The sequence below is a fragment of the Coregonus lavaretus genome, assembly GCF_964263955.1.
Source record: "Coregonus lavaretus genome assembly, chromosome: 20".
NCBI classification, from domain to species: Eukaryota; Metazoa; Chordata; class Actinopteri; order Salmoniformes; family Salmonidae; genus Coregonus; species Coregonus lavaretus.
The window spans coordinates 9,633,270-9,921,627 of NC_140007.1; the positions used below are offsets into that span (position 1 = coordinate 9,633,270).

The 288,358-nt window shown below is 42.7% G+C and overlaps 7 protein-coding genes and 1 pseudogene across 8 annotated transcripts; 3 read left to right on the forward strand and 5 right to left on the reverse strand.

Annotated features, from left to right (window-relative positions):
• Nucleotides 1-43,228: 43,228 nt before the first annotated feature.
• LOC311147949 (potassium channel subfamily K member 15-like) lies at nt 43,229-44,785 on the reverse strand (the record flags this gene model as incomplete). Its single annotated transcript, XM_084184800.1, has 2 exons — nt 43,229-44,268; nt 44,503-44,785. The coding sequence occupies 2 exons, from the start codon at nt 44,783-44,785 to the stop codon at nt 43,229-43,231; spliced, it is 1,323 nt and encodes a 440-aa protein (XP_084040926.1).
• A 15,390-nt stretch (nt 44,786-60,175) lies between these two features.
• LOC311147946 (uncharacterized protein) lies at nt 60,176-72,399 on the forward strand. Its single transcript, XM_084184794.1, has 7 exons — nt 60,176-60,473; nt 68,955-69,023; nt 69,266-69,347; nt 69,435-69,513; nt 69,973-70,039; nt 70,304-70,452; nt 70,613-72,399. The coding sequence occupies exons 1-7, from the start codon at nt 60,339-60,341 to the stop codon at nt 71,697-71,699; spliced, it is 1,668 nt and encodes a 555-aa protein (XP_084040920.1). The 5' UTR covers nt 60,176-60,338; the 3' UTR covers nt 71,700-72,399.
• Nucleotides 72,400-73,860: 1,461 nt separating this feature from the next.
• LOC311147947 (uncharacterized protein) lies at nt 73,861-93,237 on the forward strand (the record flags this gene model as incomplete). The annotated part of the gene is made up of 32 exons (XM_084184795.1): nt 73,861-73,926; nt 75,127-75,195; nt 76,502-76,537; nt 76,640-76,711; nt 77,097-77,150; nt 79,754-79,789; nt 80,229-80,252; nt 80,418-80,471; nt 81,155-81,208; nt 81,419-81,460; nt 81,612-81,668; nt 81,977-82,030; nt 82,141-82,194; nt 82,389-82,442; nt 82,593-82,646; nt 82,791-82,844; nt 83,074-83,127; nt 83,248-83,301; nt 83,413-83,466; nt 83,754-83,798; nt 85,727-85,780; nt 85,915-85,968; nt 89,025-89,078; nt 89,181-89,252; nt 89,860-89,895; nt 90,287-90,331; nt 90,450-90,482; nt 91,854-92,000; nt 92,158-92,212; nt 92,327-92,509; nt 92,740-92,817; nt 93,053-93,237. The coding sequence occupies 32 exons, from the start codon at nt 73,861-73,863 to the stop codon at nt 93,235-93,237; spliced, it is 2,037 nt and encodes a 678-aa protein (XP_084040921.1).
• A 4,068-nt stretch (nt 93,238-97,305) lies between these two features.
• On the reverse strand, nt 97,306-119,845 carry LOC311147601 (transcription factor-like 5 protein; the record flags this gene model as incomplete). The annotated part of the gene is made up of 8 exons (XM_084184342.1): nt 97,306-97,431; nt 100,081-100,222; nt 100,379-100,580; nt 100,811-100,973; nt 101,082-101,232; nt 101,334-102,018; nt 119,212-119,532; nt 119,842-119,845. 8 exons carry the CDS (start codon nt 119,843-119,845, stop codon nt 97,306-97,308), a joined length of 1,794 nt encoding a protein of 597 aa, XP_084040468.1.
• Nucleotides 119,846-129,688: 9,843 nt separating this feature from the next.
• On the reverse strand, nt 129,689-135,083 carry LOC311147941 (uncharacterized protein). Its single transcript, XM_084184789.1, has 2 exons — nt 134,095-135,083; nt 129,689-134,040 (listed from the first exon to the last, which is right to left on the reverse strand). The coding sequence occupies exons 1-2, from the start codon at nt 135,080-135,082 to the stop codon at nt 130,310-130,312; spliced, it is 4,719 nt and encodes a 1,572-aa protein (XP_084040915.1). The 5' UTR covers nt 135,083; the 3' UTR covers nt 129,689-130,309.
• A 15-nt stretch (nt 135,084-135,098) lies between these two features.
• Nucleotides 135,099-208,818, reverse strand: LOC311147602 (death-inducer obliterator 1-like; the record flags this gene model as incomplete). The annotated part of the gene is made up of 17 exons (XM_084184343.1): nt 208,743-208,818; nt 177,089-177,153; nt 172,507-173,611; nt 172,091-172,316; nt 171,694-171,933; nt 171,036-171,456; nt 142,360-142,849; nt 141,988-142,147; nt 141,654-141,770; nt 139,893-139,997; nt 139,112-139,265; nt 138,128-138,857; nt 137,786-137,939; nt 137,518-137,607; nt 137,221-137,416; nt 135,197-137,091; nt 135,099-135,119 (listed from the first exon to the last, which is right to left on the reverse strand). The coding sequence occupies exons 2-17, from the start codon at nt 177,141-177,143 to the stop codon at nt 135,099-135,101; spliced, it is 6,159 nt and encodes a 2,052-aa protein (XP_084040469.1). The 5' UTR covers nt 177,144-177,153; nt 208,743-208,818.
• Nucleotides 208,819-209,291: 473 nt separating this feature from the next.
• On the reverse strand, nt 209,292-232,240 carry LOC311148270 (MYND-type zinc finger-containing chromatin reader ZMYND8-like). The gene is made up of 21 exons (XM_084185174.1): nt 232,116-232,240; nt 231,760-231,994; nt 225,713-225,783; nt 224,332-224,492; nt 217,228-217,449; nt 216,377-216,490; nt 215,921-216,013; nt 215,700-215,787; nt 215,532-215,587; nt 215,346-215,423; nt 214,981-215,096; nt 214,367-214,845; nt 214,091-214,219; nt 213,828-213,980; nt 213,244-213,738; nt 212,638-213,123; nt 212,370-212,524; nt 212,128-212,208; nt 211,946-212,024; nt 210,979-211,218; nt 209,292-210,797 (listed from the first exon to the last, which is right to left on the reverse strand). The coding sequence occupies exons 2-21, from the start codon at nt 231,771-231,773 to the stop codon at nt 210,616-210,618; spliced, it is 3,492 nt and encodes a 1,163-aa protein (XP_084041300.1). The 5' UTR covers nt 231,774-231,994; nt 232,116-232,240; the 3' UTR covers nt 209,292-210,615.
• Nucleotides 232,241-263,210: 30,970 nt separating this feature from the next.
• On the forward strand, nt 263,211-274,172 carry LOC311147603 (translocating chain-associated membrane protein 1-like 1; annotated as a pseudogene). Its single transcript has 9 exons — nt 263,211-263,389; nt 263,838-263,898; nt 264,033-264,134; nt 270,972-271,088; nt 271,208-271,266; nt 271,903-271,980; nt 273,549-273,687; nt 273,833-273,992; nt 274,099-274,172. The product of its transcript is annotated as a translocating chain-associated membrane protein 1-like 1 (transcript).
• The last annotated feature ends 14,186 nt before the right edge of the window (nt 274,173-288,358 follow it).

The following is a 288,358-nucleotide window of genomic DNA, read 5'->3' on the forward strand; positions in this document are numbered from 1 at the left end:
GTTAGCCATGAACATCATTTTCCCAGGACCTTCACCCAACCCCTGCCTGATTGCCGGCGCCTGCCGTGCCATCATTGGATCTGCCACTTCTCCTCCACCAACTCATCTCCGCCGCCCGCTCCGTCTCCTGGATTACTCTGCATCTTTTTGAATCTGTTAATAAATACTCACCTTCGTTCAACTCACCTCGTCCTGGTCTGCTTCTGGGTTCTGTCGTAGTGAACCGTGACAGAGAGTCTCACCTTTCCACAGAGGGGTCATATTAGTGTGTAGCCCAAACTGTTCAGACGCTACAGACAGAAGTTGGCAGATCAGCTGTATCGACTTTAGACGAGTCCCAAGACACTTGTGGGGGTCATACCACTATGCTACCTGCCTCCCAGATGGTAAGAGTGAACAGTCTGTGGGTTGGGTGACTGGAATCCTTCACGATTTTCCGGGCCTTCCTCAGACTGGTGGAAATGTCCTGGAGGGCAGGGATCTTGCCCCCAGTGATATATTGGGCCGTCCGCACCACCCTCTGTAGTAGCCCTGCGGTTGAGGACGGTGCAGTTGCCTTAACAAGTGGTGATGCAGCCAGACAAGATGCTCTAAATGGTGCACTTATAAAAGTTATTGAGGATCTGAGGGGCCATACCAAATTTCTTCAGTCGCCTGAAGTTGAAGAGGCGCTGTTGCGCCTTCTTCACCATGGTGTCAGTGTGGTGGGTCCATGCCAGGTCATCAGTGATGTGCACACCAAGGAACTTGAAGCATTTTACCTTTTCCACTGCAGCCCCAACCTGTAGTCCATGATCAGCTCCATGGTTTTGCTGACGTTGAGGGAGAGGTTGTTGTCCTAGCACCACTCTGCTAGGGCTCCAACCTCCCTGTAGGCTGTCTATGATCAGGCCTACCACCGTTGTGTCATCAGCGAACTTAATAATGGTGTTGTAGTCATGCGTGGCCACACAGTCGTGGGTGAATAGAGTGTACAGGTGGTGGCAGAGCACACACCCTTGGGGAGTCAGCATGGCGAAGGTGTTGTTGCCTACCCGCACCACCTGGGGTCTCCCCATCAGGAAGTCCAGGATCCAGTTGCTGAGGTGTTCAGACCCAGGGCACTGAGCTTAATGACGAGCTTGGAGGGGACTATGGTGTTGAAAGCTGAGCTGCAGTCAATTAACAGCATTCTCACATAGGTATTCCTTGTGTCCAGGTGGGATAGGGCAGTGTGCAGTGCAATGGCGATTGCGTCATCTGCGGATCTGTTGGGGCAGTACGCAAATTGTAGTGGGTCCAGGGTGTCAGGTAATGTGGAGCTGATGTGGTCCTTGACCAGCAGTACATGATGACAGAAGTGAGTGCTACAGGGCGATAGTCATTTAGGCAGGTTACCTTTCTTTGCTTTGGTACAGGGACAATGGTGGACATCTTGAAGCATGTGGGGATTACAGACTGGGACAGGGAGAGGTTTAATATGTCCGTAAACACTCCAGCCAGCTGGTCCGCACATGCTCTGATGGCTGGCTGCTTTGTGAGTATGGGCCGGCAGGGCCGGCTGCTTGCACGTATTCACACACTTAAAATGTGTACTCACTATCGGCCACAGAGAACCACAGCACACAGTCCTCTTGAGCAGCAGGGTCCCTCGTAGGAGGATCGATGTTGTTTTCCTCGAAGCAAGCATAAAAAGTGTTTAATTCATCTGGGAGAGAGGCATTGGTATTCGCCACGCAGCTGGTTTTCCCTTTATAATCCTTGATCGTTTGTAGTTCTTGCCACATGCGTCTCACGTTGTCCCTGTACTGTCATTTTGCGTCTTCAATTGATTTTTACCACCTGCGTTTCCTGCTTCAATGTCTGCCAATAGGCGGGGAGAACCAGGATGGAGGCGTGATCTGAAGGGAAGGGTGAATAACAATGATCCAGCATCCGCTGGCCTCGCGGAAAACAGGATACATTTCAGTAGTATTTGCTTTGTTGAAGTCACCAGCCACAATAAATGCAGCCTCTGGATGTGCAGTTTCCTGTTTGTTTAAAGTCCCGAAATCCAAAATAATGTAGATTTGTGTGTATAATTCCTTGAGTGCCAGCAAGGTGTCGGCTTGGGGAGGAATGTAAACAGCCGTGATGATAACAGATCGTAATTCTCTCTGGAGGTAATAGGGTCGCATTTAATTGTCAGGTATTCCAGATCGAATTTGATAGCTTTATGATGTCAGAAGTGATAGGACTTGCTCCTGTTGAGGTGAGGTCACACAAGGCACAGAGCAGTGTTCAGTGTTCAGTGAGCAGTGTTTTGCTGTGAGAGTGAAGCAACATGGGGGATTGAGTTCTCTGTAATGAGCGCTGTAACTCTGCCTGTTGTGTTGTCATACCTGTGCTATTATCCCACAATCCTCACCAGATCTGCCTGTCTGTCTGCCTCTGAGCTTTTCTAAACAACCCTTCAAGATGGCGTCGACAGATAGGGCATCTCTGCTTCTAGCTCCTAACCAACTTTGCAGTATTTTGTTTTTTTTGGTGTTATTTCTTACATTACATACAGCCGGAAAGAACTTCTGGATATCAGAGCAGCGTTAACTCACCAGCATTACAACCAGGAATACGACTTTCCCAAATTGGATCCTTTGTTCGTACCCCCTAAGGCAATTGAACTGATTCCAAAACAGCTGGCGGAGAAGAGATATTCGGAATGGACTTCTAGTCCGACTCAGGAGGCACGCACACCATCCACCGCTTCCGAGTATATTTCTCGCTAATGTTCAGTCTCTAGATAATAAAGTAGACAATCTCAGGGCGAGGATCTCCTTCCAGAGAGACATCAGGGATTGTAACATACTCTGTTTCACAGAAACATGACTCTCTTGGAATATACTGTCTCCATCCATTCAGCCAGCTGGGTTTTCAGTACATCGCGCAGACAGGAATAAAGAACTCTCCGGGGGGAAAAAAGGCGGGGGTGTATGTTTCATGATTAACTACTCATGGTGTGATTGTGATAACGTTCAGAAACTCAAGTCCTTTTGTTCACCCGACCTAGAATACCTCACAATCAAATGCCGACCGTATTACCTCCCAAGAGAATTATCTTCGGTTATAGTCACAGCCGTGTACATTCCCCCTCAAGCCGATACCACGAAGGCCCTCAAAGAACTACACTGGACTTTATGCAAACTGGAAACCACATATCCTGAGGCCGCATTTATTGTAGCTGGGGATTTTAACAAAGCAAATTTGAGGAAACCGCTACCGAAATTTTACCAACACATTGACTGTAGCACTCGCTCTGAGAAAACATTTGACCACTGCTACTCAGCTTTTCGAAATGCCTACAAGGCCCTCCCCCGCCTTCCCTTCGGCAAATCTGTTCACGACTCTATTTTAACCCTATAGTCAGAAACTCAAACAGGAAGTACCCGTGCTAAGGACTATTCAACAATGTTCTGACCAATCAGAATCCATGCTTCAAGATTGTTTTGATCACGTGGACTATGATATGTTCCAGGTAGCCTCTGAGAATAACATTGATAAATACACGGATACGGTGACTGAGTTCATCAGGAAGTGTATAGGAGATGTTGTACCCACTGTGACTATTAAAACCTACCCAAACCAGAAACCGTGGATAGATGGCAGCATTCACGCAAAATTGCATTTAAAAATGGCAAGGTGACTGGGAATATGGCCGAATACAAACAGTGTAGTTATTCCCTTCGTAAGGCAATCAAACAGGCAAAACGTCAGTACAGAGAAAAAGTGGAGTCACAAATTCAACGGCTCAGACATGAGACATATGTGGCAGGGTCTACAGACAATCATGGACTACAAAGGGAAAACCAGCTATGTCGCGGACACCAACGTCTTGCTTCCGGATAAGCTAAACACCTTCTTCGCCCGCTTTGAGGATAACACAGTGCCACGGACACGGCACTCTACCAAGAACTGTGGGCTCTCCTTCTCCGTGGCCAACGTGAGTAAGACATTTAAGCGTGTTAACCCTCGCAAGGCTGCCGGCCCAGACAGCATCCCTAGCCGCGTCCTCAGAGCATGCGCAGACCAGCTGGCTGGAGTGTTTACGGACATATTCAATCTCTCCATATCCCAGTCTGCCGTCCCCACTTTCTTCAAGATGTCCACCATTCTTCCTGTACCCAAGAAAGCAAACTGAACTAAATGACTATCGCCCTGTAGCACTCACTTCTGTCAGCATGAAGTGCTTTGAGAGGCTAGTTAAGGATCATATCACCTCTACCTTACCTGACACCCTAGACCCACTTCAATTTGCTTAACGCCCCAATAGATCCACAGACGATGCAATCGCCATCGCACTGCACATTGCCCTATCCCATCTGGACAAGAGGAATATCTATGTGAGAATGCTGTTCATTGACTATGGCTCAGCATTCAACACCATAGTACCCTCCAAACTCATCATTAAACTCGGGGCCCTGGGTCTGAACCCCGCCCTGTGCAACTGGGTCCTGGACTTCCTGACGGGCCGCCCCCAGGTGGTGAAGGTAGGAAACAACTCCACTTCACTGATCCTCAACACAGGGGCCCCACAAGGGTGCGTGCTCAGCCACTTCCTGTACTCCATGTTCACCCATGACTGATTACCAGCAATGACAAGACCGCCTACAGGGAGGAGGTGAGGGCCCTGGGAGTGTGGTGCCAGGAAAATAACCTCTCACTCAACGTCAAGAAAAAAAAATAAAGGAGCTGATCGTGGACTTCAGGAAACAGCAGAGGGAGCACCCTATCCACATTGACGGGACCACAGTGGAGAAGGTGGAAAGCTTCAAGTTCCTTGGCGTACACATCACTGATGATCTGAAATGGTCCACCCACACAGACAGTGTGGTGAAGAAGGCGCAAAAGCGCCTCATCAACCTCAGGAGGCTGAAGAAATGTACCTTGGCACGTAAAACTTTTACAGATGCACAATTGAGAGCATCCTGTCGGGCTGTATCACCGCCTGGTATGGCAACTGCACCGCCCGCAACTGCAGGGCTCTCCAGAGGGTGGTGCGGTCTGCCCAACGCATCACCGGGGGCAAACCACCTGCCCTCCAGGACACCTACAGCACCCGATGTCACATGAAGGCCAAAAAGATAATCAAGGACAACAACCACCTGAGCCACTGCCTGTTCACCTCGCTATCATCCAGAAGGCGAGGTCAGTACAGGTGCATCAAAGCTGGGACCGAGAGACTGAAAAACAGCTTCTATCTCAAAGCCATCAGACTGTTAAATAGCCATCACTAGGCGGCTTTCACCCGGTTACGTAACCCTGCACCTTAGAGGCTGCTGCCCTATATACATAGACTTGGAATCACTGGCCACTTTAATAATGGAACACTAGTCACTTTAATAATCTTTATATATTTTTGCTTTACTCATCTCATATGTATATACTGTATTCTATACTATTCTACTGTATCTTAGTCTATGCCACTCCTAAATTGCTCGTCCTAATATTTATATATTTCTTAATTCCATTCTTTTAATTTTAGATTTGTGTGTATTGTGTGTATTGTTAGATATTACTGCACTGTTGGAGCTAGAAACACAAGCATTTCAATACACCCGCAATATCTGCTAAATATGTGTGTGACCAATACACATTTTATTTTATTTTATTTGCTGTAAGAGCTGAGAAATCAAATCCCATTCTGTTGTCAGTGCAACTTCTCCAATCCCCATCACCTCCTTCAATTAGGAGTTTTGACAAGGTACCTCTCACTTGAACTCCACTTACTTAAAGCACAACGTTTGAGTGATGCAGCAGCAGCAAAAAATCTAATCAAATAGAATATGATGAGCAGTACAATGAGGATGTGTCTGACAGTACAAACAGGATGTTTGGCAGGGGTGCGTGATGGGTGAGAACTCACTCTTAAAAGGTAACAGATGTTTTCTTTAACAGTTTATTCGGCTGTCTCGGCCACAACACTAAGACGACTCCCTCATGTTCTTTCCCTTTTTTCAAATTGTGTCAATAAGGCAGAGGAATATTCACATACGCGGATTATGTAGCTCTGTTCATGAGAAAAGATGATAATACTGTTATATATTTCAGCCAGAGAGGGCACTCAGTCTAATGAATCATTAACCCAGTGCCTAACCCTCTGGAGTGGGTGCGCCTACACACGCCATTATTTTGATCACTGCTAATAAGTAGCACAGCAAAGTCATCATGGCTGCTCTACTTGTTTGCTACTCCTGTTTCTGACATTTCATGTTTCCGAACTCCATAGTCTTCCACAGTTTCCTGTTGTTTGTTAACTCTAAGGGATAAATACATTTGAATTCAATCCCTTTTTGACAGCACCCCTTTGGATTTGAACGAAACCATACATATTTGCCCATTGTAGAAGTGCTCAGAAAGTGACTTTTTGGACCTGATTGCCAAAACATTCAAACGATAAAGGTGCTCAAAGTTGACCTATTTTGCAAACCATGCCATGAGACATTGTCACGATCGTCTTCCAAATGAGTAGACCAAAGCGCAGCGCGTTGAGCGAACATGACTTTATTAATACAAAGTCTGGAACAAAACAAGAACGATTCGTGAAGTCCTCTGCAATACTGACAGAACATGGAACAAAAACCCACAACCACAAAGTGAAAACACACAGTTTAAATATGGCTCCCAATCAGAAATAACGAGTCGACAGCTGAAACTCGTTACCTCCAATTGGGAGTCACATGACGACAAGCACGGAAAACAAAACCAATACTAAACACAACAAATGAACACACCCTATACCCAACACCACCAAATGAATACACCCTGGCTCAAACAACACAGTCCCGGAGCCAGAGCGTGACAGTACCCCCCCCCTAAAGGCGCGGACTCCGACCGCGCCTACACACCAACATAGGGGAGGGCTGGGTGGGTGTTGCTCCTCGGAGGCGGCTCCGGCTCCGGGCTTGACCACCACCCCACTTCACTCCCCCCGTAGTGCCCCCGGTCTGATCTGACCCAGCTTGCTGGATCAGGACCTCCGACGCGCACCCTTGGCTTGGTGCGAGTAGCAGGGACGAGCTGAACCAGGCTGATGACTCGCACCCTTGGCTTGGTGCGAGTAGCAGGAACAGACCGGACCGGGCTGGCGACGCGCACCGTAGGTCCTGTGCGTTGAGCAGGAACAGGCCGGGCTGGGCTGGCGACGCACACCGTATGTCCTGTGCGTTGAGCAGGAACAGGCCGGGCTGGGCTGGGCTGGCGACGCACACCGTATGTCCTGTGCGTTGAGCAGGAACAGGCCGGGCTGGGCTGGCGACGCACACCGTATGTCCTGTGCGTTGAGCAGGAACAGGCCGGGCTGGGCTGGCGACGCGCACCGTAGACTTGATGCGGGTGGCAGGAACAGGCCGGACCGGGCTGGCGACGCGCACCGTAGGTTTGGTGCGAGTGGCTGGAACAGGCCGGGTCGGGCTGGCGACGCGCACCGTACACTTGGTGCGAATGGCAGGAACAGGTCTCACCGGACTGGCGACGCGCACCGTAGGTTTAGTGCGAGTGGCTGGAACAGGCCGGGTCGGGCTGGCGACGCACACCGTAGGCTTCGTACGTGGCGCAGGAACAGGCCGGGCTGGGCTGGCGACGCACACCGTAGGCTTCGTACGTGGCGCAGGAACATGCCGGGCTGGGCTGGCGACGCACACCGTAGGCTTCGTACGTGGCGCAGGAACAGGCCGGGCTGGGCTGGCGAAGCACACCGTAGGCTTCGTACGTGGCGCAGGAACATGCCGGGCTGGGCTGACGACGCGCACCACTGTCTTGGTGGGAATGGCAGGAACAGGCCGGACCGTACTGGGGACACACACCACTGGCCCCACGCAGGGATCAGGAACGGGCCGGACCGGACTGGTAACACATCCCAGTACCTCTCGCCGTGCCTCCACACTTTCCCTCTCCTCTGTGCCCAGTGGCCCCCTTAACCTGGCGGCCTTCTCTGCCAACGCCTTGCATCGCTCTAACCCGTACACCTGCTGGCCCGACGTCGTGAGCCCCCCCCTAAAAATTTCCTGGGGTTCTCTCCTCCCTCTTGCCAGACTCGCAATCATCTCCTCCCACGTCCATCCTCTCTCCTCGTCCCGCTGCTTGATCCAGTCGAGGTTTCCACGGAGATCTGCCAGCGATGGCTCCTGAACACGCTGCTTGGTCTGGTTATCGTGGGTTTTTCTGTCACGATCGTCTTCCAAATGAGTAGACCAAAGCGCAGCGCGTTGAGCGAACATGACTTTATTAATACAAAGTCTGGAACAAAACAAGAACGATTCGTGAAGTCCTCTGCAATACTGACAGAACATGGAACAAAAACCCACAACCACAAAGTGAAAACACACAGTTTAAATATGGCTCCCAATCAGAGATAACGAGCCGACAGCTGACACTCGTTACCTCCGATTGGGAGTCACATGACGACAAGCACGGAAAACAAAACCAATACTAAACACAACAAATGAACACACCCTATACCCAACACCACCAAATGAATACACCCTGGCTCAAACAACACAGTCCCGGAGCCAGAGCGTGACAGACATCCATGTCTTCATCACTGGAAAAGATAAATGGTTAAGATTGATATAATTTAAAAGCATACGAACAGGGTTGTCAAACTATTTTATAATTTCTTATGAAAAAAATAATCATTTTTTCTTACCTTAAACATAAATTATCTAAAAACGCTTAAACTCCCATTTTTTTCATTCATATTCGCATATGTTGTAGCTTAGACCCTATTTTACATCATCTGAGGTTTTTGTGTTGTGCCCGCCATCGTTTGAGACACAACCTGCTCTTGAATACAGGGTGGGTGTCATGTTTAGGCTGATAAATGTACTAAAATGGGAATAAAATAGAAATGTCTACTTTCAAATGGTCCACACATCAGATAATGTTGACTTGAATGCTGTCAATCCTCCATAGGAAAACTATTGAAATCATAGAATATAGATAATAGCATAGACATGACCATTTAAGTTGGCATTCGATGGTGGGTGGAGCGGCGGCCATCTTTGTGGTAGTAATTAGGTGTCATAATAGGTAGCGAATTAGTAGGTATATAGTATAGGTACTTAGTTGAATTAATTGTATTAGTAGTTGTAGCAGTAGTTTTTATTAGTTTCTATTAGTAGTTGTACAGCTTTGTTGTGCTGTTAATGTGATTGAATTCAAATGGATTCAATCACACAATGACTGACATTCGAACACATGATTTTCCTCTTAAAGATTTGCAGTGTTGCCAAAATAGAGAAAGAGGGAGAGGAACAGACAGATACAGAAATAGCCAATAGGCCAGGGTCAAACAAAGAGAGAACATAGAGAACCTCCACCCACTTAGTCAGCAATTAAGATAACTATTTCCTCTTTGTGAATCCCATATAAACCACAGCTTCTCTGAGTTCCTTCAGGCTTACGTCCATAATGTGCATCTTTGCCTTGTCGTACTCTACTACACTACCATCGTCCACAAATAGAACAGATTAAAGGTAATCAAATTTCAAGCAATTGAAATGGTATAATGGAATCTATCTTTGGTAATTGCCCTACTCAGTCAAGCAGTCATTAACCGCGAGGAGGGAGGAGCTGGCTACTGGAGATGTAGAGAGACAGATCTCCTCCTCATGCGATGATTCTCTCTCTTTGTTGCTTTTGCTGTTTCGTGGTTGCCATTGTCAACCTCACGGATGAGAGCAAATTACCTCTTCAACTGTGTGATGGGGAACATTAAACTTGGAGTTGACAGGGAATCAGAAGACCACAAAGTTCATCATGAACTTCTGTCTTCCTGATGTTTGTCTCTGCCTGACCCCTTTCTCTCTGTTATGGCTGACCGAGCTCAGACAATGAGTTGTGGATATTCATGGCTGCATTGACCCTCTGAGGAACTCCAATTAATGAACATCACAAGCATGGAGATCAATTATTAATTGGCAAAAATTCAGCTGGATTTTCTTTGTTTTTTGACAATAGATATGAGACGGCGACTGATCCCTGCAACAAGGCAATTTTGGGGCATTATTTTGTTAACCTGCCAACCATTTCCATAACATTCAGTAACCCTTCAACTACAGTCTCAACAGCCAGTATATTGAACCCAAAAACCCTCTGACATTAACCATTAACTTCCTCAAATGGAGAATCCACAGCTGTGTATCTCTGTGACCTACGATACTATAAATCAGACAGATCAATAAAAACGCTGTGAAGTAAAAAGTGAAGTACAGTGGCTCCTGATGATCATACTCGATTCACTACATCCCTCTAACGTGCATGAACTGTAGACCTAGACAATCACATGTGCGCCCCCACACATGCTTGCAATCATGGTGCGAATCAGCCTCCCTGAATGAGACGTTAGCGCCCCTAAATAATGCTAATTTAACCATTCTCCTATTTGTTTAAATTGCAGTGATAAATATGTTTTACAGTGGTAAATATGAAAATAAACTCTTCCAATGAAATGAACACCCGCACCGCTCTGTCATGGTGTAAACCATTTATTTCCATGTGGCTGTGCTGTCCATGCAGTAGGCTACACTCTTAGAAAAGAAAGTGCTATCTACACTGAACAAAAATATAAATGCAACATGCAACAATTTCAACAATCTTACTGAGTTACAGTTCATATAAGGAAATCAGTCAATTTAAATACATTCATTAGGCCCTAATCTATGGATTTCACATGACTGGGCAGGGGCGCAGCCACGGGTGGGCCTGGGAGGGCATAGGCCCATCCACTTGCGAGCCAGGCAGAAATACTCCTCAGTTTTATCAGCTGTCTAGGTGGCTGGTCTCAGATGACCCCGCAGGTGAAGAAGCCGGATGTGGAGGTCCTGGGTTGGCATGGTTACACGTGGCCTGAGGTTTGTTAGTGTGCATATTGAGGACATATCACCTATGTTCAAAGTCAGGATATGGTCAGTCAATGTGTTCACTTTGATGACATTCTTGTTTTGCTACTTGGTTGTATTTAACCATTTTTAAATGCTTTGGTCAGTACAGTACTTATTGAGCCCATTCTGTCAATTACCAATGTGAAATAGATGGGAAATGTGAACCTTCTTTCAGTTTTTCATTATATACTGAACAAAAATATAAACGCAACGTGCTACAATTTCAAAGACTTTATTGAGTTACAGTTCAAATATGGAGAAAAGTCAATTGAAATACATTCATTAGGCCCTAATTTATGGATTTCACATGACTGGGAATACAGATGTGCATCTGTTGGTCAAAGATACCTTACACAAAATGGGCCTCACAATGGGCCTCAGGATCTCGTCAGAGTAATTCTGTGCATTCAAATTGCCATAGATAAAATGCAATTGTGTTCGTTGTCCGTAGCTTATGCCTGCCCATACCATAACCCCACCGCCACCATGGGCACAACGTTGACATCAGCAAACCGCTCGCCCACATGACACCATACACGTGGTCTGCGGTTGTGAGGCCGGTTGGATGTACTGCCAAATTCTCTAAAACAACGTTGGAGGCGGCTTATGGTAGAGAATTTAACATTCAATTATATGGCAACAGCTCTAGTGGACATTCCTGCAGTCAGCATGCCAATTGAACACTCCCTCAAAACTTGAGACATCTGTGGCAATGTGTTGTGTGACAAAACTGCACATTTTAGAGTGGCCTTTTACTGTCCCCAGCACAAGGTGCACCTGTGTAATGATCATGCTGTTTAATCAGCTTCTTGATATGCCACACCTGTCAGGTGGATGGATTATCTTGACAAAGGAGAAATGCTCACTAACAGGGATGTAAACAAATTTGTGCACATAATTTGAGAGAAATAAGCGTTTTGTGCATATAGAACATTTCTGGGATCTTTTATTTCAGCTCATGAAACACTTTACATGTTGCGTTTATATTTTTGTTCAGTATAGAACCTAAAATGGTTTTTCGGCTGTCCCCATAGAGAACCCTTTTTAGAACCCTTTTGAGTTCCATGTAGAACCCTTTCCACAGAGGGTTCTACATAGAACCCAAAATAGTTCTACCTGGAACCAAAAAGGGTTCTCCTATTGGGACAGCCGACGAACCCTTTTGGAACCCTTTTTTCTAAGAGTGTAGAGCTGAATTTCTGCCTCAGCTGAGCTTAGATTTTCCTTTGTACTTCCTAATTTTCGCCATTTGTTTGTCATGCATCCTAGATAATAATAGCCTATGTCTTTATTCCAATGCATTAGATTTATCCGTTGATTTATCATTGTTTGCTTTTGTCAATCAGCTGTTTGGAGTGCTCATTGCCTTGTTTTTCAGATGTGCACGGGTACTGGTGTTCTCCGTGCCATCTGTTGCCAGAAGTAGTAGACAATTTATTTAGCTTGATTATTTTCTATCAATATTTGTTTTCTTTACTGGATCACCTGATGGTCGACAATATCACTAGATAACTAGCCTATAGCTAGACACCAATGCGCATCCAATCCATCCAACAAGTATTCGTTAATGACAGTATGCCTATAGTTGACTCTTTCGGTTAGAAGCATTCGATTTTGCAATGGCATAGACCTACATTATCTTTGATTTGTGTGCCCAAGATAACTGTTTTCACGGTGAAACATAATGAAATGTTATGTAGGCATAGTTAAACTTACAGTGCATTTTCTGAGATCGCCAAGATCATTTAAGTTCAATGTTCTAATTCAATTGTTAAATGCTTAATAATGACAAATAACACTGTCATGTCATTAATGTAAGGAAACAAAGGTAGTGTTTTATGTCACACGATCTGTGAAGACTCCAAGCATTAACTCATGAATTATGGACAACTCATGAACTAGGGTGTAAAACATGTTTTGATTCAACTAATGTATTATACTGAATGTAGGCTACCTATGCTGTGTGTATTCATGTGTTTAAAACTTCCTCGGCTGAGAGGGTAGACTACTGGCAGTGGTATAGGCCTAGTGGAGGGTAAATACAAGTAAACGCCGTTTACCCACCTTTTTTTTAATGCATTGAAAGCATAGGGAGCATTACTTTTTTCACCGCGACCGGCAATCAGAGTTTACCCACCTATGTCTTTCAAAGATAATTTGTAGAAATCCAAATAACTTCACAGATCTTCATTGTAAAGGGTTTAAACACTGTTTCCCATGCTTGTTCAATGAACCATAAACAATGAATGAACATGCACCTGTGGAATGGTCGTTAAGACACTAACAGCTTACAGACGGTAGGCAATTAAGGTCACAGTTATGAAAACTTAGGACACTAAAGAGGCCTTTCTACTGACTCTGAAAAACTCAAAAAGAAAGAAGCCCAGGGTCCCTGTTCATCTGCGTGAACGTGCCTTAGGCATGCTGCAAGGAGGCATGGGGACTGCAGATGTGGCCAGGGCAATAAATTGCAATGTCCGTACTGTGAGACGCCTAAGACAGCGCTACAGGGAGACAGGACGGACAGCTGACCGTCCTCGCAGTGGCAGACCACGTGTGACAACACCTGCACAGGATCAGTACATCCGAACATTACACCTGCAGAACAGGTACAGGATGGCAACAACAACTGCCCGAGTTACACCAGGAACGCACAATCCCTCCGTCAGTGCTCAGACTGTCCGCAATAGGCTGAGAGAGGCTGGACTGAGGGCTTGTAGGCCTGTTGTAAGGCAGGTCCTCACCAGACATCACCGGCAACAACGTCGCCTATGGGCACAAACCCACCGTCACTGGACCAGACAGGACTGGCAAAAAGTGCTCTTCACTGACGAGTCACGGTTTTGTCTCACCAGGGGTGATTCACGTTTATCGTCGAAGGAATGAGCGTTACACCGAGGCCTGTACTCTGGAGCGGGATCGATTTGGAGGTTGAGGGTCCATCATGGTCTGGGGCGGTGAGTCACAGCATCATCGGACTGAGCTTGTTGTCATTGTAGGCAATCTCAACACTGTGCGTTACAGGGAAGTCATCCTCCTCCCTCATGCGGTACCCTTCCTGCAGGCTCATCCTGACATGACCCTCCAGCATGACAATGACACCAGCCATACTGCTCGTTCTGTGCGTGATTTCCTGTAAGACAGGAATGTCAGTGTTCTGCCATGGCCAGCGAAGAGCCCGAATCTCAATCCCATTGAGCACGTCTGGGACCTGTTGGATCGGAGGGTGAGGGCTAGGGCCATTCCCCCCAGAAATGTCCGGGAACTTGCAGGTGCCTTGGTGGAAGAGTGGGGTAACATCTCACAGCAAGAACTGGCAAATCTGGTGCAGTCCATGAGGAGGAGATGCACTGCAGTACATAATGCAGCTGGTGGCCACACCAGATACTGACTGTTACTTTTGATTTTGACCCCCCCCCCCCCCCTTTGTTCAGGGACACATAATTCAATTTCTGTTTGTCACATAAATCTTTCAATCTGCTTGAATTAATAATAATAATAATATGCCATTTAGCAGACGCTTTTATCCAAAGCAACTTACAGTCATGCGTGCATACATTTTTGTGTATGGGTGGTCCCGGGGATCGAACCCACTACCTTGGCGTTACAAGCGCCATGCTCTACCAGCTGAGCTACAGAGGACCATCTGAGCTAATCACTCTCTTTGGTAAATGATCACGTCTTGCTGATGAAACCATTGTTTACTTCTCAATTGAATTGTTTGTTTTCCAGATCATAAGATGAGAACATTCCTCTGTGATAACTGTATTTTTAGTTCGGTCCTCCTCAAGGATTTATCATTTGGTTGATATTGTTGTATTCCTGATCTCTGCTGGTTGCCATAGTATCTCCACTCTCTACCCCAACCTGCCCACACAAAGAAGAGCTAGTGAGCTAGCAGTTGGCTGTGAGCCTGGCTAGTCCCTATAGCTCCCTGTAGCTCACCATCTGTGCTCAAAGCAAACCTTCACAATGATCACCTCAGCCAGAGACAGATAAAAGAGACAAGAGTGTGAGGTGACTGGGAGGTCAGTGTCGGTGGTCTCTGCCCAACACCAAGCTAAACAGAGAGAGGAAGGGAGGGAGGGAAAGAGAGCGAGGGGAAGGGAGGGAGAGGCAGGAGAGAGCCAGAGGGAGAGAGTGAAAGATAAAAGAGAGAACTTGCACGATTAACGAATGAAGCTAAGAAAAGGTGGGATGAAAAGACAAAGAGAGAGCGAGAGAAAAAGAGAGAGATAGAGGTGAGAAAGTAAAGAGAGAAAGGTGAAAAGACAGCGAGAGTCGTAGGACACTGGCCGAGGCAAAAATAGATACACAGCTGGCATTGTTGGTCATTGACTCCCTTAACTCTGCAGCACACATTAAAGCTTAATCCGTATGAGCCCCCTACCTGCAGCTTTTGACCATAACAGTCCATAACCCATTCCTTTGGCAGCTCTGACTGAATACCCTGCCTGAAGCCTCAACGGTATGAGGTTTCCAGGAAGTATTTTCACAAAGAGGAAGAGCACCACCGCCATCTACAGGCCAGAAGAGTAATTACAGTCTCATAGTCACCGAAACAGCAGCTGCCTCCTCCACAGTGCCTGCTCACCCAGTCAGCAGCAAGCCACACACACTGTGCCCACAAACACAACCATCACAATGAATTACTCACACAGCTCAGGTCTCAGAACAGTTCATTCATGTTCAATTACCAGTGAATGTTCAATAGCGAGCCTATTACTGGGGAAAAGTTTTAACTCTCTCTCTGACAAGAACGCATTAATGACACTATAAAGGATGAACACAAGATTATAACAAATAAATGCTTTGAAGCAGATGAATGTGAAGACAATGAATTTAGAAAACATGTACTATCAAAAAGAGTGTGTTGTAACAACACTGGAACTAATGAAAAACTCTGTATTAAAATTATGAAAATAGTATGTAATAATTATGCATTTTTGTCGGATTATCAATAAAGTCCTGTAATGGCGACTGTAATATCACTGTCCTAGTTAAATAATGTGTTTCATTTAATAGACAAAAATGTGTGAGCTGTCCTAAATTTAAATGCCTGCTCAGCAAAAAAAAGAAATAATTTAAATGTTCAGTTGAATGGAATCTTATTCATACAGTGCCTTCAGACAGTATTCATACCCCTTGACTTATTCCACATTTTGTTGTGTCACCCATCTACTCACAATACCCCATAATGACAAAGTGAAAACATGTTTTTAGAATTTTTTTTAAATGTATTGAAAATGAAATACAGAAATATCTAATTTACATAAGTTTCACACCCAGAGTCAATATATGTTAGAATCGCATTTAGCAGCAATTACAGCTGTGAGTCTTTCTGGATAAGTCTCTAAGAGCTTTGCACACATGGATTGTACAATATTTGCACATAATTATTTTTTTAATTCTTCAAGCTCTGTCAAGTTGTTTGTTGATCATTGCTAGACAGACAGTCTTGCCATAGATTTTCAAGCCGATTGAAGGCAAAACTGTACCTAGGCCACTCAGGAACATTCAATGTCATCTTGGCAAGCAACTCCAGTGTATATTTGGCCTTGTGTTTTAGGTTATTGTCCTGCTGAAAGGTGAATTTGTCTCCCATTGTCTGTTGGAAAGCAGACTGAACCAGGTTTTCCTCTAGGATCTTGCCTGTGCTTAGCTCTATTCTGTGTCTTATCCTAAAAAACTCCCTAGTCCTTGCCGATGACAGGCATACCCATAACACGCTTGAAATATGGTACTCAGTTATGTGTTGGATTTGCCACAAACATAAAGCTTTGTATTCAGGACATAAAGTTAATCTCTTTGCCACATTCTTTGCAGTGTTACTTTAGTGCCTTATTGCAAACAGAATGCATGTTTTGGAACATTTTTGTTCTGTACAAGCTTTTCACTCTCATTTAGGTTAGTATTGAGGAGTAACTACAATGTTGTTGACCCATCCTCAGTTCTCTCCTATCACAGCCATTAAATTGTAACTGTTTTAAAGTCACCTTTGGCCTCATGGTGAAATCCCTGAGCGGTTTCCTTCCTCTCTGGAAACTGAGTTAGGAAGGACACCTGTATCTTTGTAGTGACTGGGTGTATTGATACAACTTTCAAATTGTAATTAATAACTTCACCATGCTATTCAAAGTCTTTTTTTTTACCCATCTACCAATAGGTGCCCTTCTTTGCGAGGCATTGAAAAACCTCCCTGGTCTTTGTGTTTGAAATTCACGACTGAGAGACCTTACAGATAATTGTATGTTTGGGGTACAGAGATTAGTTAGTCATTCCAAAATCATTATTTATGTCACGTTCGTTGTGTAAAGGATCGGACCAAGGTGCAGCGTGGTATGTGTACATAGTCGTTCATTTTAATAAACACCGACAAAATAACAAAATCCAACAGAACGTGAAGTTCAAGAGGCTAAACATCAAACAAGCCAAGACAGAAACAAGATCCCACAACTAAGGTAGGCAACATGGCTGCCTAAGTATGATCCCCAATCAGACACAACAACCGACAGCTGCCTCTGATTGGGAACCACACCCGGCCAACATAGAAATATATAAACTAGATCTCACACCCTGACCAACTCAACTAGAGATCTCAATGTCAGGGCGTGACAGTACCCACCCCCAAAAGGTGCGGACTCTGGCCGCAAAAACCTGACTCATTAGGGGAGGGTCCGGGTGGGCATCTAGCCTCGGTGGCGGCTTCGGACGTGACGTAGGCAGTAAACTCTTCTCCCATCCTGCCTCCCCTTTGCACGCCCGGTCCGGTCTGGACCCCAGCGTGATGCTCCCCCCTCAGTCCTCCCACAATGCACCAAGCCCTGTCTGGACCCTGGTGTGGGAGCCCTCGACCCTGGAGAGGGGCTGACGTCTGGTCCCGGCCCAGCAGTCCTCCCGCGATGCACCAAGTCCTGTCTGGACCCTGGTGTGGGAGACCCCGACCCTGGGGAGGGGTTGACATCTGGCTCCGGCTCAGACCCCGGTGGAGCGGATGGCTCCGGCATGGGGGAAGAGTAGACGACCGGACCCGGACTGAGCACCGGTGAAGTGGACTGCCCCGGCTCTGGTAGGGAGCAGATAACCGGAGCTGGACTAGGCACCGGTGGAGCAGACTGCTCTGGCACTGGAGTGAAGCAGCTGACCGGAGCTGGACTCTTTGTGCAATGGATCATCACTGGAGGCTTCATGCCATGGATTATTACTGGAGGCGTCGGGCCATGGATCATCACTGGAGGCTTCGTGCCATGGATCATCACTGGAGGCTCCGGGCCATGGATCATCACTGGAGGCTTTGTGCCCCGTGGGATGTTCAAAGTTTCAGATATTTTTTTATAACCCATCTGTACTTCTCCACAACTTTGTCCCTGACCTGTTTGGAGAGCTCCTTGGTCTTCATTGTGCCGCTTGCTTGGTGGTTCCCCTTGCTTAGTGGTGTTGCAGACTCTGGGGCCTTTCAGAACAGGTGTATATATACTGAGATCATGTGACAGATCATGTGACACTTAGATTGCACACAGGTTGACCTTATTTAACTAATTATGTGACTTCTGAAGGTAACTGGTTGCACCAGATCTTATTTAGGGGCTTCATAGCAAAGGGGGTGAATACATATGCACGCACCACTTTTCCGTTATTGATTATTTTGAATTTTTTGAAAGAAGTTATTTTTTTCATTTCACTTCTGTCACGATCGTCGTATTGAATAGACCAAGGCGCAGCGTGATGAACGAACATGGTTAACTTTATTATCTTTAGTGATAATAGACAACAATCAACAAAACAAGAAACGACTCGTGAAGTCCACGGTAACAATGACCAACACGGAACAAGAACCCACAAACACAAAGGGAAAACAGACAGTTAAAATATGGCTCCCAATCAGAGACAACCAACGACAGCTGACACTCGTTGCCTCTGATTGGGAGTCACTCTAGCCAACATAGAAATAAACACAACTAGAACTACCAACATAGAAATCTAACACATAGAATGAACACACCCTGGCTCAACATATAGAGTCCCAGAGCCAGGGTGTGACAGTACCCCCCCCTAAAGGCGCGGACTGCGACCGCGCCTCAACTTGAACAAAACAGGGGAGGGCTGGGTGGGCATACCTCCTCGGCGGCGGTTCTGGCTCCGGCCTTGCCCACCACCCTCCAATAAACCCCCCATAGCGCCCCTGGTCCAGTCTGGCCCCGCTGGCTGGAGCTGAACTGGACTTAGCAGGAGCGGTTAGTTTCAGCTCCGTAGTGGAGCAGTTGACCGGTACCTTACCAGGCACCGGTGACCCAGGCACGGGTTGTGCTGGACTGACGACTCGCACCCCTGGCTTGGTGCGTGGAGGAGGAACGGGCCTTACCAGGCTGACGACACGCACCCCTGGCTTGGTGCGTGGAGGAGGAACGGGCCTTACCAGGCTGACGACTCGCACCCCTGGCTTGGTGCGTGGAGGAGGAACGGGCCTTACCAGGCTGACGACGCACACCGTAGGCTTGGTGCGTGGAGCAGGGACAGGCCGGGCTGGGCTGGCGACGCACCCCGTAGGCTTGGTGCGTGGAGCAGGGACAGGCCGGGCTGGGCTGGCGACGCACACCGTAGGCTTGGTGCGTGGAGCAGGGACAGGCCGGGCTGGGCTGGCGACGCACACCGTAGGCTTGGTGCGTGGAGCAGGGACAGGCCGGGCTGGGCTGGCGACGCACACCGTAGGCTTGGTGCGTGGAGCAGGGACAGGCCGGGCTGGGCTGGCGACGCACACCGTAGGCTTGGTACGTGGAGCAGGGACAGGCCGAACCGGGCTGTGGAGACGGATAGGAGACCTGGAGTGAAGAGCGGCCACAACCCATCCTGGCTGAATGCCTACCTTCACACACTCTGTGTGAGGCATCCGCACAGGACGTACAGGGCTGTGTACCCGTACTGGCATAACAGCACGTGACACTGGAGCAGGATATCCGGGACCGCGGAGAGGCATTGGAGACCACGAGCGTTGAGCCGGCACACTCCGTCCTGGCTGCATACCCACCTTCGCACGACACGTGCGGGGTGCTCGCACAGGACGTACAGGACTATGCCGGACCACTCGTGGCACAGTACGCCGCTCCGCATACCGCGGAACCTGCCCCGTCCCATGCTGCCATGCCTGAGTACGGGAAGTTGGTTCCGCTCTCCATCCAGGCTCCGCCAACCTGCCTTCTGGCCCCCCTAACCCGGTGGCCTCCTCTCCAAATCGCCCTGTGGCAGCCTCCTGCTGCCCAGCCGCCCATGCCGTGTGCCCCCCCCTAAAAATTTTCTGGGGTTGCCTCTCGCCTGTCCGACGTTGACACTGCTGACGCCGCTGCTCCTCTCTCGCCAGGGCCTTAATCCTAGCCCATGGCCCTTTTCCCCCGAGCATGTCCTCCCAGGACCACACTTTGCCCACCTGGGCCATCGCCAACCTCTCCATCTCCTTTCCCGGCGCTTCCTCCCATGTCCAGTCTGCCTGCTCCTGGACACGCTGCTTGGTCCTTTTATGGTGGGTTCTTCTGTCACGATCGTCGTATTGAATAGACCAAGGCGCAGCGTGATGAACGAACATGGTTAACTTTATTATCTTTAGTGATAATAGACAACAATCAACAAAACAAGAAACGACTCGTGAAGTCCACGGTAACAATGACCAACACGGAACAAGAACCCACAAACACAAAGGGAAAACAGACAGTTAAAATATGGCTCCCAATCAGAGACAACCAACGACAGCTGACACTCGTTGCCTCTGATTGGGAGTCACTCTAGCCAACATAGAAATAAACACAACTAGAACTACCAACATAGAAATTTAACACATAGAATGAACACACCCTGGCTCAACATATAGAGTCCCAGAGCCAGGGTGTGACAACTTCACCAATTTGGACTATTTTGTGTATGTCCATTACATGAAATCCAAATAAAAATCCTTTTAAATTACAGGTTGTAATGCAACAAAATAGGAAAAACGCCAAGGGAGATGAATACCTTTGCAAGGCATTGTATGCCTCTTTTCTGACTCTATTGAAATCATTTATTACCTTGACTTCCCATTCGTCTTCGTGAGATTTTGCTTGTGGCCTCAAGAACAGCCATTTGCAATGAGGGCACTTTGCCATCAAACTGAAAACCTCACTTCATGAAACAAGGACCAAATGCTACACAACCTCTCAAATCCCACTTATGATACAGTTAAATCACTGGTGCATAACCATGGAAATACCCCTAGCTTTCTTCTCATATACCCAGACTTTGACTTTGGATGTTGTTTTACAGACACTGCTGGTACACCAAAAATGCATCGTTTTAGTTAAGGCAATTGTTTTTGCGTTTTAGTTGTGTTTTTTCTGTTGTAGTGTTCTATGTTTCATCATCATTCCCCACATTCCCAGATTCTCAGCCCACATAAAGGCCAGTCCTAGCACTTGCTTCAAATTTCATCAGATTATATTTGACTAGGTGGGACATAAAAGGGTTTATTGAATTTAGAAAAAAACGTATCAGAATTCAAAAAAGAAAATGCCTTGAGTGTTGACTGAAAGAAAATGCCTGTATTGATCTCCATTTTGAACTCTTCTATCGACTTTGGATTTTGAGTGTGAAAGTTTATATTTTATCCAGATCTTTACAAAAAGCACTGAGTTTGAGACAAAAAGTGAGCATTCTAAGACTACTTTTTATAGAAAGACCTAACACAAGTCTACTTCAAGGACATTTAGAAGCGTTTCTTAAAGAAGAAAAACATCACTGTATAAAATATTGACAAGGCCTCTGTCTTTAATTTTATTATGGTGCATACCTTACCTACCAATCTCACTACCCCCTCCATCAAACACACACACATGCACACACACACACACACACACACACACACACACACACACACACACACACACACACACACACACACACACACACACACACACACACACACACACACACACACACTGCTGAGGACAGTAGTCAATTAGGGGGGCCGACTATTTCCATAACACTCAGTAACTCTTTTAACTGCAGTCTCAACAGCCAGTATATTGAACCCACAACTAGGACTGTGGCGATCACGAAATTTCGTCAGCCGGTGATTGTCAAGCAAATAACTGCCGTTCTCACGGTAATTGACCGTTAATTAACATAAACACATTTAGCCTCTCCTGGCTTCCACACATAGCCTGCAAGCCACTGATGCAGACCTTTGGAACATCTACATTTAAAAAAGTATAATAAATCCATGTAATATAGCCTACACCGTCACAATAAATCCATTATTTATTTTAGACAGGTCTAAAGAAACATGATATGAAGAAAATGTAGTCTATTTCAGAAGAACAGAATAGCATACTCTGAGTTGTCCTTATGTTAGGTCCTGATCTGGCTATGCCATATGGCTGTGGGCTACACTAGTTCATTTAGCAGACAAGATTTGCTTAGAATTCCGTGACATGATTTTATAGTTTGAATAATACAATTGAACAAAGCTGAATAAAATACAAAGGATATTTTCTCCAAATGAATTGAGGGAGTGTGCTATTCTGTGTTGAGCGGTTAACAAAGAAATAGGTACTCCTATATGCTTAATTTAGAGTTATTAATGTAACTTTAGTTGTTCTACAAACGATGGGCTATATATTTTTATTTGAAATACATTGTAAGGCTGCATGATGCGACTCTAATGATGATTTGAAAAAAGTTGCTTGTTTTTTGCGCAGGCTGTACACACTTCATCAGTCTCTCATTCACAATTTGACAAGCACTTGATAATGCCTTGAATTTCCCGGCGGCATCCCCTTTGTGCAGACGTAATGCACCCTAAAAAAATCCATGTCTTTTTTACGCAATGAGGCTGACGCAACAGATCAGAACACTGCATTCCACAGTAAGAACAACATACCAAAGGTCAAGCATGGTGGTGGTGGTGTGATGGTTTGGGGATGCTTTGCTGCCTCAGGACCTGGACAACTTGCCTTAATAGAAGGAACCATTAATTCTGCTCTGTATCAGAGAATTCTACAGGAGAATGTCAGACCATCCGTCTGTGAGCTGAAGCTGAAGCGCAGCTGGGTCATGCAGCAAGACAATGATCCAAAACACACAATCAAGTCTACATGAAAACTGCTAAAAAGCAACAAATTGGAAGTTTTGGAATGGCCTCGTCAAAGTCCAGACCTAATCCCAATTGAGATGTTGTGGCAGGATTTGAAACGAGCAGTTCATGCTTGAAAACCCACACGTCACTGAGTTAAAGCAGTTCTGCATGGAAGAGTGGGCCAAAATTCCTCCACAGCGACGTGAGAGACTGATCAACAACTACAGGAAGCATTTGGTTGGAGTCATTGCAGCTAAAGGTGGCACAACCAGTTATTGAGTGTAAGGGGCAATTACTTTTTCACACAGGGGAATTGGGTGTTGCATAACTTTGTTTATGAAATAAATATGTAATTGTTGTGTTATTTGTTCACTTACAGTGAGGGAAAAAAGTATTTGATCCCCTGCTGATTTTGTACGTTTGCCTACTGACAAAGAAATGATCAGTCTATAATTTTAATGGTAGGTTTATTTAAACAGTGAGAGACAGAATAACAACAACAAAATCCAGAAAAACGCATGTCAAAAATGTTATAAATTGATTTGCATTTTAATGAGGGAAATAAGTATTTGACCCCCTCTCAATCAGAAAGATTTCTGGCTCCCAGGTGTCTTTTATACAGGTAACGAGCTGAGATTAGGAGCACACTCTTAAAGGGACCAAAGAGCTCTCCAAGGATGTCAGGGACAAGATTGTAGACCTACACAAGGCTGGAATGGGCTACAAGACCATCGCCAAGCAGCTTGGTGAGAAGGTGACAACAGTTGGTGGGATTATTCGCAAATGGAAGAAACACAAAAGAACTGTCAATCTCCCTCGGCCTGGGGCTCCATGCAAGATCTCACCTCGTGGAGTTGCAATGATCATGAGAACGGTGAGGAATCAGCCCAGAACTACACAGGAGGATCTTGTCAATGATCTCAAGGCAGCTGGGACCATAGTCACCAAGAAAACAATTGGTAACACACTATTCCGTGAAGGACTGAAATCTTGCAGCGCCCGCAAGGTCCCCCTGCTCAAGAAAGCACATATACATGCCCGTCTGAAGTTTGCCAATGAACATCTGAATGATTCAGTGGAGAACTGGGTGAAAGTGTTGTGGTCAGATGAGACTCGCCGTGTTTGGAGGAGGAGGAATGCTGCCTATGACCCCAAGAACACCATCCCCACCGTCAAACATGGAGGTGGAAACATTATGCTTTGGGGGTGTTTTTCTGATAAGGGGACAGGACAACTTCACCGCATCAAAGGGACGATGGACGGGGCCATGTACCGTCAAATCTTGGGTGAGAACCTCCTTCCCTCAGCCAGGGCATTGAAAATGGGACGTGGTTGGGTATTCCAGCATGACAATGACCCAAAACACACGGCCAAGGCAACAAAGGAGTGGCTCAAGAAGAAGCACATTAAGGTCCTGGAGTGGCTTAGCCAGTCTCCAGACCTTAATCCCATAGAAAAATCTGTGGAGGGAGCTGAAGGTTCGAGTTTCCAAACGTCAGCCTCGAAACCTTAATGACTTGGAGAAGATCTGCAAAGAGGAGTGGGACAAAATCCCTCCTGAGATGTGTGCAAACCTGGTGGCCAACTACAAGAAACGTCTGAACTCTGTGATTGCCAACAAGGGTTTTGCCACCAAGTACTAAGTCATGTTTTGCAGAGGGGTCAAATACTTATTTCCCTCATTAAAATACAAATCAATTTATAACATTTTTGACATGCCTTGTTCTGGATTTGTTTAGTTGTTATTCTGTCTCTCACTGTTCAAATAAACCTACCATTAAAATTATTGACTTATCATTTCTTTGTCAGTGGGCAAACATACAAAATCAGCAGGGGATCAAATACTGTATGTTCCCTTTATCTAATATTAGGTTTTGGTTGAAGATCTGATAACATTCAGTATCACAAATATGCAAAAGTAGAGAAAATTAGAAAGGGGGCAAATACTTTTTCATAGCACTGTAGTAGGCCTAACCTATAGAAAGCCAATGGGATCCTCCTCTTTTTAATAGAGGCCATCCCTCTGTTCTCTCACGCAATTGCATAGCCTATAGAAATGTTGCGCAACATGAGCTCATGAAGTGTTTGATTCGATTTTTGTTTGCATTGATGTCAGAGTGATTAGAGGGACAATAGAGTGCTGGGTACGAGGCATTTATCAAGTTTGGTAGGCTACTAATGACCATCAGCAGCATCAGAACTTGGAGAAGCCTAATTACCATGACTAAACGGTCACGTGGAATTTGACTGCCTTCATGACTCGTGACCGCCGGTGTGGCGGTAATACGGTCACCGCAAACGCCCTACCCACAACCCACAACCCTCTGACATTAACCATTAACTTCCTCAAATGGAGAATCCACAGCTGTGTATCTCTGTGACCTACGATACTATAAATCAGACAGATCAATAAAAACGCTGTGAAGTAAAAGGGAAGTACAGTGGCTCCTGATGCTCATACTCGGTTTAATACTTCCCTCCAACATGCATGAACTGTAGACCTAGACATTCACATGCACGCCCCCACACATACTTGCAATTAAATATCTAAATTACATACAGAAACCTATCAACTGTGCTCAAACTATCATTCAAAACTGCTATTCCCCTTTTGAATGAGAGGAGTGAGCTGTCAAAAAAACTAAAACATTCATACACCCACTCTCTCATACATAGCCCCTTCTAGATGGAGGGTTCAGGCACCCCGTGAAGGCCTCCATACTTAAGAATCACAGTGGAATATTCCACACCCTCTGACCACCCTCATCAGAGAGAGAGAGAGAGGAGACAGTGTGAGAGAGTAAGATCGAGTGGCAGTAGGTGTGTCCAGGTGAAGGAGTAACGTCTGATTAACTGAGAAGTGAAGAAACACTCATACAGGGAGACATTTTCATTGGAGACTCACTGAAGCCTTGTGCTACCACCTCTTGGTGAGTACACTGTGAATATTTGTGGAATGGAAAAATATGTTGCCAATTGGTTATTAGCTAGATAGATCATCTACAAGACAGATTAGAAAATGTGTAATTAAGACTCAAAGTAAAGTGTAGTTAATAAACAATAGTTAATGAATCAATGTTTTGCAGTGAAATGCAGTAGTCAATAATAATGCAACACATGAAAGTCCTCCACTGTTCGTGTAAATATACAGGGCCTCCATGTTCTGTTCAGTCTTCAGTGAGATAAATGGAAATGAGGTACTTCATTGAGTGTTTCTGCCTACAGCCATTACTGCGTACATATAAACACTGCAGTTACACAGTGATTGACGTTAGAAAATGGCGCTGTCTATTATTATCACAATGTGGGTGCAGTATGTGGGAACATATTGTGTATTTTGTTATCTCTCGTTACTCACTGTCCAGGACAGTTAATGATGTGGATTTATTATGTAGGTCTGGCAGATCAATTACATAGTAATCAGAACATTGAGTTCTGTGGAGAGAGATGCTATTATCTGCCATTATTCCAGTGAAGAGAGGGGTGACAGATCAAGCTCATGATAAAGCTGTTATCAGTTCTATTAATGTCGCTATTATGTAAAAGTGATAATGGCTTTCATTTCTTATACAAGACACGGCTTCAATACCACACTGCTGGGAAAATATATTATGCAACTATTACTTAACGGATTCAGTTTTTATAAAACAGTCATATCTTTGTAAGATATCAAAAGGGAAATGGAATGAATACATTATCATCCTGAAAGCTATAAATCAAACAACACATGATGATAATGTCACAACGTTGGATTGTTTCTGAGAACACTGTGCGTTTGATCACTCCTTTCTATCAGTCGTGAAAGACTGCTTCCTTCCTCACACGGCTCCCTGCAGAGAATGGCCTGAGAGTAGAGAAAGAGAGAGAGAACCAAAAGAAAGAACGACGCAGCTTGGCTGGCAAGCGTTAGTTTCCCCCTCCGTCTATCTGAGCACCGAGCCAAGATGGCCATATTGTGTTTCTAAACAAGCACAGTTGCTGGCAATGTGACGAGCGAGTTTCTGTGTGGCTGAGTGCCACATAGTCACACGTCTGCACTCCCCTTTTCCAGGTCACCACATGCAGCAGGCAGCTGTTTACTATACAGCCGTGTGGCAACCATTTGATTGATTTAGTATTTTTGGCTGGGAGGCAAAGGAATAGTTAGAGAAGAGTTCAGTGCACTTACGGAACATTTGATACTGTATCTTTGGCTGTATAGTGAATATACACTGAGTGTACAAAACATTAAGAACACCTGCTCTTTCTATGACAGACTGACCAGGTGAATCCAGGTGAAAGTTATGATCCCTTATTAATGTCACCTGTTAAATCCAGGTTAAATAAGGATGTTTAAGCCTTGAGACAATTGAGACATGGATTGTGTATGTGTGCCATTCAGAGGGTGAATGCGCAAGAGGAAAGATTGAAGTGCCTTTGAACGGGTTATGGTAGTAGTCATAGCCGCGGGAAGTAGGCGTGATGAGGGTGTTGCAGCAACCCCTCATTTTTCAAATTAAAATAATTTGAAAAAAGAAAAAGAAAATTGCACCTCTCCCCCACATTTTCAAACATCAGAACATAGCTTTTGTCCACTAGAACATAGGAAGACCCATACCCATGAGCAAGCTGTTGCGAAAAGAATGGTCAATCATAAGCCAGTTTACTGACTGTAAGGCTTTGTGTTGGCTATAGATCCATAAGGGGAACCATTACACTGAAGTCCTGATGGATATACCGTGAGGGAAAAAAGTATTTGATCTCCTGCTGATTTTGTACGTTTTCCCACTGACAAAGAAATGATCAGTCTATAATTTTAATGGTAGGTTTATTTGAACAGTGTGAGACAGAATAACAACAACAAAAATCCAGAAAAACGATGTCAAAAATGTTATAAATTGATTTGCATTTTAATGAGGGAAATAAGTATTTGACCCCCTCTCAATCAGAAAGATTTCTGGCTCCCAGGTGTCTTTTATACAGGTAACGAGCTGAGATTAGGAGCACACTCTTAAAGGGAGTGCTCCTAATCTCAGTGTGTTACCTGTATAAAAGACACCTGTCCACAGAAGCAATCAATCAATCAGATTCCAAACTCTCCACCATGGCCAAGACCAAAGAGCTCTCCAAGGATGTCAGGGACAAGATTGTAGACCTACACAAGGCTGGAATGGGCTACAAGACCATCGCCAAGCAGCTTGGTGAGAAGGTGACAACAGTTGGTGCGATTATTCGCAAATGGAAGAAACACAAAATAACTGTCAATCTCCCTCGGCCTGGGGCTCCATGCAAGATCTCACCTCGTGGAGTTGCAATGATCATGAGAACGGTGAGGAATCAGCCCAGAACTACACAGGAGGATCTTGTCAATGATCTCAAGGCAGCTGGGACCATAGTCACCAAGAAAACTATTGGTAACACACTACGCCGTGAAGGACTGAAATCCTGCAGCGCCCGCAAGGTCCCCCTGCTCAAGAAAGCACATATACAGGCCCGTCTGAAGTTTGCCAATGAACATCTGAATGATTCAGAGGAGAACTGGGTGAAAGTGTTGTGGTCAGATGGGACCAAAATGGAGCTCTTTGACATCAACTCAACTCGCCGTGTTTGGAGGAGGAGGAATGCTGCCTTTGACCCCAAGAACACCATCCCCACCATCACACATGGAGGTGGAAACATTATGCTTTGGGGGTGTTTTTCTGCTAAGGGGACAGGACAACTTCACCGCATCAAAGGGACGATGGACGGGGCCATGTACCGTCAAATCTTGGGTGAGAACCTCCTTCCCTCAGCCAGGGCATTGAAAATGGGTCGTAGATGGGTATTCCAGCATGACAATGACCCAAAACACACGGCCAAGGCAACAAAGGAGTGGCTCAAGAAGAAGCACATTAAGGTCCTGGAGTGGCCTAGCCAGTCTCCAGACCTTAATCCCATAGAAAATCTGTGGAGGGAGCTGAAGGTTTGAGTTGCCAAACGTCAGGCTCGAAACCTTAATGACTTGGAGAAGATCTGCAAAGAGGAGTGGGACAAAATCCCTCCTGAGATGTGTGCAAACCTGGTGGCCAACTACAAGAAACGTCTGAACTCTGTGATTGCCAACAAGGGTTTTGCCACCAAGTACTAAGTCATGTTTTGCAGAGGGGTCAAATACTTATTTCCCTCTTTAAAATGCAAATCAATTTATAACATTTTTGACATGCGTTTTTCTGAATTGTTGTTGTTGTTATTCTGTCTCTCACTGTTCAAATAAACCTACCATTAAAATGATAGACTGATCATGTCTTTGTCAGTGGGCAAACGTACAAAATCAGCAGGGGATCAAATACTTTTTTCCCTCACTGTAGACTGTGAAAGTACACACAGTCATACAAGCACACACATCGTACACACACACACACTCACTCAAAAGCTCAATGCCCTAAAGCTGTGATTGCATACTACAGTCTGTCAGCTCAACAGTGAACACACACACAACCCCACATATAACACAAACATACACACACAGTCACAAATCCATTACCGTCTCCCTTACAATGGCCCTATACAGACAAATAAAGGGTATTAGTGTTGGGTTTTAAAACCTGTCACACCTCCGGTTATGCGTGTCAGACAGTCAAAGCCCCCAAGCACTGTCCAGAGTGGGATAAAGAAATCGATAAAGAAAAGAGGGAGAGAGAGGAATGAGTGAGATTAGCCATTTAGCACTGTGCACTCAGTGGAACTATAGCAGGCTAATTGCTTGGAGACCAAAGTGAGGAGCAGGGATGGAGGGATGGAGGGATGGAGGGATGGAGGGATGGAGGAGAGGAGAAGAGAGAGAAAGCGGTGCAAAATCGATTGTTGAAACTTTGGGTGATGTCTGTTGGGACTCTGCGCTGTCTTCCTAGTCCTCTCACCAAGTGTGTGTGTGTGTGTGTGTGTGTGTGTGTGTGTGTGTGTGTGTGTGTGTGTGTGTGTGTGTCACACAAGGTCAACCGTCTCAGATTGACCTCACCCTCATTCCACAGGATCAATAGTAGGGAGGATGAAAAGGAGTACGAGGAAGAGGATTTTGAGATCATCGAATTTGCAGTGACAGCTCTTGGGACCTTAAAGACAAGCAGGATTTAGACAACCTCTGCTCGGAGGATCCCATGGAGTGTGAGCTCACAGACCAAAGTGGCCTCCTTCCCATTGGTCAGATACTGTATGTCAGGTATGACTGCCAGCTCTCAGAGATAGTTATGTTTGCCTCCCTCCTAGTGGACAAATGTACTAATGCATGGACCATATTCAGAAGTTGACCAAACCCAAGTGACATATGACATAGTATGCTTGGTGGGCAGGGTGGGAAATTCACTTTTTGGTTCACCAGCCACTGTGACAAGTAGATTAAGAAATCTACCAGCCACTTAGAGTTTTTACAGCCAAAATATTTTGCCATAATTACACACACAAAATATATCTATCAATGGATGAGCATGCGTTCTGTTTTTCTAAAACAAGAAATGTATTACTAGTAAGAACGAATTGGGTATATTGCTTAATGTCATTTCATTTTTGTGACCTGCGTCTTTTAACCAACGTTAAAATAAATAATTTAGATACAATAGTAAAAATAGAAACAGTTCTACAACTGAACATCAAGAATCAACAAAGTGCCTGCCCTGCCACAAAAGGCTTCGACATGGCTTATTTATTATTATAGTTCAGGGCTCTACGCTGACATTTTTTATAAGAAGTACATGACATACTCCTAAGTAGAAATGTAGAAGAACACAAATAAATGTAGGAGAACAAGTATTTGAGTGTTTTAATATATGGTGCGAAGATATGGTGCGTCTCTCTCCAGAATGCATGCATATGTAGCAAAGTACCCATTTGGCAATGTCTGATTTCTGATTGTCTTAACTCACCACGTACACCACTCATTTTTTCTTCGCCTCACACAAGTCAACGAAGTCTGTTTTTTTAACATCCATTGCGAATGATAGTTCCTCGGTATTTGAAAAATATTTCCAACACTCCCCGCCTCGATAATCACCAAGCCGTGTGAAAGAGCAAAATATCATGATCTGATGATCCCAAATATCCAGTCATACAAAACATAATAAAAAACAGCTTTCTGTCCCGAAACTATGGGGGCCCGGAATAGGCTAGTTGATGCAATGTTGCAAGTTCGCTAACAACAGCGTCTGGGCGGCCCAAGTGATGATTTGATACAATGTTGCACTCACTAGCAATAGCTCAAGTCAAGACGGATAGAAGGGGAGGCAGACAGGCGGAGTAGATAGATGAATGTGATTGAAAGAACCGGAATTTTTATCCGGATATTTTCTACTGTTTGTATTTGTCGGCTTTAGGCCTATGTTTTTTACTTAGTTGACAATGGAAGTTATAGGCCCACTGCTGCATCTCTGAGTTATATGCTCTCATTTCTTTAGCCGCCAGTGGATCACAGTGTGTCCATACGGCAGAGGCTAGTGCTCTCCGCATAGTTGAATTTTAACTTTAAGATTTTGATCATTTTATTTCAGATTTTTATGATTAACCATGTGACAATGATTTTGAGAAACGAAAACGTTATTATTTAAATGAAACTGTTTCAAGAAAATGCTCATGTAAAAATTATAATAACTGGCACGCATATCGGTAGAAATGGTTGGAAACGTCTATACTATTACAACCATTTAAAAAAAATGTGAACGCGCGAGAACACAGGACATCAGCACACAGGACACAGCTCACCTCACATCAGTCCAGTGTATAAAGTCACCCTCAGTACGAGGGAGCCCTATGCTATCTCCACCTTGCCTGCAGTCCTGTCACTTTGAGTGGGTGAAACTAGAGCTGGTGTATTTCCGAGTTCCAAGTACCCAATCTTGAACCTTCCCAGTCTTATGCCGCGTTCAAAACAACTAGGGGGGAAAAAACGAATTCCGACTGGGAAAAATCGTTTTGAACGGTCAACCAAGTCGGAATTCCAAGTCGGAAACTCAGACATCTTTCTAGAGCTCTGACTTTCCGACCTGAAGATCACTGAAGTCATGATTTGACCTCTTTTTTTTTTTTTGAGTTCCCAGTTGTCTTGAAAGCACCATTAATGGTAGCCTGGCTGCCGCGACTCTCGTGATACACATCTAGGGAGAGCTGTAACACACTGGTCTAGACAGGAGTCTATTGTTATGTCGTGTTCAAGACAACTGGGAACTTGGAACTTGAACATTTCCAACATCTGACTTCAGTGCTTTCAAGACAACTGGGAACTCCAAGTCAGAAACTCTGGCATCATCCTAGGGCATCATCCTAGAGCTCAGACTTCTAGATCCAAGACTTCTCACTGATGTCACGATTTGAGTTCCCAGTTGTCTTGAAAGCTCTCATTGTTTGGATTTGAAAATCCAATAGTTGTATTGGAAGGGGGTGGCTCTCGGGGGCTGTGTGTGGCTGTCCATGTGGGTGTTTGAGTGAGAAAGACACAGAGGAGAAGCAATCAGTAAAAAAAACACATCTCCTGCATTATCGACACATCTTGATGACAATGTCAAAATAGCCTTTCCAGACTCTGAAGTCAGGAAGACTTCGAGTTAGGTGTCAACCAGACTATAACTTTATGGTGCATTACCGCCAAACTCCAGTAAACTCAGTTCCCTCTTTCTTTTGAAGACTCACCTGACTCCCAAGGGGAAGGGGGGTGACTGCCCAGAATACGGGAGCAGAAATTGTCTGACTGGCTTGTCAATAAATACCCTTAAATGTGCAGCCTTTTTTACCCATTCGATTACATTAAATGCATCACTTTTACAGTGGTAAATTATTATTGCAGTGCTTAATATGCTCCCAATACAAGTCATTCTAAATTTCCATATTAATATTAGTGATACAAATGTCCATGTTACAGTGTAATTCCATTAGTTTTTCAGCTATATGAGCAACTTCCGTCCAGGTTGGAGCAGTGCCCCTGGTTTACAGCACCCAGAGATATGGCACCAGCCTGGGCACTCTGTACAGGAGCATGGGGGGCATGGACTGTAGCACCAATACCCTCACTGTCATCAGAGATAACTATGGACAGGTGAGGAGTAGCTGAGGCCTTTTACTGGCCTAAACCAAGTTTTCCCACCTATGCCATGAGTCTGTCAGTGTCCATTTTTTAAATTCCCTCTTCTGTAACTCTATTTCTTTGTCCTATAGGTGTTTGGTGCATTTTGTCCCACTACTCTTTGAATCAGTCTGTCATACTATGGAACAGGACACACAATTCCTCTTCTCCTTCTCTCCACAACTCCAGGTGAACTATCCCCATGTCGCGTCTCAGTATCACTGGCTCAGGGCTGGATTCTAACCCAACATAGCAATATTGTATTACTGCATAATGAATGTTTCAGTTCACAAACAACAACCCACACCAAGCTATGATCATAGTCTATTTTCCAGGTTTATGAATGGAAGTTTAGTAACTCCTTCTTTGTGAAGGGAAGTCCAGACTACCTGGCATTTGGTGGAGGAGGTTGAGTGAAAATCGGTCCACTATGGTCAATAATCTATAACTCAACAGAATATGGAAGAAACTAGTGGTCTAAAGGAGTGCTTGAATGTTGAGGAATTATGTTCTCTCTTCCTCCCCCTTCTCCTGCTCTAACATGCTCTCAGGGGTCTCTTTGGCCTGGGGTTAGACGATGGCCTGATCCGTGGGCAGAGCCAGAAGTGTGACACATTTGACAATTACGTGTTGTCCTCCTCTGAAGACTTCCTCATCAACGACCTGGAGGTTTGGGCCATCTCCTGAAGACAAGTGCCTGCATACTACTGCTTACATAAACATTATACAACCGTTGTGACAGTGGATGGAATTGGAACAGATTGTACCTCTCATCTGAGGATCCCAAAGCATTGCCCCCTGTGCAAGGTGATTCAACTCATCCATCACCTCATTATTTTCCATTAGACACAGATAAAACCCTAACTCACCCACCAGCTTCAGAGTTATTGGGAAAACAGAAATAGAGTTCTACTGTCCTCTAGTATAATCACTCCTCTCTCTGTTGGCCTTATTTTCTTCTTGACATGTCTGTATCAGTCTGTGGAGATTTGGATTACTTCAGAAATGAAGTTCTACTGACAGTTCAGTTAAACAATTAAAAGTACAGTCTGAGATTAGCACAGCTGAATGAATTTTCAATCTCAATCAATAGCGCATGAGGGAAGTTGTCTTTAAAGGCAAAGTGCACCAGTGACAGTTGGTTTACGCCTCTAGAGGGCACCCTTGTCACAGAGATCAAATCAAATCAAATTGTATTTGTCACATACACGTGTTTAGCAGATGTTACAGCGGGTGTAGCGAAATGCTTGTGCTTCTAGCTCCGACAGTGCAGTAATATCTAACAAGTAATATCTAACAATTTCACAACATATACCCAATACACACAAAACTAGTAAGGAATGGGATAAAATAACATATACATATATGGACAAGCAATGACAGAGCGGCATGGACTAAAATACAGTAGAATATTATAGAATAGAATGCAGTATATACATATGAGATGAGTAGTGCAAGATATGTAAACATTATTCAAGTGACTAGTGATCCATTTCTTAAAGTGGCCAGTGATTTCAATAGGCAGCAGCAGCCTCTAATGTGCTAGTGATGGCTATTTAACAGTCTGATGGCCTTGAGATAAAAGCTGTTTTTCATTCTCTCGGTCCTAGCTTTGATGCACCTGTACTGACCTCGCCTTCTGGATGATAGCGGGGTGAACAGGCAGTGGCTCGGGTGGTTGATGTCCTTGATTATCTTTTTGGCCTTCCAGTGACATCAGGTGCTGTATGTGTCTTGGAGGGCTGGTAGTTTGCCCCCTGTAATGCGTTCGGCAGATCATTCCTTTCTCTCGCGCTCTCTCTCTATCTCTCCATTTCTGAAGTTCTGCTGACAGTTCAGTTAAACAATGAAAAAGTACAGTCTGAGATTAGCACAGCTGAATGAATGGTTAATCTCAATCAATCTGGGAAGTTGTCTTTATAGGCAAAGTGCAGGAGTGACAGTTGGTTTACGCCTCTAGAGGGCAACTTTGGCACATAGATCATTCCTTTCAATTCAATTCAATTTTCAATTTAAGGGCTTTATTGGCATGGGAAACGTATGTTAACATTGCCAAAGCAAGTGAAGTAGATAGTAAACAAAAGTGAAATAAACAATAAATATTAACAGTAAACATTACACTCAGAAGTTCCAAAATAATAAAGACATTTCAAATGGAGTGTTGTAACAATGTGCAAATAGTTAAAGTACAAATGGGAAAATGAATAAACATAAATATGGGTTGTATTTACAATGGTGTTTGTTCTTCACTGGTTGCCCTTTTCTTGTGGCAACAAGTCACAAATCTTGCTTCTGTGATGGCACACTGTGGTATTTCACCCAGTAGATAAGGGAGTTTATCAAAATTGGGTTTGTTTTAGAATTCTTTGTGGATCTCTGTAATCTGAGGGAAATATGTTTCTCTAATATGGTCATACATTTGGCAGGATGTTAGGAAGTGCAGCTCAGTTTCCACCTCGTTTTGTGGGCAGTGTGCACATAGCCTGTCTTCTCTTGAGAGCCAGGTCTGCCTACGGCAGCCTTTCTCAATAGCAAGGCTATGCTCACTGAGTCTGTACATAGTCAAAGATTTCCTTAAGTTTGGGTCAGTCACAGTGGTCAGGTATTCTGCCACTGTGTACTCTCTGTTTAGGGCCAAATAGCATTCTAGTTTGTTAATTCTTTCCAATGTGTCAAGTAATTCTCTTTTTGTTTTCTCATGATTTGGTTGGGTCTAATTGTGTTTTTGTTTTTTTCCTGGGTCTCTGTGTGGTCTGTTTGTGCTTGTGAACAGATTCCCAGGACCAGCTTACTTAGGGGACTCTTCTCCAAGTTCATCTCTCTGTAGGTGATGGCTTTGTTATGGAAGGTTTGGGAATCGCTTCCTTTTAAGTGGTTATAGAAATTAACGTCTCTTTTCTGGATTTTGATAATTAGCGGGTATCGGCTTAATTCTGCTCTGCAGAGTCTCAATTTGGTGTTTGTCCCATTTTGTGAATTCTTGGTTGGTGAGCGGACCCCAGACCTCACAACCATAAAGGGCAATGGGTTCTATAACTGATTCAAGTATTTTTTGCCAGATCCTAATTGGTATGTTGAATTCTATGTTCCTTTATCTCTAGCACCGTAATAGAGAGTGAAAGTGAGTACATTATTCAAAGATCACCTGATTGGTCGTCCCTGTGCCTTCCTCCAGGCACCCAGAGCAGATGGTGACTCATTCCAAATCACCATTCCACACTATTACCTAATCAGTTCAACATTTATATGTAAAGTAACATTCTAATTGATCAGCAGACGGGATGGAATTAATACTTTGGGGGTAGTTATGTGGGACTTGAAGTATCCTGGTCTGTTTCCAGAAAATATAGCTCTCTGCAGCGACAGCAGCATGCTAGCCCATTAAGCAGCCAATGTCAATATTGTATGATATGTACACCTCAATCTCATTCTACCACGGTAGTTAATTGCGCAGACCAAAATAGCAATAAGCAAACTCCTATAACCAATATGCAGGGCCATCATGCCAATAAGCCATCAAGACCATTAATATGGTATCTTACTAAAATATCATATTGTGCTTTTTGTGCCATGATGAACTGTGTGTGTGTGTGTGTTTGTGTGTGTCAGCTACGTAGGCACGGGTGGGCCCGGGCCCACCCACTGGGGAGACAGGCCCACCCAATCCAATTGAGCAAATAAAAAATAAAGATATATTTTCTGCTATCTACTTTCAGTGTTCCAAACAGTCAGAGGTGGGTAGTTACATGTACTTAAGTTCTTCTCTTTTTTGTAGCGGCACAACCCAGAGGGAGAAGTATGGGCCAGCCAAGAAATGAAAATACTGTTCAAAGTGGAAAGGAGAGGGTCAGAATAGAAGGAGGATGGAGGGTATATCCTACCTTGGCAGGAAAAACATGATTGAGTTGACTATGGCAATTGATATCTGCACTGTTTGATTATTTATTACTTACATTTATCTTACTTGAATGCATACCTTGGTGTTTAATTACATGCTGAAATGTGTCTGATTTGCATACTAGTAACATGATTGATAGTGACATTTCGATATTGATTGTTGTTTGACTGTTGTAACACCTGATCCTCCTTAATATTTTATTGAGTAAAATATTAAACATCACACTTGGTGTAAATCTTTTTAGTATGCGTTCACCATCACATGTACTTGAAATTATGTAGTGAAATACATTTTAATTTATGCTATTGAAATTGTGAAATGATTCCAATGTCTCGAGTACCATTTACCTTTTTATGAAATTGGAGACTACCTGTGCTGGAGGATATCTGCAATTTAGTATTTTTATTAGGATCCCCATCAGCTGCTGTTAACGCAGAAGCTACTCTTCCTGTGATCCACAAGATGGTGCTGGCAGGCTTAAATAATACATTAATGTCAGATCAATTGTACTAAGTTGTTGTTATTTCAGTTTGCTGTCACAGTTTACCATTAGTTGTAAAAAATTACAAAACTAAATTTGTAACTAGTACTTAAGTAGTTTTCCATCCGGATACTTTTTTTTTACTCTTTCTTGAGTAGTTTCTTAAGAGGACTACTTTTATTTGAGTAAATTACAATCTAAGTAAGAGTATTTTAGAGATTTTCAGTTCTCTACCCACCTCTGCAAACGGGACATTATTTGTCTGTTTACCGAAACATACAAACACCATCAGATACAATTTAAAACAAGCAGTGCACAGGAATGACAATATTAGGAAGATGTTCCTAATGTTTGGTATTCTCGGTGTATATTTTAGCTTTCAATTCGTTTTAAAATTGAACATTTTCTCTCAGCCTCATGGCAAAGTGTATAGAATAGCATGAGATTAGCTATAAAACTGCACATTTTCCTCTCTGCACCATGGAAAAACGGTAGAATTCAGTGGAGGCTCCTCAGAGGACAAAGGGGAGGACCATCCTCTCAGTGAACTTTAGAAAAATTTAATTAGTGAAACATTGAAAAAGTTGTCCTTTTTAGATAAAACTATATTAAATATATTAATGTGACCAAATAACTGATTAAAACACACTGTTTTGCAATGAACGTTTACAGTAGCCTCAACAGCACTCTCTAGGGTAGCACCCTGGTGTAGCCGGACGACAGCTATTTTCTATCCTCCTCTGGGTACAGTCGTGGTCAAAAGTTTTGTGAATGACACAAGTATTGGTCTTCACAAAGTTTGCTGCTTCAGTGTTTTTAGATATTTAATGTCGGATGTTACTATGGTATACTGAAGTATAATTACAAGCATTCCATAAGTGTCAAAGGCTTTTATTGACAATTACCATTCTTTATTCATGGCTGTGTTCTTAGGCAAAATTGTGAGTGAGCCCACTCCCTTGGCTGAGAAGCAACCCCACACATGAATGGTCTCAGGATGCTTTACTGTTGGCATGACACAGGACTGATGGTAGCGCTCACCTTGTCTTCTCCAAAGAAGCTTTTTTCCGGATGCCCCAAACAATCAGAAAGGGGATTCATCAGAGAAAATGACTTTACCCCAGTCTTCAGCAGTCCAATCCCTGTACCTTTTGCAGAATATCAGTCTGTCCCTGATGTTTTTCCTGGAGAGAAGTGGCTTCCTCGCTGCCCTTCTTGACACCAGGTCATCCTCCAAAAGTCTTCGCCTCACTGTGCGTGCAGATGCACTCACACCTGCCTGCTGCCATTCCTGTGCAAGCTCTGCACTGGTGGTGCCCCGATCCTGCAGCTGAATCAACTTTAGGAGACGGTACTGGCGCTTGCTGGACTTTCTTGGGCGCCCTGATGCCTTCTTCACAACAATTGAACCTCTCTCCTTGAAGTTCTTGATGATCTGATAAATGGTTGATTTAGGTGCAATCTTACTAGCAGCAAGATCCTTGCCTGTGAAGCCCTTTTTGTGCAAAGCAATGATGACTGCACATGTTTCCTTGCAGGTAACCATGGTTAACAGAGGAAGAACAATGATTTCAAGCACCACCCTCCTTTTAAAGCTCCAGTCTGTTATTCTAACTCAATCAGCATGACAGAGTGATCTCCAGCTTTGTCCTCGTCAACACTCTCACCTGTGTTAACGAGAGAATCACTGACATGATGTCAGCTGGTCCTTTTGTGGCAGGGCTGAAATGCAGTGGAAATGGGTTTTTTTGGGATAAAGTTCATTTTCATGGCAAAGAGGGACTTTGAAATTAATTGCAATTCATCTGATCACTCTTCATAACATTCTGGAGTATATGCAAATTGCCATCATAAAAACTGAGGCAGCAGACTTTGTGAAAATTAATATTTGTGTAATTCTCAAAACTTTTGACCACGACTGTACATTGACTTCGATGCAAAACCTAGGAGGCTCATGGTTCTCATCACCTTCCATAGACTTAAACAGTAATTATGAAGTTCCGGAGGACGTCCTCTAACCTATCAGAGCTCTTGCAGCATGAACTGACATGTTGTCCAGCCAATCAAAGGATCAGAGAATGAATCTAGTACTGAAAGCATAAGCTACAGCTAGCTAGCACTGCAGTGCATAAAATGTGGTGAGTAGTTAACGCAACGAGAGAGAAAGACGATAGCTGAATAGTTTTTAACAAATTAAATTGTTCAAAAATTAAGGAGAAGCAGCAGAGAGAGAGAGCTAGATATATTTAGTTGTATTTTTTTTCACTTTCTTTCACTTACTTAGCTAGCTAATGAAGCCTACTAATTTAGCTTACTCAAAGAGAGAAAAATGCTATTTATATTAGCTAGTTGGCTAAGGCTATCCAACAGTGGAACTCTTCCAAGTCAAGGCAAGCTTTCAGTTTTATTAATTTATTGCCACTGGGGCCCACAGGTGTAGCTGCTAAAATGCTTGCTGTACACTGTACTGCGTGATTGTAGCGGGTTTACTAACGCGTTAGTTGGATGTTACATTAAATGGAATATGAATAACAATCATCCAATATGCTGTAATAGAAATATGGCCATGCTCATAAAAACATTTACGTCCTCCCTAATCTTAAAAGGCACCGAGCGCTACTGGTCGGGGGGAGAGACACCCACATTTCTGCAGGCCCACCCACCAACACAGCTTTGGCTACGCTACTGGCGTGCATGCATGCATGAGTATGAATCATATTACCCAGGTCAAACCACAGCTTTCTTAATGGGAATCTTCAGAATTTAAATAGCATAAATAGACTTTCCTTTGAGGCCTAGTATGTGATACCCATTGCCCCCTGCATTCACTACAGAGTGATTAGTAAGACTGCCTATATCATTCTCTCAACAACTGGGCTATCAGGCAGAAAATAGGGGCCATCCAAGAAAATATACATTACATCTATTTCTATACAGTTTCTATGCTATATATAATGAAATGATCAAATTAATACAACCTGTACAGAGCCAAGGGGAATCAGGTGATCCAGTAATGGAAAAAACGAACTGACAGAATGACAGTAACTGAAACTACGCATGACCAGCCGGACCCCCTCAGTGTTGGTTCTGGGAGCATGTTATCTCTATTAGACATGAGAGACACCTAATTATAGAGTATATTATACAGCAAAAAATAACCATTCTTTAATTTGTTTATGGTCCCTTCTCACCTTTTAATATTTTGTCAGCATCAGAACTTTAAGAGGTTGAAACCAAACCTGATACATATTCCAATGAGTTGCAAGAAAAACAACATTTGAAAATATAATATAATTTAAAATGCCCATGGAAGTAAATAAGCCTACAGATTTCTGAAAGGTTTTGCTACATATCAGGCAGTGCTACATCCATAAAATGTAAATCAACACAAAGCCTAATAGGCATTGTCTCTGTACTGTGCATTAGGGCAGGGAAATGTATGCAGGGTTGTTTTTAACCTCGTACTGTAAGGACAAGTAATATAATGATTTACTAATGTCATTGATGTGGTCCATTAAAGGCCATCTCTGCCATATACGTGTTCCTATCTATTAATGTCCTTCTCATTAAAACATGATTCCATAATTCCATTAAAGGCATGCAATATGAGGTACTTTCCTCAGAATCAGCAGCATCCATCATGCTGAGGAGCTGCTTTAATCATTCTGTGTGTGTGTACAGTGCCTTCAGAAAATATTCACACCTCTTGACTTTTACCACATTTTGTTGTGTTACAAAGTGGGATTAATTGGGGGAAAAAATTTCTACAATCTACACAAAAAACTCTGTAATGTCAAAGTGGAAGAAAATTCTAACATCTGTAAAAAATGTATCTAATATATCTTGATTAGATAAGTATTCAATCCCCTGAGTCAATACATGTTAGAATCACCATTGGCAGCAATTACAGCTGTGAGTCTTTCTGGGTATTTCTCTAAGAGATTTCCACACCTGGATTGTGCAACATTTGCAGACTATTCTTTTTTTAAATCTTCAAGCTCTGTCAAATTGGTTGTTGATCATTGCTAGACAACCATTTTTAGGTCTTGCCATAGATTTTCAAGCAGATTTAGGTAAAAACTGTAACTTAGACTCTCAGGAACATTCACTGTCTTCTTGGTAAGCAACTCCAGCGTAGATGTGGCCTTGTGTTTTAGGTTATTGTCCTGCTGAAAGGTGAATTAATATCCCAGTGTCTGGTGGAAACGGTCTGAACCAGGTTTTCCTCTAGGATTTTGCCTGTGCTAAATTCCATTCCGTTTCTTTTTTATCCTGAAAAACTCCCCAGTCCATTAACGATTACAAACCCATAACATGATGCAGCCACCATTATGCTTGAAAATATGAAGACTGGTACTTAGTAATGTGTTGTATTGGATTTGCCCCAAACATAACACTTTTATATTCAGGACAAAAAAGTGAATTGCTTTGCCACACGTTTTGCAGTATTACTTTAGTGCCTTGTTGCAAACAGGATGCATGTTTTGGAAATTTATATTCTGTACAAGCTTCCTTATTTTCACTCTGTCAATTGGCTTAGTATTGTGGAGTAACTACAATCATTTCTCCTATCACAGCCATTAAACTCTGTAACTGTTGGCCTCATGGTGAAATCCCTGAGCAGTTTTCTTTGTCTCCGGCAACTGAGTTAGGAAGGACACCTGTATCTTTGTAGTGACTGTGTATTGATACACCATCTAAAGTGTAATTAATAACTTCACCATGCTCAAAGGGATGTTCAATGTCTTCTTTTTTATGTTTACCCATCTATCAATAGGTGCCCTTCTTTGCGAGGCATTGGAAAACCTCCCTGGTCTTTGTGGTTGAATCTGTGTTTGAAATTCGCTGCTTGATAATTGTATGTGTGGGGTACAGAGATGAGGTAGTCATTAAAAAATCATGTTAAACACTATTATTGAGTCCATGCAACTTATTATGTGACATGCTAAGCATATTTTCACTCTTGAACTTATTTAGCCTTGCCTTAACAAAGGGGTTAAATACTTATTAACTCAAAACATTTCAGCTTTTCATTTGTAATTAATTTGTAAACATTTCGAAAAACATAATTCCACTTTGACATTATGGGGTATTGTGTTAAATTCAGGCTGTAACACCACAACATTTGGAAAAAGTCAAGGGGTGTAAATACTTTCTGAAGGCACTGTGTGTGTGTGTGTGTGTGTGTGTGTGTGTGTGTGTGTGTGTGTGTGTGTGTGTGTGTGTGTGTGTGTGTGTGTGTGTGTGTGTGTGTGTGTGTGTATGTATGTGTGGTGTATGTCAGCTACTTAAAAAACAATCCTAATACCCAAATATAGTCATTTGCATCATTACAACTATTTTCTTAATATAATTATCATGCCATATGCATCATGTTAACCATGCATCTCACTCTTATTTGCATGCAACAACAAAAATATAATGCAGATAATACTCAAACTATCCAGGAGAAAAAACTATTGGGGCACAAACAAAAGACTAACAGAGTATTACAATACTAAGTGAATTGATTCACAAGACAAATCTCCAGTGGCTATAATGAAAGAACAACTTAACTGCATCCTTAGAATAAATACAGCATTGTAATCATCTGATTAGGGAAAATAGGTTCAAAAACTCCTGTGATAAAACAGATTATATTGCCTCTACCAATCATTTACAACAATTACTCCTCTAATGAGTGTGCATCTGTAGTGTACTACAACACCTTGTCTCTGTAGTGTATTCAAAATATATGTATGAAATACTGTATTAATCCAACCTGTGCAAACAAAGATTCTGTCCCACCGTGGTGCTACACTGACTTCCTCCGGGAGCGGGGGTACTCCTTGAAGCTGTGCCGAGGCGAGAGTGTGCTCCCTGGAGACGAGAGTCCTGTGTTGTCCCTGGGGGAGCAGCCCTGGGTCCTGTAGGAGATGGAGCTGTAGTAGACAGAGTTAATGTGGCACCCGTGGTGCTCGCTGCGGGAAGGCAGGGGGCTGTCACACACCCCCAGACGGTAGCACATACAGGAGCACAGGGAGCCCAGGGGGGACTCTGTCCTTAGTCTGCCTGTGCCGTGCAGTTGTAAGTGCAGCCTCTGCTTGCAGGGGGCACCCCTGGCCCTGTCCCTCTCCTCCTGCTCCTCCGCTGGGGAGGTGATGAGGTTGGTGCGGCTGGTGCCCTCCTCCATGGGCCGGAAAAGGTTGCTGTGACTGCGGCTCTGCCCCATCCTGTCCCTCCCCCTGTCCCTGTCCCTGTCCCCAAGCCCTCCTCTGCCCTGCTCTGGTCCTCCTCCTCCTTCTCCTCCATGGAGCCCCATGGTAAGCAGGCCCCTCTCCCTCTTGATGGAGGCCCTCTCCTGGGCGTCCCTCCTCTCGTCCTCTGTGTTCATGGTGAGGAAGCGCAGCACAACCAGGTTGAGGAAGGCTCCAATCACTGTCAGCCCCACCAGGATGTACATGAAGCTGAAGGCCACATACGGCGTCTTCTCCTGGAGGTCCTCCTTCTTCTGCAGGGCCACAAAGTCCCCAAACCCAATGGTGGTGAGCGTGATAAAGCAGTAGTAGTAGGCGTGGAAGAAGGTCCAGCCCTCGTAGTGGGAGAAGGCTGCTGCCCCGACACACAGGGTGCCGATGCAGGACAGGAAGCCCACTGAGACCATGTTCTCCATGGACACCTCAGTCCTCCGTAACCCCAGGCACTGCTTGGCCCTGCACAGGAGGTAGCGGACGAACGTGTTCATCCTCTCGCCCAGGCTCTGGAACATGACCAGGGTGAGAGGGATGCCCAGAATGGCATAGAACATGCAAAATACCTTCCCTGCATCTGTGCCTGGAGCTGCATGGCCATAACCTGTGGAGATAGATGCCACAGTTACTCTTTACTGTAGGTTATTGTAGACCAATACCGAGGCTTTTGAAGCCAATGGCTAAGGCTAATAACTAATGCAAATTGAACACCCTTAACTTCTGCACAGTAGGCTATTCACCGATGCAGAACACTGCAGACGCAGTATTATAAAACAATTTCCTGACACCTGCAACATACTCAGACTTAACAAAAGTAAGGGAAGCAAGCAAAACTTGCCAATGGTGGTGATGACCGTGATGGCAAAGTAGAAAGACCCGGCGAATTTCCACTGTCTCCCGGCGTGGTGGGGCTCCGCTTGCAGCACCACCCGCTCGATCTCCCGGTAGTCGTCCTCAGAGAACCGGTACTTCTTCTTCATCTCCGTGCGCTTCAGCTCCAGGATGCGTCGGCGAGAGCTCTCCGTCTCTGATTCAAGCGCGTCGAACACCGCGGCGCCCACCAGCAGGTAGGAAAACATGCAGAGGATGAGAGAGAGGGTCCGCACATTCTGCTTCTTCATCTTCAAGCCCACGGAGCCGAAACACTCAGCCGGATCTCTGAGAGAGCAGACGCTGTGGGCCACCTCTTTCGCCCCCTCTGACTGTGGCGTAGAATCCAACAGCTGTGGTGATGTGGGAAGGAGGCGCATACAGAAAAAAGACAAAGTGAATGGACCGTAATGTACAGTACCTTGTGTTATTTTCCTCTTCAAACAAAATGCACTCCTAGTCCTAAGGCTAGGCTACGTGGATTCAATGTGCATTGCTGTCAATGACATTTCAAATATTCCCAACATTTTCCAGCAGTTTCTCAATTTTTCAATCATTATTTTTCTTCTATGTATATTGTAGAACGTTTAGAGAGAATCATTGCTCGCGAGATTTTTGAGATCCAACGCATTCTGTCCAAAATATACATTTCTCCAGCGTTGTGCATGGGTGATATGGAGAGCCTATAGACTAAATTTGAAAATGTTTGACTTTATTCTTATACAAAATGAATACCGTTGCCTCTTATCAGCTAACATATATACAGTTGAAGTCGGAAGTTTACATACACCTTAGCCAAATACATTTAAACTCAGTTTTTCACAATTCCTGACATTTAATCCTAGTAAACATTCCCTGTCTTAGGTCAGTTAGGATCACCACTTTATTTTAAGAATGTGAAATGTCAGAATAACAGTAGAGATAATTATTTATTTCAGCTTTTATTTCTTTTATCACATTCCCAGTGGGTCAGAAGTTTACATACACTCAATTAGTATTTGGTAGCATTGCCTTTAAATTGTTTAACTTGGGTCAAACGTTTCGGGTAGCTTCCCACAATAAGTTGCGTGAATTTTGGCCCATTCCTCCTGACAGAGCTGGTTTAACTGAGTCAGGTTTGTAGGCCTCCTTGCTCGCACACGCTTTTTCAGTTCTGCCCACAAATGTTCTATAGGATTGAGGTCAGAGCTTTGTGATGGCCACTCCAATACCTTGACTTTGTTGTCCTTAAGCCATTTTGCCACAACTTTAGAAGCATGCTTGGGGTCATTGTCCATTTGGAAGACCCATTTGCGACCAAGCTTTAACTTCCTGGCTGATGTCTTGAGATGTCGCTTCAATATATCCACATAATTTTCCTTCCTCATGATGCCATCTATTTTGTGAAGTGCACCAGTCCCTCCTGCAGCAAAGCACCCCCACAGCATGATGCTGCCACCACCCGTGCTTCACGATTGGGATGGTGTTGTTCGGCTTGCAAGCATCCCCCTTTTTCCTCCAAACATAACGATGGTCATTATGGCCAAACATTTCTATTTTTGTTTCATCAGAACAGAGGACATTTCTCCAAAAAGTACGATCTTTGTCCCCATGTGCAGTTGCAAACCGTAGTCTGGCTTTTTTATGGCGGTTTTAGAGCAGTGGCTTCTTCCTTGCTGAGTGGCCTTTCAGGTTATGTCGATATAGGACTCGTTTTACTGTGGATATAGATACTTTTGTACCTGTTTCCTCCAGCATCTTCACAAGGTCCTTTGCTGTTGTTCTGGGATTGATTTGCACTTTTCGCACCAAAGTACGTTCATCTCTAGGAGACAGAACGCGTCTCCTTCCTGAGCAGTATGACGGCTGCGTGTTCCCATGGTGTTTATACTTGCATACTATTGTTTGTACAGATGAACGTGGTACCTTCAGGCGTTTGGAAATTGCTCCCAAGGATGAACCAGACTTGTGGAGGTGTACAACTGAGGTCTTGGCTGATTTCTTTTGATTTTCCCATGATGTCAAGCAAAGAGGCACTGAGTTTGAAGGTAGGCCTTGAAATACATCCACAGGTACACCTCTAATTGACTCAAATTATGTCAATTAGCCTATCAGAAGCTTCTAAAGCCATGACATCATTTTCTGGAATTTTCCAAGCTGTGTAAAGGCACAGTCAACTTAGTGTATGTAAACTTCTGACCCACTGGAATTGTGATACAGTGAATTATAAGTGAAATAATCTGTCTGTAAACAATTGTTGGAAAAATTACCTGTGTCATGCACAAAGTAGATGTCCTAACCTACAATAAATTTGTGGAGTGGTTGAAAAACGAGTTTTAATTACTCCAACCTAAGTGTATGTAAACTTCCGACTTCAACTGTAGGCCTAGACATTTACAAAACAAAATACAGATTATATCTACTGTTATTTTACTATTGTTTTACTATTTTAATGTATTTCTAAATTCTTTTTTTTAAAGTATTGATTTTATATTTGCATAGAAACGTTGTGTTTAGTCTTTCTCACCTTTTAATATTTTATTTGTTAAGCACCTTGAAATGAATTTGTTGTAAGAAATGTGCTATATAAATCAAGTTTGATTTGATTTATATATATATACATGCAGCCTGGTTTTCTTTTGGAGTATCCAAACCTACCCACATTCAACAAGTTTCTCTGTGTCCCAACGCTAGAAACCCACAGATAAGAAATTGTAACATAAATCGCTGAGCGCCCACGGAAAGCGGAAAAGCGTAGTTAATGAGCACTCACTCTCTCACTCAATATTGACAGAGCACTGAATCTCCGAATGAAAGCATTCAGCACCATGGACAGCGACTAGTGGAGGCGTGCATAGGCGATCTGACCAAGGCTGCGCATTGGAACGCCTGTCTTGAGTTATAGCCTAGTCTAAACCGAATTACTCACAAAATAACACATTTCATATCCCAAGTGGTCTAAGATAAGTCACGATTTTTCTTGCAAACACAGCAAAACATTTCTGAACGTCAAATAAGTGACCTTAATCCGTTTTAGAATTAGAATTTGTACAACACTCAAATTAATCTGACACACCTGTGCGCCATGGTTTTATCTCCGACGTGGCACTCATGTCTTATCCATAGTATAGGCCTATGGCTCTAAATGCCCAACGCATAAATTAATCTACAACTCCCATCCCCGGGAGATAAAGAGAGGCGGCAGTCTTTTGCGGTTGCACTGCTTTGATTGCCTTGCTTTGTGAAGCGTGTGAGCAGGACTCGGGCTACTCCGATAATGTATTATTCCTAGTGATGACCGGTGGGGCTGGCACAGAGGATTCTTAAAGAGGCCCACTTAATGGCTTACCAGGTGGATCGATGCGACGCCCGTGTCTTTAGGAGAGGGAGCACGCGGCGGTCCCACTGCGATTTATAGACCCTAAATGAACTCGGGGGTATAGCAGCCTGTAAACCGATGGAACCAGCGGCCATGTTCCAAGTATGACTAGTTTAGATTCAATCCGATTTAAATTAGATTGAATGGGCCCTGGCCCCTTTTAGCAGTGACTGTTGTAGGCTATACTTCACAATCACCAATGGCCAGGGTAAAAATACTGTACATGTAGGCTATTGAAGTACGATAACTAGCTTACTGTTTATTAGCAACAGTGTGTGTTACTTTTCTCCTTGATTTCTATAGCTCTGCTACTATACTAGAAACTCAATAGGTCTATATTGAGTAGGCCTATATTCAGTTCAGTCAGCAGTCACCAGGGCAACAGAATGAACATCCCTGTGCCATTTTGATATGTTTTATAGCCCAGTGATCCCTCCCCTCCCACGCTCCCAGATTCAGCAGAGACAAATTAAAACAAATGCTGTGTTTATTCCGGGAAAAATCTTCAAAAAGCCAGATGCTCTATAATTTCGTTACAGGCAATTTGCTCTGTCTTTTAGTGCAGTCATTCCAGAGCTAAAGCTTATGTGCCAAAATGTTTAATTTCATGAGTTTAATATGTGATAGGCATATTTTATTAAATGGGCACAGATGTTATGGTTATGATTTAGCCTAGAGATTAACAGGCTTGACGTTATGCTTTCTGTTGGTTAAAGGGTTTATTTGGCTATAAAGGACAGAATAAATGACAGTTTAGAGACTATCAAAGAGCTCAGCCAAGCCTATCTGAGGCCATTTCCATTTTCCACCAGCACTCCTGAAATCCCTACCAAAGCCACCCAATCATCCCCAGTATCAAATTGCCTCAGTCACTCCTCTATTCTCCTCTGGGACAGTGAATGTGGTAAGCATTCTTACACGTTATGGCTGTATGGGAGTTACATTGTGATGGGATGTACCAAAATGTTATCCATTCAAATTCTAATTAGGCTATATCTGTTATTACATGTGTGCATGTGTGCGTGTGTGTTTGCTTAGTGACTGTGGAAACCTACAGGTGTTAGCGGTTGCTATAGTAACTCAGACCAGCACCACAGGCTTGGACTTTCACCAAGGTTGAAACGGACAAATTAAGTGCAATGATCCTGGCCTTTATTTATCCAAACCACAATGATGACATCCATCCCACTGAGCAACAAAACTACTTGAGCTGTACTCAAATGTTCCCCTCCACAAAGAATTACATATTTTGGTAGGAAAAGGGAAATAATTAAAGTGAAATGGGGGGAAAATAGTTGAAAGTTAAAACATTGTCTACTGAAACGGCCAACAGCAGCATCAGAGTATTGCAGATGGATTGTTTGTGTTGTGTTGTGTTACTCGTCTCTCTGAGGGACTCTGTGTTAAGTGGCTAATGCAGCGCACTTGAGTCCCAGTTGTAATTCAAAGCGGCTCACACCAAATCAATTACATCTCCAGTGATAACAGAAGCACCTGCGGAGCTAACAGCAACCCATTAATTCCCTATGCCTTCTCTATGGCTGCTGGCGGCAGGGAAGGAGCTGTAGCAGAGTGAGCTAGTGATTTAATCTATTCACAGGGGGAGTGAGGGAGGGAGGAAGGGGGAGGGGGGAGGGAGGGATGAGTACATGGGATCAAAGTGTCATTAGAAAAAGAGACGCTCCATCGAAACAGCTTAAACAAACTGTGTGAAATATCTACTCTTTAAAAAAAATTGTGATACCCACCAGACCTCACTGTGACTTGAGTAAAAATCCAGACAGTGTTGACCTCCATTTCATAAACATGTCTGAAACATCACAGCATGTATTTGCTGTATTTGACAGGGCTTGAAAATGGGAAAATAAAGTCTGTTTCATCCTTCCACCCAGTCGGCACTTTACCCTTAAGATGTTGCCTCTCTGTTGAATGTCTTTTATACCTGAAAACTGGAACCTAGAATCCCAGCGCTGATGAACGTGTAGAGCACATGTCAACCTTTTTCAACATTTTATTATTCTCCCACACATCCATAACAGGCACACTCATCTGTATGTATGTATAGCTTGAAGGCTACTGTTGATAGATTCCTCCTTTTCGAAGGTGACACCAGCTATCCTTTCTTTCACATCTCGTAATATTCTCCAATCTCTCCTCCACGCCACTTCAGACAGAGGTCTTCACAGTCTCTGGCGACGTGGTGAATCGCTGCACATCACACCTTTTTCAAGATAAGAGGACGAGGCATCAGGCAGTGAAAAGAGGGCTGTGAGCCTGGAGGCGTCCTTCTCTCCCCAGCAAAGCTGATCCATCATCAACTCCTGGAGAGAAATGTAAATGTGGCACAGTGGAGGAGAGCTTAGAATAAATTAAGCTCCTTGGAATAAGTAAAACTTTAGGAAATAAATAAACATCTGGGGAGTGGGAGCGAGGAGTAGAGAGAGAGGTGCCATGTAGGGAGATGAGAGGAACAGAGAGAATAAGAAAAGGTGTTTGAGTTAAAGAGGATGTCAGGAGACAAGACCAAAGGAGGGAAAGGGATCAGACAAGGGATATAACTGCTGACATCCAGCCAGGTTAAAAGGTAAAGAGGGAGACTGTGAGAGCTTGTAAACCAAGCTCCTTTAGCAGATGTTTCCCCTGACTCAAGTCATGACTCATAAATGCTACATTGTGATGATGGAGATAGCAAGGGGCTTTCCGTGTGGCTTGATCCCACTTATCACCCAAGCAGATGGGGTGTTGGAGAGGGGATGGGGGGCGGGGAAGGGGACAAGTGTCCCCCCTCGAATGTCTTGAGAGGCGCGAGGGAGTACCAAGAAGTGGTCAGGACATGCTGCCATAGAGCTCCATGGCACTAGGATCCTTCTGGCTGGCACAGAGAAGGCCATGTCGCTACGAGGAGGAGGACTGGAGTGGTAGTGGGACCCTCGAGTGTCTCCCTGGCACTGATGATAACACATCTATATTCATACAGAGTGGAGAGATACACCGTGGCACAGAGAGAGAGAGAGAGAGAGAGAGAGAGAGAGAGAGAGAGAGAGAGAGAGAGAGAGAGAGAGAGAGAGAGAGAGAGAGAGAGAGAGAGAGAGAGGCAGACTGAGTGAGTGAGTGAGTGATCTTGAAAGAAATTGAATATAATGAATAAAGTGTCACATAAACGCATGCACGTATACTTAATTAGTCCCCCCTATCCCCGTGTTAACTCTGCTTTACTTCAGAAGGAATTTAGGTAAAGCCTCTGAGAAATTATCCAGAGATTATTGTACTGGGATCATTTCAAAAGAAAAGTGTGTATGTGTGTGTGTGTGCGCTGGCATACGTGCGTGCGTGCGTATGTGTCTGTTTATGAGAGAAAGCGAGGGAGAGTGTAATTTCTGTAGCTATGAGGTCATCCATGATGTGATCACAGGTGTCCCAAACCCCAGACCCCCAGACCAAGGCCTGGCCTGATTCCCACTGGCTTGGATTGTCCTCTCCTTTGATCATACATCTCCATAATGACCATATTTTTAAACCTGACATTTTTCAGTGATGTCATTGATTAGGTTTGCTGGCTAATATGAGCATGACATCACAAGGTCTCTGTTGTTGTGTGACTTTGATTTCTTAGTGTATTAAAGATAGTTACATTGTCACTATACCAGACTACACACACACACACACACACACACACACACACACACACACACACACACACACACACACACACACACACACACACACATAGCAGTAAGGTACCTGTTCTACAGTCTATTTGATGTGACATATGTACACATTGTACCATGGACAGGTACCTCAAAGGGACACTGAGCATTTGAACAAAGCTTCACAAACATTTCTGCTGCCATCTAACAGCAGGTAAACTGGGAATAATGCTTTATTTTTATGTCAGCTTCTCATAATGGAGTTATTTTTATCTAAATACACAGAGGGACCAATGTACTAAGTGTGACATTATCAGTGTGTGAATGTGTGAATGTGTGAGTGTGTGAGTGGGTGTGTGTGTGTGTGTGTGTGTGTGTGTGTGTGTGTGTGTGTGTGTGTGTGTGTGTGTGCGTGCATGCGTGTGTGTGCGTGCATATGTGTGTGTAACTAAAGCAGAAGCAATTATTCATACAGTACTGAAATTACTATTTTCACTGTTCTTTGACGGTTTGCTTTTAAGAGATTTATTTCTGTTTGATCCCAATCAATATGCGCTGGTTGCCTTGGAGACCAGGAGATTAATAGACTACAGTAAATACTATGCAAGCAGTGGATAAACTGGTAGGTAGATGATAGTGACTCACCTGCCTCATCTAATACTCGCAATTACTTTGAAATAGATCTGGTGGTATTTCAAGTTTTTCTTAGAAAGCCAAACCCTTCCAAGGAGTTGTTATTCATGAGGAGCCAACAGCTTGTCCCTCATAGTATTTGATCATCATGCCATTGCTACACAGCAACTAAAACACATAAGTATAGTATGTTTCTCAGAGGGTTACAGCCTGAGGTGTGAGTGGTCCAATTTTCACTGAACAGGGCTTAAGTAAGTATGTGTCTACTCAAACTCAGGTACTGTGTGTGTGTGTGTGTGTGTGTGTGTGTGTGTGTGTGTGTGTGTGTGTGTGTGTGTGTGTGTGTGTGTGTGTGTGTGTGTGTGTGTGATTAGAGCGAGTGACACATTATGGTCTCTTTTGACTTGATGCTACAGATTGCCGAGAGCCATCGGCACATCGGTTCTGACAGGTAACTGTCGTGCTAAAAGCATCTCTCTTTGCAGCTTATTTCCTGTTGTACTATTATCCATCAACACCAAGCCCCTCAACACACTCCCCCTGCGGCCCCTGTTCTCTATCACAGCACTCACCAGAGGGCGCTACATTGGTGAGGCCAGTAGTTTGATGACACACATGCTTGTAATCAGAAAAAGCTACTTCAACAAACATACAAATATCGTATAAACCCTTATTTATTTATTTTACAATTTACATACCCATTTTTCTGTTGACCAGGCCAACCCTGTGACATCTTCCCCTTGACAAACCAGTCAACTCACTTACTATCAATGTTGTTTTCTAATGAAACTCTGTAACTGTAGTCCCACTGGGGGGGGGGATGGTTGAATCAACGTTGTTTCCATGTCATTTCATCCAAAAAAAATCAATGTGTTGAATAAACGTGGAAAACTGATTGGATTTGCAAAAAGTCATAAACATAAGGGCATTTCATCATTTGTTCACCCAAATTATAATGTAAATCCTGTGACAAGGTGACATTTGTTGTTGATCTTACATTGAATTCACGTTTGTTGACAACTGAACCAAATATAAATCAAAACTAGACGTTGAACTGACATCTGTGCCCAGTGGGGTTTTTAGCTGTAGCAACTAAATGGTGGATACCTACAGTACAGTGCATGTTTATAACTGAATCAGACCTGAATCCATCCAATATGATGCAGCTGCAGCAGCAACCGTGAAATTAACACTAAATGCTGGCACAGCCCTGCAGTTTCCACAGTAACTGGGACCAAAAATAGCAACCCAAACCAGCGGCCATTCCACACAGAATACCCCCTTAATAGCACAGGGTACTATTTATATACTCTAATGGTGTGGTATCCACGTGAGAAAAGCGGATGCGTTCCTCGGCTAGCTGTCCAATTACTTTCAAAAAGATGAGCAGAACAGAGTCTTTGCAAATCCAATTACATGTTCACATTAATTTAACCTCTTTGAGCAATCGATCCTTGTGCTTGGAACAGCACATCCGAGAACTTCAAGGCTAGATATCAAGTTAACTAGCCTACTACATGGCCTAGCAATGTAAGTCAGAACTGTGATTACCTTTCCAAGGAGTTGGTATTTTTGAGAAGCCAACAGCTTCTCCCTCATAGTATTTGATCATCATGCCATTGCTACACAGCAACACAGTACCTTACTGTAATATATTTTCATTAAAATGGGCACAAATAGCTTTTTAGTTTCCATCTTTCCCTTCCAAGACGATTAGATTCGTATCTAGATACGACTCAATGCGATTCGGTTTGATTAGAGGAACTAATCAATGTGATTTGGTTCGATGCGATACATTTGTTGCATAAACATTTTCCATTGTAAATTAAAATCTGCTGCTGATGGAGCTCCTGAGCTGGGCTGGATCTGTCTGAGCGGACTTCTCTCTCTCTCTCTCTCTCTCTCTCTCTCTCTCTCTCTCTCTCTCTCTCTCTCTCTCTCTCTCTCTCTCTCTGTCTGTGTGTGTGTGCACGCGCGTGCAGGACTTTATTCGTGTGTGTTGCGTGCATGTGTGTTGCATGCATGTGTGTTGCGTGCATGTGTGGTGCATGCATCCGTATGTGTGTGCTTACCTGTATGCGTGTGTGCTGGCACATGTGTATGTGCATGCATGACTGGGTGATACATACAGTAAGACGGGATTTATTGTTTCACCATGGTAACTGCAGCATCACACTGCCGCAGAGAGCCAGAGAGGTTGAGGATGAAGACAGCATGGATTGGCAGAAAGAGACAGAGATTACATAGAGTAAGACCTGACCAAAACTGTTGGCAATCACTGAGGCGTCAATGACTACATGGGCTGGTGTTCATTGACAGGTTTACCCTGTTGATTGCTGTGCGTAGGTCATGTTTACATTCCATATACACTATGAGTTCATTCCTTCCTCTCATCCTCTTCCCCTCTCTTCAGAACACGGCATCTACCTCTCTCTAATTGTGATAATGTACAGAACTGATATGGGATTTAATGTGATGACATTTGCTTTTGTGTATCTAATTGTGATAATGAACTGATATATGATTTAATGTGATGACATTGGATGTGTACATCTAATTGTAGCCTATGATATTTGTTTTGTGTGATAATGTACTGATATGTGATTTTATATTGATTATGATTTTTTTCTTTTTTTCCTTTTGTTTCCATAAAAGCCCATCTAGGGACGGGTGTTGAAAATTTGCGTAAGCCAGAAATACTATAGTGCAATGCATCGGACGATTGTTTGTTCAATGTGTTAGTACTTGTCCCCATCCAAATAAACCAGATACATTTTTTTATGAGATTACAGTGGCTCTGCTTATGCATCGATCTAGATGCAGCAGCCTGTTTCTCTAAATAAATAGACTTGAGAGAGATTCAAATGTTCCTGAACAATGGAAATGATAACTGTTCTTTTTTTTAAATTCTCATTCCTTATTGTTTGGCATAGAATAAAAACAAATTAATCTAGGACTACATCAACAACAACAAAAATCAGGACAGGCTGAAAATAACTATCCCAAATAGCCTAATGATTGATGTGAAGGCAAGTGCCTATTCCAACTCAGTGCAATACAATATACAGTGGGGAGAACAAGTATTTGATACACTGCCGATTTTGCAGGTTTTCCTACTTACAAAGCATGTAGAGGTCTGTAATTTTTATCATAGGTACACTTCAACTGTGAGAGACGGAATCTAAAACAAAAATCCAGAAAATCACATTGTATGATTTTTAAGTAATTAATTTGCATTTTATTGCATGACATAAGTATTTGATACATCAGAAAAGCAGAACTTAATATTTGGTACAGAAACCTTTGTTTGTAATTACAGAGATCATACGTTTCCTGTAGGTCTTGACCAGGTTTGCACACACTGCAGCAGGGATTTTGGCCCACTCCTCCATACAGACCTTCTCCAGATCCTTCAGGTTTCGGGGCTGTCGCTGGGCATTATGGACTTTCAGCTCCCTCCAAAGATTTTCTATTGGGTTCAGGTCTGGAGACTGGCTAGGCCACTCCAGGACCTTGAGATGCTTCTTACGGAGCCACGCCTTAGTTGCCCTGGCTGTGTGTTTCGGGTCGTTGTCATGCTGGAAGACCCAGCCTCGACCCATCTTCAATGCTCTTACTGATGGAAGGAGGTTGTTGGCCAAGATCTCGCGATACATGGCCCTATCCATCCTCCCCTCAATACGGTGCAGTCATCCTGTCCCCTTTGCAGAAAAGCATCCCCAAAGAATGATGTTTCCACCTCCATGCTTCACGGTTGGGATGGTGTTCTTGGGGTTGTACTCATCCTTCTTCTTCCTCCAAACACGGCGAGTGGAGTTTAGACCAAAAAGCTCTTTTTTGTCTCATCATACCACATGACCTTCTCCCATTCCTCCTCTGGATCATCCAGATGGTCATTGGCAAACTTCAGACGGGCCTGGACATGCGCTGGCTTGAGCAGGGGGACCTTGCATGCGCTGCAGGATTTTAATCCATGACGGCGTAGTGTGTTACTAATGGTTTTCTTTGAGACTGTGGTCCCAGCTCTCTTCAGGTCATTGACCAGGTCCTGCCGTGTAGTTCTGGGCTGATCCCTCACCTTCCTCATGATCATTGATGCCCCACAAGGTGAGATCTTGCATGGAGCCTCAGACCGAGGGTGATTGACCGTCATCTTGAACTTCTTCCATTTTCTAATAATTGCGCCAACAGTTGTTGCCTTCTCACCAAGCTGCTTGCCTATTGTCCTGTAGCCCATCCCAGCCTTGTGCAGGTCTACAATTGTATCCCTGATGTCCTTACACAGCTCTCTGGTCTTGGCCATTGTGGAGAGGTTGGAGTCTGTTTGATTGAGTGTGTGGACAGGTGTCTTTTATACAGGTAATGAGTTCAAACAGGTGCAGTTAATACAGGTAATGAGTGGAGAACAGGAGGGCTTCTTAAAGAAAAACTAACAGGTCTGTGAGAGCCGGAATTCTTACTGATTGGTAGGTGATCAAATACTTATGCCATGCAATAAAATGCAAATTAATTACTTAAAAATCATACAATGTGATTTTCTGGATTTTTGTTTTAGATTCCGTCTCTCACAGTTGAAGTGTAACTATGATAAAAAATTACAGACCTCTACATGCTTTGTAAGTAGGAAAACCTGCAAAATCGGCAGTGTATCAAATACTTGTTCTCCCCACTGTAGGCCTATATTACCTGCAGGTGGAGACAGGTAGACATATGACATTGTTGATGGTGACGATGATGATGATGACTTGGATTCTCTTCAAATTTCTCAAAAAGCCCAGGCCACTCAAATATACATGATCTAGTCCTATTAAAAGTTATTCTGTCTTCCAAAGAAAAATGCATTTTTCTCATCAGCCAGGGTTGCCATATCCGTGGTTCTCCTGAAATTGGGCTACTATGAAAACGATGTCGCATGTGAAAATGTATTGGTCGCGGGGCTACTTCTAATTGCACCACGGCCGCCATGGCATTTCTCTTAAATATACAGTACCCGTCAAAAGTTTGGACACACCAACTCATTCTAGGGTTTTTCTTTATTTTTACTATTTTCTACATTGTGGAATAATAGTGAAGACATCAAAACTATGAAATAACACATATGGAATCATGTAGTAGCCAAAAAAGTGTTAAACAAATCAAAATATATTTTAGAATTTAGATTCTTCAAAGTAGCCACTCCTTGCCTTGATAACAGCTTTGCACACTATTGGCATTGTCTTAACCAGCTTCACCTGGAAGTCTTGAAGGAGTTCCTACATATGCTGAGCACTTGTTGGCTGCTTTTCCTTCACTCTGCGGTCCAACTCATCCCAAACCATCTCAACTGGGTTGAGGTCGGGTGATTGTGGAGGCCAGGTCATCTGATGAAGCACTCCATCACTCTCCTTCTTGGTCAAATAGCCCTTACACAGCCTGGAGGTGTGTTGGGTCAATATCCTGTTGAAAAACAAATGAAAGTCCCACTAAGCGCAAACCAGATGGGATGGCGTATCGCTGCAGAATGCTGTGGTTGCCATGCTGGTTAAGTGTGCCTTGAATTCTAAATAAATCACAGACAGTGTCACCAGCAAAGCACCCTCACACCATCACACCTCCTCCTCCATGCTTCAGGGTGGTAACCACACATGCAGAGATCATCCATTCACCTACTCTGCGTCTCACAAAGACACGATGGTTGGAACCAAAAATCTCAAATGTGGACACATCAGACCAAAAGACAAATTTCCACTGGTCTAATGTCCATTGCTCGTGTTTCTTGTCCCAAGCAAGTCTCTTCTTCTTATTGGTGTCCTGTAGTAGTGGTTTCTTTGCAGCAATTCGACCATGAAGGCCTGATTCACGCACTCTCCTCTGAACAGTTGATGTTGAGATGTGTCCATTACTTGAACTCTGTGGAGCATTTATTTGGGCTGCAATCTGAGGTGCAGTTAACTCTAATGAACTTATCCTCTGCAGCAGAGGTAACTCTTGGTCTTCCTTTCCTGTGGCGGTCCTCATGAGAGCTAGTTTCATCATAGCGCTTGATAGTTTTTGCGACTGCACTTGAAGAAACTTTCAAAGTTCTTGAAATTTTCCAGATTGACTGACCTTCATGTCTTAAATTAATGATGGACTGTCATTTCTCTTTGCTTATTTGAGCTGTTCTTGCCATAATATGGACTTGGTCTTTTACCAAATAGGGCTATCTTCTATAAACCACCCCTACCTTGTCACAACACAATTGATTGGCTCAAACGCATTAAGAAGGAAAGAAATTCCACAAATTAACTTTTAACAAGGCACACCTGTTAATTGAAATGCATTCCAGGTGACTACCTCATGAAGCTGGTTGAGAGAATGCCAAGAGTGTGCAAAGCTGTCATCAAGGCAAAGGGTGGCTACTTTGAAGAATCTCAATATAAAATATATTTTGATTTGTATAACACTTTTTTGGTTACTACATGATTCCATATGTGTTATTTCATAGTTTTGACTTCTTCGCTATTATTCTACAATATAGAAAATAGTACAATTAAAGAAAAACCTTTGAAAAACCCTGGAACCATTTCCCTGTTTGACCGCTAGGTTTTATGGGTATTATGACACCTCCACTGTGGGGCTCTATTAGAATGGAGTTTAAACCACCTCGAAGCAAATGTATCTAATGCGCTCTAGTGCGCCCAAAGTCGTTTTCCAGTGCTTTGTCTCTATTATTCATTGATGAGCATCAGTTCTAGCGTGTTAATATGTTTTATAGAAAAAGGGTTGGGAAAAAATTGTTGTCTCCATAATGACAATCTAAATAGCATCCTCTCACTCATGTGACTCAGCCAATAGCGGACTAAGCTGCCTGTTGCAGTACTCTCTCAACACACACACCCCTCAGGACCTCTCCACCAATCAGTCACACAGCAACAGCCTGCCTCACTGCCTGATAGTCAGCATCAGCAGGTCACAGTGAAATATATACTATATATATATATACAGCACCAGTCAAAAGTTTGGACACACCTACTCATTCAAGGGTTTTTCTTTATTTTTACTATTTTCTACATCAAGACATCAAAACTATGAAATAACACATATGGAATCAGGTTGTAACCAAAAAAGTGTTAAACAAATCAAAAGATATGTTATATTTTAGATTCTTCAAAGTAGTCACCCCTTGCCTCTGGGCTTTGTGGTATATGGCCAATATACCACGGCTAAGGGCTGTATCCAGGCACTCTGCATTGCGTCGTGATAAGAACAGCCCTTAGCCGTGGTATATTGGCCATATTCCACAAACCCCCTAGGTGCCTTATTGCTATTATGAACTGGTTACCAGACCGTGTACCAAGGGTATGACAAAACATTTATTTTTACTGTTCTAATTACGTTGGTAACCAGTTTATAATAGCAATAAGGCACCCAGGGAATCTGACTACTTATGTAAATGTTTTTCCTTTGTCATTATGGGGTTTTGTGTTTAGATTGATGAGGGGGGGGGGAATTATTTAATACATTTTAGAATAAGGCTGTAACAATACTTTCCGAATGCACGGTACCATACCCCCTCCTGCTTTATTGCTTAATCATAGCAGTCAAACGAGTTAAATCGACATCCATTGATGGAAAATGATCTGGCGAGTTTAATAAGGGTGAATAATATTTTATCTTGAGACATATTCAAATTCCTTTATTATGTCACTTCATAGCTTGCAATAATTATTATTTTGATGAAAACCTAATTTTGCTTCTAGCGTCGTTACAAGTTATGTCGATATTCCTTCTAAATTGGCTCGATGACGTTATGGGAAAATAGTATAATGTATAAATGTGGCAAGTCCCCTCTTGCTGTAGGAAAAAACTGTTGGGATAGTTTCAGTCCTTTTGTGCTGGTTTAGAATAGTCATTGGGCAATACTTTTTAGTTTGATCTGGCAACCCTGTCATCAGCTGCTCAGCCAGCAGACAGACAGACAGACAGACAGACATGCATTGACTGCAGACCATTTCACCCTGTCACTCGCGTGTGTCGAACCCGTACTGGTACAACGAATCGCGACAATGGATTTTGGTGACCGGGAGGAGGGATGGTTGGTCGTGGTAGTGATCAAATTTAGGGCTAGAAGTTCAACTCATGTCTAATTATCGTGGCTAGACAGATTTCGCTTTTGGTCTTTATCAAGCCGACATTGTGTTTTCAATGATGGAGCAGGACGATTTAGTGTGCGTGTATGATTCGACGTGGGACACAGAGAGTGATGGAGACGATTCAGGAGAGAACCAAACGCGTCGCTCAAGCCAGGACAAAACTAAATCATATTGGACGTCTGGTTTAGTACGTTGCATTAATTTTTTTTATTTGTTGTGTTACTAACTATACAAATGTTGGCGTTAACACGGCGAACAAGTACGCAAAAACTAGCATTAGGCCACTACTATCACACGTTAGCTTGCTAGCTAACTTGCATGATTTAAAATGCAATTTAGCTAGCTAGCTAGCTAGCTAGCAACTGTTCAACTAATGTAATGGAAGCCTAACCAGCCAGGCTAACCAAGCTAACTAACTACCTCCAAGTTTTGAATATTGTTTGCAGGAGAATGTAATAGTTTTACGCGAGTTGGTAGCTATCATTATATTTTACAAACGTTTCATTATAATGCCTAATTTAGTTGTTTGTTACAAAGCTAGCTAGCTACTATGCCAACTAACGTTAGCAGGCTAAAGGCTAGATAAAGCGCTAACGTTACCGTTAGCTATATGTAACGTTAGCTTTTCATCCCCACTTTGTCTTGAACTAGTCAGTGCATTAAAGCCAGCTGTGGCGATTTTCGCATGTAAATCTTGGTGGGGCAAACTCAACCAATTCTTTTAGATGTATGCCAGCGAAGCCACTACACAACACTAAACAATACATTAAATGCACTATAACTGTGACAAACGGTGCCCACAAACTGTTAGGGCCTATACAACGATTATCCGACAGTGGAGCTTTTTAAATATGGATTTAATTGTAAAAAAAATTAACGATCTACACAAAATACTCTAATGTCAAATTGGAAGAAAAATGTTAACATTTGTAAAACATTTATGAAAAATTAAACACTATTTTGATTACATAAGTATTTAACCCCCTCCCCCCCTCTAAGAGCTTTGCACACCTGGATTGTACAATAATTGCACATTATCCTTTTAAAAATTCTTAAACTTTGTCAAGTTGGTTGTTGATCATTGCTAGACAGCCATTTTCAAGTCTTGCCATAGATTTTGAAGCTGATTTAAGTCAAAACTGTAACTAGGCCTCTCAGGAACATTCACTGTCTTCTTGGTAAGCAACTCTAGCAAAGGCTTTTATAACTAACCCAAGATAGACCACAGCCTGTCGTTTCCAATGGGAGCAAATTAATCATAGTGGGCAAAACAAGCAAGGAGGTGGGCAGAGCCAAGCACAAGCTAGCTTTCTGTGTTTGCAAACATTGCCACAAGAGGGCGATGCAGGCAAGTTGGTGGCAGAACACAGGGGAGTTCTTATCCACCTAATTTTAGAACGCTGGTTGAGAGAATGCCAAGCGTGTGCAAAGCAAAGAGTCACGATGCCAGCATGTTCTGTATTTAACTGTACTAATCGTCATTCAAAAGAGTAATCTTTTTGTTGTTGGTAAATCAGTCGTAATTCTGATTATCGTAGTTCATATTTGCTGTCCGTTTGGTTTTCCAATGAAGAATTTCAAATATAAAATACATTTTTATTTTTTAAAATGTTGTTTACTACATGATTCCATATGTGTTATTTCATAGTTTTGATGTCTTCACTATTATTCTACAATGTAAAAAAATTTAAAAAATAAAGAGAAACCCTGGAATGAGTAGGTGTCCAAACTTTTGACTGGTACTATATAAACTTAGCGACTGTTTCAGCAAGAATCAAAACATAATTGTAAGCGTACGAGAACCCCAAAACGTTATTTTGTTTAGAAGTAATTAAAATCTAGGCTATGTTGAATGGGCGCAGATGGCGATTGCTTTCTTACTGCAGCCAAGAGTCGCGCGCATCTGTGCGTGACGTCAGTGTGTCGTGTACTGGAAAGGGGTCTATTGGCGCGCCTACTCTGTGAAGTGTGCGTGTGCAATAACTCAATTCGCCCTTGCACTTCTTCTAAAGAAAACAACTTTTAGAAATTGGGCAAAGGGTAGTCTACAAAACTTAGTCCACTCTGTTCGTAACAGATTCTAGGTTTGGAAACAGAACTGTATCGAGATCAAATGTTTCAGTGATGAGAAAATTTGCAGAATGTCGGCCAAAATCCATCTTCGCTCCATCTTCTCCCACTGCCAGCCACTGGGCTTCCTCTCATCACCATATTTGGTAGTGAGTGGAAACGCCAACTGGATGCTTCACATTTATACATCTGGTGAAATATGTCTCATTGTTCTATCTGTGACTAGTGTATATTTGGCCTTGTGTTTTAGGTTATTGTCCTGCTGAAAGGTGAATTTGTCTCCCAGTGTCTGTTGGAAAGCAGACTGAACCAGGTTTTTCTCTAGGATTTAGCCGGTGCTTAGCTCTATTCCGTTTCTTTTTATCCTAAAAAAAACTCCCTAGTCCTTGCCAATGACAAGTATAGGCTTCCCATAGCCACCACCATGCTTGAAAATATGATGTGTTGTGTTGGATTTGCCCCAAACGTAACACTTTGTATTCCGGATTTTTTTTTGCAGGTTTACTTTAGTGCCTTATTGCAAAAAGGATTAATGTTATGTACAGGCTTCCTTTTCACCCTGTCATTTAGGTTAGTATTGTGGAGTAACTACAATGTTGTTGATCCATCCTCAGTTTTCTCCTATCACAGCCATTAAACTCTGTAACTGTTTTAAAGTCACCATTGGCCTCATGGGGAAATTCCTGAGTGGTTTCCTTCCGCTCCGGCAACTGAGTTAGGAAAGAGGCCTGTATCTTTTTTGTATTGATACACCATCCAATCTTCACTGTGCTCAAAGGGATATTGAATGTCTGCTTTATTTTTATTTTTTACCCATCGTTTTTACCCATGGCTCATCTACAGTATATGCGGTGTCTAGCTGAGCCACAGTGTTTGATTTCCACAGTAATCAGAGTTTAACAGCGTTTTCTACATGTGAAGCACAATTCTCATGTTTTGAGACCCTTTCAGACAGATGTTTTAAATCCTTATACCCAGACTTGGATGACACACTCTCCACCTAATAGCAGGCAGGGGAAGCAAAATAGTGATTGCTTTGCGACACTCGCAGTTAGCCACTGCATCCTTACAAACCACTCATTGTTGAATTTGCGATTTCCGACTTGTTGTGTAATGTTTCTGTTCAATGGCCGATGAGCACCGAGACGTTTTATCTCTAATTTCTCTTCATATGACAAGGATTGAAAAGGATTTGCCAGTAGATTGTCGATGTGGTTCATGATGATGACTGCTTATCTAGCTAGCTATTGATATGATCATTCCAATCAAAGCTACGGGAGGTATAACATGATTCAATGTAATTTTATCTGTGGCCATTGACCTTGAGTCTTCTTGGACGAGCATTTCTACTGTAAATGTATGGCAGCTCCCAAGGGGGGGCTAAACTGAAACACTAATTAATGCCAGAATTATATGCAAAACAGGCCATTTTTTCCCCCTACAAAATGTTTAAACCGGTGGGGCTCTGCCCAGAATTATGGGTCGCCACTGATAGCCAGTAGGCTAACAAGGTTCAGAAATATACAGTATACTAGCTACACATGTGGCTATATGCCAATATTAAAGCTAGCTAGCATTGACAAAGTCTGGCGGGCCGTTTCAGAAGTTGTTGGTAGATTGCAATAGCTAACTGGTTGGTAATTGGCTAGCTGGCTTCGTCTTCAATTGCTAAGTTAGCCAACTGATTAGTTAGCTAGGTAGCTAGCCATTTAACTATTGGGAGGATGGGTTGTCTGCTTTTCCAGCTAGCTAACTACCACCAAACAGTTTCTACCAGTGAGCTAAAGTAACATGCCGCTGATTTGTAGGTTGAACTAAAGTTTCTAAAAGGCTTGCTAGGCCAGGTAGCTAGCTAATCAGAATTAATACCCAGTGTTGACCGGCAAACAGGCCACGCAGAAAAGTAACGGATAGGCAGTGGAATGTGTAGAATGCGCAAACAAAATGTGCTGCTGTGTGGACCTAGCCTAACCAAGGTGTGATCGTTGTTGTGATGGTAGCCCATTAACTTTATATTTTCAGTTGGAAGGATCATGGTCAAATTATATCTAGATAGGGTACTCGCACGCACTTAACTTTGCGCCAATTTAGTTCTATTTTACAAAGAGTCACCATGCCAGCATGTTCTGTATTTAACTGTACTAATCGTCATTCGAAAGAGTCTAATCTTTTTTGTTGTTGTTGGTAAATCAGTCGTAATTCTGATTATCGTAGTTAATATTTGCTGTCCGTTTGGTTTTCCAATGTTGACCTGGTTAGGTTTTAGGTAATGGTGAGCTTTTAAATGAACCTTTTGCTGCAAAGGTTTAACAGTAGGCTTGTATCAGGTTCGTAGACATTAAAACCAGGTTGACTCTCTCAGGCAGGATGAAAACGACTACATCGACCATGATCCTTTGCTAGTTACGGCCACTTTCATCATGATCCTTAGCAACAAAAATGTTTTGCCATTCAGCAATATGCCGTGCTTCAAATTCAAATACTTCTGGCTTCATGCGCCGTTAGGAGTTTTCCATAGGAATACGTGGATGACGTCAGCGCTATCTACTGGTTTTAATGTCTAGGATAGTAACTATGTAGCTAGCCGTTTTGATTAGCTAGCTATTCATGGACTGGTTGGCTGACAACATCACAAATTATGCGCTTGTGGCCGGAAGCCGCGCTTTATGATTCTGAATGGTCAAATACCAAGCAACCACAACAAGAATCTGCCATGTGGGGAATTGTAAGTGGCTCGTTTCAGTTTGTTGTATCTTGTTATTGATACCATGTCTTGTTTTGACTGATTTCATGTCAATGTTAATATGGCTAAAATTCATTAGCTAGCTATCCAACAAATGTACCGATGTATTTGAGACAGGTTCTCATTGTGCAAATAAATAAACAATAAACATTTGGAGACTAAATATAGTTTACATGTTGTCAACAATGTAAGCCAACTCCATCTGTTTTGGCCCATAGTTGCACACGCGTCAGGTCTGTTGCTAAACAACCAACTTGTGTATGTTACCCATTTCACTATTATTTTGAACATCTGTTTTAGCACTGATGACCAACTGAACATTATACTCAAAAATAGTTTTTCCTGATTACCAGTCACACCAATCAAAACTGTCATAACTGATTTCATTGGACAAATAGTGAAAATGGTTTAACATAATTTAAAAATATATATATTTTAAAATGCTTTCTGTTGCAGTCACAGGCAATGTTCTGCATTTCACTGCTTTTTTTGTTGAAAACAAATGCAATATGTCCTTGAGCATTTTAGCTGAGCTGTCTTAAAGTTAAGTGTTTTAGAGGTGTGAAGATAAGTGTCATCTCACAGTCAGTGAATGTTTTGCCATTGACTACTGCCCTTTATGTGCCCTGTCAAGGGGTATGATTTATTTGTATTTGATCTGCTGCAGAGTAATGTGTTCTGCCAATTTGGCTGTTGGGAAGAGAATCATGCGATATGATGTAATGCAGAAAAGTATGTTGGTAAGACAAGGCTATGTATGTTTGTGCACATGGAAGTCAGTGATTTATGTTTACTATAGATTAATGAGGCAATACAAATGTGATGTGCATAAAATGACTAAAATTAAAGGGCATTTAGTTGGCAAAAATTGCCCACTGTTTTCATCATTTAGAAAATAACTAGACTAAATCATTATTCAAATGACAAATGTGACTAAGACTTAATGATATTTTAGTCGAAATGACTAAGACTAGACTAAATCAAAAAAAAAAGAGTGACAAAATTATCACTGATGTACAGTGAGCTCCAAAAGGATTGGGACAGTGACAACTGTTCTGTTGTTTTGGCTCTGTACTCCAGCACTTTGGATTTGAAATGATGCAATTGCTATGAGGTTAACGTGCAGACTGTCAACTTTTATTTGAGGGCATTTGTCACACCCTGGCTCTGGGACTCTATATGTTGAGCCAGGGTGTGTTCATTCTATGTGTTCTGTTTCTATGTTGGGTGTTCTAGGTTGTGTATTCTATGTTTGCCTGAGTGACTCCCAATCAGAGGCAACGAGTGTCAGCTGTTGGCTGGTTGTCTCTGATTGGGAGCCATATTTAACTGTCTGTTTTTCACTTTGTGTTTGTGGGTTTTTGTTCCGTGTTCGGTCATTGTCACCGTGGACTTCACGAGTCATTTATTGTTTTGTTTCGTGCTTTAATATAATAAAGTAACATGTTCGTTCATCACGCTGCGCATTGGTCTACTTCTCTCCCTGACGATCGTGACAGAAAAACCCACCGTACCAGGACCAAGCAGCGTGTCCAGGAACAGGCAGACTGGACATGGGAGGAAGCGCCAGGAAAGGAGATGGAGAGGCTGGCGATGGCCCAGGTGGGCAAATCGTGGTCCTGGGAGGACATGCTCGGGGGCAAAGGGCCATGGGCAAGGATTAAGGCCCTGGCGAGAGAGGAGCAGCGGCGTCAGCAGTGTCATCGTCGGAAGGACGAGAGGCAACCCCAAAAAATTTTTAGGGGGGGGCACACGGCATGGGCGGCTGGGCAGCAGGAGGCTGCCACAGGGCGATTTGGAGAGGAGGCCACCGGGTTTGGGGTCCCAGAAGGCAGGTTGGCGGAGCCTGGAAGGAGAGCGGAACCAACGTCCCGTACTCAGGCATGGCAGCATGGGACGGGGCAGGTTCCGCGGTATGCGGAGCGGCGTTCTGTGCCACGAGTGGTCCGGCATAGTCCTGTACGTCCTGTGCGAGCGCCCCGCACGTGTCGTGCGAAGGCGGGTATGCAGCCAGGACGGAGTGTGCCGGCTCAACGCTCGTGGTCTCCAATGCCTCTCCGCGGTCCCGGATATCCTGCTCCAGTGTCACGTGCTGTTATGCCAGTACGGGTACACAGCCCTGTACGTCCTGTGCGGATGCCTCACACAGAGTGTGTGAGGGTGTGCGTCGTCAGCCTGGTCCAGCCCGTTCCTGCTACTCGCACCAAGCCAGGGGTGCGAGTCGTCAGTCCGGTGAGGCCCGTTCCTGCTACTCGCACCAAGCCAGGGGTGCGAGTCGTCAGTCCGGTGAGGCCCGTTCCGGCTCCACGCACCAAGCCAGGGGTGCGAGTCGTCAGCCCGGTCCGGCCTGTCCCTGCTCCACGCACCAAGCCTACGGTGTGCGTCGCCAGCCCAGTCCGGCCAGTCCCTGCTCCACGCACCAAGCCTACGGTGTGCGTCGTCAGCCTGGTCCAGCCCGTTCCTGCTACTCGCACCAAGCCAGGAGTGCGAGTCGTCAGTCCGGTGAGGCCCGTTCCTGCTACTCGCACCAAGCCAGGGGTGCGAGTCGTCAGTCCGGTGAGGCCCGTTCCGGCTCCACGCACCAAGCCAGGGGTGCGAGTCGTCAGTCCGGTGAGGCCCGTTCCGGCTCCACGCACCAAGCCAGGGGTGCGAGTCGTCAGTCCGGTGAGGCCCGTTCCGGCTCCAAGCACCAAGCCAGGGGTGCGAGTCGTCAGTCCGGTGAGGCCCGTTCCGGCTCCACGCACCAAGCTAGGGGTGCACATCGTCAGCCCGGTCCGGCCCGTTGCTGCTCCACGCACCAAGCCAGGGGTGCGCATCGTCAGCCCGGTCCGGTCAGTTCCTGCCTCACGCACCAAGCCAGGGGTGCGCGTCGTCAGTCTGGCACAACCCGTGCCTGGGTCATCGGTGCCAAATCAGGTACCGCTCAACTGCTCCACAACGGAGCTGAAGCTAGCCGCTCCTGCTACGTCCAGGTCAGCTCCAGCCAGCGGGGCCAGACCGGACCAGGGGCGCTATGGGGGGTTTATTGGAGGGTGGTGGGCAAGGCCGGGGCCGGAGCCGCCGCCGAGGAGGTGTGCCCACCCAGCCCTCCCCTGTTTTGCTCTTGTTGAGGCGCGGTCGCAGTCCGCCTTTAGGGGGGGGTACTGTCACACCCTGGCTCTGGGACTCTATATGTTGAGCCAGGGTGTGTTCATTCTATGTGTTCTGTTTCTATGTTGGGTGTTCTAGGTTGTGTATTCTATGTTTGCCTGAGCGACTCCCAATCAGAGGCAACGAGTGTCAGCTGTTGGCTGGTTGTCTCTGATTGGGAGCCATATTTAACTGTCTGTTTTTCACTTTGTGTTTGTGGGTTTTTGTTCTGTGTTCGGTCATTGTCACCGTGGACTTCACGAGTCGTTTATTGTTTTGTTTCGTGCTTTAATATAATAAAGTAACATGTTCGTTCATCACGCTGCGCATTGGTCTACTTCTCTCCCTGACGATCGTGACAGCATTTTCATCCATATCGGGTGAACTGTTTAGAAATTACAGCACTTTTTGTACACATTCCCCCATTTAAGGGACCAAAAGTATTGGGACAAATTCACTTGTGTTTATTAAAGTAGTATTTGGTATTTTCGTCACCATTTTTGTTGCCCAAATTAACACTGCGCTACATCACCCATGCAACTGTTCAAACAGGGAAACTATGGGGTGAAACTACAGCTATGGTCTGGTGTCTGTCTCCTCTTTGGTTCCACTGACTTACACCCAGGTCAAAATCATTTTAGGTACCCAAAAGGAAAAATAATGCCTATAAATGTATTTCTGCCAAATGTTTTGTCTAATATCTCTGATGTACCCCATCTTTCACAGTGGTCAAACACGTTCTCCAGGAACATGAGGGCTGCGAAGGACATGCAGAACTACAGAAAAGGGTATCCTGTAAGTCTGAAGGCTCTTGTTATTACACATGAATAGGGCCAGGAGTTTTTGTTGTTCATGTGAATTTGTCAGGGAAAATGTTGGGTAATGTAAGGCTAACCTGGTCTTACCAGAACCCACATTTTTTCCTGACCAGGTAAAACTCCAGGCCCTACACAGGTCATCTGTTTTTATCTTGTCATTGTCATGAGACGTCGTCATCTAGACATCTGACTGTGCTGCTTGTCTGCGTATCTTCCCAGAATCTAACAGATGATGAATGCTCAGAAGAGAGAATGTTCAATTTAAAATTCTATCTCAACGAATACCCCTCCTCCCCTGATGGTAGGTCATTTGCTATTCAACCAAGCAGTTTTCAGTGACTGGAAAATGTGCGTAATGGTGTATGTAATGCTCTACATTTTTGTTTAGACATTTTAATCGAATCATTTCATAAAGAATGGAAGACTGACTACAAGAGGCTGGAGAGAGTTCACTCCTACATTCAGTGGTATGTATGATCCTAAATGCTCCGGTTCTGTTTTGGGCTAGTTGTGTGTATTTGTTTCTAATGTATCCCGATGGACATCTATAACAGACAAATTAAAAGTCACGTATGACAGCAAGTTTCAACCAGAAGTAGATGTAGCACAAGTTGAAAACTCTAGGAAGTTATACCATTATAATGTAGTATTATACTATATACATATGACTATATTACTTTGACTAGGCCTATAATTTGCCTGACTCACAATGATAACAGTACAGTAATCTAATCTCAAGTGTCATAAACTTGGATGGCGTTTACATTCTGTTGGAATAAACTGTCAATCACCAACATTTTGTGTCACTTAGCCCGCAGCACAGAGCAGTAACATATCAACAGGAAAGCTATCACAAAACAAGATTGAAACATCAGTGAAGTGATTGCACTGTGCCATCTCAAGTTATAATCCGCTGTTGTTCTCAGGTTGTTTCCACTTCGGGAGCCAGGAGTGAACTACATGGCCTCTGAGCTCACCAAGAAGGAGATCCAGGTGAGTGCTTCACGTTTTTGCTTGATCATTGTGGTGTATTAGGAGCACTGATGTGCAAGTGTAGTTAAGGGGTACGATAAAGCACTGTGAAATGCCCTTTTCATAAAATGAGTTACTTTTGAATGAAACAGTAAGCATAGGGTGACTTGTCAATGGACTCCCTTGGGTCCAGTGAGCAGACAAAACGTTTATGAATGGAGCTTCTCTATCAAGGCAATGATGATGGTCTCTGATCTCTGTGCTCTTGCCCCACTGTGTCCTCAGGCCTTCAGGGAGAGTGAGGAAGCCAAGAAGAGGCTGGTGGAGTCCTACGAGCTCATGCTGGGGTTCTATGGTATCCAGCTGGTCAACAAAGACACAGGCGAGGTCAAACGCGCCGACAACTGGAGAGAACGCTTCGCCAACCTTGAAAGGTGAGATGCTGAAGTCACACCTTGGCCATCTTTACAGGGTGTGGTTTCTTAAGACCATGTGGAACCACTGATGAACATTCTTTGTCCAATTTCTAAATTAGAAAGGTGTTGTAAACTAGGGGGTCCTCCATCTAAATATTGGTTGTGTTTTCTGTCTCAGGAACATGCACAACAACCTCCGCATCACACGCATCCTGAAGAGCCTGGGGGAGCTGGGCTTTGAGCACTACCAGAGCCCGCTGGTGCGCTTCTTCCTGGAGGAGACGCTGGTCAAAAGGAACCTGAGCAGCGTCAAGCGTAGTGTGCTCGACTACTTCCTGTTTGCCATTCGTGACAAGAAGAAGCGCAAAGAGCTTCTGCGCTACGCCTTCCAGCACTTTGAGCCCAAGGAAAAGTTTGTATGGTGCCCCAGAAAGATCCAGAAACAGCTGAAGAAGGCAGAGAAGGGGAATGGAGAGGGAGTGGAGGAGGGCCGCCTACGAGCCAAGGCTAGAGAGGGAGAGGCAGGGGGAGCCCAGAAGGAGGAGAAGGGTGTCACGGAGGAGGTGAAGGAGACTACCAAGTTGAATGATGAAGCATTGAGTAGTGACGGAGATAAGCAGGCAGAGGGGTTTTCTGTTGATCCTTCTGGGCCAGCGATCTCCTTAGAGGACTCGGAACCACTGGGAAACAGGAACAGTAATGATATTGACAATGTTGACATGGACCATTCAGGCAGCACAGACCCTGAGTCTGTTAAAGGAGATCACAGTATGGAGGAAGGACTCAAAGAGGATAGTCAGGCCAAGGACAGTGTCCAGGACTCAGTCAAAGTCAAGGCAGCTGCATCTGAAATGGAGTCTGAGAACTTGGTGCAACCGACCAAGAAGAAAAGGGAAGGTGACAAGGTGGTGCCTAGCAACGGTCCTACAGACAACCGCCCCAACGGGTGGGAGAAAGGCATGGTCGTCCCCGACAACAACAACCACCCACATCAGACGAGCCCGTCAGTGGCATCATCCCACAAAGCCAAGACAGAGGATCCCAAAAAGGACTTGCCATTGGACTCCTCAGAACGAGGGGAAAAACACCCAAGGACTGACTTTAGTGATGTGCCTGATAACAAAGCAGTGCCAGTGGTTGGGGAGAATACAGAGAAAGCTGGAGAGGACCAGACAAATGGGAAAGCGGTGAAAAATGAAGTGGAGGCGATGGATGTGGAATCCACCTCTCAGCCAAGTTCAGACCAAGACATGGGAACTTCCTGAATAGAAGGAGGGACCAATCTGAGGCAGACTAAAGGGACGTATGTTAAATTGTGTACACTTATGGCCAATCCCAAAATGACCCCTAGACCCTACCCCCTAGGCACTTCATGGGGATATGAACGGATCAGAACATATGTGTAAGTCATATGGTAATAGCTCATCCTTGCTGTCTGATACTGTAGGTTAGATGGAATCCATATTGCTTACACCTCTCCAATCCACTCAGAATTGCATAAAATCTGACTTCTACAGAAGTGCCTTGGAGGTAGGGGCTGGATGGTTTCTGCACAGGGCCTTAGCAGAACATGAGTTTTCAGGCCTTATGTTCTGCTGTCCTCCTTCATGTTCACTTTAGAGTGGGTCTGTTCTTTTTGTTGGTAAGGATGTATGAATTACTGAATGTATTTGTTCTGATGAAATTGTGTTGTGAAAGGGGATTCTGACTGCAATCAGTACTCCATGGTTGATCCTGCAACTGCAAGTAGTTGGGCGCCTTGAACTGAGGAGGATGTAAGGATAGTCTATAATTACAGTTAACATTGAAAATATTAATTCCATCTCATACAATGAACTGATGCCTGCTTCTTACTTTCTTTCTTTTTTATTGTCACTCCATTCAAAAACGAAATACAGTTTGAATAGTCATTTTGCACAACAACAAAAATGGAAATGTACTTTGTATCTAGTATTATGTGTCAATGTTCCGACTACATTATGTATTATATTTTATTGAAAGCCCCTACTATGGAATGGGAACTGGATTGTAATCTCATTTATTTCAAGAATTTTGCACAATTATTATTTGCGGAATGAGATATAGATGACATTGCCAAAAAAAGAAAATAACATTTAACTGGTTGATTGTATTATGTCTTGGCAGTTTTGAAATAATATGAGATGTAGCTATTTGGTTTAACTACTTTTGCTTTGATGTTGGATGATACAGTATGTGTAATCAATAGGATGTGGGTGTTCTTTCCTTATGTTCCAAGCAGGGAGGGTATTGCTATTTATTGTTTTTTTTTTTATTCAAAATTATTGTATGATTATCCAAAGGCCCGATCCCCTTCTACTAGTTTATTGAATTGCAAATCTCAGGAAAACCCTGTGGGAGATAGTCAACGTTTCTTCCATCTCTGAGGTTATGTTTGGGTAATCTTTGTTTTCCACCCTTGTGGAGATTTCATCACGAATGTTCATTTAACAATTTTCAGCAAATGAATTAATATATTCATCATACATGTATTGAAATTGTGTGTAAAAGGGTTGTAAATAAATACACTCCACTTTGGTGGGGTGAGGAATGGAATTTGAAAATAATTTGTCCATGCAACCTCCAAACTCGACACTTTCCTGTTAAATGACAATAAAATAAAGATTGTGCAACTTATTTACATTTGTTTGTCTAATTCAGTTTTTTCCTTCTAGAATTCTTCCATTCTTCAGATTCCAACCTTGGTTGTCTGAATACTGTACTATAATAACAGCTTGAGGAGCAGTGCAGTGGCATGGATACTGTCAAAATGTCCCCTGGTGAATGTAGTCAAAGTAGGCCTGTGAATTTTACAAACTGAAGTTGCAGGTTGGTGCAAGGGAAGCTTAGTTGTGGACCAATGAAGGGTCCTCCCAGAAGTCTGATTTCACCTCCCATCCAAACCGACCCTACTGTGGCACTTAAAGTAGATCTGAATGATTTGGATGGGTGAAAGCAATATGGTGTAGCTCCATCCACGTCCTCTTTAGGCCGGTGGAGCTTTCACCATATTGCTTTCACCTACCTTATAACTTCAGATCTGCACAACTTGGAGGTTAGATTGTAGAGGTCGGTTTCGGATTGGGCAGTAGTGCCCCCATGGATTTGCAGGAAAGTTATAGCGCAGCCCACTTTTACTGGCTCCGAAGTCGTGGCCCTCTACCTCGCTCCCACCTCCATCAGTTCCTCAACTCACAACTCCCCTCATCCCTCGCTACAGTACGATCTGCCCCCTCTGCTGGAGGCTCAGGTTTATCTGGAATCAAGGTGAAAGCCATTCAGAAGCCGCGCGCTGTAAGGTGAAGGAGCGGTCCATCACGACGCCGGGGGGAGAGCGAGCGATAAGGACTGGGAACGGGGTTTGACTTTTTCCGCGTAAACTCTGATTTGAGGGGCGAGCGGGAAGCCATGTCTATGTTCTCAGCTCTCGGGCTGCTCTTGCTGTGCCAGCTTTTGACATCATCTACAGCCCAGGTAAGCGGTGGCTTTGGTGCGCCCGTTATCCATCCATCCCTGATGTTTTCATCTGCCACCCTGTGCTCGGAATTGCTGTTTGTATAGCTTCTTTGTAAGCTGCCTGAAGAATTTGTAGGCACTCGATAACTGGCCTGAGGTTCCCATTCAGTTCCTAGATTTTCTTTCTGCTGTGGGTGTAAATGTGTCAGTCTAATCCTTCCATGATAATTACGCTACCTGCAAGGTGGTCACTTATAGGCTATTTATCATCCATTTGTATATTAACCTTTGACCCAGTTTTATACATAGGTTATATATAAACGGTTTTGATTTTTTCCTACGTGTTAGTGCCTTTCTTGTTTTATAAGGTTGTATGTAGCCTATAAAGTGTCAATTTGTTCAAAGATTCTTGAATGGGTTATTGAAACAATTAGGTAATTTATTTATTTAATCATCCACAGGTGTCCGTGAAGGACTGTCGTCTTTTCAGTTACCTTTTTTAATTTACTTGCGAGTTTATGGAGTCAGGGTTATGTTTACCCTGAGGCTAAAGAATGCAGAGCCTGAAGATCAGTGGCCTGTTCACAATGACACCTTTGTTCATTCAGCCGTGCTTGGAAGCCCTAGGAAACACCTACGTTTATTAGTCCAGTCTGAAATTAAATAAACTATATTTGTATTATTGTATTACACTTAAATGATTAGTTTGTTACTCTAGAAATTATTTGCACTGCCTGTGCGTAATTTGGGTCATATCTGCGCTTAACCGCACGGTTGTATAAAGGTTATTTCATGCGCATAGCTTTGGCATCATATATTTTGTGATACATTTGATTGTTTTTCACAACGGAATCATGGACATTTATTTTTTATTTGTTTCAGTTGATTGTTTAGGAGATTCAAAGCAATATAATATAATAGAACCTGAAGCCTACCAATGTGGCCACTTCTTTTTCGTTCTGAATAATGACGCACGATCAGTTCACACTAATATTGGAACACTTTCAACAACAAGCATTTAGACTTTGTATATAAAAGTCTTTATCCGGTCTATTTTTTCATCCTTAATGCGCACATTCCTTCCATGCCCATTTGGACAGTAGCCTGGACACAAAGCAGCTTGATTTTAGGCCATTTATAAAGATTTATCACATGATAATACCTATCTGTCTTGCGGATATTTGTATTGATTTTTGACGTCTTGGTTTTGTGTCGCAGAGACCCGGCCCATCGGGAGCAGTCGGGCCGCCAGGACCCCCGGGACCCGCGGGAAAGGATGGTACTGACGTGAGTTAGCTAGCCAGACACCGATGCACGAGGGGCTCTCATTGGTTTTGAGACCACTGTAAGGTAGTGGAGTGTAGTAGAGCTGGGCTTTGCTATCCAATTACTGAATGAAGTTGTCGTCATGGCTGAGGCAATCAAGCAACTTGTTACTTTAGCACTTGCTTCTCAAACGAATTTTAACATTTACTTATGTGGACCTACATTAGGATTTATGCCAACTTTTTATAGGGAAGGTGTTGTATTTGATACAACTTGATCAACTGTGATTGTGGTCAAATGCTCTCTAGTTATCCAGTCTATAACATATTGACCCCTCCCACTGAGAGTCATACCCGCCCCACAGGGATTTAGTCATCATTAAACACTCTGTACACAGGCTTTCTATTGGCCAGAGGGCACCCGATGACACATCAGAGCCAATCATGATAGATATGGGAAAAGCCAAAGGTCGGACCTTAAACCAGAAATCAAGTTCATAATTGTGCTATATGTTAGAGGGGAAATAGGATTATGTGCTCAAAAAACAAAAACACTAAGGGCTATGGTCTCAAACCTTTACAATAACTTGATATGTTAATGGGCCCAAACAGAGCCTGCAACTTTTCGGATCTCATAACAGAAATTCAATTAATTTTATATTTGATGTCAAACCTTTAGATATTGGGGATTGAATAGTTGTGTTGCTTTAGTGGAGTAAAGTCAATTCACCACAGTTTGGAAGGCCTGCCAGTCATACAGAAGACCTATTCATTCATACATTCCCCAACTCTACGAGAGCATCTAAAGTTACCCCTCACACCTCCTTCCTCGCCACCCTCTCCTCCCTCCTCCTACCCACTGTCCAAACCAACCGGAGGCTTTCATCATGTGACCATTCCGCTCAGTCAGGTCGTTTTTAGCAATGTTTATTTTTCCCCATTGCCCACTGGGAGATTTATGGCAGAGGGTAACTACAACCTCCTGTGTGTTAAAGCACTTCATACACTCAGTCTATCTATCACTGGTAGCCATTCAACATATAGCTGTAGATGAGTTTCATTTCAGCCGTGTTTTCATTGACCTTTTATGACAAAATGGCCAGAAGGACGTCCGTATTTCACAGCTTTCTGCTGAGATGGTATTATTAGTCTTTAAACACACATACACACACACACAGTAATTGAGTGGCATTTGTGACTGTGGACTTGTATTAACATACAACTTAATCACTTGTTATTTAAGGATATGATATGTCCAAAATCTGTCCAATTTCCCAGACTGAAATCAAAGGCCTTTGGAATCTTATGTTGTTTCCTTTGATTGACAGGGCAAAGACGGCCCTCCTGGACTTTCAGGGAAAGCTGTGAGTATAACAACAGAACATAACCTTTTACAACAACAGATCAACAATTCATTTGTGTAGGGTGTTTGATTGTTCTAACACAGACCTGTTCCAATGTTTTAGGGACCCAAGGGGAAAGCAGGGGGAGCAGGAGGACCAGGGAACCCAGGCCTGCCCGGCCTCCCAGGAGTGGACGTAAGTGACCCGTAGAAACTCACACATACACACTGGTCTTGTTATTGATGCGTAAGAGATTGTCTGAATTGCTGTCATAGATAACTCAGCATGCACCTATTAGATATGCAGTAGCTTGAGGCTATTGATACCAAGCTGTAGTCCATGACACTAGCTTCGACTGATTTGGACTGAACAGCCATTTACCTGCATACAGAGCAAGTAACCTGTCCTCTATTCAGTGAACAATTTGCTCATAGCTACCGTTTGTTAGAGAACTTGATTGAATTATCCCATAAAATGTGTCTCCCATCTATTCAAACAGTTGAATTGAGCAATTTAGACGTAAGAAATAGCACAATATAACGTCTAATAATGTTTCCATGATGTTGTTATTCCTCCTCAGGGATTGACAGGTGCTGATGGGCCTGCAGGGAAGGACGGTCCTCCAGGGGAGGTGGTAAGTGAAGTGCCTATCAGTCTCCCAGGGTTCCTGCATGGCTGTTTGCCTCTGGATGTGCCTCATTAACTTTAATGACCTCTTCGACTAAAGACTGCCACTTTGGCCTCATCAATCAGCCACTAAAACACACACACACACACACACACACACACACACACACACACACACACACACACACACATTATGTACAGAGTGACATAAGGTGAGACATGAGGTGCCTCAGTTAGCTGAATTTATGAAAACCCACACAGAGAGCTAGTGTTGTGACCTTAGAATGACCTTAGGCTGAGATAGGTGCCATCCAGTCCTCTGTGTATCATATCTGTATGACCCTACAGAATAGAGAGAAAGGGGGTTAGTTACATTGAGCTCCTTGAGACCTTGGTGGGCTAAAGCTGGTACCTACTCAGGCCTCTGTTTTTTCCCTGTCGGGACGGATTTGTCGAGCTGGCTCTGGCCCTTTGTGGGAATGTTTTTAATGAGGGATAGGGTGACTCTGAGTCGGATTTATCTAGCGCTGGCCGCTGCTTCCCTAATCCCGCCCGGAATGCGCACAGCTGCCCACCAATCCGGCCCAGACTATAGGAAGCAGAGGGATCTGCGGCTTGGATGCAGGAGGAAATAAATACAGTTATCCTCTGAGGAAGATGAAGCGGTGAGAATCTGAAGGACTGGGTGGTAAGGCATGAAAGCAGTACAGCGCAGGAGAACGTAATGATATTATATAGCACCCCCAGAACTGGATATGAAGTGTTGGGAGTAATGCATAAAATGTGAGCTATAAAAGGATGTTAAAATGGTCCTCTGATCACAACTTGAAGGGTGTAAATGGGTCCACTGTCAAAATGGAGGCAGCCCTCTGCAATTCAACTAATTAGTCACACTAATCAGGAAGTGAGTGTTTACCTGACTGCCTAATTACCTGGATTAAATGTGCCATGCTGCAATTGGCTTAAAACCTGTCTGATATTTCCTGGCTAACATCCATGCACTAATGGGATGAAGGTTGACAAGCTTGGACGTTCTCTCCCTCCCCCTACTTACACTGAGGAAGGAATTTGGGCTGAAGCTGTTTTCAGAGCAAAACACAGGAGCTACATTTTCAGGAAAAAATACCTTTCCCTGTCAAGACATATCGACCACCTCCCCAAAACAGTCACTAGATAATGAGGTGCACCAATTCTCTTCAACACCCATAAGCAGTCTTTACTGCTTAGACCAGAGGAAGATACTGTATGTTTTCACTATTAAAGGTGCTACACATTGGATTCTTTAGAATTTTTGCATTGTAATATCAGAAAATGTCCATAATATATCTGGCGCTAACAGTGGAATGATAAGTGTTTCACAGTATTACTTACCTGCCAGTGGTGTGATTGGCTGTGATATTCGCCTATTGATTTCTTCAGCCGGAGCGGCATCTGTTGTCAAACTGGGAAAGCTGTTCTGACTTTGTGGGTGTGTTATCTAGTGGAAATCGTTCTGTCATTTCCTGGTTGCTCAAATTCTACAAATTCTACACTGTTTGCTCAATTTCAGTTTATGTGAGAAAACAAGCACTGAATATTGTAGGGAATCATTGTACCATCTAAATCGCTGTGAAATATATTTTCATTAACAAAAAATATAGTTTTTACAGCTTTTTGAAGCTGGTGGACCAAAACCGCTGTTTAAAGCTGGTGGTAACTTTCACATTTTGGTTCACCAGCTTCAAATAGCTGTAAAATCAATCAAACAGAGAATACTAGAGATACTGAGAATAACAGTAGAGGGATGAAAAGTGAAAACAAACCACGACAAATTCCATTCATCACAGGAGACATGCATGCGTGTGGCTGTGTGTGTGCATGTGATACGTGCTCGTGTGCAGGTGCATGCGCGCCTAAGTGCTGTGTATGTGTGCGTGCATTTATGTGCTTGAGTGCGTGCAACAGTGTCTGTGCGTGTCTAACTGTGTGTGTGTGTGTGTGTTAGTGCAGCAGTCTAGTCTACACTCATCCACTGTAAAGTCAGTTGGAACAGTGAGGAATGCAGTGTGGGTTGCCATGACACCACTGTGTTAAGTCTGATTGTGATTCTTTTTCTCCCTCACACCACACCAACAGCCCAAACACAGCTGAGATGGAATGTGGTGGGGACAGAGGAGGGGTCGGAGGGCAAAGGAGGGGGGCAATGGGGAAAGACAGAGGAAACAGGGAGGGAGGGGTGAAAGAGTAGACAGGAAAAGGGACATAAAATAAGGAGTGTATCGGGGGGGGGGGGGGGGTACATCTTTATTAGACTCTTGCTGTGGGTCATATCAGGTCACTGCAGCACTTTTCAGCATAGGAAAAGGGTATGTAGTTTACATTTGTAACATCTTTATAATAATGTAATAATTTGGATCGTTTCCCACCTATTTGGACCAAGGCAGTTGCACTAGTTTTGGCTCACTGATACATGACTCAATGCTGACACATGTCATCCCCTCCCAAAGACCTCGAAACACGTATATAACATGCAAATAATGTTTTAGGTTTTTAACCTAGTTCCCACCTAGTCTCATGTTTCATTGTATCTGTTGAAGTTGTCTAAGGGGTTGTGTGTCTTTGTCTCTACAGGGCGATGCTGGACCTCCCGGGCCAGGTGGACCTCCTGTAAGTACTGTTACATCTTCCACCAATAGATATCAACGTAGCCTATATCACCGGTCCATATTCATAACCTCTATTACACCAGACTGATCACTAGAAATAGAGATATTGTTGATTACACACACTCACCTGTCAACAGCTAAATCCATAACTAGGGCCCAGAGTGTTTCCTGGTCGGGTCACATGGTCAAGAAAAATGGTGGGCCCTACCTATAAGACACACACACAAATGTTCCCAGTTATAACATAACACAAACACACACAGCTGTGTATCTATAACAAACATACCTATACCTAGTGTTTACATTCGGTATACTGTCACACATCTTCAATTACACCTATACATTTTAACCATTATAACATCAGCTTGTTATGACACGATGGTTCATAAGTTGTCTGGTGTGTATGTATGTCTTAATATGCCTTCCCCTGTCTTCCTTAGGGCAGAGGGAGACCAGGAGCTCCAGTGAGTACAGATGATCATAAACAGTTTTCTTATGTTGGCACTTTGCTTTTATGTGTGTGTGCGTAGATATTTTTCGCATGTCTATATGTGACTTCTTATAGTTATGCATGTGTGTGTGTGTGGGGGTGTGTGTGCTCTCACCCAACCCATTTCTATTGTTTCCAGGGGCCACCAGGAGCCAATGGGCTTGCGGGCGGAATCGGGCCACAGGGACCAGCAGTGAGTGTTAAGACCAATTCATTAATGAATCAATCCCAATTAAGAAAGATGTACAACAGACAGAAATCAGGGAAATATACACTTACACTTAATGCCCTCTTTGACTGCCACTACTGGGTATCTAGTGGACTCACTGGTAATTCATGACGAAGTAATCAAGTTGGCAAGTTAAATGTTTAACTACTGAATGACAAGTAAAATCTGCAGTACCAGAAGCAGTATCACTCCAGGACCAGGGCTAGAGACCCCTGAGACAGACAAGACAGGCATGTCTCTCCAATCCAATCCTTTTTACATAAACACCTCAGATAGACTCAAGCATCAATGACCGCTTACAGTTGTCAAGTGGGAGAATCCAAACGTCCATGAGTGGATGGGGTCCTTGTTAGTGAGCTACCCCAGCGTAAGATCTCATCTCTTGGGAGTGGAGTGGGGAAAGACCCCTGGAGAGAGAACCAGGACTGATTGGCGTGATCGTGATGAGGCATGATTTCAGTTGAGCTTCTTATCAGAGACGCTGATTAGAGGTTCAGCAATGGATAGTCAGCTTTGATTTCCTTTAGTTTAACATGATGAGGGTAGGGGCAATGTAAATCTATGCAGTGATTTTGGTACAGTTTATATGCAAATGATCATGTTGATTGATTGACTCTAACCTGTGTGTTCCTTTGCCTCTCTCCCAGGGCCCTGAGGGCCTTGCAGGATTGCCTGGGCCTCCCGGCCCTGATGGACCCCCAGTAAGTACAGAACATCTACATTATCTGTTGATTCTCCACCTTAGTGAAATTGCTATTGCTGCCATCAGTCAGGGATGGATATGCATGGCCACACAGATGTGGGGTGAAGAAATGCTTAAAGAAAGAAATAATTCATCCGTCGGCTTGCCTGATGAAATGTTACACATTCATTTATATTTAAATCTAAACTTCATTCTCTACCTCTCTAAGGGTCTTCCTGGGGCTCTCCCTGATGGCAGTGGAGATCTGCTGGTAAGTGTCAGGACATTTTTTCAGACCCAACACATTGAAGTACATCAACCCTGTACTGTGCTGCATTGCTATGCCCAACATTAAACAGCAATGGGACATTATATTTACTACATGCCTTTGCCTAATGCGGTGTTGACTTTCCCCTTTATAGTGTCCTGCCATCTGTCCTCCTGGTCCCTCCGGACCCCCAGGAATGCCTGGATTCAAGGTGGGTACAGGACATTGTTGCTCTACCTTACTGATTGTGACTTTTAAAGCTCTGACATGTGTGCTCTTCAAATGACACTTTCCCCCAGGAACATGACAGCAAAACTAACTGTTGTATCTCCCCCTCTCCCATTCTCATCATCTACCCCTCTTTGTCTTTCTCTATGACTGTAAGTCGCTTTGGATAAAAGCGTCTGATAAATGGCATATTATTATTATTATTATTATTATATCTCTCGCCATCCCTCTCTAAATATGTTTCCCTGCTTCTTCTTTGTCTTTCCTTCCATCCTCTCTCTCTTCATTTAGGGTCACACAGGTCACAAAGGAGATAAGGGAGAGCTCGGGAAAGATGGAGAGAAGGTGAGATCAATAAGAATGAAACTCAGGGAGGAGAAACATTTACTAGTCTGAAGTGTTAATCCAGATGTGAAATACCTGTTGTTAACTGCGTGTCCTGTTGTCTCTCCCAGGGTGATGCTGGCCCATCTGGTCCTCCTGGTATTCCCGGCACTGTGGGCCTGCAGGTTAGGGATGTCACCTAATATGGCTCAAAACACAGCCATTTTTATCTGTTGGCTGTTTGTTTAGATTGTCCATTACTTTCTGCCCTGGGCCTGATGTGTGAATGCTATGCAGTGTTGATTGTTCTGATTGGTTCTTATGGTGGATGTGATCGATTCTGATTGGTTCTTAACCATCCTGTGGTGTTTTTTCCCAGGGTCCTCGTGGTTTGAGAGGACTTCAGGGCCCGATGGGGGCAGTAGGAGACAGGGTGAGTACCACGCCTCTGAATGTCGTTGTCTCAGACCTCTGTCTTCTGTCTGGAACTTACAGACCAGCATTTCAATAGGCTGCAGTGGAAACGTTGTCAGTTTTCCTGATTGTAATGCATCTACTGTCTCTCTTTCATTTCTCTTTTTAGGGTTTACCTGGTTTCCGAGGCAAACCTGGTATTGCTGGTGTCATCGGCAAGACAGTGAGTCTCTCCTTGTTTGTACTATCTGTTGAGTAGTGTATAACTCGTACCTCACTTCGGCACTGGTGTTTATGTCATTGTGTTAAGTGTCTGCCATTGGTCCCATCAATAAAAAGCTCTGTGTGTGTCATTTGATAATTCCAGGGTGATGCTGGAGAGAAAGGACCAGAGGGATTTAGAGGGCCAAAGGGAGAGATTGTGAGTAAATAATACACATATACTGTATATTTTTGTATTGATATTTGCATGTCTGAATGAACATCCTCTTTGCAGGCAACTCTAATCCCTAATGAAATAGCAGACTAAACAGTCATGTGATGGTAAATGGTAAATGGTGTGAGTACAAGGGATTGTAAAGGATCTAATGTTGCGCTACAAACTGTTCATTTCAGGTAATGTAACATTGTTCCTTGTCATTTCTCAACAGGGCAAAATTGGTCCAAAGGGAGTTCCCGGGGGAGCAGGTCCCAAAGGGGAGCCTGTAAGTCTTAAAATACAAATCTCTTAAAATACACATCTCTAATGAAATGCAAATCTCTAATGAAAACAGATATTGCAGATCTCGGACCCCTGACCAACAGAGTGTTCCTCTCCTCCGCAGGGCATCCCTGGCAGAGATGGGAAAGATGGCACCCAGGGACTGGACGGCGAGAAGGTAAAGTGGCGCCCTTTTCTCCCAAAATGCTCTCTGCTCTACTGACGTTTCCCATGAGCCCACGGTGGGTGTGGCTGATGTCATAGTGACAGTGTTTCTCTACATTGCCAGGGCGACGCCGGACGGAATGGGGTACCCGGTGAGAAAGGACCCAACGGCCTTCCTGTGAGTATCAAACCCAGTGTGTCTCTCTCCCCGTAGCCGTAGCTGCTGTGTAAAGCATGCCATTATCTAGCGTCCCACTGTGTACAGTTGGCCATTATCTGTCCCACTTTATCCTACTAGGAGATGCCCTTAAACACACACACTCTAATTCTCTTACACATTCTAATGACCACACAATCATATCTAACTCAGTCTCCCACAGTGTGTTTACTAAGCCCAAGTCCCATAGAATCATAGTACTACTGTGGACACTACCCCAGAGTCATGTTTCTATGTCTGTGTTTCAGGGTTTACAAGGAAAGGCTGGCACAAAGGGAGCCAAAGGAGGAGTTGTGAGTATGACAACAATGCATAACCAGGTCATGAAGACAGTGATTTCATAAAGACAAGGATATGATGTATACAATGGGGCCATAAAGAGAAGGATATCATAGTTATCACCACCGCAGAGATCATATTAAATTATGGAGTTCTAATATGTAATTATATGGTTAAACCGCAAGTCGCTATTCACTATTTCCACACCGTGGGGGAAAACATGGGGGAGTTCTCATAGACTGCCAGCAAAAAAAGCCTCCATTTACATGTTGCTTATGAGTGCATTTCACACTACTTTTTGATTATAATTGAATTGTAAGGCTTGTATGAATGTCCTGCTTAATATAATGTTTGTGTCATTGTTGTAAATCAACTGCATTATACTTTTTTTAAAACACTTCAACTTCAACCAGTAAAATGGCTCTTTGGCTACAGCCTATGTCAATGAGCAATAGCATTCTAGCTCACAACTGCTGCATCCAAAATAGGTATTTTGCAACTATCACAACCAAATGTAATTTTAGTGACTGTAAAAGCAATAATCAAAACAACATTGTAAGCATATGAGAACAAAAAAGTGTTTTTGTTTAGAAGTAATAACTATGTAAATCTATGCTATTTTCTTAGTGATGTCATAAAGCCAGAGGTCACAACGATATTATGCAATCAAAAGATGGAATCATACAGCTAATGATGTCACAACTGATATCATAGACCCAGTCGGTATTAGATATAACCCGCCTGTGGGGAAAACAACCTGTGGTTACCTAGGTTACTCCATTGGCTCACGGCAACATCTTGACCTTTTTCAAACGCAATTTTCTTGTTGTCTGCTTGTTTTAGTCAATTACAAAACTACATTTAAGAAAAGTACAACATGTCTAAAGATTACTTTTCAACATTGCCTGCTCCCTAGCGTTCTCACTACTTAGAAAAACATAATATTGTAGGGCTTCCCTCATGCCCCTTTTCATAATGATGCTAGCAGCCACGTGAGTGAGTGAGTGCTAGCTAGCTACCGACCGGATCATTAAGCTAGCCAAGACCAACAACACAAACAAACAGACTATACAGCTACAAGTAGTGAGTGGCGTTACAAACAGACTGTACTAAACAAGTTAAATGTCTTACCTGTGATTAAATGTTTTCCACACACAGCTACGTGTAGCCTACTTGAACACCGGGTCCTCACATTTCCCACTCTCCCATGCTCAATAGCCTGAAGCCACAGGGCTCTTCTCACCGCCTCTATTTCCCTATGCTGGAGCACTGTGAACCGTAGGTCGGGATTTTTGACCTGGTTACATGTACATTGAACAACACAGCAGCTTTTCGGTATGTTTAGTTTTTTGTGTATAACAAAAAATCGACAACGAAGTCTCTTTTACAATGGGGGTCAAATGGAAAGAATGTTTGTTTTCCCCAATTTGTGGCCGTGGTCAAGGGGGATTAATTCTTATTACGTGAATATCGACTCGGAGTATAGGATCAAAGAAACAGACAGTGATGTCATAGATGTGTACTGTGATGTCATACAGCCAATGATGTCACAAATTGTATCATACAATCAGATAAATCATACAGACAGTGATGTCACCAATTATGTGATATCAATTACAATCAAAGGTTCTCTGCTAAGACGTTGCATGCATCAACCAATGGTTGCGTGGCACTTCATCAACTGAGCCGTCAGGAACCAGATTGCTAAAACATATGACGTGGTTAGCTAATACTTAAAATACCTATCCAGGTGTTGTAAGATCTGTCAAGAACGTGCCCATTGGAACCATACAGACAGTAATGTCACAAACTACATCACACTTTCAGAGGAAATACACACAATGGTGTCACAAATTACATCATACAATCAGAGGAACCATTAAGCCAATGGCAGTGAAGATAAGCCACCACATAACCCTTCTGTTAACCCTTTCCTTCCCAGGGCAACCCAGGAGAGATGGGAGAGGCAGGGCCGTCTGGAGAGCCAGGTATTCCTGTATGTATCTGATGGGCTTCTGGGGCAGTGGGGTATTTTGTGGGTGTCTGTGTTGTGGGTTGTTTTGTTACAATGCAGTTGTGGTGTATCAGCTCCTCTCACCTGCCTGCACCATCATCTGACTCCTCCCACAGGGCGACATTGGTATCCCAGGAGAGAGGGGCGAGGCGGGACCCAGAGGTGTGGCTGTAAGTAGTCTAGGTCAAAGTTCAATTCCGTATCCATGGAAACATGGCAGCGTCCACCTGTTGAGATGGCAGTAGGTAGAGTGGAGCCATGTACCAGGGCGGCAGGTAGTGTACTGGTTAGAGTGTTCGGCAAGTAACCGAAAAGTCACTGGTTTGAATCCTGGAGCCGACAAGGTGAAAAATCTGTCGCTGTGCCCTTGAGCAAGGCACTTAACCCTAATTTGTTGTAAAACAACACATTTCACTGTGCCTATCTGGTGTGTGTGACAATAAAAAATGTTTTTATTTGTTTTATTACCAATCAGAATAGTAGTCAACATAGCAGAATAACGTTTTTTTCCTGACCATTAGAAAGTATGGTCAAAACAGAGTGTCAAATATCTGCCCTGCTAGAGCTGCCCCGGTCAACTGTAAGTGCTGTTATTGGGACATGGAAACTGCCTAAGGAAGCAACGTCATCACAAGAACTGTTCGTGAGGAGCTTCATGAAATGGGTTTCCATGGCCGAGCATCACCATGCGCAATGCCAAGCGTCGGCTGGAGTGGTGTAAAGCTCGCCGCCATTGGACTCTGGAGCAGTAAAAACGCGTTCTCTGGAGTGATGAATCACGCTTCACCTTCTGGCAGTCCGACGGACAGGGTTTGGCGGATGCCATAGTGCCCGAATGCATAGTGCCAGCTGTAAAGTTTGGTGGAGGAGGAATAATGGTCTGGGTCTGTTTCTCAAGGTTTGGGTTAGGCCCCTTAGTTCCAGTGAAGGGAAATCTTAACGCTACAGCATACAATGACATACAATGACATACTAGACGATTCTGGGCTTCCAACTTTGTGGCAACAGTTTGGGGAAGGCCCTTTCCTGTTTCAGCATGACTATGCCCCCGTGCACAAAGCGAGGTCCATACAGAAATGATTTGTCGAGATCGGTCTGGAAGAACTTGACTGGCCTGCACAGAGCCCTGACCTCAACCCGTCAAACACCTTTGGGATGAATTGGAACGCCGATTGCGAGCCAGGCCTAATCGCCCAACATCAGTGTCTGACCTCACTAATGCTCTTGTGGCTGAATGGAAGCAAGTCCCCGCAGCAATAGTCCAACATCTAGTGGAAAGCCTTCCCAGAAGAGTGGAGGCTGTTATAGCAGCAAAGGGGGGACCAACTCCATATTAATGCCCATGATTTTGGAATGATATGTTTGACGAGCAGGTGTCCACCTACTTTCATGTAGTGTATTACCACATTACCTATTGATGAGTCTGCTGCTCTCTCATTCTCTCCCATTATGCTTACAACAAGGCTGAAATGAAACAAGAGCACAGAGGCATTATTAGAAGGATTTCAACTGCCAACAACACTCAACTCTTTCCGTAAAGTTTGGATGTGACATTCATTTTCAGTTCCAAAGCTTCTTGCCCATAAAATATCAATCATAAATTGCTGGATTACTTGTATTGTTTTCATGTGGACATTAGCAAGTGAAATAAGATGGTGTTACACGTTTTATCCATCATGTTATTGCTTGTTTGAATATACAGTATGTTGATTGAGAGAGGATAAGGATGAAAACTTCCCTTATTAGTTCAATGGTTAAAACACAATAGTTTGTGATTAACTAGGAGACTGTTGGAAAGCAACGTACAACATGAGTGAGAAAGGTACAGAGGAACAAAGATCATACCCCCCCAAAAAATGCTAGCATCTCACCATTACCAATAACAGGAGTTAAGAGATTATCTGGTTCGAATCCCTGAGCCTTGAGCAAGGCACTTAACCCTAATTGCTCTGGATAAAACTAAAATGTAAACGGTAAAACAGTATGAAAATACCCTCAAATAAAAGGTGACATTCTGTACTGTCGCATCATATGAAACATTTGATCTCAAATCCAAAATGCTGGAGTATAGAGACAAATGTACATATTTTAGCTTCACTGTCCAAATAAATCTGGAGGGGAGTGTATATTCACACTATATACACTCAGTGGCCAGTCTATTTGGTACACCACCCCGTTCACTAAAATGATTTGCTTCTACAGACAGTGAGTCACGTGGCCATGGCTTGCTATATAAAGCAGGCAGACAGGCATCGAGGCATTCACTTACTGTTCGATTGAACGTTAGAATGGGCAAAATAAGTGACCTGAGCGTGGTATGATCATCGGTGCCAGGCGCACCGGTTCCTGTATTTTAGAATTTTAGAATTCACGCACGACAGTGTCTAGGGTTTCCTGAGAATGGTGTGCCAAACAAAAAGCAACCAGTCAGCGCTAGCTTGTTGATGAGAGGTTGAAGGAGAATGGCAAGAATCGTGCAAGCTAACAGGTGAGCCACAAACAGGCAAATAACGGCGCAGTACAACAGTGGCGTGCAGAACGGCATCTTGGAACGCACAACTCATCGGTCCTTGTCACGGATGGGCTATTGCAGCAGACGACCACACCGGGTTACACTCCTAAACAAGAAGAAGCGGAACCAGTGGGCACGCAATCACCAACACTGGACAATTGAGGAGTAGAAAAACATTGCCTGGTCCGACGAATCCTGTTGCGTCATGCTGATGGCAGAGTCAGGATATGGCATAAGCAGCATGAGTCCATGGCCCCATCCTGCCTGGTGTCGATGGTACAGGCTGGTGGCAGTGGTGTAATGGTGTGGGGAATGTTTTCTTGGCACACGTTAGGTCCCTTGATACCAATTGAGCAACGTTTCCGTGCCCCGAAGAATTCAGGCTGTTCTGGAGGCAAAGTGGGGTCTGACTCGGTACTAGAGGGGTGTACCTAATAAACTGTGTATAGCTATTCCCCTCCAGTTAGATGGAGGCAGTGGGGAAGACAGGAATGTATCAAAGAGGGATGGATGAAAGAGGGTCAGAGACACAGAGGGGGTTTTGTCTTTGGTTCCCTATCAGAACCCTAGAGGGAGGGAATGCAGGATACAGCCAGGATATAAAAGTGATTATCATGCTCTACACCAGGGTTTCCAAAACGGAAATGTACTTCCTGTGTCTGCAGGCCCTCATGTACTTCTTGTTATGCTAACATAATGTTATGTATTTCCCAGGGGGGCATCGGACCAGTGGGCAACATCGGGGTTCAGGGCAGCAAAGGCTTCCAGGTCAGTGGCATGATGGGATACATCCTTTCTGGACAATCCCTGAATGAAATTCTGTGTCATGTGTTGGAGGTCTTCTGATGGTGTCTATGTCATGTTCAACAGGGAATAAAGGGGGCTCTGGGGGACCCTGGTCTTCCCGGACCAACCGGAATCCGCGGCGGATTTGGTGAGAGGGTGAGTATGACCCCGAACAGAATGGTTGCTGGCCAACGACCGCTGAAGGGACCAACAGTGATGTCCACCCCGGGGATTTGAACAGTTCACCATCTGGTTCCAAGCCCAAGCATCCCTTTACACTCCACTGATGTCCTTCTGGGAATAAACAAGGCCTTTTATTTGTAGCTATGCCTTTAAAGACAGATTAGAGTTATTGACCAACTAACCCAATATTGGACTACACACAAACATGCACACACATAGCTCCTCCTGCCACACCCATTTAGATCAGAGCAGTATATAGTCATAACCTGGGCAGTGTGGGCTCACTCACTCCAGCCCTAGTGGTGTGTATTCATACTGTACCCAGGAGAGAGGTAAGAAAGCAGCCTCCTGTTCAGGAGCCGAGGGCAGAACAAAGCCTGGCTTTATCCAGCTCCTGGGCTGCCCCACTCCACAACCCAGCACACCTCCCTCCATCCCCCCCTGCATCTCACTCAGCGCACACAGTCTGCCATCTATGGAGCAATGCCCTCTGCTTCTGGTCTCCACAACCACTGGCTTTTATTCCCCCCTCTCTCTCTCTCTCTCTCTCTCTCTCGCTCTCATTCTGTTTCTCCTGCAGGGTCCAGTCGGAGCATCAGGCCCTAAAGGAGACATGGTAAGTACACATGTACTTCACTTGTAGCTTCCTACAGTAGGGGTCAAATAATTATATTACCATAGAAACCCCCTTCCCACTGTCTTCATTCAGTGTGCTCATGGGGTTACCCTGTCTCTTAAAGGGTTCAGAGAGAATCTTGCCATTGCCATTGATAATGGGAAAGGTTAAAGAGGTGGGAATATGGTTTTATGGGCTCATTATGGAAGTATATTTGTGTGTATTTGACTTTTCTAGCTACATAACGAAACATGGACATGATATTTTCTATGCAAGCTTCCATGCACACCCAATTATTGTTATTCAAATATTCACTCAGGCTTGAAAAGCAAAAGGAACAATTATAACCACTAAGTAGCATAAACAAATTATTATTTTGTTTTCTGTTCAGGGCGTGGCAGGAGCTGATGGTTTGCCCGGGGAAAATGGAGAACCTGTAAGTTATCTTTCATATTTTAAGTTTAGTCAAATTAATATACATTCAATTAGCATGCAAACGTGTGTCATCCCATTTCTTTTGTCTTATTTGTCAACAATGTTTTGCTCATTTTCAGGGTCCATTTGGTCCAGTTGGCCAAAAAGGAGAGGTGAGTAATAATATCTTTATCCAAACTGTGGAGCGAATCCTTGTCAGTGTTGAATGTATGTTTGACAACCACAATATGTTTAGGGCCTAAATTCAATCAGATCAACCATTAACCGGCGATAGCAGACACCCGCATTGTGGATGTTTTGGTGGAGTCAGAGGTGGAACTGTGTTGGAGCGGTCAGATCGGTGAGCAGCTGCGCTTGTGATCGTTGTCACAAAGCAACACCAGCCCCACTCCAGTTAGAAGTTCAGAATGAGAAAATGTAAGCTATATATAAATAATGACGCTCAAATTGAAAAATCATTCAACAAAATAATGAGGATTTCTATCATCCTAATGGAGGTGTAGATTACATCTCACATTCCAGTGTTCCAACTTGTAAACAAGGCTACATGGGATTTCTGTTACTGCAACTCCGTGCAGTGGGAGCCACTTGTGGATTTGACAGCTCTAACTCAGTTCCACCTCCGACACCGTCAAAACAACAACTATGCAGATGTCTGCTAAAGCGGACCTGATTGAATAGATCCCTAGGTCTTGGATCCCAACTCCATTCATTGACACATATTTTACTGGCAGGTTTGTCCCTCTAGATAACGACCACAACGATTGTGATCATATTCACTAGGCGTACAGTCAAAAACCCTACTTAGTTGGGCATACTAGACCAGTCTATCATTGTCCCCTTTATCACTATCTTACACAACATCTTTAGCTGCTCTTTCCCTAATTATGGTCTCTCTCCCCTCTCTATCTTTTCTCTCTGATGTGTTGCCAGAGATTTGGTGTTGGCACTAAGTGCTGGTGCCAAGGCCAGACTGCAACACACTAACTAATTGCACGGGATCCCAGCTCACATTCCAGGATTAGCTGGATAGATTAGCCTGCTGTACGATTTCTTAGCCCACTATCTGCCATCCCCACAGGGGAGAAGGGAGCCATGCTAAGCTGCAGCACAGTTTAGCTCACAATTAATGCAATTACAGCCAAGACACTGATGTGGCTCGCTAACGCTAACTGATGCTAGCTACAGCAACTCTCACACTTAGGAATTGTTGTTTTGTTCATTAAATTAATTATCAAGTGAGACATATGTACACCCCCACACTGATGTTCTCAAGCTACACAACTACAGTGTTTACTTTTCGAAAGCCCTTTGACAAGTCAGGTTGTTTCTTATTCTGGGAACAAATTACCTCAAATTAACTACTGAACCAGCAACAATTGAGCTGTCTGATTCCCTCAGATCAAGATGCTACACTTTCTTCCCTCACAACTGAACACCTCCACTGAATTTAACTCTGTTTGACATTTACTGAGTGAACACAAGAGCTGTTCATTTGATTTCGTTTTTTTGTGTGCTTACAGTCTGGGAAGCGTGGAGAGCTGGGACCCAAGGGCGTGGTGGGACCACAGGGAGAGCTCGGAGCCAGAGGGGTTCCTGGGAAACCAGGCCTCATGGGCTTTCAGGGTGAACAGGGTCTGCCCGGAATCGCTGGCAAGATTGGTGTTCCCGTGAGTAACCTCTGAGTAACTATGGGTAATGCTGTACTTCGATCCCTGTAAACTTGGCAAGTTGGTGTCCCTGCGCCGAGAATGCCTCAGATTGACTGAACTGTCATTGATGACACCTGCTGAATGAAATGTCTGTCTTCTCTGCCTCTGTTTTCAGGGTAAACTGGCAAGCGAACAGCACATCAGAGAATTGTGTGGATCTATGATTGATGGTGAGGATTTTCGAGATCAAAAGGGCTGTAGGGTGTAGTGCCCTTGTCTTTCTTTAAATTACCAAAAAGTGAATATGTTTGCAAATTTCTGTTCCTCTGTCCTCTCTCTCTCAGATCAGATTGCACAGCTGGCTGCCAACCTCAGAAGACCCCTGTCCCCTGGCCAAGTGGGTCGCCCCGGCGCTGCCGGACCTCCAGGGAAGCCAGGCGAGACCGGGTCTATCGGTCACCCCGGCTCCCGTGGACCTCCTGGCTACAGAGGACTGTCTGGAGACCTAGGAGACCCCGGTCCCAGAGGTAAGTAGCAGGAGATGCACAGGGCCATGCCGAGAAACATACAGCTCAAAATGTCTGCCCATGTGATCAGCACAGAGCAATGGACTTACTTTGCAGCACAGAACGTACTGTAAGTCTCATTAGAAGTGTACAGACAGGGGTGACCATCTCTAATATGTTGGGCATATTGCAGTTCTCATAGCCAATAGATTTCCTTTTTTTTGTAACATTGTTTTCCGTCTCTTCCACAGGTGATCTTGGTGAACAGGGTGACAAGGGACCCATCGGAAAAGCCATCGAAGGGCCCATTGGAGACCAAGGATACCAAGGTATGACAGTTTATTCACTGTGCATTCACAGTGAGTGTGGTTTGGGCTAGAATGATAAAAGTTAAAGGGTAGCCAAGGGGAGTTGTATCAGTATACTGTCTTTGCCACGAAACCCTTCTTTGTGGGACATCTGAGCTTATATTTGAGAGTAGTGCAGGTTTCCCCTCTGTGTTTGAATCAGTGCGTACTTGTTAGGAGACTTGGCTCATTCCCTATACTGTTTCTGTGCCCATAGGTATCCCAGGAGTATTTGGAATCGTCAAAGACGGGCGTGACGGATCCCCAGGAGATCCAGGAGAGCCCGGAGAGGCAGGTAGGACAGGAAGGACAGGGCACTCGGGCTCCCCAGGAATCTGTGACACTACTGCCTGCCAGGGGGCAAATGTCCATGGGAAAACCTCCAATCCCAAGAACCATTAAACATGACTTCCCTCATCCCGTAAGCAGCCACCCCTGGGAGGAGAAAAGAGGAGGAAGAGGAGGAGGAGAGGAGAGAAAGGAGTCACATAATGTCCTCTTTAATGTATTTAAAACAAGACAGGAACAGTAACAACAGATGTGAGATTTATTTTGAGGAAGAGAAGAACATCCCAAGTGTTAAAAGAAGGAAAACAGCAGTTTGGGAAAACAAAGAAACAAACTGAGAGACTAAAAATCAAGACTCCACCTATCTATGAAGTGGACAAAGCTGAGTAAACATTTCACAAGAGCGCTAGAAAACACCTGCATTGCTCCAAATACCATCAAAAGTGAATAACAATTTAATGAAAATAAAAAAGACTGAAAAACAACTTTACTGGAAAAGTGCTTATAGGCCATTATTTTTCAAAACCATTTGTTTGTAAAAAATATGTACTTACAGTGAGGGAAAAAAGTATTTGATCCCCTGCTGATTTTGTACATTTGCCAACTGACAAAGACATGATCAGTCTATACTTTGAATGGTAGGTTTATTTGAACTGTGAGAGACATAATAACAACAAAAAAATCCAGAAAAACGCATGTCAAAAATTTTATAAATTGATTTGCATTTTAATGAGGGAAATAAGTATTTGACCCTCTCTCAATCAGAAAGATTTCTGGCTCCCAGGTGTCTTTTATACAGGTAACGAGCTGAGATTAGGAGCACACTCTTAAAGGGAGTGCTCCTAATCTCAGCTTGTTACCTGTATAAAAGACGCCTGTCCACAGAAGCAATCAATCAATCAGATTCCAAACTCTCCACAATGGCCAAGACCAAAGAGCTCTCCAATGATGTCAGGGACAAGATTGTAGACCTACACAAGGCTGGAATGGGCTACAAGACCATCGCCAAGCAGCTTGGTGAGAAGGTTACAACAGTTGGTGTGATTATTCGCAAATGGAAGAAACACAAAATAACTGTCAATCTCCCTCGGCCTGGGGCTCCATGCAAGATCTCACCTCGTGGAGTTGCAATGATCATGAGAACGGTGAGGAATCAGCCCAGAACTACACGGGAGGATCTTGTCAAGGATCTCAAGGCAGCTGGGACCATAGTCACCAAGAAAACAATTGGTAACACACTACACCGTGAAGGACTGAAATCCTGCAGCGCCCGCAAGGTCCCCCTGCTCAAGAAAGCACATATACAGGCCCATTTGAAGTTTGCCAATGAACATCTAAATGATTCAGAGGAGAACTGGGTGAAAGTGTTGTGGTCAGATGAGACCAAAATCGAGCTCTTTGCCATCAACTCAACTCACTGTGTTTGGAGGAGGAGGAATGCTGCCTATGACCCCAAGAACACCATCTCACCGTCAAACATGGAGGTGGAAACATTATGCTTTGGGGGTGTTTTTCTGCTAAGGGGACTTAGCCGCATCAAAGGGACGATGGACGGGGCCATGTACCGTAAAATCTTGGGTGAGAACCTCCTTCCCTCAGCCAGGGCATTGAAAATGGGTTGTGGATGGGTATTCCAGCATGACAATGACCCAAAACACACGGCCAAGGCAACAAAGGAGTGGCTCAAGAAGAGGCACATTAAGGTCCTGGAGTGGCCTAGCCAGTCTCCAGACCTTAATCCCATAGAAATTCTGTGGAGGGAGCTGAAGGTTCGAGTTGCCAAACGTCAGCCTCGAAACCTTTATGACTTGGAGAAGATCTGCAGAGAGGAGTGGGACAAAATGCCTCATGAGATGTGTGCAAACCCGGTGGCCAACTACAAGAAACATCTGACCTCTGTGATTGCCAACAAGGGTTTTGCCACCAAGTACTAAGTCATGTTTTGCAGAGGGGTCAAATACTTATTTCCCTCATTAAAATGCAAATCAATTTATAATATTTCTGACATGCATTTTTCTGGATTTTGTTGTTGTTATTCTGTCTCTCACTGTTCAAATAAACCTACCATTAAAATTATAGACTGATCATGTCTTTGTCAGTGGGCAAACGTACAAAATCAGTAGGGGATCAAATACTTTTTTCCCTCACTGTATGGTCTTTCACTCCCTTATCATCTTGCGTCACATCCCCCCCCCCCCCCCACCCCCCCCACCCCCCCATGGAAGATAACTCTCCAAAACACTACAACTGTGATTGTCCTTGCAGTGAATGTGTATGTGTCAAGGTCCTTTCTGCTTAGACCGCGGGTGTTACCGCACAGGACAAGCTTACGAAATGTAAAATAGGAAGATATGTGCCAGTGAGCAAAGTGAAGTCTCTGCCAAGGAGCTTTGTGTGTACCGTAACAGGCAATGAAGAAACCTAAGTGCCCAGATATTTTGTATATTGATGCAACCACAGTATTTTACAACTCTTGCTAGACTCGTTTTTTTTTTTTAAAGCAGTTTGTAAAGTTTTATTGTTGTCAGTTTCTTTTTTTCTCTCTTTTGTTTCACTTTTCATGATTACATGTTTGATTTTAAAATCTCCCCTTCCAATATGTTTTGAAAATAAAAAATGTTGTGGATGCATCAGAAATTGTAATTGTAGAATAACTCATTAACAATGTGTTCTTTATCTTTTTTTATTTTGTAATGACCACATCCACTATGTACCGGTGCTGTAACTATTAAATATACATGACTTTAAATACTATTTATTATTTGTGGGTGACTGTTGTATGTACAGTAAGATGCTACAGCACCATGTTGTAAGAAAAAACAAATAAAGCCACTTTTCAGTAAAACATTACTCTTTTCTACATATCAAGTTAACCAACTGAATGTTAATGCACTAAAACAATCAGTAGATAAACACTAACCAAAAACAAGTAAATTGTCACATTTATTTTTCAAATTTCCAATATAAGTAGGGTAATATGAAAAACAGTCACAATAACATACAAAACAACTTTTGAACAGAGTTGTATATACAGAGTGAAGCATCATTGAACAATATACATTTAGTGTATTTACTGCTGCCAGGAGTACTAAACAAACCTGTATAAAACACAAAAAAATATAGTAAAAATATTACATTTCAAAGATGCACATACGATTAAGAATAACTCAACTGTAATCTAGTGAGGGGATCACATTTTCATCAACTCTTCTATGCTAGAGAAACAGTGCCACCTGTGCACGGCATTCAGTAAAGCACTCTTTTTTTTGTTGAAAAAGGTTTGTTGCCTCAGAATCACAATTATGTAAAGTTGTATATAAAACATATCTCCTTCCTTCCACAGTAACCTGATCTATAGGAGCCCTGTAGTGCAGTTAAACTTGCATTGTATAACCCAGACCCTCAGTCAAAATGTTGGTATGTTACTTACATGGTCCAAAATGTAAAACCTTCCCCCGTTTTAATTATTGTTATTCATGAGGTTTGGAAGTGAAGCTCATTTGAAATATCAGTTGAACTATCAAGCCATTTTATATCAAAATAAAATTGAGGAAATCTGAGAAAAGATGATGGCCAAATGATGAAGATGGAAAATTACATGTTTGAGTACATGCCCTGTTAAGGGGGTTAATAATCACATTGAGGTACAATAATATGTCAAGGTGTTGAGATAAAGGAATAAACAGAACACCTAACTAATTTTTCTTGCTGCAAAAAACAATCAAATGGATGTGTGTCTTTGGCAATACCTGATGCTTTTCTGACAGCTAAAATTCCAAAGCCAAACCTGATGGGAGTAGAGCTACTCTTGGGTAAAATAATTTTATAATAAATAGAATAATTATTAAATAGGTGTAGTAACTCTAAAGCCGGGTGTACACTACATGATTCTGGCTTCGATTTAGCTGTCCCAGACAAGTTTTTGAGATTGTCCTTGCAGATTTTGTGCCGATAAAACCAAACCTGTTTGTAAATATTGGGACATCTGGGACTGCTCAAAGATGAGATCGGTAGCCCTCAGATTGCGTCTTTGACCCACTCACATTAAACGAGCGTCAGTGATGGCTGCGCGCCACTAGTAGGCAACGACATGGGGATTTTGTCTCCGATCTCAAAAACTTGTCTGGGACAGCTAAATCGTGGCCAAAATCCTGTAGTGTGCACCCGGCTAAAGAGGTTGTTTCATTGCTCCGATGCCTGTGGGTCGCTTGGTGGCTCTGCGGTCTCCTGGCAGACCATGACCTGGCCTGAGGCACTGCTAGGCTTGATCCGCTGACCAGTCTTACCACAGAACGTGCTCTGGAAATCCTGAGGGAGAGGAGAAAGTCGCCACAGGAGAATAGCACTCTTTGGCAGGGTTTCCCAAACTCGGTCCTGGGGCCTCCTAGTTGTATGTTTTGTTTTTTGCCCTAGCACTACACAGCGGACTCAAATAACCAACTAATCATCAAGCTTTGATTATTTTAATCCGCTGTGTAGTGCTAGGGCAAAAACAAAAATGTGCACCAAGGGGGGGCACCAGGACGGAGTTTGGGAAACCCTGCTCTATGGTACCTCAGGACACTACAGCAGCATGACACAATAATATGTATGTTCAGGGCTTGACATTCACTTTTTTAGACTCAAGTGGGAAAGATTTTTTACTTGTCCAAAAGCTCAAGTCACTTATCCCCCCCAGAGTATGAATGAACATTGATTCTGGAAAATGAATGCTCCGTTTTTGTTGCGCACGGCATTAGCAGCATTTTAGCCAGACTGTTATACTAGCTATCTAGTCTGTTTTTATAAATGTGAGCATAAAAAACAATTATATAAAGGAATTGCCAACTCGTTCTCATTCTGAGAAATAAGGTAGGCCACTTGATTTCAACATCTGAACAAAGTGGACAGGCTAGCATGCTGTTCAAACAGTTTGAGGACAGAAGGGTGCGTTCATAACAATTAAACTGTTTTACCTTGTTAGCTAGCAAATACTAGATCCAAGTTGGCTAGACTTTAAATATCAAGATTAGCTGGCTACTCACTAGCACGTGGGCTTATGCTTGAGAGATTGCTTATGAGACCTGTGTTCATTTTCTATAATGCCTGCTACCAGAAGTTGGTCATTATTAGTGAATGTGCATTATGCATGGTTCTGGTTAAATTTGTAACAAAAACTGCATTTTCATAGACTGTCTTGAAAACCAGATCAGTGATTATTGCAAAAAAGCAGGGTACATTTCTTAGGATAAATGAATTACATTATTAATGGGTCTTATGATTGTGGAAGGCCCTGAATTCATTAGATTATTGCTGACTGTTTGAAATGCAGTGTATTTTACCTTTAATTGTAGAACAAAGCTTATTTAAAGAAAAATAAATAGAGATATCGTAAATCGCCCATAAGTTTGAAAGAAAAGATATCTATGATTTGTAGGTCATATCACCTAGCCCTACAATGAGGCTGATGTAAGAGATAAGACCATTTATCTTAAAATGCGGATAAAGTTTTATTTCTTCATATTATAAGCTCAACGATGCGCACTTGGCTGTAGGCTACGCAGGAATGTTCCAAAATGCAATTGCGGGAAAACACCATTCTCAAAAGCGTACCGCATGTGTGAGCGGATGAAAATATCAGTTAGAAATTAAGAAAGAGGGGAGATCTAAAGATGCATCAAATAGCATGGGTTACTTACAAGGCATTCGGAAAGTATTCAGACCCCTTGACTTTTTCCACATTTTGTTACGTTACAGCCTTATTCTAAAATGGATTAAATGAACAATTTTGTGTGTATAAATGGGAGGTGCACAGTCACGGGACGCTTTTAATTGTATTTGCATACGTATTCAGACCCTTTGCTATGAGACTCAAAATTGAGCTCAGGTGCATCCTGTTTCCATTGATCATCTTTGAGATGTTTCTACAACTTGATTGGAGTCCACCTGTGGTAAATTCAATTGATTGGACATGATTTGGAAAGGCACACACCTGTCTATATAAGGTCCCACAATTGACAGTGCATGTCAGAGCAAAAACTAAGCCATGAGGTCAAAGGAATTATTATTTTTAATACATTTGCAAAAATGTCTAAAAACCTGTTTTTGCTTTGTCATTATGGGCTAGTGTGTGTAGATTGATGAGGGGGAAAAACAATTGAATACATTTTAGAATAAGGCTGTTATGTAACAAAATGTGGAAAAAGTCAAGGGGTCTGAATACTTTCCGAATGCACTGTATATGACTAGGATTGTGCCTTTGGCTGCTGGACAATAAAATTAAGTTGATTTGAAAACCAATAGAACATGAGAAAAATGCTGGTTTCAACGGCATATTAAGTGTTTATAAAATAATTCCCTCAACATTTCTATGGTTGTAAACAAGGTAAGACATGCTTCATAAAATTACATAAAACTTCCAGGTTTTAAACAATTAAGTTTATGGGTAAATAGTTTCAAAATGCTGACCGCCTCTGCTCAGATTCAGAGTGGGTGATGTGCGGTGCGCAACAGGCACGGTCCTTCACTCTCCGGTCCTGTGACCATTTGATCTGAATGAACCATGCCGCGAGTATTTCAACAGAATCAATCCTTTAGACGTTAATGTTAATTATCCTTCATTATAATTGTCAAACATGACTGGCGTTTAGCCTATATTTATGTAATTAAAAGTCTCATTAAAGTTTGGCTACATTTTCTGGCGCCTCCCTCATGTCAGCATCGGTTTGGACATGAGGTTGTAGCCAATATGCATATCACCTACACTTTGACATACACTTTTTTATTTATGTACATGATTTAAAAAAAAATATTATTCCAATTTTGGCCTCTGATCGGATTAATTGTTTGAAATGTATATTCTTCTTGATCAACTATTTTTCTTTGACTTGTCCCGGACAAGAGGACAAGCGTTAATGTCGAGCCCTGCTGTTGATGAGATCATACCATATAGGGCCTATCAACTTAAGTCAGGCACACCTGTTTAATGGAGTCCCCATACACCTCTCGGATGTACTTGAGGAAAGCGGTGGTCCATTGCAGGGTGGTGGCTTTATCAGTCTCATTGTTGCAGAACGGCGCCAGCACATTAAGCTCATCACAGCAGATGCGAATCCTCCTCCTATACCCAAGTAAAAGGTTTGAGGTGTGTACTAAGTTTGCTCTTTTATGGTTAAGGTTTAGTATGCTGTGCATTTTGGGTCTGAATGTTAATGATCAAGAGTAAACAGTTTGTGTGTCTGAGTGTGACAGTACGCACAAGTGTGTATCTGATTACCTGCGTTCCCGCTCCTTGCTGTTGTGCCTCTCTCTGCGCTGGCTACTTTCCACTGGAGGTCCTACTCTCTTTCTGGTGCCTGCTCCTCCAGCTGCTCTTCCTGCCGCTGAGTCTGGGACGACACCGGGGGGGGCCTTGCCAATACGGGGGCCACAGGTCCTACCAAGTTTAGCAGTGGGTGCAGGCCTCGCCAGAGCATCATCTGAAAGAGATACAGAGGGTGTTAAGAGTTCGAAAAAACTGATGTTTTGTTCAGCAATACTACAGTACATGACATAGCCATGAGAAGCATGCTGAATTTGGAGAAGCATGCTGAATTTGGAGAAGATAAACAAATGAGACATACTGAGATAGAGAGAGAATGTACATGCAGTTTTGTTATGAGTGCTCTCAAAATCAAGCTAAACAGTGAACATACTGACACGTACATACCTTCCACCTTCACCCAAAGTTGCTCCTCTGTTGGGTTGGGGCGGTTGACGCATGGCACTTTGTCAGTCATCTTGTCTTGCCGGTAGCTGAATGTGAAGTTCTTTGGAATGATCAACCCTTGATGCTTATTGGGTTCAAGATTTTGAAGGACATTCCCAAACCCCTAGGAATAGAAGACTTGTTAAAACATAGCACTGAATGTCTTCCTCGTAACAATAGAAAACAATTACATCTCGATTTATTAGTAACATCAGTAGTATGTTGCTCATACTTGACGGGTGCCAGCGATGGGGTTGAACATGCTTCCATATGGGTATGACACCTCAATTGGGTAGCCCCGATCTGACCTCACCCACTTCTGCAGTTGTGGATGGATTGCTGCTTCTTGCGCCTCATTGGACTGATGTAGCATTGTCAAAACACTGTAGCAGAAAGACAAACGTGTTTTTAGTCCTGTAGAGAATGTACAGCTATAAACAAAGTATACATTATCATCACTCAAAATTGAGGGATAAAAACGTACTTGCTAAGAGCAGCTGATTGCGCGTCCTGTTCTCTGGGGGTGCAGTTGAACCTCTTCTCCAAGCGAACTCGGGCGGGTGGATTTGGCCTGGACAGTAGCTGTGCGCTACCGTTGTTGTATGCTTCAAAGCCACATTCCCCGGTTGCATCCACTGCACTCCTGACTTTAGCCAACACGGAGCCGAGGACTTCTCCGCAAGTGGTGGGTGTCCTTTCTCCAGATATAACGTTCCCGTCGCTGACCTGTACCATTTTAATTTCCTGGATGTCAACATGTCCACTCTGGTTCGAGCTGCCGAGGGCGTACTGCTGCTCATCATTTGAAGTTGATGTGGCATCAGGTGGGGAGTTCTGGGGAGACCTTGTTGGGTATTCAGCCTCACAGTTTGTGGTCATAGGTTGGGGTGCGGGGCTGCCCACAGTAAATATGGTAGTGTTGAACCGGGTATCTCCAGATCCCTCTGGATCAGAAACCTGTGCCTCCATGTGTGACTGGATGATGTGCTGAAGATGGGTGTACTCCACTTCTGTCATCTCCATCAGGTTGAGCTCAGTGCCCAAAATCTGGCCTTGATTGTTTGGAACACACCCATTTTGGCTTGCGATCAACTCGACAGGATCTGGGTTGTACTGCCCAGGTGCAGGTGACATATGAATGGTTTTACAAGCCAAAGACATCGACATTCCTGTTGAGGAGAGAAACAGATTATTAATGTCAGGCTTGAACAATAACACAACTAGTTTCAAATTCAACAAAGCTAGCTATTTGTCTGTTTACCGAGGAAGAGGCTAACGTTAGCCAGACATCAGCCCATTGATTTAGCTAACAAGCTACTTTTCCCGCTCTGATTGATCAATTCACCTCCCGCATCTCATAGCAACGCTCGCTACTCTATGTCAACTCACTTCACATGAGATCCAAAATACAACTACTACCGCGCGAGCTACACTTATTTTCACTGACATTTTGAATTATAGCTAGCTAGTAGAAATGTGACTATTTAGTCAACTTAAAAATGAGTTTCTAAACATTCAACTATGCAGTAACGTTAGCTAGCTAAGTTAGCAGATGTTAGCTAGCTCAGAGATACTTTTTAGTATTTTCTTTAGCTTGCTAGCTAGAGTAGCAAAGTATCAATGGCTAGCTAAAGTTAGTTAGCCAGAAACGTTTATCTTTCACCACCCTTATAATTGTATCAATTAAATATTTGACAACTATCTGAATAGATGTATAGACGTGTATTTAAGTAGTCTTCAATTATAATTTCATTAAATTATCAAAACTGTCGTAAAACAGGCTCATGTTCAGAATTTTACCAACCGATTTGACAGACCAGAGAACGAACAGACGTGATCTGACGCCAGGTGTTTTCATTGGCCCCAAAACAATGCATCCTCAGTACTGTCAATCCATCAAAATTATTCAAAATTATTTTTCTGAGATTATTTGGTAATTTGCTCGACTCCTCCCATCATAAAAAAACTGGGAAATCATAAACGTTCAACGATTTTAATTATTTGCTTATGTGGAAATTACCTTAGTGCAGAATAACTCACCCTTCCAATGAAACCATCAGTTCAACCACTCACCTAACCTAACATAGCAGGCGTAGAAAAAAACAAGACGCCTGAGCGGAGACCCTACTTCGGTTTTTCAGGTTAAAAGCGATCAATGTTAATTCGAGTTGCCTCCTCTGTAATTCTCCTGCCTCCTAATAAACGTAATGTGAAAACGTGCCTGGTATTCTAATTGATTTGTGTTGGGCTGGCCGGGTTTATGGTTTGTGCAACATTGTAGGCTAGCCTAAAGACTGACCAAGCGTGGCCATTACTGTTGTGTCAGAGAGAAGGGCGCCTGAATCTCTCACATAACTACAGTGAGATTCACTAAAATGAAATAACTCTGAATACTACACCAGGAGTAGACCTATAATTTAGCCACAGAGTATTAATAGCTTTTTTTTCATAGCCTAGCTGTGGATTGTGTGTAGCCCAATTACAAATTATAGCCGAGTCGGGAACGCGCTTCAAATCTGTCATTGAACAGCATGCAGCCAAAACAGCCTTTTGCAATATTTCAATTAAAATCGCGGGAAAACACAGGTTGGATAGCAAATGGCTCCAGCTGAAAAGAGAATACTAATCTGTCTGTAGGCTACCTAAATATTTTATCTTCCAAATAGGCCTATTGAGAGAACAGCATTGTTTTACAAAGTTAGCTAAAACAAGCGAGAGATAGGCTTTTGGCACGAGCACATCGGCGGTCGCTGGTGAGTGAGTTGCACCTCATCGTCAGTGAAACTGGAAAGTTTTTTTTGGGAATATAATTTCCTCCTTATATTGTACAATATGTGTGTCTTCACACACTTAGACCTGGATTCAAAACAATGTCGTTTTTATTGATCTCAGATTCTCAGTTTGTCAGTGTCAAAGTAGCCTGTCATTTCGATCATTTGTGCGGTAATAAAAAAGATTCAGTCATGTAAAATGATGTAGAATTGCAAGAAATGCGTTATAAAAGGACACATTTTTTCCGGGCCCTAGTCTACAATTCCCCCAAATTTTTTACGTTATGAATATACTGATATTTTGTCTTTATTTAATCTTCATTCAAACATTGTAGTTGAATGCCTATATGTACTGTTTTCCGTTTTTCTGAACAGACTATTCAGAATATAATGAATTTAAGCAATGCATGATGGCTAATGGTTTTTTATTCGGTTGTAGTTCCATATATTTCTTACAAAAAACAAACGTGTAAACCGTTTTTATTGACAAGAATGTAACTGAAAATACCATAGCAGCCTTGCCATTGTTCATCAATACCAATTTTTTTTTTTTCATATAACATTTGGGGAAATGTATTCTGTCATTGTAGTCTTAAAATATTGTTGGCCAACAATATAGCTAAGGTCAACAATAACGTAGCTAAGGTGAATTAAGAAAGTTGCATAGACAACATAGAATATGTGGATATTTTTGTTGCATTACTTGCATATATTTGGATATCATTCTCACTTATTATATTAGCCACCTATAGTTAGGCTATATATTCACCTTTTTCCTCTTAGCATCTTCAAAGAAATACACATTGCCACTCAATCTGTATTCATCTTGTGACTTCTCCTTGGAAGAAGGACAGAGGGACCCTAGGAGGGACATAAAGGAGTTGATCAAATCCTGTTAAGACATAGACAATCGGGTGAGATGAGGTCCTAACTAGTCAATGATCTAAATTGATTGTTCATGTACAAGGGAGGAGCCGAAACTTGCAGACACTGTAGCCTTTAAGGACTGGAGTTGCACACATGTCATAGAACAACATGAAAAAGAAAGTGACAGAGTAATAATGCATTGTTGGTAAATGGTGACAGACTGACTGATCTGCAAGTAATAATACATATTTATTTGTAATGCAAAGTGATTTGTAGATCAGTCAGTGTGCGTGTGGAGGAGGATGAAGACCTTTAGTTATGTGCAGGACATAGTAAAACACACAGCTATCAATGACATGCAGCTTTTCTCATAGACACGGGAGGTTACTATGTGAAGGAATGTGTTAGGATTGGAAGTTGTCTCTTTATGTTTCTTTTGAGATGGTATGGCCTCCAAGACCATCTGGATGAGGCCAGTAAAAAGGCAGAACAGCTTGCTGAGGAGCTCAACCAAGAGAAGGACCCACAAGCCCAACTGGAAGAGGCCAATAACGAGGCAAAAAGGCTGGCTGAGGAGCTCAACCCAGAACCGGTAATGTAACAAGTCATACATTACCGGTAATGTAACCCCTATAACTCCCATACGTGCACAAATATTCCCAACACACACCCAGCACCACAGCATTATGATTTATCATTGCAATTTGTTTGTCAAAGTAGAGCCCACATGGCACAAATTTAAATTTAAACGTAGACTCAGTGATATGACCTGATCACGGGCATCAATGATATTGCACATTGAGCATGAGGCATAAGGGTGCACTTGTTAGCATCCTTGTGAACATCTACACATGTTAGCTGTGTGAGTGAGCCAGAACGTGGGTCTACTGCAGGTGCCTTTCCTCAGCTGACAAATCACTTCACCTTAGGTGAAAATAAGGGCCAGTACATCAAGAGCCAGACTAGTGCAAACTTTTGGGCCAGTCACTGAGGGGGAAGAATCAGGCATTGATGAGCGATTTTAATAGATTCATCTATACAATTCCTTGTTATTCAGTGGCCTTTTTTCAAAAAATTTATTAAAGCCGTAATCGGTAGTTGAAACAATAACAAAGCTCACTCCCCTTCCCGATTTTGGTAAAAAGCTCCCCTGTTTTGGTAAAAAGTTGAGTGATGGGGTTGGGGAAATGTAACCACTTTCAATTTATAGACAGAGCTATGGATGCAATAACTTACCATCAATTATATTAAAATAACAGTTTTAACCATGTTTTAAGGCTATACAGTGTTTTTTTAAACATTTACTTTGTTTGCAAACATTTGACTAAAACAAGCATTTTAGTTTGTGTAAAACAAGCTTATATTTTGGGTTCTGATGGGGTATGACAGTTGAATTAAACTCATGAGGCATTAATAAGTTATAATCTTCAAGAATCAATGGGTACATATCATTAATATAAGTCCAAAAATGGCTGTATCAACTGCTGAATGCCCCTTTAAATCTGATCCTTTTTTGCATATCTCATTTTAGAGACAAGGACCAGTTTTCAGCATTGATGAAGAAATAGGTATGTATAAATTGTTTCACTGTCAAAATTGGGGTCATCTTGGTGTTACTGAATTATACTACACTACATATTTATTTTGACAGTGATGCAACATTTTTAAATGTGGCTCTATTCTCCAGAATTTCGGATTTGAGATCAAATGTTTGATATGAGGTTACAGTACAGAATGTCACCTTTTATTTTAGGGTATTTTCAGACATATCTGATTTACTATTTAGAAATGAAAACACTTTATATATCTAGACCCCCCCCCCCTTACTTACATTTTTACATTTACATTTTTAGTCATTTAGCAGACGCTCTTATCCAGAGCGACTTACAGGAGCAGCACATCGACAGATTTTTCTCCTAGTCGGCTCGGGGATTAGAACCAGCGACCTTTCGGTTACTGGCACTACGCTCTTAACCACTAAGCTACCTGCCGCCCTACTTACAATAAAAGTGACTACAAAATGACACAAATTATTCACCATTCAGTTCCTATTGGGCGCAATATAATCTGAAACACAACCAAAACAAGCTGTAAATGTATCCAACAAGTTTGTAGATTCACAAGCTTGATGTAGTCATTGTGTTCTAGGAATATGGGTCCAAATACTAAACTTTTGACAACTTTAATCCATACATGAAATGTGTCTAAATACTTATGACATCGTCAAATGGTGGGGCTAGTTGCAAGTTGTATTAGTCGTATGTACTGGATACAGATGGTAACACCATCCAACGAAATGCTTACTTGCAGGTTCCTTCTTGACGATGCAATTCAAAATGCTGGAGTATAGAGACAAATTCAACATTTTAGCATCACTGTCCAAATCCTTCTGTAGAGGACTGCAATAACAAAATCCTGGCAGGGCTTTTTCCTGTACATTTCCTTCAATATGAAGCAATCTGCCATTCCACATTATGGAATTAGTCTTAGCTGAATTCATTCAAATCCACTATTGGAATGTTTACACAGTGTCTTTCCTTTTGCAACCACTGTCTGTAATTGTGGAAGCTGGAAGCATTTGCCTTTGAGGAGAGTTTACTCTGTAGTCAAAATACACTGAGTGTACAAAACATTCCTAATATTGAGTTGCACTCCCCTTTGCCCTCAGAACAGCCTCAATTCGTCAGGGCATGGACTCTACAAGGTGTCGAAAGCGTTCCACAGGGATGCTTCCCACAGTTGTGGCAAGTTGGCTGGATGTCCTTTGGGTGGTGGACCATTCTTGATACACACGGGAAACTGTTGATCGTGAAAAACCCAGGAACGCTGTAGTTCTTGACACAAACCGGTGCGCCTGGCACCTACTACCACACCCCGTTCAAAGGCACTTACATATTTTGTCTTGCCCATTGACCCTCTGAATGGCACACATACACAATCCATGTCTCAATTGTTTCAAGGCTTAAACATCCTCCTTTAGCCTGTCTCCTCCCCTTCATCTACACTGAAGTGGATTTAACAAGTGACATCAATAAGGGATCATAGCTTTCACCTGGTCAGTCTGTTTTGTACACTCAGTGTGTTTTTGCTGTTTTAAGAACATTCAGAATTTCTTTTCGACGATGGAATCATGTTCTATTGTGTGATATTCCATTTTAGACTTAATACTCAATATTTTGGTCTGCCCTGTAATTTAATTTACTGTAGAATCAAAGCTGAGGTTTTTGCTTGTCACACCATAGATTCTGCAGAGATATATTTGCTGTCACCTACTTACAGCCCTATGTGCGATTTAAAAGATGAATTATATTTTAAATATTATTTATTCCGTTTTTATTGTGTTTTCAAAAATGCAATACTTCATTGAGAAATTAACATCCTCCTTGCTGACTTAGAAGACCCTGAGTGTGCAAATCCTGCTGTACCTGGTGCATCACACAGTTGAAGTGTGAAGAAGGAACTCTCACCGGATAGGTGGAGGGAGTCCAAGCCTGAGATCGTAGATTCTCTGCTGGCTGCAGAGCATGCTTCTCAGAAGCATGCAATGTGAAAACGGCTATTCTGCAATGTAGAGACTGTCTGCCGAAACAGCTTTACTGCGAAGACTGCAATGTCTCTACACATGCAAAGTTCCTCTTGCACAACAGAGTCCATGATCGCGGGATTCTACACGCCCCTTCCTCCAACCACAGCCATATCTCTCCACAGTGATGGCAAATATGCACTTCATGAACAGGGTGTGTTTTTATATTTTTTCGTGGCTGAATGTATTATATCAAAGTTAAAATGTATTCTTGTTTATTGTTGTATAAAATATTGTCCCTAGATTGTTTCTTACCATTGGACGTACCAGAGGTGATATGTGGTTGCCTGACAAGCCCCATCCATGTTGGCCCTGGGAAACATATCATCCTCGTAGGAATAAATGGTACAGTACGTGCAATATCTACAAGAACCAAACAGTGATGTAGCAACGCAATGTAAAACGACATTAATTCAGACTGTACATTTCTTTCCTCAAAGTCGCTACAATGTCACAGTGCCTGTGCTGACCTGCACAACCTGTCTTAGCACCTGGACAGCAAACCTGGCAGATCTGATAAAGAATGGGTACTGGCCTGCCACTGTCAACTGTGACACCATATACCAGGTAGATCTGTTCAGCTCTTTTGAGGAGCTGAAAGTGTCAGCCACAGGAATGTCCTATCTGGCGTTTATGCAGATTTTGGAGCAGCGAACTGACTTCTTTGGCAGGGTAACAATAAATTATACTCAGCTTTACCAATGTATGACTTCAGGTTAACAATATGTTAAAGTTATGTTACACATACCGTTGTAACAAAATGTATTTCCAGTACAACAACTACGTTAACTTCAGGTCTCTTGCTACAGTATGTGTTAGCCTCCTGCACCACTGTCCTGCTATGCCCCTCTTCCATCCAATATTTCCTGCTCTTTACAACATAAGTACTCATGCTACTTTTGCGTTGGCTTTCACCTGCTTTGCTGGCAACACTATGCACTTGCCCTGCTTTAACTCAAATCCAGTCAGCCATAGTGAATTATAGTACGTTTTGTTTATAGTATTGTTGTAAGTTATTTAATTAGAAGACAATGAACTAGACCTTATCATGTCAGTCTGCAGCTGGCATGTATAGTTGTCTAGAGAACTTTCACTAAAGACATGAAGTGGGAAGGACAATCCCTCTCAGACAACCGCTGGTACATCTGTAGTATCCATCCTAAGCAGCACTACGACCAGAAACTCTACCAAGGACATTGGGATCTCTGGTGGGAAAACCAGAGTCCTATATCATCAACTCAACTATCGAGGACAGCTACACGTAAATACATGTTGCATTTCTAATCCGAATGAGCGTTATTAGGGTGCATAAGTATTGTGATTACTGTGAGCATAGTCTCCAAAGTAACCACGATAGTTTGAATCTCTGTCTCTCCCTTCCACTCTGATCCTCCTTCTACCCAAGCAGTCATGCGATTGTTAGTCCAGTCCACTAGGGACCTGTTTTCATTGTATTCCGTTAGTAATAAATAACCTATGTGTGTTTGTATTGTGTTATTATTTAGTTAGTTAGTAAATAAATAATTAAGCCAATTTGTGTATTGCTGATTCATCAATAAGGTTAGGGTTCTTGCAGTTTCAAGGATTATGCGATGTTCAGAATGAGACTGATAAGAGGTAATTATTTGATAAGTGACTTATCGTTATATAACATATCTTCTATGAGTTTAATTCGGGAGATGGTAACTCGTTAAACAACTTATTCGGTGGTGCCCCAAATTCCTAATGAGTTAATTGTTACATAATTAATTTAATCGAGTGATAATTAAACATAGTTAGGTGATTCGATAAGTAACAGTCATACATTAAAGTAAGTCACGTCACGACACACCACTCCCTCCATTCAGAATGTGTCCCCACGCTTCACTGTCCCAAATGCAACACACTTTACAAGTGCTTCTTTTTGACAATCTCCCACTTCTGATCTCCATTGTAGCGAACACCAGGGGTAGCTCAGCGCCCTCAGCTAGATTTGAAAAACCTAACCACTGTCCCGTTAACGCCTCGCTCCCCCAAAAGTGTTCAACCTATACTCTTCTACTTCCTTGTCTAGGGTTATGGAAAAGGGGTATGTGGAGCATCCCAGTGGACAGCAGCTAAAGTCGTCAAGGAAAACAAACTACAAACTTGATCAAGAGGGACTTGAAGTTGCCGTCTGCCGCCACGGAATACTTCTGAGGAGCCTCAACATGATGTGTGGAGAGATCTTTGCGTACCCACTGTTCTTGCAGAAGGAGTTGTCTGGCAGCAGGAACATACAATTAATGTGTACGGATGTGATCTGCAAATTTTGGCCATACTTGACCAAAGTTGCCCTTCATTGTCCAGAGCTCGCCACTCTTCTGGACATGAAGCCACTTCTTTCCATCATGCATGCAAAGGCACATCGTTTGAAATGCGAGGTAAGTTTTTCTTTATTAAACTGTTGAAAGAGAATTTCCAGCGTCAGTCCTTAACAAGGCTTCCCATTTAGATGTTTGTTATTCACATAATTGCAATATTAAGTCAATATTATTTTTGATGTAAATTAAGATTAAGTGGGGAGGACGGAATCAGGAAGGAGCTGGCACAACTCTGGGGGAGGAAGTGGAACAAGGGAACATCTGCTTGTCGAGGGCTGCAATCTGTTCCAAGCAAATGTCCAAAGGAGGTAAACTATTTGTTTAAGGTTGTTCTATTCAGCTATGTCAGCACTTATCTGGAATAAGGAGTTCTATTTGGCTTTTCTAGCAAGAACAGACATGGTATCCATCCAGGCCATGGGGTGGAACAGAAGAACCTGGACAGAACATTGTCCAGAAGATACTTGAAGGTATATTGTGTTAGAAGGTATATTATTTTAGAAGTAGTGACCCGATCCTGCAGGTTCATGCTCTACAACATTCGGAGAGTACGACCCTGCCTTACACAGGAAGCGGCACAGGTCCTAATCCAGGCACTTGTCATCTCCCGTCTGGATTACTGCAACTCGCTGTTGGCTGGGCTCCCTGCCTGTGCCATTAAACCCCTACAACTCATCCAGAATGCCGCAGCCCGTCTGGTGTTCAACCTTCCCAAGTTCTCTCACGTCACCCCGCTCCTCCGCACACTCCACTGGCTTCCAGTTGAAGCTCGCATCTGTTACAAGACCATGGTGCTTGCCTATGGAGCTGTGAGGGGATCGGCACCTCTGTACCTTCAGGCTCTGATCAGTCCCTACACCCAAACGAGGGCATTGCGTTCATCCACCTCTGGCCTGCTGGCTCCCCTTCCTCTGCGGAAGCATAGTTCCCGCTCAGCCCAGTCAAAACTGTTCGCTGCTCTGGCACCCCAATGGTGGAACAAGCTCCCTCACGACGCCAGGACAGCGGAGTCACTCACCACCTTCCGGAGACATTTGAAACCCCACCTCTTTAAGGAATACCTGGGATAGGATAAAGTAATCCTTCTACCCCCCCGCCACCACCCCCCCCCCCCCCCCCCCCCAAAAAAAAACAAACAAAAAAAAAAACACATATTGTAAAGTGGTTATCCCACTGGCTATAGGGTGAATGCACCAATTTGTAAGTCGCTCTGGATAAGAGCGTCTGCTAAATGACGTAAATGTAAATGTAAATGTAAAGTATTATATCTATGCATTTAATGTATTTTTAAACAATTAATTATTCAGTTTTATTTTTGTCATAATTCTCAGACAACAGCAAAAATCCAGGAGGAGACCCAGACTCTCGGAAATTTGAAGAGTGATATGGGTGTAGGCGATGAGACTCTGGACAACGGAAGTTCAGCAATGGGCTAATACAGGTAAATTAATACAAATAAAAAAGAATCCTAAATGTAACTCTCCTGGACTGTCACCTTGACGTGGTGGAGAGGCTTGCGTACTCCAATGACCCTGAGAGCTAAGCAAGAGAGGGTGTATTCCACCGGCAGGTGCATTCAAGCCGGACAGGTCGAAGGGTATGAGGCAGACAAAACATTCCCTGGTCCTCCAGGTTGGGGGTTATGCATTGGGCTCACTCACTCACCCATCACATAACAAATAATTTGTTACAAAAACCTTTGCAGGCCATATGTTCCTCCAGGAAGTGAGTGCAACTACTCACCGTGGGACATATATTGTTAATTTATGGATTTATTGTATTTCAGAGGAAACAGCTGAGAACATGGATGGTCCCCAGGTACTATAGAGAACAATTGAAGTCCTGTTTCTTAGCATCAAACAAAGGAAACAGAACCTCTACCGTCAGACAGGTTTATTACATTTCATGAATATTGAATTGCACACACTTCATTTCTCTTTCATTTCAAAGCCATGCAATTTAACAAATAATTCCATTCTCCTTTTGTTTTGATGACAGATGGATGCAAGAGACGACATCCCCTGCGTAGACAAATATTGGAAGGAAAGGCCAAATTGACAGCTGCCAGATTCAGCAATACCATCTGCAGATGAGATCCTTTCCGCAGACCTTCATGCATGGCCTTGGGAGCTGCATGGACAAAGTAAGTAGTAGGTTTGTGTGTCACAATAACTATGTTTCTGTTTTGCTATCTGTGTTTGTTCAGTTGCGCAAACACAGACAGCACTACCATTAAAGTTACAAATCAACATTGCATTCTTATGAATTTACAGCTGACCTACCCACAAAGAAAATAGTATTTGACCGGGTGATGCTCCTGAGACGGCTGAAGGAGGAAGAGTTAATTGGCCTAAAGGAAGTCAAGCAGCACTGGGAAAGCCTAAAGAGGGAATCGGAGCCTTGCTTCACATGTGGCACTTGACCTAAGCAGGCAAAGTAGGTGAACTTTCATTAGTATGTACAATTGAATTGTTGTCCCCTGTAGCTCAGTTGGTAGAGCATGGCGCTTACAACGCCAGGGTTGTGGGTTCGTTTCCCACGGGGGGCCAGTATGAAAATGTATGCACTCACTAACTGTAAGTCGCTCTGGATAAGAGCGTCTGCTAAATGACTAAAATGTAAATGTAAATGTTGGCACCCTGTAATTGCTATTGTATTTAAGGAATACTTCATTGTATTTACCCTACACATTACGATTGTTGGTGTTAGGCTGGCAATTGAATCAGTCGGAAGCTGGGAGCAGAGGTCTCTTCTCCATGCTTCAGAGAAGATTCAGTAGCCTCAGAAGACACCAGGACTCTGTCAAACTGATATACAGCAAAGCTATGGGCCAAGATACCTCCCACCTAGAAGATAACTTCATAGATGACCTCCTGGAAGAGGACCTAGATGACATCTATGACAGCATCCACTACAGCTCTGATGACGAGGAATCTATCACAGACTGAAGGTGTTCGTTTGGGTGGGCACAGTTTGCACTGGGTGAAAAGTGATTCCATTCGTTTTGCATATGTGCTTTATCTGCCTTCCTAAGGAAAAACTATTTAAGTCATAACTATTTAAGCTTGAAATGTGTGATTCTTAAGATTTAATAAGGTCCCCTTACTAAACCTTCATGTCAAATAACGTTCGGATATGTTCATCTATTCTTGATTAAAAAATCATCAACATTTGGGAAAAAGTCGACTGTGGGTGGCGCTACTGAGCACCCCATGGCCACCAGGGGTATGGGATTGCATAATTATGTCTGATTCATGCAAAATATTATTTGTGCCAAGCCATAAACCTGAGCTACAAAAAACAACACAAATATATTTTGAGGGATTCCATGACCTTTCCACGGACAACTAGCCTAGAGGCCAAGCAGATAGACGGTCTGTCTCCATGCGCTAAACATGCTGCATGTCAATATGACTCAGGGGTAGGCATATATTCAACAGAAAAAAATGCAGGTAAAGTAATATACGTAATAGCATTATATATACTGTATATATAATCAATATATATATAAGCTATGTTGATATACACGTAGGCCTGTTATTTTAATATATAGCCTAGCTAAAGGCCTATAATAAACTTGGATATGAATTGCGAAGTTCAAGATCAGTCGGCCGAAATGCTTTCCAAAATGCAACATTCTCATCACTTTTGATGATTATTTTCTCATAAGACATTCACTAAGTACTAAAGTTGATCAGCCCAATCCACTGCTCATAACTAATATATCAACATTGGACTATGTTCCTGGGTCAAAAGTAGTGCACTTTCAAGGGAATAGGGTGGCATTTGGAACGAAATGATCCAGTACCTTTATGCATTGAACTAACATTGTTCCAGTAGAAAGACAGAAGGAAACAAGTGACCTTTAAGTCTCAGATTTGCATTCATTTGTTCCAAACAGAATGTTGTAGCTTAACTATATTGTAAAAGGTACAGATAAAATGAAGAACTGTGTATGTTAACCTGTGCGCCTTTTATTCCAGGACCACGGACAGCTACTGCTAGCTAGTGCGGGAGAAATGCAAGGCATGCCGTGGCGAGTTCAGAACCACGGCAGTGGAGACTGGAGAGCGTCACTAACAACAAATAGGAAGACCACAAGATGATTTTTGCCTACTGTTAACATTGCAATTTCAAATCACGATATGAATCTTCTGTGATTTTCAACCATCTGACCTACTACTGTCTGATTCATATAGCCTGATTTTTTATGTGTGTTCTTTATTATATCAACTGATTGCTTCTATATGGGGTGCTTTGGCTGAAAGACCAACACGTTTGATCTGGAGCCCATAGACTATGTAATTTGCAAATTAACAGTCTATACAGTAAATATTAGTGTATCTACTCCATAAGATAATTAGCTATGTGCATTGTGTTATAGAAATAGACATAGGCTAAAGAGTGAAATTAAACATATATATTTCATAACATAGTAAAATGAATCAATTCAAACATAAAATACAAAAATACTCAACTTCTGACTACTTTAATACACATAAATGAATGTATCACAATACTTTTGGTCCCCTAAAATGGGGGGACTATGCACAAAAAGTGCTGTAATTTCTAAACGGTTCACCAGATATGGATGGAAATACCCTCAAATTAAAGATGACAGGCTGCACTTTAACCTCATAGTCATTGTATCATTTCAAATCCTGGAGTGCTGGAGTAGAGCCAAAACAAAACAAAAATTGTAATTCTTGTAATACTTTAGCTCACTGTATATCAAGAAGATCTAAATGAATATTCTCATGAAACTGATTGAGATCAAATGGTTGGCATGCTGATGCTCCATGAATGTTTCAATGGTAGAAAATGACGAATTTGGCCAACCATTTATGATTGACAGTGATAAATGTGAAGGGAGAGTGAGGAAGACATTTGCGCATAAAGTAGAGGTTAAACAGGAGAAACCCGGTCCTCGGCCTTGATCCAGTCATCGTCTCATTTCTTGCCACTGTAAGACAAGAAAGAAAACATAAAAAGGACTGTCATGTTTTTAAGCAGAAATAGAAAATAAATAATTCAATATTTAATCGTGAGCAAGGGTTGCACCTATTCCTTTCAAATGGTTTTATGATTTTTGGATGCACCTTGTCTCACATTGGTCGAACGCCTTCTCCTCTCAAATATATTATTTAAACTACAGTCGTGGTCAAAAGTTTTGAGAATGACACAAATATAAATTTTCACAAAGTCTGCTGCCTCAGTTTTTATGATGGCAATTTGCAAATACTGCAGAACGTTATGAAGAGTGATCAGATGAATTGCAATTAATTGCAAAGTCCCTCTTTGCCATGAAAATGAACTTAATCCCCAAAAAACATTTCCACTGCATTTCAGGCCTGCCACAAAAGGACCAGCTGACATCATGTCAGTGATTCTCTCGTTAACACAGGTGAGAGTGTTGACGAGGACAAGGCTGGAGATCACTCTGTCATGCTGATTGAGTTAAAATAACAGACAGGAAGCTTTAAAAGGTAAGGTGGTGATTGAAATCATTGTTCTTCCTCTGTTAACCATGGTTACCTGCAAGGAAACACGTGCCGTCATCATTGCTTTGCACAAAAAGGGCTTCACAGGCAAGGATATTGCTGCTAGTGAGATTGCACCTAAATCAACCATTTATCAGATCATCAAGAACTTAAAGGAGAGAGGTTCAATTGTTGTGAAGAAGGCTTCAGGGCGCCCAAGAAAGTCCATCAAGCGCCAGGACCATCTCCTAAAGTTGATTCAGCTGCGGGATCGGGGTACCACCAGTGCAGAGCTTGCTCAGGAATAGCAACAGGCAGGTGTGAGTGCATCTGCACGCACAGTGAGACAAAGACTTTTGGAGGATGGCCTGGTGTCAAGAAGGGCAGCGAGGAAGCCACTTCTCTCCAGGAAAAACATCAGGGACAGACTGATATTCTGCAAAAGGTACAGGGATTGGACTGCTGAGGACTGGGGTAAAGTCATTTTCTCTGATGAATCCCCTTTCCGATTGTTTGGGGCATCCGGAAAAAAGCTTGTCCGGAGAAGACAAGGTGAGCGCTACCATCAGTCCTGTGTCATGCCAACAGTAAAGAATCCTGAGACCATTCATGTGTGGGGTTGCTTCTCAGCGAAGGGAGTGGGCTCACTCACAACACAGCCATGAATAAAGAATGGTACCAACACATCTTCCGAGAGCAACTTCTCCCAACCATCCAAGAACAGTTTGGTGACGAACAATGCCTTTTCCAGCATGATGGAGCACCTTGCCATAAGTGATAACTAAGTGGCTCGGGGAACAAAACATCGACATTTTGGGTCCATGGCCAGGAAACTCCCCAGACCTTAATCCCATTGAGAACTTGTGGTCAATCCTCAAGAGGCGGGTGGACAAACAAAAACCCACAAATTCGGACAAACTCCAAGCATTGATTATGCAAGAATGGGCTGCCATCAGTCAGGATGTGGCCCAGGAGTTAATTGACAGCATGCCAGGGCGGATTGCAGGTCTTGAAAAAGAAGGGTCAACACTGCAAATATTGACTCTGCATAAACTTAATGTAATTGTCAATAAAAGCCTTTGACACTTATGGAATGCTTGTAATTATACTTCAGTATACCATAGTAACATCTGACAAAAATATCTAAAAACACTGAAGCAGCAAACCTTGTGAAGACCAATATTTGTGTCATTCTCAAAACTTTTGACCACGACCATACATAAAGTGCCTTGCAAAAGTATTCATACCCCTTGGATTTCTTCACATTTTATTGTGTTACAAAGTTGGATTGAAATTTATTTAATTTAGATTTTGTCAACAATCAACTCAAAATGGTGTACTTTACTATCAAAGTGGAAGAACATTTTGATTTTTTATAAAGATTAATAAAAGATTTGAGAACTAAAATATAGTCGTTGCATAAGTATTCAGCCCCTTTGTTTCGGCATGCCTAAATTAGTTCACAAGTTAAATTTGGCTTAACAAATCGCATAATATGTTATATGGACTCAATAGGGGTTGACATGATTTTTGAATGACTATCCATACCTCTGTCCCCCATACATACAATATCTAAGGTCCCTCAGTCAAGTATTGAATTTCAAGCACAGATTCAACTACAAAGACCAGGGAGCTTTTCGAAAGCCTCATAAAGAAGGGCGTGATTGGTAGACGGGTAACAATAACAAATCAGGCATTGCATATCTCTTTAAGCATTATCAAATTAATAATTATGGTGTGGATTATTTATTAAACCACACAGACACATCAAAGATACAGTCGTCCTTCTGAACTGAGATGCAGGACAGGAATGAAACTGCTCAGGGATGTCACCATGAGGCCATTGGTGATTTGAAAACAGTTACAGGCTGTCATGGTAGAAAAACTGAGGATGGATCAACATCATTGTAGTGACGCCACAATAATGACTTAAATGACAGTGAAAAGAAGAATACAAATATACATAATAAAAATAATAAAAAACATGCATCTTGTATGCAACAGGGCACTAAAGTTCATACTGAAAAAAACAACAGCAAAATAATAAACTTTTTGACCTAAATGCAAAGCCTTATGTTTGGGGATGTAGTATTTTAAATAAAAGGTTTCATGTACTATAACTTTAATACACTTTAAGTGAATTTGTCCAAATACTTATGGCTTTTTCAAATTGGGGGGACTATATACATAAAGAGCTTTCATTTCTAAATTGTAAAAAGGTGACCTTCTGTACTATCGCCTCATATGAAACATTTGATCTCAAATCCAAAATGCTGGAGTTTAGAGTCAAACTGTATATTTTAGCTTCACCGTCCAAATACATATGGTGTTGAGTGTACAGTATATCCTCAATTCATTCTAGGAGATTAGTTGAAGTAAACATACCATCCAGAGCATGGCTTCCACCTCACTTTCTGCTCCTGAACCTTTATTATGCAAGAAATATAAATTATTTTTTTATTTTAAAGCTGCACTATGCAGAAATCGCTCCGTCATGTCATGGTTGCTCATGTCAGCTGTTTGAAGCTGGTGTACAAAAGTAAAAGTCTCAAAAAAAAGAACGGGAAGCATATAAATAACGCATACTGTAGGACAGATCTACTGCTTCTTAGACTTGCTTTCAAGTAGGATGAAAGATCTGTAACTCACATTTCTATGTGAATTTGGTCGGGTCACCCAAAAAGTTACATATTGCCACTTTAACTACAAGGTCTATGCACTGCAAGTTAACTACACTTGGTGTTGCACTAGGATTAGCCTGTAAATACAGTCAATTTCTGCTAAATGGCATATTATATTATATTTCAATGTACTGCAGATTATTTACCTCCTTTGAAGGCAAGAATTTCGAGAATATAGTTTGCCCAGGATGCACTGGACACTGAAACAATAAATACATTTATTTAAATCACCACCCATCAGAACATTAATAAAGTTAGCGTGCCAGTCATTTGCATTATACATTTTTACATCTATGCCTTAGAAATGGTTATTTGGCTGTCCACATAGGAGAACCCTTTTGGTTCCATGTAGAACCCAATAGAGTTCTACCTGGAACCAAAAAGGGTTCTCCAATGGGGACAGCTGAAGAACCCTTTTGGAACCCTTTTTTCAAAGAGTGTACAGTATGCCTGCTTCCTGAAAAGTAGGGGACCATCAATCACTGGAAATAATTTATTAAAAACATTATTGAAGTTATAAGTTAGATACTGATTTACCTTTTTGCATGTAGTCATATTTCCTCTTCCTTGGTCGGGGTTGGATGGGGTTAAATGTGTCATGCTCAGCGGATTGGAGGGTTTTTTGAGGGTGACAGGACTACAGGACTTTCTCCCCGTCTTCTTTGGTTTGGTTTGGGTGTAGCTGGTCTCCTGGGCAGTGGGGGATATCGGGGGTTCAACCTGGTTGGGGATCCGGGTGTAGCTGGTCTCCTGGGTGGTGGGGGATATCGGGGGTTCAACCTGGTTGGGGATCCGGGTATAGCTGGTCTCCTGGGTGGTGGGGGATATCGGGGGTTCAACCTGGTTGAGGATGGGGGTGTAGCTGGTCTCCTGGGGGGCAACTGTATCAGACAGTTCTTGGGCAGCAACAGGAGGAGGGTTGGAGGGTTGTAGTGTGGGGTCATGGGTGTTGATTGCCACTGCGAAATAGAACATATTAAGGAAATGGGACAGACAAGTGGACAACAGTTTCCAAATGGCAGAGGTGAGCATGTATATTTAAGCAATAAGGCCTGAGGAGGTGTGGTATGTGGCCAATATACCAGTGTACATGGCCAATATACCACGGCTAAAGGCTGTTCTTATGCATAACACAATGCGGAGTGCCTGGACACAGCCCTTAGCCGTGGTATATTGGCCATATATCACAAACCCCTGAGGTGCCTTATTGCTATTATAAACTGGTTACCAACGTAATTAGAGCAGTAAAAATAAATGTTTTGTCATACCCATGGTATACGGTCTTGCATGTAGTCAAGGCTTTCAGATGATCAGCATTTAGGGCTGGAACCACCCAGTTTATAAATAAACTTCAGACAGCCCTGTATATGTGCTTTCTTCACAGGATATGTGAAAAGAATGTGTTGAAATGTTGCTTCCCTGAACTAAGTCCTCTACTTTAATAATAACGCATTAAACATACATAGCTTCACAGTTGTAGAAACTAACAAACAATCAACAATCTAACTAAACACCAGACTAAACAAAAGGAAGAAAAACATGAAACAAAAGACTTGTTTATACCTGGTGCTAACATGCGTCCTTTGTCCCGATCTTGTCCACATTCTGATTATGACCACATTTTTTAAATTGCGTCTACACATGGTCTTATCCGTCCACTGTGTCTGCATTGTGAACAGATTTCCTGGTCCCGCCTTGTATGCTAATGCTTTGACAGATATTATTTCAAAATAATATATATATATTTTTTTTAAGACTCATATATATTCCATAAGTCAATGGTGCCACCTGTCAATGATTTTAGAAGGCAGGATGAATTAAATGGTTTCACTGTCACCTCCAGACGTGGTCAGGAAGATCACAATGTTTATTTTAATCGTCTACACCTGTCTGAAAATGTGGGCACAATCAGACTATGGACAAGATCAGGACATATAATGCATGTTAGAACCAGGTATAAACATGGCTAAATAGAGGTACGCAGGGCTCAAGGAAAGGGTGTGACGTGTGAGTATGTGAGTGAGCGAACAGGTGAGTAAGCGAGCAGGTGTTGCGCGTACAGTGGGGGAAAAAAGTATTTAGTCAGCCACCAATTGTGCAAGTTCTCCCACTTAAAAAGATGAGAGAGGCCTGTAATTTTCACCATAGGTACACGTCAACTATGACAGACAAAATGAGAGAGAAAAAATCCAGAAAATCACATTGTAGGATTTTTAATGAATTTATTTGCAAATTATGGTGGAAAATAAGTATTTGGTCAATAACAAAAGTTTCTCAATACTTTGTTATATACCCTTTGTTGGCAATGACACAGGTCAAACGTTTTCTGTAAGTCTTCACAAGGTTTTCACACACTGTTGCTGGTATTTTGGCCCATTCCTCCATGCAGATCTCCTCTAGAGCAGTGATGTTTTGGGGCTGTCGCTGGGCAACACAGACTTTCAACTCCCTCCAAAGATTTTCTATGGGGTTGAGATCTGGAGACTGGCTAGGCCACTCCAGGACCTTGAAATGCTTCTTACGAAGCCACTCCTTCGTTGCCAGGGCGGTGTGTTTGGGATCATTGTCATGCTGAAAGACCCAGCCACGTTTCATCTTCAATGCCCTTGCTGATGGAAGGAGGTTTTCACTCAAAATCTCACGATACATGGCCCCATTCATTCTTTCCTTTACATGGATCAGTCGTCCTGGTCCCTTTGCAGAAAAACAGCCCCAAAGCATGATGTTTCCACCCCCATGCTTCACAGTAGGTATGGTGTTCTTTGGATGCAACTCAGCATTCTTTGTCCTCCAAACACGACAAGTTGAGTTTTTACCAAAAAGTTATATTTTGGTTTAATCTGACCATATGACATTCCCCCAATCCTCTTCTGGATCATCCAAATGCACTCTAGCAAACTTCAGACGGGCCTGGACATGTACTGGCTTAAGCAGGGGGACACGTCTAGCACTGCAGGATTTGAGTCCCTGGCGGCGTAGTGTGTTACTGATGGTAGGCTTTGTTACTTTGGTCCCAGCTCTCTGCAGGTCATTCACTAGGTCCCCCCATGTGCTTCTGGGATTTTTGCTCACCGTTCTTGTGATCATTTTGACCCCACGGGGTGAGATCTTGCGTGGAGCCCCAGATCGAGGGAGATTATCAGTGGTCTTGTATGTCTTCCATTTCCTAATAATTGCTCCCACAGTTGATTTCTTCAAACCAAGCTGCTTACCTATTGCAGATTCAGTCTTCCCAGCCTGGTGCAGGTCTACAATTTTGTTTCTGGTGTCCTTTGACAGCTCTTTGGTCTTGGCCATAGTGGAGTTTGGAGTGTGACTGTTTGAGGTTGTGGACAGGTGTCTTTTATACTGATAACAAGTTCAAACATGTGCCATTAATACAGGTAACGAGTGGAGGACAGAGGAGCCTCTTAAAGAAGAAGTTACAGGTCTGTGAGAGCCAGAAATCTTGCTTGTTTGTAGGTGACCAAATACTTATTTTCCACCATAATTTGCAAATAAATTCATAAAAAATCCTACAATGTGATTTTCTGGATTTTTTTCCCTCAATTTGTCTGTCATAGTTGACGTGTACCTATGATGAAAATTACAGGCCTCTCTCATCTTTTTAAGTGGGAGAACTTGCACAATTGGTGGCTGACTAAATACTTTTTTCCCCCACTGTATGTGTGAGTGTGTGCGCGAGTGTATGAAACAGAAGAGGTGCGTGTGAGAATGGTGGAGGGGGGAGGTAAGGGTAGGCCATGGTGAAGAGGTGGATTTTTAGGCGGGACTGAAAGATGATGATGGACTCTGAGTCACGGATGGCTGGAGGGAGGGAGTTCCAGAGCCTAGGAGCAACCCTGGAGAAGGCCCTGTCACCGAAGCTCTGGAGCTTGGACCTGGGGATGACAATGTGGCCAACTGTGGTTGAGCGGAGAGAGCATGAGGCTTGGTAGGAGAGAAGGAGGTCAGAGAGGGAAGGGGTAGCAAGGTGGGGAGAACTTTTTAGGTCAGGAGGATCTTGTAATTAATGCGGTAGAAGACAGGGAGCCAGTGGAGTTCACAGAGGATGGGGGTGATATGCTGCCAGGATTTAGTGTGGGTTAGAAGATGGGCTGCTGAGTTTTGAACCATTTGGAGCTTATCGAGGGAGCTTGTGTTGATGCCAGGGAGTAGTGAGTTGCAATAGTCTATTCGGGAGAAGATGAAAGCATGGATGAGAGTTTCGGCCGGCAGGACAGGAGAGGGAGGGGCTGACATTGGTAAATTTGCGTAAGTGGAATAATTGTTTTTTTACAATCTGACGGATGTGGTGGTTGAAGGATAGGGTCTTAATGTCACGCCCTGACTCTGAGGACTTGTATTTGTTGAGTCAGGGTGTGTATTTTCTGTGTTGTGTTTGCTATGTCGATGTTCTATGTTTAAGATCTAGAATGTGTAGATCTATGTTGGCCTGTGTGGTTCCCAATCAGAGGCAGCTGTTGCTCGTTGTCTCTGATTGGGGACCATACTTAGGCAGCCTGTTGGCACCAGTTAGTTGTGGGATCTTGTTCCGTGTAAGGTATGTTGTTTGTATGTTACCTTGGACTTCACGTTTCATTTGTTGTTTAGTCGTGTGTTTAGTTGTTAATAAACATGAATGCATATCACGCTGCGCCTTGGTCCTTCTCGTTCGTAAATGATCGTGACACTTAAGGTAGACAAACATACATATTTCTGCCCAAATACCTTTCACAATTGCCTCATACAACCTTTGGATTGCTGCCATTGAGGTCTGATTCATCATACCACCGTGAGGACAGTGCAGTTGACGACAAAATTATATCCTTCTTCCTCTTGCTGAGGAGTAGCAGGGGGTACACTCCTACCTTGTGAACCCTATGTACCTGGAATCATTAATGACAAAACAACTTCCAGAAACACAACAAATATCAGTCAAATAATGGCATTTAGATTTACAGTCTTAAATTACACAATGAGACAACAACAAATAAGCGCATAGGGCCTATCATTTCTCTACGCTAGAAATGCAGAAATCCTTTTTAGAGGAAAACATAATAAAGCTTACCAGCTTGTTTGCTGCATTAACCAAGGTTGCATATCTTCCATGTTTCATTGTTTTATTTGCCCATTCATCTGTTGCCTTCATTTTTCGTGCCTCTAACTTTACCTTTAGCTGTATTTTTGCACCACAGAACTTGCCCTTCTTTGATGATACTCCTATTGATGTTTTAAAACTAGGACACAGCTTACGGCTGGAGCCAGGAGCCATTCTGCATGAAAGGTGGATACAAAAGTGTCCGAAAGAATAGCCCTATACACATAACCTTGATGATTGAATGCACCAGGGAGGTCCACTCTGGCATGGGGCTTGAATTGACAAGGAGAAGTAGAGATTGTGAGATAAAAACTACTCTAACAATAGCAATTAATAGAGTTTGGCCAACTAAGGAGCTAACGTCAAGCCTTCTAACCCTTCTCAAACCCAATAAAGAAGTGATGTGTGTGTTTGAAGGTGACATGGGTTTCAATGACTCAATGAGGTCAGATCTGATAATGGACCTCGCCTGGTACTAAAACTAAGCCTGAGTATTTAACATTACCCCACATGCCACACTGTAACATAAAAATGTGTCATTCTAACTGTTGGCTACTTTTGTAGTCTAGATATAGGCTACCTGCCATAACCTCAGGTGCATAGTGCAATGAGCGTTGTTAGTTGACAGATGAAACAGTACCGGGGCCAGTGGGATTTGGTTACTTATTTTAAGCTACACTTTTTGGATAATCTCCACAAGAAATGGGAAGAAATCTGAATTAAAAGAGAAAAAGTCTCCACTTACTTAAAATGCAGCCAGAGGATGGATCAAGAGATCTGTATCAAGAGGATGGATAGAAAGAGAGAGAGCTAAAGAGAGAGACTAAAGGTGTCAGCCGTAGGTCTCAGTGGTCTGAATAGAAGGGTGGTAGGTGTGAAGCGTCTTTATTTGGAGCTGCAAAGTAAACAGAACACGTTTAGAATTGTATTTCACTGCTGTATAGGTAGGATACTTATTTTAATAAACATTTTTAACTGGGCATTAAGATGTACTTCATTTGTAAGTAGATTACATCACAAAAACTACAGGTGGTGTACAAAAATGTAAAGAATGTGAATGATGGATAACAAGATGACCATTGGATGGATACACATTCACTGTGGATGGGAGCATTGGATGGATACACATTCACTGTGGATGGGAGCATTGGATGGATACACATTCACTGTGGATGGGAGCGTTGGATGGATACACATTCACTGTGGATGGGAGCATTGGATGGATACACATTCACTGTGGATGGGAGCATTGGATGGATACACATTCACTGTGGATGGGAGCATTGAATGGATACATATTCACTGTGGATGGGAGCATTGGATGGATACACATTCACTGTGGATGGGAGCATTGGATGGATACACATTCACTGTGGATGGGAGCATTGGATGGATACACATTCACTGTGGATGGGAGCATTGGATGGATACACATTCACTGTGGATGGGAGCATTGGATGGATACACATTCACTGTGGATGGGAGCATTGGATGGATACACATTCACTGTGGATGGGAGCATTGGATGGATACACATTCACTGTGGATGGGAGCATTGAATGGATACATATTCACTGTGGATGGGAGCATTGGATGGATACACATTCACTTTGGATGGGAGCATTGGATGGATACACATTCACTTTGGATGGGAGCATTGGATGGATACACATTCACTGTGGATGGGAGCATTGGATGGATACACATTCACTGTGGATGGGAGCATTGGATGGATACACATTCACTTTGGATGGGAGCATTGGATGGATACACATTCACTGTGGATGGGAGCATTGGATGGATACACATTCACTGTGGATGGGAGCATTGGATGGATACACATTCACTGTGGATGGGAGCATTGGATGGATACACATTCACTTTGGATGGGAGCATTGGATGGATACACATTCACTGTGGATGGGAGCATTGGATGGATACACATTCACTGTGGATGGGAGCATTGGATGGATACACATTCACTGTGGATGGGAGCATTGGATGGATACACATTCACTGTGGATGGGAGCATTGCTGTCTTGTTGTTCCTATTCATCCATTGTTTACTCCACAAGATCTAAAACTGTCTTTAGAAAGGCTTTGCAAAGACAAGTTGAACTAGCTCCATTAGGCCTACCAGGGGGAGTACAGAAAATGTCAGCTTTGAGATAAATATAATTCAATGTAAGTTACTTTGTGCAAAAATATAATTCAAATACAGTAGGTGCAGGATTTTGTTCTAAACAAGCAGTAACAGTAGGCTAACAGTAACAGACTAAATTTAGCAGGGGTGTCAAACTCATTCCACAGAGGGCCGAGTGTCTGCGGGTTTTTGGTTTTTCCTTTCAGTTAACACCTAGACAACCTAACTAGGTGAGGGGAGTTCCTTAGTCATTCGTGACCTTAATTTATCAGTCATAGGTGGAGCAAAAACCTGCAGACACTCGGACCTCCCGTGGTAGGAGTTTGACACAAGTGGATTAAAGTAATTAACCACCCCAACTAGTTGAATCAGGTGTGTAGATGTTAGCTGGAACGCGCTCCGCATTACGTTGGGTTCAAGTTGCCTATGTACAGTACATATCTTGGGTCAGTTTTCCGTTATTTTCTGGTACGACTTGGGGAGAGAAATCAACATTACCCGCAAGGGTTTTGATCAGCCAACATTTGTTTTCTGACTGCAATGAACGCAAACAATACCCAAGCATAGAAAACAGTATTGCCATTGATCATGTATTTAAATGTACCCTGGCAAAGAACCCAGAGTGCTTGGAGTAATCCCTGAACGGTTTCAAAATGTCTACCTATTGAATATCCTCTTGTCTGTAGCAAAGAAATGTATTAAAGAGCATTGGTTAAATGAGGACATTCATACTACGGAAGAGTGGAGTGGTAGATTGAAAGAAATGTATTTAATGGAAAAATCACTCATAAAATAAATCTGCAGACAGATGTTGGCTATGTAGGCTAAACATTGGAACTGCTCCTTGAAAAATATGATTGTGTAGACATGACTGAGTCTCAAAGAAAACAAACATTTGTTAATGTGATATGTTGTATTTTTTGCATATATTTCATTATTACTTTATTTACTTTTGTTTCTTAGTTATATTGTTTGTTGTATAGCCTACTTGTCTAATCTCAGACGACCAGAACTTTAATAATAATCACTATACTTACTTCACAAACAATAATTATACTAGTTGACTGCACATAGCACGGACACATAGTAGGCTACTGACACTCACTCCGCAGTGGTCGAAAATGGGTATGGGGGCTGGACACTCGGCGACCCAGACCCTACTGTTGTTGATCACACATACTAATGCCGCGTTCAGGTACTATTGGAAATTCCTAGTTCCGAAGTGGGAAAATGAGAAAATGCTGTTGCCAATCTTATTGGTTTAAGAATTGTTCCGACTTCAAAAGTACTTCAACACAATCATGTTGGAGTTACAACTTCCACTTTCCACGAGAATGTGAAGCCAGCATAATTCAGGATCAAGTGCTAGTCGGTAATAGGAAACAGACATTTCTGATTTGCTAACCAGTTGAACGCGTAACAATAGCCTACGTCTATAACATGATTGACATGACCGTAATAATCATAATGGAAAGGCCTTTATTTTACATTAACCTGTTTAACATGCATTAAATGCATTATGAAGACAATTGTGTAATTTAGGCACCACGAAATATGAAATGCGTTATGAAGAAAATCGTATACTGTTGCCTTTACGAAAAAATTGCCTTTCTTACTACAAGTGCACCAGTATCCCAAAGATTGTGTTGCATGTGTGCAACTTCTGCAAGCCCCTCCACTCTACTGCTCTATGCCATTACGCAAAAGCCATGACAATGCATGCAATGCTTTATTATAAAGGTTTTTTTTTAACTCATGAATTCTGCTACCTCAGAGCCCCCCAGATCTACCGTAGTTATGTAGCAAGTAGAGTAACCCAGTTCATTGGGCCATTCTCTATGAATTCAATCACTTTCTGACTGCACACCTTTTGATTTTAATTAAACGTTCCATACATGTTTGCCCATGGTATAAGTGGGCAGAAAGTGACGTCACTGGGCACAGACGTCAATTCAAAGTCTATTTCATGCTGGTTCAACATCATTTCATTGAAATGACGTGGAAACAACGTTGATTCAACCAGTGTGTGCCCAGTGGGACTTTTTGAACCCGAATCTGCCAAAACATTAAGGATATAGAGGTGCTCAAAGTTGACACATTTTGCATACTACACCCTAGCATGAGACATCCATGTCTTCATCACTGATAAACGGTTGAGTTTGATATAATTTGAAAGCCATCTAACTGGGTTGTCAAACTATTTGATCATTTCTTTAAAGATGGACTCCACAGTAGGAGAAAGAGCCCCTGTCAGTACCACAGCCGTTGTTGTTTTTGTTTTGTTGATGAAGCAGAGGTGGGGAGCGTTGCGCATCAAGGTACAAAAAGAAAATAAAGTACATTACCTAAAAACACGTTAACACATTTTTACGTTGTAGTTTAGACCCTACTTTACATCATCTGAAGTGTTTGTGTTGTGCCGTCACAGCATTCCCTTGAATATAGTAGGGTGGGTGTCATTTTTCAATAATAGAAATATAGTTCATAGAATTGACCGATCCCTTCAGACCACTGCAATTTAACTGGTAGACAATTGACATTTAAATTGAATTGAAACATTTACTTCCAATTACTACCAGAAAGGCCACCATTCCACCCAATGTCAACTTGAATGGGAATGTATATTGTATTATCTATATTTCTATGATTTCAATAAGTTTCCTATGGAAGATTGACAGTATAATTTAAAACAATGGATATTCCCACTCAAGGTAACATTCTCTGATGTGTGGATTTCCAACCATCTTTGAGGTGCCATATGAAAATTGGAATTTCAATTTTATTCACATTTATTATAATCAGAAATATGACACCCACCCTGTATTCAAGAGTATGCCGTGTCTTATAAAACACTTTGATAACCCTGATTGTAAGCTTTCAAATTATATCAAACTCAACTGTTCATCTTTTTCAGTGATGAAGACATGGATGTCTCATGGTAGGGTGGGGTATGCAAAATGGAGCACCATCTCCTGAATGTTTTGGCAAATGTCAGGTCCAGAAAAATCACTTTCTGACCGCATCTACCATGGGCAAACATTTCTGGAAAGTTTAGTTCAAATAAAATGTTTTTTTTTCAAACATATGTAACGACCCTATTGTGAGCCAGTTTTTCCCCCTTGTGCAATTCTAAATGGGGCGCAAAGGCCCCCAAAGCAACAACCAGAGGAGCAAGAGTTGGTATTGAACTACAGTACAGGGCTGAGTGGATAACTCATAACTGAGAAAGTGCTTTGACTATGGGTTAAGTTTAGGGCGGCAGGTAGCGTAGTGGGTAAGAGCGTTGTGCCAGTAACCGAAAGGTCGCTGGTTCTAATCCCCGAGCCAACTAGGTGAAAAATCTGTCGATGTGCCCTTAAGCAAGGCACTTAACCCTAGTTGCTCCTGTAAGTCGCTCTGGATAAGAGCGCCTGCTAAATGACTAAAATGTAAATGTTTAGGTTAATAATGCCCCAATGCTTGACCAAAAATAATATGGCATGACCTTTTGATTATGCATAGGCTACACAATACTTCTTAAATTCAACAAATGTACATTACAAGCAAAACTCAAACGTATGCAATTCATTAAAATATTAGGCAACAATTTTATCAGACAAACTAGATCATTGATTGTGGTTCAAAATTCAAAAGGCACTCGCACATCTGAGCTATCTTTGTTGCAGGTGCATGGTAACAGTTGAATAAGATGAGAAAAAATAAGAAACCAGCACACTGCTCTTGCTAGTATCACTGCTCTTTATTAAGCTATGTATCGGCCTCAAGGCCTTCGTCAGAGCTCTGAGGCCGATACATAAAGCTTAATAAAGAGCAGTGATACTAGCAAGAGCAGTGTGCGGGTTTCTTATTTTTTCTCAATTGATTGTGGTTCAAATGAAATGCAAGTAGGATCATTCCTTAACAGTTTTTATTGGCCTGCGTTCAACAAATTAAAACATAATAAAAAAGAAATAAATCAAGTTTTCATTTATTCTAAAACATATAATCATGAGATTAACCAAAATGAAGGCTTTCTAATCAGTGAACAGATGACAGCAGTATGGTTGAATAGGTTTGTAGGCCTACTTAGAAAAAATCATAATCTAGAAACACAATGTACATATCTACGTTTGATTTGACATTAATTTTAATCTAGAAACTCAGAAAAGCAAGTAATCTGAATTTTACAACTAAGATGAATGAAACAAGGTACGATCAGTCATGACATTCAAAAAATTCTGGGTGTTGTATGTAGTGAAAATGACTACGTAGCACATTATTAACCAACTTCAAACTTAGTAGAGGATTTGTGAAATAATAGCACTAATAAGTTTCAGACGTTTAGTTACAATAAGACGACGATACCTGTCAGATCTTTTCCATAGTTTTCCATAAATACTGCACAATCACTTTTCCTACCACAGATTTTCTTACTGTATTCACAGGATATATTCAATGTGTGTAGTGCTGAAAATGTCTCAACAGATTTAAAAAACAGTCTAAATCCATGCATTCTGTTAACTGTAGTCTCCAGTCAAGCAGGCCCTTTGCTCTCCTGGGGGGTATCTGTCTGGGGGGTGTCTGTTGATTCAACCTTGTTACCATTTCCCCCCATTTCTTCTTCTTTCTTTCCACTTCCATCCTTTAAACTGTTTCTGTCACTGTCTTTTGAAAGTGAACGTTTATGCAGACTAGGGATAACTCTGTTTGCATCTCCTTCCATGCTTGTGGCTCTCCCAATGTCTTTGTCGTTTTCCGTGGGTGTCTTTTGCTTTTCACCCACCTCCTCTCTGGGTCTGTCTGCTTCCCCCCCTCTAACCCTTCCGCTCTCCCTGCTCATAGGCCTACCTGTCCCCCTGCCCCTCTGCCTTCCATGACTGCCACCCCACTCTCTCCTGTTGTCCTCAGGCAACTGCCGCTCCTGGGACAAGCGGGGCGCTGAGAGCTGAAAGTTCCCCCTGTCTCTAGCACGGCCACGCTCCTCAGAGTGGCTTTCTCTGTCTCTATAGTTTCTAATTTCACAGTCCTCTCTGGGTAGGCTTGTTCTCCTCGTATCAGTTAAGTGACTATTCCGCCACTGCTCTTCTCTAAAAGCTTCCGGGCTGTTGTTCAGCAAATTAATGAGACCCTCCGGGGGAGTGGGGAGTAAACCTCCTTTATGCCTCAACGGTCTTACCACTGGCTGTGGACCGTCAAACCCCTTGTTGTCTGTGAAATGCCCTGGAGATGAGCCTCTGGGCTGGTTGAACCTCGAGGGACAAGGAGCCCTGGGGCCATGGAAACCAGGACTATGTACTCCCCTCGGTCCTCCAAAATTGTTTGTTGTTGTGAAGTGGTCTCCTCTTATAGCTGGAATTCTCATGTCTGGACCTGGGCCTGGCATTTCTGGACCCCTGTCTGGGCCTGAACCCCTCATGTCTAACTGTAAGATGCTCTGGATAAGAACGTCTGCTAAATTACTAAAATGTAAATGTAAAATGTCTGGCCCTGGACCTCTCATGTCTGGCCCTGGACCTCTCATGTCTGGCCCTGGACCTCTCATGTCTGGCCCTGGACCTCTCATGTCTGGCCCTGGACCTCTCATGTCTGGCCCTGGACCTCTCATGTCTGGCCCTGGACCTCTCATGTCTGGCCCTGGACCCCTCATGTCTGGTCCTGGACCTCTCATGTCTGGTCCTGGACCCCTCATGTCTGGTCCTGGACCCCTCCTGTCTGGTCCTGGACCCCTCATGTCTGGTCCTGGACCTCTCATGTCTGGCCCTGGACCTCTCATGTTTGGCCCTGGACCTCTCATGTCTGGCCCTGGACCTCTTCTATCACCCCTTGTGTCTGCCCCTGGACTTCTCATGTCTGGCCCTGGAACATTCATGTCTGGTCCTGGACCTCTCATGTCTGGGCCTGGCCCTCTCCTATCACCCCTTGTGTCTGGTTCTGGGTCTTTCATGTCTGGACTGGGACCTCTCCTGTTCGGCCCTCTCCTATCACCCCTTATGTCTGGCCATGGACCCCTCATGTCTGGCCCTGGACCTCTCCTGTCTGGCCCTGGACCTCTCCTGTCTGGCCCTGGACCTCTCCTGTCTGGCCCTGGACCTCTCCTGTCTGGCCCTGGACCCCTCCTGTCTGGCCCTGGACCCCTCATGTCTGGCCCTCTCCTCTCATCCCACATGACTGGCCTTGGACCTCTTGTGTCTGGCCCTGGGCCTTTCCTATCACCCCTTGTGTCTGGCCCTGGACTTCTCATGTCTGGCCCTCTCCGGTCACCCCTTATGTCTGGCCCTGGAACATTAATGTCTGGTCCTGGCCCTCTCCTATCACCCCTTGTGTCTGGTTTTGGATCTTTCATGTCTGGACTGGGACCCCTCCTGTCTAGCCCGCTCCTATCACCTCTCATGTCTGGCCCTCTCCTATTACCCCTAGTGTCTGGCCCTGGTCCCATCATATCTGGACCTCTGATGTCTGGCCCTGGCTTTCTCCTTCCCTCCCTAATATCAGGATCTCTCCTCTCTAAACTGCTGGACTGCTCACCCTGGTTGTTTGGAGAGGCCCTGTGGGGAGGACCTTGTGAGGGTACCTGACTTTCTTTCAGAATGTCCGAAGGACTCTGTATACTGTGCTCCCTTGATGTTACCAGCGAGGCAGGAGCAGGTGTTACCGCTGGCTGTGGACACTCAAAACGGAACTGTGGCTGCCCCCCGTTGTCTGTGAAATGCCCTGGAGGTAACCCTCTGGGCTGGTAGAACCTTGAGGGACGAGGACCCCTGGGGCCATGGAAACCAGGACGATGTGCTCCCCTTTGATCTTCAAAATGTCCTCTTTGAACAGATGAGGACATCCTTGGACTGTTGAAATAAGGCGATGGTGGCCTTTGTCCTTCAAAGTTAGCTGTTGGTGTGAAGTGGTCCCCTCTCATGTCTAGACTTCTCAGGTCTGGATCTGGGCCTAGCATTTCTGGATCTCTCATGTCGGGTCCTGGATCCCTCATATCTGGGTGTCTCCGTTCATTTCTCATATCTGGACCTCTCATGTCTGACCCTGGACCACTAATGTCTGGATCTGGACCCATCATATCTGGACCTCTCCTATCACTTCTCATGTCTGGCCCTGGACCTCTTCTCTCATCAAACATCACTGGCCCTCTCCCATCACCCCTCATGTCTGGCCTTGGACCTCGCATGTCTGGCCCTGGACCCCTCATGTTTGGCCCTGGACCACTCATGTTTGGCCCTCTCCTCTCATCCCACATGTCTGGCCCTGGACCTCTCCTATCACCCCTTGTGTTCGGCCCTGGACCTCTCATGTCTGTCCCTCTCCTATCACCTCTTATGTCTGGCCCTGGAACACTCATGTCTGGTCCTGGACCACTTGTGTCTGGGCCTGACCCTCTCCTATCACCCCTTGTGTCTGGTTCTGGATCTCTCATGTCTGGACCGGGACCTCTCCTGTCTGGCCCTCTCCTATCACCTCTCCTGTCTGACCCTCTCCTATCACCTCTCCTGTCTGGCCCTGGTCCCATCATATCTGGACCTCTGATGTCTGGCCCTGGCTTTCTCCTTCCCTCCCTAATATCAGGATCTCTCCTCTCTAAACTGCTGGACTGCTCACCCTGGTTGTTTGGAGAGGCCCTGTGGGGAGGACCTTGTGAGGGTACCTGGCTTTCTTTCAGAATCTCCGAGGGGCTCTGTATACTGTGCTCCCTTGATGTTACCAGCGAGGCAGGAGCAGGTGTTACCGCTGGCTGTGGACACTCAAAACGGAACTGTGGCTGCCCCCCGTTGTCTGCAAAATGCCCTGGAGGTAACCCTCTGGGCTGGTTGAACCTCGAGGGACGAGGACCCCTGGGGCCATGGAAACCAGGACGATGTGCTCCCCTTTGATTCTCAAAATGTCCTCTTTGAACAGATGAGGACATCCTTGGACTGTTGAAATAAGGCAATGGTGGCCTATGTCCTTCAAAGTTAGCTGTTGGTGTGAAGTGGTCCCCTTTCATGTCTGGACTTCTCAGGTCTGGATCTGGGCCTGGCATTTCTGGATCTCTCATGTCTGGGCCTGAACTACACATGTTTGGATTCCTAATGTTGTGTCCTGGATCCCTCATATCTGGGTGTCTCCATTCTTTTCTCATATCTGGACCTGTCATGTCTGGCCCTGGACCTCTCATATCACCCCACATGTCAGTCTCTGGCCCTCTCATGTCTGGCTCTGGACCACTTCTATCATCCAAGATGTCTGACCCTCTCCCATCACCCTGCATGTCTGGCCCTGGACCTCTCATATCACACCACATGTCAGTCTCTGGGCCTCTCATGTCTGGCCCTGGACCTCTTCTATCATCCCACATGTCTGACCCTCTCCTATCATCCCACATGTCTGACCCTCTCCTATCATCCCACATGTCTGACACTCTCCTATCATCCCACATGTCTGGCCCTGGTCCCATCATATCTGGACCTCTGATGTCTGGGCCTTGGTCTCTTCTTCCCTCCCTCCTATTGGGATCTCTCCTCTCTAAACTGCTGGACCTCTCACCCTGGTTGTTTGTAGAGGTCATGTGGGGGGGACCTTGTGAGGAAAAATGTTTATCTCTCATCATGTCTGATGGACTCTGTACAATGTGTTGCTCCTTTATTTCTGGTTGAACAGGCCCACCTTCATTGTCATGATGCTGGTTGTTGGTGTCTCTTGTTGTTCCTAGCAGCCCTTGAGGTCTTACTACTGGCTGATGTGGACCATCAAACCAGGACTGTGGTGGCTCCCCTTTGTCTGGGAAATGCCCTGGAAATGAGCCTCTGGGCTGGTTAAACCTTGAGGGACGGGGACCCCTGGAGCCATGGAAACCAGGACGATGTGCTCCCCTTTGATCCTCAAAATGTCCTCTTGGAACGGATGAGGACATCCTTGGACTGTTGAAATGGGGCGATGGTGATCTCTGTCCTGCAAAGTTAGTTGTCATATCGGGACTTTTCATGTCTGGTTCTGTACCTCTGATATTTGGACCTGGATGCCTCATTTGCAGCCCTCTCCTTTCACCCCTCATGTCTTGCCCTGGTCCTATCATATCTGGTCCTTGGTTTGGAGACGCCTTGTGGGGAGGACCTTGTGAGGAAAACTGTTTCTCTCTCATAATGTCTGATGGGCTCTGTACAATGCGTTGCTCTAGTATTTCCTGTTGAGAGGGCCTATCCCTATTGTCTTGACGCTGTAAATTGAGTACTTGCTGGTTGTTGAGGCCTCTTGGTGGTGATCCCAGCAAGCTTTGAGGAGGTTGTTGATCCCCAGGTTGCTGGGGAGTGGGATTTCCATGGGGCATTTGATGGCCTGTGTACTCAATCTCTCCCTGTGGTGGACTTCCAGACTCAGAACGATCACACAGTGATTCATTAATGTCCTTTCTATCAAGAGGGGGCTGAGGTGAGTCATTAGCCTCCATGACCAGTGCTGGAGTTGGCCTCGTAGGAACCATGTCTTCAGGAGCCTCTGGACCCTTGGAGTCTTCTGACACTAGTGGAGGAAAAGACTCCCTTTGACCCTTTGAGACTCCCCTAGAGGCAGAATCTAGTTTTTGTCTTGGTGTAGATGGGGATCTTCTATGGCTACCAGAGCTGCGTCGAGATGTGCGCTCTTTATGAGGGAGATGGCGGCCTGGGCGCTCAGAGTGGTCACAATATCTGTGATATGGTTGGCTCCTCTCACCCCGTCTGTGTCTGTCCCTTCGTCTATCAGAGCGTCCAGGGGACCGCCTGCCAGATCTACGAGGAGGGCTTTCGTGGCGGTCCTTGACTTTACGGTCCCGTCTTTTCGGTGAGTGAGTATCTGGTTGGCTGCTATGCTTACGCCTCCTATCAGGGGTGTCATTGCGCGATGTGCCACGACACGAGCTAGACACTGAGGAATCACGAGACCGCTCAGAACGCCTTACTGAATGTGATCGAGTTGAGGTTTTCGCCTTCTCTTCTCCATTCGTGTCTTGCAGTTCATCAAAGATAGTGTCATCCTCTGGGTCGTAAGCTACATCAGAGTCCTGAATCTCACCAGCTTCAGGATCTGAATTGTCTGTTGCCTGAATATTTACCCGGTTCGGTGATGCATTGGGCATTTCCAAATTACTTGACTCAGAAAGAGGTACAGTCTTGGTCTCGCTCTTAATCTCTAGTTTTATTGGTACTTCTGTTTTCAAGATACCTTTTAAAGCTTTTTGATTCGCTGAAGGATTTGCCTCAGACTGCTCTCCTTCAGTCTGCTGTTTTTGGAATTGAGACAGCCCAGATTTAGGAGGGGGAGACATCAAGGCATCGGAAACAGAGAAGTGGGCCATGAACATGCCCACTGCCTCTCTCTGCTGATGCAGTGCCCACTCCTGCTCCTTCAACTGCCGTTTCTGCTCCTCGATCTGCCTGTTGAGCTCCTCAAGCATTCGCTGTTGTTCAGTCAGAGTAGCGGCTGAGACAATTACATCACCAGTAATGGGGAGGCTCAGAGGGGCTGGAGTGGGAGCTGGGACTGGGGCTTGTACTGGGGTAGGAGCTGGAGCTGGGGCTGAAGTTGGAGCTGGGACTGGGGCTTTCGCTACACTGACCCCATCATTGTGCATATCCTCAAAGATAGTCTCATCTTCAGGGTCATATGCCACGTCATCATCATCAGCACACATGGCCTGAGCGGCAGCTTTGGCCGCAAACATTTTAACCGTACTAATTGGGGCAACCAATCCATAGCCCATTGCTGGATCATACGCTTCCTCTGGGTCGTATGGTCGATCATATTCATTTTCCTCCTCCTCAATCTCTTTGACTTTGGATTTCTTCCCGTACTGCTGGACTATTGGATCCACCATTGGGGGAGGGGGCAGAGTGGATGGAGGGGGCACTTCTGCAACTGCTGGGACTGCAGGAGAGTCCTTCCCAAACAGTGACTTCAGGATGGTCTGCAGGGGAGTGGTGGCGGTGCTGCTAGGTGCAGCGGAGGAGCTAGTGGTGGGGGGAGGGGCAGAAGCAGGCGGAGCAGCTCTAATGGAGGACGGAAGTGATGGGATAGTCAGTGAGCCAGAGGAGGAGGAGTGTGACAGGGATCCAGTGGAAGGAGGGGAACCAGGAGAGGTGGACATAATGGGCATCTCTGGGTTGTAGGGCAGGAATTCCTCCATTCTAGGGTCAGACCCATACAGTGTAGGGGGTCTAGGGAGGCTAGTATTTCTGGGTTCTTTGGACATGTGGATCTTGGGTCTCTTCTCTTCAACCTCTTGTGGCACGCTTCCCACACGTTTGGGTTTCTGGCAAATAACCAGTCCCAGAAGAAGATTGGGGCGATTTTTCTCAAGGCCTGTTAGATAAAGAGGGTGTAGGGAGATTAGTTTAGAATGTTTTCTTAAATAATGCTTATGTGTGTAAACTTCAGTATGCAATATGTGTAGCCTTCTACATGTTGGCCTAAATGACAGCATTTTCTTACCTGATCCCTCGAAGGGTTGGAGTTTGGATGGAATGGACTCCTTTGCGCTGACTGGGATGAGGTAGATATCCTTGATGCTGCGGCTTTTGTTGGCCACCACCCCGAAGCGCCGTCTGCTGCTGAAGTAGGAGAACAGAGACACGTAGGCCACCTCCTCCTCCTCTGTCGCTGGGTGGAACCGGATCACACACAGCTCCTGTGGACCAATAATCATCTCTTAACATTGACATACCAACACATACACAGACCCTATCTAAATTGTATAGGTTTTTCCATAATGACAGAGGGAGGGCTTGCCTTTGTAACAGAGGTCTTCACTCTACCGATGTAGTCCCACACAGTTTGAGGCATGATTCTTCCACCAATCTGGATGGTATCAGGCAGATCCTGAACAAAATAAACTTGTTGTTAATATCCACATAGCCAGAACTGCTATGTTGTTTGTTTATGTATTGTCTTAAATGTTCATAAATAAACTATCCAAAAATACTGTATCTGACAATGCTCGCCTATTTTTTCCTCTTGCAGTCACGGTACCAAAGTTCTGTTCTGTTATATTTGTTACCTCTTTGAGATATTCGGAGGGCCCTGAGACCAGATAGCCCTTGGTGACGAACTTGGCTACGCTGATCATGTTGAGGAAGCCCTTCCACACTACTTCCTGCTTGGCCAGGAACTGGACCGTCTCCCCGTCTGGAGGGGAGTGGGAGTTCACAGACCTGCAAACACAACATCACAATGAGAGTTCACTACTGCCGATTCACTCAGCTGTAAAGCAAATATAGCTCATGCACAGAGGACGAAACAAGATTCATATTATGACTGAAATGAACATGCACTAATTATCTTAAAACCCTTTCTTATCAAGGTTCACTTGTAGTGATTTTGGCAAGCTGAGAGGAGATACCTTGAAGAGGATGCAGATGATCCAGATGAACCATAGAACGATGAGGAGGATGGCTTCATCAGAATAGATTTGGGTAATGCTGGAATTGGTGGCAGGGATGGGGGTGGTGGCAAGGGCATGAATGGCTTGCTCAGAGTACCACTCTGTTTCGCAGGGACATAAGAGACTGGTGGAGGTGGGGCTGTAGACAAGGCGACACTTGCCATGGCGGGAGTGCAGTTGCCAGCGGTGCGGGGGTCACCATACAGAGCAGCAGAACGGTTGCCAGTGGTGCGGGGGTCACACCTTGTGATGGTTACCGTAGAAACAGCCGGGATCATGACTGGGGTATACATTCTGGATGGTGTCTTGGCTTTGCAGTTTTCCGGAATAGGGGAGGCGGGGGATTCCAAAATGGGGGAGGCAGGGGATTCCATTGTTGGAGAAGCTGGAGATTCCATTGTGGGAGAAGTGGGGGATTCCATGATGGTTAAGGTAGGGTCATCCTCAATTATGGGGGAGGCAGGGGAATCCATGGTGGGGGAGTCGGGGGGTGCAAGGAGGGGTGATTCATCTCCTGCTGGAGTTCTCCATCCTCTATCCTCTGTTCTGAGATCTGTTCTGGCATACATCCAGGGTGGCCGAGACGGCCTGTCTCTCCATTCGTCTGGTTTGGTGGAGGACGGCGATGACCCAGAGAGTTTAGGCTTCTTGGGTAAAGGCTCCTCCTCATCCTCGACTGATATCTGACCTGAAGGGCAGAAACAGACACCATCCCAAACAAAACATCTGTTAGCAGCATCATTACCCTCTACAGAATACAAGTGCATTAAATCAGTAATTTGATGTTGGGAGTGATTGTGGTTGATATCAACACTGGAGCCGACCCTGTTGCCCTTCACTATCATAGTTTGAAAGAGTGCAAAAGGCGAACATCATTTTATGGTGTTTGTTGGATGTTGTGATGTGTACACTGTAATTTTGCTTTCTCTTTTTTCCATTTACCTGTGCAGATCTTGCACTTGAGGTCAAACAGGTGAGCTCTGTGCTCGGCAGTTGTGTCTTTCAGCATGCAGCTGAGGATGTCTGGCACTGAGCTGCTCTGGCTCGACTGGCTAGGTCTGGCCTTAAGGGCAGCAGGGAGAGTGCTCTTCTGTTCCTGAGAAAAGAGGATCATGTCACACACTCATTTACTAAAATGTTACACACAGATTCACACACTCAGAGACACAGACACACAAGCACAGACAGAGACACACACTAATCTAATAAAACGTGTGCCACATTTGAAGATGAACTGATTCCTAGATGTTTTGTTTCATCAACATGACTAGACAATACATGTTAGATAACACGTAAAAGGTACAGCCACATGCAAAATGCGGAGGTTATGAGCAATTCCACGGTAACATAATGATGCTTTGTGCCGTCATTTTGATACCAAACTTTGCATCTGTTAAGTAAATATGTTTTTGTAAAATGTTCACTGGAAATTGTTAAAAGTCGTCCTTGTGCATAGAGTTTTGTTTAACTTTGAAATCATAGTTTTTTGTTTAGCATACATTTTAAAAAGAACACCTTCCTAATATTGAGTTGCACCCCCACCCCCGTTGTTTCAAGGCTTAAAAATCCTTCTTTAACCTGTCTCCTCCCCTTCATCTACACTGATTGAAGTGGATTTAACAAGTGACATCAATAAGGGATCATAGCTTTCACCTGAATTCACCTGGTCAGTCTGTCATGGAAAGAGCACAATGTTAATGTTCATAATGTTTTGTGTGCATACCATATGTCTATTTGTCCTGGAGGGAAGACTGGGTAGGTCAACCTTCACTGGCTCAGGCGCTTGATTTGGCAGCACACATCGGGCTTTGGGCCCAGACTCCTGGACCTGCAAGACACACCGACAACAATCAGGGAATTAGAACACAGCACCTCAATCAACTTGTCAAGTTATGGATGATAAATACAGTTCTCATTGACGTATGATAATTGAGGTATGTTTGTTTGGTAACACTTTATTTGGATAGTCCCTAGTAGATGCTTTGTAGATGTTCAGTAGATGTTCAATAACTGTCAACAACATTGCAACTAACTATGCACTAACCTTCGCCCTAAACTAAACCCTTAACCAAACCCTAACCTTTATTCTAAACCTAACCCTAACCAAGCCGTTGCTTATCAACAGACAGTTTGCTGATAGTTTGACCATCTGTAGATCATCTACACTACATGACCAAAAGTATGTGGACACAAGCTCGTCGAACATCTCATTCCAAAATCATGGGCATGAATATGGAGTTGGTCCCCGCTTTGCTGCTATAACAGCCTCCACTCTTCCCGGGAAGGCTTCCCACTAGATGTTGGAACATTTCTGCGGGGGACTTGCTTCCATTCAGCCACAAGAGCATTAGTGAGGTCGGGCACTGATGTTCGGCGACTAGGCCTGGCTACCAGTCGGCGTTCCAATTTATCCCAAAGGTGTTTGATGGGGTTGAGGTCAGGGCTCTGTGCAGGCCAGTCAAAATCTTCCACACCGATCTTGACAAACCATTTCTGTATGGACCTAATTTTGTGCACAGGGACATTGTCATGCTGAAATAGGAAAGGGCCTTACCCAAACTGTTGCAACAAAGTTGGAAGCACAGAATCGTCTAAAATGTAATTGTATGCTGTAGCGTTAAGATTTCCCTTCCCTGGAACTAAGGGGCCTAGCCCGAACCTTGAAAAACAGCCCCAGACCATTATTCCTCCTCCACCAAACTTTACAGTTGGCACTATGCATTATGCAGATAGCGTTCTCCTGGAATCCGCCAAACCCAGATTTGTCTGTCGGACTGCCAGATGGTGAAGCGTGATTCATCACTCCAGAGACCGTGTTTCCACTGCTCCAGAGTCCAATGGCGGCGAGATTTACACCACTCCAGCCGACGCTTGGCATTGCGCATGGTGATCTTAGGCTTGTGTGCAGCTGCTCGGCCATGGGAACCCATTTCATGAAGCTCTCAACGAACAGTTCTTGTGCAGACGTTGCTTCCAGAGGCCGTTTGGAACTCATGGAACTCAGTAGTGAGTGTTGCAACCGAGGACAGATGATCTTTACACACTTCAGCTGTTGGCGGTCCCGTTCTGTGAACTTACTTAAATGTAAACTTATGTGGCCTAACACTATGCGGCTGAGCCGTTGTTGCTCCTAGACGTTTCCACTTCACAATAACAGCACTTACAGTTGACCGGGGCAGCTCTAACAGGGCAGAAGTTTGACAAACTGACTTGTTGGAAAGGTGGCATCCTATGACGGTGCCACATTGAAAGTCACTGAGCTCTTCAGTAAGGCAATTCTACTGCCAATGTTTCACTATAGAGATTCCATGGCTGTGTGCTCGATTTTATACACCTGTAGCAACGGGTGTGGCTGAAATAACCTAATCCACTAATTTGAAGGGGTGTCCACATACTTTTGTATATATTGTATATGGGACTATCCAAATAAAGTGTAACTGACTGCCATACTAAATAAGATGAAGCTATCATAATTATACTCTACCGCTAGAGTGTCCCTTTTGCTCAGCTCAGACACCTTTGTGGCCTGCATGTCCCGCTGGCTCATCCTGGCCAGTCTGAAGGGACTGACCTCACCACGGATGACGCTGTAGAACAAACCCTGGAGACCCACCCAAATAAGAGACAATCAGTGAAGCGTACAACCACATGGTGAACTAGAAGTCTACTTTGTGACATGGGCATATTTGTTAAATTGAATAGTGGTTTTGACAACTTTTTGAATGAATCTGTATAGCAGATAATTGTATTGTATAACTGGAGTTGAGATTGTATTCGTATGATAAGGCACGTGTTTTTTCTGCCATCTGAAGACCAACCTTATTTTTGGGGTCTTTAAGGTTGAACATGATGGTTCGGTACTTGTTCATGTACTTGCTGTCTGTATTGTTAAATATGTTAAACATTTCCGTCTCGATGTTGGTGACCAGCTTTCCCACTTCACTCTCAGACCTCTCCAAATCGTCACAGTCGCACACCCTTATAAAATCAAAATGCAATTAGTCATCTTTCAATAAAAATGTTGTCCTACACTCAAAAGAGCTCAAGCAATGCTGCTTTGTCAATCAATGTCATCCAGCGTGTGTGTGTGTGAGAGAGAGAGAGAGAGAGGGAGAGAGAGAGAGAGAGAGAGAAAGCGAGAGAGAAATGGTATCCACCATCTCTATATGCTTGCATCTTTCTATATTCACCTCTTGAACAGGATGTTGGTGAGAGAGCGTTGGATGCTCTGCCTGACCTGGTTGTTGGCTGGCTGGGGGGGTCTGGAGGAAGGGGCGATTGGGGCTGGGGACACAGGCAGGGTCCTGGTTTCATTCAGTGGGACTGGGGGCGAAGGTGAGGGTGGAGTGGGGGTGACAGGCTGCTTCTTGGGGATGGTGAAGGAGGTCTTGACGATCCTCAGGGCCCCTGTTTCGTGGTGTCTGGAGGCTGAGGTGTTTGGGACCTCAGGGGACGGAGAGGGGCTGGATTTGGGGGGGGTTGGTAGTTTGACAGGGGGCGTATCCTCAGAGGGTTTCCTGGAGACACTGCCGCTGTTTGCTGGTCTCTTGGTTTTTCCTGGAGCACCTCCCAGAGGAGGGGCGGACTCAGTGAAGTTGTCTGAGGGAGAGTTTTCTGGAGAATGTGTCTGAGGAGCCATGGGCTCAATCTCAACCTCTACCTGCTCACTGGCCTTTTTCGCTGTTAGAAAATAGAATAACAGGGGAACTGAATCAGCACTGATAAGTCAATATGGCATCAGGTAGCTATGAATGGAATCAACTAAACTTGTTATAGGAATTCAGTGTAATAAGCTGTGGGGTCAATTTGTAAACGTATGTATAAGCGTGTTATAACCAGTTAAGCATGAATAGTGCATGCATGTGATTAACCACTACCATTGAGACAGCTTCACTACCATTGACTAAGACCGCTTCAAAATGGTATTTCTTGGCCTGATAACTCAGTGTGAATGTGTAAGGAGAAGCAGTAATATAATAAAACCCTGAGAGAAAGATTTTAAAGCCACAGTCTAAGATTAAGATTTCAAGTAATTTCAACTGACTAAATACACCCCTCAATTTAGAAGAAATACCTCAATGGGATTAGGTTTGTTCTACCTGATAATTACCAAAAAAGGTAGCTTTGAATTGTAGCCAAATTATGTAGAGCTTTAAATCATGTTTGTAAAAGGTAATGTTGCTCTCATGGAATGTTATTCCTTGAATACTACAGATACATCATATACATGTTATTTGCATGGGAACATCTGATGGGATGTATTTGCACTATTGTTTTTGTTAATAGCCCACTTATTGATGGTATGTACAGTGTGACTTTAATTCATTACTCAATTCATTACTAGAAATAAGAGTCCCCCTTTGTGTTAGCACATTGTGATGTTGTGCCATTGTGATCACAGCTAGTAAAATCCCAGGTAGGGAAATTATAAGTTTTCTTTGTCAGCTAAATGTAAGTATTTTGATTGAGAACAGTAAGGTAAGGGCAGAGGGCAGGATATGATAAGGGGAAACCAAAAATATTTATACTGCTAACCATATTTAAGAACGGACTGTTCATACATAGCCCACTTAGATTGTAGTTGTTACAAATACTATGCAACAAGTGAATTAAACACATTTACATCAAACTAAGAGCATCTTAATTCTTAATCTTTTCTTTTTATTGGCCAGTCTGAGATATGGCTTTTTCTTTGCAATTCTGCCTAGAAGGTCAGCATCCCAGAGTCGCCTCTTCACTGTTGACGTTGAGACTGGTGTTTTGCGGGTACTATTTAATGAAGCTGCCAGTTGAGGACCTGTGAGGTGCCTGTTTCTCAAACTAGACACTAATGTATTTGTCCTCTTGCTCAGTTGTGCACTGGGGCCTCCCACTCCTCTTTCTATTCTGGTTAGAGACAGTTTGCGCTGTTCTGTGAAGGGAGTAGTACACAGCGTTGTATGAGATTTTCAGTTTCTTGGCAATTTCTCGCATGGAATAGCCTTCATTTCTCAGAGCAAGAATAGACTGACGAGTTTCAGAAGAAAGTTATTTGTTTCTGGCCATTTTGAGCCTGTAATCGAACCTGTAAGACTCACTTTAATAATTCATTTGATGATACAGTAGTAGCAATACAAGGATATAACATCTATAGAATAGACCGAAATGTTTATAGGGGAGGTGTAGATGTATTTATTCAGAGCCATATCCCTGTAATGCTTAGAGAAGATCTTATGTCAAGTGTTAATCTTTTGGGGTGTTTCTATCGGACACCAAGTGCTAACAGTCAGTATCTAAATAATGTGTGATGTAAACAGAGAGGTCTACTTTCTTGGGGACCTGAATATTGACTGGTTTTCATCAAGTTGTCCGCTCAAGAGGAAGCTTCTCACTGTAACCAGTGCCTGTAATCTGGTTCAGGTTATTAATCAACCTACCAGGGTGTTTACAAACACCACAGGAACAAGATCATCCACATGTATCGATCACATTTTTACTAATACTGTAGAACTTTGTTCTAAAGCTGTATCCGTACCCATTGGATGCAGTGATCACAATATAGTGGCTATAGCCAGGAAAGCTAAAGTTCCAAATGCTGGGCCTAAAATAGTGTTTAAGAGATCATACACAAGATTTTGCTGTGACTCTTATGTGGATGATGTTAAAAAATATTTGTTGGTCTGATGTGATTAATAAGGAGCATCCAGACGCTGCACTTGATTAATTTATGAAATTGCTTCTTCCAAATATTGATAAACATGCACCTGTTAAGAAACTGACTGTTAGAACTGTTAATGCTCAATTGATTGATGAGGAATTGAAAAACTGTATGGTTGAAAGAGATGGGGCAAAAGGAGTGGCTAATAAGTCTGGCTGCACATCTGACTGGCTGATTTACTGCAAATTGAGAAATGATGTGACTAAACTCAACAAAAAGTAGAAACTGTATTATGAAGCCAAGATCAATGATATAAAGAATGATGGAATAAAAACTTTGGAGTACTTTAAATGAAATTATGGGCAGAAAGACAAATTCAACTCCATCTTTCATCGAATCAGATGGCTTATTCATTACAAAACCATTTGATGTTGCCAATTATTGTAATGGTTACTTCATTGGCAAAGTGGGCAAACTTAGGCAGGAAATGCCAACAGCGAACAGTGAGGCATCGTATTCATGCATAGAAAAACAAATAATCAAAGAAAAGCATTGCAAGTTAGAATTTTGTAAAGTTAGTGTGGGAGAGGTGGAAAAATTATTGTTATCGATCAATAATGACAAACCTCATGGCATTGACAACTTAGATGGAAAGCTACTGAGGATGGTAGCTGACTCTATAGCCTATCCTATCTGTCATATCTTTAATCTGAGCATAGAGGAAAGTCTTTGTCCTCAGGCCTGGAGGGAAGCTAAAGTAATTCCGCTACCCAGGAATGGTAAAGCGGCCTTTACTGGTTCTAACAGCAGACCTATAAGCTTGCTGCCAGCTCTTAGCAAACTGTTGGAAAAAAAATTTGTTTTACCAAATACAATGCTATTTCTCTGTAAATAAATTAACAACAGACATTCCCCATGCTTATAGAGAAGGGCACTCAACACTTACTTCACTGACGCAAATGACTGATGATTGGTTGAAAGAAATTGATAATAAGAAGATTGTGGGAGCTGTACTGTTAGATTTCAGTGCAGCCTTCGATATTGTTGACCATAACCTGTTGTTTAAAAAAAATGGTGTTATGGCTTTTTAACCTCTGCCATATCGTGGATTCAGAGCTATCTGTCTAATAGAACTCAAAGGGTTTTCTTTAATGGAAGCTTCTCTAATGTCAAACTTGTAAAGTGTGGTGTACCGCAGGGCAGCTCTCTAGGCCCTCTACTCTTCTATTTTTACCAATGACCTGCCACTGGCATTAAACAAAGCATGTGTGTCCATGTACGCTGATGATTCAACCATATACGGATAAGCAACCACAGCTAATGAAGTCACTGAAACCCTTAACAAAGAATTGCAGTCTGTTTTGGAATGGGTGGCCAGTAATAAACTGGTCCTGAACATCTCTAAAACTAAGAGCATTGTATTTGGTACAAATCATTCCCTAAGTTCTAGACCTCAGCTGAATCTGGTAATGAATGGTGTGGCTGTTGAACAAGTTCAGGAGACTAAATTACTTGGCATTACCTTAGATTGTAAACTGTCATGGTCAAAACATATACAGTGCATTCGGAAAGTATTCAGACCGCTTGACTTTTTCCACATTTTGTTACGTTACAGCCTTATCCTAAAATGGATTAAATTGTTGTTGTTTTTGCATCAATCTACACACAATACCTCATAATGACAAAGCAAAAACAGGTTTTTAGAAAATAAACAAGCTCTGTCAGGTTGGATGGGGAGCATTGCTGCACAGCTATTTTCAGGTCTCTCCAGAGATGTTCGATCAGGTTCAAGTCCGGGCTCTGGCTGGGCCACTCAAGGACATTCAGAGACTTATCCCGAAGCCACTCCTGCGTTGTCTTGGCTGTGTGCTTAAGGTCGTTGTCCTGTTGGAAGGTGAACTTTCACCACAGTCTGAGATCCTGAGCGCTCTGGAGCAGGTTTTCATCAAGGATCTCTCTGTACTTTGCTCCGTTCATCTTTCCCTCGATCCTGAGTAGTGTCCCAGTCCCTGCTGCTGAAAAACATCCCCACAGCATGATGCTGCCACCACCATGCTTCACCGTAGGGATGGTGCCAGGTTTCCTCCAGACGTGACACTTGGCATTCAGGCCAAAGTGTTCAATCTTGGTTTCATCAGAGCAGAGAATCTTGTTTCTGATGGTCTGAGAGTCTTTAGGTGCCTTTTGGGCAACTCCAAGCGGGCTGTAATGTGCCTTTTACTGAGTAGTGGCTTCTGTCTGGCCACTCTACCACAAAGGCCTGATTGGTGGAGTGCTGCAGAGATGGTCCCATCTCCACAGAGGAACTCTGGAGCTTTGTCAGAGTGACCATCGAGTTCTTGGTCACCTCCCTGACCAATGCCCTTCTCCCCCGATTGCTCAGTTTGGCCAGACAGCTAGTTCTAGGAAGAGTCTTGGTGGTTCCAAACTTCTTCCATATAAGAATGATGGAGGCCACTGTGTTCTTGGGGACCTTTTTTGGTACCCTTCCCCAGATCTGTGCCTCGACACAATCCTGTCTCAGAGTTGTACGGATAATTCCTTCGACCTTCAGGTTTTTTGCACAGGTGTGTGCCTTTCCAAATCATGTCCAATCAATTGAATTTACCACAGGTGGACTCCAATCAAGTTGTAGAAACATATCAAGGATGATCAATGGAAACAGGATGCACCTGTGGTATGTAAATAAGGTATTTCAGGGGTCTGAATACATTTTGAAGGCACTGTAGATTCAATGGTTGTAAAGATTGGGAGAGGTCTGTCCGTAATAAAGAGATGCTCTGCTTTTGACACCACACTCCAAAAATCAAGTTCTGCAGGCTCTAGTTTTGTCTCATCTTGATTATTGTCCAGTCGGCTGGTCGAGTGCTGCAAGGAAAGACCTAGTTAAGCTGCAGCTGGCACAGAACAGAGCGGCACATCTTGCTCTTCATTGTAATCAGAGGGCTGATATAAATTCAATGCATGCCATTCTCTCTTGGCTAAGAGTTGAGGAGAGACTGACTGCATCACTTGTTATTTTCATGTGTTAAAAATCCCCAAATATTTGCATGGTCAATTTACACACAGCTCTGACACACACACTTACCCCACCAGACATGCCACCAGGGGTCTTTTCACAGTCCCCAAATCCAAAACAAATTCAAGAAAGCGTACAGTATTATATAGAGCCCTTATTGCATGGAACTCCGTTCCATCTCATATTGCTCAAATAAACAGCAAACGTGGTTTCAAAAAACAGATAAAGCAACACCTCACGGCACAACACCTCCCCTATTTGACCTAGATCGTTTGTGTGTATGTATTGATATGTAGGCTACATGTGCCTTTAGAAAATGTTTTTATGTAGTTTTGTCCTTGAGCTGTTCTTGTCTATTAATGTTCTGTATTATGTCATGTTTCATGTTTTGTGTGGACCCCAGGAAGAGTAGCTGCTACTTTTGCAACAGCTAATGGGGATCCTAATAAAATACCAAATACAATCCATTTTAGAATAAGGCTGTAACATAACAAGATGTGGAAAAGGTCAAGGGATCAGAATACTTTCAAAGATTTTACTGAGTTACAGTTCATATAAGGAAATCAGTCAATTGAAATACATTTGTTAGGCCCTAATCTATGGATTTCACATGACTGGGAATACAGATATTCATCTGTTGCTCACAGATACCTTAAATAAAGGTAGGGGCGTGGATCAGAAAACCAGTCAGTATCTGGTGTGATCACCATCTCCTTCGCATAAAGTTGATCCGGCTGTTGATTGAAGAGGAGTGGGACAACATTCCACAGCCCACAATGGATGTGCAAAGTCGCTGGATATTGGCGGGAACTAGAACACGTCGTTGTACACGTCGATCCAGAGCATCCCAAACATGCTCAATGGGTGACATGTCTGGAGAGTATGCAGGCCATGGAAGAACTGGGACATTTTCTTAGCTTCCAGGAATTGTGTACAGATCCTTGCGACATGGGGCCATGCATTATCATGCTGAAACATGAGGTGATGGCGGCAGATGAATGGCATGACAATGGGCCTCAGGATCTCGTCACGGTATCTCTGTGCATTCAAATTGCCATCGATAAAATACAATTGTGTTCGTTGTCCGTAGCTTATGCCTGCCCATACCATAATCTACCGCCACCATGGGGCACTCTGTTCACAACGTTGACATCAGCAAACCACTCACCCACAAAGCCATACACGTGGTCTGTGGTTGTGAGGCCGGTTAGACGTACTGCCAAACTCTCTAAAACAACGTTGGAGGTTGCTTATGGTAGAGAAATGAACATTCAATTCTCTGGCAACAGCTCTGGTGGACATTCCTGCAGTCAGCATGCCAATTGCACACTCCCTGAAAACTTTAGACATCTGTGGTATTGTGTTGTGTGACAAAACTGTACATTTTAGAGTGGCCTTTTATAGTCCGCAGCACAAGGTGCACCTGTGTAATGATCATGCTGTTTAAAGCTTCTTGATATGCCACACCTGTTAGGTGGATGGATTATCTTGGCAAAGAAGAAATGCTCACTAACAGGGATGTAAACAAATTTGTGCACACAATTTAAGAGGAATAAGTATTTTGTAAGTATGGAACATTTCTGGGATCTTATATTTCAGCTCATGAAACATGGGACCAACACATTACATGTTGCGGTTATATTTTTGTTCAGTGTATATCAAAAATATATATATAAATCCTTTTGTCTCTAAAATGTGTTAAAGCAGTTGAGTGACAGATTAACTGTCATGTAAACAGACTGATAGTGGAACTCCTTGTTGGAACTACCTGACTAAATTTGACTAGAAGACACCTGGCTGACAGACAAGATTGAAACAATGTCATTCCACACAGGAAAGGTGGTAAAGAAGCAGTAAATTGTGTGGTCCAGGGCCCCTCTGTTCTTCTGTGCAATGACAGCAGGGCAATGGTGTGACCCATGATGACCTATGATTCAAATTATCAAAAAATTAAAATTGGTGGAAAAAACCCAACCACACCGTAACATAACCAGGACCTTTCAATGCCCCTCCCCATACCTATAGGTTAATGTTTCCCTCAAATTGAATTCCTCCAAATAATGCCATTGCTGATATGATATGAATCCTAGTTTGTTTACCATTAAAGTCCACTTAATATCTCTGAACCAGTGACACCAGCCTCGACTGCTCTGAACTAAACAAAACATGTCTCCACTCCATGATAAAATATGCTTATGCCAAAAAACTGAGTTTGTAATGTCACAGTCTGTTGATATGCAAAGGTGTCAGATGTGTTGTCCACATTTACATCTTAGATTCTCAAAGGTAAAGCAAAAAAGTTGTGACTGCAGTGTTCTTAATTCAGAAAATACCATGTGGCTGATTGTCCATTCTAAAGACAGAAAATGCAGATAATGTAAGACTTCTAGAATGAAATCCAGGTACTTTTATCACCCAATCCAACTGAAATTGTCTTGTTTGCATGGTAAGCTCTGCTTTTTTCAGGTTTGCTGCAAGGGCGATAAAGGGAGGAGTCAAAGGCTCCTTAGGTTACATCAGAGAGAAAGAGGCAAAGCAAGACTGTTTACTAAATCTGTCCCTGAAAATAAGACCAGGAAGTGAGGACCCAGCTATCACATTTGGTTCCTTGGAAGTTGTGAGAATGTATGTTTTTGGTTTCACATTGGTTGTGGGAAGGAAGCCATAAGTTTCCTGACAGGTAAAACTGAACTTTTTTTTATCATTCTGATTACAGAAGTGAATTTTTTTTTGCCTGTTTTGGGAACGTATATTTTTTGGTTGCAGGGAGGTTCTGCGAACGTTTTACTCTGGTTCCTTGAAAGATTTCCTGGGAGGTTTTATTAACGCTATTTGAACAGAAATTATATGTTATTTGGAGTTTTTTTAATAACTTCCTTAACTTACTAAATATTTCAATACGACTTTTAATAACACTAACCACGCTTCCATCCAGTTATGCGAGTAAAGTCATCCCATATAAAAAAATAAAATCACGACAGCTTTGATGGAAACAAATTGTTTCAGTACAATTTTATAAATGTCGACAGATAATTTGTTATTTCGATAAGGTGTCGGTAAAATTAATTATGGGAGAAATGGCGACTGCTAGCTTAGTTTGCGTTAACTTTTTTGAACTCCAAGCACAGATAGGACACATGGAAATTCATTTCCTTAGGCATTAATCATGCAAATCAGTGAGATTTCAACCTATGATTTTCTGTTCTCTATCCATGGAATTAGTCCACTGCGCCACCAGGATGGAGCTGGCATGTCATGTTTTTTACACATACAAAGCCATCTCATTTTAGTATATAACAGACCCCATTTCAAAGGAAACAAGCACTCAATAAGACAATAGTTCCCCAACTTTTTTGGCCCACTGATATTGGAAAATTCTCGCGACCCCAACCATGTGAAAAGCATTTGTTTACTTTTTTAACTGGGGCTATGGCAGTCATTTCAAAACATTCCAACAGTATTTCTGATTGTATTCTCAACTCACAATCATATACTTTTAATGTGGGGCTATGACAGTCAATTGCAAATTAATCTGACAATAAGATGGGTGTGCTTGATGCATGTCACGTCGGAGTTCTCAAAATCAGGGGGTGTGGTCTACAGTGCGCACCTCATCTCTCCTGTCACATCCAACCTGGATCGATATTTGTTTTTAAATGCAGAGGAGGGCACTGAATCAGCGTACAATGAGTTTTAATGCTCGGTACAGTTTCCCCTTTGAGTCAGGAACCAAAACTCCTCCGTAGTGACCCATGAATGCGTTGTCTGCAGCATTCGGTCACATGACAGCTCAATCAGCAGTTCGATTTCACTTACCGGCATGGCAACTGAGCCAGGATCATAGTCAAACGGATTTCCCTGATTCGGTCACTCATCTGCAGAATTTTTTTTGTATTTCCCCTGCATGCTTGCGGTTTTCATTATACAGAAAGTCAACTAAGTCAGTTTTTTTTTTTACATCCATTGTTTTTTTTTACTCTCAATGATTTTAATTTTTTCAACACTCCCCCTCGATAACCACCAAGCCTCGGTGTGAAATAGAACATTGTCATGCTCTGATCCCATATCACCACATAGTTTTGGGAATAGGGGTGTGCAAAGGAGTTTACAATCTAAGTTACCTGCTTCATATCTCCGAGTTCTGCACTCAGCTCTTTTGCTGCTAATTGCTCTCGGTGTATCCATTATAGCTCAGTGGGTGTATCATCAAATGTATCCATATGGCAGAGAGAGACACATTCATAACTTGAGGGCAGAGGCTTGCCCGCAGTCCCGTGATAGATGGAGCCCCATCTGTGCAAAAGCCCACTATTCAATCCCATGGAGTCAGTTTTTCGGCAATATAGCTACGCAGCACACTGTACATCCCCTGTGCCATTTCATGCTCGGGAATCGTGACACAGAATATGTCCTCGTGAATAGCATCCCCTGACATGTAGCAAACAAAAGTCAATGCATGGGCATCTCGGCCCTCACAGTTATTCTTAAGATTCACAGTGTTATCTGACAAAGGTATTGATGTGAGTTTCTGTGCCTCGGTCTCCCCACACATTGTTTTCACCATATCAATTGCGGCCGTTAATATCAGTCTCTGCGATAGTGTGTCGTTTCATAGCGTAGTGGGTTTAGCCATTCACCGTGGGAATGATTGAAGTGCACCGGTCAAGTGCAGCCTTTTCCCACGATCTAAGGGCGCTCTCTGGTTGAATTTCACCTTTAAGGTTTGAATAATTTTGATTTAGATTTTTAAGGTTAACCACATTACAATGATTTTGAGAGACAAAGATTATATTATATACACTCAACAAAAATATAAACACAACTTGTAAAGTGTGGTGTCCACATCCCCAACAAACTATCATGGTCTAAAACTGCATTGTTGGTTAAGGGCTTGTAAGTAAGCATTTCACTGTAAGGTCTACACCGGTTGTATTCGGCGCATGTACATAAGATCCCAGAATTTTCCCCCATACACACAAAAAGTGTATTTCTCTCAAATTTGGTGTGCAAATTTGTTTACATCCCTGTTAGTGAGCATTTCTCCTTTGCCAAGATAATCCTTCCACCTGACAGGTGTGGCATATCAAGAAGTTGATTAAACAGCATGATCGTTACACAGGTGCACCTTGTGCTGGGGACAATAAAAGGCCACTCTAAAATGTGCAGTTCTGTCACACAACACAATGCCACAGATGTCTCAAGTTGAGGGCGCATGCAATTTGCATGCAGGAATGTCCACCAGAGCTGTTGCCAGAGAATTGAGTGTTAACTTCTCTACAATAAGTCGCCTCCAACTTCGTTTTAGAGAATATGGCAGTACATCCAACCGGCCTCACAACTGCAGACCACGTGTATGGCGTCTTGTGGGCGAGCGGTTTGCTGATGTCAACGTGGTGAACAGTGCCCCATGGTGGCGGTGGGGTTAGGGAATGGGCAGGCATAAGCTAAGGACAAAAAACTCAATTGCATTTTATCAATGGCAATTTGAATTCATGGTCGTGCCATTCATCCATCGCCATCACCTCATGTTTCAGCATGATAGTGCACAGCCCCATGTCGCAAGGATCTGTACACAATTCCTTGAAGCTAACAATGTCCCAGTTCTTCCACAGCCTGCATACTCACCAGAAATGTAACCAATTGAGCATGTTAGGGATGCTCTGGATCGATGTGTACGACAGCATGTTCCAGTTCCAGCCAATATCCAGCAACTTAGCACAGCCATTGAACAGGAGTCGACAACATTCCACAGGCCGCAATCAACAGCCTGATCAACTCTATGCGAAGGAGATGTGTTGCGCTGCATGAGGCAAATGGGGGGGTCACACCAGAAACGGACTGGTTTTATTTTTTATTTTAAGGTATCTGTGACCAACATATGCATATCTGTATTCCCAGTCATTTGAAATCCATAGATTAGGGCCTAATGAATTCATTTCAATTGACTGATTTCCTTATATGAACTGTAACTCAGTAAAATCTTTGAAATTGTTGCGTTCCTATTTTTGTTCAGTATATATATGCATACACACATACACACATACACACTACCGGTCAAAAGTTTTAGAACATCTACTCATTCAAGGGTTTTTCTTTATTTTCACTATTTTCTACATTGTAGAATAATAGTGAAGACATCAAACCTATGAAATAACACATATGGAATCATGTAGTAACCAAAAAAAGTGTTAAACAAATCAAAATATATTTTATATTGGAGATTCTTCAAATAGCCACCCTTTGCCTTGATGACAGCATTGCACACTCTTGGCATTCTCTCAACCAGCTTCACCTGGAATGCTTTTCCAACAGTCTTGAAGGAGTTCCCACATATGCTGAGCACTTGTTGGCCGCTTTTACTTCACTCCGCGGTTCGACTCATCCCAAACCATCTCAATTTGGCTGATGTCGGGGGATTGTGGAGGCCAGGTCATCTGATGCAGCACTCCATCACTCTCCTTCTTGGTCAAATAGCCCTTACACAGCCTGTAGGTGTGTTGGGTCATTGTCCTGTTGAAAAACAAATGATAGTCCCACTAAGCCCAAACCAGATGGGATGGCGTATCGCTGCAGAATGCTGTGGTAGCCATGCTGGTTAAGTGCACCTTGAATTCTAAATAAATCACAGACTGTGTCACCAGCAAAGCACCCCCACACCATAACACCTCCTCCTACATGCTTTACGGTGGGAAATACACATGCGGAGATCATCCGTTCACCCACACCGCATCTCACAAAAGACAGCGGTTGGAACCAAAAATCTATAATTTGGACTCCTGACCAAAGGACCGTTCTAATGTCCATTGCTCGTGTTTCTTGGCCCAAGCAAGTCTCTTCTTCTTATTGGTGTCCTTTAGTAGTGGTTTTTTTGCAGCAATTCGACCATGAAGGCCTGATTCACACAGTCTCCTCTGAACAGTTGATGTTGAGCTGTGTCTGTTACTTGAACTCGGTGAAGCATTTATTTGGGCTGCAATTTCTGAGGCTGGTAACTCTACTGAACTTATCCTCTGCAGCAGAGGTAACTCTGGGTCTTCCAATCCTGTGGCGGTCCTCATGAGAGCCAATTTTATCATAGCGCTTGATGGTTTTTGCGACTGCACTTGAAGAAACTTTAAAAGATCTTGAAATATTCCGTATTGACTGACCTTCATGTCTTAAAGTAATGATGGACTGTCGTTTCTCTTTGCTTATTTGAGCTGTTCTTGCCATAATATGGACTTGGTATTTTGCCAAATAAGGGCTATCTTCTATATACCCCCCCTACCTTGTCACAACACAATTGATTGGCTCAAACGCATTAAGAATGAAAGAAATTCCACAAAAAAAGTTAATTGAAATGCATTCCAGGTGACTACCTCATGAAGCTGGTTGAGAGAATGCCAAGAGTGTGCAAAGCTGTCATCAAGGCAAAGGGTGGCTATTTGAGGAATCTCAAATATAAAATATATTTTGATTTGTTTTTGGTTACTACATGATTCCATATGTGTTATTTCATAGTTTTGATGTCTTCACTATTATTCTACAATGTAGAAAATAGTAAAAATAAAGAAAAACCCTTGAATGAGTATTCTAAAACTTTTGACCCGTAGTTTATATATATATATATATTCTCCCGCGACCCCATTTTCATATCAGGCGACCCCTAGTTTGGGAACCGCTGCATTCAAATCCGGTGTGGCCAATTAGTGGGTGCGGCGAACACACTTAACAAGATGAGGACAGAGAGTTTTGTTGATGCGGAGAATAGAATGTATACGTTTTTAAATAACATTCTTATAACGTTTGTGTTTTTTATTGAAAGTTTTCTTCACGTTCTGAGAACGGAATGTATGTTTTTAAATATCATTCTTAGAACGTTCTCTGAACTTTAAATAGAACCATGAGGAAACTTGTAGGAAACATTATGCTGAAGTACTGAAATTCCCACAGAATAACGTTGTTTCTTTACTTTCTTGGAACCATTTGAGAACATTACTTTAAATAGAACCATGAGTAAATTTGTAGGAAAGGTTATGCTGAAGTACTGACATTTTTACAGAAGAACGTTGTTTCTTAATGTTCTCTTAACTAAATTATTTGAGAACATTCCCAATTTCAAAACAGTTGGAGAACATTCCTAGAACATTACAAAAATGTTAAATTAAATGTAACCATGTTTGAACTTTTAGGAAACATTCTGTTCAAGTAATGAAATAACAATACTTTTTTTTGTCAAGTTCCTTAAACGTGCTGAATGTTCCAAAGCCAAGCAATCATCCTGCACCATTCCCAGGATGTTGTGGGATGGCTGTATGCAAAATACCCATAGGACAACCACACTCTCACCAAGCTCTAAGAAACATATGGTTCTCAGAACGTTATGTGCTAGCTGGATAATTTTTGTATGGTGGTCAATGAGAGTGTAGAATTTGGTCAACAAAAAATAGTAATTGCGCCTTTGCTATGTGAGGCATATTTAATCGAATAGAAGTTTCGTAATGGTTAGGTTGTTACGAATGCACTGATATAAAATTGGGTGCACATGGCATTTCGGCAACTTAAAAAAAATAACAAATTGTATCGGAGGTGTGCCTGTTGTTCACACGCGTATCTGCCCTCCCATTGGCTAGAATGGTCCCACCTGATCTCTCCTCATCCCGCCTGCTTCCATCAAAGACAGTACAGTGCTTGCATCTTTGAGGAGATGTATTTCCATTGTTAGAGCGGTCACTCGACTATCTTGTCAATATAATAGATAATCCTTGGTTACATCCATCATAAAAGAAAGGGTAAGGGATGGCAACGGGCGGCTCCAGGGAGGGGCTTGGCAGTGCTGAAGCCTCCTCAAAAATAGGCCTAGCACCCCCAAGAGACCATTAGTACATGCACACCATAGATTGAAAGCACCCCTTCGCAAACACCAAGCTGCCCCAGTGAAAAGTTCCTAGTGCCACCATTGGACATGACAGATTTGTTCCATACGGGTAGTGTGTATTCTAACTTCCTAAATCATCTTCGGTCATTATAGAGCAAAGGTACACAAAACTAGTACTTGATGGACGCAGTATACGCTCCCTTTTCATTCGAAACTGAAACCTGGATTTTCAGGTGATCGATGGCTAATCAATGACACAAATTGATAAATGAAGTGCCAGGGAGACATTATATTTTTTAACATTTTAGTCATTTAGCAGACGCTCTTATCCAGAGCGACTTACAGTCATGCGTGCATACATTTTTGTGTATGGGTGGTCCCGGGGATCGAACCCACTACCTTGGCGTTACAAGCGCCGTGCTCTACCAGCTGAGCTACAGAGGACCACTACATGAGTGCATACATTTTAGACATGACAACAAGTATGACTGCAGGCGTGGTAGACCCCAGTCATGGAGGGACATGAGGTACTTTAATTTCTCTTTCCTTCAGCCCTTTTATGATCACTGTTATTGAAGCCTGCCTGTATATACCGGAAAGTATATTATGGCTCCTACCATGAGGTCTGGAACGTTATGGCACAGGCACACCTGAATTGTCCGCTAACTACAGCGGTTGCTGGTTCAAGCGGCGCTTTAGCTGTTCTCGCTTCAATCTCTATATTGATGGAAGAATTTAAATGACCCCGTATTCTTTGTTACTCCGGGCTTTTGTTGAAATGTTCCCCTGTTTTCATTGGGATGTGTGTGTGCAGGATGCTCCTTAACAGAAGAAGAGCCTCCCTGTATGTTAGCGCACGATGACATCTGCTAAGGCTGTGTTAACACAGCCACCCTAAGAACACAAATCTGATTTTCTTTCTATACTGAACAAAAATATAAACGCAACAATTCTAAAGATTTTACTGAGTTACAGTTCATATAAGGAAATCAGTCAATTTAAATAAATTCATTAGGACCTAATCTAATCCACATGACTGGGAATACAGATATGCATCTGTTGATCACCGATACCTTAAAAAAAAAAAAAAAAAAGTAGGGATCAGAAAACCAGTCAGTATCTGGTGTGACCACCATTTGCCTCATGCAGTGCGACATCTCCTTCGCATAGAGTTGATCAGGCTGTTGATTGTGGCCTGTGGAATGTTGTCCCACTCCTCTTCAATGGCTGTGCGAAGTTGCTGGATATTGGCTAAAACTGGAACACGCTGTTGTACATGTCAATCCAGAGCATCCCAAACATGCTCAATGGGTGACATGTCTGGTGAGTATGCAGGCCATGGAAGAACTGGGACATTTTCAGCTTCCAGGAATTGTGTACAGATCCTTGCGACATTGGGCCGCATTATCATGCTGAAACATGAGGTGATGGCGGCGGATGAATGGTACGACAATGGGCCTCAGGATCTCGTCATGGTATCTTTTTGCATTTAAATTGCCATCAATAAAATGCTATTGTGTTCGTTGTCCGTAGCTTATGCCTGCCCATAGCATAAACCCACCGCCACCATGAGACACTGTTCACATCAGCAAACCGCTCGCCCACACAACACCATACACGTGGTCTGCGATTGTTAGGCCAGTTGGACGTACTGCCAAAACTGTGGCTTATGGTAGAGAAATGAACATTCAATTCCAATTGCACACTCCCTCAAAACTTGAGACATCTGTGGCATTGTGTTGTGTGACAAAACTGCACATTTTAGAGTAGCCTTTTATTATCCCCAGCACAAGGTGCACCTGTATAATGATCATGCTGTTTAATCAGCTTCTTGATATGCCACACCTGTCAAGTGGATGGAAAATTATTGGCACACTTGATAAAGGTGAGCCAAGAAAGACTGTATAAAATAAATAATACAAATACTGCGCTATATTGTATAAAAAAAAAAAAAAAAGGGAAATTATATTTTATACTAATACAATTGCTCCGATAAAGAGATTTTGTTTAACAACTAATATTTTTGTCTCTAAAACAGATGTAACAATTATTGTCACCCCTGCTTTCAATACATTTCAAGGATAATGGCAATGAGCCTTTTTCTAAAAAGATTTATGAGATTGGAGAACGCATTGGGAGGGATCTTAAACCATTCCTCCATAAAACATCTTTCCAGATCCTTGATATCCTTTGTCTGCGCTTATGGACTGCCCTCTTCAATTCAAACCACAGATTTTCAATGGGGTTCAAGTCCGGAGACTGAGAAGGCCATTGCAAAATGTTGATTTTGTGGTCAATTAACCATTTCCAATTAACCAGGTCAATTAATCAGGTTTTTGGATAAAATGTCCTGGTACTGGGTAAAGTTCATGATGTCATTGACCTTAACAATTGCCACAGGACCAGTGGAAGCAAAATAGCACCATAACATCAAAGATCCACCACCATATTTTAAAGTAGGTATGGGGTACTTTTCTGCTTATGCATCCTTATTTCGATGCCAAAACCCACCACTGGTGTGTGTGGACAAAGAGCTCTATTTTCATGCCATTCATCAAATGTAAACACCTGGAGTTTGCTAAATGGCATTGGCACTTGGATTAGAACCGGTGCTATAGTCAGATGACCATAAAAAACAGAGCACTTTGGCGATGCACACCAGTGGTGGATTTTGACGTCTAAATAAGGATTATTGGCACCCCTGCGTTCAACGGCATCATGAACTTTACCCAGTCCCAGGACATTTTAGCCAAAAACCTGGTTGCCTCTGCCAGGAGTCTGAAATGTGGCCACAAGTGGATCTTCCAGCAAGACAGCAACCAGTAGCAGATAGCCTAGCAGTTAGAGCATTGTGCTCTTGAGCAAGACACTTAACCCAAATAGCTTCTTTCTGTAAGTCGCTCTGGATAAGAGTGTCTACTAAAATGTAAATGTAACCCCAAGCACACATCAAAATCCACAAAGAAATGGTTAATGGACCACAAAATCACAATTTTGCAATGGCAATTTCAGTCTCCGGACTTAGAAAACCTGTGGTTTGAATTGAAGAGAGCAGTCCATAAGCACAGAGGAAGGATATCAAGGCTCTGGAAAGATTCTATACGGAGGAAAAGTCTAAGATCCCTCCCAATGTGTTCTCCAATCTCATAAAACATTTTAGAAAAAGGCTCAGTGCCATTATCCTCTCAAGGGAAGGTATTCAAAGGGTATTGAAAACAGGGGTTCCAAGAATATCGACCCCTATCTTTTTTAGGAAAATAAGATTGCTTGTTAAACAGAATCTTTATCTGAGCAATTGTATTAGTAAATAAATTATTTTAAAAATTATATGTTCCCATTTTTTAGAGCATACAATATAGCGCAGTAATTGTATTATTTATTTCATAGTCTTTTTTGCCAATCTTTATCAAGGGTGCCAATAATGTTGGACTTGACTGTAGCCTCTGAAGTAGCACAAAGATGCAATGCTCATTTCCTGTCAATATTCCTTTAAATTTTTTGGTGGTTGTCATGCCACAAAAAAACACTTCAGCGTAAAAATATCTGATCTGAGCGTCCATACAGAGGTCGCAAATGGAGGACTGGGTTTGTATCAGGATTCAGAGCCACTGGAGGTGGTATAAATCGGAAGTCAAAAGCTCAGATTCCATGTTTAATTTTTTGTTTAGACATTAGGGAATAGGTCAGAAAGGTATCAGATAATTGCCAAAAGATCTGAATTGGGCTGCCTGTGTAAACTCAGCCTAAGAGGTCTGAATCGTTATGGCACAGATGTTCATTGGCTCGCTCCATAAACACAGGGTTTATGGTTGAACCCTACACTCTCTGTCTAGCCTATGTTCTTGCATCTGACAAAATTAAAAAAAATAGCTTGATTAAATCCCTTTGTTGCGGCAAACTACCTTCATGTTGCCAGAAGTTTGCAAATGTTTGCCACTAGTGGTGAATCTGAGGGAAACCTTTGGCAACAATAATATTTATTGCCACTTGTGGCAAACAGTTTGCAATACTCTCAAGATTCCATTTGAATCTGTGGCAACAATATTTATTGTCACTTGTGGCAAACAGTTTACCAGAAGCTGTTGCTGGTGAACACATAAGTTCTAAAATCAGTAACCATTGACGACCAATCAGGGGGATTAGTAATATCTGTTGGAAAATGTAAACCAAGCTATCTAGCTAGCTACTTACCAAAGTTTTCCGGTGAGTGTCTAAGTTATTAAACTTCCTAATAAACTTTAAAATTGTGTTAGCTAATTGATGCCTAGTTAGCAATGTTAAGTCTTATGGGATAGAGTGAAACACATTTTGTTGATACCAGTTTCAATCTGTCAGCGCCACTGACTGGCTAGCGCTTAGCTAGCTGTCTAGTGCTAGCTACCTGATGTTAGCGATCATATTTTTGAACAATTAATGTGATAGCTAGCTAGCTAACTAATGATTTGCGTAAACACATTTTTAGGTGAATACGTGGCGGTCTTTTAACATAGGCTAGTGTCAATGTTCAGTAGCATGTTAGCTAGCACAACATCTAAGGCAGCAACAATATGACTTGACTTGACATCAAAGCAAGACTTCACTTTTGCAGATGTATACCCTTCCCCTACCCGTGGTGTTGGAAGAGGCTGTATTAGGAGGAGGATGCATCAGCACTCTGGAGAGATGTTCGTGGTGCACTCATAGCACATCTTTTTTTTGTGATAAATGAGTGTATTGTCTTCAAGCTTGATAAAAAGGTAAGCAAATGCATGTATTATTCTCATAAATGTAGCCAATACATTCATTCTTTGTAACAATTAGATCTTTCATTGCTTTAAACTAGTAGCTAGCAGATCTTGATGTGTTGTTCCTTCTCTCTTTCTAGAAGCAATCAGTTAGAAGGCAAAAATACAGATTGAGGCCTTTAATCAAAGGACAGAAATGTGTGTGCACCAGGTCAAGGCTTCTTGCATGCATGGCTTTGAGATGTAAGTTAACAATAATTCATTTTGGGAAAATAATATGAATTGCCATATTAGGCATAACTCAATGTTATGTTGCTTTTCTTCCACCCAAGCCATATACACCTGAGGAGTCAAGAAGAAGAGACAAGTAGTAGACAACATTCTATTAAATGATGAAGTCCCCATTCTAGATTGAATATCATCATTAGTTGATCAGTTTTTATCAATTGTGTTGAGGCTTGGCTGAAGAAAAACCTTGTATACTGTGGCTCTCTAGGAACAACTGGCCACCCCATTTAAAAGGTAGCTTTAGTAGGCCTAAGTCCCAGTTTATGTTAGCTACATAGTTTGTTTATATAGCATTTATACAAGGCAGAAACGTTGCTTCATTGCTGAAAATATATAGAATGTCAGTTTCAGTGAGAAGCCAGGCAACTTTGTAACAGCTGACCCCGTTTTTCCTAAGCCAAACCTGCCCATTAGCTGCTGAGTCAACCTTTTAAGATGCCAAAATAGAAAATGTTCTCAGTAATTGTTTTCAGTATCCTTATTTTGTTTAGTGATTTCTGATTGTTTCAGCGCATGCATTCAATAAGCATTGGACGAAGGACTTCCACAGTTCCATCTCCAAAGTTCACTCAAAAAGGCAATAGCTCTGAACTAGGTTTGATTTAGTTTTTGTTTTAATTATTTAAATGTTGTTCATTATCTTTTTAAACTTCCATTGGTTGAAAGCTATTTCTCAGTTATCACTTGGCTCACGTAAATTCTGTAGTTGCCCCTTTAAACATCTTAAGGTCAACATCCCCATACGGTTCACATTTCTCTCATGTAAATGTTGTAGCTACATAAAAATATATATTTTTAAACAATATATTTCGGAAATATCTAGTCTGCTCTTTTCTTCAATAGCATACAGATGATTTAAAGTTGTATTGGATACATTTTTTTAACTGTTAAGACATTGAATACATTTTGTTTAGTATATTTAGTACATTTAGTATGTTTAATTTAGTTCTCTGTGAGAAACAAGTTTGTTTAAAGTTATGTGATTTGGTTTATGTACACTGAACAAAAACATAAATGCAACTATTTCAAAGATTTCACTGAGTTCCAGTTCATAAGGAAATTTCACGACTGGGAATACAGATACAGTACCAGTCAAAAGTTTGGACACCTACTCATTCAAGGGTTTTTCTTTATTTTTACTATTTTCTACATTGTAGAATAATAGTGAAGAAATCAAAACTATGAAATAACACATGGAATCATGTATTAACCAAAAAAGTGTTAAACAAATCAAAATATATTTTATATTTGAGATTCTTCAAATAGCCACCCTTTGCCTTGATGACAGCTTTGCACACTCTTGGCATTCTCTCAACCAGCTTCATGAGGTAGTCACCTGGAACGCATTTTCATTAACGGGTGTGCCTTGTTAAAAGTTAATTTGCGGAATTTCTTTCCTTCTTAATGTGTTTGAGCCAATCAGTTGTGTTGTGAAAAGGTAGGGTTGGTATACAGAAGATAGCCCTATATGATCTCCACATGTGTGGTTCCCACTGTGAAGCATGAAGGAGGTGGTGTGATGGTGCTTTGCTGGTGACACTGTCAGTGATTTATTTAGAATTCAAGGCACACTTAACTAGCATGGCTACCACAGCATTCTGCAGCGATATGCCATCCCATCTGGTTTGCGCTTAGTGGAACTATCATTTGTTTTTCAACAGGACAATGACCCAACACACCGACAGGCTGTGTAATGGCTATTTGACCAAGAAGGAGAGTGATGGAGTGCTGCATCAGATGACCTGGCCTCCACAATCACCCAATCTCAACCCAATTGAGATGGTTTGGGATGAGTGAAGGAAAAGCAGCCAACAAGTGCTCAGCATATGTGGGAACTCCTTCAAGACACTGTTGGAAAAGCATTCCAGGTGAAGCTGGTTGAGAGAATGCTAAGAGTGTGCAAAGCTGTCATCAAGGCAAAGGGTGACTACTTTGAAGAATCTCAAATATATTTGGATTTGTTTAACACTTTTTTGGTTACTACATGATTCCATATGTTATTTCATAGTTTTTATGTCTTAACATTTTTTAAGAAAAATCCTTGAATGAGTAGGTGTCCAATCTTTTGACTAGTACTGTATGCATCTGTTGGTCACAGATTCCTTTAAAAAAAGGTAGCGGCGTGGATCAGAAAACCAGTCAGCATCTGGTGTGACCACCATTTGCCTCATGCAGCGTGACATCTCCTTCGAATAGAGTTAATCAGGCTGTTGATTGTGGCCTGTGGAATGTTGTCCCACTCCTCTTAAAATGGCTGTGCGAAGTTGATGGATACTGGGGGGAACTGGAACATGCTGTTGTACACATCAATCCAGAGCATCCCAAACATGCTCAATGGGTGACATGTCTGGTATGTATGCAGACCATGGTAGAACTGGGACATTTTCAGCTTCCAGGAATTGTGTACAGATCCTTGCAACATGGGGCCGCAATATCACGCTGAAACATGAGGTGATGGCGGCGGATGAATGGCACGACAATGGGCAACAGGATATCGTCACGCTATCTCTGTGCATCCAAATTGCCATCGATAAAATGTAATTGGTGTTCTTTGTCCGTAGCTTATGCCTGGCCATACCATAACCCCACCGACACCATGGAGCACTCTGTTCACAACATTGACATCAGCAAACCGCTCGCCAACACGACCGCTCGTCCTGCCCGGTACAGTTGAAACCAGGATTCATCCGTGAAGCGCACACTTCTCCAGCGTACCAGTGGCCATCGAAGGTGAGCATTTGCCCACTGAAGTCGGTTACGACGCCGAACTGCAGTCAGGTCAAGACACTGTTGAGGACGTCAAGCACGCAGATGTGCTTCCCTGAGACGGTTTCTGACAGTTTGCGCAGAATTCTTTGGTTGTGCAAAACCATAGTTTCTTCAGCTGTCCGGGTAGCTCGTCTCAGACCATCCCATAGGTGAAGAAGCCAGATGTGGAGGTCCTGGGCTGGCATGGTTACACGTGGGGTGCGGTTGTGAGGCCAGTTGGATGTACTGCCAAATTCTCTAAAACGACATTGGAGGTGGCTTATGGTAGAGAAATGAACATTAAATGATCTGGCAACAGCTCTGGTGGACATTCCTGCAGTCAGCATGCCAATTGCACGCTCCCTCAAAGCTTTAGACATCTGTGGCATGTTGTGTGACAAAACTGCACATTTTAGTGGCCTTTTGTTGTCCCCAGCAGAAGGTACACCAGTGTAATGATCATACTGTTTAATCAGCTCCTTGATATGCCACACCTGTCAGAATAATGGATTATCTTGGCAAAGGAGAAATGCTCACTAACAGGGATATAAACAAATTTGTGCACAATATTTGAGAGAAATACACTTTTTGTGTGTCTGGAAAATTCCTGGGATCTTTTATTTCAGCTCATGAAACATGGGACCAACACTTTACATTTTGCGTTTATATTTTTGTTCAGTGTAGATACATTTTAATGTGGTTAACACATTAACCAAAAACCTGATCTAATTTGCAGTCATACTGAGTTTGCAACATATTTGCAACAAACAGTACAATGTTCGCCACAAGTTTCCCAGAATTGTTTGCCAGAGGTTCACAAGTTGACACAAAATTGCAGCAACCATTAGCCAAAAAACTAATTTGCATGTGAAAATATGAGTGGTAGATTAGCCAAAAGGTTTGACACAACTGCTTGCCAGAAGCCTGTTTTTTCGGTAAGGGTATGTTGAGATTCAAAACGGATCCTGTTGTGACCCAACTATTTAGGATAAGCTAGATAAGGTCACATCCAATCCACCCAATGTTGATCAAGGCTATAATGATGACGTACAGATTAATCGTATAGATGACAATTTATTTATGTACTTTATCAGACTCTTTCATATGATAATTAGTCAGACTGAGGTTAAAGTGTGTCTAGTGTGCATTTGGGAGAAGTATGTCTTACTGTAATGCATTTGTTTAGATAGTTGCTTTTACAATCAGCTGTACGCTTAATTCTTAAAAAGTCACATTAGCAAGTGAATGAAACTGCAACCTTGCAGTAATCAAGTGACTTGGATATACAGGCCATAATGAACAATTAAACGAATTACGACCAGGGCATTAATTGTGTGTAGTTTTAACATCTCTTTCTCTGGACTTCTACGGCATCTGATATGTCTACAGTAGAAAAACGCTATCCGAAAATTAAATGTCATTTCAGGAACAAACATCTTATTGTCGCGGAGTCATTGAAGTATTAGTATTGATGGAGATTTTTACATGACACTTGCTCGAGGGGTACGTGAATGTGATAGATTCTCAGCATAGCAGAACACCACACACACAAAAAATATGACTACACAGTTGAAAAGCTTTTCTAATGTCTGGCCAGTAGAGGGTGCTTGTGTTTAACAATTGGGGGCACAAGAAGAGAAGCTAAAATGGTAGATACACTACATATACAAAAGTATGTGGACACCCCTTCAAATTAGTGGATTCGGCTATTTCAGTCACACCCGTTGCTGCCAGGTGTATAAAATTGAGCACACAACCATGCAATCTCCATACACAAACATTGGCGGTAGAACGGCCTTACTCAACGTGGCACCGTTACAGGATGCCACCTTTCCAACAAGTCAGTTCGTCAAATTTCTGCCCTGCTAGAGCTGCCCCGGACAACTGTAAGAGCTGTTATTGTGAAGTGGAAACGTCTAGGAGCAACAACGGCTCACAGAACGGGAACGGCAAGTGCTGAAGCGCGTAGAAATCGTCTGTCCTCGGTTGCAACACTCACTACAGTTCCAAACTGCCTCTGGAAGCAACGTCAGCAGAAGAACTGTTAGTCGGGAGCTTCATGAAATGGGTTTCCATGGCCGAGCAGCCGCACACAAGCCTAAGATCACCATGCGCAATGCCAACGTGGAAACATCTGAAGTGATGAATCACGCTTCACCATCTGGCAGTCCGACAGACTAACCTGGGTTTGGCAGATGCCAGGAGAACGCTACCTGCCCTAATGCATAGTGCCAACTGTAAAGTTTGGTGTAGGAGGAATAATGTTCTGGGTCTGTTTTTCATGGTTTGGGCTAGGCCCCGTAGTTCCAGTGAAGGGATATCTTAATGCTACAGCATACAATGACATTCTAGACGACTCTGTGCATCCAATTTTGTGGCAACAGTTTGGGGAAGGCCATTTCCTGTTTCAGCATGACAATGCCCCCGTGCACTAAGCGAGGTCCATACAGAAATGGTTTGTCGAGATCGGTATGGAAGACCTTGACTGGCCTGCACAGAGCCCTGACCTCAAGCCCATTGAACACCTTCGGGGTGAATTGGAAAGCCGACTGCGAGCCAGGCCTAATCGCCCAACATCAGTGCCCGACCTCACTAATGCTTGTGGCTGAATGGAAGCAAGTCCCCACAGCAATGTTCCAACATCTAGTGGAAAGCCTTCCTAGAAGAGTGGAGGCTTTTATAGCAACAAAGGGGGGACCAACTCCATATTAATGCCCATGATTTTGGAATGAGATGTTCGAGCGATACTTTTGGTCATGTGTATTTATAACTGTTGAACAGAAAGCAGAGTGGAAAAAAGACCCATAATGCTTAGCTACACCTATCCAGTTCCTTCAGATCTGCAAACACTAAAGGAATAGCACTTTTCCTTAATCATGAGGACCAAGCAGGAACACAGGTATGCACCTCCTGGAGCTCCCCCATTAAAGTATTGAGTAACATTGGCAAAATAAGAAATGGGGAGGGCTCCACCTAGCATTCCTATAGTTCATTCAGATCAGCAAAAACTTAGGAGGTAAAGGATAGGGGTTATTTGACTGCGGCCTAAATCTTGCTTGTGACGAAATACAGTATTTGAGGTATTGGTCTGGGGCTTGATGTCTCAGTCTGTGTCCTACCATAGTGTTGGTAGTCACTTGTCATCTCAGGTAGTGTGATAGGTCAGTACCCAGTCTATCTCTGCAAAATACCAGTTAGGGTGTGAATGCTTAAAAATACCATTTAATTAACTTGTATGTGAATCTGACACGTATATGATCGATATTCAAAGTTCAGCTGATCATGTATAACTATTTTTGCCATATGAATGGTGAGGGGCTGATGGAAGACACTTGTGGTCACATTGAAAGGGTATTAGCAATGAGGTTGCTTTCCTCAGATGTGTTCAGGACTTTTAACTACCAAAAATAAAAACATAACCACAGAAAAACAAAAAAGAAATTAGATAAAATGCATGTCTGTTGTGTGGAGGATCCTTCAAATGGTATAGAATAATGCTTGTGTACTTGACCAGGTTACTAAATGTGTAACTGGGAACTATCATTGTTCCATGTGTGAACTGCCACTAACTAAACAACTTGCTGTACTCCTCACACACACACACACACATACACACACACAACCATGCCATTTCACTGAACCCCATTCATGTGCAGGATTCAAACAGGTGTTAATTGATGCACGTTATCCCAATTAATTCAAGACCCATAACTATAACCCAACGGTAAAACTAAGGAGCAACTGTGTCATTTTGTGAGTGATAAGTGATTTCCAAAAAGGAATTATTGGAAGGAGCATTTTACAACTCCTACTGATCTGTCAGGCATTTCAGTATTGAGCATGTCGGTGGCATTGGCCAGCTATGTACTTCAGTCTTCTTCATTGAAATGAATCAATGGGTCTGGCATTCACTGCTTGTCAGGATCCTGGGAGAAATCCTTCCTGGCATCTGGTCATCCTCTCAGGGCCTCCAAGCTGCAGCTGAGAAACTGCTCTGCTCTCCGATCTCTCCCGAGTCCCTGTTTTGAGTGTCTGAATGTACAGTATGTCTGTGTGTGTTGACGTCTGTATGTTTGAATGACACTCCAGGTTGTTGAAGATCAAAATTCTTCATTACAAAAACGGACAAAAGTTCCCCTTAAAAAAAAAAAGATTTGAAGACCACACGGGGCCAAAAAAAGAAATTAAATAAAAAAGGTTACCCTTTTGAATTGTTCGAGTTTGTGTTTCATCAACAAATGATATGTACTGCAAATTGTACAATTTTTTTTTGGCTAAATGTACAAACTAGAACCTGTACAATCATGTCAGTTGCTGGCGAGTGTGAGAAGTCAGACATTTGTTGGGAATACCTCTGATAGACCATTTAACACTGCTGCACATGAGTACTCCTTTGAATACTAAATCTGAAGTGGCATTACCAGACGGCAAGGCAGAGGACCCTTGAAGACCGGGTGCCTCAGTGGACACTAGTGAAAAGGACCAATGTCCAAACTCTCAATTTCTTTGGCAGGGTGGAAAGGTTCAAACTCACTGAGGTGAAAACTGTGCTCAATTATGTATCTAGAGACCCTATCATGCATATCCAGGTGACAACCAAGGCCACATTCAACAGCACTGAACACTTGAATGGTCTGGTATGGAAAAGGTGCAAAAGTGAACATAAGCACTGGGACTGCCTTTGTTATACGCAATTACTACTACCATTAGACAGCTTTCCACCAACACTTCCAGATGCTGCCCTACTGCCCCATTCCCTCGCTTGCTGCTTTACCCTACCCGCTGATGCCTCCACATTTGCCCGACATATTGGTCTGTCCCATCATGCTGTCAGCAAAGTCTATACCCAAAAACATAGATTTTTATGGACAACTATCTGGCCAAAAGGTCCTTAACTGTGTGTGCCTCGCAGATACGGAAAACAGTCTATCCCTACTTGTATTCTCTGAACAACATACAAGTACAATGTATGTAATCTCTACCTGGTACAGCCAGAGGAGGATGGGCCTCCCCTCAGTCTTATTTTTTCCCCTTGCTGCTGTGGTTCTGCTTGTCCTTTGGGTTCTAGGCCAGGTTACGGTCAAGCACTTTGCGACAACTTGCTATTAACTACGGTAGCTTTCTTTCAACCACATGTATAAGCTACAAATGTACCCTTTATGAACAGATGCTTCTGAAAACAAATCCTATGTCTGGAAAGATATTAAAGTCTCTGGAGCTCAGGTGAATAGCATCCTTCTTTCCTTTGATGAACAGCTGAAGCTTTGTTTTAAACAGCAAAGACAGCCTTGTAGAAGTGGTTTATAGCGAAGCAATGGAGCTGAAGAAGCTAGTCATGTGATGATGAGCTTGATCTAGCATGTAAGACTAATGCATCCCAATAGTCTAGAATGGCTTCCTCTCTCCTCGTCCCCTCTCCTAAATGAGCACTGGTCTGAATGTACAGTATGTCTGTGTGTGTGTTGGCGTTCTCTGTGTGTGTGTGTATGAAACTGCAGGTTGATGAAGATAAAAATTATTCATTACAAAAAAATGGACAAAAGTGCAGGTGCTTGGTGCCCGTCCTCTCTGCTCCATGAGCACTGATTTAAAACACAGGTTACATGAAAGCCACAGGAGGTTAGTGGTACCTTAATTGGGGAGAAATGGCTTGTGTTAATGACTTAAGCGGAGTGAGTGGAATGGTATCAAATACGGAGCAAATTGAATGAAACCATGTGTTTAATGTCATTCAATTTGCTCCGTTCCGGCCATTATTATGAGATGTTCTCCCCTCAGCAGCCTCCTGTGATGAAAGCAATATTGAGGATGCCTACCAGGCATTTTTACAACAGTGAAGATGGAGAATAGCGACTAGGAAAAACAGACTATTGCAATGCACCCCAAGTCTCACTGAACTTGATACAGATGTACAGTATCTAGCTAAAATAAGTGATTGTTGAGAAAAGAGTTTCAAACCAGTTCCTCCAAAAGCTCAACCTGGTCTGGTTTGAGAGGTAGAAAATATGCTATTGCCCGCATTGATCTGTGTCGCCAGTGTTTTTCATCCATTGTTGAATTCATCTATTTCCTATACCAGGCACTACTGAATGACTTGAGAGGCCTTGTGTTTGGACCATAGTGAGCAAACATTCATTTTCTTTGACTCTTTTCTAACCACTTAGAACTAAAACCATATTCATGTGTCACTGAGTGAATGTTTTTGCGCTTTCCATTAAGCAGTGATTTCTATCTGTACATCTTGTGTATCCTATTATTTTACTTTATACTTAAACTATTTCCTGAGACAATACTCTGTGCATTAGTAATTGTGTGAATTCTTTACTAGTATTTGTACGACTGACTCACCTAATACGCATCAGCCTGTACCTTGTATTTAGATTTTGTTGCCGTGTAAAGCTCTTAGTGAACTGGTTTTATTATTTGTCAAATAAAACAATTGGCAACTATTGCAATACTGGACTGTAGAAAAATTGTGGTATTGAAGTAGAATCATCTCTGAACCCAACTATACTAAACATTCTTCTATTATTTGGGAACTGAGGAAATTTAATTTGGATTGTTGATTGGTTTGGCTTGTTTTCTTTTTCAACACATCCTGTTCCAACTAGCTGAAGGAAAGCATTTTATAGCACAATTGCCAACATTAGTACACTTACCCACTGCTGCTGACCACTGCAAATAATGTTGTATCCCTACAACTAAAGATTGTGTGATGGTAGAGGTAACTTTATAGCTAGTGTCTGATGAATACCAACTGAGTGAAAGTAAAGGATTCTGTATGTGTTGGATATAGATGCGCTGTGAGTGATACATACTCGACTTGTAAAACATAGATGATTCTATGGATGTGGCCTGTACTGCAGTGAGACTAGGGTTGCAGGATAAGGGAGATGTAGATGTGTCAGCTTCCTTGTCCTCAACTTCTTCAGCCTCCATCTCCTCTTCATCACCCTCCTCTTCTTTGGGCCGCTCCGCCGACAACCTCTGGGGAATCCTAGCCGACCTCTGACCCTGAGGTCAAAATATTCACAGAGGTCAACATCGGCTCATTTTGGGTTTAATTAACTAATACTATGTGAGTGAGTGTGAGTGAGTCAAAGTGACAGCTTTATCCCTTTCAAAGGCAAACAATCTCAGCCTACATTCATCAACAAAATGAAACAAGCACAACATGCAGAAGAAAAAAAAAATTACCAAAAGAGAAAAAAGTTTAGGCACCAAAACAACCTATTTTGAGCCACTGGTTACCTTAGAGCCAGGTTTGGCTGCTGCTCTCCTCTGTGGGCGTTGCTTGGCTTTGGTCTCTTTGGAGTCAGATAGGGTCTTCATAGTGGCAGCCGCGTGCCGGAGGATGCAGTTTGTGCCACAGTAAACGGAGTCAGGCAGGGCGTGCATACTGCACCCTGGGCCGATGCACTGGGGCAGGGAACTGTCCATCTCCATCTCAGTCTCAGCAACCACTTCAGTCCCCTCATGCACCACAGCCTCCTAGGACCAGACTCGCTTGTCAGCCTAGATCTCAACATGCAACTAAACACCATTGTAAAATGGGCCGTACAAAGCAAGGGAAACCATAGAACACTACAAACTACAATTGATTTCCTTTCTTCCTCGCAAAGGAATCAGTATTTGTTTCTGTTCTCACCTTACTGGCCTGCTCCTCATGGACTCTCTCCTCCTCCCCAGAGGAGGGCAGTGTCAGGCAGTCAGGGGGGCTCTGCTGTGGGTCTGGCTGGCTCTGGCTCTTGTTCGTGCAGTTGGGGCAAATCCAGTCCCGTCCGCTCCTCTCCAGCTTGCGGCCCTGCGTCTCGCTGACGCCAACGCAGTCGCCATGGAACCACTCCTGACAATTGTCACAGGAGATCATGAACCTGGACAAGGAATCAAATGGGCAATAAGAAAATTACAGCTAAAGAACAGCAACTAACTACAAGTCCATAACCAGACAAAATAATGAGTATGGCAGATGGAAAGAGCTGAGATGTTGCTATACCAACAACATTACGCTTGCTTGCTTGTTTTCAGAGGTGAATACCATCCTAGACAACGCTACACACATACCTTTTGTTCTGCCTCTGTCGACAGATGCAGTAAAGGGCATGGGGTTTGTAGCCCTCACTGTCCGATATGCTAGAATACTCAGACTGTTCTTCCTCGATCCTCTCCTCCTCCTCCACCTCGTCCTTCTCCTCCTCGTTCTTCTCCTCCTCCACCTTGTCCTCCTCCACCTTGTCCTCCTCCTCCTCTGTTACATTATCATTTTGGCTGGGCTTTTCTTCTGTTGTCTCTATCTCTGGATCAGACTCGAGAGGAGGCATAGACTCTGAGCTTGACTGTTGAGAAGGAGAAGGGCTTTGCGGTTCAACCACTACAACAGCCTTCTCAGGACTCCGCTCCCTCTCCTCCTCCTGAGGCTGATATACCTGCTGCTGTTCCAACTCATTTACAAAAATCACCTCTTCTTCATCTGCAGTGCTCGACTCTGGCTCTACCCTCCTACTCCTCCCACGCCCCCTACCTCTCCCTCGTCCTCTCCCTCTACCTCTTCCCCTTCCCCTAGCCCTGCCTCTCCCTCTGACCCCTCTACCTCTGGCCTCCCCTCTTCCCCTAGTGCTCAGTCGCTCCTGAAGCTGCTTCAGGGTCAGCTCATCACTGTCCTCCTCTATACTAGAGGCAGCTTCCACGTCCCCACTACCCGCATAGCTAGGAGGAGGGGCAACCATAGTTTGGGCAGGGGCAGCCGTGGTCCTGTCCTCCTCTTTCTTCTCCCCAAGTAGGGAAAAAGCCGTGCCGAATGCAGATCCAAAGTCCTGCCAAGAGAAGGGGTCTAGTCTGACATCTGCACAGGGCTCTATGGCCTCTGAGGCAGGCTCTGTGTCCATTGGAGTAGAGGAGGCAGTCTCTGAGTGCTCCAGGTCGGCCGGAGCGCTCCTTTTCCCCCCTCGCCCACGTCTTGAATAGCTCTGGGCCGGGCGGCCTCTGCCCCGACGTGTGGGTAGGGGCGGAGATTCTGGATCTTCAATCTCATCCAATCCCACAAACTCTCTTCTGGCAACCGTGGTCCGCCTGAAGCCCCAGGTCTTTTTGAACTCGCTGATGGTCGGCCTAGCACCCCTCTCGGCCCCCTCCACCTGCTGCTCTGCATTACCACCTCCTCTGTGCTCCTCTACATCAAGAAGAGAAGAGCAAGGATAGAAAAACATTAGATTAAAAAGGTAGACTCAGAGATATGATGTAGAAAGTAAAAACAGTATGAACTGTCACTACTCTTAAACCTTTGGATGCAGTCTACCATAGCGCCATTCGTTTTATCACTGGTGACAGTTTTAATACTCACCACTGCATCCTGTTTTAAAGTCCTGTAGATCAATTCATTACTCCCTTTTTGTTTAAAAAGCTATACTACACAAGCTTCCAACTTACTTAACTTCGTTATTACAACATAAAAAAAACATGATAACCAACCCTGCTGACAAGGTTGGTTAACTCGAGGTTCCTCGGGTCTCCACCGAATTAGGCAAATCTGCAGTTTTAATGCACATCATTGCTGGAAGCAACTGCAAAATACACTGCAATAAGCTATGGATGCCGCTTGTGCAATTTAGAATATTGATTAGGGAACTATTTGCTGAGGAATGTGGCTGTTTTTCGTGATCGTTTGTTGTGCTGTATTTTAGTTAGTTTTGTACAGTCTGATTTAGATTTTGTCTATGAATTGTATGTGCAGGGCTCCCTTGCAAAATAGGTCCTGGTCTCAATGGTGACTCCCTGTTTAAATAAAAGGTAAAATAGCTGGTCAATTTCCGCAACTAAGAGCTTTGATTCAACTTTTCCGCAGATTTGGTGCCCTGGCTATCACGCTGTAACAGCGTAAAGCGAACCAATGTACATGCGCAGATACTGGGTGTTTCTCAATATGCATACTACCGTGCTCCACACTCACATGCTCCGAGTGCATTCTCCGAGGACGTTCTCTTGAGTAAGTTCTTGTGAGGACGAGAGTGTGGAGAACGCATAAAACATTACATTTGGGAAGCACTCGCACTCCCCCTACTGTCTTAACTCACACTGCACCTCCCCATTCATTGAACCTTCTTCCAGCCAGGACAATGGCAATAGAGACAAAACAAGATATACACAAGACAAACGTTTTACTTCATAACTATCAGCTAGCTATACTGAACAAAAATATAAACGCAAGATGCAACAATTTCAAGATTTTACTGAGTTACAGTTCATATAAGGAAATCAGTCAATTGAAATTAATTAATTAGGCCCTAATCTATGGATTTCATATGACTGGACAGGGGTGCAGGCATGGCTGGGCCTTGGAGGGCAGAGGCCCATCCACCTGGCAGCCAGGCCCACCCACTGGGGAGCTAGCGATCAACACACACTACAGTTGGCTTTGTAGGCAGATAAACATGCCAAAATTAACATAGCATGTATTTATTAACCTATCAAGACCAAATATTGTAGACAGGCAACATATGAGATGTGAATAGGCAACATTTCATTCCGAAATTTGAGCGTATTTTCTTTCGCTTCAGCTCAAATGCCCGCCATTGATTTCAATAATTTGTGCATCGTTTTTTCCGTGGTTACGTCATATTCTGCGCATACTTTCCGTTGAAGCTTGCATCGATGCATGCTTCAAAATATGTACAAATGGAGTACGCATTCGAGAAGTGCCCTCCGTACTCCATTTCGCATACTGATTTGGACTCAACAGGTTGAGAGCTTCAAGGTCCTTGGTGTCCACATCACCAACAAACTATCATGGTCCAAACACACCAAGACAGTCGTGAAGAGGGCACGATAAAAGCCTATTCCCCCTCAGGAGACTGAAAAGATTTGGCATTGGTCCTCAGATCTTCAAAAAGTTATACAGCTGCACCACCGAGACCATCCTGACTGGTTGCATCACTGCCTGGTATGGCAACTACTCGGCCTCCGACCGCAAGGCACTACAGAGGGTAGTGCGTACGGCCCAGTACACTGCTACTGCTATTATCTATGCATAGTCACTTTAACTCTACCCACATGTACATATTACCTCAATTACCTTGACTAACCGGTGCCTCCCCACATTGACACTGTATCGGTACCTCCTGTATATAGCCTCCCTACTGTTATTTTATTTTACTGCTGCTCATTAATTATTTGTTATTTTTAACCTATTTTTTACTTAACACTTTTATTTTTTCTTAAAACGGCATTGTTGGTTAAGGGCTTGTAACTAAGCATTTCACTGTAAGGTCTACACCTGTTGTATTCGGCACAAATAAAATTTGATTTGATTTGGAATTTGTACGGAAGTCCAGAGAGGACATATGAATAAAATAAATATTCCCTCGTTATGTTGAGATCAAATTATTTATCTCATGATCCCGACATAGCAAAAGTTATTTTGTCGAGATCACAAGATAAACTCTATAAATAGGAGTGGACGTTTTGATGATAGATTGACAGTATGGCTGGCAGAGCCCAAGGTGGATCAGCGCATATGTTTTTATTGATTGCTACTCTAAGGGATGGTACATTTCATGCGAACATCATGCTTTCATTTGTGTTTGGAGCTCATTATCAGTTCATAAGTTAGAATGTTAGCAAGCTAAAAATGTCTCTTACCTTGAGCTAAGAGCTCTTGTGGCATCTAAGCCCTCGTGGGGCATTTAAGCCCTGAACGAAGCCTGACAGGCAGCCATGTCTCCCAGGCTATGTGCCACCTCCAAGACCACAGCCAATCCCATGAAAGCAACAATGCAGCTAGTTTGGCTAGTCTTGTGAGCGAGAGAGCTTGCTAGCTAGTTAGCTAGCTAGGTAGTCTTGTTAGCTAGCTAACTAGCTAGCTTGTTATCGATGCTGGTTGTTAGCGGAAATGTAATCTGATCAGCCTGTCAGGAATGGAGCTCACCAACTGTAAATGTAAATATTATCCACAAAACATGAAGTGTTCCTTATAATTATACACATATCAGTTATGTAAGCTAACAACCAGCATACATAACTAGCTTGCTTGTTAGCTAGCTAGTTAACAAGACTACCTAGCTATCTAGCTAAAGCACAAGACTAGCCAAGTTAGCTGTGTTGTTCCTTACATACGATTGGCTGTGGTCTTGGGGGCGGCACGCAGCCTAGGAGACAGAGCTGCCTCTCAGGCATTGTTCAGGGCTTAAATGCCCCGCATTGCGATCAACGCTGCCATTGGGCTTCTTCATGAAGTGGTTATCGTGCATCTGAACAAATTAATGGATGATGCGTGGTACTTTCGATTATCTCGTGATCTCAACAAAACAACTTTTGTTATGTAGTGATCATGAAATAAATAAATTGTGATCGACATAACGTGGGATCTATTTTTTTCTTATTCACATCCTCTCTGGACTTCTTTAAATTTGGGTGCTCGGAGCATAGTAGTATGCATTTTGAGAAACACCCACTGTGTGTGACTGTGTGAGAGCGAAGTCTTCTCTGCCTCACCTCAATATCTGCGGTGTTGCTCACGGAAATGTTATTTCGCTGAGTCTACCTTTAATATGACAGAAAATCTATCATCTCCATCCAATCACATCATTTGGACAGCTAATGGTCAGACCATTCCAATAAGACTAAAAGGGGGAGGAAAGAGGAAAGGTCATACCTGTATCAGTGCCAGTGAGGTCATGGATCTCATTGATATCCGTAAAGCCCTCCATGGAAGACAAACTGTCAAATCAAGATAGAAAAATACATGTCAAATGTTATCCCATTTACCAGAAATGCTGTTGATTTAACTGAAGCACATTTACAAGTTGAAAGACTTGTGAGAGATTGGCCTGAAGAGTAGGAGTGTGCCTACATGGCCATACTTCTATTCATAATCATATTCGTAAATTGAGAGTTGATAGTCAGATTGTTGGCAAAATACCTCCCTGCACTTTCTCACTGCAGAAAAGCTGCAGATTAGAAGCAGCACGCGGAGGGTTGTGTGTGTGTCTGTGTCCTCAACCTGCAGCGGGCAGCCAAGTTTGCCGTCACTCAGAATGCCCATCAGCGTTTCTTATTTTTTTCCTTTACTTTCCTCGCTTGTTAGATATTATGCACATTGATCACAAACATCCTCACCATGTGATGTATCATAGTAGCAGGCAGCATCAATCTAAATGATCAGACCGAAAACATGCGAGGAAAACTGATCGGGTGAAATTATGAAGGGAGTGGACGGAGAAATACAGCTTCACTCTATCCAATCAGAGCAGCAGGATCAACATACAGCCCACCATTCTCTTTACAGACAGCCAGTTGTGTTATTTAGACCACATAGAACCTCTCACATGACTGACTGACAGGAGAAAGATGCGTGCTGGCACCCAAACATTTATTTACAATCACAGATCATTTCAAAAAAATACTCATCATTATCGTATCCAGAATATTGCCCATATCCGTTACGATACTAGTTTTGTCCAACTACTCGGCACACCCCTACTGAAAAGCCATCCCTCACTTTGAATGAATGCAGGAAATCTACATTTGCCCAACAGTTGTCATCTGTAGTTCAACAGCCAACAATGCAGAACCAGTAAAACGCTAATAATGTAAGAGAGACTATAGTACAAGCTCAGGAAAAATAAAAGCCTACAACACAATGCAAACAGGCAGACTCTTTATTCCACTCTTTATTCCCGTTGACTTGGAAGGGGGGGAAATCACCACTTGATATGAATAACGGACACCCTGGACACTGGTTCAGGGTGTTAGTGCGGTTTGCTAACACTGAGCCTATAAAAATAGAATGAATCATTGTTCTATACTGAACAAAAATATTAATGCAACAATTTCTAAGATTTTACTGAGTTACAGTTCATATAAGGAAATCACTCAATTGAAATAATTTCATTAGGCCCTAATCTATGGTTTTCACATGACTGGGAATACAGATATGCATCAGTTGGACAGGCGAATATACAGTGAGGGAAAAAAGTATTTGATCCTGATAAAACAATTTGTGAGTAAGATATGACTAAAATGTCACACCCTCAGTTAAACTAATAATGTATGACTATTAGTAGACTAGAGCTTAGAGAGTTAATCAACAGAGTATTTGTGTCTTGTAATTAGGCAAGCATAAGTGCAAAACGATTGAAACCAATAACAGGAGACCGCTTCCAAAAACAGATGTCCCCACACAGGGAAGGGGAGTGAAAGGCTTGCAGGATATTGGGAGAACAGCGATAACTATGTATGGGAATAGAGAAAAAATGCAGCCTGCCCGAGCAAGGAGTAGGCTATGATAAGAACAAAATAAGGTCAGTAGTCTTTATTCATGGTTTTGGGGGGAAGTGATCTGAACTTGCAATAATATAGAAATACTGTTGTAATTCTTGTAAAGGACAGAGAATGATTACCAAAATCCAGTAAGACTTGCCATCGTGTTTTTAGACGTTTATCTAGAGAAAACCCAATGCGCCAGTATTCTAAATAAATATAAAATGCGAGTGGTATAGCACAGATAGGAGGGTCAGAAATTGACTCCGAGGTTAGGAGGGTCAGAAATTGACTCCGAGGGGGGTCCGAAATTGACTCCAGGTAGTTGAGGACATTACCAAAAATAAACTAACCTTGTGTTTCGTTCAATCTGGGATTGTCAATAGTACACAGGAAGGAAGTAAACTTCAGCGTTTTTAGACGTTTATCTAGAGAAAACCCAATGCGCCAGTATTCTAGATAAATATAAAACGGCTGTGAAACTTCAAGGAGGGAAATAACTATTATCGTGTGAGATAGATACATTAAACAAGTCAAAAGTCATAAACAACTGTAGATTAGCCGTAACTCTATTTGTTTCAGTGACACTGGGGCCTTACAAACTCTGGGTTACTGATAGTGTTAACTAATAATCATATAAGGTTGTATACGTGTGAGACCTAATGATCCATCGAAAGTCGCAATAATTAATTGTTTCAAGGAAGGGACTAAAATAGGTCGCGTGAGAAAGAATGGTTGTCCCATCCGTTTCATGAAACTGGGGTCTTAAAACACTCTGGGTTACAGGTTGAATAATTTAAATGGTTAAATTACAAAAGTTGATCATAACATTTGCTCAAAATTCACACCTAATAATAAGTCCAAAGGAGAATAATTATTGAGTGAATTATTACTAGATTATAGGGACAACGGGGGAGAGGTATATGGAGACAAGAGATAGAAGAAACCTCCATTATGGAAATCGGTGGAAGGAGAGGTATGGATTCGAGGGGCGTCTGGACACAAACTCGAATCCATGGTAAAACAGATGCACAAGGTGTGTAAAGGCAGAGCAGAGAGAGAGCGAGTGGAAGGGCTAGATACGGCCAGGGTGTGGCTCTCTGAGGCTCGGAAGAGAGAGGAGGGTGAGAGACAGAAAAAGGAAGTTAGAGAAAGAAGCGGTAAGTAAGAAAGGAAGGTCTAAGACAGAACCCACAGCTCCCCCAGTAGAACGGTCTGGATCCAGATTATACCCCTCCTTGGCAGATCAGGCCTGGAGGGAAAATCCAGACGATGAAGTAGTGGTGGTGAGGGGAAGGGTGCCACAGCAGGCTGCCGCTGTGTAACCTCCACCCCCTTACCAGAACCAAGGGGAAGCTGAGGGAGGACAGGGAGTAGGTGAGGATAAAGAAAAGGAAGAATGTACAAATGTAGACATACGTCATGGGTGAGACATAATTAATATGGGTTTTCTGAATAAACTGACCATAAGTAATGTGGTTAAAGACATTAGTTATAATATTGTACAAAGCCAATTTAGGGTTTCCATTAAGGAACGTAATTTTGTATCAGATGGTAAGACGACAAACCATTGTGATAGTAGTGGGATTTATTTGTCATTTTAAATCACAGAGTGAATAAATCTGTCTTTATGAGTGTAAATTATCTGCTGGTATGTGTTGCTGGAACGGATACTACAGAGTATCTGGTTTGGGGATGTATAAGGGAAGGTTTGAAACATTTGCGTGGTAGTCATTTATTTATTTGTTTATTTCGTTGCCTAAGGGTTTGCTAGAGTAATGTCTATAAATAAATTGGATATTGATAATATGGATATGAATTCAATATATGATGGTAAAATACAGCAAGTGTTAGGTGTTACTTGTAGCCTACTTAGAAAGGACCTAGATCTGCTGTATTCTAAACAATGACGGATTGGGTTTTCATAAGAGGTGGCTATAATTTTAGTTGATAACAGAGGTAATAGGATGTAGTTGACGACGCCTAGAGAAGCGAATGTCTTATATTCATGGGAAGTGAAGTAAGGGAACTCAGAAAATAATAGGATCATTAAACAAACACTAAGAATAATGAAGCAGTGTTGGAAGGAAGCAGAGTATGTAAGATATCAATTAGACCAGTCAGTCGATGTTAAGTCTATACGAAAGAGATTGTCCTAGCAACACATGGTTGATAGTATAACATAGTAGTTTAAGTTGCATATCTGGGAATAGATGTTTTGTTTGTTTTGACTATAATTAAAAAATAATTGGTTATCTGTTAATGTAATGTTAGCTGGAAAGACAGCGGTAAAGGATAGAGATTGTACAGGGTTTCCTGCGTTTAAAAAAAGTAATAGAAATTGGGTGATGAGAAAGTTGAATTGCATTGTTTAAGCAAGAATGGTATAAAATTCATGCTTTCTAGTTATGCGTATGCAAGTTGTATTCGTTTTTGGTGGTGTGTGGATAGAATTTACTAATGCCAGGATTTAGTAAACAAACAACAGTTTATACAACTGAGTTATGCAGACAGTTCACATTGAACAATGGGAGATCGTTTTTACTATTAGGCTGATGGCGTAGTAAACATTTTTCGTAGGTTCTGGATTTATTAAACAATAGGTTTATATTTTAATAAATTAATGCAACAGGTTTAAATCAGTAGATTACCGGAAAGTGGTTATGGGTTTGTTATTTATAGGTTTAGTGAATTTAATGAAACGTGAAGTTATCCGATGTGTTCTGAGGGGGAGTTTTTTCATTTTTTCCACAGGGTTGAGGGAAATCCCCTACAGTATATGTTAAGGGACAGTAGGAGACAACGTATCAATGTTTTTTTTTTTAAATAGATGCCTGGGAACAAAATATCACTACTTACTTACACGAAGTAAGGGCTTATATTGGCAAATGAATGAAATATGACATTAAGAAGGGTGACAGGAACAATATACGGAGAAACAGATATTTCCTATGTTCATGATTACATTTTGCATTTTGGTCATTTGGCAGACGCTCTTATCCGGAGCGACTTACAGTTAGTGAGTGCATACATTTTCATACTGTAAAGAAGACAGGATAAAGAATTGAACATGTGGAAAAAGAAAGGGGCAATCCTACGAGATAATGTCTGGCATAAGGATAAATTATTAATTTTATTAAAGTCACCGTTTTGATATGCGGAAATATTGACACATGGGTAAAGCCATGTGTCAATAGGGGGAATGGTAGAGCAGGTTAGGAAACACTTTGTGGCCTATGGTATAACGAACTACAAAAAAAAAAAAATATTTGTTCCAGATGTGTCATCTGTGCCCAGAATAATCACCAAGGTAGAGAGAGCACCCCAGGGGGAATATCCCCTTGCAAAATATCCAGTCCAGCAATTGGAAATTGATTTTATAGAGTTATCACGGAGTGAAGAGAAGAAATTGGGTACAAAGTCTACCGATAGTATTAATGACGATTAGGGTAACACCAGATAAAGATGGGTTATCCCCCTTTGAAAAAGTGTTTGGGAGACCATATAGAATGCCCGAGTTAGGCAGACTGGAGCAGGCAGACATAGAAGTAGAAGACACGTTGGCAGAACATATGAGGAGACTGTTCGTTAACCAAACACGTATGTCAAAGATTTTGTGCCCCACAGGAGAACTAAAGGAGAAGGTAACCCACTCTATCCAACCAGGTGATTGGGTGTGGATCCGTTGGGAAAGTCCATATCAGGTCCTGTTGGTGACGGCCTTCGCTGTAAGAATTGCGGAAAGATCCACCTGGGTGCATGTCACACACTGCAAAAAGGTAAACCCAGCCACACCTGACGAACAAACACAGAGTTAGGAGAAAGAACCGATCACCACTAGGGCTCGGGGGTTGGCTCCTTAACGAAGATTCCCTTACCCTGTCTGATCATCCCTGTGTGAGTTCGATACAAGGTAAAGAAATGGGTTGGCCTCTGGCGTCTGACATGTTTGCAGGACGAGGGTGGGGATTTACATGTATCCTGACGGTAGGTGGCTGTCTGATTGTGGGAGACATATTCCTAGCACACGCAAACCCGCCAGAAGTAGTAGTTAACCTAACTCAATTTAGGAAGGTAATGCACGGGGAAAGCAAAAGCAGGCAGAAAAGACAGTTTGACATAGGGAAAGGGGAAGTACTAGTGACTGTAGGAAAGGACATCACCTTTGAGGTCTTCGCGGACCAGTTGGGGTCTCTCGAGCCAAGGCTGGCTGGTAGTGTTATAAAGGACGGGAGATATATATGTATGTCACCATATACATCCTGGGACCATGTAGTCGCTCATACCAAGAGGGGGGATAAGTGAATCTCCATACACAGCCCGACAGATTAAATATCCTCTTCAACTGGGGCACCCTATAGAGTAAACATTTCTGAGGGAGGGAGTGAGACTGGGGCCGTGGTGAAGATAGTGCAAACTATAGATCTGAAGGAGGTATTAGAGGTGGAGACTGGTTATGAGGACCCGAATCTATGGTTGGAATGGATACAGTATACGGCAAGAACTATGTCCAAGGAGGACTGTTACGTCTGTGGAACAGCTAAACCTAGGTTAACCACTACTCCGTTCCCTTTGACTGGCTTTAACACTCCGTCAGGTTTATCCTGCATGGTTAAATTGTTCAAACCACTTGGGAATGTGGTGAATGAGTCTTGTGTTAACTTGCACTATCTGTATCCCCCAGTATCAAAGTCTCCTAGACCTAGATTACCCCCTTTTGAAGTATCAGTGGAGGCGTATTATTGCTTTTCTAGGATGGATAAGATAGGGTATGGGGTAGGGCATTTTAGCTCCTGCTCCCACACAGAGGATGTCACAACTAAAGAGACCATGGCTAATCTCTCCTCTTTGTTGCAGCCAGAGGATTTTAGGAACAAAAATCAGGCCCGCGCTGACATCTGGTGGATGTGTGGTGGTAACAGACTGTGGCCCAGACTACATACGAATGGACTGGAACCTGTGCGTTAGCTCAGATGGTAATGCCTTTCACTCTCATCAAACAATCTAACAGGTCAAAGACTGGTGGGTTGTTGCGTAGAAAGCGAGACCTCCTTCCGGGATCCTTTGATGAGAGGATATATATCGATGGGATAGGAGTACCTTGAGGGGTTCCAGAATAATTCAAAGCTAGGAATCAGATCGCGCCTGGGTTTGAGTCAAGTCTTTTAAATTACATCTACTACAACCAGCAGAGATTTATTAACCACACTCGTGATGCGATAAAGGGATTGGCTGAGCAGACAGCGGCAACTAGCTCAATGGCATGGCAGAATAGGATAGCTTTAGATATGCTTTCGGCTGAGAGGGGCGAGGTTTGTGTTATGTTTGGATCTATGTGATGTACTTTCATCCCCAATAATACAGCACCTGATGGGTCAGTGACCAAGGCTCTTCAGGGACTCACCACGCTGGCAAACGAATTGGCTGAGAATTCTGGCATTGACAACTCACTAACTGGTTGGTTTGATAACATGTTTGGAAAATGGAAAACTACTGTAGCAACTGTGTTGGGGGCGGCTTTGGCTGGGATGTTCATGCTGGTGTTATGTGGATGTTGACTAATCCCATGTGTGAGAGGTCTTGTGTTCAGGTCTCTGGAGAAAGCAGTGACCCAACAGATGGTGAGCTATGGACCCATTCCAGACTCAGACCAATGGAATGAACGCTACATGCCTCCCGCTCTGATGGAGGATGCAGACGATTTCAATCCTGATTAACCTGAATTGAATGAGACTATTTTTTATGTTTAGTATACTATCTTTTCAATGAAAGTTATAGTGAAAATCCTAACAAGGAGAGTTATGGTTGGAAGTAAAATTTGATAGCATGCAAGACAAATTGTATTCTTACTGTGTGATTCATACGAGTGAGTCATTTTATATGCAAAACAAATTGTATGCCTTGTTGTGTGTTTAATTTTATAAGAATGTATTTTAAATGTGTGTGTGAAATTTAGTCAAAGGTTGGATTGATAAAGAAATGTGTTGGTAAGATATGACTAAAATGTCACACCCTCAGTTAAACTAATAATGTATGACTATTAGCAGACTAGAGCTTAGACAGTTAATCAAATGTGTTGATATAAGATGCACATTTTCCCAGCAACAGAGTATTTGTGTCTTGTAATTAGGCAAGCAGAAGTGCAAAACGATTGAAACCAATAACAGGAGACCGGTTCCAAAAACAGATGTCCCCACACAGGGAAGGGGAGTGAAAGGCTTGCAGGATATCGTGAGAACAGCGATAACTATGTATGGGAATAGAGAAAAAATGCAGCCTGCCCAAGCAAGGAGTAGGCTATGATAAGAACATGTGTGTGTTTGTGTGTGTGTGTGTGTGTGTGTATGTGTGACCTGATGGTCAGGAGAGCAGAGGATAACCACATGAGCTAAACCCAGCTGTGAGCTTACATGATGTGTACAGTGGAAAAATACAACCCGCCTAAAGCAGGGTGGGATCTTTCCTCTGACGTGTGTGTATAAAAAGATTGTATGTCCATTTTGTGGCAGAGCGCTCTCATGAATAAAGGCTGACCATTGCAGAAAGGGGTCTTTGTTTAATTCATTATTTAAACTAGAGATTTACACCTCTGGGAATTATTCAAATATTTAAGAAGTAGTTGACTTCAACCATTGAGATAACAAAATTCTCGTGACAGTTCCCCTGCTGATTATGTACGTTTGCCCACTGACAAAGACATGATCAGTCTATAATTTTAATGGTAGGTTTATTTGAACAGTGAGAAACAGAATAACAACAACATTTTAATGAGGGAAATAAGTATTTGACCCCTCTGCAAAACATGACTTAGTACTTGGTGGCAAAACCCTTGTTGGCAATCACAGAGGTCAGACGTTTCTTGTAGTTGGCCACCAGGTTTGCACACATCTCAGGAGGCATTTTGTCCCACTCTTTGCAGATCTTCTCCAAGTCATTAAGGTTTCGAGGCTGACGTTTGGCAACTCGAACCTTCAGCTCTCTCCACAGATTTTCTATGGGATTAAGGTCTGGAGACTGGCTAGGCCACTCCAGGACCTTAATGTGCTTCTTCTTGAGCCACTCCTTTGTTTCCTTGGCCTTGTGTTTTGGGTCATTGTCATGCTGGAATACCCATCCACGACCCATTTTCAATGCCCTGGCTGAGGGAAGGAGGTTCTCACCCAAGATTTGAAGGTACATGGCCCCATCCATCGTCCCTTTGATGCAGTGAAGTTGTCCTGTCCCCTTAGCAGAAAAACACCCCCAAAGCATAATGTTTCCACCTCCATGTTTGACGGTGGGGATTGTGTTCTTGGGGTCATAGGCAGCATTCCTCCTCCTCCAAACACGGCAAGTTGAGTTGATGCCAAAGAGCTAAATTTTGGTCTCATCTGACCACAACACTTTCACCCAGTTCTCCTCTGAATCATTCAGATGTTCATTGGCAAACTTCAGACGGGCCTGTATATGTGCTTTCTTGAGCTGGGGGACCTTGCAGGCGCTGCAGGATTTCAGTCCTTCACGGCGTAGTGTGTTACCAATTGTTTTCTTGGTGACTATGGTCCCAGCTGCCTTGAGATCATTGACAAGATCCTCCTGTGTAGTTCTGGGCTGATCCCTCACCGTTCTCATGATCATTGCAACTCCACGAGGTAGATTTTGCATGGAGCCCCAGGCCGAGGGAGATTGACAGGTCTTTTGTGTTTCTTCCATTTGCAAAAAATCGCACCAACTGTTGTCACCTTCTCACCAAGCTGCTTGGCGATGGTCTTATAGCCCATTCCAGCCTTGTGTAGGTCTACAATCTTGTCCCTGACATCCTTGGAGAGCTCTTTGGTCTTGGCCATGGTGGAGAGTTTGGAATCTGATTGATTGATTGCTTCTGTGGACAGGTGTCTTTTATACAGGTAACAAACTGAGATTAGGAGCACTCCCTTTAAGAGTGTGGTCCTAATCTCAGCTCGTTACCTGTATAAAAAGACACCTGGGAGACAGAAATCTTTCTGATTGAGAGGGGGTCAAATACTTATTTCCCTCATTAAAATGCAAATCAATTTATAACATTTTTGACATGCGTTTTTCTGGATTTTTATGTTGTTATTCTGTCTCTCACTGTTCAAATAAACCTACCATTAAAATTATAGACTGATCATTTCTTTGTCAGTGGGCAAACGTACAAAATCAGCAGGGGATCAAATACTTTTTCCCTCACTGTATTGATAAAAGTCATCTTGTTGGAGAGAGATTTACACAGTTATCAAATATTTGATTTGACCTCATTTACTCAAGTGTTTCCTTTATTTTGGCAGTTACCTGTAGAATGGACGGAGAGGTATTGCTCGAGTAGCAACAAAATGGAATACAACGTTGCAGATAAAGTTAGGAATGACAATTTCATGTGTACATCATCTAAAGACCTGTATCACAATACTGAGAGCTTTGCAGTTTCTAAAAGGACGTATTTGCCTGTATTTACCCCCCATAAATGAAATGCTAATTAGCTGCTAATGTGGCTATCATACAGAACTACAAAATGCCGGCCTCAAGCTTCACGTAACTCACCAGTACCATGATGATCTGGACGAGACTGACAAATCGAGGCGAAAGTTTTAAAAAAATCTCTGGATTAATTAATTAATAAATTGGCTAAAGTTGTTAAAATTTACAATTCTGTGAACTGTCTTGGGCAAGTTTTAAATTGAAAATGCCTGTTATCTAGGTAGCTAGCTCATGGTTTGCAACATTAGCCTGGCTAGATGGCTACATTAGCCGTCTATTTGTCTAGCCATTGAAATGCATAAGAAATTAATAAAAACAAGTTTAGCTTTTATAAACCAACAGTTTAACTTGCTAGTTAACTAGCTAGCTAACTTAGATGGTGAAGCTATGGCTAGGTGTTCTTGATAATGTTTGTGTCTTTGGGTAGCCTAATTCAAGTACTACTTGACTTGTACCTACCCTAGCTAGCTGTATTATTTTAGTCTGGCTTTTTGAGAGGTTTCAGAGATAGACTGATTAGCATCCTCTCGAGTCAACGGTGTTCTTACTTTACTGCCGGAAAACATGGATATGTTTTCTGTTACCCTCTGGACAGCAGATAATTAGTATAGCTAGTAGGCAAGGTTATGTAACCTTATTTAGTCCAACCTGCTATGGTGGGTTTTAAATTAATTAATATTCACACATTTGTTTTTGAGGTAGAATTACTGTCATGTTATTGATGCCAAATTGCAAACCTTATTTGCACCTTCTCTATTCCAGAACCAATGGGTGTGCCCGAGTTATCACCTATCAACTAGGTAAGTGGTTTCAACCTGTAACACTATTCTCCTGCTTTGGTCTGATTCAGTCATTGCAGGAAGTCGTGAAGAGCAGGAGTGAGTGAAGGGTTTTGTCCCAGCCCAGCTCTAACACCAACTTAAATAATCAACATACCGAATCACAGCGATAGGCTATGATTTGTAATCAGGTATGGGCTGGAACAAAAGCTTATTCACACTCCTGCCATTCAGATCAGGAGTTATCCATCCGTTTAAGTCATTATTCTGTACTCTGGGTACAATTGGGGGTCAATACATGCTAGAATCACCTTTGGCAGTGATTACACCTGTGAGTCTTTCTGGGTAAGTCTCTAAGAGCTGTCCACACCTGGATTGTGCAACATCTGCCCATTATTCTCCTAAGAATTCTTCAAGCACTGCCAAATTGGTTGTTTATCATTGCTAGACAGCCATTTTCAGGTCTTGCCATAGTTTTCAAGAAGATTTATGTCAAAACTGTAACTTGGCCACTCAGGAATATTCAATGTCATCTTGGTAAGCAACTCCAGTGTATATTTTGCCTTGTGTTTTAGGTTATTGTCCTGCTGAAAGGTGAATTTGTCTCTCAGTGTCTGGTGGAAAGCAGACTGAACCAGGTTTTCCTCTAGGATTTTGCCTGTGCTTAACTCTATCTCCGTTTCTTTTTATCCCTCAAAAAAACTCCCTAGTCCTTGCCAATGACAAGCATACCCATAACATGATGCAGCCACCACAATGCTTGAAAATATGAAGAGTGGTACTCAGTGTTTTTTTGTGTTGGATTTGCCTCAAACATAACGCTTTGTATTTAGGACTTACTAATTTCTTTGCCATATTTTTTGTTTTCTTTTTAATTTAGTGCCTTACTGCAAACAGGATGCATGTTTTGGAATATTTTTAGTCTGTACAGGCTTCCTTCTTTTCACTCTGTCAATTAGATTAGTATTGTGGAGTAACTATACTGAACAAAAATGAACCAAATAAAAGATTTAGCTGAGTTACAGTTCATAAAAGGAAAAAAGTCAATTGAAATGAATTAATTATGCCCTAATCTATGGATTTCACATGACTGGGCAGGGGCGCAGCCATGGGTGGGCCCCTGAGGGCAATCAGAATGAGTTTTTCCCCCACAAAAGGGCTTTATTACAGACATCCCCCCCCAGACGATCCTGCAGGTGAAGTAGCCAGATGTGGAGGTCCTGGGCTGGCGTGGTTACACGTGGTCTGCGGTTGTGAGGCCGGTTGGACGTACTGCCAAATTCTCTAAAATGACGAAGGCGGCTTATGACAATTGCACACTCCTTCAAAACTTGAGACATCTGTGGCATTGTGTTGTGTGACAAAACTGCACATTTTAGAGTGCCTTTAATTGATCCCAGCATAAGGTGCACCTGTGTAATGATCATGCTGTTCAATCAGCTTCTTGATATGCCACACCTGTCAGGTGGATGAATTATCTTGACAAAAGGCTAAAATGCTCACTAACAGGGATGTAAACAAATTTGTGCACAAGATTTGAGAGAAATAAGCTTTTTGTGCATATGGAAAATGTCTGGGAACTTTTATTTCAGCTCATGAAGCATGGGACCAACACTTTACATGTTGCGTTTATATTTTTGTTCTGTGTACAATGTTGTTGACCCATCCTCAGTTTTCTCCTATCACAGCCATTAAACTCTGTAACTGTTTTAAAGTCACCATTGGCCTCATGGTGAAATCCTGAGCGGTTTCCTTCCTCTTCGGCAACTGAGTTAGGAAGGATGCCTATATCTTTGTAGTGACTGGGTGTATTGATACACCATCCAAAGTGTAATTAATAACTTCACCATGCTCAAGAGGATATTCAATGTCTGCTCGACTGAGGGACCTTACAGATAATTGTATGTGTGGGGTACAGAGATGAAGTAGTCATTCGAAATCATGTTAACCACTATTATTGCACACAGAGTCCATGCAACTTATTATGTGACTTGTTAAACACATTTCTACTCCTGAACTTATTTAGGCTTGTGAATACTTTCTGAAGGCACTGTATAACGCATGCTCCACTCTCAAGTTGAACTTGAACTTGTTGACCGATGCCATGGCGCTGGCTGCTAAGAAGGGAGCAGCTGCGAACCAGAAGCCAAGGCAGCACTGGTCCACAGTACACCTGCCCTGTCTGTTGGGTGAGTAGTATTGGTTGGTACCAAAATAAAATAATGTATGCACTCACTAACTGTAAGTCGCTCTGGATAAGAGCGTCTGCTAAATGACTAAAATGTAAATGTAAAATGTACTGTATGTGCCTTTAGGTTCCTCTCCATGTGTAGGCTATTGGACTGGCCTGTGTGGTACAGTCTTTCATATGTGTAGCAGTTTGTTGCATCGTATTGCTTAGTTTATCATGTGTCAACTTTGATTTCAATCTAAGCCACAGATTGTAACTTCCTCCATTTTGTACTTGACCTTTATATGTGCAGACCCGAAGACATTCAAGCAGCACTTTGAGAGCAAGCATCCCAAGTCTCCAATGGTCCCAGTACTGGTTGATGTGCAGGCCTAAGTGACCACACACACTCAAATGGACCTACAGCTGGGGTAAAATTCTTCCATCATTCACACACAGTAGACATAGTGTAAACCACCATGTTGTCAACAAAATGCTCTCCTCAATGCCTAAGTTGTATTGTCTGTGGCTCATGCTGTGATCACTCATCATCTTTAATATTGTGATTCAAAGACAAACGAAGACGGAATAATGCAGAGGGACATTGGCCGGATATTTATGACAACAACCTAAAAAGCGGTGCAGAAGCACACCAGCACCCCATTTTATGTTTATTCCATGGCCAACCATCTCTTTAGCGACCCCTTATTCCACACTATGCTTTTTATGCCTCATGGTCCCTCAACTTCTGACACTTTGGAACGCTCCATCTTATCTCTATAAACCCACCTTACCTTCACCCATTTTCCCTATGCTGTTTCCTTCACTTGTTCTTCTCCTGATATGATAACATCTAGACTCCGTAACACGTTTTAAAAAAGTGTTGTTAAATTGACAAGAACGGTGTTATTATAGCTGCGTTTTAGGCATGGCTTCCTTGTTTTGAGTCTGTTAAGTGTGTTTCTCATTCTGTTGAGAAACACACTTTTTATATAATACCTACTTTACGCATCCAGTTTTTCCATTTGAAACTCACCCACCAAATCACAATATGCTGTTTACATTGTGTTATTTGCGCTGGTCTAATTCCTCAAATGGAAAAGCAGAAGAAGCTGTGTGATAGATACTCAGATAGTAATAATAGTGCTCTTCGATGTCCCAGGTTTGTGGCATTGATGAATAAATAATGTCATTTTTACTTCAAGTCAGATGTTTATATGTTATGTATAAAAGGCATATGTATGCATTGTTTACCATTTTGATTTCTTTAAAACAATGTAATTGTTGGAGTTCAGGTGTTTGACATGAATGATGGGTGACTAGGTGCATTCTTGTAAATATGCTTATTAATTCATGACTATGGATACATTCTGCAATGAGTTAATCTGCTTTGAATCTGCAACAGAACATGTCAACAAGTTAGTTCTGAACTGCTTTAATACAGCAGTGCATTCGGACACTATGAATTGAAAGATTTCACCTTGTTCATATAGTTGGCAGAAATGATAAGGGATTAAATAAAGACCTCTACTGGCTGAAGGAGAAGAGGATCTGGTAAAACATGGGTATGGACCATCAAATAATTGGCATATAAATTACTCTTACAGAATTTCCACGTGGGCGAGGATATTGGAAATGTAATCAAAGCCTATTGGATGATAACTTGTTTTTAAATGTATAACTGACTTTTTCCCCCAACATAACATAGGTACAGCAGATCCCCTTATTGTATGGGACACGATTTAAAATGTGCCTTTAGATGCCATGCAATTCAATACTCCTCTCTAAAACAAAAGCAATTTAGGTCAAGAGTCCATATTAACAAAGGAAATAGAAGGACTAACAGTACAGACAGCAATACAACTGTACCATAGAGGCACAGAATAAGATGGAGGAACTTCAAGAAAGATCAAGTGGAATATATTTTTAAAATAAAGCGAACTGAATGGAATATGGGGAAAAATTCACCAAATTGTTTTTTAATCTTCAACGTAGAAATGCTACCAAAAATAATTTACTGAAACTTGTTACAAATGACAGTCACCCATGATTCACCAAACAATATTTTGAAAGAGGAAACAAAGTACTTTAAGCTTATGTTCTCGTTTCAGTCCCCTCCATCTCCATTAACCGAAGTTAATTGTATGGATTTTTTTTCTATTAATCATGTAAAATTAACAATTGTACAGAAAGACTCAAGTGAAGGCCAAATTACAGAGGAGGAACTTCTTGATGCAATTAAAGCCTTTAAGTCCGGGGAAACTCCAGGGTTGGATGGTATACCAGTTGAGGTATACCAAACCTTTTCTGATGTACTAATGTACCGTTATTAGCACGTTTTAACCACTCCTATAAAAATGGTAGATTATCAGATACTCAACAAGAAGGTCTGATTTCATTATTACTGAAACAGGACCGAAGTGGTGAATATAAAATTGGAGGCCCCTTACACTTCAGTGTTGTGATGCAAAAATTTGAGCAAAGTGCATAGTGCATTGAATTAAAAAGGTATTGTCGGAAATTATTCATCCTAATCAGACAGGTTTCTTACATGGACGATACATTGGAGATAATATAAGAAAAGTACTGGAAACAATAGAACACTTTGAAAAATCTAGGAAACCAGGCCTGGTATTAATAGTTGACTTTGAAAAGGCTTTTGATAAAGTACCCCATAATGACAAAGCAAAAACAGGTTTTAGATTTTTTGCAAATGTATTGCAAAAAAGGAAATATACATTTACATAAGTATTCAGACCCTTTACTCAGTACTTTGTTGAAGCCCCTTTGGCAGCAATTACAGCCTCGAGTCTTCTTGGGTATGATGCTACAAGCTTGGCACACCTGTATTTGGGGAGTTTCTCCCATTCTTCTCTGCAGATCCTCTCAAGCTCTGTCAGGTTGGATGGGGAGCGTCGCTGCACAGCTATTTTCAGGTCTCTCCAGAGATGTTCGATCGGGTTCAAGTTCGGGCTCTGGCTGGGCCACTCAAGGACATTCAGAGACTTGTCCCGAAGCCACTCCTGTGTTGTCTTGGCTGTGTGCTTAGGATCGTTGTCCTGTTTGAAGGGGAACCTTTGCCACAGTCTGTGGTCCTGAGAGCTCTGGAGCAGTTTTTCATCAAGGATCTCTCTGTACTTTGCTCCGTTAATCTTTCCCTCGATCCTGACTAGTCTCCCAGTGCCTGGTTTCCTCCAGACGTGACGCTTGGCATTCAGGCCAAAGAGTTCAATCTTGGTTTCATCAGACCAGAGAATCTTGGTTCTCATGGTCTGAGAGTCCTTTAGGTGCCTTTTGGCAAACTCCAAGCGGGCGGTCATGTGCCTTGTACTGAGGAGTGGCTTCCATCTGGCCACTCTACCACAAAGGCCTGATTGGTGGAGTGCTGCAGAGATGGTTGTCCTTCTGGAAGGTTCTCCCATCTCCACAGAGGAACTCTGTCAGTGACCATTGGGTTCTTGGTCAGCTCCCTGACCACTTTATATGGCGGTTGGCAACCAACTTTAAGGTGCATTACCACCAACTGGACTAATCTGTTAGAGAACCAGTTTGGATTGAAGTATAACATGCTGACCACACCACCCACGTGGGTATATGCTCCTAAAAACCAACGAGGAGAGGCGGGACTTTCAGCGCGTCAAGCGTCACAAATAGAACCAAGTTTTTAGCGCCTGGCTATGCAGATGCGCGCAAGCAGTGTGGGTGCAATGATTTAATAACATGTGTACATTAATTTTGCAATGCTCGCACACGGGACGTGGGCGGTGTAGTCAGCATGTTATACATCAATCCAAACTTCTTACATTTAAGAATGATGGAGGCCACTGTGTTCTTGGGGACCTTCAATGCTGCAGAAATTTTTTTGTACCCTTCCCCAGATCTGTGCCTCGACACAATTCTGTCTCAGAGTTCTACAGACAATTTCTTCGACCTCATGGCTTGGTTTTTGCTCTGACATGCACTGTCAACGGTGGGACCTTATATAGACAGGTGTGTGCCTTTCCAAATCATGTCCAATCAATTGAATTTACCACAGGTGGACTCCAATCAAGTTGTAGAAACATCAAGGATGATCAATGGAAACCGGATGCACCGGAGCTCAATTTCAAGTCTCATAGCAAAGGGTCTGAATACTTATGTAAATAAGGTATTTCAGTTCTATTTTTAATACATTTGCAAACATTTCTAAAAACCTGTTTTCGCTTTGTCATTATGGGGTATTTTGTGTAGAATGATTCCTTTTTTAAAATGTAATCCATTTTAGAATAAGGCTCTAACGTAACAAAATGTGGAAAAAGTGAAGGGGTCTGAATAATTTCCAAAGGCACTGTAAATGCCTAGAATATTTCAAATTTTGGAGAATCTCTCATACAATGGGTTAAAGTTATGTATAGTAACCCTAGGTGTAAAATAGTAAATAATGGCTACTTCTCAGAAAGTATTAAACTGTCAAGAGGATTAAAACAAGGTTTCCACTATCGGCATATCTATTTATTATGGCCATCAAAATGTTAGCTATTAAAATCTGATCATTCAATAATATCAAGGGGCTAGAAATCAAGGGTTTAAAAACAAAAAGGTGTCATTGTACGCTGATGATTCATGTTGTTTTCTTTTAAATCCACAATTTGGATCCCTCCACAGCCTCATTGAGTATATATATAATTTTTCTAACCTCTCTGGATTACAACCAAATTATGATAAGTGTACTATATTACGTATTGGATCACTAAAAAAAAATACAACTTTTACGTTACCGTGAGGTTTACCAATAAAATGGTCTGACAGTGATGTGGACGTACTCAGTATTCATATCCCGAAAGAAAGATCTCACTACAATACATTTTAATAGAAAGTTAGCAAAAATAGATAAGGTCTTGCTACAATGGAAAGGAAAATACCTGTCTATTTGTGGGAAAATCACCATGAATAACTCTTTAGTCATATCCCAGTTTACCTATTTGCTGATGGCCTTGCCTACACCTAGCGACCTGATTTTTTTATTATATGAGCAAAAAATATTCCATTTTATTTGGAACAGCAAGCCAGACAAAATTAAATGGTCCTATTTATATACTGAATTTGAATTCGGAGGGCAGTAATGATTAAATATTAAAGCATTAGACCTCTCACTAAATGCTTCAGTCATACAACAGTTACATGCTGACCACACCGCTCGCGTGCATCCGCGTGATCTTGTCCACCCACACAGGTTGAAATATCAAAATGAACTCTGAACCAACTACAGTGGGGAAAAAAAGTATTTAGTCAGCCACCAATTGTGCAAGTTCTCCCACTTAAAAAGATGAGGGAGGCCTGTAATTTTCATCATAGATACACGTCAACTATGACAGACAAATTGAGGGGAAAAAAATCCAGAAAATCACATTGTAGGATTTTTTATGAATTTATTTGCAAATTATGGTGCAAAATAAGTATTTGGTCACCTACAAACAAGCAAGATTTCTGGCTCTCACAGACCTGTAACTTCTTCTTTAAGAGGCTCCTCTGTCCTCCACTCGTTACCTGTATTAATGGCACCTGTTTGAACTTGTTATCAGTATAAAAGACACCTGTCCACAACCTCAAACAGTCACACTCCAAACTCCACTATGGCCAAGACCAAAGAGCTGTCAAAGGACACCAGAAACAACATTGTAGACCTGCACCAGGCTGGGAAGACTGAATCTGCAATAGGTAAGCAGCTTGGTTTGAAGAAATCAACTGTGGGAGCAATTATTAGGAAATGGAAGACATACAAGACCACTGATAATCTCCCTCGATCTGGGGCTCCACGCAAGATCTCACCCCGTGGGGTCAAAATGATCACAAGAACGGTGAGCAAAAATCCCAGAAGCACACGGGGGGACCTGGTGAATGACCTGCAGAGAGCTGGGACCAAAGTAACAAAGCCTACCATCAGTAACACACTACGCCGCCAGGGACTCAAATCCTGCAGTGCCAGACGTGTCCAGTACATGTCCAGGCCCGTCTGAAGTTTGCTAGAGTGCATTTGGATGATCCAGAAGAGGATTGGGATAATGTCATATGGTCAGATGAAACCAAAATATAACTTTTTGGTAAAAACTCAACTCGTCGTGTTTGGAGGACAAAGAATGCTGAGTTGCATCCAAAGAACACCATACCTACTGTGAAGCATGGGGGTGGAAACATCATGCTTTGGGGCTGTTTTTCTGCAAAGGGACCAGGACGACTGATCCGTGTAAAGGAAAGAATGAATGGGGCCATGTATCGTGAGATTTTGAGTGAAAACCTCCTTCCATCAGCAAGGGCATTGAAGATGAAACGTGGCTGGGTCTTTCAGCATGACAATGATCCCAAACACACCGCCCGGGCAACGAAGGAGTGGCTTCGTAAGAAGCATTTCAAGGTCCTGGAGTGGCCTAGCCAGTCTCCAGATCTCAACCCCATAGAAAATCTTTGGAGGGAGTTGAAAGTCCGTGTTGCCCAGCGACAGCCCCAAAACATCACTGCTCTAGAGGAGATCTGCATGGAGGAATGGGCCAAAAATACCAGCAACAGTGTGTGTGTGAACCTTGTGAAGACTTACAGAAAACGTTTGACCTGTGTCAGTGCCAACAAAGGGTATATAACAAAGTATTGAGAAACTTTTGTTATTGACCAAATACTTATTTTCCACCATAATTTGCAAATAAATTCATTAAAAATCCTACAATGTGATTTTCTGGAATTTTTTTTCTCATTTTGTCTGTCATAGTTGACGTGTACCTATGATGAAAATTACAGTCCTCTCTCATCTTTTTATGTGGGAGAACTTGCACAATTGGTGGCTGACTAAATACTATTTTTCCCCCACTGTATATTAATTTGTAGACAGGTCGAAAGGCATTAAACATTTATGGCAATTTACCTAGCTAGCTTGTTGTTGCTAGCTAATTTGTCCTGGGAAATAAACGTTGTGTTGTTATTTTACCTGAATTGCACAAGGTCCTCTACTCCGACAATTAATCCACAGTTAAAAGGGTAAACGGAGCTTGTTTCTAGTAATCTCTCCTCCTTCAGGCTTCGTCTTCTTCTTTGGACTTTATATGGCGGTTGGCAACCAACTTTAAGGTGCATTACCACCAACTGGACTAATCTGTTAGAGAACCAGTTTGGATTGAAGTATAACATGCTGACCACACCACCCACGTGGGTATATGCTCCTAAAAACCAACGAGGAGAGGCGGGACTTTCAGCGCGTCAAGCGTCACAAATAGAACCAAGTTTTTAGCGCCTGGCTATGCAGACGCGAGCAAGCAGTGTGGGTGCAATGATTGAATAACATGTGTACATTAATTTTGCAATGCTCGCACACGGGACGCGGGCGGTGTAGTCAGCATGTTATACATCAATCCGAACTGGTTCTCTAGCAGATTAGTAAGAATGTCTCACCCCATGTTCAAGAACTGCCTTTTCCCTTTATTCAGATTACAAACTCTCACTTTCGGTTATTTGAAAATTAAATAATCTCCAAAATATCACTATTTTTAATACAAGCCATAGAAAGTTGGTTGCAATTTCAGTTTAATCCACCAGAAAAGACAGAACAAATAATACAACAAATATTATGGTTCAACTCAAATATACTAGTTGATTTTTTTTTTTACATAAAAAAAAAAAAAAAAAGGTTTAATCTTTCTAAATTATATCATGAATAGGACTGGTGGAGTTGTCACACATGCAGCTAACATACATATAAAATATGGAAATATCTGCTCTACCAAAAATTACAACCAACTAATTGCAGCATTACCGCAAAAATGGAAGAGGCAAGTGGAAGGGGGAAACAGTAAGTTACTTGTCTGTAGGCCCTGCATTAAAGACCAAAATTGGTTAAAGAAAATTGTGATAAATAAAAAAAAGTATACCAGTTTCATTTCAGGACCAAAAAATGGACAGCTGTGCCATATAGATTGCAAAATAGTTGGGAAGAGATTGACGTACCGATTCCATGGCACATGGTTTATGAACTGACATGCAAAACGACGCCGAATTCCAAACTTTACATTTTTTAATTTAAATTACTATACAAAATTATTGCAACCAATAGAATGTTATTTACACATATACATACAGTGGTTTGCGAATGTATTCACCCCCTTGGCATTTTTCCTATTTTGTTGCCTTACAACCTGGAATTAAAATTGATTTTCATGTGACAGACCATGTGACACTTAAATAAAGTCCATCTGTGTGCAATCTAACTAATTATGTGACTTCTGAAGGTAATTGGTTGCACCAGATCTTATTTAGGGGCTTCATAGCAAAGGGGGTGAATACATATGCACGCACCACTTTTCCGTTATTTATTTTCTAGACTTTTTTGAAACAAGTTATTTTTTAAATTTCACTTCACCAATTTGGACTAATTTGTGTATGTCCATTACATGAAATCCAAGTAAAAATCATTTTAAAATTACAGGTTGTAATGCAACAAAATAGGAAAAAACGCCAAGGGGGATGGATACTTTTGCAAGGCACTGTATATAAACTCAGCAAAAAAAGAAACGGCCCTTGTTAACGACCCTGTCTTTCAAAGATAATTAGTAAAAATCCAAATAACTTCACAGATCTTCATTGCAAAGGGTTTAAACACTGTTTCACATGCTTGTTTAATGAACCATAAACTATTAATGAACATGCACCTGTGGAAAGGTCGTTAAGACACTAACAGCTTACAGACGGTAGGCAATTAAGGTCACAGTTAGAAAACTTAGGACACTAAAGAGGCCTTTCTACTGACTCTGAAAACCCCCAAAAGAAAGATGCCCAGGGTCCCTGCTCATCTGTGTGAACGTGCCTTAGGCATGCTGCAAGGAGGCATGAGGACTGCAGATGTGGCCAGGGCAATAAATTGCAATGTCCGTACTGTGAGATGCCTAAAGACAGCGCTACAGGGAGACAGGATGGACAGCTGATCGTCCTCGCAGTGGCAGACCACGTGTAACAACACCTGCACAGGATCGGTATATCCGAACATCCCACCTGCGGGACAGGTACAGGACGGCAACTACAACTGCCCAAATTACACCAGGAACGCACAATCCCTCCATCAATGCTCAGACTGTCCGCAATAGGCTGGACTGAGGGCTTGTAGGCCTGTTGTAAGGCAGGTCCTCACCAGACATCACCGGCAACAACGTCGCCTATGGCCACAAACCCACTGTCGCTGGACCAGACAGGAAAAAGTGCTCTTCACTGACGAGTCACGGTTTTGTCTCACCAGGGGTGATGGTCGGACTCGCGTTTATCGTCAAAGGAATGAGCGTTACACCGAGGCCTGTACTCTGGAGCGGGATCGATTTGGAGGTGGAGGGTCCGTCATGGTCTGGGGGCGGTGTGTCACAGCATCATCGGACTGAGCTTGTTGTCATTGCAGGCAATCTCAACGCTGTGTGTTACAGGGAAGTCATCCTCCTCCCTCATGTGGTACCCTTCCTGCAGGCTCATCCTGACATGACCCTCCAGCATGACAATGCCACCAGCCATACTGCTCGTTCTGTGCGTGATTTCCTGCAAGACAGGAATGTCAGTGTTCTGCCATGGCCAGCGAAGAGCCCAGATCTCAATCCCATTGAGCATGTCTGGGACCTGTTGGATCGGAGGGTGAGGGCTAGGGGTATTCCCCCCAGAAATGTCTGGGAACTTGCAGGTGCCTTGGTGGAAGAGTGGGGTAACACCTCACAGCAATAACTGGCAAATCTGGTGCAGTAAATGAGGAGGAGATGCACTGCAGTACTTAATGCAGCTGGTGGCCACACCAGATACTGACTGTCACTATTGATTTTGACCCCCCCCCATTTGTTCAGGAACACATTATTCAATGTGTGTTAGTCATATCTGTGGAACTTGTTCAGTTTATGTCTCAGTTGTTGAATCTTGTTATGTTCATACAAATATTTACACATGTTAAGTTTGCTGAAAATAAACACAGTTGACAGTGAGAGGACGTTTCTTTTTTTGCTGAGTTTATATACACACTACCGTTCAAAAGTTTGGGGCCACTTAGACATGTCCTTGTTTTCGAAAAAACTAAAAATAAATGTGTCCATTAAAATATCAAATTGATCAGAAACACAGTGTAGACATTGTTAATGTTGTAAATGGCTATTGTAGCTGGAAACGGCTGATTATTTATGGAATATCTACATAGACGTACAGAGGCCCATTATCAGCAACCATCAGTCCTGTTTTCCAATGGCACGTTTATCATTTTAAAAGGCTAATTGATCATTAGAAAACCGTTTTGTAATCATGTTAGTACAGCTTAAAACTGTTCTGCTGATTAAAGAAGCAATAAACACCAGTCTCAACGTCAACAGTGGAGAGGCGACTCCAGGATGCTGACCTTCCAGGCAGAGTTGCAAAGAAAAAGCCATATCTCAGACTGGCCAATACAAATAAAAGATTAAGATGGGCAGTATGAGATATGGCTTTTTCTTTGCAACTCTGCCTAGAAGGTCAGCATCCCGGAGTCGCCTCTCCACTGTTGACGTTGAGACTGGTGTTTTGCGGGTACTATTTAATTAAGCTGCCAGTTGAGGAGCTGTGAGGCGCCTGTTTCTCAAACTAGACACTAATGTATTTGTCCTCTTGGTCAGTTGTGCACCGGGGCCTCCCACTCCTTTTCTATTCTGGTTAGAGCCAGTTTGCGCTGTTCTGTGAATGGAGTAGTACACAGCGTTGTATGAGATCTTCAGTTTCTTGGCAATGTCTTGCATGGAATAGCCTTCATTTCTCAGAACAAGAATAGACTGACGAGTTTCAGAAGAAAGTTCTTTGTTTCTGGCCATTTTGAGCCTGTAATCGAACCCACAATTGCTGATACTCCAGATACTCAACTAGTCTCAAGAAGGCCAGTTTTATTGCTTCTTTAATCAGCACAACAGTTTTCAGCTGTGCTAACATAATTGCAAAAGGGTTTTCTAATGATCAATTAGCCTTTTAAAATGATAAACGTGCCATTAGAAAACAGGACTGATGGTTGCTGATAATGGGCCTCTGTACGCCTATGTAGATATTCCATTAAAAATCAGCCGTTTCCAGCTACAATAGCCATTTACAACATTAACAATGTCTACACTGTATTTCTGATCAATTTTATGTTATTTTAATGGACAAAAAAAAAAAAATCTTTCGAAAACAAGGACATTTCTAAGTGACCCCAAACGTGTGTGTGTGTGTGTGTGTATATATATATACACATACAGTGAGGGAAAAAAGTATTTGATCCCCTGCTGATTTTGTATGTTTGCCCACTGACAAAGAAATGATCAGTCTATAATTTTAATGGTAGGTTTATTTGAACAGTGAGAGACAGAATAACAACAAAAAAATCCAGAAAAACACATATCAAAAATGTTATAAATTGATTTGCATTTTAATGAGGGAAATAAGTATTTGACCCCCTCTCAATCAGAAAGATTTCTGGCTCCCAGGTGTCTTTTATACAGGTAACGAGCTGAGATTAGGAGCACACTCTTAAAGGGAGTGCTCCTAATCTCAGCTTGTTACCTGTATAAAAGACACCTGTCCACAGAAGCAATCAATCAATCAGATTCCAAACTCTCCACCATGGCCAAGACCAAAAAGCTCTCCAAGGATGTCAGGGACAAAGATTGTAGACCTACCCAAGGCTGGAATGGGCTACAAGACCATCGCAAAGCAGCTTGGTGAGAAGTTGACAACAGTTGGTGCGATTATTCGCAAATGGTAGAAACACAAAAGAACTGACAATCTCCCTCGGCCTGGGGCTCCATGCAAGATCTCACCACGTGGAGTTGCAATGATCATGAGAACGGTGAGGAATCAGCCCAGAACTACATGGGAGGATCTTGTCAATGATCTCAAGGCAGCTGGGACCATAGTCACCAAGAAAACAATTGGTAACACACTACGCCGTGAAGGACTGAAATCCGGCAGCACCCGCAAGGTCCCCCTGCTCAAGAAAGCACATATACATGCCCGTCTGAAGTTTACCAATGAACATCTGAATGATTCAGAGGAGAACTGGGTGAAAGTGTTGTGGTCAGATGAGACCAAAATGGAGCTCTTTGGCATCAACTCAACTCGCCGTGTTTGGAGGAGGAGGAATGCTGCTTATGACCCCAAGAACACCATCCCCATCGTCAAACATGGAGGTGGAAACATTATGCTTTAGGGGTGTTTTTCTGCTAAGGGGATAGGACAACTTCACCGCATCAAAGGGACGATGGACGGGGCCATGTACCGTCAAATCTTGGGTGAGAACCTCCTTCCCTCAGCCAGGGCATTGAAAATGGGTCGTGGATGGGTATTCCAGCATGACAATGACCCAAAACACACGGCCAAGGCAACAAAGGAGTGGCTCAAGAAGAAGCACATTATGGTCCTGGAGTGGCCTAGCCAGTCTCCAGACCTTAATCCCATAGAAAATCTGTGAAGGGAGCTGAAGGTTCGAGTTGCCAAATGTCAGCCTCGAAACCTTAATGACTTGGAGAAGATTTGCAAAGAGGAGTGGGACAAAATCCCTCCTGAGATGTGTGCAAACCTGGTGACCAACTACAAGAAACGTCTGACCTCTGATTGCCAACAAGGGTTTTGCCACCAAGTACTAAGTCATGTTTTGCAGAGGGGTCAAATACTTATTTCCCTCATTAAAATGCAAATCAATTTATAACATTTTTGACATGCGTTTTTCTGGATTTCTTTATTGTTATTCTATCTCTCAATGTTCAAATAAACCTACCATTAAAATTATAGACTGATCATTTCTTTGTCAGTGGGCAAACGTACAAAATCAGCAGGGGATCAAATACTTTTTTCCCTCACTGTATACATACACATATATATACATACACACATATACAGTGCTATGAAAAAGTATTTGCCCCCTTTCTAATTTTCTCTACTTTTGCATATTTGTGATACTGAATGTTATCAGATCTTCAACCAAAACCTAATATTATATAAAGGGAACATAAGTGAACAAATAACACAACAATTACATATTTATTTCATAAACAAAGTTATGCAACACCCAATTCCCCTGTGTGAAAAAGTAATTGCCCCCTTACACTCAATAACTGGTTGTACCACCTTTAGCTGCAATGACTCCAACCAAATGCTTCCTGTAGTTGTTGATCAGTCTCATGTCGCTGTGGAGGAATTTTGGCCCACTCTTCCATGCAGAACGGCTTTAACTCAGTGACGTGTGGGTTTTCAAGCATGAACTGCTCGTTTCAAGTCCTGCCACAACATCTCAATTGGGATTAGGTCTGGACTTTGACTAGGCCATTCCAAACCTTCCAATTTGTTGCCTTTTAGCAATTTTCATGTAGACTTGATTGTGTGTTTTGGATCATTGTCTTGCTGCATGACCCAGCTGCGCTTCAGCTTCAGCTCACAGACGGATGGTCTGACATTCTCCTGTAGAATTCTCTGATAATAGAAGGAACCATGAATTCTGCTCTGTATCACCCCAAAAGCATAATGTTTCCACCTCCATGTTTGACGGTGGGGATGGTGTTCTTGGGGTCATAGGCAGCATTCCTCCTCCTCCAAACACGGCGAGTTGAGTTGATGCCAAAGAGCTCCATTTTGGTCTCATCTGACCACAACACTTTCACCCAGTTCTCCTCTGAATCATTCAGATGTTCATTGGCAAACTTCAGACAGGCCTGTATATGTGCTTTCTTGAGCAGGGGGACTTGCGGGCGCTGCAGGATTTCAGTCCTTCACAGCGTAGTGTGTTACTAATTGTTTTCTTGGTGACTATGGTCCCAGCTGCCTTGAGATCATTGACAAGATCCTCCCGTGTAGTTCTGGGCTGATTCCTCACCGTTCTCATGATCATTGCAACTCCACGAGGTGAGATCTTGCATGGAGCCCCAGGCCGAGGGAGATTGACAGTTATTTTGTGTTTCTACCATTTGCGAATAATCGCACCAACTGTTGTCAACTTCTCACCAAGCTGCTTGGCGGTGGTCTTGTAGCCCATTCCAGCCTTGTGTAGGTCTACAATCTTGTCCCTGACATCCTTGGAGAGCTCTTTGGTCTTGGCCATGGTGGAGAGTTTGTAATCTGATTGATTGATTGCTTCTGTGGACAGGTGTCTTTTATACAGGTAACAAACTGAGATTAGGAGCACTCCCTTTAAGAGTGTGCTCCTAATCTCAGCTCATTACCTGTATAAAAAGACACCTGGGAGCCAGAAATCTTTCTGATTGAGAGGGGGTCAAATACTTATTTCCCTCATTAAAATGCTAATCAATTTATAACATTTTTGACATGCATTTTTCTGCATTTTTTTGTTGTTATTCTGTCACTCACTGTTCAAATAAACCTACCATTAATATTATAGACTGATCACATTTCTTTGTCAGTGGGCAAACGTACAAAATCAGCAGGGGATCAAATACTTTTTTCCCCTCACTGTATGACAGCCATTCCATTCCAGTGTCTGTTGAATTCCAACACAGGCACACCTCATTCTACTGAATTAGGTACTGATTAGGTGATCACCTGAACCAAATCTTAACGAGGAAAAGTATAAAAACCACTGCTGTAGTCCTCACTATCCTCTTGCAATAGGACCAGCTGGGTGGCAAAAACTGTGCTAATAGTACCTCAAAAGTAATATTAATCAAAAAATAACTATTGACCATGCCAAAAGAGTTGAAAAGGAAAGTTTTGAGTTCAAACAGGTGCCATTAATACAGGTAACGAGTGGAGGACAGAGGAGCCTCTTAAAGAAGAAGTTACAGGTCTGTGAGAGCCAGAAATCTTGCTTGTTTGTAGGTGACCAAATACTTATTTTCCACCATAATTTGCAAATAAATTCATTAAAAATCCTACAATGTGATTTTCTGGAGAAAAAAAATTCTCAATTACCTATGATGAAAATTACAGGCCTCTCATCTTTTTAAGTGGGAGAACTTGCACAATTGGTGGCTGACTAAATACTTTTTTCCCCCCACTGTATATGGGATACAACCATCCAAGCTCTGCAGATTTTGCTGGGAAGAGAGAATCATTAGATCATTTGTTTTGGTAATGTCCATATGTAGCTTGTTTTTGGTCGCAGGTCCAGGAATGGCTGAAGAATTGCAACATTTACCTGGAGCCAACTCTGCAAATAGCACTGCTGGGTGATTTGAAAAGTCATAGTCAAATCGATCAATAATATAATAATTCTATTAGCAAAAATGTTTATTTAATTTACAATCTGTAGAAACTATGAGAATAGAAAGGTTCAGAACTTTTGTGAAACAGCACAGGTAAAAATAGATGGTAAATAGATGGTCCTCAGAGATAGATGGGAGGGGTTGAGGGTATCTGAGGGTAGCTTGTTCTCTAGCAGATTAGCTGCAGGATGGGATTAAAAACAAACAAAAAGGTAACTACTATAAAATACATTGTGTCCGTAAAATGTGCATATTATGTATAAGCTGGAAGTAGAAGACTAAGTGTTGTTGACCATTAGTTTATTCCAATTAGTGGCGGGGTGGTAGGGTTAGGGGAAAATAAATTTTACATATACATATATATATATATATATATATATATATATATATATATACAGTGCAATCAGAAAGTATTCAGACCCCTTGACTTTTTCCACATTGTTAAATTACAGCCTATTCCAAAAAAGTATTACTTATATATTTTTTTCTCAATCTACACACAATACCCCATAATGCCAAAGCGAAAACAGGTTTAGACATTTTTCTACGTTTATTCAAAATAGAAAGACTGAAATACCTCATTTACATAAGTATTCAGACCCTTTGCTATGAGACTCGAAATTGAGCTCAGGTGCATCCTGTTTTCATTGATCATCCTTGAGATGTTTCTACAACTTGATTCCACCTGTGGTAAATTCAATTGACTGGACATGATTTGGAAAGGAATACACCTGTCTATATAACACAGTTGACAGTGCATGTCAGAGCAAAAACCAAGCCATGAGGTCGTAGGAATTGTCCGTACAGCTCCGAGACAGGATTGTGTCGAGGGTAGGGTACCAAAACATTTCTGCCGAGTCAAAGGTCTCCAAGAACACAGTGGCCTCGACACTGTGTTTGGAACCACCAACACTCTTCCTAGAGCTGGCCGCCCGGCCAAACTGAGCAATCTGGGGAGAAGGGCCTTGGTGACCAAGAACCCGATGGTCACTCTGACAGATCTCCAGAGTTCCTCTATGGAGATGGGAATGTATGAAAATGTATGCACTCACTAACTGTAAGTCGCTCTGGATAAGAGCATCTGCTAAATGACTAAAATGTTTTTAAAAATGTAAAATGGGAGAACCTTCCGGAAGGACAACCATCTCTTCAGCATTCCACCAATCAGGCCTTTATGTTAGAGTGGCCAGACAGAAGCCCCTCCTCAGTAAAAGGCACATGACAGCCTGCTTGGAGTTTGCCAAAAGGCACCTAAAGTACTCTCAGAACATGACAAATTAGATTCTCTGGTCTGATGAAACCAAGATTGAACTCTTTGGCCTGAATGCCAAGCGTCACGTCTGGAGGAAACCTGGCCCCATCCCTACGGTGACGCATGGTGGTGGCAGCATCATGCTGCGGGGATGTTTTTTAGCGGCAGGGACTGGGAGACTAGTCAGGATCGAGGGAAAGATGAACGGAGCAAAGTACAGAGAGATCCTTGATGGAAACCTGCCTCAGAGCTCTCAGGAGCTCAGACTGGGGCAAAGGTTACCCTTCCAACAGTACAACGACCCTAAGCACACAGCCAAGACAACGCAGGAGTGGCTTTGGGACAAGTCTCTGCATGTCCTTGAGTGGCCCAGCCAGAGCCCGGACTTGAACCCGATCTAACATCTCTGGAGAGACCTGAAAATAGCTGTGCAGTGACGCTCCCCATCCAACCTGACAGAGCTTGAGAGGATCTGCAGAGAAGAATGGGAGAAACTCCCCAAATACAGGTGTGCCAAGCTTGTAACGTCATACCCAAGAAGACGAGGCTGTAATCGATGCCAAAGGTTCTTCAACAAAGTACTGAGTAAAGGGTCTGAATACTTACGTAAATTTGATATTTCTGGTCATTTAATTTTTAACCTGTTTTTGCTTTGTCATTATGGGGTATTGTGTGTAGATTGATGAGGGGGGAAAACAATTTAATCAATTTTAGAATAAGGCTGTAACATAACAAAATGTGGGAAAAGGGGTCTGAATACTTTCCGAATGCACTGTATATGTTGCTAATATTACATTTTTTGTCATTTAGCAGACGCTCTTATCCAGAGCGACTTACAGTAGTGAGTGCATACATTTTCATACTAGTCCCCCGTGGGAATCGAACCCACAACCCTGGCGTTGCAACCGCCATGCTCTACCAACTGAGCTACACAGGACTAGTATGAAATATCTAGGTGGGTAGCTATATAGCTTCTTTGAAAAAACTAGCCGAGTATTCATGGCACATAAATATCTGACTGCTACTAGCATAGTTTTCTGTACAAGACAAGTCCAAATTCATAAGACAACAAATATTAGTTAAATAAAATATGGAACAGTAAATTAAAATGTTCAATATACATCGTTGTTTTGGTATCAAGGTAGCTAGTAGCTGACAGCAAAGGTGTCAGCTAGAGATTACTTGCAGGGTGTCTACTTTGATGCTAACTAGAATGTTCTAATCAGAGTAAATAGAGCCTAATATATTGATAAGTCACCTTGTCCAAAGGATTTACACTTATCAAAACGTCACGCCAGGCTAAGCCTACACAAAACACTGCCCTTATTTGAAGTGTTTCTAAAATCCACAATGGATAAAATTAAAGATGCACTATACAGAAATCGCTCCACCATTTCGTGGTTGATAACATTTTATTAGTTTACCTAATTTCAGTTTGTGACAAAACAAGCAAGTTTAGTTTAGCGAATGATTGTACCATCTAAACCGCTGTGAAATACATTTTCCATAACTCAAATATTGTATTTTCAGCTGTTTGAAGCTGGTGTTCAAAACCACAAGTAAGAAAATACAAAAACAAAACGTAAGCACTGGAAGCATAGAAATAGCACACATAGAACAGATCTAGCACTTCTTAGACTTGCTTTCAATGAGAATGACAGATGACAGATCTATAACTCAAATTTCTATGTGCATTTGGATACATATTGTAGCTTTAAAATTGTGAAAAAACGATTGGAACCATTTCAGGTTTGACCGCGAGGTTTCATGGGTGTATTATGACACGTCCACTGTGGGGCTCAATTTACATATTTCTTTAGATTTGGTTGTAAAAAAGACAACGTATAATTTAAACTAGCTTGCTGGCCAAGCGGCGTATAGTGTTATGGCTAGCAGTATAACAAAAAATGTGAAGGGGGCATATTTGCCTACCATACCAACCATCCAGTATTAATACAAAACCCAAAAGAACACAGCAGCACACTAATTTACTATCCATAACATATGCTAACTAGTAGCGGTAGCTAGCTTACTGACCTATGCACAGGCCAGGGTCAAGAAGCCTTACCGCGTGACCCTTTTTTAAATGTAAATTCATTTGGCTACCTTGCATCTAACAAACTGTTGTTGTAATATATAATGGCATACGTTAATCTAACGATAATTGTTTTAAACAATACCTTTCTGGTTATCCAGTTGTGTCCTATCATAAGACGAAGCCTACACAACCTTCCATTTTCTCTTCTCCTCCACTGTGAGTTTTGCTCTCGCTCTCGCGGTAGAAATAAATCTGTCGCGAGAAGTTTGATGTAGGCTGTATATATGATGCACAGTGCTCGCGACGTCAATATATGGCGCAGGTGTGAGGTAAAATGTTTGTATTCTCACATATTTCAGTAATACTTTTACATAAACCCTACCTGTAGAGCAGATGCAACATATGACAACTAACACTTTTTGCAAGAGGCTCAAGAGTATAGCTACAAAAATGCAAGTTACCACAAAATCTGCCTTCTCTGCAAAGTCGCCTACCAAGAAGTTATAACCCTCCTTCCATTTGCCCTTAAATGTCACAAACCCTTACTTTGAATTTGAGCACACCAACAAATGCCCACTTAATACATTATAAACCAAAGCTTTTCATGTCTACTTAGCCAAACAAGTTCTCAGTAGTCCAGCAGGTGGCAACAAAGCCCACTTATTCCAATAACATACTTTCGAAAGACATTGGTTAGACCTGTTTTAATTTTCTTCTTAAAGACATTAACAATCAATTTACTATACAATATGTAAACAAGAGAACATATGACAAAAAAAGGGGGGTAAATAAACATGCTCAGAATAATATACAGTCACTTTTGCTGTTTCCTTTACCCTCCAAAAACACTATCATAGTCCGAAGTAATTTTGGAGTAGGCTTACATTGTTAATGAATAACCACAACAACGAAGGTTGATGAGACAAATAGTTCTGACAGAATCTGAACAGAGGGTCCAGGTGACATTCATATAAAGTCTTACAATGCATTTAAATAAAAACGATTTCCAGAGCCAAGCCGTTTCAAAACATTTGGAAAGTGATTTTCATTCACAAACAGTACTTTAAAAAATCTCATATGCTTGTCATAGCACTATAAATATTGTCCATGTGTCTTATTACAAAAACTTTGTACAGTTTTAACCTTTTTATATTTTTTATACATCACAGTTTATTTAAATGTATGTATACGCTGAGGAACTACGATATATAATGAGTATGAAACAATAACGTACACACAGGGGGAGTGATTACCAATTTAATGCTATCCCTTGAATGAAATGTCTGTGTATACTGTTTATGGATTTTCAAATACACCCTGTCAACTCCTTTGAAAATGATGAAACCTTTAAACCGCATTGACAATGTAGAATCATTTACATTTTAGATCGTTTGGGTGTCCCAAAAAGAGCTGGCACAGTAACCAGTTTCACTTCTGGTTGCAAATAACTATAAAGACTTGTGGTATATTTTAAAGAGCAGCATCACAGGTTTCAAGTATAAGATTGTTGTAAGAACACACAAAACATTGATGTCTGATCTTTTGATGCACTTTCCTGGAGATAACTAGCGTTAGGGTAGATGGTAAGAGGGATATAAAAAGAGGATGAAAAGAGCAAAGAGAGGGTATGAAAATGTATAGACTGAAGGACAAGGTAAGTGAATCCTCCAGTCTAGCACATAGACTTTGAGGAGGATGAAGGATGGCTTGAAACATTGGATCACAAGGCAGACGTTGAACAAAACAAGGGACTGGGGATGAGTCAGTTGAATCACAGAGGAGCAGGCCTTTATACAAGGAGTGTCCATGACGTTTTAAAGCCCTAAGCCCAGCTAGGTGAGGGTGTGGTGGTTTTGATGCCTCTGTGGTCTTTCATACAGAGATTCGCTGGACATTCCCAGATTAGTTGGTCGCAAAAAGCCTTGGTTTATTGGACCGGTCTCTTCGGGACAAATACATACATTTTACAGACTGTAGGATTGTAGAGTAGTACATCTGTGTGTGCAGTGTAGTGGTTAGGGCACAGTAGCATTGGCACTGTCCTTGCTCTTGTCCACACTGCAGGTAGGAGAGGGGCCTTTGTCTGTGGGGACATATCCTGTGCCAGAGGGGTACTGGGCGCTGGAGGAGTGACCTGGTGGTTTGGCTGAGGGGTCAGAGGTAGACTCCGCCTCTGGTTCCTGCTGAGAAGCTGTTGCTGTAGGAACAGAGGGAGGCAGACATGAAACATAAGTTTAGCTAGTAAAATACAGAGAGAGCTAAAGAGTGTATAATGTGTATGGCATGGCATGTTAGTGCGAGGGTTTGTCTGAATTTTTGGTGCACAGGCACTTCGTTCTATTCGTTCGTGCAAATGACGTTGTTTGTGTGTGTAATACCTGACTGTGTGCAGGACTTCATGTGTTCTGGCCAGTGGGCTTGCTGGCAGGGGTAGTCACAGTAGCTGGTGTTCCAGCAGCAGTAGAAAATTGCTTCCTTCCTGCAGTTGGCACACCACTGCTTTTTCTTGGTCTCATCCACCGCCTGCAGTTTCTCCACCTCCATCTGCTTCTTCACCTCTGCTACCAGACGCTCCCTCTCCTGCTCCAGACTCTGTCTCATCTCCGCCATAGTCAGCTCTGCACGACACACATAGACATTTAAAAAATCTATTAATATAATAATTCACATTATATTGAAAATAATGAATTATTACTATGAATGTAACATGCATTAAAATGTATACTATGCATATTCTATGATTACAACATGAATTGGATGAGTATATTACACACACAGCTATAATGCACACACTTGCATTATTAAGATGTCAGAAAACACAGATATGAAGTCCATCTCATACACACATTAATTGGCTGACAACGTCACGGAAATGATGCACACGCATCGATGTGGCCGGAAGCCGTGCGTTGTTATGATTCTGAACTGTCAGATCACTAGCAACAATGACAAGAAGCTGCCATGTGCAGAATCATAGATGTCTTGTTTCAGCTTGTTTTATCTTGTTGTTGATACCATGTCTTGTTTTGTGGTGTTTTGACTGATTTCATGTCAATGCTTATATGGCTCAAATTCACTAGCTAGCTAACCAACAACTCTAACGATGTATTTGAGAGACAACAAGTCCTCATTCTGCAAATGTATTTATGTTTTCAATAAACATTGGAGACTAACTATAGTTTACATGTTGTCAACAATCTAAGCCAACCCCGTCTGTTTTGCCCCATAGTTGCGCACACTACGGTTTTGTTGCTAAACAACCAACCAGTCTATAGACAAACATATATATAAATCATACCAACCTAAAACGTGTATATTTTTAAGGAAAGGGCAAGTGGAACAAACCGAGATTGTGCTTCATCTCCGAAAGCTCTTGCTGATGTAGCCACTGAAGCTTCTCAATCTCTATCCTCAGCCGCCGGATCTGTGCAAAAATATTCAACAGTTATCACAAAGCAGTGAGACAGGAGAGAGAAGTTTACTTATTTTATGGACTCAACCAAAAGTCTGTTCACTGTAGCACTCACCTCTGTGATCGTGTTTCCTGAAGTGCTTTTGGAAAGGTCGTTGTAGATTTCTGTCATCGTCCCTTTTATCGTGTCCATCATCTGGAAAGTTCCGGTGAGATCATTACAACTCACAGCTTGATGTCAGACAGGTAACTTTCCATATCAATAAAACACAAATATAATCTGTGAATCTATAAACTTTCCCCTGTAAAGTCTATTCATTCTATGTGAAGCAGACATATAGCATCTTGCTGACTCACTTTGTTGGTGTACTTTGCTATGTCAGCTGCCACATCTGCTGAAGCTGTGGGGATCTGAAAGTCTCCTGCCGGGTAAGACGAGGAGGAGGAGGCAACAGAGGTGACCAAGGTGACTGATGAGGTGGAGGTCTGGGGACCATCTTTCTGCTGCACGGCTACAAACCACAGAAGAGGGATGAGGAATGAAAGAAAACATTCAATAGCTCATATTAACTAAGATGAGATGAACGTGTGTATAGATTTGAGGGAGTTGTGAGTTTCTATGTACCTTTTGCTGCCTGTCTGGTCTGGTAGCGTGTACTGGAGGATGCCTGCAACTGCTGCTGTGACTGGAGCTGCTGTGGGCTGCGTGTCTGTGCCTGCGTCGGCGCCTGGACCGGAACAGGAACCTGTGTTTGTGTTGGCGTAGACGGCTGCTCCTCCTGCTGCCGCTGCACCTTCTGCATGTGCCACTTCTGGGATGACGTCTGGAACTTGTTGGCCGGGTTCCACACCACCGTACGCTGCACTGCCTGAGCAGTCTCTTTGGGCAGCAGAGGGCGCTGCTTCTTCACTGCTGAGGCGGCGGCGGAGGAGAGGGTGGGGGCAGAGGTGGGGGCTGGAGAGGGGGTGGTGGTGAGGGCCGTGTTGGGCTGACCAGAGCCTGTGCTGGAGGACAGGTTGAGTGGGGGGTTGATGAGGGGCTGACTGGGGTCTTTGAGGTTGGACGAAGTGGCAGAGGCTGGAGAGGGCGTCACTGCGGCAGGGAATTTGCCTGGTCGGAGACAAAATTACATTGATTAAATAACAGAACAATCAGTCTTTTCCTCCTTTCTGATACAAAGCAACTAGGGTACACAAATGAAATGAAACTAGACAGTAACTGAACCCTCACCTTCCAGCTTCGTGGCCTTAGTGGCTGCAGCCCCTGGCTCCCTCCTGGCCTTACGGTCGCGACCCCCCTGCTCATCCCCCAGGTCAATCACCAGCTCCCTCTCCGAGTCGGAGTCCTGGTCTGGGCCAGCCAGGGCCTGGGGTGCGCCTGCCCTCCCCTCCTCTGGGGCCTTGGGCATATCTGTGGGGGGCTGAGTTTGGGGCGTCCTGGGCTCCTGGGAGTCTCTCTCCGGGCCATTGCTGCCCTGTCTGTCTTTGAGTAGAGCTTCAGTTTTTTTTTTATCCCTGGTCCCTGTGACTGCCTCCTTGTCCTCTCCCTGTGTGCTCGCCTTGGGCCTCTTCCTCGACTCCCTCTCTGCTTTGTCCTTGTCCACGCTCTTCGGTCTGTGCTCCTCGTCGCTAAGGTACTCGCTGTCGCTGGAGTCAGACTTTTCGGAATCCTCTGAGTCACTGTGTTCCACGCCCTTATACACGTCCTCAGAGATCCCATCAATGCCTGCACAGGGACAACGAATATAAAGCGTATCATTCATAGGCCTTGAAATGTGTCACTAGACACAATTCATGAATGGTGTGTGAGTGTACCTAGTTGGGCCTTGCAGCTCTCGATGGTCTTGTCCAGGCTCCTGATGGGTCTCTTGGGGGTGGTGGTGGTGAGTGATGACCCCTGTTGTTGTTGCTGCTGCTGCTGTACTGCCTCACTGAGCTCCTTCAGGTCCATCTCAGCCTTCACACGATCTGTGACAAATGACACTCAAACTCAACCCACAACCGAAACATAACCCCTAACCAAACAGAAAGCACAAGACAAGGTGCTACAGAAGGAGGAGAGGTTAGATGGGACCCACCCAGGTTGAGGTTGAGGATGCTGCCTGTGCCCGGGGCCCTCTCCTGCTTGGGCACCAGACCAGGGGAGAAGGGCTTGGGGCTGCCCGTCAAGCTGCCTGCATGGCCCATCTTCACTGAGGCAGGGGACGCTGTGGCCAGAACACATAACACTTTAACCACCACAAATGGTTTGAGTCTTGATCCCAACCTGTGTTTTGACTGCGACTGTACTGTAGATAATACCCCTGTGTTAGTTAGTCGTATGACGTGTTAAGAGTCAGGAGCATGTTAATTACCGGTGTAGTCCATAGACTCCTCCCCAGCACTGTAGTGGAATGGGGGGTTCCTGGGCCCTCTCTCCATCCCATCCTGCTCCACGTCAGACCCCGTGTGTACAGAGGAGTTGGTGCTCATGGGAGAGCGAGGCATGTCCGTCAGAGAGATCCTCCGCCCCATCCCGCTCGACAGAGAGCTCTTGCCCAGGAGCATCTTGGGAGATGCGGTCATGTCGAAGTTGAAGCGCATCTTGTCGGGTTTCTCCATCTTCACGGCCCCTGCCCCAGGGTTGGCTGGATCCAGCAGCATCTGGAGCTGGTTGTTGGGCGTGAAGGGGGTGCGGAAGGGGGCGTAGTTGAACACACCAAACTTCTTGCGGATGTTTTCCACGTAGACCTCCATCTCCTGCATGGCGCTGTTGAAAATGCTCTTGGTCTTCTTCACAGAGAAGGGAATCTCCTTGGACATGAGGTAGCAGTTGTTGAGGGGAACCCACGCCCTACGGAGAAAAAACACAGAGAGACTTGTTAGGAGTAGGATAAGCATCGAACTATGACTCACTTCAGAGGAGTCCAAGTAAAAACGATGAAAAGTCGCTTCCATCCTCTTACTTTCATCCAACAGCAAGGCTCACCTGTCATGCTGTCCGAAGAAGCGTGCGTCCACCTGTCCGTCTTTCTCCCGCAGTGCTTTGGCTGGCCAGAAGGGAAAGCCCTTCAGCTTTGCCCATACCAGGGGGTGGGTGTGACCCTAAGAGGGGAGGCAGACCAGGGGAAAAGTCAGATAAGACAGCATAAAAACAGACAGTGGAATAAGATTTCCTTTGCTCTAAAGAGTGTTTTTGAGATTTGAAATATGACATTTAGGCTAATCTACATTTGTCTTCAGGACAAACCTAATTGTGACTCAAGTCACATAGTATGTGGAAGGACAAAAATGAAAAATGTACATCTATTAAAAAGTTAATTGCAAAAGAAGGTGAGGAAACGTTTGTCTTACACATGGCTCGCAAAACCAGTTGTCCCTCTTTTGGCACGAGGACAGGTAGCACTCTGGACAGACCTCGATTTCATTCATCTGAAACAGACAGCAGTTTCCACATCACTGAAATGGCCATTTTACAGGGAGAAAACAAAACACACCCCCCGGCTGGCATTTCAGTCATCATGTAAAAATGATACTCACTTCATGTTCACAGATCTTCACGACGACCTTTGCTGTTGCTGTTAGTTTGTGATTACCTGGAACAAAACCAAAAGACATAAAACATGTTCGTAAAAGCCAAGTTGTTTATCTCCAAAGCAAGTAGCAGTACAGAAAGGAAACGGTGTTAAGCAGATGTTTGTGACCTACCACCATTGTAGATGATGCAGTTGTGCAAGATCCATTTCACGTCAGCCAAGAAGGCTTCCGTGCAGCCATACATTTTCTTTTTCATATTCTACAAATATAGCAGAGAAAAACGTACATTATTAGAAAACACCATTTCGACTTCAGTTGAATTCACTTATGGCATGTAGTCGCTCTAGATAAAAGCGTCTGCGAAATGACAAAAATGTGAATGTAAATGGTACCTTCTCCAGTGTTGCGAGGTCCATAGGGTGGAATATGTACTCGGCATAGTCAGGGTGCTGCTCCAGAGACACAGGCTTCCAGAAGGGCTCAGTCTGCCCAGGGAGGAAACAGTCACAGGCATCAGTTCTCATAAACAAACACATCATTTAACCGACAGCCCTCTCTGGCTCACAGTGGGCACCTGGAGGATGTCAGAAGAACTATCAATGTCAATGAAGGACTCGGTACTGGTCCTCCCTGTATATAGCCATGTTATTTATACTAGCTATTGTTATTCGTTTTTCACTGTGTATATATTCCTTGTGTCACTATTAAAAAATATATATATATGTTATCTTTAACTCTGCATTGTTGGAAAAGGACACGTAAGTAACAATTTCACTGTTAGTCTACACCGGTTGATCACGAAGAATGTGACAAATAAAATTTGATTGAAATGTTTTATTTGAACTTACCCCCGGCTGTTTCATCTTCTGGAGGGCAAACTTCAGCAGGTATGAGAGCTGATCTATCGTTAGCATGGTCATGGCCTTGCTCTGTGTCTCTATGCACTCTGCTACTGTGATTTTCTGAAGAAAAAAAAAAAAAAGTCATGTATCAATGGCAAATAGTAGCTGGTAAAACCAAAAGGAAAGTATACCAAGCACAGGGACTGGGCTAACACACACCCACTCACATTAGTCTGCTGGGCTGGCTATTAATTATGCATCTGTGTTGTAATCTATAAGAGACTGAAGTACTAGTCCTCACAGCAGCAAAATCCATCTAGAGAGGGAAGATATAGATCCTGCCCACTTTAAGTTTGCCCTCCAAACAGGCTTGGGCTCGATTCCATTTCAATTTGAGACTTAAAAGTGACATGTGTATTATCCTTATTATAGAATACGCTATGAAAGTGACATGTCATTTTCCAGGAAGAAGCCTTGTAGTTTTTGTAGGCTTTTTCAATGGTCTTCAAATGGGGGAAAATGTAGCGCAATAGTCTTCAGCGCAAAGACAAACATAATTTTATACATATCTTAAATGACCGCGTTTTCACAAATTTGATGATATAATCGTCAAGCCCACTCAACAGATTAGGGAACTGACTCCGGAAGTATGGTATAAGGATTTTTACATTATTTAACTGAAATGCAGAATTGAAGTTGACCCAAGCCTCCCTCCAATCCCATCACCTGAAAACCCAAAGAGCAAGCGGATATTAAGCTAGTGGTAAAGCGAAAATGTGCCTGGAACACTCCCACACAACGTGCGCATGTATATACACCTACACACCCACACGCACCGCACACACACAAGCGAGTACCTCACACTCTGGACAGAACCAGTCGCCCTCGGGCTCTGCTGGCAGTTTGAGGCACTTGGCATGGTACACCCTCGGGCAGAGCTCACAGCAGAGCACCTGGCCCTCGCGGTGGCACAGCCAGCAGTAGAAGTCATTCCTGCCGTCCTGCGGTACAACATCAACAGGGTCTGTGGTGAGTGATGGTTGCTTCACATAGTAAAAGGGACCATGTCTTAGCTCTGACTGAAATGCAGGCAAGAGAAAAAGGGGGCGGGTTTCAAAACACACGCAGAAAACAAAACACAAAAAGGTGCAGTGCAACAGAACACAGAGAGAATCACACAGTGGCAAGTAAGGCAGAGTAATAAGCAATACATAAGGCACAATTAGGCAGGCACCAAACACAAGACTGTTTTGGTTGATCTCGTCAATATCAATGTAGGTCTGTCTATAAGATAGTAATGCCTAACCAGAAGTTTGTGTTTTTGTCATCTTTTTATGTCGTCACAGACTAAGTGCAATTTGATTGGTGACTTTCCCTGGTGGACCAATAAATCAGTCTTGTGTTGGATATCATGATTGACACCTCATTAACCCACATCAGCCAATCAGTGAACAAGACAATCCTAGTCAGCACATATCTATGTGACTGTTCAGAACATGCAACTTTGTCTTTTGTCAGTGGAACTGAATTCAAAGGTTTTGGCTTGGGGTTTAATTATGTCATGCATGTAAAACAAAGCATTCACAAGAAATGGGAATAAATGTGCAAAAATATAAAATATTTGGCAAGCATACAATGATATGCATTAATATCTATTTTTCCAAAAATGTTAAAAGGTATTCCACTATAAACAGTTATGAATATCAATTATCAGAGCAATTATTTTAAAATGTAATCATCAATACATGATACAAACATTTGTTTTTGAAATGAACTAATGCATCTATAGAACATGCAGCAGAGTCTTTCATTTAAACCTGGAGGCAAAATAAGTTGTGCACAGACGCTAGCGCTGTGTGATATGGCCTAAAACTCATATCTTACAGGCGATTCACGATATATACAGTACCAGTCAAAAGTTTGGACACTCCTACTCATTCAAGGGTTTTTCTTTATTTTGACTATTTTCTACATTGTAGAATAATAGTGAAGACATCAAAACTATGAAATAACACATATGGAATCATGTAGTAACCAAAAAAGTGTTTAACAAAGATTCTTCAAAGTAGTCACCCTTTGCCTTGATGACAGCTTTGCACGCTCTTGGCATTCTCTCAACCAGCTTCATGAGGTAGTCACCCGAAATGCATTTCAATTAACAGGTGTGCCTTGTTAAAAGTTCATTTGTGGAATTTCTTTCCTTCTTAATGCGTTTGAGCCAATCAGTTGTGTTGTGACAAGGTAGGGGTGCTATACAGAAGATAGCCCTATTTGGTAAAAGACCAAGTCCATATTATGGCAAGAACAGCTCAAATAAGCAAAGAGAAATGACAGACATGAAGGTCAGTCAATTCGGAATATTTCAAGAACTTTTAAAGTTTCTTCAAGTGAAGTTCCAAAAACCATCAAGCGCTATGATGAAACTGGCTCTCATGAGGACCGCCACAAGAAAGGAAGATCCAGAGTTACCTCTGCTGCAGAGGATAAGTTCATTAGAGTTACCAGCCTCAGAAATTGCAGCCCAAATAAATGCTTCACAGAGTTCTAGTAACAGACACATCTCAACATCAACTGTTCAGAGGATACTGTGTGAATCAGGCCTTCATGGTTGAATTGCTGCAAAGAAACCACTACTAAAGGACACCAATAAGAAGAAGAGACTTACTTGGGCCAAGAAATACGAGCAATGGACATTAGACCGGTGGAAATCTGTCATTTGGTCTGATGAGTCCAAATTTTTGATTTTTGGTTCCAACCGGCCTGTCTTTGTGAGACGCTGAGTACGTGAACGGAGGATCTCCGCATGTATGGTTCCCATCCTGAAGCATGGAGGAGGTGGTGTGATGGTGTGGGGGTGCTTTGCTGGTGACACTGTCTGTGATTTATCTATCATTTCTTTTTCAACAGACACTGTCACCTCCAGGCTGTGTATTTGACCAAGAAGGAGAGTGATGGAGTGCTGAATCAGATGACCTTGCCTCCACAGTCACTCGACCTCAACCTAATTGAGACGGTTTGGGATGAGTTGGACCGCAGAGTGAAGGAAAAGCAGCCAATAAGTGCTCAGCATATGTGGGAACTCCTTCAAGACTGTTGGAAAAGCCTTCCAGGTGAAGCTGGATGAGAGAATGCCAGGAGTGTGCAAAGCTGTCATCAAGGCAAAGGGTGGCTATTTGAAGAATCTCAAATGTAATATATAACACTTTTTTGGTTACTACATGATTCCATGTGTGTTGTTTCATAGTTTTGATCTCTTCACTATTATTCTACAATGTAGAAAATAGTAAAAATAAAGAAAAACCCTTGAATGAGTAGGTGTCCAAACATTTGACTGGCACTGTATCTCAATTTGTTTAATGTTCTCTAAATAAGCTTTGTTGTACAATTAAAAGGTCAGCAATAATCTAATGAATTCAGAGCTTGTGAAATTATACCTAGGCTGAATATACAGTTGAAGTCGGAGGTTTACATACACCTTAGCCAAATACATTTAAACTCAGTTTTTCACAATTCCTGACATTTAATCCTAGTAAAAATTCCCTGTCTTAGGTCAGTTAGGATCACCACTTTATTTTAAGAATGTGAAATGTCAGAATAATAGTAGAGAGAATTATTTATTTCAGCTTTTATTTCTTTCATCACATTCCCAGTGGGTCAGAAATGTACATACACTCAATTAGTATTTGGTAGCATTGCCTTTAAATTGTTTAACTTGGGTCAAACGTTTTGGGTAGCTTTCCACAAGCTTCCCACAATAAATTGGGTGAATTTTGGCCCATTCCTCCTGACACAACTGGTGTAACTGAGTCAGGTTTGTAGTCCTCCTTGCTCGCACACGCTTTTTCAGTTCTGCCCACAAATGTTCTATAGGATTGAGGTCAGGGCTTTGTGATTGCCACACCAATACCTTGACTTTGTTGTCCTTAAGCCATTTTGCCACAACTTTGGAAGTATGCTTGGGGTCATTGTCCATTTGGAAGACCCATTTGCGACCAAGCTTTAACTACCTGACTGAGGTCTTGAGATGTTGCTTCAATATAACCACATCATTTTCCTTCCTCATGATGCCATCTATTTTGTGAAGTGCACCAGTCCCTCCTGCAGCAAAGCACCCCCACAGCATGATGCTGCCACCCCCGTGCTTCACAGTTGGGATGGTGTTCTTCGGCTTGCAAACATCCCCCTTTTTCCTCCAAACATAACAATGGTCATAATGGCCAAACAGTTCTATTTTTGTTTCATCAGACCAGAGGACATTTCTCCAAAAAGTATGATCTATGTCCCCATGTGCAGTTGCAAACCATAGTCTGGCTTTTTTAATGGTGGTTTTGGAGCAGTGGCTTCTTCCTTGCTGAGCGACCTTTCAGGTTATGTCGATATAGGACTCGTTTTACCGTGGATATAGATAATTTTGTACCTGTTTCCTCCAGCATCTTCACAAGGTCCTTTGCTGTTGTTCTGGGATTGATTTGCACTTTTCCAAAGTACGTTCATCTCTAGGAGACAGAACGTGTCTCCTTCCTGAGCGGTATGACGGCTGCGTGGTCCCATGGTGTTTATACTTGCGTACTATTGTTTGTACAGATGAACGTGGTACCTTCAGGCGTTTAGAAATTGCTCCCAAGGATGAACCAGACTACAGATTTCTTTCTGAGGTCTTGATCGATTTATTTTGAATTTCCCATGAAGTCAAGCAAAGAGGCACTGAGTTTGAAGGTAGGCCTTGAAATACATCCACAGGTACACCTCCAATTGACTCAAATGATGTCAATTAGCCCATCAGAAGCTTCTAAAGCCATGACATCATTTTCTGGAATTTCCCAAGCTTTTTAAAGGCACCGTCAACTTAGTGTATGTAAACTTCTGACCCACTGGAATTGTGATACAGTGAATTATAAGTGAAATAATCTGTCTGTAAAAAATTGTTGGAAAGATTACTTGTGTCATGCACCAAGTAGATGTCCTAACTGACTTGCCAAAACTATAGTTTGTTAACAAGACATTTGTGGAGTGGTTGAAAAACAAGTTTTAATGACTCCAACCTAAGTGTATGTAAACTTCCGACTTCAACTGTATGCCTTCCATAACCATAAGACCCACTAATAATTTAATTAAAATAGTTGTGCCTGCTTTTTTTGCAATAATCACTGACCTGGCTTTCAGGTCTGTCTATAAAAATGCTAATTTTGTTACACATTTAACCAGAACCATGCATAATGCACATTCACTAATAATGTAGCAGGCATTATAGAAAAGTAACACCGGTCTCATAAACAATCTCTCGTACTAGTGAGAAGCCAGCTAATATTTATATTTCAAGTTTAGCCAAATTGGATCTAGGTATAATTTCACAAGCTCTGAATTCAGCTAAAAAGACTAAACAGTTCAACTGTTATGAACACAACCTTCTGTCCGTCTCCAACTGTTTGAACAGCATGCTAGCCTGTCCACTTTGTTCAGATGTTGAAATCAAGTGGCCTACCTTATTTCTCAGAATGAGAACGAGTTGCCAATTCCTTATACAATTGTTTTATGCTTATTGCACATTTATAAAACACAGACTAAACAGATAGTATAAGAATCTTTATTTGACAAAACTTATGCTAGCAATATGTGGTACCGTAATGCGTGCGCGATAAACTGGGCATTAATTTTCCAGAATGAATGTTCATCGGTACATCCGTTTTAGTAGTGTCTGAAATTTGAGGAGTTGAAACAAACAGTGTATGGTTCGCAAGGTTAACTTCTCTATACAGTAAAATAATGTCTCCATGTGTTTCAGTGTCCATATAACTACCGAGTTGAAACCGTTTGTCAGAGAGGAAGAAGTGATCTCTCATCTTTTTTGTTGTGAGTGGTAGGGGAGGGGCTTGGGAGAAAGAGACGAAGCGAGAGGTTTCACTCTCGCCAAAATCTGTCCAAAATAAGTCCAATGCGTTTCCATGCGCTTATTTTGAACCTAAGCTTGTCGCCTGCCTTCCCGCCTTTGGGACAACGACTCCCATTGTTAGGGCGGAGACATGAGCATCTCGTCATTATATACAGATCTCTGGTCTAAGTGGGAAGGTGAACAGCACAGAAGGAGCGAACGAGACGAGACCAAAAAGACAACATGAGAACAAGCGGACATAAACGCTCATATTAAAAACCTTGATTCTGCGATATAGGCATTTGGAATATCGCACAAAAACATAAATTTGAATGAATCTAATTTGATATATCACCCAGCCGTAACAGGCGCATACACACACCCCTGCGCACACACACACACCCCTTCGCGCACACACACACACCTGCATTCAAACATACCTGTGTTCAAATACAAACACATACAGTGGCATTTTTCCTATTTTGTTGCCTTACAACCTGGAATTAAAATGGATTTTTTGGGGGTTTGTATCATTTGATTTACACAACATGCCTACCAATTTGAAGATGCAAAATATTTTCTCTTGTGGAACAAACAAGAAAGAAGACAGAAAAACAGAAAACTTGAGCGTGCATAACTATTCACACCCCCAAAGTCAATACTTTGTAGAGACACCTTCTGCAGAAATTACAGCTGCAAGCCTCTTGGGGTATGTCTCTATAAGCTTGGCACATCTAGCCACTGGGATTTTTGCCCATTCTTCAAGGCAAAACTGCTCCAGCTCCTTCAAGTTGGATGGGTTCCGCTGGTGTACAGCAATCTTTAAGTCATACCACAGATTCTCAATTGGATTGAAGTCTGGGCTTTGACTAGGCCATTCCAAGACATTTAAATGTTTCCCCTTAAACCACTCGAGTTTTGCTTTAGCAGTATGCTTAGGGTCATTGTCCTGCTGGAAGGTGAACCTCCGTCCCAGTCTCAAATCTCTGGAAGACTGAAACAGGTATACCTCAAGAATTCCCCTGTATTTAGCGCCATCCATCATTCCTTCAATTCTGACCAGTTTCCCAGTCCCTGCTGATGAAAAATATCCCCACAGCATGATGCTGCCACCACCATGCTTCACTGTGGGGATGGTGTTCTCGGGGTGATGAGAGGTGTTAGGTTTGCGCCAGACATAGCGTTTTCCTTGATGGCCAAAAAGCTACATTTTAGTCTCATCTGACCAGAGTACCTTCTTCCATATGTTTGGGGAGTCTCCCGAATGCCTTTTGGCGAACACCAAACGTGTTTGCTTATTTTTTTCTTTAAGCAATGGCTTTTTTCTGGCCACTCTTCCGTAAAGCCCAGCTCTGTGGAGTGTAAAGTGGTCCTATGGACAGATACTCCAATCTCCGCTGTGGAGTTTTGCAGCTCCTTCAGGGTTATCTTTGGTCTCTTTGTTGCCTCTGATTAATGCCCTCCTTGCCTGGTCCGTGAGTTTTGGTGGGCGACCCTCTCTTGGCAGGTGTGAGCGTCTGCTAAATGACTAAAATGTAATGTAAAAGTGCCATATTCTTTCAATTTTTTCATAATGGATTTAATGGTGCTCCGTGGGATGTTCAAAGTTTCTGATATTTTTTTATAACCCAACCCTGATCTGTACTTCTCCACAACTTTGTCCCTGACCTGTTTGGAGAGCTCCTTGGTCTTCATGGTGCTGCTTGCTTGGTGGTGCCCCTTGCTTAGTGGTGTTGCAGACTCTGGGGCCTTTCAGAACAGGTGTATATATACTGAGATCATGTGACACTTAAATAAAGTCCACCTGTGTGCAATCTAACTAATTATGTGACTTCTGAAGGTAATTTGTTACACCAGATCTTATTTAGGGGCTTCATAGCAAAGGGGGTAAATACATATGCACGCACCATTTTTCAGATATTTATTTTTTAGAATTTTCATTTCACTTCACCAATTTGGACTATTTTGTGTATATCCATTACATGAAATCCAAATATAAATCCATTTAAATTACAGGTTGTAATGCAACAAAATAGGAAAAACGCCAAGGGGGATGAATACTTTTGCAAGGCACTGTACCCCCCCCCCCCACCTGGTCTTTGTTGTTGCTATGGACGGCTCCAGGTTTCTTCTTCTTCTTCAGGGGGCTGGGGGAGGTGTCTGAGGGGGAGTGGCCGTTGGAGGAGTGGGTGGGGCTGGACACCTTCCTCTTCTGAGCCACCAGCGACCGCTCTACTGACCCAGGGTCAGACACTAGTTGCCGGAGTAGAGGGGAGACCAGGTCACCATACATACAACACGGAACAAGAGTAGCAGCTTATTCATGAGTTTCACGTTGCGTCACGATATTATTTTGAACGTTCGTTTTAGGACTGCTGCCCAACTGAGCATTCTACTCAATGCATCCTCATTGGGCGCTGATTAAGATTTGGTCTAAAGTGCATTACTGTGGCTTGAAAACCCATTGACATTTCTAAAGGCGGCAAACAATTAGTAGGAAAACCTTTTGTCATCATTTTGATGTCGCCAGACTGACTGTGGATGCAGTATAACGTTAGCTAGCTAAGACTGAGGGGAGACACAGATTTTAGCTAGCTAACGTTAGCATTGCTAGCTATTTTTGACGAACTTTGCTAGCTAATGACAACATTGCCACCTGTCTAAAGTAAATTTGACAACATGATGATGGCAAAGTTGATTCCTACTAAATATGTGCATACTTTAACAATGTCATCGTATTCTCAAGCCCCTATAGTGTAATTTAGACGAAACAGTCACTAGCCCCATTTCTACTTTTGAGCATCAATATGGCTGCCGCATCGGTAGAACATTGATAACAATGGCAACGACGCGACCGAGTGACGGAGGTGCACGAGGCTTAGAAGGAGAGACTAGAAGCCTGGCATGAAAGGCTAGAGAGGCAGAGACACTTCCCGTCTCAGGCCACTCTACACAACAATGACCGGCTCCAGCTTCTTCAGTACTACTCAACTAATCTTTCCTCAGACGGGGATAAGTGTCATTGTGAAGGTCAAAGGCAGTGTTAAGCCTAGAGCTTTCTTTTGTTAGCAGAACCCCATCATTGAGAGGCTAAATACAGTAGTGGTTGCCCAGGGATACCGACCAGATAAGAGATTTTGGCCACCAAACCTTACTGCTTGGTTTCCCAATCTGGCAACGAATTTCATATGATAAGTTAACATCTGATCTTCCTTGCTACGCCAACATGACAACCACATTCCAAGAGAAGTGTGGTCGGGCCCTGTGACAAGTGATCACGTGTGAAGGATGCCTCCTTCACCAACCCCAGAGGTAGTGTTGCTACATTAGAGTGATATGATATTAATTCAATGGCATGAGATCCACAACAAAACATGTTTAAAATGTAAGATCAATACTAGAAGCATATTAGAATAAGTGGTCTTCTCAAAACACAGTAACATTTGTCTTAGTATGCGAGGCATTGTTCTTACCTTTGGATCGCATGGACACATCCATCCCCTCTACCACATCGGACTCGGTCTTTACCTCCTCCTCAGCCAGACTGCACAGAACGAGGGTACAGAGACAAAAAGAAAGGGAGAGTCAGTCACAAACGGTGTTCACAAAACAAATCCCGCCACACAGTAAACAAGTGGAACATCACCTAAGGCAGGGCCCCAGAGGACATAGTCACCAGAGTTTCCATTGCTGTTACCTCATGCATGCTTTATTGAGAAACATCAATAGGTTAATAATGTTAGGTTACCAAATCTAAGGTGCAACCGACGTGTCACAAAATGTACTTCAGAACCATGGTCTTCATGATCATCATGTCTTCCTATGAGTGTCTATAATCATTGGTAATCACAGTCAGATAAACTTGGGTGGTTGTGTTCCATGGGGTGCCACTGGAGAGAATCTCCATGGCAACAAGTCCTCTTTATTCAGCTGGGCCACAACTTGTGCTTCAGCACAACAAATAAGGCCATCCAACAGAGTAGGCTGTGTGCTCCTGTCCTCCAGGAGACAATGGAGAGACAAGGGTTTCAGTTCTGATGAGGGCCATGCATTGACGAGTTTGTTTGCATCTCACTTTGCCCACCTACCTACATCCAAGAAGCGCTTTCTGTACAACGCAAGTCCATTTAAAAGCGGAATGCCTTGAAAACAATGATTCCAAAAACACAAACAATTGCATAGGCTACGTCACACAAGGATTTGCACCTTCAAAATGGACGGTGAATCACAGAAGATTGCTCAGACAGTTATGGATGAGAGAGTGTAAAGAGAAGGTGCTTCCTGGTAGCCACTCAAACCCCAGCTCTAACAACAGGTGTCCCCAAAGGCTGTTTAGCCTATTCCTAGAAACCCACTGCACCAGATCACTTTAGTAAGCTTTATGGAGTCAACCTTGGTCTGACTAGCTAGCTACATGTTTTTACCTGTTACATAGGTCTGTTAACTAGCCTAAACATCATGTTCTGAACAGCCCAAACAATAAATCAGATTTCCACAGCAAATCCTATCAATATAAAAAAATATTGTGCAAAAAATAAATCAGAAAAACCTAGAGCTTCTTTCATTCACAGAAATGCTGAAATCAAAGCCTGTAGCTTTTTGTGTCTCTGGTTCCGCTCATCTCATTTCCTCTCAGGAAGAAAAAGGAGGAGAAGGGGGATCCTTGGTGATGAATGGGGTTCTTTGAGAGTTCAGCCCCTCCTTTGTCAGGGCCACTGAGAGCCTCGTTCCAAGGATGTCGTCCCATTCATCGTCCGCTTAAAGAAAATCCTCCTCAGGAATGGATCCACCACAGGACACACGCTGAACCAGTTCAGGCTCTTAGCCCTGCCCTGGTGGCTCCTGATAGAGGTGGATGTGGCAGGGGGCAAAGAACGTCTAGTTACAGGTAGCCTAACAGGCAAATATCCAGCACTAGCTAGATAGAAAAACAGCCTTTGACAAGGTTCAAGAAGTGGTCACGTGGGAATGTTCTAAGAGGAACATTGCAGACAAAGTTTTGAATGAGATTATAGAGTTGATCTAGTCTTAAGAATTCACATCCATTGATCTAAAAGAAAATAGGACAGAGTAGAAAAAGGAGACAACACAATGCTGGGGCGGCAGGTAGCTTAGTGGTTAAGAGCGTTGTGCCAGTAACCGAAAGGTCGCTGGTTCTAATCCCCGAGCCGACTAGGTGAAAAATCTGCCGATGTGCCCTTGAGCAAGGCACTTAACCCTAATTGCTCCTGTAAGTCGCTCTGGATAAGAGCGTCTGCTAAATGACTAAAATGTAAATGCTCCAGAGCCACAGCTGAGGGCAGCCATTGATGAGCCCAAGCATGACTACCACTGTAAAAGAGGCCATTAACTAAATATACTAAACCAATAACACCACCCCCATTAACAGACTGTAAACCTTGATGTCCTGCTCATCAAACCAAGTCCATAACATTGATCATTCATAAACCCAACGTCCACATGGGAAAAGTCACAATCAATGATCACCAGGCTAAATCACCATTATCAAAACAACTGTAGCATAAAATAATCCCTAATGTAATCTGGATAATGAGAGAAGATCAAAAAGATACAAAGGGAAGCTAAATACAAATCATCCAGCATATGAGCCTTTTCTTGTTTAGACACACTGCTGACAGACTAACCCCCTTCAGGGCCTTCCTGTTCTGGACAGAGAGCGAACAAACAAAATGAAAGAGAGCAAATGTTAGCCAACTCTCTGTGCTCCGTGTGCTAGCAGCGAGAGCACTGTGAGATGACAGAGTCCTGTTAGCATGCAGCCAAGGTTTCCACTCTTTATTCACTCCAAAATGGGCCCACCGAGCAGCCAGCGTGACATAATATCCACCTGATCCTGTAGCTTCTGACTAGGCAGATAGGATGAACAGTTGAGAGAGAAACTATGTTCTTCCAGAGGGCATTTCAGACCAGGAGCAGCATTCCAGAAACATGCCAGAATCACACAAGAACAGATAGCAGAAAAATCTTCAGGATCTGGGAATATTCCAGATGAGCAAAATTCAGAATAACATTGACAAACACCCACCCTCTGCAAGGAGGAATGCCTGACAGAAGAAAAAACACACACTGACTCTGTGCCTTGAGATTCCACTGGCTCCTCAGAGAGACAGGCGAGCAGAGGCAGAGCAGGGTTCTCTCGTCACAGAAAATGGAGGCCACAGCCGGCTCCCCTCCCCCCTCTCCCATCCCCCACACAGACCGAGGCTCCAGTCACAGGCACACACACACACACACATACACACACACACACACAGGAGGACCAGGAGATCCGTGGAGATTACAGTTCAACATCCAAACACAGTTAAGCTGAAACACGTTCGCAGCAGAGTACAGAGAGAGGGAGACATAGACGAGAGGAGAGAGAGATGGAGAGAGAGAAGATAAATCCAGCTAATTGGAGATCATTCTTATCCATTTTACCCCCCCCCCTCCTCCGTCGTCTTCAGTCTCGACCTTCACTGAGCGCACTGCTGTCGAAGAATAATGACGCTTAATAATAAGAGAGAGACTGAGAGAAAGAGGGGGGGGGGGGGGGGGGGACGACACTGTATGAGAGTAAAGACAGATCTGACAAACCTATGCTCTATCCCTGAGGAGAATACAGTGTTTTGGTCTCATGCAACACAGTGGTGTCTCGTACAGAGAGAGGGTCTGGTTTCCTGATTAAAAACCTGCTCTGTAAGTGGTACCATAAAAGCAGGGTGGTTTTGTTGTATGCTTTGTGTTGGTAATGTGTCCTTGAATCCACTGACAACCAGTATTGTTGATAGAGAAACAACCTGGCACCCTCGTCAACCTGCAGCCCCTGACCTCCAGAGAGAAGACTGACTCTGAGAGACATAACAAGATTCAAACAATACCATCAAGGTTAAATGTACTGTTCGCTCAAGACAATATGAAACAACTAGTTTTAGGTACAGTCGTGCAGAAATAGGTGCCAGGCTTTTGCCTACTTTTTCATACTATAAGATTCATTATACACATGATTCAATTTTGTCTGAATTTTTTTACCCAATAACATATTCTTCAACAGAGTTAATTGAAGTGTGGTAGCATACCTTGTGTTATAGCACAGAATATGTAAGAAAATCATTCAGCCTGGTTTTTACATTGGGCTGGAGGGGATGAAACAAAGACGGCTGTGGAATGTTCCAGAAGGCCCCTGCTTTCCCTGTGCTGCCGCTCTCACAGCAATTTTCAAGCTTTAACCTCGGCTGCTGCTGTAATTGGCTGGAGGGTCTGCAGGGTGGGACAGGATTGGTCGGCTGTGCTATGCCACATGGCTCCCTGTGTGCAGGCTTCCCTCTTCCTTAAAAACATTTTCTGCTGCAATGCAGAGATTCCCCCTGCATTAAAACGGTGTAACTATTTTGAACGTGACTGAGTGAACGGGTAGAGGTTTTAGAAGAGGGTTTTGGAGTTGTTCTTTGTGGTTGAGAGGCAATAAATCACAATTTACGAGCAATGTTGCCTCAGCAAACCCCAGCAACCCCAGACGATCGTCTAAAGATAACCTGTCACCAGATTACTAACATTCCCACTAACACAACACTTATGGAGCACAGCATGAAATTATGCACGTCTCCAAGCTCACCTAATGTCAATGTCTGTTCAAAATGAATTAGGTTAGCCGTTTATTTTATTCTGGGGTGTTGGATCACGTTTGGTTTTGGTTTTGTCCATGAAAGTGTATTAACATAAATCCCATTAAAAAGAGAACTCTAACGTAATGGTGGTTGATGTGCCATTCACATAATGAAGCATGCTTTGTGTAGCGCTAAACCAAGGTGGTTAAGAGTAGGACCCCCCTCTACAGATTACGATGCAAAAAGCTTAGAAAATCGAATCTAGGTTTGACACAGAAGGTTAGGCTTTTGCTCATAATTTTTTCAAAGTTAAATGTGCATTTTAAGATCTGCCGTGCCATGGTCACTTATTACACATTTAGTACCTATTAATTACTTTCTGATTCATGCAATTAATCACTGCTAGGCACTATTTGGAAACAGGTAGGGGGCTAGTTATTAATTGTGATGAATTATTTGAATTAAGAAGCATACAGTAATTTCCAATTAAACACCAGTGGAAACAGTACTGTAAAATAAAATACTACCAAAAAGGATTATTGTGAATTGAGAGTCAGATATGCAATTTCTCTTACCTACTTACAAAGGAGATAGGATTCTCTTGAACCAAGTATTATAGAAACGTCAAACCAGGCATTTAAATGAAGCAGCTATAAATAGGTGAGCGAGGCCAGAGCGGTGCAAAGGAGGGGAAGAGAAAACAAGCAAACAAATACAGACAAATATGAGTCGAGCTGAAGACAAAACACACCATCACGCATACGAAATGCACACAATCAACAATCACTAAAAATGTAGTGCTTCTCTGGCAGTTTATATCTGTGATGACACGAGCAGAGCTTTACACAAAATGGCCACTGTTTGAGGTGCACAGAGCAGAGGAAGTAGCTTTACAAGGATGAGTGCTACAGAGTCAACGTAGAACTGGCCTGTAAACTAGAGGCCTTGGGCCTTCCCATATCCCAATGAGCTTAAAAACAACTAGTCTACACAGGGCTACTAATGTGTAGAGGAAGAAAAAAAAGAAATGTTCAATTGAATTCAAGAATTCCCCTCAGACAACCCATTTTTGGTTGGGACAGTTGAATGAACTCTGAGGACCCTGTGTGAGTTCTGATGTGGGTGAGACTGGAGAGGCATTTAGCCTCATGTGGCAGGCATTCACTGCCTTGTTTGTACTTGCGTCAATTGGTGAAGAATTATGATCACATCTACAGAGAAAATCCTTACATTCACTCACGTCCTCACTGTTCACCCCCCCCCCCCCCCCCCCCCCCCCCCACTGTAAGCAACCAGTGTTCAGTTAGCCATCAGCCCCTCCCCAAAGACCCCAGAGTCCCTCTAACAGGCACATCTGTTGCCCTCGTGTCCATTCTCTCTGGCCTGGCATGACACACTAGACCACAACAACAGAGGCAATCTGCTTACAAAAGATACGTAACACCCCCCATCCCTCCCTCCACCCCACTAACACTTTTTCTGCCACCCATCCCCCATCATCTCTGACTCTGCCATGACACACAACCAGGCTGGCACAGCAGAGAGGAGATAAGAGAGTGCACATTTGTATCTCACTCTCTTTAGCGTTATAAAAAAGACAAGGAAAACAAGGATTTGCCATGGTCCACTGCATGGCAGTCTGGATATCTTGGGCACACGTGACCCTGCTACACAGAGATAGAGCAGGGGTGAGTCCTTATCCAACCCCCCACCTCAGCTCTCTGTGGAGCAGGGGCCTTGCAAGGCCTAACCCGCCCACAAAGCCCCCCCCCCCCCCCCCCCCCCACACTCCTTTGGGAAAGCAATCTGTGATTTTCAGGTATTCACATTTAGATTTGCACAAGAGTCACACAACAGAGAAGAAGGAGAAATGAATGTTGTAATTAGAGTTGAAATAAAGAGACAGGGCTTACCTCTGTGGATGCATGGCTGCCTGACACACTGTTATGTCAACACTTATAAAACATGGAGGACACTCTCAGCCCTCAGCCGGGGAAGGCTCCTCTCTTCAGGCAAGACGATCAGGCCCGTCTGATGGTAGCCAGGCCCTGACTGGCCCCTTTCTCACAAGCGGGATGTAAGGCCGCATCCGATTGGCCGAAGCATTTCCTGAGTAACGATCTTTGTTCAGCGCAGGCAGGAGCAGCTCTGAGTGCGGGAGAGACAGGGAGAGAAAAAAAGAGAGAAAGCTAGGCCCTAATCACAAAATAAGACATTTAACCGCATTTCTGTGACCTAAAGAACACACATAAAAATGTAATACCATTACCTAAGGTTGCATCTGAAGCACGTTGTGATATTTTCACAGATAATATATTAGCATGTAGAAAATGAAAAAAGCACAACAGGGCTGCTCTGCTGTAGCCTCCATTTCTGTAGAGAAGGCCTTTGTCTAAACCCCTCCCTCCTTCTCAACCGTCTTCAGGCGAGCGAGAGAGGGCACACAGTTCTTCACCAAAACAACTACAACCAAGGCCAGGAGAAATTGCACACCATTTAGAATGTAGACCAGGGCATCTGTCCCTATAATATTAGTGTAATTAAAAATAACTAAATGGTGAATCCATATTATATAAAAATGAGGATGAACATAAAAGGAAACAAGTTACAAATATTCTGTAATAAATATCAATTAATTCAATTAAAACGCTATATATGGGCTTGTTCCAAAATAAAAGTATAGCTGTTACGTATACTATTTCATATGATAGGAGACAACGTATCTGCTAAGAGCTTTTAAAAAATGTTGGGGGACAAATAATACTTTCATAATTAATAAATAATCAGGCCAAAAAGCATTATTTTAAAGTACAAGCCAAATAGACTAAAAGAGAAACATACAAGCGGGCCTACTCGAAAAGAAAGGCCAATATTGTTTTTGCTAAAATTAAAATACCTATTGTTAGACTACATGTAATCGCTCATTTTGGGGCTGTGTGTATGTTTGTTGTAGGGATGTCCCAGCTGTGGAATATTCTATTATGTGGATGGTTATTGTTGTGGAGTATTCTATAAGGCCTAATCCATAACATATAGGCAGGCTAGTTAATTTCTGGTCCTACAATTGAGGTTGGAAGTGGTGCGTAATACGTTAGAACAGTTGAGGAAAGGGATGGCATTTCGTAATGCCAGACCCAAGCAGGTTATATTGTGTGCATGTACGTGTGTTCCAAAAAACCTCCTGCTTGCATCATGTGGTTTGTGAAAATCATCAATAATTCACTATACCTAGGTAACAGCCCGTCTGTTATTGTTAGCTATCTCAGACAGGATTGTTTGTCCATTAGAGTAGGTTTTAAATAGCCAACCAGGCCACACTCCCAACACAGAGGTTACAAGCAATGGTAACACTGTGTGCTTGTAACTTCTAGTACCATTCACTGTGCCTTGGCCATTCATCTCTATTCCTTGCCACAGGGATGGATATGTGAATAGAAAAGTGATTATATTTATATAAAGGAAATGTTGTTGTGCGCACAGGATGTGTGCTTGGTGGAGAAGTGGGGCCTGAAGAACACGGAGGTCATTGGTTTTATAACAAACACATGTGCAATGCTGTCCTCTAGTGATTACAAGGAGAAAAGTGACAGTCAGGCTATTAAATGTTTCACCATTTCCACCGCTGACTCTTCACGCCTGCCTGATATCTCTCTATATGAATGTGTCATTGGTAAATTCTAAGTGCAAAATGTTACTTTAGTACATTGCCTAATTTGACAGCTGTCTAGCCTAGATAGATGTATGCTCCTATGAACAAGTTGTGCTCTATCTTGCCTAAAAGGACAACGGTTTGGCCAGATGGTTATAGCTACACTCTGAGCTTTTTACTACTTGCTCTTTTGGGGATCTAGGCCAGGTTACAGTGAACACTTGTTTGACAAATTTGTATGGCAAATGCTGTTGAAAGGGCTAGGCCTACTTTGATTGGTTTTCAATCAGCTCATACTCCTGGTCCCTTGACCATTGTGTAATGTTCCTGGAACAGTTAAGAGTTAACTGGGTTTAAAAAGTTAAGTGTACAGAAATTCATTCATCACTGGGGGGGCCAGTATGAAAAATGTATGCATTCCCTAATTGGAAGTCGCTCTAGATAAGAGCGTCTGCTAAATGACTAAAATGTCATTTGGATCACTAAAAAAATGATGACATGCAGACATTGAGATATCTGATTTCTGGCATTTGTACAACTGATATGGCAAAGCCAAATCATGCCATAACAACTCATATCATATCGATATGGTTTGACAACCTATACTAAAATATGTTGCACAACGTTGTTATTCTTGAACGTGAGGGCTGGGGTCAGGAGGTCAAGCATGGCTGAATAAGTGACAGGCCAGGGTGAAAGACATTGACAGTAGGGTGAGACTATATTCTTGCTAGCTAGGTTGTTTCCTTTTATCTTTATACAGTACTTACATATACTTTACACTTGCAAAGTCTAGCTAGCTAGCTATATCAAACGGGATTTACCACTACTTTCTTTGTGTTCAGTGGGCTCTGCTGGATAGCAAGTTTGCTAGCTAGCCTAACGCGTTACCCTAGCTAACAGTAGCTAGCTAGCTAATAACAACAGTTTCCCGATTCCCATTGTGAAATATGCCTATTTTAAACGCTTTATGTTACTGAAACCAAAGGAATAAATGGTCTTTCACGTAAAACAATCAATACATACCCGATAATGAAGATAGCTATAGAACAATTATTATGACTGGACAGAATGAAAAATGGCTTGGAGGTAACGTTATCCCCACAAAGTCTCTAAACATACTGTATAGTCTTTGGTATTACCTTCGTTCCTTCAACATGGGAAAATCTCAATTGCATACTTCTCGCGTCCTCTCTCCTCGTATCCTTCTTAAAATCCATTGGATGAAATGCCAAAGGCTCCTCCCCTCTGACCTTCTTCTTCTTCTTCTTCTTCTGTGAGTTTTATGGCAGACTACATCAAAAAGTTGTATTGCCGCCACTAACTGGATGGTTTGAAACCACAAAATATATAAAATCAAAAATAAATCCATACTTAATAGTGATACTAACTTACTCCACCCTAATAAAATGGTACATTGCCAAAACAAACAAAACTCCCATTTCTTCCTTCTTTTAAATCGCCATATCTCCCTTCTCAGTCTCTAGGGCCTGAGATGGTCGTACGGCTTTTGACAATATTTAATGTAACTCTTTTGCCAAGAAACTTTCAACCCCAGGAACCGTTCCGCTGCAACCACAATGATTTCTATCTTCCTATATCTTTTCTCCACCTGGGCAGTGCCATTAATCACCATTGCGATAAAGGCCACAAAGTCCACCTTTTTAACCATTAAAATGTCAGGATCATCTTGGTGAAAGGCAACCTCCCCTCTGACCTTCTCCTGCAATGGGTTTTGAGAAGGAGCCGAAGAGAGCGGAGAGAGGACCCGAGGAGTATTAAATCATAGAATTAGGAATTAGATTACTTAATATTTACACATTATAATTACATATAATTAAAAAATGTAATGTAATAGGATATCTATGTATGCAATAGAGATATTCCTCCCCATGACTTGGGATAGGAAACTTCCCGACACCTCCTCCATCAATTCCCTTGCACGTTATTTGTTCAGCCTAGTGTCAACCATGAGTTCAACGAGGCGGGATGTTCTACGTCTATGGGCGGTTCATTAGTGTAGGAACTGGGTCAGTGCTATCCGAATCCTTGGGACGTCCCTACCCTAAACTTAACCATTTTACATTTCAAATTCAATGGAATAGGGACGTCCCAAGGATCCCGGATAGCACAGACCGTAGGAACTGCCTGGAGGAGGCATTTGAATACTGTTCTCGCCTAGCACACGTGTCAAACTCATTCCACTGAGTGTCTGTTTTCACTTGACCCTTGTATTTGATTGATGAATTAAGGTCACTAATTAGTAAGGAACTCCCCTCACCTGGTTGTCTAGGTCTTAATTGAAAAGAAAAACCAAAAACTCGCAGACACTCAGCCCTCCATGGAATGAGTTTGACAGACACCCCTGTCCTAGCAGCAGGATATTATCAGAGACAGTACAGCAGGGTTCTTCAATTCCGGTTCACACCTCTGTTTTTCATCCTCTCCTTCTAATCAGGGGCTAATTCAGACCTGGGACACCAGGTGAGTGCAATTAACTACCAGGTAGAAATAAAAAACAGAAGTGTTTCGGCCCTCCCAGATCACGCTTGTAGGCGATGTCATGGCGACGTTGGCTAGCTAAACTCGTGCAGAAATAATCATCGGTCGTCTCTTGCCGAACTGCGCATGTACAGGCCGTCAAATCCAAGGCACTCCTTCGATATAAAGTAGTTTTTGATGAAAACGTGTCAGTTTGTCACTTTCACAAGGTTGGGGTAATAATATGTTCAACTACTTAAGACATTGGATCGAATCTAGGTTGTGCCTTTAGATTAGGAGAAAATTAACAACTAAGGAAGAATGTTTCACTTCTCTCATTGACTTCTCTAATCAGGAACGCTTGCGAAGCAGACCAGGCCGGGTTTGGGGTTGTCACGATCGTTGACAGATGAAGCGGACCAAGGCGCAGCGTGATAAGCGTACATTCTTTATTAGTACTGACACGAACAAAACAACAAATGAAACGATACGTGAAGTCCTAGGTTATACAACACAAACCTTAACGGAACAAGATCCCACAAAATACTAGTGCCAAACAGGCTGCCTAAGTATGGTCCCCAATCAGAGACAACGAGCTACAGCTGCCTCTGATTGGGAACCATCCTGGCCAACATAGATCAAAACAAACTAGAACCAAAAACATAGAAAACAAAACATAGAAAATCCACACCCTGGCTCAACATATGAGTCCCCAGAGCCAGGGCGTGACAGGGGTTTGTGAAGTCAGTGAGTACGGTTACATGCAGACTATACGATTATTGTGGATAGTCAGATTAATATAATAGTTGGTTTATAATATCATAATATAATAGTTTGTTTCCATAATAATCCTGTTTACATGGACACATCTGAAATCAGGCTACTGGTTGGACTTTTGCTAAATTGCTAAACCTTTTTTATTCTGAGTTCGGACATATCAAGTTTGTAGGTCAAACTCTTTTCTAAAATGCATACTTTTAGGAGGCTCGCTCGCTCGGCTGGTGCTAGCACATGCGCAGGTCAAATACACTGCTGGAACGCCGATTAAACTGTTTACATGTCCTAATAATCCCAAATATTGCTCAGAAAACCAGGTGGTTTAATAATCGTATGCTTACTTCGATTTTGACTTTACGCCGATTAAGACCTAATGCCATAATGAGTTTAATATGAAATAATTAGTGTGCATGTAAATGTACTCAATAATCAATTATTCCTTAGTTGTTCATTTTCTCGAAATCTAAAGGCACAACCTCTTAAGTAGACAACTGACACATTTTTTATTTTCGTCAAAAAAAGGCCTGAAAACTAGCCCCATTTTTTTTTCACAGCAAGAGAGGAGTTGCCATATCTATACAATAAACACTTTTTCCATAACGTTATCAAGACAATTAAGGAATATCATAGTAACTTGTAGCGACGTTAGAAGTAAAATTCAGGTTTCCTCTAAATAAGAATCATAGCTATAACATTATGTAATGAAGGAATTTGAACATGTGACAAGAGAAAATATAATTTGCCCTTATTAAACTCGCCAGATCATTTTCCATCAATGGATGTCGATTTAACTTGCTTGACTGCTATGATTAAGCAATAAGACACAAGGGGGTATGGTATATGGCCAATACCACGTCTAAGGGCTGTTCTTACGCATGACGCAACGCGGAGTGCCTGGATACAGCCGTTAGCCGTGGTATATTGGCCATATACCACAAACATTTACATTTACATTTACATTTACGTCATTTAGCAGACGCTCTTATCCAGAGCGACTTACAAATTGGTGCATTCACCTTATAGCCAGTGGGGTGCCTTATTGCTTAATCATAAAGGGCAGCTCTGAACAATTGAAACTGGATTTTAAAGAGCTGATTGACTCTCTGCTAGACACTAATAAAAGACCCATCATATATGGCAATGTGCCCTCTCTGAATCATGGCATTGAATGCTTTAGCAGGATTCTTTCTCTTCACAACTAGCTACAGTACGTGATTATTGCAGCTCAATGGGAGTAACTTTTGTTGACAATTTAGATACCTTTTGGAAACAAAACACATTTTATAAGGAGGATGGGATCAACCCAAATCATTTGGGTTCCTGGATCCTTTCACAGCATTATAAGACTGCGTTGAGACAATTACTTATCAATGACCCAAGCCCAGCTCAGTTAATCCCTACCGTTGTGACACTGAGTTGTCATGATGCTTCAGCAAATGTACATTATACCAGGGGCGTTGGTGGACACAATGTAAGTAACCTAATTTATATCCCTCTAACTGCCCTGAATGCCTCTGCTGATCATACAGCTATTGTATGCAGTAATCATGTGCCTATGAACCAGATTTATACTGTTAGCACTGAGGCGGTGTGGCCTAGTAGGAAGTCCACTGTGTACAGCTCACCCTGCACTAACATAAATAACATGAGCATATCTACTGTACATCTGCTAAGCTTCCCAGTAAAGCAATGAAAACAAGCAAGCATCCCAGAAGAAAGTGCTCAAAATAGCCCACGTTAACATATGTAGCTTAAGAAACAAGGTTCATGAAATCAATAATTTGCCAGTAACTGATGACAGTCATATTCTGACTATCTCTGAAACTCACTTAGATAATACCTTTGATGATACAGTGGTAGCGATACAAGGTTATAACATTTACAGAAAATACAGAAATGCCAATGGTGGAGGTGTTGCTGTTTATATTCAGAACCACATTCCTGTAAAGCTTAGAGAGGATCTCATGTGGAATACTGTTGAAGTAATATGGCTACAGGTTCATCTGCCTCACCTAAAGCCCATTCTTGTGGGAAGCTGCTATAGACCACCAAGTACTAATAGTCAGTATCTGGATAACATGTGTGAAATGCTTGATAATGTATGTGATATCAACAGAGAGGTATATTTTCTGGGTGTTTTAAATATTGACTGGCTTTCATCAAGCTGCCCACTCAAGAAAAAGCTTCAAACTGTAACCAGTGCCTGCAACCTGGTTCAGGTTATCAGTCAACCTACCAGGGTAGTTACAAACAGCACAGGAATGAAATCATCAACATGTATTGATCACATCTTTACTAATGCTGTATCCAGTATCCATTGGATGTAGTGATCACAATATAGTAGCCATATCTAGGAAAACAAAAGTTCCAAAGGCTGTGCCTAATATAGTGTATAAGAGGTCATAGACGTTTTGTAGTTATTTCTATGTTGTTGATGTAAATAATATTTGTTGGTCTGTGGTGTGTAATGAGGAGCAAACAGACGCTGCACTTGACGCATTTATGAAATTGCTTATTCCAGTTACTAATATGCATGCACCCATTAAGAAAATGACAGTAAAAACTGTTAAATCCCAGTGGATTGATGAGGAATTGAAAAATTGTATGGTTGAGAGGGATGAGGCAAAATGAATGGCAAGTAAGTCTGGCTGCACAACCAATTAGCAAACGTATTGCAAATTGAGAAATCATGTAACTAAACTGAATAAAAAGAAGAAGAAACTACACTATGAAACAAAGAATAGTATAACAGTAATCCTTCTACGCCCCTCCCCCACCCCCATTAAAAAAAAAATACAAGAAAAATAAAAATAAGACAAAAATTAAAATAAAATAGGGTGGTTGTCCCACTGGCTCTCCTAAGTTGAATGCACCAATTTGTAAGTCGCTCTGGATAAGAGTGTCTGCTAAATGACTAAAATATAAAATGTAAAATGATAACGAATGATAGTAAAAAAAACTTTGGAGCACCTTAAATGAAATTTTGGGAAAAAAGGCTAACTCAGCTCCATCATTCATTGAATCAGATGGCTCATTCATCACAAAACCAACTGATATTGCAAACTACTTTAATGATTTTTTCATTGGCAAGATTAGCAAAGTTAGGCATGACATGCCAGCAACAAACACTGACACTACACATCCAAGTATATCTGACCAAATTATGAAAGACAAGCGTTGTAATTTTGAATTCCGTAAAGTGAGTGTGGAAGACGTGAAAAAAACATTGTTGTCTATCAACAATGACAAGCCACCGGGGTCTGACAACTTGGATGGAAAATTACTGAGGATAATAGCGGACGATATTGCCACTCCTATTTGCCATATTTTCAATTTAAGCCTACTAAAAAGTGTGTGCCCCCAGAACTGGAGGGAAGCAAAATTATTTCCGCTACCTAAGAATAGTAAACAGAATGCATTGTATAATGTCAACAAACATGGCGCCACACATAGCTGGCAAATAGCTTAACATTAGCTCATTATAATCAGTACAACCTTCCAAAAAGTATTTTACACACATCATAGGTGTCCATTCACTTCCGGAAGTTTACCCTTCACCTCATTATAACATCTTTGGTCTGACAGACGTTTATGTGACACCCAGAATGCATTGTATAATGTCAACAAACATGGCGTCACACATAACTGGCAAATAGCTTAACATTAGCTCATTATAATCAGTATAACCTTCAAAAAAGTATTTTACACACATCATCATCATCATCATTACAATCTATGCAATAATCGGAATGCTTTATTTGTCACCAGTACTTGAACACGTGAATAAAACTGTAAATACATTATGCTCCATACATACATACATACATACATACATACATACATACATACATACATACATACATACATACTGTATGCTCCAGTAGAAACGACAACACGATATACAGAAAATAAGGTACTTACTTTGATAGGAACGCACACATGTCCAAAGTTGTTATTTGTAAGGAAAATAACAAGGAAGGCAATGCGAGCACCAGACAGAAAATGTGCCAATTCGTGCAAGACTGTGCAAATGTCTGCATACTTGATCTGCGGAAACATTAGTGAAGTGCTTGGGCTCTCCTCAAAGAGAGAAGTTTCTCCAGCTCAGTAAAGCCTCAAACATAAATTGTCCGCAACACTGAAATGGCTACTTCTATGTGAATTAATGAGGCTCAACACACCTAAATTCAAACTGTTGTTAGAAAATAAAACTTGTTAGAAGATAATTTGAAATTGACAAGTTGAAACATAGCCTATAGATAATTAGTAGGTAGCCTGTTGCGTAACAATCACATTTTGGAACAGTGAGTGCATTCTGACATCACATGCATAAATCAACTCGCTTGGGCATCCCTTAGAGATATTTGGAACTCACATGTGAAAAGGTTAATGGAAGCCTCTCCAACATAATCCAGGTAGAATCAGGAATTCCCCAGGGCAGCTGTCTAGGCCCCTTACTTTTTTCAATCTTTACTAACGACATGCCACTGGCTTCGAGTAAAGCCAGTGTGTCTATGTATGCAGATGACTCAACACTATACACGTCAGCTACTACAGCGACTGAAATGACTGCAACACTTAACAAAGAGCTGCAGTTAGTTTCAGAGTGGGTGGCAAGGAATAAGTTAGTCCTAAATATTTCTAAAACTAAAAGCATTTTATTTGGGACAAATCATTCACTAAACCCTAAACCTCAACAAAATCTTGTAAAAAATCTTGTGGAAATTGAGCAAGTTGAAGTGACTAAACTGCTTGGAGTAACCCTGGTTTCAGAACACAGGATAAGACCCAGATGCAGACAGCTAGAATCACAGATGTTTATTGACCAAACAGGGGGCAGGCAAAAGACAGGTCAAGGGCAGGCAGAGGTCCGTAATCCAGGGCAGAGTCAGTAAGGTACAGAATGGCAGGCAGGCTCGGGGTCAGGGCAGACAGAGGTTCGTAATCGGGTCAGAGTCAGGCAGGTACAGAACGGCGGGCAGGCTCGGGGTCAGGGCATGCAGAATGGTCAGAACCGGGGAAACTAGGAAACAGAAACTTGAGAAAACAGGAAGACGGGAAAGCACGCTGGTAAAACCTGACAAGACAAGACGAACTGGCAACAGGGACACAGGTATAAATGCACAGGGGCTAATGGGGAAGATGGGCGACACCTCACCTGGAGGGGGGTGTAGACAAGCACAAAGACAGGTGAAACCGATCAGGGTGTGACACCTGGATTGTAAACTGTCATGGTAAAAATATATTGATACAACAGTAGCTAAGATGGGGAGAAGTCTGCCCATAATATAGCGCTGCTCTATCTTCTTAACAGCACTATCAACAAGGCAGGTCCTACAGGTCCTACAAGCCCTACGTTTGTCGCACCTGGACTACTGTTCAGTTGTGTGGTCAGGTGCCACAAAAAGGGACTTAGGAAAATTGCGGCTCGGAACAGGGCAGTACGGCTGGCCCTTGGATGTTCACAGAGAGCTAACATTAATAATATGCATGTCAATCTCTCCTGGCTCAAAGTGGAGGAGAGATTGACTTCATCACAACTTGTATTTATGAGAGGTACTGACATGTTGAGCGCACCGAGCTGTCTGTTTGAACTACTGGCGCACAGCTCGGACACCCATGCATACCCTACAAGACATGCCACCAGAGGTCTCTTCACAGTCCCCAAGTCCAGAACAGACTATGGGAGGCGCACAGTACTACATGACTACATGGAACTCTATTCCACATCAAGTAACTGATACAAGAAGTAAAATTAGATTTTAAAAACAGATAGAAATACACTTTATGGAACAGCGGGGACTGTAAAGCAACACAAACATAGGCACATACACACACACGATAACATACGCACTATACACACACGTACACATGGATTTTGTATTGTAGATATGTGGTAGTGGTGGAGTAGGGGCCTGATGGCACACAGTGTGTTGTGAAACCTGTGAATGTATTGTAATGTTTTTAAAATTGTATAACTGCCTCAATTTTGCTGGACCATAACTGCCTCAATAATGGGGATCCATAATAAATACAAACGCTATTATAAACTGGTTACCAGCGTGATTAAAGCAGTTAAAATAAATGTTTTGTCATACCCGTGGTATACGGTCTGATATACCATGCATGTCAGCCAATCAGCATTCAGGGTTCGAACCACCCAATGTTATAATTGTAATTATAAACTGGGTGGTTCGAGCCCTGAATGCTGATTGGCTGTATCAAATGGTAGCCTGCAATGGCATATACATTAATGGGCTACTTGATGGCCAACAGAGGCAAATGTATAATTATCCACATTTAGCCTAATGTCAGTTTCATTGAGGACTTTTCCCCATAAAAAGAACCACGAGAGGGAGTTCCATAATTTCCATTTCGAATTTCCACACGGGCAGCCCCCAAGACCCAAGAACTGAGCATGCATAAAGCATTTAGCTTGATACCTTTTTCTTTAAGCATTCAACATTAGAACGCAGTTTAAACCACCTCCGAGCAGATTTATGTAATGAGCTCTAGTGCGCCCAAAGTCGTTTTCCAGTGCTTTGTCTCCATTATTTCTTGATGTGCCTCAGTTCTAGAGTATTAATATGTTTTATGGAAAAAGGTTAGGAAATAGGTGTCTCCATAATGGCAATCTGAATAGCCTACCTAAACTCAGCAAAAAAAGAAACGTCCCTTTTTCAGGACCCTGTCTTTCAAAGATAATTTGTAAAAATCCAAATAACTTCACAGATCTTCATTGTAAAGGGTTTAAACACTGTTTCCCATGCTTGTTCAATGAACCATAAACAATTAATGAACATGCACCTGTGGAACGGTCGTTAAGACACTAACAGCTTACAGACGGTAGACAATTAAGGTCACAGTTATGAAAACTTAGGACACTAAAGAGGCCTTTCTACTGACTCTGAAAAACACCAAAAGAAAGATGCCCAGGGTCCCTGCTCATCTGCGTGAACGTGCCTTAGGCATGCTGCAAGGAGGCATGAGGACTGCAGATATGGCCAGGGCAATAAATTGTCTGTACTGTGAGACGCCTAAGACAGCGCTACAGGGAGACAGGACGGACAGCTGATCGTCCTTGCAGTGACAGACCACGTGTATCAACACCTGCACAGGATCCGTACATCCGAACATCACACCTGCGGGACAGGTACAGGATGGCAACAACAACTGCCCGAGTTACACCAGGAACGCACAATCCCTCCATCAGTGCTCAGACTGTCCGCAATAGGCTGAGAGAGGCTGGACTGAGGGCTTGTAGGCCTGTTGTAAGGCAGGTCCTCACCAGACATCACCGGCAACAACGTTGCCTATGGGTACAAACCCACAGTCGCTGGACCAGACAGGACTGGCAAAAAGTGCTCTTCACTGACGAGTTGCGGTTTTGTCTCACCAGGGGTGATGGTCGGATTCGTGTTTATCGTCGAAGGACTGAGCGTTACACCGAGGCCTGTACTCTGAAGCGGGATCGATTTGGAGGTGGAGGGTCCGTCATGGTCTGGGGCGGTGTGTCACAGCATCATCGGACTGAGCTTGTTGTCATTGCAGGCAATCTCAACGCTGTGTGTTACAGGGAAGACATCCTCCTCCCTCATGTGGTACCCTTCCGGCAGGCTCATCCTGACATGACCCTCCAGCATGACAATGCCACCAGCCATACTGCTCGTTCTGTGTGTGATTTCCTGCAAGACAGGAATTTCAGTGTTCTGCCTTGGCCAGCGAAGAGCCCGGATCGCAATCCCATTGAGCACGTCTGGGAGCTGTTGGATCGGAGGGTGAGGGCTAGGGCCATTCCCCCAGAAATGTCTGGGTACATGCAGGTTTCTTGGTGGAAGAGTGGGGTAACATCTCACAGCAAGAACTGGCAAATCTGGTGCAGTCCATGAGGAGGAGATGCACTGCAGTACTTAATGCAGCTGGTGGCCACACCAGATACTGACTTTTACTTTTGTTCAGGGACACATTATTCAATTTCTGTTAGTCACATGTCTGTTGAATCTTGTTATGTTCATACAAATATTTACACATGTTAAGTTTGCTGAAAATAAACGCAGTTGACAGTGAGAGGACGTTTCTTTTTGCTAAGTTTTACAATTGGTAAAAAGTTGTCACGCGCGTGCTGCTCTCTCTCCACTCGCTCACGTGACTCAGCCAATAACTGTAGTGCTCTCTCAACACACACATACACACCACACATACACACACATCCGGCCCTCCCCACCACTCACTCACTCAGCAACAGCCTGTCTCACTGCCTGACAGTCAGGAGCAGGTCACAGTGAAATATATATTTTTTCAGAGAAATGCGTTGGTGGCCGTGGTGCAACTAAGAAATAGCCCAAAATCCCGCAACTCGCGACCAATACATTTTCACCCGCGACATTGTTTTCAAAGTAGCCCAATTTGACGGGAAAACTACGAACATGTCAACACCGCGACCATTGATGACGTGTTTCTACACGAGTTTAGCTAGGCAACGTCGGCATGACATCGCCTACAAGTCTGATGGGGGATTTCTATTGAAGAAGTAGTTTTAGCCCATCTTCATACTGTATTGTCTTTGATATAATGCTTAGAGCGTGATCACTGATTTTCTATTTCAAAATAAGAGTCCCCCTGCAAAGACATGCTAAACTTTGGGAATATCTATTGTTTTTAGCACTCTAGAGCAATTGTTTTTCACAGCGTTGCAACCCCCTTTGAAAAAGTAAATGGATAATTTGACGTACTTTAATTTTTAATATTCTATTATTCATACCAGCATTTCTTTAGAAAGTTTATGCCAATACTGGTATGTTGAAAGCTATAGTGTCGGCTGTATTTCAAGAAATATACTTTTAATCAAATACAAATACATGTAATTGGAATTACTCAATAGAGTCTGCAAAACTTAAATTGGTCTCTTGTGCTGGGCAGGGGTGCAACTTTCACTAGGGACGGGGGGGACATGTCACCCCCACATTCTGAAATTGCATTTTTGTCCACCCCAGTTTTATCATTGGAATGTGATACAAATCGAGGCACCGGTGTGCTTTAGGACCATGCGAACGCCTCCGAGAGTCGGGTAGGCTGTTTGGAGTGTTTATCTGACTGAATTAATAATAATAATAATAATGTCCCCCCCACTTCTAAAACCAAAGTTGCGCCCCTGGTGCTTGGTAATAGGTTTAATACAGAGTGCTGGTGACTCCTTACTCCACCCACTCCATGCACTGCAATGCCATTCACTGCAATGCAATACACACTGCAATGCAATACACTATATTAATTACATATTGATTTATAGAGACAAAAAAACGATTCTATGTGCCGAGGTAAGTGGGTATGGGATTACTCAGTAGGGTCTGTAGAATCTAAAGTGTCTTCAGAAAGTATTCATACCCCTTGACTTATTCCACATTTTGTTGTGTTACAGCCTGAATTCAAAATGGATTTAATAGATTTATTTTCTCACCGATCTACACACAATAACCCATAATGACGAAGTGAAAATATGTTTTTAGAAATATTAGCACATTTATTGACAATGAAATACATAAATATCTAATTTACATACAATATATATGTAATTTTGTTATACTTCAAGGGGTCTTAAAATTCTAAATCAAATAGCAAAATTATCCTTGGTATGACCTTCTTAAAACAATTCCCCCAGCAGCACTTTCTACTCCACCCACTCCATTCACTGCAATTCAATACATTGTAGGCCTATAAATTACATAATGGCTTATAGAGCAGAAGCTACTTAGTAGGCTCTGTAGAATCTATATATGGTGTTATTTCATGGGGGACTGAGATCAAAATATTAACTCTATCAACAACCTTCAGTATTTCAACTACTTAATGACTTAAAGTCATTGAACACTGGTCACCTCATGTTCTGTTTATATACTGTTTACTTTGTATGTATATACTGTATTCTCGACATGGCTCAACATAATATACCTACTACTGTACATACCATTTTATTTTTCAAATTATATACTGTCTATACACACTTCATATTTATATTCTGGATTCTCACAAACGCTCACTCTATATCTACTTGGATTGTTATTTCTTGATTTGTTGTTTAGATTTTTTAGATTATTTGTTTATTTGTATTGTATTTGAGATGATGCACTCCACCCAAACCATCGAGGAGCCTGGACCCTCTCTTCACATTTCAAGGCCGCGTTAAGATATTGACTCAGACACAGACCAAGCCTCGCTCAGGTAATACCTCCCATCCTTTCTAAGCGTTATCATCGTACTGTTGTCTATACTGCCAGGGGTGTTGTAAGTTGTAATCTTGTACACATTCATTTGAACTCAACTCTTGTTAGCTCAAAAGAGAAGCCCACTGTGGTCTGCCACCCAGTGCTTTTTGTTCAAATGTGAATTCCATAAACTTGAATACCCCCTCGGTTTTCAAATCACGTAGAGGGCTTGGGCTGTTGCACGATAGCAACCAGGGGGAGACTCGTCGAGGCCTGGTGACAGACGGAGTCTACATCTCACGGCGGTGGCTCCCTCTACTGGACGTGCCAAGTCTCGATGGGTCCTCCGGTCAGGACTAATTGGGGCTGATTGAGGCTGGTGAGTAATCAAGGGGCTGATTGCTCACCAGCCATACGGGGCCCATAATGCTGCCAGGAGGGCAGCACAGGGGAGAGGTTGGAGGTAGTGAGAGGTTGCTACCGGACAGACGTCCTCACGGTCTGCTAGAACCGAGGGGCTCGGTGTTCTACCCCAGAGGAGACAGCATTCCCCGGAGCCCAGAAGACGGTAACCCGGAAGAGGTCTTGGAGGAGACTTGTTTTCTTTTATTTTTCTTTATTGTTTTAAATAAACACCCTTGAAACGGAGGTATCACACTTGTGTCTGATCTGTGTAAATGTTTAGATTAAAACCGCTGGTCTGCCACATAACAATCCATCATTGTTTACTCTGAGAGTTCCCAATATTGACATCGGCTGCGGTCTCAGGCCTTATGGTGCTAACCTTGGAAAAGTAATTCCAATTTCTACTCCTTCCTCTATTAATAATAAGGATAGACCAAATGGTGCAGTTCTATGCAATCTTATTGCCATACCAACTATATAAATATCAACAATAAGACAGAGCCTGTAACCGCCTATTGAACGTTGCTTGATTGAGTTGGAGACTCCATGTGACTTTTAAAATCGTAAAGGACTTGGGTTGATGCATCTGAACATAGGAGCTTACTTCCTAACCTGGGTTAAATCAAGATCTGGGCTATGCAGACAAATCCGGACATTCTGGTATTGACTGAAACTTGGATCGCTGGGGAAATTCTGAACTCTGATATTAATATTAAGAGTTATAATGTGTTCAGATCTGACTGACAGGGTAGAAGTGGTGGAGTGGCCATTCTTATTAAAAATAATGTATCTGTCTCTTTACTGAAATCCATTTCCCTTGCCCAAAAATTTGAGCTACTATCTTTAAGCCTTTGTCTGGGGAAAATGGATCCATAACTGTTAAAGGGGTCTACCGTCATCCCTCGGCTAAGCTTTGTCCACTCGAGGAGCTAACTAGTTTGTTGTCTTCTTTTATTAAATTATAAGTTATTATCCTGGGTGACCTAAATTATGATTGGGAAATGCAGGCTTCAGACAATCTAAAATACATGTGTACTGATCTAAACCTAACCCACCTGGTGACTAAGCCTACACGGCCCAACCCTAATGATCCTTCAAAGTCAATTCTGATTGATCTTATCTTAACGTATACAGTACACCAGAGAAATATGTTTCTACTGGTGTATTTGACCAAGACATTAGTGACCACTGCCCAGTTGTTTGTGTTAGAGATGTGAGAATACAAAAGTGTAAGCCTCATGTCATCACAAAGAGGAACCTTAAAAACTTCAGTGTAAAGGCTTTTTTACATGATCTTTATTTTAGTGATCTTAATTGTATTTCAGCTATCCCTGAACCTGATTTACCTTTAGCCTTTTTGCAAATGTCTTCAATATTATTGCTCCCTTCCAAAAATTAAGGGTCCAATGCCTGGTACACTCCAGAATTATCAGAAGTCATTCATAAAATACATTATGCTTGGGTCAAGGCCAGGAACACAGGCTTAGGCCCAGACTGGCAAGCTTTTAAGCAATTGAGGAATCATTGTGTCAGACAAATCAGAAAGGCTAAATCTGATTATTATGTAACCACTATTTCGGATTGTAATGGGAACCCCGCTAAATTCTGGAAAACTGTCAAATCCCTGAACGGTTCCAGTTCCTCCTCTCTGCCACAACAAATTAATTCAGACACTGGCCTCATTACCGGAAAAAATGCCATCATTGATGCATTTAATCAGCATTTTATTTCAGTGGGCTATCTCTTTGAAATAACTTCTAAGCCTATTCACAATGATATTGGGCTGGATGCTGATAGGGGAATGATCAGAGAAATTATAGTCAAAGCTTTTCTTTTAGGCTATTTACAGAAAAATAAGTTCTGGATGCTTTGCTAGCAATAGAAAACAAGAAATACACAGGGGCCGACCAATTGGATCCCGGTCTGCTTAAGTGTGCAGCGCCCATCATTGTTGGCTCAATAACCCACATTTTTTATTTAACATTGTTATCAGGAAATATTCCAAAAGTATGGAAAACAACTCTTGTGCTGCCACTCCATAAGGGCAGGGTTAGTATTGATCTTAATAATTATCACCCCATTTCAAGGCTTCCTTGTCTAGCTAAGATTCTTGAATCCTTGGTAAATGAACAACTTTGCATAATAAATAAATAAATAATATGCCATTTAGCAGACGCTTTTATCCAAAGCGACTTACAGTCATGCGTGCATACATTTTTACGTATGGGTGGTCCCGGGGATCGAACCCACTACCCTGGCGTTACAAGCGCCGTGCTCTACCAATTGAGCTACAGAGGACCACAGTATCTTAGAAATGTATTTAGAATGTAAACCAATCTGGGTTTAGGGCATAGCACTATTACAGCAACCACTTTAGTCATTAATGATCATGTCAATGCTTTAGACACTAAAATGAAATGTGCTGCTTTGTTTGTGGACCTGTCAAAAGCTTTTGATACTGTTGATCATGCTATTTTAATTGAATAAGTTGTCCTCGATAGTCCTGAGCTCTGACGCATGTTCATGGTTTCATGACTATCTTAGTGACAGAACTCAGGCCATCATGATTGATGGGGTTAAGTCTGAATTTCTTTAAGTACATAAAGGTGTACCACAGGGGTCGACTTTGGGACCTATTATCTTCACTATTTATATAAACACCATTCAATCTGTTAAAAATGGTCAACTTAATCTACATGCAGTGATGCTATTATGTATGCTAATGCCTGACTGTTGATTTGGCTGTGCAGGAATCCCTTGCTGATTTAAAATGTGTGCTTAATATGGGCAAAATGAATACATGTTGTTTTCAAACTCTTGTAAGAATGAATCAGATGAACGATATGTTCACTCATTAGATGGTTCTCCAATCGAACGTGTTCCCGCATAATAATACTTAGGCATTTGGATTTATATGGATTTGACGTTTAAAACATATATAGATGAGCTGGTTAAGAAGCTAAGATTTAAAGTTGGCTTTTTCTACAGAAACAGATCGTGCATTTCTCTAATCAGTAGGATGCAGATTATTCAGTCAACCTTTTTATCTGTTCTTGATTATGGTGATATTATTTATCAAAGTGCAGCTGCTACTACTCTTAAACCTTTAGATGCCATCTACCATAGTGCCCTTCGTTTTAATTCAGGTGACAATTTTTATACTCACCCCTGCATTAGGTATTAAAAGGTTGGCTAGACTCCGCTAAAGACCTGTAGAGTGCTACATTACTCCATTTTTGTTTACAAGGCCCTACTTCATAAACTTCTGTCTAATCTAACTTTGCTGATGAAGTATAGACACCTGAGTTGTCTAACCATTCACAGGATTGGTTAACTCTTGAGATTCCTAGGGTCTCCACTGACCTACAGTAAAAGTCAAAAGTTTGGACACACCTATTCATTCAAGGGTTTTTCTTGATTTTTATTATTTTCTACATTGTATAATAATAGTGAAGACATCAAAACTATGAAATAACACATATGGAATCATGTAGTAACCAAAAAAGTGTTAAACAAATCAAAATATATTTTATATTTGAGATTCTTCGAAGTAGCCACCCTTTGCCTTGATGACAGCTTTGCACACTCTTGGCATTCTCTCAACCAGCTTCATGAGGTAGTCACCCGGAAAGCTTTTCAATTAATAGGTGTGCCTTGTTAAACGTTTATTTGTGGAATTTCTTTCCTTCGTAATGCGTTTGAGCCAATCAGTTGTGTTGTGACAAGATGGGGTGGTATACAGAAGATCAATATCAAATTATTTCTGGGTAACAATTTCCAGACTGATGGATCTCAATTACTTTCTTTCTCATTTGTTCCTGAATTTCTTTGGATCTCGGCATGATGTCTAGCTTTTGAGGATCTTTTGGTCTACTTCACTCTGTCAGACAGGTCCTATTTAAGTGGTTCCTTGATTGAGAACAGGTGTGGCAGTAATCAGGCCTGGGTGTGGCTAGAGGAATTGAACTCAGGTGTGATAAACCACAGTTGTGTTGAGTTGTGTTATAACAGGGGGGGCAAACACTTTTTCACACAGGGCCATGTAGGTTTGGATTTTGTTTTCCCTTAATAAGAACAACCTTCATTTCAAAACTGCATTTTGTGTTTACTTGTGTTATCTTTGACTAATGTTTAAATTTGTTTGATGATCTGAAACATTTAAGTGTGACAAACATGCAAACAAATAAGAAATCAGGAAGCGGGCAAACACTTTTTCACACCACTGTATGTGGGAACTCCTTCAAGACTGTTGAAAAGCATTCCTCATGAAGCTGGTTGAGAGAATGCCAAGAGTGTGCAAGGCTGTCATCAAGGCAAAAGGTGGCTACTTTGAAGAATCTCAAATATAAAATATATTTTGATTTGTTTCACACTTTTTTGGTTACTACATGATTCCATATGTGTTATGTCTTCACTATTATTCTACATTTGTCACGACTTCGGCCGAGGCTGCCTCCCCTCCTTGTTCGGGCAGGCTTCGGCGTTCGTCGTCACCGGAGTACTAACCACTGCCGCCCCAATCATCATCACACTTGTCTTGTCAATCACACACACCTGGTTCCTATCCCCTAATTAGTCTGTGTATATGTGTTCCCTCTGCCCCCTTGTCCTTGTGGGTAATTGTTAATTGTGAGAGAATGTAGCTCATGGAGCACTCATAACTTTGTGTTGCCAGGGTACATTTCCCCCATGTGCCTATGTATTATTGGATTCCGTTACAGTGTATAGCCAGGGATGTTTATTTCCCCTGTGCCTGTTTCGTTGATCGCTATTGGAGCGCATGTGTGTGTCAACGAAGGAATAAACTCTGTATTCTGTGATTACCCTCCTGCGCCTGACTCCTTTCACCACACTCACCACAACAATGTAGAAAATAGTAAAAATCAAGAAAAACCCTTGAATGAGTAGGTGTGTCCAAACTTTTACATTTACATTTACATTTACGTCATTTAGCAGACGCTCTTATCCAGAGCGACTTACAAATAGGACTGGTACTGTAGGTCAATCTGCTTTTAGTTTTAATGCACCATATTGCTGGAACAAAATTCAAAATACATTTAATCTTGATGTATGTTCTGGTGCCTTCGGGCAATTTAAAGTATTGATTGGGGACTTATTTGTGGAGGAATGTAACTGTTTTTCTGGGTGATTTGTGATGTTTTATTTGTCCTTCTCATTACTTTGTTTTTGTATTTTAATGTATATATATGTATATATAGTGTGTATATATATATATATATATATATATATATATATATATATAGTTTGGGTATAATGTGTATATATATATGTTGTATATACAGGGTGCATTTGTAAAAGAGACCTAGGTCTCCATATGTATTCCCTATTAAAATAAAGGTTAAAAAAACATTCTCTGCACTGATGGAGCTAGTAACATAAGCATTTCGCTGCACCTGCCATAACACTTGCAAAACTGTGTATGCGAACAATAAACTTTGATTTGATTTAATATGCACATTGCAGGTTAAACCATCTTAAAATGACCTGGTGCTATCCATGGTCCTGAAGTCAATACTTCAATACCTATATACACATTAAACAATCAACACAACAACAACGAAAAATCGTATTTATTTACAAGTGAAACATAATGAATATCAACCAGGCTATTAGTACACAGTAAATCACGCTTTCAGAACAGCAATGGAGACAATTATTAAGTTACAGGCCTATATGTGTTGCTTATCTAACAAGGTTAGCAGTCTACAGTAAAGGCCTGTTACCTAGTTTATAATAATAATCTGCCATTTAGCAGACACTTTTATCCAAAGCGACTTACAGTCATGCGTGTATACATTTTTGTGTATGGGTGGTCCCGGGGATCGAACCCACTACCCTGGCGTTAAAAGCGCCGTGCTCTACCAGCTGAGCTACAGAGACAAAATTATTTACAAGTTATATTATGATGATTATCAAGGTCAGAAAAGGCACTTTCTGTAGACAATCAACAATAACAGTTCTTCAAAGAACCCATTTTAATGGATCCTCAAATAAACTTTTGAAGGGAGGGAGGGAGAAGTCTGTGAATTGTTTGTTGTTGTTGTAATTATACAGATGATAAACAAAACATGCACACAACATTATTCATATCTTGGTTTTTGTGGTAAATGTGAATGAAAAAAACGATTTTGATAATGGTTTTCATACACATACCTTGTCCATAATGTAGAGGCCTATGGGATATTCATTGAAGAGGTAAGGGAGGAGGATGGTACATGTGATCTGCATAACATACCAATACCAATTGGCATACCTTTGTATGCCTCCTCGTCTGTATACCTGCAGACACAGACACAAAACTGAGCAGTTCAGTCATCTGTGCCCAATACAGCTAGTCTTCAACATATTCTTATAGCCTACATATTCTTACGTCTTTGTTGACTGATATCCATTGAATTGTGTCCATTTTCTGTTTTAGAAAGATTTGCACAAATATGAAAAGATAGATGGTATCATCATAAAACAATATCAATTTAGATCATACAAGGGACAAACATTACCTTAAATTGAGGAGATCTTTAAATGTTTCATTTAAGTGCCTGCACCTGCTGTCCTTTCAAATCCAAATGTTTCAGTTGGGGAGTTAGGTTCCTGCAAGAACCCCCACCAACTGAGGTTCCTTGATGAACCCCACCTCCTATGGGGTTCTTGGAAGAACATTTTGGGGGCAATTTTCAGTGCCAAAAACCCTAAGGTTATTTGAATAACTTTGAGGATCTTAGAAGAACCCTTGTTGAACCCCTAATTTTTAGAGTGTAAGACTGCTTTAGAGAACAAGCACACATAAACATCCCAACTGCTACCGTCTGACTGTAGTGTATCCAGTGCTTGACTTGCACTGGAATAGATGCTGGTACAAATTTTGGGTGCCGGTACTGTTTATATTTAGGTGCAGGAGCTCCACAATACTTTTGAACTAATACTCTATAAGAGGTGCAGGAGCTCAAGCAGTAGAACATTTGAGGTGCCGGTACTCAGCTCCAGTGATCTCCTGCCCACGTCAAGCACTGAGTGTATCTGTTAATTCTCTTTCATACACTTAAGAAATCCATCAGTTTAAGATTTAAAGGCCCAATGCAGCCTTTTTATATCAATATCAAGTTATTTCTGGGTAACAATTAAAAGCCCAGTGGTGGCAAAAACTAGATTTTCCTGTATTTTATATATATTTCCACACTATGTTGAATAATACTGTGAAATTGTGAAAGTGATGATAATGCCCTTTTAGTGTAAGAGCTGTTTGAAAAGGCAGCCTGAAACTTTAGCCTGTTTAGGTGAGATGGAGTTTTGGCCTGCCTAGTGACATCAACAGGCGGTCAATTAGTTAATAGGCCAATAAGAAATAACCATTAACAGCTCGTTTTCTGTTTTCCCCTCCCCACTCAGACCACTCCCAGACAGTCCTAGCAAAAATCTTGTTTGAGAAATTGCTCTTTGCTAAGAAGCTATTTTTGTTTATTTTTGACCATTTCAATTGAAAACAATCACAGTAAGGTAGGCTACTTAATTGTTACCCAGAAATAATTTGGAATTGAGATCAAAACGGCTGAATTGGACCTTCAAGTACCTTACTGTAATAGATTTCCATTAAAATGCGCTAAAATAGCTTTTTAGCAAAAAACATTTTCTCAAGCAATAATTTTGTCAGGACTGTCTGTAGGCAGGTTTCCATTGACCCAGGTTTATTTGACTAAAGCAATGTGGCAAAAAAAGAAATTATGACATGTGTAATGGAAACTTCACATATAGGAGACATTTTCAAGAGATCCACAACATTTATCCGTTTGAGGGGTGGATTTTTCTTTTGTCGAACTTTCTCTATTGCGACAAATGATGATGAACATGATTGCCGAATAATTAAAGAAGATAGCCCTATTTGCTAAAATACCAAGTCCATATTATGGCAAGAACAGCTCAAATAAGCAAAGAGAAACGACAGTCAGGAGCATCAAGCCTTGCACTTTCACCACCCTGTGAAGTTCATCCTAATTTATTTAATCTGTAGCCTAATAAACTGCATGCTTTCCCGACGAGTCATAGTGGGAGGACCACACAACATGTCATCGCGTGACTCCAAGTTTAATTTGATATGATGGTTATTATATAAATATTTGCGCATAAAATAATTTCCACCGAAATTTCTCACAATTAATTTTACCACACAAAAATATCCCACCTTGTCTAGCATATTTTGTTTTGTGGACATTTGGAAAGTTTACTGGAAAATATTCTGTTTCCATCAGGCCTGTCATTAAATGTTTTATCCAACATGTACTTTACTCACATAAAAAGTTTGGATGGAAATCTGGTTAGTGTAGGTTTTTAGGTGTGATGTCATTACTTCCATCTGTTTTCATCGACACAAGATAGTTAAATGTAAACTCACCCTAGCAGGCAATTGTCATATCTATTTTCTTTGTGAACTTTCTAAATGTGGACAAAAAAATCACTGGTCAAGTCAGGGGCGCAACTTTCACTGGGGACGGGGGGACATGACCCCCTCACATTCTGAAATTGCATTTTTGTCCCCCCCCCCAGTTTTATCATTGCACTGTGATACAAATCGTGGCATTGGTGTGCTTTAGGACCATGTGGATGCCTCAGAGCAGTTGGGCAGGCTGTTTTCAGGGTTCAGCCAGCTATGTTTAGGAAAGCACTGACACCACAGAGCATGCGGACAGGTTGTGTCAATGCAAAGCTGCTGAAAGGCTGGCGTATAGGACCAGCACGGGAGAGATAAACAGAGGCAGCTGCTGTCTGTGTTGCGCTTTTTCCCAGAGTTGTAAAAGCAAGTAGAGCAGAAACTGGCTACTCTTTAGTTGACTGATCTAGCTGGCAAGGTAACTGCTGTTTGACAGAAAAAAAGTATTTATTCCCATTGCTGAGCTAGTAGTGTAACTGACATGTTACCTTAGCAAATGTTTCATCCCCTCTCGACTGAAGTGAATGAACTACTAGCAGTTAGCTAGTCGCTACCACAGCCAGTTCAGATCTAGCTAGCTATCTGCCAGGTAGCAGTATCTAACAGCTGTTGTGTATATGGAAATCAAATCAAATCATATTTTATTTGTCACATGCGCCGAATACAACAGGTGTAGACCTTACAGTGAAATGCTTACTTACAGGCCCTTAACCAACAATGCAGTTTTAAGAAAAATAAGTGTTAAGTAAAAAAGAGATAAGTAAAAATAAAATAACATACAAAAAGAAGAAAAATAGAAAAATAACAAATCATTAAAGAGCAGCAGTAAAATATCAGTACCGAGGCTATATACAGGGGGTACCGGTACAGAGTCAATGTGCGGGGGCAATGTTTTGTAGCCTTTGTTTTGTCCCGTTTCAACAAAAATAAATTTGATGATGTACCATTTTACCATTAGCTAGACCTAGCCAAAAGTTGGCTAACGTTAGCTGTCTACCTAGCTCAGTAACTGTTGCTATTATTTTTGCCTCAATCACACTAGTAGACCTGAATCAAACAATGAAACCAGCGGCCAAATGATTGAAGACCGATATTCTGACATTTTCTTCAGCGCAATGCAAGTTTTTATTAGTCAGGATAGCAATGTAACGTTATTGAGCTGTCAGTTTCCCTAGCTAATTCCGTACCTTTCACACTGACACGGTATAAACAGCTTCGCTGTCATGGTGCACAGTCAGTACACAAAACTATGCACATCATGTCTTAGCAGGATCAGATGGTGACAGGTGTCCCTGCAGGGTCAGACAGCCAGGGAAGACCAGTTTACGGAGCTCAGGTGAATTTTGCAGTATAGTAGCTATACCAATCAGTGAATGGATACAAAGTTCCATCTTGAGTTGATGGGTAGGCTACGGTCTGGGATCAGGGAATAATGTTAATTTCAATTATTGAACCATTGATTCTATTCTTGAATAATATAATGTATAAATGTTCACCAAGGTAATTCTATGTCATGCCTCATCTGAGCAGGATCAGATGGTGACCTGGGTGTCATCAGTGAGTGACCTGGACGTCATTGGCCGAGTATTGGTGCTAAACCGTGTTGTTGGAGTCCGGCATGCTAGCTGGCTGTGGCGTCTTATGACTAGGTGCCCTGGACGATTTTCACGGAAGAATACTGTACCAAGTTAGCTAGCTGAATAAACTAAGTTAGTCTATTCCTAGAAAACGTTGAACCGCTGTAGTTTACAACAATTATAGTTTCTGAGGTGGAAGTTGGGAGAGTTATATTTGGGTGTTGTGGTGAGGGAGGCCCCGCTCTCTCCTTTCCCAGATGCTTAGTTCATTTAATTCCGATCTCCTTTGCATTATTGTAGCCATTTTCTGTAGCCTGTCAACTATGCCTCTGTCTATCCCTGTTCTCTCCTCTCCGCACAGGCTATACAAACGCCTCACACCGCGTGGCTGCTGCCTCTCTAACCTGGTGGTCCCTGCACGCACCACCCACGTGGAGTTCCAGGTCTCAGGCAGCCTCTGGAACTGCCGTTCTGCTGCCAACAAGGCAGAGTTCATCTCAGCCTATGCTACCCTCCAGTCCCTCGACTTCTTGGCGCTGACAGAAACATGGATTACCACTGAAAACACTGCTACTCCTACTGCTCTCTCCTCGTCTGACCATGTGTTCTCGCATACCCGAGAGCATCTGGTCAGCGGGATGGTGGCACAGGAATCCTCATCTCTCCCAAGTGGACATTCTCTATTTTTCCCCTGACCCATCTGTCTATCTCCTCATTTGAATTCCATGCTGTCACAGTCACTAGCCCATTTAAGCTTAACATCCTTGTCATTTACCGCCCTCCAGGTTCCCTTGGAGAGTTCATCAATGAGCTTGACGCCTTGATAAGTTCCTTTCCTGAGGATGGCTCACCCCTCACAGTTCTGGGGGACTTCAACCTCCCTACGTCTACCTTTGACTCATTTCTCTCTGCCTCCTTCTTTCCACTCCTCTCCTCTTTTGACCTCACCCTCTCACCGCCCCCCCCTACTCACAAGGCAGGCAATACGCTTGACCTCATCTTTACTAGATGCTGTTCTTCTACTAATCTCACTGCAACTCCCCTCCATGTCTCCGACCACTACTTTGTATCCTTTTCTCTCTCGCTCTCCCCCAACACTACTCACTCTGCCCCTACTCAGATGGTAATGCGCCGTCGCAACCTTCGCTCTCTCTCTACCGCTACTCTCTCCTCTTCCATCCTATCATCTCTTCCCTCTGCTCAATCCTTCTCCCTCCAATCTCCTGATTCTGCCTCCTCAACCCTCCTCTCCTCCCTTTCTGCATCCTTTGACTCTCTATGTCCCCTATCCTCCCGGCCGGCTCGGTCCTCCTCTCCAGCTCCGTGGCTTGATGACTCATTGCGAGCTCACAGAACAGGCTCCGGGCAGCCGAGCGGAAATGGAGGAAAACTAGACTCCCTGCGGACCTGGCATCTATTCACTCCCTCCTCTCTACATTTTCTTCATCTGTTTCTGCTGCTAAGGCCACTTTCTACCACTCTAAATTCCAAGCATCTGCCTCTAACCCTAGGAAGCTCTTTGCCACCTTCTCCTCCCTGCTGAATCCTCCTCCCTCTCTGTGGATGACTTCCCCCCCCCCCCCCCCCCCTCTCTGTGGATGACTTCGTCAACCATTTTGAAAAGAAGGTTGACGACATCCAATCCTCGTTTGTTAAGTCAAATGACACTGCTGGTCCTGCTCACACTGCCCTACCCTATACTTTGACTTCTTTCTCCCCTCTCTCTCCAGATAAAATCTTGCGACTTGTGACGTCCGGCCGCCCAACAACCTGCCCGCTTGACCCTATCCCCTCCTCTCTTCTCCAGACCATCTCCGGTGACCTTCTCCCTTACCTCACCTCGCTGATCAACTCATCCTTGACCGCTGGCTATGTCCCTTCCGTCTTCAAGAGAGCGAGAGTTGCACCCCTTCTCAAAAAACCAACACTCGATCCCTCTGATGTCAACAACTACAGACCAGTATCCCTTCTTTATTTTCTCTCCAAAACTATTGAGCGTGCCGTCTTTAGCCAACTCTCTTGCTATCTCTCTCAGAATGACCTTCATGATCCAAACCAGTCAGGTTTCAAGACTGGTCATTCAAGACTGGTCAAGACTGCTCTTCTCTGTGTCACGGAGGCTCTCCGCACTGCTAAAGCTAACTCTCTCTCCTCTGCTCTTGTCCTTCTAGACCTGTCTGCTGCCTTTGATACTGTGAACCATCAGATCCTCCTCTCCACCCTCTCCGAGCTGGGCATCTCCGGCGCGGCTCACTCTTCGATTGCGTCCTAGCTGACCGGTCGCTCCTACCAAGTGGCGTGGCGAGAAGCTGTCTCCGCACCACGTGCTCTCACCACTGGTGTCCCCCAGGGCTCAGTTCTAGGCCCTCTCCTATTCCTGCTATACACCAAGTCACTTGGCTCTGTCATATCCTCACATGGCCTCTCCTATCATTGCTACGCAGATGACACACAACTAATCTTCTCCTTTCCCCCTTCTGATAACCAGGTGGTGAATCGCATCTCTGCATGTCTGGCAGACATATCAGTATGGATGACAGATCACCACCTCAAGCTGAACCTTGGGAAGACGGAGCTGCTCTTCCTCCCGGGGAAGGACTGCCCGTTCCATGATCTCGCCATCACGGTTGACAACTCCGTTGTGTCCTCCTCCCAGAGTGCGAAGAGCCTTGGCGTGACCCTGGACAACACCCTGTCGTTCTCCGCTAACATCAAGGCGGTGACCCGATCAGAGGAAGACCTGGGAGACGCTATTGATGATGATGAATGGATACAGATATGTTAGAATGCCCAGTCATGTTCATATAATCTCAGACATAAATTACTGCAGTTTAAGACCATCCATAGAATGTACTATATGCCAGTGAAACGGAATATCATGCACTCAGAAATGTAATTATTCTGCTTGAGGTGTAAAAAAGGGGACATATTTACATATATTATGGTCTTGTGAAGGGAGGCTGAATTTGGGCAAAGACTATGTTCTTCTATCTCAACATGTCTACAGATTCTCCCTGTTTATGTTTGCTTGGAAATGTTGATACTGGAGACTGTTATCAAGTTAGAAGAGCTCTCCAGTACTATTAGGTCTATGATATGAACTAAATGTAGGATGTACTGTTTGTGTGTTAATGTGTAGGTGTATGTGTGTTTTTTATTTTTTATTTTGTTTTCCAAACCTTTCCCTTGGGAAGGGGAAGGAAGTTGTGTTATCAAAATAAAATAAAATTGTATTTGTCACATGCGCCGAATACAATAGGTGTGAAATGCTTACTTACAAGCCCTTAACCAACAATGCAGTTTTAAATAAAATAAGAGTTAAGAAAAATATTTACTAAATAAAGTAAAGTAAAAAATTAAAGAGCAACAATAAAATAACAATAACGAGGCTATATACACAAGGGGTACCGGTACCGAGTTAATGTGCGGGGGTACAGGTTAGTCGAGGTAATTGAGGTAATATGTACATGTAGGTAGGGGTAAAGTGACTATGCATATATCATAAACAGCGAGTAGCAGCACTGTCAATGCAAATAGTCCGGGTAGCCATTTGATTAGCTGTTCAGCAGTCTTATGGCTTGGGGGTAGAAGCTGTTAAGAAGCCTTTTGGACCTAGACTTGGCGCTCCGGTCCGTGCGGTAGCAGATAGAACAGTCTATGACTAGGTTGGCTGGAGTCTTTGCCAATTTTTAGGGCCTTCCTCTTCCTTTGGAGAGATTTGAGTTATTGACTAGACTGGTGGGGGTCGGGCATGCAGGCGGCTTGGGTTGGCTGGGCGGTCTGGCTGAAATTTGATATAGTAGATGTCTTAATAAAGACAATCAAAAGTTAAGTCTTTGTACTTCAATTGTAAGAGTTGTTGATTTGTTAGGCTATTGGTTAAAGGTGCAACACAATATTGATGAGTAAATTATCATTGATCTAGTTCAGTCTTATCAATCACTTAAACATATTTAATAATTGTCTCTTACCTAGCTTGATGATTGTGGGCATTTTTGATTACTTTTTGTTGTTCTAAATAGAGACGGCTAGAAGGGCCATGGGTCATATTAGATGGTGTAGAAATGCAGGAAAGGAACTTTAGATGCCCCCAAAAACTGGGGGACCCCCAGACCCCCTGCCAAGTTATGTCCCTTCCCGAGTGGCGCAGTGGTCTAAGGCACTGCATCGCAGTGCTAGCTGTGCCACTAGAGATCCTGGTTCGTATCCAGGCTCTGTCGTAGCCGGCCGCGACCGGGAGACCCATGGGGCGGCGCACAATTGGCCCAGCGTTGTCCAGGGTAGGGGAGGGAATGGCCGGCAGCTCAGTTTGTAGAGCATGGCGTTTGCAACGTCTGGGTTGTGGGTTCGATTCCCACGGGGGGCCAGTATGAAAAAAAATAAAAATGTATGCACTCACTAACTGTAAGTCGCTCTGTATAAGAGCGTCTGCTAAATGACTAAAATGTAAATGTAAAACCAAAGTTGTGCCCCTGGGTCAAGTTAATGGAAACATAGCTTGTGAGTTGTCTGAGTGGGGAGGGGAACACTGAAAACTAGCTGTTATTGGCAGAGGTTTGGAACTCTCTTTGTTATTGATCTACTAACCAATTTACCTCATAGTGATGTCACCATGGAAAGCCGAAACTCCCTCCCATGTAAACCTGCTGATTAGAAGGTCCTGTGTAGATTGCATTCTCAACCAGCAACTATCAGGAAATAACACTAATCAAATTGTTTTACACTTTTACAGTGTTAGTTTTATCAGCAGTTGTACAATATGATATAAAACACAGGACAAACTTAATTTTGACTGCACTGGGCCTTTAATGTATTGCAATTACTTCAACTAACTTTATGTTGCATATTTAATCACCTGCTAATAATAACTGGTATTTGGAACCTCCATTAGGACAAGGCAAGAGTGCATGAAAATTTTATATGTAATGACATTTTATTTCACACTGGAAGCAAACAGGGTAAGCTAAGATTTTTTTTTTTTTTTTTTTACAGTGTTTAGTTTTTCCAACTGATATTCAACATAACAACAGTAAATTAATGTATTGTTTTGGAATTCATATAAAATGCTGGTTAGTTTAGAGTCCTTACATGACCCTACTCTGTAAGCCAATATGTAATTCATATACAGTAATTGTTATACAGTGCTCCTTATTATTCAGTCCATGAAATAACACCATATATAGATTCTACAGAGCCTACTGAGTATTCCCAACCACACTTTTACCTCAGCACATCTCTATAAGCAAATGTGTAATTTATAGGCCTACAGTGTATTGCATTGGGACCAATGGAATGGGTGCAGTATAAAGTGCTGCTGGGTATTTAGACCACAGTCCCCCATGAAATAACAACATATTTACATAGATTCTACAGACCTTATTGAGTATTCCCAACCCCACTTTTACCTCAGCACATAGAATAGTTTTTTCTCTAAAGGCCAATATTTTGAACATTGCATTTTTTGATACTGGTCTTAAAAAATGTTTTTAGAAGCCTATTTGTAATTGATTTCATAAATTCCTCTTTACATTTGTTATAAGCACAATACAAATGGACATTGATTAAAATGTAATACAGTATCTTGAATGAGTTATCCACGTTGCAGTTTTGAATTGCGGGCTTTTATTTTGAAGGTTTTCTCATTACCATACGAAATTAACGTCAGTATTTGTGCTGCTGGCCGAATACTAGTGGACATTTGACTGGCCAGGAACAAATTGCGTGTGTGTTTGGTATATCTTTATCGTCTCTTAGCTAACACGTTACCTGCAATTTACTCAGTGTACTGGCAGTAGTGGAGGGAGCAAAAGAGGAGAGTTTGCATCTGAGTGCAAGCAGGGCAGCGAGTGACTGAAGTGCGGCAGGGAGGGAGAGCTGTATCGGTCAGCCATGTGTTTCCGAAAGAAGAACAAGAGCCCGCCGGTGCTGAGCCACGAGTTCGTGATCCAGAATCACGCGGATATGGTTTCGTGTGTGGCTATGGTCATTCTCCTCGGCCTGATGTTCGAGGTACAGTGTTAAACCCTGGAATGTATGCTGTGTAGTTAGCTTAGGTAGGTAAATAACTAGGTAGCTAGCTAAAGAAAACGCCTCGTCTGAACAATGATGACGAGGGGGCTGGGCGCAAGCGTCTCCCTTTTCATGTGTCACACTAAGCGGGGAGGCCCACTGTTCAAGCTAGTGGCTGCCTGGTCAGCTAGCATTTCACACCACCTAGTTCGCTATCTAATATTACCAAATGGATTGCTAGCCAGTTACCTATGAAATCCATCCATGTGACAGTAAAATACGGGAACTACCCCAACCTCTGCCTAACACATTTTACTGTGGTTGACTCCTATACATCAGACATCAGGAAGAACCACCCTTGTTACAAACTGCCATGACAATACCATTTTGCTACATGTGAATTGCATGCACATCATTGCTTCCCGTTTATGTCATTCCTTTATTGTAGGTGACAGCAAAGTTTGCCAACGTGTTCATCACTCTCCAATACAATGTGACTCAAAGTCTTGGTAAGGTTACATTTGTCTTTGTGTCTATTTCTAAAACACACGATTATTGGCCTTTATTACAGTATTTAGTACTTGTATCCAAACCTTGTATTTGAAGCCTTTGGCCATGTTTTTTGTTCTTTGTGTGTTATTAGATGAGAGGGCTGAGCCAGTGAACCTAAAGACATGGCCCTGTGTTCTTCTACCTGCTCATCGCTGTCATACTCCATGCCTTAATACAGGAATACATTCTCGATGTGAGTGTCTCTGCACACAGACCCCGGCACACTGTGTGTGTGACCTGAGAGAGAAAGCGGGACCTCTGTATAGGTAGTTACTCTACAGAACACATACGTCACTGTGTGTGCAAGTGTGTCTTTTCCAGCTCTCTGTGTGAGTCATAACATAAGGTCTGGCTTAGGGATGTGGCGGTCACGAAATTTAGTCAGCCGGTGATTGTCAAGCAAATAACTGTCGGTCTCACGATAATTGACCGTTAATTAACAAACACATTTAGCATCTCCTGGCTTCCACACACAGCCTACAAGCCATTGTAAAAAGTATAATAAATCCATGTAATATAGCCTACGCCTTCACAATAAATCCATTGATTTATTTATTTTAGACAGGTCTAAAGAAGCATGATATGAAGAAAATGTATATTTCAGAAGAAAAGAATCGCATACTCGGAGTTGTCCTGATGTGGCTATGCCAAATGGCTGTGGGCTACACTAGTTCATTTAGCAGACAATATTTGCTTATAATTCCGTGGCATTCTTTTATGTTATTTTATGGTATGAAGAATACAATTGAACAAAGCTGAATAACATATAAATAGTTTCTCAATGATTTGAGGGAGTGTGCACATGCGGCTATTCTGTGTTGAGCGGTTAACAAAGAAATAGGTACATTTACATTTTAGTCATTTAGCAGACGCTCTTATCCAGAGCGACTTACAGTTAGCGCATACATTATTTTATCGTACTCTTATATGCTTAATTTAGTTATTAATGTAACTTTAAATGTTCTGCAAACATTGGGCTCTTTGTTTTGATTTGTAATACATTGTAAGGCTGCATGATGAGACGCTAATGATGATTTGAAAAAAGTCGCTTGAAAGGCATGAGCTCTGCTTGGTTTTTGCTTAGGCAGTACACACTCCAATAGTCTCTCATTCATAATTTGACAAGCACTTGATAATGCCTCGAATTTCACGGCGGCACCCCCTTTGTGGCCGTAATGCACCCTAAAAAACATCCATGCACAGTGTTGCGTTGTGCCCTTCTCCCAGAGTGTGCGGCACAATCCGAAGCATCTCTCACTCACACGGCTCTCCGTCACATGATCGGGTCTTTCTCACAGGCTACAAGTTAAGACAGACACATCGGGGACGCAACTGCGCGCGTCCTTATCCAATTCCGAGGTGCATATTGAAGATATTGGAAGAACTGTCCACATTTACTTTTCGTCAGCCAACAAGATGAGTAGGCCTAACGAACAGCAAAACCACTAGCCTATGTCAGTCCACTATCCCCGATAGTACAAAAGTCGACCTATTCCAAACATGTTGTGGGATGCGATAGATCCCAAATTAATACAACCACTAGCATCAAAAATCATTTTTTAAGCAATGTGGCTGATGCAACAGATCAGAACGTTTAGCTTAAAATGTTGATAAACTATTAGGCTGTTTCTTCACATTATAAGCGCAGCAATGCGCACATGGTAGTAGGCTATAAACGCGAATGTTCCATTAGCGGAAAACACCATTATCAAAAGTGACTGTAAATGCAATTATGCATGTAATGCTTTTATTATAAAGGTGAATTTTTATGGTGAATATTATCTTCCCCAAACTTGAAAATCACGGGCTGCTTATATATGCCAGTTAGGCTCTACACCTCTTGTAAAGCGGATTAATGTGTTTAGTTCTAAGAAGTTATTTGGCCACTTTAGTTGTGATACAAACCTTGGACACACCTACTCATTCAAGGGTTTTTCTTTATTTTTTACTATTTTCTACATTGTAGAATAATAGTGAAGATATCAAAACTATGAAATAACACACATGGAATCATGTAGTAACCAAAAAAGTGTTAAACAAATCAAAATATAATTTATATTTGAGATTCTTCAAATAGCCACCCTTTGCCTTGATGACAGCTTTGCACACTCTTGGCATTCTCTCAACCAGCTTCATGAGGTAGTCACCTGGAATGTCTCCCGAGTGGCGCAGTGGTCTAAGGCACTGCATCGCAGTGCTAGCTGTGCCACTAGAGATCCTGGTTCGAATCCAGGCTCTGTCGTAGCCGGCCGCGACCGGGAGACCCATGGGGCGGCGCACAATTGGCCCAGTGTCGTCCAGGGTAGGGGAGGGAATGGCCGGCAGGGATGTAGCTCAGTTGGTAGAGCATGGCGTTTGCAACGCCAGGGTTATGGGTTCGTTTCCCACGGGGGGCCAGTATGAAAAATATAAAAAATAATGTATGTACTCACTAACTGTAAGTCGCTCTGGATAAGAGCGTCTGCTAAATGACTGAAATGTAAATGTGAATGCATTTCAACTAACAGGTGTGCCTTGTTAAAAGTTAATTTGTGGAATTTCTTTCCTTAATGCGTTTGAGCCAATTAGTTGTGTTGTGACAAGGTAGGGTGGGGTATACAGAGGACAGCCCTATTTGGTAAAAGACCAAGTCCATATTATGGCAAGAACAGCTCAAATAAGCAAAGAGAAATGACAGTCCATCATTACTTTAAGAAACACAACTTTTGACTAGTAGTGTATGTAATTTTTTACTTTTTTAGTCATTTAGCAGATGCTCTTATCCAGAGTGACTTACAGGAGCCATTAAATCAAATCAAATCAAATTTTATTGGTCACATGCGCCGAATACAACAGGTGCAGACATTACAGTGAAATGCTTACTTACAGCCCTTAACCAACAGTGCATTTATTTTAAACAAAAAAGTAAGAATAAAACAACAACAAAAAAAGTGTTGAGAAAAAAAGAGCAGAAGTAAAATAAAGTGACAGTAGGGAGGCTATATATACAGGGGGGTACCGTTGCAGAGTCAATGTGCGGGGGCACCGGCTAGTTGAGGTAGTTGAGGTAATATGTACATGTGGGTAGAGTTAAAGTGACTATGCATAAATACTTAACAGAGTAGCAGCAGCGTAAAAAGGATGGGGTGGGGGGGGCAGTGCAAATAGTCCAGGTAGCCATGATTAGCTGTTCAGGAGTCTTATGGCTTGGGGGTAGAAGCTGTTGAGAAGTCTTTTGGACCTAGACTTGGCACTCCGGTACCGCTTGCCGTGCGGTAGCAGAGAGAACAGTCTATGACTAGGGTGGCTGGAGTCTTTGACAATTTTGAGGGCCTTCCTCTGACACCGCCTGGTATAGAGGTCCTGGATGGCAGGAAGCTTTGCCCCAGTGATGTACTGGGCCGTACGCACTACCCTCTGTAGTGCCTTGCGGTCAGAGGCCAAGCAGTTGCCATACCAGGCGGTGATGCAACCAGTCAGGATGCTCTCGATGGTGCAGCTGTAGAATTTTTTGAGGATCTGAGGACCCATGCCAAATCTTTTTAGTCTCCTGAGGGGGAATAGGCTTTGTCGTGCCCTCTTCACGACTGTCTTGGTGTGTTTGGACCATGATAGTTCGTTGGTGATGTGGACACCAAGGAACTTGAAGCTCTCAACCTGTTCCACTACAGCCCCGTCGATGAGAATGGGGGCGTGCTCAGTCCTCTTTTTTTTCCTGTAGTCCACAATCATCTCCTTTGTCTTGGTCACATTGAGGGAGAGGTTGTTATCCTGGCACCACATGGCCAGGTCTCTGACCTCCTCCCTATAGGCTGTCTCATCGTTGTCGGTGATCAGGCCTACCACTGTTGTGTCGTCGGCAAACTTAATGATGGTGTTGGAGTCGTGCCTGGCCATGCAGTCATGGGTGAACAGAGAGTACAGGAGGGGACTGAGCACGCACCCCTGAGGGGCCCCTGTGTTGAGGATCAGTGTGGCAGATGTGTTGTTACCTACCCTTACCACCTGGGGGCGGCCCGTCAGGAAGTCCAGGATCCAGTTGCAGAGGGAGGTGTTTAGTCCCAGGATCCTTAGCTTAGTGATGAGCTTAGAGGGCACTATGGTGTTGAACGCTGAGCTGTAATCAATGAATAGCATTCTCACGTAGGTGTTCCTCTTGTCCAGGTGGCAAAGGCCCATGTGGAGTGCAATAGAGATTGCATCATCTTTGGATCAGTTGGGGCGGTATGCAAATTGGAGTGGGTCTAGGGTTTCTGGGATTATGCTGTTGATGTGAGCCATGACCAGTCTTTCAAAGCACTTCATGGCTACAGACGTCAGTGCTACGGGTCGGTAGTCATTTAGGCAGGTTATCTTAGAGTTCTTGGGAACGGGGACTATGTTGGTATTACAGACTCAGTCAGGGACATGTTAAAAATGTCAGTGAAGACACTTGCCAGTTGGTCAGCACATGCTCGGAGTACACGTCCTGGTAATCCGTCTGGCCCTGCGGCCTTGTGAATGTTGACCTGCTTAAAAGTCTTACTCACATCGGCTACGGAGAGCGTGATCACATAGTCATCCGGAACAGCTGGTGCTCTCATGCATGCTTCAGTGTTGCTTGCCTCGAAGCGAGCATAGAAGTGGTTTAGCTCGTCTGGTAGGCTTGTGTCACTGGGCAGCTCGCGGCTGTGCTTCCCTTTGTAGTCTGTAATAGTTTTCAAGCCCTGCCACATCCGACGAGCGTCAGAGCCAGTGTAGTATGATTCAATCTTAGACCTGTATTGACTCTTTGCCTGTTTGATGGTTCGTCGGAGGTCATAGCGGGATTTCTTATAAGCGTCCGGGTTAGAGTCCCGTTCCTTGAAAGCGGCAGCTCTACCCTTTAGCTCAGTGCGGATGTTTCCTGTAATCCATGGCTTCTGGTTGGGGTATGTACGTACGGTCACTGTGGGGACGACATCATCGATGCACTTATTGATGAAGCCAGTGACTGATGTGGTGTACTCCTCAATGCTGTCTGAAGAATCCCGGAACATGTTCCAGTCTGTGCTAGCAAAACAGTCCTGTAGCTTAGCATCTGCGTCATCTGACCACTTTTTTATTAACCGAATCACTGGTGCTTCCTGCTTCAGTTTTTGCTTATAAGCAGGAATCAGGAGGATAGAGTTATGGTCAGATTTGCCAAATGGAGGGCGAGGGAGAGCTTTGTATGCGTCTCTGTGTGTGGAGTAAAGGTGGTCTAGAGTTTTTTTTCCCCTCTGGTTGCACATTTAACATGCTGGTAGAAATTAGGTAGAACGGATTTAAGTTTCCCTGCATTAAAGTCCCCGGCCACTAGGAGCGCTGCATCTGGATGAGTGTTTTCCTGTTGATTAATGGCCTTGTACAACTCATTCAGTGCAATCTTAATGCCAGCATTGGTTTGTGGTGGTAAATAGACAGCTATGAAAAATATAGATGAAAACTCTCTTGGTAAATAGTGTGGTCTACAGCTTATCATAAGATACTCTACCTCAGGCGAGCAAAACCTCGAGACTTCCTTAGTATTTGATTTTGTGCACCAGCTGTTGTTTACAAATATACACAGACCGCCACCCCTTGTCTTACCAGAGTCTGCCGTTCTGTCCTGTCGATGTAGCGTATAGCCTGCTAGCTGAATGTTATCATTGTTGTCGTTCAGCCACGACTCCGTGAAACATAAGATATTACAGTTTTTAATGTCCCGTTGGTAGGATAACCGTAATCTTAAATCGTCCATTTTATTCTCAAAAGCTTGAACGTTGGCTAATAGGATTGATGGGAGAGGCAGTTTACTCGCTCGCCGTCGGATCCTTACAAGGCACCCGGATCTGCGTCCGCGATATCTCCGTCTCTTCCTCACGCGAATGACGGGGATTTGGGCCTTGTCGGGTGTTTGTAGGATATCCTTCGCGGCCGCCTCGTTGAAGAAAAAATCTTCGTCCAATGCGAGGTGAGTAATCGCTGTCCTGATATCCAGAAGCTCTTTTTGGTTATAAGAGACGATGGCAGAAACATTATGTACAAAATAAATTACAAATAACGCGGAAAAACACACATAATAGTACAATTGGTTAGAGGGCTGTAAAACGGCAGCCATCTTCTCCGGCGCTGTTCTGTTCTAATTAGGGTTAAGTGCCTTGCTCAAGGGCACATCGACAGATTTTTCACCTAGTCGGCTTGGGGATTAGAACCAGCGACCTTTCGGTTACTGGCACAACGCTCTTAACCACTAAACTACCTGCCGCCCCTATCACAAGTGATAGGCTAATATTGTCACCCATCAGACTACTCTTGATTTAATCTTTACATACACAAAATAATATATGTGTGAGATTTGTTTTGATTTAGAATGGACCATTATCATGCACCTGTATCTAAACAGGGGCAGCGGGAAAAAAGACATGTCATCTATGCACTTAAATAGCAAATGGAGGATGCTTTTCCGTGGTTTATTTTCATGCCAGCCAGGTAGGCTATACTCCTGTTGTAAATAAAAGCAATGTGCTTAATATTAGGAAAGTTGGGAAATAAATATAGTAGGCCTAGCCTATAGAAAGCTGATGCGGATCCTCTTCTTTTTATTAGTGGCCATCACTCTGTTTTCTCCCGCAATTGCATAGTCTATAGAAATGTTGCGCAACATCAGCTCATGGGCTCTCATGAAGTGTTTGATTAGATTTTCGAAAACATTTGCATTGATGTCGGAGTGATTTAGAGGGACAATTGAGTGCTGAGTACCAGGCAGTTAACAAGTTTGGTAGGCTACTATTGACCATCAGCAGCATCGGAGCTTGGAGAAGTCTAATTACCGTGACTAAACGGTAATGTAGAATTTGTCTTCATGACTCGTGACTGCTGGTGTGGCGGTAATACGGTTACCGCAACAGCCCTAGTCTGGCCTTGTCTCTCTTGTCAGTCTTATCCTCCTCACACCCTCTTAGCTAGTTAAATAGCATCCCCCACGTCCACTACACAGCCCACAACAAATAACTGACACGTTTTCCAGCGTCGGTATGCATGTCTCATGTCCTATTCTCTCTTATTTCAGAAATTGAATAGGCGGTTGCATCTGTCGAAAACCAAACACAGCAAGTTCAATGAATCGGGACAGCTTGCTGCCTTCTACTTAATCTCTTTCATCTGGGGCTGCAGCATCTAAACAGCGGTAAGAAGGCCAACGAAGCGCTGCCAGGAGCCAGGGAACATTATGTGATGACAAGACGAGCACTCCGTCCCGCCGTATTTGTTATTTGGCTCATGTCGCCTCTTCTTTTCATCTGTTAGGAGGAATTTGCAACAAATCCTACTTTCTTATGGGAGGGCTATCCACACACCAACATGGTGTAAGTAAGGATTTATACATTCATTTTACGCCTTCAGCTCACTCATTATTTCAACAATATGTCAGTAGGACAGGGTAAGAACTCTATTCATCACTACTTGTTCTGTGTGTTCTTGTTTGGAGTTACCAAGCATTCTAGAACACAAGTGTTCTGGGAAGCCTCGGCTGTTTTGATTTGGCACATAGGAAAGGCCTTGCTTTCCCAGGGTGCATTGCAGCCCCAGTATTGCGTGTGGGAGTACACTTCTGCTGTAACGGGCTGCCTCATCAAATCCATGATAGATGTCAGCTTCCCCTGAAATAATTATTAAGAATGTGATGTTTTACACTGTGCCAAGCGTCTCTCTTCCATCCTTTCCACAATTGTCATTGTGTTACGAGGCATATTATTTCTATGCATTTTAATTGGGGAAATGGAGTAAGCAGGAATGCATAGATTGTGATCTGAATGTTTTCTCCCAGATTACACATTTTTATTATTGATGGACCTTTAATGTACCATCAAATAACATGTTTGTAAATGCATGTAACAGGGTTGAAGTTATCGTGATCAAATCTTCCAATCATATCCATTCCCTCCCTACATTGATAGACCTGATCTCTCCTGCTGCCTGCCTTTAACCTGTCCTTTCTGCAGCTTTCAGGTGAAGTTCTTCTACATTTGCCAAATGGCCTACTGGCTCCATGCCCTTCCTGAGCTGTACTTCCAGAAAGTGTGAAAGGTAAGTGTCCATGATCACACCATGGGTTAGGTCCTAAAGATGACACATCTGTTATTTAAACATGGAAGGATGTATCTTGTGACTGTAATTCCCCATTGTTTCAATATACAGTTCCTATTCTTTATTCTCATCTTACACTGATACAGCAGTCATTAATAAAGGCTCTTTCCTGCTGGTTTCTCTGGAGGATATTCCCCGCCAGCTCTATTACATTTGCCTTTACGTCTTCCTCATCACCGGTGCCTACGTCTTAAAGTGAGTGTGCGTCTTTTTAGTGAAGTGGTTAGATAAATGGACTATTAGAATGGAGCTGCCGTTCTGAAGTTTTCCTGTATGCACTTTATTTTGACTATATTCCATGGCCTGAGTGAGTCATTCCAAATAACTGAATGAAGCAGCAGCACCTCTTTTCCATCCGAGAACAGGGTTTGGTATGGCAGAGGGGTAAACGCACTCCATATGTGGGTGTTCCTGTCATTGCAATAAAGTGTGTGTGAGCAGCCGTGGATATTCCCTTATCACCTCGTGACTGAGTGTGTGTGTGAGGTGGCCTGGTTTAGCGTGATGGGACTGTGCAGGCAACAAGGGAGGTATTCAAACTATGCCAGAGGGATACCGCAGTTAAAACTATCCCGTTATGTAATATATCCCCGGAGAGAGTTGGGGAGATGGGTGGGGTTAGTTGTAAACGTTTCCTTGCTTTGTCCTCAATACAGGCTATCTTTAAACTTCCTATACACAGGTCAAGTCTGCCAAACTAATTTGTTCTGTGAAAGTGGCTATGGAAAAGTTTAGTAGTAATATCACAGACCATAGAATCATCATCAGTAGTTGCATCACTGCCTGGTATGGCATCTGACCGCAAGGCGCTACAGAGGGTAGTGCATACGGCCCAGAACATCACTGGGGCCAAGCTTCCTGACATCCAGGACCTATATATTAGGCGGTGTCAGAGGAAGTCCCAACAAAATGGTCCAATACTCCAGTCACCCAAGTCATAGACTGTACACTCTGCTACCGCGTGGCAAGTGGTATCGGAGCGCCAAGTCTAGGACCAAAAGGCTCCGTAACAGCTTTGTTTTTACACTGCTGCTACTCACTGTTTATTGACTATAGTTCAGCATTCAACACCATAGTACCCTCCAAGCTCATCATTAAGCTCGAGGCCCTGGGTCTGAACCCCGCCTTGTGCAACTGGGTCCTAGACTTCCTGACGGGCCGCCCCCAGGTGGTGAAGGTAGGAAACAACATCTCCACTTCGCTGATCCTCAACACTGGGGCCCCACAAGGGTGCGTGCTCAGCCCCCTCCTGTACTCCCTGTTCACCCATGACTGCGTGGCCTAGCATGCCTCCAACTCAATCATCAAGTTTGCAGACGACACAACAGTAGTAGGCTTGATTACCAACAATGACGAGACCGCCTACAGGGAGGAGGTGAGGGCTCTGGGAGTGTGGTGTGCACCCGGGGGGTTTGGAAAACCCTGTCTTACACGAGCCCATAGAAGATGTCACTGCTGTTGCCATGGTGACTTGTAACCCCCTCCGATTCTCCTTTTCCAGTTTCACTTTGTGGCCTCTACTTTTCATCATCGCTCGCCTCCTCACCCTCTCCGTATTGACATTCGGCTTCGGACTGCCCCGTGCAGAGAACCAGGGATTCTCACTGGCAGAGGGAAACTTTTAATGTGCTCACCGTTAGGCAAGTCGTGTTTCTTAAGGTCACTTCATTTGCCCTCTCCCCTTCTGATTGGGGCCTTGAGAGCAAGTTTGAACTTTTCCTCTATCCAAAAAAATAGAAAGCCTGCTCATGGCTGGTCCTCATAATGTTTACTTCCCTGTCTCAGGATGACATGCCTGGCTGCCATTTGCCTCACCCAGGCCTGGATGATGTGGAAGTTCATCAACTTTCAGCTGAAGAAGTGGAGGGAGCCCAGCCAGAGCCAGGCTCTCAAGGTGAGGCTGTCAGCCCAAAGAGCAAGCCCCACAAGAAGGACCCAGCCCAGGGTGAGTCCCCCACCGCTGCCCACTCTAAACACCCACCTCCAGCCAGTGTAACTCTGTGATACAGATATGTTTCTGACATGTTGTTCTTGTTCCTTTGTTTTGTTAGGAGGTTCTGCCAACGGTGTGCTGATGTCCGATGACTAGACATCAACCCGGGCGAGAAAAGCCAAAGCCCTGTAGAGATGGAGGGAGAGGACTAAGTGAGGGGGCTGCTCTCAATGTGACAGTCTTTTCACCACTTAAAAAAAAGTTAACCTACTGTTCGCCAAAACAACCACTTAAGTGCACAAAGAAACCTTAACTTAACCATCTCTTTTGAGTTAGAACCTATGTTTTTACAGTTCTAGGTTTTGATGACCTGATAGGTTTGTGTAGGCAGGGCAGGGTCGACTGCTTAAATGCTTTAACTGGATAGATTGGTCAAAAAGTGTCCCTTTTGGAGAGGACTTATCTGTACCTATTGCATCCAGCTTCAGGGCCCAACTATATCAAACTTGGTAGCCGGGTTTATGAGGAAGTCAAACAAGCGCTGTTCAATTTGCATTGCAAGAGTGCATATCAGGATGCATGTTCTCAACAAAGCATGTAAAAGAGAGTGGGGAAACGTTGGGCAAAAGGTTTTGCCTTTTACCCGGCCGTTGGTTTCGATTGAATAGGGACTTCACCATTAACTCCTAAAGGTGTCTGTTTACTGCCTGTATTGTTACTTGTCTTTTGCCATATGAAACCTGGGCTATTATGGGATTAAGGGCACTGTTAGTCATTAGTAGCCACATGTCAGATTTACCAACTCTCCATCAGCAATCTTCACACTCAACTGGCCTTCATCCAGAAATCTGAACTCCTGACGGGAGATACTGTCTTTATCCATGCAGAACTAGATCTCTTGAGCAAATGATGCATTAATGTAAGAGTAGGATTTGTGTGTTTCAGTTCAGGATTTCGATCCCCTGATATGAGTATCTTCATTAATGAACAACGCCAATAATTTATGCGCTCAAGTTATAGGTGAGCCTAAAGGGTCGTGGTTAGGTTTTGACGTGCCGTCGAGTTTGCATGTCTCAGAAGCATTCAGTGGCCTTTTTTCACATCTGCTGGAAGAGTTATTTATTTAATTTGTTTCTTATTTTTTTATCATGCTTTGGCAACTATAACCAGCATAGACGAGGTACAAAGTGAAACGCTTTGTCTCAACACTCATCCCAAATTATGCAATCCTCCTTTAAGTGTCCTTAAAATGTCAGTGGCGTGAGCTGTGAAATTCTCCTCGGGTTTCCTTTTCTGTTTGCCTTTTTTTATATTGGGGTATATGATGGCAGGCAGCTGCCGCCGTAGACACCCGCCTATTATACTGTATATCCCATTGTGTGTGTTGGTGCGTGTTTGAGCCTGTGTGTAGTTCTGCCTGTGATTAATGCTTCTGTGTGAGGAAGTGAAGGCTCCGCATGAGTCGTGCTTTAGTCGTAGCTTTTTTTTCTTGGAGAAAAAAAAGTTGTTGCCCTTGTGGCATTATGGAATGCGACAGAACCAGTTTATAGACTCCCCTTGTGTTTCCTTTATAAATCTTCTACCTTGTTTTCATTTAATCTTTTTGTTAATTTACAAGAAAGGCTTTTGTAATGAAGACAATGAGTGGCAACTGGGTATATTCTATATAAAGTTAGTTATTGGATGCTTATAACCCCTGACCCTTCCTTTACCCCTGTCCTGTGTGAAAGAGATTATGTGACTTCTGTTTGACGGGGCCTTCTTACTCCACCAGTCCAGTGATTTGGACATTGCCTTTAGACACTTGTGTAATGTCCTACTGTAGATCCAATGCTGTTGCCACAAATGGGCCAGGTTATTAGTCCTGCTATGGTGAACCAGTGTGCCTGATCTCAGCTTTGTTTGTGCGTTGGCAACTTCTCTGACTAGTGTTATAGTTGGCTCACGCATATACTGGTCTGGGACCAGGCTACTTGTTTGGTAGGTTGAGTAGTATTGTTTCAGCAGGAAGTAGATGAGTCATGACTTCAGTTTAGTCCTCATAGCGCTCTATCTAAAGCTTAAGTTGAGTGTGGAGGACTTGTGTTCTGTTTTGAGTCTTATGTGGCAATGTCTTAGTAGGAGAGGAGGAGCAGAGGACTTTTATACTAGTCTGAACTTTACTGTATCTGATGTTTAAATTAATCTATATGAATAATGCTTTTTTATTTTTAGCTATTTTTATAGAGTTGAAGAACTTAAGTTCACTACTATTCAACACACAGATATAAATATATGAATATTATTTTTCATCCTTATTGGTATGGGTTTTTATACATCAAAAGACAAAGCTTGCTCCCCTTTAAGTAAGGGTGTACATTTCAGTGCAAGAGAATGTCTTATTTCATAGTTTCACCATCATAGTCTATTTCATAGAGTAAATAAGAGCTACTCTGCTATAAAGATGATGCTCAGAAAGCACTATACTGAAACTGTCTACATTAGTAATTAAAGTAGAATACAATAAAACTGTCTGCTATCCATGGCACTAGGTCGCAAATATACTGTTTTGATCAGCAAGGATCCTGTTATGTTTGTTTTAATGTTCCTAGGTGTATTTAAATCAGTTGGTCGTCCTACTCTTACACTAGCCTGATCCCAGACCCGTGTGTCTGCTTTAGCCATCTCTGGTAGGATGACAACCATAGTCAGGAGTTGACTAGGATATTAGTATCTGATCAGGGAACAGGCTATTGCTGACCCTGTAAAACAACACATTTCACTTCACCTAGCCGGTGTATGTGGCAATAAATCATCTAACTATATACAATATTTTGGTGAAGTGATAATTACAATAAAGGAAAGATGAGCATTTGCCCTTCATCCATTCCTTTAGTAATTGATTTGATATCACGCTTGATCGTGATACACTGTGTGAGGTGCCGAGTAACAGGAGTCTCTATCCAGGTTAGGACACATGCTAACCCCCTCTGAGTTGTATTCTCACTGCACCAACTACACCCACTATTGAAATATGCACTGTAGTGAAGCATGACACCAATGGATGCCACAATGTACTGTCAGCATGTTCGGTTGTACCACTGTTCTATAACCTAGCGCGAGTCTTGACTGCAATGACCATTTGATCTCTGGTAAGGTGGCAATGTGCCGACACAATGCGAAGACCCATGCTAATAGTTGATTAGTTTCTATCAACCTTTTAGGTGGCAACAACCATTAATGCATTTGCGATGAGATGCATACAAGCTTCATAGCAGCCAGGTACACAGAAAAAATACTAAATTATTTCAGATGGTTTTGTTTCATGCACTGTCCTTGTTTTGTGTTATTTTGCTGCTTGCTTCTAGATGTTGCGATATATTCCTTTTTTTAACGTGTTCTCTCTGATATGCTCTGGAATGTAAATTATGTATTTATGCAAAATCTTGGGATTTCTGACATTTTTCTTTGTTAGTATTTATTTCATATTTGAATAAAGCCTTTGATTATCCAGAGTGATTTGTTGCTTAAACTAAAGGTTGAAGAGTTTCTACATACAGTGCTTTCGGAAAGTATTCAGACCCCTAGACCTTTAACACATTTTGTTACGTTACAGCCTTATTCTAAAATGGATTGAATAAAAAATATCCTCAGCAATCTACACACAATACCCTATAATGACAAAGAGAAAACAGGTTTATAGAAATGTTTGCAAATGTATTAAAAATTGTAAACAGAAATATCTTATTTACATAAGTATTCAGACCCTTTGCACCTGAGCTCAATTTCGAGTCTCATAGCATACTGTTTCCATTGATCATACTTGAGATGTTTCTACAACTTGATTGGAGTCCACCTGTGGTAAATTCAATTGATTGGACATGATTTGGAAAGGCACACACCTGTCTGTCTATATAAGGTCCCACAGTTGACAGTGCATGTCAGAGCAAAAACCAAGCCATGAGATTGAAGGATTTGTCTGTAGAGCTCAGAGACAGGATTGTGTCGAGGCACAGATCTGGGGAAGGGTACCAAAACATTTGTGCAGCATTGAAGGTCCCCAAGAACACAGTGGCCTCCATCATTCTTAAATGGAAGAAGTTTTGAACCACCAAGACTCTTCTTAGAGCTGGTCGCCTGGCCAAACTGAGCAATCGGGGGAGAAGGGCCGTGGTCAGGGAGGTGACCAAGAACCCGATGGTCACTCTGACAGAGCTCTAGAGTTCCTCTGTGGAGATGGGAGAACCTTCCAGAAGGACAACCATCTCTGCAGCACTCCCCCAATCAGGCCTTTATGGTAGTGGCCAGGCGGAAGCCACTCCTCAGTAAAAGGCACATGACAGCCCGCTTGGAGTTTGCCAAAAGGCACCTAAAGACTCTCAGACCATGAGAAACAAGATTGAACTCTTTGGCCTGAATGCCAAGTGTCACGTCTGGAGGAAACCTGGCACCATCCCTACGTTGAAGCATGGTGGTGGGAGAGTCATGGTGTGGGGATGTTTTTCAGCGGCAGGGACTGGGAGACTAGTCAGGCTCGAGGCAAAGATGAACGTAGCAAAGTACAAAGAGATCCTTGATGAAAACCTGCTCCAGAGCTCTCAGGACCTTAGACAGGGGTGAAGGTTCACCTTCCAACAGGACCACGACCCTAAGCACACCCCAAATACAGGTGTGCCAAGCTTGTAGCGTCATACCCAAGAAGACTCGAGGCTGTAATCGCTGCCAAAGGTTCTTCAACAAAGTACTGAGTAAAGGGTCTGAATACTTATGTAAATGTAATATTTCAGTTATTTTAAAACCTGTTTTTGCTTTGTCATTATGGTGTATTGTGTGTAGATTGAGGGGGGGAAAAAAACAATTTAATCCATTTTAAAATAAGGCTGTAACCTAACTGTGGAAAAAGTCAAGGGGTCTGAATACTTTCCGAAGGCACTGTATGTCGAAACTCAAGAAAAATGTGAGGGGGGGGACAGTAATTACAAAATACAGTCATTACAGTATTAGAATGATGATCCCACACAAGAGATAGGGGACATGTATTGTCAGTCATACAGCAAGGGTTTATGAAACACCTTTCAACTGATGTTTATATTGCTACGACTGCCCTCCCACTGTTTTCTTGTTATGTTAAACTTTAGATTGGAGTACCATCACACTCTTGCTTGATTTTCACTAAATCCTCTAACTTTGACTTAATCTTAAGTATTTCCATAATTTGTATAAAGTAAGCCTATCTGTACTTTGTAATGCATCTTTCAATGCAAACAATGTTGGGCAATGGTTCTCATTGTTCATGTTTTATGTGTATTTTGTTAAAGAATAGTTAGCTAGGCTACCTAATGTTACAAACATACAGTGCTTTGCAAAAGTATTCATCCCCCTTGGCGTTTTTCCTATTTTGTTGCATTACAACCTGTAATTTAAATGGATTTTAATTTGGATTTCATGTAATGGACATACACAAAATAGTCTGAAAGAATATAACGGAAAAGTGGTGCGTGCATATGTATTCACCCCCTTTGCTATGAAGCCCCTAAATAAGATCTGATACAACCAATTACCTTCAGAAGTCACATAATTAGTTAAATAAAGTCCACCTGTGTGAAATCTAAGTGTCACATGATCTGTCACATGATCTCAGTATATATACACCTGTTCTGAAAGGCCCCAGAGTCTGCAACACCACTAACCAAGGGGCACCACCAAGCAAGCGCCACCATGAAGACCAAGGAGCTCTCCAAACATGTCAGGGACTAAGTTGTGAAGAAGTAGATCTGGTCAGATGAGACTAAAATTGAGCTTTTTGGCCATCAAGGAAAACGCTATGTCTGGCGCAAACCCAACACCTCTCATCACCCCGAGAACACCATGTTTTTCATCGGGAGGGACTGGAAAACTGGTCAGAATTGAAGGAATGATGGATGGCGCTAAATACTGGGAAATTCTTGAGGTATACCTGTTTCAGTCTTCCAAAGATTTGAGACTGGGACGGAGGTTCACCTTCCAGCAGGACAATGACCCTAAGCATACTGCTAAAGCAACACTCGAGTGGTTTAAGGGGAAACATTTAAATGTCTTGGAATGGCCTAGTCAAAGCCCAGACCTCAATCCAATTGAGAATCTGTTGTATCTTCAAAGTGTTAGGCATGTTGTGTAAATCAAATGATACAAACCCCCAAAAAATCCATTTTAATTCCAGGTTGTAAGGCAACAAAATAGGAAAAATGCCAAGGGGGGTGAATAATTTCGCAAGCCACTGAACAAAAATATTTACGCAACATGCAACAATTAACGATTTTACTGAGTTACAGTTTATATAAGAACATCTGTCAATTGAAATAAATAAATTAGGCCCTAATCTATGGATTTCACATGACTGGGCAGGGGCGCTGCCATGGGTGGGCCTGGGAGGGCATAGGACCACCCACTTGGGAGCCAGGCCCACACAATGGGGAGCCAGGCCCAGCCAATCAGAATGAGTTTCCCCCCCCCCACAAAAGGGCTTTATTACAGACAGAAATACTCCTCAGTTTCAAATCAAATCAAATGTTATTTGCCACATGCGCCGAATAGAACAGATGAAGACCTTACAGTGAAATGCTTACTTACAAGCCCTTAACCAACAATGCAGTTTTAAGAAAAATAAGTGTTAAGTAAAAAATAGATGAGTAAATAATTTAAATAAAAAATAATTAAAGAGCAGCATTAAAATAAATAGAGGCTATATACAGGGGGTACCGGTACAGAGTCAATGTGCGGGGGCACCAGTTAGTCGAGGTAATTGAGGTAATATGTACATGTGGGTAGAGTTAAAATGACTATGCATAGATAATGAACAGAGAGTAGCAGCAGCGTAAAAGAGGGGGTGGGGTGGGGGGACAATGCAAATAGTCCGGGTAGCCATGATTAGCTGTTCAGGAGTCTAGTGGCTTGGGGGTAGAAGCTGTTAAGAAGCCTTTTGGACCTAGACTTGTCGCTCCGGTACCGCTTGCCGTGCGGTGCGGCAGAGAGAACAGTCTATGACTAGGGTGGCTGGAGTCTTTGACAATTTTTAGGGCCTTCCTCTGACACTGCCTGGTATAGAGATCCTGGATGGCAGGAAGCTTGGCCCCAGTGATGTACTGGGCAAAACACACTACCCTCTGTAGTGCCTTGCGGTCGGAGGCCGAGCAGTTGCCATACCAGGCAGTGATGCAACCAGTCAGGATGGTGCAGCTGTATAACTTTTTGAGGATCTGAGGACCCATGCCAAATCTTTTCAGTCTCCTGAGCTTTGGGCTTTGTCCTGAGCTCCTGGGCTTTGTCGTGCCCTCTTCATGATAGTTTGGTGATGTGGACACCAAGGAACTTGAAGCTCTCAACCTGTTCCACTACAGCCCGTTGGTGAGAATGGGGGAGTGCTCAGTCCTCTTTTTTTCCCTGTAGTCCACAGTCATCTCCTTTGTCTTTATGACGTTGAGGGAGAGGTTGTTATCCTGGCACCACACGGCCAGGTCTCTGACCTCCTCCCTATAGGCTGTCTCATCGTTGTCGGTGATCAGGCCTCCCACTGTTGTGTCGTCGGCAAACTTAAATGATGGTGTTGGAGTCGTGCCAGGCCATGCAGTCATGGGTGAACAGGGAGTACAGGAGGGGACTGAGCACGCACCCCTGAGGGGCCCCTGTGTTGAGGATCAGCGTGGCAGATGTGTTATTACCTACCCTTACCACCTGGGGGCGGCCCGTCAGGAAGTCCAGGATCCAGTTGCAGAGGGAGGTGTTTAGTCCCAGGGTCCTTAGCTTAGTGATGAGCTTTGAGGGCACTATGGTGTTGAACGCTGAGCTGTAATCAATGAATAGCATTCTCACGTAGGTGTTCCTCTTGTCCAGGTGGCAAAGGCCCATGTGGAGTGCAATAGAGATTGCATCATCTTTGGATCAGTTGGGGCGGTATGCAAATTAGAGTGGGTCTAGGGTTTCTGGGATAACGGTGTTGATGTGAGCCATGACCAGCCTTTCAAAGCACTTCATGGCTACAGACGTGAGTACTACGGGTCGGTAGTCATTTAGGCAGGTTATCTTAGTGTTCTTGGGCACAGGGACTATGGTGGTCTGCTTGAAACATGTTGGTATTACAGACTCAGTCAAGGACATGTTGAAAATGTCAGTGAAGACACTTGCCAGTTGGTCAGCGCATGCTCGGAGTACGCATCCTGGTAATCCGTATGGCCCTGCGGCCTTGTGAATGTTGACCTGCTTAAAAGTCTTACTCACATCGGCTATGGAGAGCGTGATCACATAGTCATCCGGAACAGCTGATGCTCTCATGCATGCTTCAGTGTTGCTTGGCTCGAAGCAAGCATAGAAGTGATTTAGCTCGTCTGGTAGGCTTGTGTTACTGGGCAGCTCGCGGCTGTGCCTCCCTTTGTAGTCTGTAATAGTTTGCAAGCCCTGCCACATCCGGCGAGCTTCGGAGCCGGTATAGTACGATTCAATCTTAGTTCTGTATTGACTTTTTGCCTGTTGGATAGTTCGTCAGAGGGCATAGCGGGATTTATTATAAGCGTCCAGGTTAGAGTCCCGCTCCTTGAAAGCGGCAGCTATACCTTTTAGCTCAGTGCGGATGTTGCCTGTAATCCATGGCTTCTGGTTGGGGTATGTACATACGGTCACTGTGGGGACGACGTCATCAACGCACTTATTGATGAGGCCAGTGACTTGATGTGGTGTACTCCTCAATGCCATCGGAAGAATCCCGGAACATATTCCAGTCTGTGCAAGCAAAACAGTCCTGTAGCTTAGCATCTGCGTCATCTGGCCACTTTTTTATTAACCGAGTCACTGGTGCTTCCTGCTTTAGTTTTTGCTTATAAGCAGGAATCAGGAGGATAGAATTATGGTCAGATTTTACAAATGGAGGGCGAGGCAGATCTTTGTACATGTCTCTGTGTGTGGAGTAAAGTTGGTGTACAGTTTTTTTTTTTACTCTGGTTGCACATTTAACATGCTGGTAGAAATTAGGTCGAACGGATTTAAGTTTCCCTGCACAAATGCTTTGTTTTTAAATGTCTGACTGTTAGAGTGTGACCCTGGCTATCCGTAAATAAAAAAAACAAGAAAATTGTGCCGTCTGGTTTGCTTAATATAAGGAATTTTTAATTATTAGTACTTTTACTTTTGATACTTAAGTATATTTCAGCAGCTACATTTACTGTTGATACTTAAGTATATTTAAAACCAAATACTTCCATCAATGTAATTGTCTGCATCACTTCCAATCCCCCATATGTTTTTACTTTTAGACTTTTACTCAAGTAGTATTTTACTGGGTGACTTTCACATTTACTTGAGTCCTTTTCTATTAAGGTATCTTTACTTTTACTCAAGTATGAGAATTGAGTACTTTTTTCACCACTGCTAATTTTTTTCTCCAATGATTGTAAATTGACTAATAGGACTGATGGTAGAGGCAGATTACTCGCTCGCCGTCGGATCCTTACAAGGCACCTCGACCTACGTCCACGATATCTCTATCTCTTTCTCATGCGAATGACGGGGATTTGGGCCTTGTCGGGTGTCTGTAGAATATCCTTCGCGTCCGACTCGTTGAAGAAAGAATCTTCATCCAATACAAGTTAAGTAATCGCTGTCCTGATATCCAGAAGCTCTTTTTGGTCATAAGAGACGGTGGCAAAAACATTATGTACAGAATAAATTACAAATAACACGAAAAAACACACATAATAGCGCAATTGGTTAGGGGGCCATAAAACGGAAGCCATCTCCTCCGGCGCCATTATCTAGCGCTTCATCAGCTGTCTGGGTGGCTGGTCTCAGACGATCCCACAGGTGAAGAAGCCGGATGTGGAGGTCCTGGGCTGGCATGGTTCCACGTGGTCTGCGGTTGTGAGGCCGGTTGGACATACTTCCAAACTCTCTAAAACAACGTTGGAGGTGGCTTATGGTAAAGAAATTAACATTAAATTATCTGGCAACAGCTCTGGTGGACATTCCTGCAGTCAGCATGCCATTTGCACGCTTCCTCAAAACTTGAGACATCTGTGGCATTGTGTTGTGTGACTAAACTGCACATTTTAGAGTGGCCTTTTATTGTCCCCAGCACAAGGTGCACCTGTGTAATGACCATGCTGTTTAATCAGCTTCTTGATATGCCACACCTGTCAGGTGGGTGGATTATCTTGGCAAAGCAGAAATGCTCACTAACAGGGATGTAAAGAAATGTGTGCACAAAATTGGAGAGAAATAAGCTTTTTGTGCATACGGAACACTTCTGGGATCTTTTATTTTAGCTCATGAAACATGGGACCAACACTTTACATGTTGCATTTATATTTCTGTTCAGTATACAAGGAGTACCGGTACAGAGTCAGTGTAGTGGTAGTTGAGTTGATTTGAGGTAATATATACATGTAGGTAAGGGTAAATTGCAAATACTCCGGGTAGCCATTTGATTAACTGTTCAGCAGTCTTATGGCTTGGGGGTAGAAGCTGTTCATGAAGGATGTGGCTATCTTGCAAATTTATTTTGGATAATGTGTCATTTTTGTAGGTAGGAAGCATATGTACACAATATTGCAGCAAATGAGATATGGGTGAATTAAACTGTACTATAGAGTTAGGACTCAAGCCTGATGAACCAAAGGACTCATCTTTTTGATGATACCAATGGACTTCATCACTTTACTGCAGACAAAGCACTTTCAGACTCATATGTACACTACTTTACCATTTTAGGATTTCTGTGTTGAGTACTACCTATACATAATTATGTTATTCTGTCTATCTAGTGATCATTTATACTATTTGTGTGTTTCTCTTATAATTCAACTCTATCTGTAAGGTATGTGTGTGCGTGCATGCTATATTTAGTAATTCACTGTAGGCAACCTACTTGTGTGCTATAACTACCGGTACATTGGTTATCACATGGAAAATAAGCTATCATTACAATGTTACCAACTGTTTATACTAATCTGGTGACGCAGTTGCTCTGGATAGTAAGTGACTTTGAAATCGGCAAAAGCAGACAACGGAAATATATTAGCTGCAAAACAACGCAGCATCTCAGAAGTCTCTGCAACATCAGGTAGAGACCAGTCTGGAATTGACCAATGGGAACACTTGTCCTGACTTTCAAGAATGCCTGAATTGCTTCGCCTTGCTTTCTGGTTGGCTGGCAAGTTTCACCATCCAATTATTTCAGATCTACAGGAGTGCAAGTTTCACAATGGCACCATGGGAACACTTTTAATGGCATAGACAACACCGTTCAATCAAGAGCGTCTAACCTATAGCAGAGCGCTTTTGACACATCCCCTCCTTTCGACACCCACTACTCCGAGGCCAGTCCGGGACTGTTGGTGCTGTCATCTTCAGGACAGGAATACCGGTTTACTTAACGGAGGAATAAACACACATGTTCATCGTTGGTGTTTTAACCAGAACAAGGGAATGCACTTTCTTTATTTTTGCACATGCGCAGTTGTACATCTCTCATAGGGCATGACTGTACCAGTGTAAGAACACCATTTAATAACATATTAGTCTATATGTTAACACCCCCACTTGCTCTTATACTGTACAAGTCGTATTCAACCTAACTTTATCAACACATTTAGCTTACAGTTATACATCTCACAAATGTCTGTTTATATTCCAAACATATAACCCAATAATTTTTCATTTTTGAACTTCGTTACAGGTTTAGTCAAAACATCTGCAACCATGTCTGCCGTTGGACAATATTCAATACTTATTTTACCATCACTGAGTGCAGATCGAATGAAATTATATCTGATGTCGACATGTTTACATCTCTGACGACATACTGGGTTCTTTGACAGAGCAATTGCACCTTGGTTATCTTCAAAGATTGTTACTGGTGCATATTGGCACTCACTATCCATCTCGCCCAATAACTGTACAAGGTACAAACTTTCTTGTGTAGTAGCAACCAGTGCCATGTACTCTGCTTCACATGTAGATAAAGCTACTGTTGGCTGCTTCTTAGACCTCCATGAAATAACAGGTCCATATTTAGCTAAACTAAAACAATACCCTGTTATGCTTCGTCTGTCACTTTGATCTGCTGCCCAATCAGCATCACTATATGCTACGAGGTTGAGTTTTTCCACCCCCTTTTTGTAACACAACTCCTGATTCATTGTCCCCTTCAAGTACCTCAACACATGTTTAGCTGTTATCCAGTGTTGCTCTTTTGGTTCTGATAGGTATTGTGACAGCTTGCTGACAATCCAACTGATATCCGGTCTTGTACATGTCATCACATACACTGCTCAAAAAAATAAAGGGAACACTTAAACAACACAATGTAACTCCAAGTCAATCACACTTCTGTGAAATCAAACTGTCCACTTAGGAAGCAACACTGATTGACAATACATTTCACATGCTGTTGTGCAAATGGAATAGACAACAGGTGGAAATTATAGGCAATTAGCAAGACACCCCCAATAAAGGACTGGTTTTGCAGGTGGTGACCACAGACCACTTCTCAGTTCCTATGCTTCCTGGCTGATGTTTTGGTCACTTTTGAATGCTGGCGATGCTTTCACTCTAGTGGTAGCATGAGACGGAGTCTACAACCCACACAAGTGGCTCAGGTAGTGCAGCTCATCCAGGATGGCACATCAATGCGAACTGTGGCAAGAAGGTTTGCTGTGTCTGTCAGCGTAGTGTCCAGAGCATGGAGGCGCTACCAGGAGACAGGCCAGTACATCAGGAGACGTGGAGGAGGCCGTAGGAGGGCAACAACTCAGCAGCAGGACTGCTACCTCCGCCTTTGTGCAAGGAGGAGCAGGAGGAGCACTGCCAGAGCCCTGCAAAATGACCTCCAGCAGGCCACAAATGTGCATGTGTCTGCTCAAACAGTCAGAAACAGACTCCATGAGGGTGGTATGAGGGCCCGACGTCCACAGGTGGGGGTTGTGCTTACAGCCCAACACTGTGCAGCACGTTTGGCATTTGCCAGAGAACACCAAGATTGGCAAATTCGCCACTGGCGCCCTGTGCTCTTCACAGATTAAAGCAGGTTCACACTGAGCACGTGACAGACGTGACAGAGTCTGGAGACGCCGTGGAGAACGTTCTGCTGCCTGTAACATCCTCCAGCATGACCGGTTTGGCGGTGGGTCAGTCATGGTGTGGGGTAGCATTTCTTTGGGGGGACACACAGCCCTCCATGTGCTCGCCAGAGGTAGCCTGACTGCCATTAGGTACCGAGATGAGATCCTCAGACCCCTTGTGAGACCATATGCTAGTGCGGTTGGCCCTGGGTTCCTCCTAATGCAAGACAATGCTAGACCTCATGTGACTGAAGTGTGTCAGCAGTTCCTGCAAGAGGAAGGCATTGATGCTATGGACCGCCCGTTCCCCAGACCTGAATCCAATTGAGCACATCTGGGACATCATGTCTCGCTCCATCCACCAACGTCACGTTGCACCACAGACTGTCCAGGAGTTGGCGGATGCTTTAGTCCAGGTCTGGGAGGAGATCCCTCAGGAGACCATCCGCCACCTCATCAGGAGCATGCCCAGGCGTTGTAGGGAGGTCATACAGGCACGTGGAGGCCACACACACTACTGAGCCTCATTTTGACTTGTTTTAAGGACATTACATCAAAGTTGGATCAGCCTGTAGTGTGGTTTTCCACTTTAATTTTGAGGGTGACTCCAAATCCAGACCTCCATGGGTTGATAAATTTGATTTCCATTGATAATTTTTGTGTGATGTTGTTGTCAGCACATTCAACTATGTAAAGAAAAAAGTATTTCATAAGATTATTTCATTCATTCAGATCTAGGATGTGTTATTTTAGTGTTCCCTTTATTTTTTTGAGCAGTGTATATCAAGCTGCCTATCACTTCACGATACCTTTTTGAATCAATAGGTTCACCATCACCATCAAAGTTTTGTTTTTGTTCACATGGTGTTGACCTTGTTTTACAGTCTGACATACCAAACCTTTCCAGTATCTTGGTTATGTACCTTGTTTGATTCATCTTTATTTTCCCTTCACTTTGTGTAAAATCAATGCCTAGGAAATGTCTAAGCCTCCCAAGATCTTTCATCTTAAATTTTTCACTTAACATTTATTTTACACTTGTGAGTGAGTCACTATCACTAGCAGCGATAATTAGATCATCGACCCAAATTATCAAAATGATCCTTTCTGTTGCAGTTTGTTTGTTATAAACACAGTGATCAGCTGGGTTCTGTGTAAAACCATTTTCACTAAGGTGATCATGCAACATTTTGTTCCAGTTCCTTCCTGACTGTTTCAGGCTGTACAGTGACTTGTTCAGTTTGCAGACTAGTTGCTCACCTGTATCTGACCTGACTTCAAAACCCTCTGGTTGCTCCATGTACACTTCACAGT

What these genes read in the sequence shown, in the direction of transcription:
- LOC311148270 (XM_084185174.1), bottom strand. An exon ending in GGAGTCTATGGACTACACCG is followed by an intron (nt 214,220 to 214,366) that starts GTAATTAACATG and finishes TTCTGGCCACAG; the next exon opens with CGTCCCCTGCCTCAGTGAAG. An exon ending in GACCAGACAGGCAGCAAAAG is followed by an intron (nt 212,525 to 212,637) that starts GTACATAGAAAC and finishes TGTGGTTTGTAG; the next exon opens with CCGTGCAGCAGAAAGATGGT.
- LOC311147946 (XM_084184794.1), top strand. Translation starts at nt 60,339, where the DNA reads ATGATGGAGCAGGACGATTTAGTGTGCGTGTATGATTCGACGTGGGAC. An exon ending in GTTCACTCCTACATTCAGTG is followed by an intron (nt 69,514 to 69,972) that starts GTATGTATGATC and finishes TGTTGTTCTCAG; the next exon opens with GTTGTTTCCACTTCGGGAGC. An exon ending in CGCTTCGCCAACCTTGAAAG is followed by an intron (nt 70,453 to 70,612) that starts GTGAGATGCTGA and finishes TTTCTGTCTCAG; the next exon opens with GAACATGCACAACAACCTCC.
- LOC311147941 (XM_084184789.1), bottom strand. Translation starts at nt 135,082, where the DNA reads ATGCCCCATGGAAATCCCACTCCCCAGCAACCTGGGGATCAACAACCT. An exon ending in CATGTGGGATGATAGAAGAG is followed by an intron (nt 134,041 to 134,094) that starts GTCCAGGGCCAG and finishes GTGATATGAGAG; the next exon opens with GTCCAGGGCCAGACATGCAG.